Source organism: Oncorhynchus clarkii, chromosome 7 (genome assembly GCF_045791955.1).
Source record: "Oncorhynchus clarkii lewisi isolate Uvic-CL-2024 chromosome 7, UVic_Ocla_1.0, whole genome shotgun sequence".
NCBI lineage: Eukaryota > Metazoa > Chordata > Actinopteri > Salmoniformes > Salmonidae > Oncorhynchus > Oncorhynchus clarkii.
Window position 1 is genome coordinate 58,693,838 of NC_092153.1, and position 226,772 is coordinate 58,920,609.

Genomic DNA, 226,772 nt, shown 5'->3' on the forward strand with positions numbered 1-226,772 from the left:
CAAAGACTCAATCATGGATACTCTTACTGACAGTTGTGGCTGCTTTTCGTGATGTATTGTTGTCTCTACCTTCTTGCCCCTTGTGCTGTTGCCTGTGCTCAATAATGTTTGTTAATGTTGTGTTGCTGCCATGCTGTTGCTATTGTCGTTTTCGGTCTTTCTTTTTTAATTTATTGAATATTCGAAACATACAATATACTTGCAGTGAAGCCGCTCAACAACTACATCATACCAGTCATCCAACAGATTCCCATTCAGAGTGACAGACAGAGGCATCAAGGGTCAATGCCCTGCTCAAGTGCATGTTGACCGATCTACCACCTCCACGCTTTATGTAGTGTTGTCTCTCTTGTTGCGATGTGTATTTTGTCCTATATTTTTATTTAATTTATTTGTATTTTTAATCCCATCCCAAATGGAGGCCTTTTAGTAGGCCGTCATTGTAAATAAAAGTGTTCTTAACTGACCTGCCTAGTTAAATAAAGGTTCAATTAAAAAATATATATATATAAAAAAATAAAAGTGGCACTATAATTACCTGTCAATGTTGCATTGTCCATGTTATTTGCTCTGTCGATGCTTAACATGCATCTTTTTCTATCGCTTTTCTTGTCCGGCACAGTGCACATAATACTCATAAAACCTAGCAGTAAAACACAGAAATGGTTCCAATAGTTTACCATTTATTTTTTACAGTGAATTTTACAAACACTTTAGGTGTAGGTTTACCTTGGTGTGATGTTTTGATAACCATGTAAATCTCTGAGAAGTTGAGTATCAATATATTCACCTCACTTTATGGGAAATGCTAATTAGCAAGAGAAAACCTCAGCAAGACAAATTCCTACAAGTCATCTCTAGCCGACAGTCAGCTACCGTTCACCAGTGCAATCAGAGACCCGTGCCCAATCCATGATGAAGCCATGTGCTGTATTGAAATTAATTTAATAAAGTGTTGAACTTCTCTCCTCCTTCTCTAGCTTCACAACGTAGCCAGCTAACAGAGCAGTGGATCAAAAATAATTTTGTATTACTAATTGTTTGTACAGTGTCGGCTTGTCTTTTTCAGATCTTACGGAATGTGCACAAGACCATTAAAAAGGAGAACACCACTAAGCCTGGTCATGTGGAGAACTGCAGCTAAGGGACAAAGTTTATCCTGTGTCTGAGTGTAGCTATTAAGTTAAGTTTGAGCATCTTAACAATAAAATGTGTTCTATACAGCTGACATTCTACAAGGAAAGAGTCACTTAATCAATGACATTATCACTAACCAGATTACCCCAGATACCAGACTTCTACAAGGGACAACTCAGTTCTAGAATGTTGTCATTGATGCAAATGAATAAAAAAAAAAAAAATCAATTGACATTCAGAAATTACTTTGTTTAGATATCCAGTCTGTATTGTAATGGAATTACCAGAGACAAATCTTCAAAGGCACAATTGATTTATTCAGAGTGGTACACACATTCATAAAATCCCAAGTAATCAATTAAACGTTTATGGAAAACTGCACGTCCTCATGTGAAAATGTCAGTTTACTAAATATTCTACAGCTGTAATGTCAATCAAATTTTATATAGCACATTTCTTACAACAAATGCATTTCAAGGTGTTCAAAGTCATGCATTGAAAGGCATGTGGAACTTAACAGCCATCTTGGCACGTCTCTATAGGTGACCAGGGGATTCTCTTTACCACATGCGAATGCCCCCTGTGGAGCTCATAAGTGTAGCCATGCAGCTGCATTGGCTATTTTTGCAGTTCACAATATTGGCTGTATGGATGTGGAATGCAAGTGGAGGAAGCCAGCCGTGCCCAACCAGGTGCAGTCAGTGGAGTACCTATACCCAGCCGAAGACTACAACCCTTTGTCCCGAGAGCCCACAGAGGAGGATCTTCAGTGGCTAAGGAGCAGTCTCCAGGGCAGGTTCAGTGGAATGGCATGGCTCCTTGAACCTGACCCAGAAAAAAGGACAAGGGCACTGGGGAAATGCAGGCATCCTGGCTGGCATGGCACTATTGGTGGAGCAGCAGGCTATACGGCAGGCAACAGTTGGACAGTGCACCAACCCCAACTGGCACACCATGAGGCAAGGGAGGTTGACGGCCAGCAATTTTGGAGCAGTGGTTAGGGCCAAGCGCGTTACGTTGTCGCTTCTAAAAAGGGTCCTCAGATCATAGTCGTTGGATGCGGTGTTGTCTGTAAAGTGTAGCATAGATAACGAAGAGGAGGGCATCAAGGCATTCACAATAGCTACAAGGATGAATGTGCAGGAGTCAGTGCTTTGGGTCACGGGGTCTGGGATCCTCACCAGATGGTCTGTTGGGCACCACAGCAGTGGTGGAAGTCAAGTATTATTTTTTTAGAGGCAGTGAAGCCGAAGGACTGCTATATCCAGGAGGAAGGAGGGTCATACCACACCTGAAGACCATCCTTACTGGCACCAAGTCCAAGGTCAGCTCCACATCACTGGAAGGGACACTTGCTTCTTTGTTGGGTGGGCCACCAAAGCCTCCATCACCATTCGCATCCAGCGTGACAACCTCTGGCAGACTCATATTGCTGGAATACAGGAGGTTTTCAAGGACCACATGCTCCCAAAGTTGGCACTGCAACAGTGAACATCTGGAAATAGTTGCCTTGAGATTTTAATCCAATCTGTTGTTTTTTTTGGAGGGGGGGGTCACCGGATGGGCGTTCTCGTCGCACCTCCTGTTAGTACCCGTTCTCAGGGAAGCCAATGGTCCAAAAATATTCCACATGGAATGACGATGAGTGAGCCTGATGTTCCGCATGCCATGCCTCATGCCTAAAACATGGGGAAAAGGGGAAGTAAAGTCAAGTTCGATGCATCTACATATTCAATGTTTTACACAATATTGTATCCTATTTGAGGAGTTACTGACCTGTTCGTCCACAGGCTCGATGTGCTGTAGTCTCCACAACCGCGTCATACTGGCACAGGATGTCCACAGGATATCTTTACAGAAAACATTATATATCATAACACAAACCAACCTTGAACAATGAGACATGTGGTCCCTCAACACCCAATCTTAAGTCATAAGAACCATACTGCGCAGATATATCTTTAAATTCATTATTAAGATGGCGCCAAAAAGGATGGCTGACGTTTTGCATGCCCCTGACCAATTGTGCTATTTTGTTCGTTTTTTTTTTTTTTACTTCTTTTTGTACTTCTTTTGTACATAATGTACATAATGTTTCTGCTACCGTCTCTTATCACCAAAACTGGGAAAACATTTTTCCTTTAAACAGGTCAACATTCACAAAGCCGCAGGGCCAGATAGATTATCAGGACGTGTACTCAGAGCATGAGCGGACCAACTGGCAAGTGTCTTCACTGACATTTTCAACCTCTCCCTGACTGAGTCTGTAATACCTACATGTTTCAAGCAGACCACCATAGTCTCTGTGCCCAAGGAAGCAAAAGTAACCTGCCTAAATTATTACCACCCCGTAGCGCTCACGTCGGTAGCCATGCAAGTCTTTGAAAGGCTGGTCATGGCTCACATCAACAGCATCCTCCCAGATACCCTAGACCCACTCCAATTCGCATATCGCCCCAACAGATGACGCAATCTCAATCGCACTCCACACTGCCCTTTCCCACCTGGACAAAAGGAACACCTATGTGAGAATGCTGCTTATTGACTACAGTTCAGCATTCAACACCATAGCGCCCACGAAGCTAATGACTAAGCTAAGGACCCTGGGACTAAACACCTCCCTCTGCAACTGGATCCTAGACTTCCTGATCACCGACAACGATGAGACAGCCTTTAGGGACGTCAGAAAACTGGCCGTGTGGTGCCAGGACAACAACCTCTCCTTTAAAGTGAGCAAGACAAAGGAGCTGATCGTGGACAACAGGAAAAGGCGGGCCAAACATCAACTTAACATCAACTTGGCTGTAGTGGAGCGGGTCGAGAGTTTCAAATTCCTTCGTGTCCACATCACCAACAAACTATCATGGTCCAAACACACCAAGACAGTCGTGAAGAGGGCACGACAAAACCTATTCCCCCCAGGAGACTGAAAAGATTTGGTATGGGTCCCCAGATCCTCAAAAATGTCTACAGCTGCACTATCGAGAGCATCCTGACCAGTTGCATCACCGCCTGGTATGGAAACTGCTCGACATGTGACCATAAGGCACTACAGAGGGTAGTGCGTACTAGAGGTCGACCGATTAATCAGAATGGACGATTAATTAGGGCCGATTTCAAGTTTTCATAACAATCGGAAATCTGTATTTATTTTTTTTACACCTTTATTTAATCTTTATTTAACTAGGCAAGTCAGTTAAGAACACATTCTTATTTTCAATGACTGCCTAGGAACGGTGGGTTAACTGCCTTGTTCAGGGGCAGAACGACAGATTTTCACATTGTCAGCTCGGGGGATCCAATCTTGCAACCTTACAGTTAACTAGTCCAACGCAATAATGACCTGCCTCTCTCTCGTTGCACTCCACAAGGAGACTGCCCTTAACGCGAATGCAGTAAGCCAAGGTAAGTTGCTAGCTAGCATTAAACTTATCTTCTAAAAAACTATCAATCATAATCACTAGTTAACTACACATGGTTGATGATATTACTAGATATTATCTAGCGTGTCCTGCATTGCATATAATCTGACTGAGCATACAAGCATCTAAGTATCTGACTGAGTAGCGGTAGGCAGAAGCAGGCGCATAAGCATTCATTCAAACAGCACTTTCGGGCGTTATTTCTCTCATCACATTCCCAGTTGGTCAGAAGTTTACATACACTCAATTAGTATTTGGTAGCATTGCCTTTAAATAGTTTAACTTGGGTCAAATGTGTCAGGTAGCCTTCCACAAGCTTCCCACAATAAGTTGGGGGAATTCTGGCCCATTCCTCCTGACAGATCTGGTGGAACTGAGTCAGGTTTGTAAGCCTCCTTGCTCACACACACTTTTTCTGTTCTGCCCACAAATTTTCTATGGGATTGAGGTCAGGGCTTTGTGATGGCCACTCCAATACCTTGACTTTGTTGTCCTTACACCATTTTGCCACAACTTTGGAAGTATGCTTGGGGTCATTGTCCATTTGAAAGACCTATTTTCGACCAAGCTTTAACTTGACTCATGTCTTGAGATGTTACTTCAATATATCCACATAATCTTCCCCCTCATGATGCCATCTATTTTGTAACGTGCACCAGTCCCTCCTGCAGCAAAGCACACCCACAACATGATGCTACCACCCCCGTGCTTCATGGTTGGGAAGATGTTCTTCAGCTTGCATGCCGCCCCCTTTTTCCTCCAAACATAAAATGGTCATTATGGCCAAACAGTTCTATTTCTGTTTCATCAGACCAGAGGACATTTCTCCAAAAAGTACGATCTTTGTCCCCATGGGCAGTTGCAGGTCTACAATTTGTTTCTGAGGTCTTGGCTGATTTCTTTAGATTTCCCCACAATGTCAAGCAAAGAGGCACTGAGTTTGAAGGTAGGCATTGAAATACATCCACAGGTAAACCGCTAATTGACTCAAATGATGTCAATTAGCCTATCAGAAGTTTCTAAAGCCATGACGTCTTTTTCTGGAATTTCAAAGCGGTTTAAAGGCACAGTCAACTTAGTGTATGTAAACATCTGACCCACTGGAATTGTGATATAATTCACTGTAAGTAAAATAATCTGTCTGTAAACAGTTGTTGGAAAAATTGTGTCATGTACAAAGTAGATGTCCTAACCGACTTGCCAAAACTATAGTTTGTTAACAACAAATTTGTGGAGTGGTTGAAAAACGAGTTAATGACTCGTTAACTTCAACTGTATGTATCAAGAAGCCTTTGTCTGCCAAAATCATGTCTCCAGATGTGAATTGTTTTATACTATCAACCTAAAATAATTTCCTGCATTTCCATCATTTTCTGCATTTCCTGCACTCATTTGAGAGCATTTCCACACTGCCACGAAATGGGCAAAAATACTAGGCCTAATTTTTAACCAAATGTTGCAATTGCAATTTAAATCAAAATGGGTGGACTTTTGGAATCGTAGAATTATAATAAATATTCTATTTCCATAGTTAGAATGTAAATAATAGTGGGAACTTTGAATACAGTCTTTAACATGACAATGAATGAAAATGCCATGGACTAGTTTTTGTGATAAGGTAGGAACCAAAGTGATGTTCAGTGTTTCCTAGGGGACACTATAATCTTTGGCTACATTAAATCTTTATTCATATAGCCAACATATTCATACTTTGCCTATTCCTCTTTGATTTAGAAAATACAGTTGCACAAACATGCTGATTTAAGCCTCCACCAGTACTTGCTAGCTACATTTGCTCTGACTCAATACTCAGCTAGCTTGCCAGCTAACACAATTTAGCTTAGCTTGCTAAGAAAATACAAACTAGCTGTTTGCTGATGTAAGAAACAAACTAATATTGTAATTATAGAACGCTTGTGGATTGATATTAAGATCAAAGTGGAAACATCGTTGTCATCAACATTGTTGCATGTGTTGCATTGACCATGCAGACTGAACGAAAGTGTCTCATGGTCAATCAACAACAAATCAAATATTTATTTGTCTCGTGAAATGCTTACTTACAAGCTCTAACCAATGGTGCGGGGAAAAAAAGGTGTGTGTAGGTAAGTAAAGAAATAAAACAACAGTAAAAAGACATTTGAAAAAAAGAGTAAATAGGCTATATACAGACACCTGTTAGTCAGGCTTATTGAGGTAGTGTGTACATGTAGGTATCGCTAAAGTGACTATGCATATATGATGAAAAGAGAGTAGCAGAAGCGTAAAAAGAGGGGTTGGCGGGTGGTGGGACACAATGCAGGTAGCCCGGTTTGCCAATGTTCGGGAGCACTTATTGGTCAGGCAATTTAGGTAGTATGTACATTAATGTATAGTTAAAGTGACTATGCATATAAGAAACAGAGTAGCAGCAGCATAAAAGAGGGTGGGGGGGGCACACAATGCAAAGAATCCAGGTAACCATTTGGTTAGATGTTCAGGAGTCTTATGGCTTGGGGGTAAAAACTGTTGAGAAGCCTTTTTGTCCTAGACTTGGCACTCCGGTACCGCTTGCCATGCAGTAGTAGAGAGAACAGTCTATGACTGGGGTGGCTTGGGGTCTTTAACAATTTTTAGGGCCTTCCTCTGACACCGCCTGGTGTAGAGGTCCTGGATGGCAGGCAGCTTTGCCCCAGTGATGTACTGGGCTGTACGCACTACCCTCTGAAGTGCCTTGCAGTCGGAGGCCGAGCAATTGCCATACCAGGCAGTGATGCAACCTGTCAGGATGCTCTCGATGTTGCAGCTGTAGAACCTTTTGAGGATCTCAGGACCCATGCCAAATCTTTTCAGTCTCCTGAGGGGGAATAGGCTTTGTCGTGCCCTCTTCACAACTGTCTTAGTGTGTTTGGACCGTTCTAGTTTGTTGTTGATGTGGACACCAAGGAATTTGAAGCTCTCAACCTGCTCCACTTCAGCCCCGTCAATGAGAATGGGGACATGCTCGGTGCTCCTTTTCCTGTAGTCCACAATCATCTCCTTAGTCTTGGTTACGTTGAGGGATAGGTTGTTATTCTGGCACCATCCGGCCAGGTCTCTGACCTCCTCCCTATCACTCCTTGAGTGATAGGGTGTGGGACTAGGTCTGTATGGAAAGCGACATGGAGAGAGAGAGAGCGGAGAGGGATGACTCAAGTAGCAGAGTAAACTATAAAAATGACGTCACACACAGCACATTTAACACACCAAACATTAAAAATACCGTTATAAAAAGGTAAAGTAAAAACCCAAACCGGTCCTGCATCAATTCTGTTATATAGTAAAATACAGTATACCGCCCAGCCCTAGTTCCAAGTACTCAACAATGATGTTGAACATGTCTTTGTCTGGAAGTCATGTCTCCATCCTAAGTACTATCAGATAGCTGTGATGCTGAATACCTGTTGTGGATATACAGCAAATTCACCTTCAACTGCACTAATGTTTCAAGATGCACCTCAATGAGAACTTTCTTCAACTATGCATACAGCAGCCTCCTCCATTCTTCAGCTGCCGAGGGACTTGGATCTTCCTTTTCTGCTATGGTGGATGAGCAACCTTTTCTAGTAAATACAGGGGTATTTCTCTTTCCCACCGGAAAATGGAAGCTGCAGATCCAAGTGTTGTCACTGGGTTTCCGGTCCAACCGGGAAAAAAAGTCAAGATTTCTAGGGTAACTTGGTTGACTACTAAAATGGAAACATATATATTTAAATACCATAACCTATCAGCACATCTAATATTGTACTATGTATGAGGTTTCTGTGTTTTACATTATAGCCATTACCATATATATGATTGAATATTATCTGCTGTTGGCTTGTGTGGATGTATGTATGTATGTGTTATGCAACATAGCTGACTTGAAACATTGTTAAAAAAGTTAAGGCCATGGGCCTTTCTCATGATGGAAAAATACAGAAGACAGGACCTGTGCAATGAGTTGGGGGGACACATTCAGAGCGTGGGGTTGCAGAACATGCTGTCTTTTGTTAGATAACAGGAGCCAGGTGTGAGATAACGGTATCGAGCATGAGAGCATTGATGTTCTTCACAGCAACAGTTACATCTATCAACAGAAGCGCCATGAGCAAGTTTAAACCACGCCCAGACTCTACTCTGACAGGCCGGCTCGGAAGCCGGAACTACTACTGTCATCAGGGTATATTATAATATCTTTGTCAGGAACAAGTCAGTTCTCTGTTTTGCCCTGCGAGGTGGGACAGAGAGCCCGTATATACGAAAATGGCATTTACCACTTATTGCTTAGCTAATAAAAAATACATAGTATACAATCGGTGACTCATTGTCATATTTATCCTGATACCAGATTCGAATTGACGCAAATCTAACATATGTGGATGGGACATTTCTGTGGGATGGAGGAATCATCTGGAATGCTCAAACAAGATGATCAGGACAGTCTAGTGTACCTTTTGCCCGAAGAGGTTAAGTATTGCGATGAGCTATACAGCTGTACTTATTCTAATTCTCCAGAAAGTTAAAACCCTCTTCTGTGAGGTCCCTGAGGAGGACCAACAGTGGTAGGGGTAGCGTCTGAAAGGTACTGAGATGCAGGGATGGAACATAAGGATTTTGGGCACTGGCCAGAAGACCACAATTTTTCTTCTAGCCCAGGTAACATTCAGGTCATAAGTCTGTGGCATGCACTGTTTGCAAAGGCAACATTTCACTGCTGTGCCACGCTAGTTTGGCATAGTCTACTAGCCCATTCTGAAAAGTACTAGCCTTGGGCTAGCTTACTTTCAATCCCAGGTTGACATTTCTAATGGACTTCACAAATCAAATCAAATGAATTTGTCACATACACATGGTTAGCAGATGTTAATGCGAGTGTAGCGAAATGCTTGTGCTTCTAGTTCCGACAATGCAGTAATAACCAACGAGTAATCTAACCTAACAATTCCAAAACCCCTACCTTATACACACACAAGTGTGAAGGGATAAAGAATATGTACATAAAGATATATGAATGAGTGATGGTACAGAACGGCATAGGCAAGATGCAGAAGATGGTATCGAGTACAGTATATACATATGAGATGAGTAATGTAGGGTATGTAAACAAAGTGGCATAGTTTAAAGTGGCTAGTGATACATGTATTACATAAAGATGCAGTAGATGATATAGAGTACAGTATATACATATACATATGAGATGAATAATGTAGGGTATGTAAACATTATATTAAGTAGCACTGTCATTTGATTAGTCATATACAACAGATGCACTCGTGGAACAAAACCATTTCTGTATTTTGTATGGGGAAAATATTGAGCCCACAAGTCCTTTGTGAGCCAGCTAGCCACTTTTCCACGTGGTAACATGCTAGCTAATGTTAGACCACTAGGGTAGGGATAATTAGCTAACATTTAGCTAGCTAGTTACGTTTGCTCATCATTCGTGTAGTCAGTCTTTTCCCCAGAACCCACGGGTGGTGACACGCTAGCTGGTCCACAATGTTAGCACTAATCGCAAATTTTAGGCACATTCCCTAGTACGCCTGTCAGGAATGTCCAACTACACCACTGAGATACAGTGTAATGTTAGCTAGCTAATGTAGCCAACTAGTCAACCAAGGTGCCTAACTATCTAGCCCAACAAGCGATATTTAGCTAGGGGGCTAACGTTAGCTAGCATGTCACCATGTGAAAAAGTATGACTACACAAACGGTGAGCTAACGTTAACTAGCTGGCTAGCTCACAAAGGACTTGTCAATAATACGTTCACAACAGTCATTATGCTAGCCTATGCTGAATTTTTTTTTTTTTACTTTTAAGGAAGGTTACTTAACCTGAGTTAAGTACATGTACAGTTGAAGTCGGAAGTTTACATACACTTAGGTTGGAGCCATTAAAACTTGTTTTTCAACCACTCCACAAATTTCTTGTTAGCAAACTATAGTTTTGGTAAGTCAGTTAGGACATCTACTTTGTGCATGACACACGTCATTTTTCCAAGAATTGTTTAGACAGACTATTTCACAATTCCAGTGGGTCAGAAGTGTATATACACTAAGTTGACTGTGCCTTTAAACAACTTGGAAAATTCCAGAAAATTATGCAATGGCTTTAGAATAATAGGCTAATTGACATAATTTGAGTCAGTTGGAGGTGTACCTGTAGATGTATATCAAGGCCTACCTTCAAACTCAGTGCCTTTTTGCTTGACATCATGGGAAAATCAAAAGAAATCAGCCAAGACCTCAGAAAAAAAATTGTAAACATCCACAAGTCTGGTTCATCCTTGTGAGGAATTTCCAAATGCCTGAAGGTACCACGTTCATCTGTACAAACAATAGTACGCAAGTATAAACACCATAGGACCACGCAGCCGTCATACCGCTCAGGAAGGAGATGCGTTCTGTCTCCTAGAGATGAACATACTTTGGTGCGAAAAGTGCAAATCAATCCCAGAACAACAGCAAAGGACCTTGTGAAGATGCTGGAGAAAACAGGTAGAAATGTATCTATATCCACAGCAAAACGAGTCCTATATCGACATAACCTGAAAGGCCACTCAGCAAGGAAGAAGCCACTGCTCCAAAACCGCCATAAAAAAGCCAGACTACAGTTTGCAACTGCATATGGGGACAAAGATCATACTTTTTGGAGAAATGTCATCTGGTCTGATGAAACAAAAATAGAACTGTTTGGCCATAATGACCATCGTTATGTTTGGAGGGGGAAAAAAGGGGAGGCTTGCAAGCCGAAGAACACCATCCCAACCGTGAAGCACGAGGGGTGGCAGCATCATCTTGTGGGGCTGCTTTGCTGCAGGAGGGACTGGTGCACTTCACCAAATAGATGACATCATGAGGAAAGAAGAGTATGTGGATATATTGAAGCAATATCAAGACATGAGTCAGGAAGTTAAAGCTTGGTCGAAAATGGGTCTTCCAAATGGACAATGACCCCAAGCATACTTCCAAAGTTGTTACAAAAAGGCTTAAGGACAACAAAGTCAAGGTATTGGAGTGACCATCACAAAGCCCTGACCTCAATCCCATAGAAAACTTGTGGGCAGAACTGAAAAAGTGTGTGCGATCAAGGAGGCCTACAAACCTGACTCAGTTACACCAGCTCTGTCAGGGGGAATGGGCCAAAGTTCACCTAACTTATTGTGGGAAGCTTGTGGAAGTCTACCTGAAACGTTTGACCCAAGGTAAACAGTTTAAAGGCAATGCTACCAAATACTAATTGAGTGCATGTAAACTTCTGTCCCACTGGGAATGTTATGAAAGAAAGAAATAAAAGCTGAAATAAATCATTCTCTCTACTATTATTCTGACATTTCACATTCTTAAACTAAAGTGGTGATCCTAACTGACCCAAGACATGGAATTTTGACTAGAATTAAATGTCAGGAATTGTGAAAAATTGAGTTTAAAATGTATTTGACTAAGGTGTATGTAAACTCCTGACTTCAACTAAACCTACAGTCAGTGTTAATCTAGCTAATTTTCTAAAGTATCTACCAAAAACAACAGCTCTTTGACCTAAACAAAATAGCTTGTGAGCAGCTAGCAAACAGGGCTTACTTTATCGCGACAAAATGCATGTGTGCTTATTGGAGTAGTGGTTACAATCTGCTACATAGCACAGAACCACCCTTGCTACTAATCGACGGAGATACCCGAGGTTAGTTACAAGTCCATGGCAAAAAATGTTTTAATGCAAAGGTAGCTAGCTAGGTAATTTGAAAAATGCTAAACAAGAATACTCACAAGAAGTACACTATCAAATATTTACATGAGAAAAAACTAAAAAAAGGCTATAATATCTACTTGCTATGTTACTTACTACTTGCCGATGAGTTTACATGGAGTAATGTATGTTTTTCCTCACCCTGCACCTTAATAAATATTTGTTTCTTATGTTATATCATGGAGGTCACGTTTAAGGTGTATGCCTCCCCCTACTGTGCTGGAGTGTGCAATTAATACAAGTCTACCTAATTCTGCACTACGAAGATAATAGAATGTCAAAGTCAAATAAATCCCTACTATTACACCCGCAATAACAAGACTTAACCTCCACATTGCTCCCACATTCACCGAGTTCTGTATGAAAGTCACATTAGCGGTTAATTAGCGGTAAATTTTTTAGGGTTAATTACAGGGGAACATATTGATAAAAGTTACCTTGTCCCATAGAGATTTGCACGGTTAACAAAACGTCACGCCTGGGTAAGCCTACACGAAACACAGACCTTGCATGGGGTAGTTCTAAAATCCGCTAGGGAAAAATGAATGGTGGAAAACGATTGGAACCATTTTTCGGGTTTTGCCGCTAGGTTTTATGGGTATTATGACGCGTCCACTGTGCCGGACTATAGACAGTACCCTAATTAGCATAGCAACGTCCGAGATATGTAACCACGACACACGTCTTTGCCAAACGAAATAGCTACATTCGGTAAGATAAACATCAAACACGGCAGCGATTTGTTTCCTAACCGGTTGAATCGTGTATTATTAGCTAGCTGTAGCATCTTTCAACCTACTCATTCTCTCTCGGCTAGCTAACAGTCAGTAGTAGCTAGATAGTTGCTAGCCAGCCAGCTCTTTCCAGCAGCTCTTCTAGCTAGCTAAAGTACTGTTATTCTGTTTTTGGAAATTGGCAAGAATGCCAAGATGGTACATGTTAACAGTATAAGTTATATAGTTAGCTGACTAGTTGTGCATTCACAAGTAGCTTCCTATACGACCAAATTGACAGTAACGTACTGACAGGTATTTGATGTAGCTACTGTAACTAGCTAACGTTAGCTCGTAGTAGCTAGCTAACATGGTGGTGCCAGTGAATCAGTCAGTAAGCTAAAATATGCGATTCATTGTTCGCTAGCTAGCTAACGTTAGCAACTTTGGAAACAGGAGTAACGTTATATTGCTGCACTGTCCAGTTTGTTAGACGCCAAAATGCTTGTGCAATGCATTCACCAGGGCCCTGTTTCCCAAAGGTATCTTATTAAGTTAAGGATAAGTTCGTCGTTGGGAAACCGGGCCCAGTTCTCTCGAAACATAGTGCTGCTATTAACTTACTTCCATTTTCAAGATTTTGTCATATCAGAAGTTATTCCTATGAAACCTGCTCTTACACATGTTCTCTATCTTATCACCTTGCTAGATATGGCTGAGCCTGAGCTTCTGCTGGATTCCAATATCAGACTTTGGGTGGTCTTGCCCATTGTCTTCATCACTTTTCTTGTTGGGGTGATTCGACATTATGTCTCCATTTTGCTTCAAAGTGACAAGAAGCTGACATTAGAGCAGGTATCAGACAGGTAAGGGTATTGTAAGCATGTAGCCCTGCCTAGATGGTGTGTGCATTGACCGTTTATAAAAAGGCTTTCAGAACATGTAGGGTTAAAGTAGAAATGTCACCGTAAGTTTGTTTTTGACATATTCCTCTCCAATATTCAGCCAGGTTCTCATCAGGAGCAGAATCCTCAGAGAGAATGGGAAGTACATTCCAAAACAGGTGAGATCAATGTTGGATATACCATAAAACACTGATTTGCACTGTTTGACTCTTCAAGTTTTTTTGTTTTTTTTAAGTGTAGGCTAGTTGCGCTCAGACTTTGAGAATTCTCTCTTTTACTTCAGTCATTTTTGATGAGGAAGTTTTACTTCAATAATCAAGAAGATGGATTCTTCAAAAATACCAAAAGAAAGGTTGTTCCTCCCTCCCCAATGACAGGTGAGCATAAGAGAATCACATCATTCCTTCTCATATAATCCTATTCTCATACCATGATAGGCAGGTATTGGGCCGTGTATCACAATTAAACCCTGCCACATGATATGGAGCATATTATTTCTAATAGCGCACCATTTACAACTCAGTTTGTTTGCGATTGTACTCTGTAAAGCTACGCTAACTGTTTCTTTGTCCAGACCCCAGCATGCTGACAGACATGATGAAAGGCAATGTGACCAATGTTCTTCCCATGATCCTCATCGGAGGCTGGATTAACTGGACCTTCTCAGGGTTTGTCACAAGTAAGTGACATCCTCCTCACTCACTGCACTGAGACTGGGTTGTTTGGATGATGATTGTCACTAGAGAGCTTCGATATCAACTTTATTTTATGGTACAGAAATTACCAGGTATTTACTAAGAAATTGCATGGTTAAATTGTTATTAACCTATGAATAACAGTAGTATATAATTAAGTTAGTTTCTTTGCTATAAGCAGTTTGTTCTACATTTGAATTGCCAAACTTACAATGTTCTCTAACTATTTTCTTGTTCCTCACAGCCAAGGTTCCATTTCCTCTCACCCTGCGCTTCAAGCCCATGTTGCAACAAGGAATCGAGCTACTCTCACTTGATGCATCCTGGTTAGTTGAGGAAATACATACTTGTTAAATTATCTGAGTTCCGTGAAGTTAATATGGTATTATTGCCTCTGAGTCCTTTTGCTAGTGTAAGCATTGATGAATTACAACCTCACCCTCATTTATGTTTTAAGGGTGAGCTCAGCGTCGTGGTATTTCCTGAATGTGTTTGGGCTGCGAAGCATGTACTCCTTAATTCTAGGACAAGATAATGGTAATTTTCATCAAACTTCATAATTCAGTTGAGTTTTTCCTGCAAAGGTTACTGATGCATGTGTTTCTGTAAACTAGATGTGACAGAATTGAATCATAGTTTGTAACCAACTTACAGCAGTATTTGTTATCAAAAGCAATAGGTAATTGACAGAAGGTCATTGACTTGATTTGAGGCAACAACAAATAATTTGGAGAAATGAGACTTCTAGTAGGCAAGCTGTCTTGCCTTGATTTGATAATAGACATGTCTGCAACCATTCAGTGTCATGTCAGCAGCAAGGCTGGTTTGAATGGAACATGATTCCATAATGTCAACTATGTTGAAGTGGCAGGCCTCCAATTCTTAACAGTCCTGGTTTTGTCATTAAAGCGATATGAAATAACAAGAGTGTTGATGCTGGTGTAATGTGACACATGCAGGTGCAGACCAGTCCAGGATCATGCAGGAGCAGATGAGTGGTGCTGCCATGGCCATGCCTGCAGACACCAACAAAGCCTTCAAGGTAGAGTTGTCTACTCTTGATAACATTGACTTACTCTCCATGGTGAATTAAATTCCTACAGGTCCCAGCAGAATCATCTGACAGACAGATGTTTATTTCCCCCTTTTAGGCAGAATGGGAGGCACTTGAGCTAACTGACCACCAGTGGGCACTGGAGAATATTGAGGAGGAGCTGATGAGCAGGGAACTGGATCTGGATGGAATGTTCAGTAAGGAGTTACCAACGGGTATCTTCTGATTGCCAGTTCATTACTGCAGGGAACCTGCCGCTGGACAACATTTTAGTTTTACTTAAAGTGGCTGACTTTGAGTTTTTCTAGGAAATGACATAGAGAATGATGTCTACATTAATTTCAGTGCCATCATTGTCCATTTAATTTTAATTGGAGATTAATAGTAGATTAATTAACAGAAAACATTATAGTACCAATACTTTTAACTATTTGGAAGATTCAGTGTCAGCTATGTAAAACTCATTACAAAAAAGGATAATAGTAATGGAAAACTTAGAAATAATGTACTGTCAAAAACAAAACATTTAAAAGGTGAATGAAAATGTGTTGTATCACCACTTTGAATCATGTTTGACCTTGTAGTCTGATTCCACCTACCTGCCATTTGTTTGGTCATACTTGTTGGTTATTTGTGAGCTTGTCGTAAAAAAAAAAGGGTTTAAATATTATTAGTAACTAAACCCATTTGTAAGAGTTGGCTCTTAGCAACATAAGACAACTAGGTGTTGAAGTAAAAACAACAACAATTAAACATGGTCATTGCTGATGATTAAATTCCAGTTAACAATCTTTTATCATTCCTCTTTGAGTTTGTGTGCAGCATCCTGTCATGGCTGACATTAGGCAAATCTAGACATTGGGTGCTGGAAAACTACTGTTTGTGATAGTTTTATGCAATGTGTCATTTTTTATATTTATTTCTCCCAATTTATTTTTTAACATTTCCCTTGTGTTTTTGTATAAAGACTGTTTTGACTAAATTGCAGTTGAGTTTTATTTACCTCTTAATTGCAAAGAGACACAAGGAACCCAGTTGTCATGGCAATGGCTTGGGACCTTTCTGAAGACAGCAAACACTGAAGGCATCATTTAGCTATCTGACTGTCGTGAACTTTTAATCTAAGAAAATTGTAAGCAAAGTATTTGCCTACCAAGTTGATGATAGTAATTACAGATAGTTCCAATACATTAAGAAGTTGCTGCTACTTTAGTGGAGCCATATACCGTCGAGCTCCAGCAACTTTCTGCGGTTTCTACTAGATATCACAGCCACAAAGTAAAATTGGGTAGGGTTAGGTTTAAATATGAATTTTAGGAAATGTAATTTAAAAAATGGGGGTGTTAATGACTTTGTGGCTGTGGTAACTAGTGATGACCCCCCAGATCACGGAAACAGCAAATCTCACCAACATTGTGGTGCTCGTGCATCCGCGGTTCTTCTACTGCGCGTTCACGATTCCGGCTCACTCGCTGCATGATGGCCGAGGGAGGCGGACCCGAGTCGGGTAGCGCGGCAGACCCCGAGCCCGAGTCTGTAGCCGCTCAAATACCGACACCTTCAACCGAGAGTCAAAAACAGAGTATTGGAACACTTCTCAAAACAACTCTACGAAAGAGCGACGAGTGGTAAGGAAGTGTTTTGAATGTATCTTTAGCAGCTAGACAATAGCTACGGTAATGTTAGCTAGGCTAGCTACTTTTCAGTTCACGGGAACTAACGTTAGCCAGCTAGCTACCCAGTAGCATAGGCCTGTCAAGAGACGGGTAAACCGGTTCCTATTGCATTGAACGGGAAATCGTTTGATTTGTGGGGTTAGTTGGGCCAGAGTAGACATGTGACTAACATTAACAACTTCACGTTTCTTCTCGCCCGATAGTTACTGTAGCTAGTGCAAGCTAGTTGGCTAGCTAGTTGTACTTAGTTAATAACTAAGGTTAGCTAGCCGGCAAGCTATCCAAGCGAAGGCATTGCGCAAGTTAACTCTGTCTACTCACATTAGCTTGCTAGCCGGCTAACTAGTTACGACATGACGAGGTGTCGTCAAAAGGCCCCTGTTCAATGCGATAACGAGTGACTGCGAAGTAATGTTATCTAGCTAACGTTAGCTATTTTACAAGCTAACTAATGCTTTGTCATTGAAACTGGATAACACCCAGCGACTGGCCCTCTCAGATATTCAGTTGCCAAGGCCACAGGTTTCCAGTTAAGATCTTTGCAAGGTTTTAACTTTAACTAGCCATATCCATACTGAACAACAAGGGACGGGAAACAACCAATGTGGGCTCAGTAGAGCAAGGCTAACCAGACAGGCACTACCAGTACCTGCGACTATTAAACACTGAATCCCTGAACACGTTGTCTTGAGACAGCAAGCTGCCGGGTCATAACGTTGGGTTTGTTATGGTACATCTAAATAACCTTAACCTAAATAAACATGTTGTGAATTTAGCTAAGTAAGCAATCGTTTTAGTTGGGATCGATGGAAAGTATGAAATGTTTTTGGGGCAAGGCTTACAGACAACTTCGATTGTTTTGGCCTTCGAGTCTTTCTAAACAGGGCAATGTCAACTGGGTAGGTGTTTTTAGCAACGCAGGTGTACAGTGCCTTCAGAAATTATTCACACCCCTTTACTTTTCCCACATTTTGTTGCTACAGTCTGAGTTTAAAATAGATTAAATGTAGATGTCTCATTGATCTACACAACACCCAATAATGTCAGTGAAATTTTGTTTGTCGAATTAAAAAATAATAGTAATACAAAATGAGAAGCTGAAATGTCTTGAGTGACTAAAGTATTCTACCCCTTTGTTATGGTAAAATTGTTATTAACAAATTGCATCATATGTTGCATGGACTTATTCTGTGTTGATTAATAGTGGTTAACATGATTTTCGATTAACTAATCCATCTCTGTACTCCACACAAACAATTATCTGTAAGGTCCCTCAATCGAGTAGGGAATTAAAAGCACAGATTCAACCACAAAGACCAGGGAGTTTTTTTTCAATGCCTTGCAAAGAAGGGTTAAAAACCAAATTTAAAAAAGTAGATGCTGAATATCCCTTTGAGCATGGTGAAGTTATTCATTTCACTTTGGGTGGTGTATCAATACACACAGTCACTACAAAGATACCAGAGTCCTTCCTAACTCAGTTGCCAGAGAGGCAGGAAACTACTCAGGGATTTCACCTTGAGGCCAATGTTGACTTTATAACAGTTAGTTTAATGGCTATGATAAGAGAAAACACTGTATAGATCAACAACATTGTAATTACTACACAATGCTAAGCTAATTGACAGAGTGAAAATAAGGAAGCCTGTACAGAATAAAACATATTCCAAAACATGCATCCTGTTTGTAACAAGGCGCTTAAGTAACACTGCAAATAAATTACTGTTGTCCTGAATACAACGCGTTATGTTTGGGGCAAACAACACATCTCTGAATACCACTCTTCATAATTTCAAGCATGGTGGTGGCTGCATCATGTTATGGGTATGCTTGTCATCAGCAAGCACTAGGGTGTTTTTTGGGGGGAGATAAAAATGAAACGGCAAAATCATAGAGGAAAACCTGGTTCAGTCTGCTTAGTGCTTTCCAACACACTGGGAGACAAATTCACCTTTCAGCAGGACAATAACCTAAAACGCAAGGCCAAATATACACTGGATTTGCTTACCAAGACGACTTTGAATGTTCCTGAATGGCATAGTTACAGTTTTGACTTATCGGCTTAAATCTATGGCAAGACTTAAATACCTATCAATGAACAACAATCAACTTGACAGAGCTTGAAGAATTCAAAAAATAATTATGTGCAAATATTGAACAATCTAGGTGTCTGTTCACATTAGCTTGCTAGCCGGCTAACTAGTTACGACATAACGAGGTGTAGTCAAAAAGCCCCTGTTCAATGCGATAACGAGTGACTGCGAAATAAAGTTAACTAGTTAGCTATTTTACATGCTAGCTAATGCTTTGCATTTGAACTGGATACCCTAAAAGACTCTCAGCTGTAATCAGCACTAAAGTTGCTTCGACAAAGTATTGAATACTCTACACAGTGAATACTAATACAAATTAGATGAATGTATTTAATTTTCAATACATTTGCGAACATTTCTAAAAACATGTTTTTACTTTGATTATGGGGTATTGTGTATAGATGGGTGAGAACGGAAAAAAACGATTTAATCCGTTTTGAACTAACACAAAATGTGTATGAATCCTTTCTAAAGGCACTGTATTTACATACACTAGCATTGGTTTAAACTGTATTGGGTTGCACAAAAACAGTTAGTGGGAAGCGAAGTTAAATACAACTCCATTTCAACTTACTGTTCCGGAGGGCAGGATTGTTGGGTATTTGAGGCCAAATATTTTAAAGGATGGTATTAATAAACATACTTTCCAGACGTTGGTGTGTTGTAGACCCACTCCCTCTGCTTACCTCATGAGCTCCCAAGTGGCACAGTGGTCTTAGACACTGCATCTCAGTGCAAGAGGCGTCACTGCAGTACCTGGTTTGAATCCAGGCTGCATCACATCTGGCCGTGATTGGGAGTCCCATAGGTTGGCGCACAATTGGCCCAGTATCGTCCGGGGTAGGCCATCATTGTACATCAGAATTAGTTCTTAACTGACTTGCCTAGTTAAATATAAAAATATGTAAAAAATAAGTCCCCCACAAGTTTTTTTTTTTTGTCTTCATATGATGCACGTGCAGGACTTTTATTTTGACATGAGGTAACCAGAGTCAACAGACCCACTTTTGGAAAATCTGTTAATACGATCCTTTAGATATTTTGTCTGAAATTCCCCCATTATAATGACCAACTCTCCTGCCCACTGGCACAGTGAATTAAAATGGAATTCAATTTCATTTCTGGCTTCCCATGGAATGTCTTTGTGCAACCCAATACAATTGACAGCAACGCTAGTGTATGTAAATATACCGCGTTGCTAAACACACCTATCAGCTGGGCAGCTATGGGCTATCTGACAGACTATGGCTGAATTTACACAGGCAGCCCAATTTTTTTTTTGTTGCCACCAATTGATCTTTTGACCAAACAGATCTGATGTTTTGTCAATAATTGCGCAAAAGATCAAAATTGGCCTGGCTGTGTAAACCGAGCCTAGTATGCTGACTCCTGACCTCATTTTAAACACAGCTGAGCTGGGCATTGTAAAGGCTTTAGTTGCATTACCATGTGTCTCATTTAAAGTACACCTAGCTAATTTAGTCACAAAGTTCTCAATTCTAATAAGGGTTCTTTAGAAATAAAGTTTCCCTTGCCTGGGCTTTGGACCATGTGTAATCCTGCTTGAGATGAGATTAAAGACATCCTAGCTCACTGTTACTATATGTGAATGTGACCTAGAGCGCAAGACAGTTTGTTTTGGAGTTGCATAATATGTTGACAGATTAATACTAACACTAACCAGGTTTCCATTCTACCTTTTTATGCAAGTAAAGTACATTTTGGATAAATGTCATGACGGGCCTGATGGAAAAATTACTTTTTTTGTTAAACTTTCCCAATGCCGAAAATACTAAATACGCTAGACAACGTGTCATCCTTTTTGTGTCAGTAAAATCAACAGTGCAAGAAATGTTGGTGTAAAGGTTTTTTTAATGCACAAATATTGATATAACATTCATATCGATGTAAACTGAGTCACACGATGACGTGTGGTCCTCCCACTATGGCTCTTAAAGGAAGCATGCAGTTTATTAGGCTACAGATAAATTATATTAAAGATCCCAGAAATGTTCTAAACACATAAAAAAAGCTTCTCATGTTGTGCACAAATTTGTTAACATCCCTGTTAGTGAGCATCTCTCATTTGCCAAGATAATCCATCCACCTGACAAGTGTGGCATATCAAGAAGCTGATTAAACAGCATGATCTTTACACAGGTGCCCCTTGTGCTGGGGACAATAACACAATGCCACAGATGTGGCAAGTTTTGAGGGAGTGTGTAATTGGCATGTTGACAGCAAGCATGTCCACCAGAGCTGTTGTCGGGATTTAATTTCTCTACCATAAGCCTTCATGTGGGCGAGCGGTTTGCTGATGTCAACGTTGTGAACAGAGTGCCCCTTGGTGGCGGTGGAGTTATGGTATGGGCAGGCATACGCTACAGACAAAAACACAATTGCATTTTATCGATGGCAATTTGAATCAGAGGTCGACCGATTATTTTTTTATTTTTTATTTTACCTTTATTTAACCAGGTAGGCAAGTTGAGAACAAGTTCTCATTTACAATTGCGACCTGGCCAAGATAAAGCAAAGCAGTTCGACAGATACAACAACACAGAGTTACACATGGAGTAAAACAAACATACAGTCAATAATAAAGTATAAACAAGTCTATATACAATGTGAGCAAATGAGGTGAGAAGGGAGGTAAAGGCAAAAAAGGCCTTGGTGGCAAGGTAAATACAATATAGCAAGTAAAACACTGGAATGGTAGTTTTGCAATGGAAGAATGTGCAAAGTAGAAATAAAAATAATGGGGTGCAAAAGAGCAAAATAAATAAATAAATTAAATACAGTTGGGAAAGAGGTAGTTGATAGGGCTAAATTATAGGTGGGCTATGTACAGGTGCAGTAATCTGTGAGCTGCTCTGACAGTTGGTGCTTAAAGCTAGTGAGGGAGATAAGTGTTTCCAGTTTCAGAGATTTTTGTAGTTCGTTCCAGTCATTGGCAGCAGAGAACTGGAAAGAGAGGCGGCCAAAGAAAGAATTGGTTTTGGGGGTGACTAGAGAGATATACCTGCTGGAGCGTGTGCTACAGGTGGGAGATGCTATGGTGACCAGCGAGCTGAGATAAGGGGGGACTTTACCTAGCAGGGTCTTGTAGATGACATGGAGCCAGTGGGTTTGGCGACGAGTATGAAGCGAGGGCCAGCCAACGAGAGCGTACAGGTCGCAATGGTGGGTAGTATATGGGGCTTTGGTGACAAAACGGATTGCACTGTGATAGACTGCATCCAATTTGTTGAGTAGGGTATTGGAGGCTATTTTGTAAATGACATCGCCAAAGTCGAGGATTGGTAGGATGGTCAGTTTTACAAGGGTATGTTTGGCAGCATGAGTGAAGGATGCTTTGTTGCGAAATAGGAAGCCAATTCTAGATTTAACTTTGGATTGGAGATGTTTGATATGGGTCTGGAAGGAGAGTTTACAGTCTAACCAGACACCTAAGTATTTGTAGTTGTCCACGTATTCTAAGTCAGAGCCGTCCAGAGTAGTGATGTTGGACAGGCGGGTAGGTGCAGGTAGCGATCGGTTGAAGAGCATGCATTTAGTTTTACTTGTATTTAAGAGCAATTGGAGGCCACGGAAGGAGAGTTGTATGGCATTGAAGCTTGCCTGGAGGGTTGTTAACACAGTGTCCAAAGAAGGGCCGGAAGTATACAGAATGGTGTCGTCTGCGTAGAGGTGGATCAGAGACTCACCAGCAGCAAGAGCGACCTCATTGATGTATACAGAGAAGAGAGTCGGTCCAAGAATTGAACCCTGTGGCACCCCCATAGAGACTGCCAGAGGTCCGGACAACAGACCCTCCGATTTGACACACTGAACTCTATCAGAGAAGTAGTTGGTGAACCAGGCGAGGCAATTATGATTTTTCAACGCCGATACGGATTATTGGAGGGCCAAAAAAGCCGATACAGATTAATCGGCCATTTTTTTTATTTGTAATAATGACTATTACAACAATACTGAATTAACACTTATTTTAACTTAAATCAATTTAGCCTCAAATAAATAATGAAAGATGTTCAATTTGGTTTAAATAATGCAAAAACAAAGTGTTGGAGAAGAAAGTAATGTGTGCCATGTAAAATATGTGTGCCATGTAAAAATTTGTGCCATGTAAAAAGCTAACGTTTAAGTTAATATGAAAGTTGGTGGTTCCTTTTAACATGAGACTTCAATATTCCAAGGTAAGAGGTTTTAGGTTGTAGTTAATATAGTATTTATAGGACTATTTCTCTCTACCATTTGTATTTCATATACCTTTAACTATTGGATGTTCTTATAGGCACTATAGTATTGCCAGTGTAACAGTATAGCTTCCATCCCCCTCCTTGCCCCTGGGCTCGAACCAGGAACACATAGACAACAGCAACACTCGAAGCATCGTTACCCATCGCTCCACAAAAGCCGCGGCCCTTGCAGCGCAAGGGGAATAACTACTCCAAATCTAAAAGCGAGTGACGTTTGAAACATTATTAGCGCACACCCAGCTAACTAGCTAGCCATTTCACATTGGTTACACCAGCCATTAAGCTGATAGGCTTGAAGTCATAAACAGCGCTGTGCTTGCGAAGAGCTGCTGGCAAAATGCACGAAAGTGCTGTTTGAATGAATGATAACGGGCCTGCTGCTGCTCAGTTCGACTGCTCTATCAAATCAGACTTAATTATAACATAATAACACACAGAAATACGAGCCTTTGGTCATTAATATGATCGAATCCGGAAACTATCATTTCAAAAACAAAACGTTTATTATTTCAGTGAAATACGGAACCATTTGGTATTTTATCATCCCTAAGTCTAAATATTCTTGTTACATTGTACAACCTTCAATGTATGGCATAATTACGTAAAATTCTGTCAACTTAGTTCGCAAGAGCCAGGCAGCCCAAACTGTTGCATATACCCTGACTCTGCGTGCAATGAACGCAAGAGCAATGACACAATTTCACCTGGTTAATATTGCCTGTTAAACTGGATAAGTAGTTATAACTAGTGATAATGATTGATTGTTTTTTATAAGGTAAGTTTAATGCTAGCTAGCAATTTACCTTGGCTTCTACTACATTCGCGTAACAGGCAGGCTACTCGTGGAGTGCAATGGTTAGAGCGTTGGACTAGTTAACTGTGCGGTTGTAAGGGGCGAGTGTTGGGCTAATAACCGAAAGGCTGCAAGTTCAAACCCCAGAGCTGACAAGGTACAAATCTGTCGTTCTGCCCCTGAACAAGGCAGGGGCAGAATGTTCCTAGGCTGTCATTGAAAATAAGAGTTTGTTCTTAACTGACTTGCCTAGTTAAATAAAGGTCAATTAAATTAAATAAGATTGGAACCCCTGAGCTGACGAGGTGAAAATCTGTTGTTTTGCCCCTGAACAAGGCAGTTAACCCACAGTTCCTAGGCAGTCATTGAAAATAAGAATGTGTTCTTAACTGACTTGCGTAGTTAAATAAAAGGTATAACATTTAAAAAAATATAATAATAATAATCGGAAATCAGTGCCCAAAAATACCGATTTCCGATTGTTATGAAAACTTGAAATCGGCCCTAATTAATCAGCCATTCCGATTAATTGGTCGACCTCTAATTTGAATGCACAGAAATACCTTGATGGTATCTGACCAACCGATGCATACAGTGCATTCGGAAAGTACTCAGACCTTCACCTTTAACACATTTTGTTATGTGACGGCCTTATTCTAAAATAGATGAAATCGTGTTTTCTTTATCTACACACACTACTCCATAATGACAAAGCAAAACAGGTTTTTAGAAATGTTGGCGAATTTATTAAATAAACTGAAATCTCATTTACAAAAGTATTCAGACCCTTTACTCAGTACTTTTTTGAAGCACCTTTGGCAGCGATTGCAGCCTCAAGTCTTCTTGGGTAGGATGCTACAAGCTTGGCACACCTGTATTTGGGAAGTTTCTCCCATTCTTCTCTGCAGATCCTCTTAAGCTCTGTCAGGTTGGATGAGGAACTTTGCTGCACAGCTATTTTCAAATCAAGTTTTATTGGTCACATGCTTAGCAGATGTGTTTACGGGTGTAGCGAAATGCTAGTGTTTCTAGCTCTGACAGTGCTGTAATATCTAACAAGTAATATCTAACAATTTCACAACATATACCCAATACACACACATTTAACTAAAGGAATGGAATTAAGAATATATCAAATATGTGGATGAGCAATATCAGAGTGGCATAGACACAGTAGAATAGAATACATTAAATAAATACGAGATGAGTAATGCAAAATATGTTAACATTAACGTGACTAATGTTCCATTTATTAAAGTGGCCAGTGATATCAAGTCTATGTATATAGGCAGCAGCCTCTGTGCTAGTGATGGTTATTTTAACAGTCTAATGACCTTGAGTTAGAAGCTGTTTTTCAGTCTCGGTCCCAGCTTTGATGCACCTGTACTGACCTCACCTTCTGGATGATAATGGGATGAACAGGCAGTGGATCGGGTGGTTGTTATCCTTGATGATCTTTTTGGCCTTCCTGTGACATCGGGTGCTGTAGGTGTCCTGGAGGGCAGGTAGTTTGCCCCGGTGATGTGTTGGGCATACCACACCACCCTCTGTGAGTCTGTAAAAGTTGGTGAGGGTTTTAGGTGCCAAACCAATTTGTTTTCAGCCTCCTGAGGTTGAAGATGCTGTGTTGCGCCTTCACCACACTGTCTGTGTGGGTGGACCGTTTCAGTTTGTCAGTGATGTGTACGCCGAGGAACTTGAAGCTTTCCACCTCTCCACTGCAGTCCCGTTGATGTGGATAGAGGGGTGCTCCCTCTGCTGTTTCCTGGAGTTCCACGATCATCTTCTTTGATTTGTTGACATTGAGTGAGAGGTTATTTTCCTGGCACCACACTCTGAGCCCTCACCACCTTCCTGTAGGCTGTCATTGTTGATCATCAAGCCTACTATTATTGTGTAGTCTGCTAACTTGATGATTGCGTTGGTGGCGTGCTTGGCCATGCAGTCATTGGTGAACTGGAGTACAGGAGGGGGCTGAGTACGCACCCTTGTGGAGCCTCAGTGTTGAGGATCATCGTAGTAGAGGTCTTGTTTCCTACCTTTCAGGTCTCTCCAGAGATATTTGATCGTGTTCAAGTCCGGGCTCTGGCTGGGCCACTTAAGGAATAAAGAGACTTGTCCCGAAGCCACTCCTGCGTTGTCTTGGCTCTATGCTTAGGGTCAATGTCCTGTTGGAAGGTGAACCTTTGCCCCAGCCTGAGGTCTTGAGTGCTCTGCAGCGGATTTTCGTCAAGGATCTCTCTTGTACTTTGCTCCGTTCATCTTTCCCTCGATCCTGACTAGTCTCCCAGTCCCTACCTGCTGAAAAACATCCCCACAGCATGATACTGCCACCACCATGCTTCACCATAGGGATGGTATTGGCCAGGTGATAAGCGGTGCCTGGTTTCCTCCAGACGTGACACTTGGCATTCAGGCCAAAGAGTTCAATCTTGGTTTCATCAGACCCGAGAATTTTGTTTTTCATGGTCAGAGTCCTTTAGGTGCCTTTTGACTATCTCCAAGCAGGCTGTCTTATGCCTTTACTGAGGAGTGGCTTCCGTCTGGCCACTCTACCATAAAGGCCTGATTTGGTGCAGTGCTGCAGAGATGGTTGTCCTTCTGGAAAGTTCTATCTCCACAGAGGAACTCTGGAGCTTTGTCAGTGGCCATCAGGTTCTTTGTCACCTCCCTGACCAAGGCCCTTCTCCCACGATTGCTCAGTTTGGCCGGGTGGCCAACTCTAGGAAGAGTCTAGGTTCCTAACTTCTTCCTTTTAAGAATGATGGAGGCCACTGTGTTTTGGACACCTTCAATGCTGCAGACATTTTTTTTTGTACCCTTCCCCAGAACTGTGCCTCAACACAATCGTGTCTTGGAGCAACGCGGACAATTCCTTCGGCCTCGTGGCTTGTTTTTTTTCTCTGTCATAGACTGTCAACTGTGGGATCTTAAATAGACTGGTGTGAGCTTTTCCAAAACATGACCAATTAATTGAATTGACTGCAGGTGGACGCCAATCAAGTTGTAGAAACTTCTTCTCACGGATGATCAATGGAAACGGGACACACCGGACCTCAATTTTGAGTCTCCTAGCAAAGGGTCTGAATAATTATGGAAATACGGTGTTTCTGTTAAAAAATAAATAAATACATTTTTTTTTGCTTTGTCGTTATGGGGTATTATGTGTAGATTGAGGAAAAACAAATGATTGAATCCACTTTAGAATAAGGCTGTAGTGTAGCAATGTAGTAAAAGTGAAGGAGTCTGAATACTCTCCGAATGCAGTGTATCTATATTCCCAGTCATGCGAAATCCATAGTTTAGGGCCTAATACATTTATTTCAATTGACTGATTTCCTCATATGAACTGTAACTCAGTAAAATCTTTGAAATTGTGGGATGTTGCGTTAATTAAATGTATTATTTTTTTTTCTGTAATTTTTTTATTTGGTACATGGGAATATAACCTCAAAATGTATTTTTATATGCACTACGTCATCATTCACAGACTTATCTGCACAAAGTCAATTTGATGGAAACATCTCTGGTTTAAAAATGTGCATATTGCTTTTATGCAGATTTTGGAATATTCACTTGATAATCTGTCACCGATTGAAACCTAGCAATTGTTAGACATAGTTTAGAAACTAGTCGCACAAGTTGTCTGCATGCAAGGCAAGTTTATATAAAACATTTGTTTTATCGTTGTGTGATATACATTTTAACCTGCAAGTTATCATTCCACCCAATACAGTAGCACTTCTTTTTGCAGGTTTCTGATTGATAGTCGGTGGTTCAAGCAGTGGAAGAAATATGTGGGATTTGACAGTTGGGATATGTACAATGTTGGAGAGCACAGTCTCTATCCCGGCCCTGTTGACAACTCTGGCCTGTTCTCAGGTAATGCAGGCATCATATTCACTTCCACAAAATGTCACATTGTATTTTAATCTGTGTGTAGGCCTGTGTGTTTTCTTTTGTCTCTGCTGTGAGCATGATTCTAATAAGTGCAAAACTAGTTATAAATGAGCACTCTAAATACTTGTTGTCATAAACTTACCTTGACACACTCTCTTTCTCCTTAGACCATGAGACCCAGATCCTGAAGGAGCACCTTATAGATGAGTTGGACTATGTCCTAGTGCCCACTGAGGCATGGAACAAGTTTGTTAGCTGGTATGGTTGCCTTGAGGGCCAGCGTCCCATCGTCAGAAAGGTGATACCATTTAAAAATGTATATTTTCACTCTTTTGCTTTAGTCTCTCTCTTTAACCTTGTGCTTTCTATCTAGGTGGTTGAACACGGCATGTTTGTGAAGCACTGTAAAGTGGAGGTGTATCTGTTGGAGCTCAACTTGTGTGAGAATGACAACATGGACAATGTGGTCACACGTCATTTCAGCAAAGCTGACACTATAGGTGAGAGAGAACAGTGTACTGTACTGTGAGCCAGAGAGCAAACTGACGTGTGAACTAACTAGATATTTATCATCTTCAGCCACTTCTGACTTTTAATTAACTAAATATTGTGTGTTCCCTGTCCAGACACCATAGAGAAGGAGATGCGGTCACTATTTGAGATCCCAACGGGGAAGGAGACTCGACTGTGGAACAAGTACATGAGCAACACGTACGAGCAGCTGAACAAGCCAGACAGCACCGTACAGGATGCTGGTCTCTTCCAGGGCCAGGTAGAGTACTGGCTCAACCCCAACATCCAAATCCGCTCACTCACTACTAGGCCACACACAACTAGAACTAGACCCTTTGCACACTGGCACTTTCTTCTTTAGACACACCGCACACGTGAATATTTTTGAGGGGAAGCTGCAATGGTGTCATCACTTATAATCTCATGAGCAGGGTTCGCTTGAGGTGCTTAAAGTACTTGAATTTGGCACTTTGAAATTACAATACTGGAATACCTTGATACTTTAAAAGTACTTGAATTAAAATGAGAGGAGAACAGAAAATCATCTAATCTGAAAAATATTAGGAAAATGTATTGGTTTTACGAATACATTTCCAGGCAGACTGCCAAATTTGATTTCCTCAGGTGTTATTCACGATCTGCTTGCCAGGCTAATTCCACTGCCACTCAGTCAGGCAGGCTTATAACTGACTAACTATGTGCCCCCAAACATCACATCATAGCTAAAATGCCGGTCAAATGTACATTCATACATGAGTATGAGTATGTTATGACACATGTTATGTTATGACACAGTTGTTGAAATCAGCTGGGTTCAGCACGGCTCTCACTAGTGTGATGCCCACACAGGTGCTCGTGATTGAATGCAAGAACGAGGACGGCACGTGGCCCAGACAAGCCTCCCATCCAAAGTAAGTCTATCATTATATGGTTACCCATCCTCAATTCTAGGACTTTGACTAAGGTTGCAAAGCGGCACTATATTACTGGATCTTTCGAAGTTCATCAGTAAACTACTAGAATTTTGTTATCTTTCAAGGATATTATGTTATCTAGCACAAGATGTCTAGTGGCCATTTTGGGTACTTCAGATAATCACAGGCGTCTGTAATATTATCTTTAGCCTTATTACATGTCAAATTTAAGAAATAATTACGATTTTTAAATAAAAAAAGAATAGAATGACCAAGCTGTAAACGTTATCCTAAATATTAACCATCAACATAGTGAAACCCATTGGTGTTTTAATATGGGGGTTTCAGCATGAAATATCCTTTACATTTTTTTTTTTTACACACATTGTTTTTACAATGTCAATATGTATTTGTTTTCAATGTTTTGGCCTCAAACTGGTGACAGGTGTGAAAAGTAAATAGTTGGAATAGTTGCAGAGTTTATTGAAAATAATGCCATTGTTGATCATTTTTTAATTATTAGGCTATTTTCTCTTGAACCATACTAGATACCGTCTTGACCGTCTAGTGGAAAATATCAGGGAAATTAATGAATATTATATATGAATACATAAAAAATATAAAAAAATCCAAGTATAAATTACGATAGATTGTCATAGATTTTCTGTTTATTACAAAAATTACAGAAGATTCCCGTAACTTTAATAAATTACCTGTAGCTTTGCAACCCCACTTGTTGACTAAAATGGCTTAAATTGTCACATTTACTATTTTCTGTCTGATAGGCTTGGGCGGTATACTATATACCAGGGTATTTGGTAATAGCCACGAGATAGTTTCAACGGTATTGAAAAACCTTTGAAGTTTTAATATTTGTAGCTATTTTTGAAGTAAATACCTGTAGTCCACTTGAGCAATATGTTAGGAGATAAAGCAGATCACGTTCTTTATTTTACCTGTCACATGATTTTACATTTACATGAAGCCATGGTTGCCATAGTTCCCCAGAACAGTTGAGCCAGTCATGTTTGTTTGTAAATAGCACAATGGGAGAAAGTGGGAGCAGGTGAGTCCAGCTATGTATTGACAGGGGTTGCTATTTATATAGAAAGTGTTTTATTTACTTCAATAGTCTAATCAGGGATGTGCAACTATAGTTTTCCTTTGCAGAAAATACTTTAGGGCAAAACATTTGGCAGATAGTAGCTTCATTTTCATCAGATGACAACTGAAGTGCAACAGTATTTGGCTGGCAGCCACCCAAGTAAATGAGCTTACAATGAAAAAGCAAGGTCTTTTTTGCAAAAACTATGCATGGCCATCATATTTCCAATGTTTTATCATAGAAAGAATGTAGCGGACTACATTTCCTAATGTTTTTCTGACAGAGAAAAGTAGGCGGACTACACCAAACAACACATCAGTCAGAGGAGCGCTGTCTGCTAATACAATGCCCATTCGTGAATTTTTATCTGAGTGGAGAAGTGTAACGGAAGCACAACATTTGTCTGATACTGAGCAGAAATTACAATTAAAAGCATTTTAGATATGTTTTTACAAAATGCAGCAATATATTACTTATATAATTCCCTTAAACTTAACTTGCTAGTTATCAAAGTAAGTGACTTAATTAATAAGGTGACGGGGCATCAAATTGTGCCAGCTTTCTGCTGTGTTTCAGAAGTCAAAGCCCGTTTGGATGGGTTATCTGTACAGCTGGTGCTGCCATCTTGGTTTTCTGTGTGTGTTTTTTTTTCCTCCTCTCTGTTCTCGGCCTGACTGCTCCCCCCACACAATCTCTCTCGTTCACATTTGCTTGTAAATTTACAAAATTACATTCAAAGCTGGATTGCCTGTCTTTGCTATTTGTTTATTTTAGTTTGCTCTTGTAAGCATATTTAGCTAACAACCTCCATGGAAATGAGCTTTTGTGCTGACTTTGTTAGCATTCTGGTAATAGACATCCAATGGGCTTTTTACCATTTCAGGCGCCCCCTTGTGTACTAAGACGATAATACTGTAATTCCTGGGATGAGAGAGAAACGATATGAAAATCTGGATACCGCTCAACCCTAATGTTTGAATGCAGAAAATAGTATATATCAGATAATGTGTCTGAAACTTATCCAGTAAGTCTATGTTCATGTTATTCAGATCCAGTACGGCTACATCCAGGAATTTCACTACCTCTCCAAAGCTCTCGTCCAACTCGTCGACAACCATCTCCTCAACAGTAACAAATGGGGACAGCAGCAGCAACTCTGGCTATACACTGAACAACAGCACCTCCTCTGGCAATAGGCAAGCAAACTGTGTTTTTATCACTATGCCACAATATGCAGTCACTGGGATATCACTAGCCAGTCAGACCAAGTCAATGGAGTCCCATTTACACTACCGGTCAAAAGTTTTAGAACACCTACTCATTCAAGGGTTTTTCTTTATTTTTACTATTTTCTACATTGTATGAAATAACACATGGAGTAACCATATTTTATATTTGAGATTCTTCAAATAGCCTCCCTTTGCCTTGATGACAGCTTTGCACACTCTTGGCATTCTCTCAGCCAGCTTCACCTGGAATGATTTTCCAACAGTCTTGGAGTTCCCACATATATGCTGAGCACTTGTTGGTTGCTTTTCCTTCACTCTGCTGTCCGACTCATCCCAAACCATATCAATTGGGTTGAGGTTGGGTGATTGTGGAGGCCAGGTCATCTGATGCAGCACTCCATGATTCTCATTCTTGGTCAAATAGCCCTTACACAGCCTGGAGGTGTAAGTAGTCCCACTAAGCGCAAACCAGATTTGATGCTGTATCGCTGCAGAATGCTGTGGTAGCCGTGCTGGTTAAGTGTGCCTTGAATTCTAAATAAATCACCAACAGAGTCACCAGCAAAGCACCATCACACCTCCTCCATTCTTCACGTTGGGAACCACACATGCAGAGATCATCCATTCACCTACTCTGCATCTCACAAAGACATGGCGGTTCGAACCAAAAATCTCAAATTTGTACTCATCAGACCAAAGGACACATTTCCACCAGTCTGATTTCCATTGCTTGTGTTTCTTGGCACAAACAAGTCTCTTCTTCTTATTGGTGTCCTTTAGTAACTTTTTAAAATTGAAATGCAATCCAGGTGAAGCTGGTTGAGAGAATGCCAAGAGTGTGCAAAGCTTTCCTCAAGGCAAAGGTTGGCTATTTTGAAGATTCTCAAATATAAAATATATTTTGACTTGTTTAACACTTTTTTTTTGGTTACTACATGAATCCATGTGTTATTTCATAGTTGTGATGTCTCCACTATTATTCCACAATGTAGAAAATAGTACAAATAAAAAGCCTTGAATGAGTAGGTGTTCTAAAACTTTTGACCGATAGTGTATGTTTTGGAATATTTGTACAATCCATTGATGTTTGACCTGTTAAACAGTGGATTAAACCTTACTGTTTCTACAGATTGGGAGGTTACAATTCATACAGCTCCTCCTACAACTACAGAGAGTCACCATCCCAACCTGGCCTCTGTGGTCTCAGTAACCTAGGCAACACCTGTTTTATGAACTCCGCTCTTCAGGTACCACACACACACACACACACACACACACACACACACACACACACACACACACACAAGGTCTGTGTGCAAACTCACATTAGCATGTACTGCACAAAGAATTCATATGGACCCCACAGCAAATATTGGGTACTGTAAAACTAAATTAAAATCAGTCCATAGCCACCTGTGTCTTTTTTTAATAGCTGGGCAATGGCACGCATTTCAGCAAAGCAGAACCTCAAGACTTCCTTATTATTAGGATTGCACATCAGCTGTTGTTAACAAAGAGACCCATGCCCTTGAGTTTACGAAAAGCTGCCGTTCTGTCCTGTCGATGCATACAAAAAACAGCTAGATTTATGTTAACCGTGTCCTCGTTCAGCATAGGATATTACAGTTCTTCAGTTAACTATGCAAATGAGAAAAAGCTGTGTGCCTTAAGGAAATAGACGCCTGGCTCGAATAGAAGCCGGTCTCTAATAAGCTCCCGCTGGGATCAGTGATTTAAGCAAATGAACGCCTGACTATTAATTAAAATTTCAGGATATGTCTTGCTATAGAGCATATTTCCCTTGTCTAAGACATCCAATTATCCCTTGTCTAAGACCGAGCTGTACTTACCTCTCTAAATCAGTTGATGGTGTGGAAGAGCAGGCCACAGACTCCCAGGCTTAGACAGGCTCTCTGACTCACACACACACACACACACACACACACACCAAACAAAGTTTGAACTGTATATTTCCCCCTTATTCACCTCACTGTTTTGTTGCAGTGCCTGAGCAACGCGTGTCCTCTCACGGAGTACTTCCTAGATGACCAGTATGAGGCGGAGATCAACCGGGAGAATCCATTAGGAATGAGGGGGGAGATCGCAGAGGCCTATGCAGACCTGGTCAAGCAGATGTGGCTTAGCCGCAGCAGCTATGTGGCTCCCCGCACCTTTAAAGTGAGCATCACCACGGATACATGAGACTGAATTTCTATAGGTTACTGCAATGTAGTTTTGTTGGAGTGCACCTTCCTCATCCTCTTTTTGACCAGTAGATTTTCCAATTGTCAGTTACGAGTAGATTTATCCTATAGTCAGTTACTCATTTACGAACTCATTGCAGACAGCAATGAGCATGAAACACTCTGTCATAATTACTATAACACGTGTGACTAACAAGCTGCACAGTCTGCTAACCTCCACCCTGTGTTCCCCCTCTATCTCAGACCCAAGTGGGTCGCTTCGCCCCCCAGTTTTCAGGGTACCAGCAGCAGGACTCCCAGGAGTTGCTGGCCTTCCTGATGGACGGGCTCCACGAAGACCTGAACCGTGTTAAAAAGAAGCCTTACCTGGCCCTGCAAGATGCAGGGGGGCGGCCAGACGAGGTACACATACACACAATCTTGGTGATGCTAGAAAGGAGGATTTCCCATAGCATTGTCATTAAGTCCTATCTCGTTTGTGATCACCTCTGTAAAAATCTCTTAACAGTTTTTTTTCCTTCTTCTGAGTGACAGATTGTAGCTAAGGAAGCATGGACTAATCATCGCCTGCGCAATGACTCAATCATCGTGGACATATTCCATGGCCTGTTCAAATCCACTCTGGTGTGTCCAGAGTGTGCCAAGATCTCTGTGACTTTTGACCCATTCTGCTACCTCACACTCCCTCTGCCCATGAAGAAGGACCGCACTATGGAGGTGTTCTTGGTCCGCATTGACCCCCAGTCCAGACCCACACAGGTAACACACACACATACATACACACACACACACACACACACACACACACTGGATGTGTGCTGCGTTTCCCCCTCAATGTCGTTACACTGTCATTATTATAACAATCTTTTTTTATTTATTAAGGATTTCACAACAACGACGAAAAGGACAAGACAAACACAGAGTAATATAAAACCAAACAATGATATCAGACACACCAAAAACAAGAGAGAACTAATAGATAATAAATAATAGCACCACTGCTATACCCCATTATAAACTGACTTTAGATACAGTTTACCTTTTAAGGTCCATTTGACCAAGCAATGAAAGGGGCCCCAAGTATATTCAAAGTAGTAGCGAGTAAGAAACTCTCATAGCTAGCCAGCTGTGCTATGGTACTGGCCCGTTCATCAAAGGGAGGGGTGGGATCTTCTTTCTTCCAATGCCTTAAGAGTAAGTGCTTTTCAAAGGAAGTGAAAACATAGGCTCAACAGCTGAAGATGAGGACTAGCATATACAGTTTTACTGTGATCAGGAACTTTCTTAATAACCTCCAAAATCAACTTGTTGTATATTATTCCACCAATCTCTTAGCACTTGACATGACCAGAGTATATGTGTATTAGAGGCATCATCACCTTTACATATCCAACATTGGTCTTCTGGTATTAACTTTGTGGAGTCCAATTTAATAAATGTGTTTACCATTTCTTTATACATAGTATTCAAATTAGACAAGCATTATTTCCACTCTTCGTGGGATATATGTAGAGCCAAATATTTTGCCCATTTGTAATTGATCCTTATTTAAAGGATCAGACAATTGCTCCTGTAGCAGATTATAAATTATTTATTTTATCGGGCTGGCTATGGGACAGGTAAGGGTGTTTCCCAACCACTTTGACAAATAACTTCGTAGCTGGAGGTGTCTCCAATATTCATTATGTGGCAGCTTATATTTCTCTGTAATTTGGGTAAAGCTTAAGAGTTGCTTAGAATGCTCATCAAATAGATCTAACAGATAATGTATTCTGTACCTCAAAAATGTATTACATCCAATTAGGATACTCTTTTTGTGCCACGGAGGAGATTTATAAAGGTCCCTTTTTATCTTACCCCACAAGGTTCTAGTGTTTGTAACAGTGGGGTGATTGTTCAGTTGTGGTCTTACTCTGCCAAAAATTCCAAGCCAGGTCAAAATCTGGTACCAGCCGGGTTTTGCCCCTCCCTTCCAACATGACAACTAAATACTGATATGTTTGACATTGATAGCCCAGTAGTACTTCCTGAAGTTATGGAGACCAGATCCACCTTTTTTGGGGGAAGACTGACTTATATAAAAAAAAAAAAATGATATATATATGTTTTATACCTAAACTGCTGAGAGTTACCCCAAATAAAATCTAGAACATGCCTGTAAATATCAAATCAAAGTTATTTATATATCCCTTCGTACATCAGCTGATATCTCAAAGTGCTGTACAGAAACCCAGCCTAAAACCCCAAACAGCAAGCAATGCAGGTGTAGAAGCACGGTGGCTAGGAAAAACTCCCTAGAAAGGCCAAAACCTAGGAAGAAACCTAGAGAGGAACCAGGCTTTGTGGGGTGGCCAGTCCTCTTCTGGCTGTGCCAGGTGGAGATTATAACAGAACATGGCCAAGATGTTCAAATGTTCATAAATGACCAGCATGGTCCAATAATAATAATAATAATAAGGCAGAACAGTTGAAACTGGAGCAGCAGCACGGCCAGGTGGACTGGGGACAGCAAGGAGTCATCATGTCAGGTAGTCCTGGGGCATGGTCCTAGGGCTCAGGTCCTCCGAGAGAGAGAAAAAAAGAGAGAAGGAGAGAATTAGAGAACGCACACTTAGATTCACACAGGACACCGAATAGGACAGGAGAAGTACTCCAGATATAACAGACTGACCCTAGCACCCCGACACATAAACTACTGCAGCATAAATACTGGAGGCTGAGACAGGAGGGGTCAGGAGACACTGTGGCCCCATCCGAGGACACCCCCGGACAGGGCCAAACAGGAAGGATATAACCCCACCCACTTTGCCAAAGCACAGCCCCCACACCACTAGAGGGATATCTTCAACCACCAACTTACCATCCTGAGACAAAGCCGAGTATAGCCCACAAAGATCTCCGCCACGGCACAGCCCAAGGGGGGGGGGGGACGCCAACCCAGACAGGAAGATCACATCAGTGACTCAACCCACTCAGGTGACGCACCCCTCCCAGGGACAGTATGAAAGAGCCCCAGTAAGCCAGTGACTCAGCCCCTGTAATAGGGTTCGAGGCAGAGAATCCCAGTGGAAAGAGGGGAACCGGCCAGGCAGAGACAGCAAGGGCGGTTCGTTGCTCCAGAGCCTTTCCGTTCACCTTCCCACTCCTGGGCCAGACTACACTCAATCATATGACCCACTGAAGAGATGAGTCTTCAGTAAAGACTTAAAGGTTAAGACCGAGTTTGCGTCTCTTACATGGGTAGGCAGACCGTTCCATAAAAATGGAGCACTATAGTAGAAAGCCCTGCCTCCAGCTGTTTGCTTAGAAATTCTAGGGACAATTAGGAGGCCTGCGTCTTGTGACCGTAGCGTACGTGTAGGTATGTACGGCAGGACCAAATCAGAGAGATAGGTAGGAGCAAGCCCATGTAATGCTTTGTAGGTATCTTCAAAGTAATTATCTGGGATATATAGAGGGAGATGAGGTAGAGGATAATATATTACAGGTGCCAGCATCGTGTTAATAGAATACATTTTACCCCATAATGAAATGTATATATTTGCCCATCTAGCAAAGTCCTTCATTTTTAGAAGAAAGGGTTTCATATTCTCTCCAACAATATCCCTGTGGCTGGGTGTTATTAGAATGTCAAGGTTTCTGATACTCTTAGTGGACCATCTACACTACCGTTTCTAAGTGACCCCAAACTTTTGAACGGTAGTGTAATATTCTTTTTTTAATTTTTTTTAATTTGACCTTTTATTTAACTAGGCAAGTCAGTTAAGAACAAATTCTTATTTTCAATGACGGCCTAGGAACAGTGGGTTAACTGCCTGTTCAGGGGCAGAACGACAGATTTGTACCTTGTCAGCTCGGGGGTTTGAACTTGCAACCTTCCGGTTACTAGTCTTAAGCACAGCCTCAGACAAAACATTCATTAGTTTAAACCTGGGCTAGTTGAATTTTATTCAAATATAGTGTCTGTGTATGGTTAATGTTCAGAGGTGCCCCTATTGTGTTTCTGTTTTCGTGATGAGGTCTGCAAAGTAAATAAGATATTTGCCTATACTCATTGAGTCATTGAGGTGGTTCTCAAAACAAGACCAGTTTTTTTAATGGGGACCTAGAAACAGGGGTCTTTGTACATACTGCTGTGACGCCTTTGATTTCAGAGTGGATGGCAGTCATACCATCTGTGTCGAAGTCAATATTTGTCTCTCCATCCTTCTCTTTCTCTCCCTCTGCATCTCTTTTATTTTCTCATCTCCAGTACCGAGTGGTGGTCCCCAAGCTTGGCTCAGTGACAGACCTGTGCAGCGCCTTGTCCCGGCTTTCTGGAATCCTCGCTGAGAATGTGAGAGCTTTACCCTTTATGTGCTGCTAGTTGAATAAGGGCCATTGTACTTTTAGACTCTCTTTTTACAGTCCCTGCCTGGCATTTGCACACACGTCCTTTATGCTTATGTGCTCATGATGACATTTTTGTTGTGACTTGATAGGATTAAAAGTATCGGTCAGTAGGCTTGGCAATACTCTGGCATATATTTCGACATTTCAATACAGTAAAAAAATTAAAATAGGGGGGATTTGGGGCATCCACGCCTGGTGTCAAGATCAAGCTTCTTGGTTACAGCAGAGACATTCTAGCCTGAGTACCAGTCTCTTTAGCAAACAGAGACGGGCCTTTCTGCCATCTACAAATATCTTCTATTGTTAATAAGCTCGAGGAGATCAGAGGAGTTAATCCTGATTCGATAGCCCTCAGCTATTCTTCAATCACAATGATTATCCAAATATTTGGACTATATCACTGTTAACATTTCTTTTTTTTAACACTCCTCAGAACAGAGGTATCAGGTTTGCTAAGCAACCGTTTTGTGTTTGTCCACACAGCACGTCTAAATTCAGATACTACGGGTGCTTTCGTAAATTCTGGCTATCTACTCTGATTTCAGAGCACTCTCGTCTGAGTTGTGCCAGAGTGCAGAATAACTGATGAATTTACGAATGCTCAACACCTGTTGATAATGGCCTGTGTAAGTAAATGTTGGCAAAAAAAGCATAATTAAGTTGTTGGCAGCACCACAGCTACACTCCCCAATGCTATGGATAACATGAAAACAGCTTAACCAGCTCTGCTAGGGCAAGTAAAATTGGCAGAGTGAGTTGTTTGGAAGTAGCTAGCCAACATTAGCCAGTTAGCTTGGGTGCTTGATTCTCTTTGTGGGGTCAGAACTCTCGGATCAACCCTTCTCCTCGGCCAGAGCGTCCAGTGTGCGCTCTGAACACTCCAAGAGCGAAACATTGAATTTACGAATGGACAATCTGACAACACTCTTAAATTTACAAATGCCCAGAGCGTACTCTAGCACTCCAGATTGAATTTACGAACAATCTAAACACATTGCAATTCCAACCACAAAACCTATTTGCATTGATTTTAAGCCTCAAAATACAACGTCTTGCCTATCTAACCGCTAAATATTTGTTTTTGACATTGTTATAATTCTAATTCCTATTTTAAGGTTCAACATGTTGCCATGGAAAATATTAATGTTATTTCTAACAACCAATGAGCAACTCTGCCGTATATCCAGCTGCATATTGAATGTTGTGATTGCCGAAATGCCAGTCTCTTTGGCAATGGCAAGGAGTGGAACGTTAGCTAAAGACTGGTGCCCAGACTAGAGAAATTCACACACCAAAAAAAATAAAAGATAGCTTCCGGTAATACTGTATAGCCCAGTAAAGTACAAAAACGGTATGAAAATGTGGATACCACCCAACCCTATCGGCCAGTAAATGTGTAGATTAGGTTACAATTATTTAATGCTTTGTAGCCTTTTTTCAATTGTGAGGATAACATTTTGTGCCACTGACGGGTCTGATAAAGACATTCCAGTTGAGAGGAAACCATAAATGCTCCCTCCTGTCTTCCTAGATGGTGGTGGCTGATGTTTACAATCACCGGTTCCACAAGATCTACAGACGAGACGACGGACTCAACCAAATCATGGAGAAAGATGACATATTTGTGTAAGCCAGGTCTCTTTTCTTGCACTGGAAGATAACATATTGAACAGTGGTTGGGTATGAGCAGACGTCAAACAGTATCTTTATTGTCCCAGGGAAATTAATTTACAGAATAACCACGTACAGTGCCTTCAAAGTATTCACAACCCTTGATTTAAAAAAAAGTTTTGTTACAGCCTGATTTTAAAAATGATTAAATTGAGATGTTGTGTCGCTAAGGGCTACACAGATAATACCCAATAATGTCAATGTGGATTTTTTTTTAAAGAAATGTTTACAAATTAATTAAAAGCCGAAATGTCTTGAGTGAATAATTATTCAACCCCTTTGTTATGGCATGCCAAAATAAGTTCATGAGTAAAAATTTGCTTAACAAGTCACTTAAGTTGCATGGACTCATTGTGTGAGCAATAATAGTGTTTAACATGACTTTTGAATGACTGCCTCATCTCTGTACCCCACACATACAATTGTCTGTAAGGTCCCTCAGTCGAGCAGTGCATTTCAACCACAAAGACCAGGGAGGTTTTCCAATGCTTCACAAAGAAGGGCACCTATTGGTAGATGGGTAAAAAAACAAAAAAAAAGCAGACATTGAATATCCCTTTTCAGCATGGTGAAGTTATTAATTACACTTTGGCTGGTGTTTCAATACACTCAGTCACTACAAAGATACAGGTGGCCTTCCTAACTTCGTTGCCAGAGAGAAAGGAAACCCCTCAAGGATTTCACCATGAGGCCAATTAAAATAGTTAAATAGTTGAATGGCTATGATTAGAAGAAAACTGAGGATGGATCAACATTTTAGTTACTCTGCAATACTAACCTAAATTACAGTGTGAAAAGAAGGAAGTGCATCCGGTTTGCAATAATGCACTAAAGTAAAACTAAAAATGTGGCAAAGAAATTAACTTGATGGCCTGAATACACAAACACAACACATCAGCATATCACTCTTATATTTTCAAGCATGGTGGTGGCTGCATCATGTTATGGGTATGCTTGTCAGGAAGTTCTTTAGGATAAAAATAAACAGAATAGAGCTAAGCAGAGGCAAAATCCTAGAGGAAAACTGGAAGACAAATTCACCTTTCCGCACGACGGTAACCTAAAATACAAGGCCAAATATATGCTGGAGTTGTTTACCAAGACGACAGAATGTTCCTGAGTGGCCTAATTACAGTTTTAACTTAAATCTATGGCAAGACTTTAAAATGTCTGTCTAGCAGCAACTAACTTGACAGAGCTTGAAGAATTAAAATAATATATAATGTGCACATATATTACAATTCAGGTGTGGAAAGCTTTTAGAGACTTTACAGTTGGTTGTCTTTCTGGGTATCGCTGCCAAATGTGATTCTAACATGTAATAACTCAGAGGTGTGAATACTTAAGTAAATTAGATATTTCTGTATTTCATTTTCAATAAATTTGCCACATTTTTCCAAAACATTTGTGCTTTGTCATTATGGGGTATGGTGTGTAGATGACAAATGTGTTTTTATCCATTTTGAATTCAGGCTGTAACACAACAAAATGTGGAATACGTCTAGAGGTATGAATACTTTCTGGAGGCACTGTACAGTATCCACCACAGATACAAAATGTATTAAAAACGGAACACCCTAAGTGTGCTACTGTATCATTCTCCATGTTTGTGGTCCAGGTATGAGGTGGCGGAGGAGGACAGGGAGAGGATGAACCTGCCTGTGTACTTCAGAGAGCGCCACTCCAAACACACAGGCGGCTCCACGGGAACCATGCTGTTCGGCCAGCCCCTCCTCATCACTGTTCCCCGGCAGAACCTGGCTGCTGACATGCTCTACGAGAAGGTGCTGGAGAGGATTGGGTGGGTACGCTGTCTGTCTGTGGGCCTGCTTTTGTTTCCACTTCTGCTCATGTGTACAGTATGCAGCACATAGACTTGCGATATTGAACATGTACTTAGTGTGCTAAATGTGGGAATATCACGTGGCAAAAGGTTAACGATATTTACCCACTGTTTTCCCGTTCCAGGCGCTACGTGAATCGCGCTCAGAGCTCCACCGGTGAGGGGAGGGTGAATGCCTCTGCCTCCTCGGCCAGCAGCAGCCTGGCAGCTGAGTGCTCCGCATCATCCTCCAATCACAACACTGCAGGGAGTGGTAGCCCCCTGTCAGAAGGGGCGTCCTGCAGCTCCAGCAACGGCAGCAACCACTCCGGGACCTCCAACAGGTCCAACGGGAATGGTGTGTGTGAGGGTAAGCAACAACATGGATCAGAGTGCTCCAGCAGCAGTAAAGGCAGCACAGTTATTTACATCTCGTACACCTATTGGTTTCTTTATTATCCCATGATAAATTGTGTACTAAGCAGATTTTAGTTTTGCATTCATGTAGAAGTGCAATATTTCATTGCCACGGGCTGACATGGCTTGTGTGAATCCGATATTGGGATTTCAGACTTTTGTGTGTGTGTTGGTTCCAGGTGAGGAGGAGGCCATGGATCACCAGGTGAGCCCGGAGCCAGAGAACGGACAGTTGGGGGAGGAGGAGGAAGCCTCAGACCTGGAGAATGGCCCTAAAACCAAACAGTGCTCCAGCACCCCGCCCAAACTCTTCTCTTTCAGCATGGTCAACTCCTACGGAACGGCCAACATCAGTCCACTGCCTTGTGACGGAAACTTCCTCAAACTCAATAGTTAGTATTCAGTCTCGCCTCTGGCTTTTCAGTGTTTTGACCAGTTACAAGAGGAGAAAATGTCTTGAAATACATGTTTTAAACTTTTTTCGCAATGTTTATAGTTAAAGTCAGGTGGTTAAAATATGTTTGTTGAGTTGCCATTAGAAAACCGTCTTTCGATGTGTGTTGAGGGCTGACCAAACCTCCTAATCTCCTCCATAGCACATTCCACAGTGGCGATTGACTGGGACTCGGACACAAAGAAACTGTGTTACGATGATCAGGAAGCAGAGGTCAGTACAGTTTCAGTTGACTTGATTAGGATGACCTAAAGCCCTTTTATTAATGTCAAAAGTTGGATTCCAGTCTATGTCAATACAGTGTGTATCTGTCTGTGTGACTCAGTCCTCTATCCTCTGTGTACTGTAGGCCTATGAGAAGCACGAGAGCATGCTGCAGGCCCAGAAGAAGAAAGCCACAGTGGCTCTGAGGGAATGCATGGAGCTCTTCACCACCATGGAGACGCTAGGAGAGCATGACCCATGGTGAGACCAGGCGCAAGAGAAACAGGCCTTCATTACTCTACTCGCTAAATCATTGAAACCACTACTTTATAATGTTGTTTTCTGTGTTTCTGTCTGTTTCACTGATATCAACGATGCCTCACCTTGTCCTAACAGGTATTGCCCCACCTGTAAGAAGCACCAACAAGCCACAAAGAAGTTTGACTTGTGGTCGTTGCCTCGCATCCTGGTGGTCCACCTAAAGCGTTTCTCATACAACCGCTGCTGGAGGGACAAGTTGGACACTGTGGTGGACTTCCCTGTCAGGTACAGACAGCACTATGCCAAGAGGTTCTGACAGATACGTGTCCTCTTTTAGTTTAGTTTATTTGCACACATAGAAATAGTTTGTAACAGTAAAAGTCCAGCTACTGGGGATGTAGAACTGTGATGTACAGTAGGTACCTCTTTTCAAATTTTTTCAAACAATGACGGGATAGCTTGGCAAAATCAGTTGGGAGTGAGTGTCAGATCATAGAGCCTCTGTAGGTAATTCAGAATTGGTTGTTCTTGAATGTGGGTGACGTAGATGTTGTCTGTTTCTTGTTGAGTACTTATTGAATTTATATGTGGTGGTGAATTAGAAGAAAGAGGGTAAAACTGATTTTAAAGAGCCGTAAAAAAATGGAGCAACTTTTTAATAATTAATTTTCTAAATATTCAGGAGTTCTCTTTTTTTTTAAAGTTATGTGCAGTATGGTCTAGGGAGGGGCATAAGTAATCGAGTATTCAAACCTAGTCAAAACTCAATCTTTACCAGATATTAAAAAAAAATATTTTGTCAATGTTGTCTTGAAGACAACTTTTAATATACTTTGACTCTAGTGTTCCATTTGTACATGTGTTGTTTGCGGGACACATCAAAAAGTAAGCCACGCATCACAAAGTTCTGCTCCCTAAATTCCCTTTCCCCTCCATGTCCGACTCACTCAATTGTGTTCCGAATGCTGCCTACACATGCGTGCTGTGTGCGCTTACACAAAATAAATGCCTATAAAAATGTATCTAACTGATGGGATACACAAGCTACATTCCTTGCCAAATTATGACAGTTTTATCACAAATTCAAAATGGACTGGTTGACTGAAGTGGGGAAATATGTGTTCCAACATGGGGATGAATTATGATTGTATCAGTTTGGAATAATTGCACCCCCCCCTAAAAATGAAGGTTCCACAATAAAAATAATCAAAAACATTAGTTTGATAAAGACTAAGCATATTTTCATCAGAATCATTAAGCCTGGGCCTACTCACCAAGCAGATGTCCTGGCCATAATTCATTCCCATGCCATGTTCAATGTAGAATTGTTTAGAAATTCCAAGGAACAGGCATAATAAACTCAACTGAATGTCTGTATATCGAAAAGACGACCAATTTTCGTTTGTAAACCTGACAAATTTCTTTCATCTTGTCGTTTCAAATGATCACTCTTTGAGAAAATCTATTCCAGACCCAAGATCCGAATCACTTCGCTATTTTATTCCGTTATACATGTTTTAATTTTTTTCCAATTGTTCTCTAAAACCGGCAGGTGTTATTATTCTTACAGTGTTTCTGCAGGTGACAGATTGATAGTAGTTTGGTATGGTGTGCTGGCCCATATAATGTTAAGTAACTGATGAACGGGGAGATCATTATGTAATAGAGACAGAGAAGTGCTTCTGTTTGAGATATCTAATTTTGCTAAGTATCCTGGCATTTTTGCTGATCTTGGAGGTTGTCTTTGTGTTTCCATGACAATTCATCAATCAAAACACCAAGAATGCGTGTTGTAGTGGCTGGATCAACAGGTATATTATCAAAATGGACACCTATATAGTCTCTCTTGTATTTTCTGTTCTTTGGACCAGATAGTAAAACATTTGTTTGTTTTAGATTTAGTGATAATTTGTTGATTTTTAAACCACTCTTATTCATAAATTATTCACATTAAGAAGGGACATTGTCTGTGCTCTTTATTCTTTGTACTTTAAGAGGTGAAGTTATGAAAGCATCCTTTTGATTTTGTAGTCAACTTTTATGGACCCACGGTATTGACAGCTTTTACACTAGAGGGTGCTGGTTTGCTAGATATGTCAGAAAAAGGTCTGTCCATTTTGAGGAAATCATGGTCACATATTTGTGAAGTGTGTCTAAACTGTCAGGGAGATTGACGTCACACTCCAACAGACAAAGATAATTCTAACCATATATGCTATCCGGTAATAACTGCTCACAAGGAAATTTCACAATCACAAAAAAGGCCTTTCAACTAAACCATACATTTTTTTTAATGTATTTTCCATTTGCAGAATACCCAAGTTATTCCCCAGGTGGTGACATGAAGCCAGTGGAATACTGTGCCGTGGTATAATAGCAACCTGTGTCGAGGTTGTCTCGCTGAATGCCTGGGAGACTCCCTGTGTTCACTGACCCCTATTGAGTCACATTATCCAGCAAGAAGTAGAACTAAATGTTGCTGACATAGATAACCACTGCTGCGTCCAAGAACCTGAGTCATGCTTACTGAGGAGTTTTGAGACCGACAGAGCCATCTGTTGTACCTCACCCCTCTCACCATCATATCAGCTGTAGTTCTGGCTGACCATCATCCCCCCCACACTGGGTTCAGTGCTGATGACATGTCCAATATTAATCACATTTGATATAATAAAAAATGGCTTTCTGTACAGCCCTGTGTTTATGTTTCTAGCTGTCAGTTATTGTATATGGGTGTAAAAGGCAGGTTTTGCTGATGACGTCTTCTCTCTCCACACAGGGACCTGAACATGTCTGAGTTTGTGTGTGACCCCAAGGCCGGCCCCTATGTTTATGACCTCATAGCAGTCTCCAACCACTATGGAGGAATGGGAGGAGGCCACTGTGAGTAATGTTTGCCTCTGCTAGCAACACCCTGGTCAGGTCCATCCTTATTGCAGACCTAGATAATGAGATGCAAAGTACACACACCCTACCCCACCCACATTAATGACACAGTCCGCTCTCACTTTGTTACATTTCAAATGTCTGTTTACCTGGGAAATAGTGTGAAGCAATTGGTGCTTTTTGAGGTTGGTTCAGATTCGATTATTTAAAAAATCACATTTCGGTTTCATTTTTTGTTCAACATTAACCCACATAATGCTTAGTGCATTTAAGTTCTGTAGCACAGAATAAAACAATTAATAAAAGTCCCATGATGGTAGTGACTGCCCATTACTGTTTATCACTTATTAACCATCATTAAGTCACATTCTATTTCAGTTGTGTATTTTACATTTGTTTTGTTTGATTACTTTATTTAGTTCCAAGTCACCTCATCTCTATAGAGCTGCTGCCTGACAAAAATCACAATTTTATTAGTTCGTCAAAGTAAATAAGGCATACTTTTATGAATACCATGTATTGATCACTTAGATAATGTAGATGCCTCGCAAAGCAACTGCTTTCTACCCCTCTCGATCGCATGTGTTCTGTCTCTTCTCTCCCTCTTTGTCTGTCCATAGACGAACAAGTAGGCGCGCAATGGATGATAGTCATTGTAGTTAATTACCATGTTTTCTGCGCTAAACTATGTAGAATATTGGCCTGTTGGAAACTACAACTCCATACTACATCGCACAGTTTGGGCTTGATCTGATTCATCTCTGGAGAAATTGTGAATTGAACTCATAGAAAGAAAAAAATGAATTAAATGTTTTTAGTGGTTTAAAACAAAAATAACCGAAATTGGAGTTAATCGCTCTGCACTGCTGGGAAAAGAGAGAACAGTTTGCTGAAAGGCAGGTTTAACTGCAGTTGATCGGAGGCCATTGTTATTTTTATATTCACTCTGTTCCTGTTATCTGAATACTACTATCAGCTAACATAGGTACAGTGCCTTGCGAAAGTATTCAGCCCCCTTGAACTTTGCGACCTTTTGCCACATTTCAGGCTTCAAACATAAAGATATAAAACTGTATTTTTTTGTGAAGAATCAACAACAAGTGGGACACAATCATGAAGTGGAACGACATTTATTGGATATTTCAAACTTTTTTAACAAATCAAAAACTGAAAAATTGGGCGTGCAAAATTATTCAGCCCCTTTACTTTCAGTGCAGCAAACTCTCTCCAGAAGTTCAGTGAGGATCTCTGAATGATCCAATGTTGACCTAAATGACTAATGATGATAAATACAATCCACCTGTGTGTAATCAAGTCTCTGTATAAATGCACCTGCACTGTGATAGTCTCAGAGGTCCGTTAAAAGCGCAGAGAGCATCATGAAGAACAAGGAACACACCAGGCAGGTCCGAGATACTGTTGTGAAGAAGTTTAAAGCCGGATTTGGATACAAAAAGATTTCCCAAGCTTTAAACATCCCAAGGAGCACTGTGCAAGCGATAATATTGAAATGGAAGGAGTATCAGACCACTGCAAATCTACCAAGACCTGGCCGTCCCTCTAAACTTTCAGCTCATACAAGGAGAAGACTGATCAGAGATGCAGCCAAGAGGCCCATGATCACTCTGGATGAACTGCAGAGATCTACAGCTGAGGTGGGAGACTCTGTCCATAGGACAACAATCAGTCGTATATTGCACAAATCTGGCCTTTATGGAAGAGTGGCAAGAAGAAAGCCATTTCTTAAAGATATCCATAAAAAGTGTTGTTTAAAGTTTGCCACAAGCCACCTGGGAGACACACCAAACATGTGGAAGAAGGTGCTCTGGTCAGATGAAACCAAAATTGAACTTTTTGGCAACAATGCAAAACGTTATGTTTGGCGTAAAAGCAACACAGCTGAACACACCATCCCCACTGTCAAACATGGTGGTGGCAGCATCATGGTTTGTGCCTGCTTTTCTTCAGCAGGGACAGGGAAGATGGTTAAATTGATGGGAAGATGGATGGAGCCAAATACAGGACCATTCTGGAAGAAAACCTGATGGAGTCTGCAAAAGACCTGAGACTGGGACGGAGATTTGTTTTTTGTTAAAAAAGTTTGAAATATCCAATAAATGTCGTTCCACTTCATGATTGTGTCCCACTTGTTGTTGATTCTTCACAAAAAAATACAGTTTTATATCTTTATGTTTGAAGCCTGAAAGGTGGCAAAAGGTCGCAAAGTTCAATGGGGCCGAATACTTTCGCAAGGCACTGTATTTGTTTTAGTACCTGGTAACCTGAAGCAGGCCAACTATGCAGAATGTATGATAACAGATAAGGTGTCTGGCTTATGCCTTTTCTCTAAGGAAACTTGAGCTTATAATCAGCAGTATTTAATTAGACTGTTGGTTCCCACTTACTCACTGTCAACTTTGATGTCAATTTCGATTTGCTCAAACCTTTTTGTGTGTTTTAGCCAAGCTCTTGTTTTGTGACTAACCAGGCCTGCTAGTGGAAACCAGTTCATCAGATAGTCATCCTAGCTCAACTTTAGTCCACCATGACCATAGTTTTATAATGTTCCTCCAATATCTTTTACCTGCAGACACAGCCTACGGCAAGAACAAAGCTGATGGGAAGTGGCATTACTTTGATGACAGCAGTGTCTCAGCTGCCTCAGAGGATCAGATTGTGGTGAGTGAGCCACCTCAACTCTTACTTTCATGTGTAACTCTATGTTCTTTTAGAAAATGTGATTATGTATATACATTTCTATGACGTGGGACTCGTTATTACCCGTTTGAAAGCTATACACGGAGTATACAAAACATTAAGAACACCTTATCTTTCCATGACAGACATACCAGGTAAATCCAGGTGAAGGCTATGATCCCTTATTGATGCCACTTGTTAAATCCACTTTAATCAGTGTAGATGAAGGGGAGGAGAGAGGTTAAAGAAAGTTTTTTTTAAGCATTGAGGCATGGGTTGTGTAAGTGTGCAATTGAGGGCGAATGGGCAAGACAAAATATAAAGTGCCTTTGAATCAAATCAAATTAATCAAAGTTTATTTGCCATGTGCGCTGAATACAACAGGTGTAGTAGACCTTACAGTGAAATGCTTACTTACAGGCTCCAACCAACAGTGCAATTATTTATTTATTTATTTTTAAGAAGGTATTAGGTGAACAATAGGTATGTAAAGAAATAAAGACAGTGAAAAATAACAGTAGCGAGGCTATATACAGGCACCGGTTAGTCGGGTTAATTGAGTTAGTATGTACATGTAGATATGGTTAAAGTGACTGCATATATGATAACCAGAGAGTAGCATAAAAGAGGGGTTTGGCAGGTGGTGGGTGGCGGGACACAATGCAGATAGCCCGGTTAGCCAATGTGCGGGGTCACTGGTTGGTTGGGATAATTGAATGTAAAGTTAAAGTGACTATGCATATATGATAAACAGAGTAGCAGCAGCATCATAAAAGAGGGGTTGTTGGGGTGCAGACAATGCAAATAGTCCGGGTAGCCATTTGATTACCTGTTCAGGAGTCTTATGGCTTGGTGGTCAAATCTGTTGAGAAGCCTTTTTGTCCTAGACTTTGCACTCCTGTACCACTTGCCATGCGGTAGTAGAGAGAACAGTCTGACTGGGGTGGCGGGGTCTTTGACCATTTTTAGGGCCTTCCTCTTGACACCGCCTGGTGTAGAGGTCCTGGATGGCAGGCAGCTTAGCCCCAGTGATGTACTCGGCCGTACGCACTACCCTCTGTAGTGCCTTGCTGTCGGAGGCCGAGCAGTTGCCGTACCAGGCAGTGATGCAACCAGTCAGGATGCTCTTTATTTTGCAGCTGTAGAATCTTTTGAGGATCTGAGGACCCATGTCAAATCTTTTTAGTTTCCTGAGGGGAATAGGCTTTGTTGTGACCTCTTCATGACCGTCTTGGTGTGTTTGGACCATTCTAGTTTGTTGGTGATGTAGACACCAAGGAACTTGAAGCTCTCAACCTGCTCCACTACAGCCCCGTCGATGAGAATGGGGGCGTGCTTGGTCCTCCATTTCCTGTAGTCCACAATCATCTCCTTTGTCTTGATTACGTTGAGGGATAGGTTGTTATTCTGCCAGCAACCGGCCTGGTCTCTGACCTCCTCCCTATAGGCGGTCTCGTCGTTGTCTGTGATCAGGCCTACCACTGTTGTGTCGTCTGCAAACCTAATGATGCTATTGGAGTCGTGCCTGGCCATGCAGTCGTGGGTGAACAGGGAGTACAGGAGCGGACTGAGCACGCACCCCTGAGGGGCTCCAGTGTTGATGATCAGTGTGGCAGATGTGTTGCTACCTACCCTCACCACCTGGGGGGCGGCCCGTCAGGAAGTCCAAGATCCAGTTGCAGTGGGAGGTGTTTAGTCCCAGGATCCTTGGCTTAGTGATGCGCTTTGAGGGCGCTATGGTGTTGAATGCTGAGCTGTTGTCAATGAATAGCATTCTCACGTAGGTGTTCCTTTTGTCCAGGTGGGAAAGGGCAGTGTGGAGTGCAATAGAGATTGCATCATCTGTGGATCTGTTTGGGCGGTATGCAAATTGGAGTGGGTCTAGAGTTTCTGGGATAATAGTGTTGATGTGAGCCATGACCAGCCTTTCAAAGCACTTCATGGATGTGAGTGCTACAGGTCTATAGTGATTTAGGCAGGTTGCCTTTGTGTTCTTGGGCACAGGGACTATGGTGGTCTGCTTGAAACATGTTGGTATTACAGACTCAATCAGGGAGATGTTGAAAATGTCAGTGAAGACACCTGCCAGTTGGTCAGCACATGCCCGGAGCACATGTCCTGGTAATCCGTCTGGCCCCGCAGCCTTGTGAATGTTGACCTGTTTAAAGGTCTTACTCACGTCGGCTACGGAGAGCGTGATCACACAGTCGACCGGAACAGCTAATGCTCTCATGCATGTTTCAGTGCTACTTGCCTCGAAGCGAGCATAGAAGTTATTTAGCTTCTCTGGTAGGCTCGTGTCACTGGGCAGCTCACGACTGTGCTTCGCTTTGTAGTCTAATAGTTTGCAAGCACTGCCACATAAGACGAGCGTCGGAGCCGGTGTAGTACGATTCAATCTTAGCCCTGTATTGATGCTTTGCCTGTTTGATGGTTCGTCGGAGGGCATTGCAGGATTTCTTATATGCTTCTGGGTTAGAGTCCTGCAAAGCAGCAGCTCTACCCTTTAGCTCAGTGAGAATGTTGCCTGTAATCCATGGCTTCTGGTTGGGGTATGTACATACAGTCTCTGTGGGGACGACGTCCTGGATGCACTTATTGATAAAGCCAATGACTGATGTGGTGTACTCCTCAATGCCATCGGAAGAAGAACAGGGTGTGGTAGTAGGTGCCAGGCTCACTGTTTTGTCAAGAACTGTAACTCTGCTGTGTTTTTCATGCTCAACAGTTTCCCCTGTGTATCAAGAATGGTCCACCATACAATGGACATCCAGCCAACTTGACACATCCCAATATTAGGAAGGTGTTGCTAATGTTTGTTATGCTCAGTCTGTTCCATGTGTCCCGTGTCTATTAATTAATTATGTCAGCAGTGATGAAAGCTCCCATTGACTTCCTGTCCTTTGGTGTTGTCAGTGTTGCTACAGTGTAACACTATCTCCACCTCTCCCCTCCACAGACAAAAGCAGCCTACGTGCTATTTTACCAACGCAGAGACGCGGGCGACGTCCCTGCCAAGCCTCCGCCCTCTGCCTCTCTGGGGGGTGCCACCGCTGAAGCAGCTGATCACATGGATACCAACTGAGCAGCGCTGATGCTCAGGGACATGCACTGAAGCAAAAAAATAATGACAAAAGAGATACTTTGATGCACACACCAAGCTACTTCAGTGACATAAGACTTCTCAGTCGATATTATTAACTCCCCCAGCCCTGTGTTTTATTTTATTTTGCTCATACATCGTCACAAAGAGCCAAAAGCCTTGTTGGATGCGTGACCCTCGAGACTTCCTCCCAGAGCTGGTGGCCTGCTGATGTATGAAACCTAGTTTACTCGTTTGGAAAAAATAAGGGGAATAGAAGGCAAATAATCCTCTCACTGGACAAACAGAATGTTAGTTGTACCCTAAAATGCATAGGTATTATTAACACAAACTTTTCTGTTACCCACTAGAAAAGTACAAAATAAAAAAAGCCAAATGAGAATCTTGTTTTTACCAAAGTGTTCCAAATTGTACATCGTAAAGAACTGTACCAACTTCACTGACGGATTGGGGGAAAGAGAAACCTGTCCTTGAGTTGTCTCTGAGTGGTATCTGTGATGATAACCCTCCAGTGCAGGGGTGAATTTATGCAAAGTTGTATTTAACATTGAGATATGCACACAATTCAACACATGACACTGATGGATCCTGTGACCTTCTACCTCCTGTAAATGGATCCAGAAAGTCACACTGGATGTGTTCCTTCTACACACTCACAGAAACAAACACACTCAGGCCCTCTCATTTTAGTCTTCCTCTGGGTTGGCTTGCAGGGCCTGTGTTTAATTGATCAAGGTCCTGTTTACTGGGCCTTGATGTAAGCTGTGGCAGAGGCTATTTATTTTCATAGACACGAGTTCAGTCAGACCTTAGCGCCTGCTCTTTATGAAGCCCAGCATGCTAACTCTCTCATTCATACACTGCCCTCTGTATTTATTTGGACAGTGAAGCTAAAATATGTACATTTGCTCTATTTTCCAGCATTTTGGATTTGAGATCAAATGTTTTATGAGGCGACAGTACAGAATGACACAGTGATATTTCGTACATCTGTTTTATCATTTAGAAATGAAAGCACGGAGTCTATTTATTTTTTTCCACAAGTGCACAAATTCACTTATAGGGTGTTAAAGTAGTCAAAAGTGTAGTATTTACTGGAACAGAGAGCCAAATGTACAAATGTTTGCTTCACTGTACAAATAAATATTGTGGGAAGGGTACCCCTTTTTCTCTGAGAAGTCTCATCCTGATAAAGGTGTGCTGTGCCCCCTCGTCACACAAAAGCAACAGCGGCCTTTTAATCCTGCAACCTGTTTAAAAAGGAGGCACTTTTAGTTTTACTTTAGTCACATCTGAAATTTTAAATATGTATGACGTGGCGAGGCCCTGACCATTCGTACATTTCTGGATAATATTGCTGTAGTTTAGAAGAAAATTTGATTGCTGACTGAATGGACCCCCTCGACTGCCCCGCTATGACTTATCCTTAGACTACCGGTCCTGTATGGTATTACGGTCCTGCATTGAAATTGCTTTTGTTTTTTCTTAAAAGCACACTGCGTGATGCAAAATGTGATGTGTATGAAAGGTGCTACATTTATGAAACTTGAAATTGTTGCTGTTCACAAGGCTCCTATCCGTTAAATAGAATTTGGACAGCAATAACTTAAAGGCGTCCTCAGTGTGTTTAGGACTGCAGGCATCTGTGTTCTCCCAACAATGAACTTTCAGACAACCAATCAGCTGTTAAATAAAATATGTTGGTGACATGACAGTTTGCTCATCAATGGATGGAACAAGGACTCCTACAAATCGGTCTGCTTGTATGTTGGACTGTTGCTACGTAGCTCTATATTCTTAACTGACACTTAAATGTGTCCCATTGAGTAGTAGTAGTCTTCAGTAGTAGCTGTTCAGCTTGTGAGGGCTAGTGGTGGCAACACAATACATGATGGCAGGAACCAGTGTCTGATACCAGTTACCCAGATTCAACACCCTGACCTTACCGTAATATTTCTTTATGTCGCCAAGTGTCTTGTAAAGGTTCATACAAGACACCAGTAACCGGAGCTGTACAGTATATGGCTCTGCCAGTAACTACTTCATGGATCAATTTCCCGTAAGATCATTTCTAGCTCAGTGGCATTTGTCTTGTTTTTTCATGTGGCACAACAGCATGTAAATGTCTTTGGGATTGCAGATGTCATACTTGCTGGTCAGTCCATTTCTGATTATGCCCTCCTAAGATGATTACATGATTAATATAACCATTTTTATGCCAATGAATAGAAACTCTTTATATATCTGTAATTATTATTATATAGCAAATGAAAAAGACATCCAGCTGTCCAAAACAGATTTGATTTTAAAGTTGATTTTCTTTACAATCCTCATTAGAAACTTAGCCTTTTGAGCTTCAATTTGATGTAAAATATCTTGAATAGATCTAAATATCAAATCAAAGTTTGTTCCCATACACAAATTTGCAGATGTTACCGAAGGTGCATCAAAATGATTGTTTCTAGCTTCAACAGTGCAGTAATGCCAAGCAAAACAATACACATAATCCAAAAAAGTAAAATTAAGAAATATAACGAGCAATGTCAGAGTCCGGAATATAAATATATATATCATATGGTGTATAGACAGTATATGAATGGAAACGGAGTGTACAGCAGTAGTTATATAGAATGGGCCATGACTATAATACAGTATGTAAATATTATTAAAGTGACCCGTGTTAAATTACTATGTACTTAGGGCAGCAGTCTCTTAAGGTGCAGGGAAGAGTACCGGGTTGGAGCCAGCTAGTAACATGTTACTAAGGTTCAGGGCAGGGTACTGGCTAGTGGCCACTGTAATAATCACACTATTTAAAAAATAGGAACATAACTGTTCTAATATTAATCATATTGCCAATATCTGCAATATACATTTTTAATGGAGAATTATTTGGAATGAAAATACAATAAAGACTGGAAGCCTAAAAGGGTGTCTTGTTTGGACAAGTTGCTTTTCAGAACAGTAAGAATTGGAAGAAAACTATTTCATCACATTAGACATTCTTGCTTAAAGTGTATTGTGTGAGTACACACGGTTGGTTATTCACCATATCCTTAGGCAATAATGTGATGCAACCTGAAATTGCATCCATTTCCTTTGTGTTTTTTACAGAATAACTTCCTGGAGTCGTCAAATGAATTAAACAAATGGCATTCAAAGCATCTAAGCAAATAAACATCTTTCAGGAAATTTTTCCTTACAGTGATATGTGGTTGTCTCACCTAGCTAACGAAGATGCACTGGTTAAGAGCATCTGCTAAATGACAAATGTTAATATCAGGCTATTTCCTCCCTCAGATCATTTAAATCCCCTCCCCACTCAAATGGTGCTATAAATTCTCAAAAATAAAGTTCACAATCTACTGCCTGTTCACACAACCACACTGGTAACCTTTTTTGGTTGTGTTCCAGATGGGAACTGGCGAGGTAATCCTGCTATGATTCATTGACCTACTTATAGGTCGGCCTCAATGATTCAGAATGGCATTCACCTGAGAACCTGAATAACCAAATGTTGCCTGTCAGAATGGCTTGCACTTCCTTGCCTGGCTATTCTGAGAGAAAAAAATCCGTTCTCTTTCAGCCTTTTTGGCTCAGGTGCACATCTAGTATCAGCAGCTTCCCCTCCCCCAATCCTTACCTTAACCCTAAGTGGGGAAAATATTAACTGACCAAAGATCCTCATCTAAGGGCAACAGCACATTTTTGCTCATGCCACACTTTCACATTTGACCTGAGCATTAATCACATGAAACTCCTGTAAAAGACGAAGACAGACAACACAAAGGGGAAAATAATTTATTTGGCCAACTTCTTACACTTCTTGAAACACAGTCGTGCTTTACATGGGCCAAAGGCAACTGTTATGTTAAGTCTTTTACATTTCATCAGACATCCCTCTCACAAAAGGCTTGGTTTCAATGGATGCCTTCATTTAATAAAAGTTCAGAACACAGCAGCTTTTTGCATATGAGAGCACGGCACATGATTTGAAAAGATAATGGGTGTGCTGCTGTCACACAGAAGCTAATCTTGTATGGAGGAAGTATTTGTTGAATGGGGAGCTGTTGAAAGTTGTTTATTTTTTAAGTTATGGCCAAGCACGTCCCAAAGTGTGACAATACTTAATAATTTGAAAAGCCATTACAAGTCATTGACATGATTTCCACTCCCCACCATTGCTTCTGTGTGACCAACATGGACGGTTTAGTTAGCCGTATTGAGAAGCTCCTTGATGTCACCCTCAATGTTGCTGGTAAGGAATCTCCTGCCATAACGCTTGAATGGCTCTCCAGCTGGCCCAATGAGGAACTTCTCAAAGTTCCAGGCGATGTCAGTCCTGCAGACTGGACTCCAGATGATGCACTTGGGGTCATTCATTAAGGCCATGGGCTCGTCGCTTGGGAATGGCAGCTTATCCTTGAGGTACACAAACAGTGGGTGGGCGTCCTTCCCATTCACATCCACTTTCTCAAGGAGCTGGAACTTCGGCTCAAAGCCATTTCCCGGACGGACATACTTTAAGGACATCAGGATCTCTTCGTTCTTGCAGTTCTCCTGCAGGAGTAGATGGGAAGAATATGTAACATGTACAGAAAAAAATGTGTTAGATGTTTGATCTCAAAAGTGGCCTAATATCAAGGTGAGTCCATTGTCAAAAGCCATAGCTAGAATCCTCAAATTGGATGGACACCATCTAATTTCATAATTGATAGTGCCCTTTCCCCTTCATTAGGAATTGAGACTAGGCCTATAGCTATATACAGTATAAGGACACTGAAGCCCAACCTTGGTATTTTTTCCCAGCCGATGGCAAAATTAGTAGAATTGCGTGAAATTACTTATAAAATTGCCTTTGCTACAGCAACCAAAGTGATAATGGCTGGGTCATTTTTAACTTGTTTTTGCTGTTCTCAAAATAGAATGAGTTTTAAAATTGTATAGAAATAGTCCTAAATTAGCTTACATTTTCTAAAACTGGATGGGGGGAGGCTATGATGAGAAAGAATACAGTGACATTAGCCCATATTTAGAATTATAAGAAAATGCATCCCCTCTTACCTGATGTCCGAACTGATTGCAGGGCACCCCCAGAATCACTAGCCCCTTGTCGGCGTACCGTTCATGGAGCTCATTCATCTGGGTGTAATCCCTGGTGGTCGTGCCTCAGAGAGACGCCACATTCTCGATCAGCACCACTTTACCCTGAAGAGACGAGAAATTAAACAATTCTCCTGTAAGGAGCTTTGCTGTCAGGTCGTAGAACATCTTACATACAGCCATTTGCCTGGTAAATGTCACTCCCCGCTTCTGTGCGAAAATGCTCTGTTGGACTTTTTATACAAGGTATCAACACGGAAATGGGAGGTACTTCATGAACATTTTAGGGACGGTCTAGAAACATTGGGATATTTTGAACTAAAATCGCACGAGTATGCGTTATCCAGGACAAACAACTATGTACACTTGAAGAATACAATACGATACAAATTATAATGACACCCCTTGGACGTCAAAAGTAGAGACAAAGATTGTTATAACTAAACCAAGATAGACCACTGCTTGTCGTTTCCAATGTGAACAAATGAGTCATAGTGGGCAGAACAAGCAAGGATGGTCGGGCAGTGCCAAGCACGCGCAAGCGATAGCCTATTGGCGCGTTCTAATATACATCTGCATATTTCCGTTAGGGAACGCCTACTATGTGAAGTGCGCATGTGCAATAACTCGCCTTTGCACTCCTAAACAGCGCGATTTTAAAAAATATTCAAAAACCTTTGCAAAGGGTGAAGTCTAGTTTTGGGAACAGAAAACTGTATTGAGATAAAATGTTTAATTGATGAGAAGATTTGCAGAATGTCGTCAAAATCCACCTGTTCCATCTTCTCCCACGGCCCACAGTGGGCTTCCTCTCACTACCATATTTGGATTAGTGTCCCCTCTACCATATTTGGTAGTGAGTGGAAACGCCAACTGGATGCTTCGCATTTACACACCCAGTCAAATATCTGTATCATTGTTCTTTCTGTGTTAGAAACCTAGTAGACAGCTAGAGTTTCACTGGTTTCACAATATTGCTACTGTCTTGACTTTATACAAGGTCCCTCACTGCATTGCAAAACACGGGTGGGAATTCTTACAGTACAATTCTTACAGTACGTCTTACAGTACGTTTCATTCTCTATAATCCTTCCTATGTAAGTAAAATTAACAAATTATTGCAGGCCACGCTTCTGTGAAACATCTGTCTAATTTACAATCTATCAGTTTAGAGAGTTAGCTAACGTTAGCCAATGAATAATTGAGTAACACTAGACTAGTTTTATACTTACGGCTACTCAACCTCTACGGGATTAGTGCACGCCTCCAACTCAATCATCAAGTTTGCGGACGACACTATAGTGGTAGGCTTGATTACCAACAACGACGAGACGGCGTACAGGGAGGAGGTGAGGGCCCTCGGAGTGTGGTGTCAGGAAAATAACCTCACACTCAACATCAACAAAACAAAGGAGATGATTGTGGACTTCAGGAAACAGCAGAGGGAGCACCCCCCTATCCACATCGACGGGACAGAAGTGGAGAGGGTAGTAAGTTTTAGGTTGCTCGGCGTACACATTACGGACAAACTGAATTGGTCCACCCACACAGACAGCGTTGTGAAGAAGGCGCAGCGGCGCCTCTTCAACCTCAGGAGGCTTAAGAAATTCGGCTTGTCACCAAAAGCACTCACAAACTTCTACAGATGCACAATCGAGAGCATCCTGTTTGGCTATATCACCGCCTGGTACGGCAACTGCTCCGCCATCAACCATAAGGCTCTCCAGAGGGTAGTAAGGTCTGCACAACGCATCCCCGGGGGCAAACTACCTGCCCTCCAGGACACCTACACCACCCGATGTCACAGGAAGGCTATAAAGATCATCAAGGACAACAACCACCCGAGCCACTGCCTGTTCACCCCGCTATCATCCAGAAGGCGAGGTCAGTACAGGTGCATCAAAGCAGGGACCGAGAGACTGAAAAACGGCTTCTATCTCAAGGCCATCAGACTGTTAAACAACCACCACTAACATTGAGTGGCTGCTGCAAACATACTGACTCAACTCCAGCCACTTTAATAATGGAAATTGATATACAAATGTTTCACTAGCCACTTTAAACAATGCCACTTAATATAATGTTTACATACCCTACATTACTCATCTCATATGTATATGTATATACTGTACAATATATATTATCTACTGCATCTTGCCATCTTTATGTAATACATGTATCACTAGCTACTTTAAACTATGCCACTTTATGTTTATATACCCTACATTACTCATCTCATATGTATATGTATATACTGTACTGTATATCATCTACTGCATCTTGCCATCTTTATGTAATACATGTATCACTAGCTACTTTAAACTATGCCACTTTTATGTTTACATACCCTACATTACTCATCTCATATGTACATACTGTACTCTATACCATCTACTGCATCTTGCCTATGCCTTTCTGTACCATCACTCATTCATATATCTTTATGTACATATTCTTTATCCCTTTACACTTGTGTGTATAAGGTAGTAGTTGTGGAATTGTTAGGTTAGATTACTCATTGGTTATTACTGCATTGTTGGAACTAGAAGCACAAGCATTTCGCTACACTCGCATTAACATCTGCTAACCATGTGTATGTGACAAATAAAATTGGATTTGATTTGAGGTTGTAAGTAATCTTTTTTACATCCCAGGACATAGACATATCTGATGTCGGCATAAAGCTTAAATTCTTGTTAATCTAACTGCACTGTCCAATTTACAGTAGCTATTACAGTCTACCATCATCAAAGATGATGCACATGTTTTTTCTTTGTATTATCTTTTACCAGATCTAATGTGTTATATTCTCCTACATTAATTTCCACAAACTTTAAAGTGTTTCCTTTCAAATGGTATCAAGAATATGCTAATCCTTGCTTCAGGTCCTGAGCTACAGGCAGTTCGATTTGGGTATGTCATTTTAGGCGATTAAAAAAAAATAAGGAGTTGGATCCTTAAGAGGTTTTAACTAATTTAGCCACTAGACAATTTCTCAACCCAACAATAGCAGTGTGGCTAGCTAGCTAGTTCCATCTATGTACTTAAGAGAACAAATTGGGTCAATAACATTGGGGACTATAAAATGGCTAACCATGAACTTTATCATCATGTCATCATCCAATCATTTCTCTTTTTTGTAAAAGGTAAGGTGCCAGAAACAAAAAGTGAGCGCAAGAGGTATAGGATCAATATCATGCCAAATGTATTGTGAACACACAGCATGCATTTTGTATTCGTGTATCCTGATCTGTACAAATATGTACCAATCCACAAATGTAAATCACCAATCCACAAATGTAAATCACTTTCCACAAATGTAAATAACTTTCCACAAATGTAAATCACTATCCACAAACGCAATTCATTATCCACAAACAAACACCTTTTATTTGTATTTGTAAATCAATATATTGCATTAGATTTTTTAAAGAACTGCAGATATGCAGGTAATTTTCAAAGGCCTTAAAAGTAAAATGACTGCCATAAAGATTTGCACATAGGAGAGATATGCGCAAACATGGCAGATATGGCAAAGCTGCAACTCCATATTTGGAAGCGCTTAGGTCACTTGACTTTTGGCAGCGATTTGACGACAAGAAAATACAAAAACTTATCATGCGTAGAAAGCGATTTGTAGTCGTAGAAAAAAAGTTTGTATCCGTAGAAAGCGATTTCTATACGTCGCTGGTAGCCTCTCGTTCGGCCATGTTGATGTCTGCCTTTCAAGGCTGCAGAAATTATATGATAACCATAATATGTTAATCATAGTACAGTCCCTTGCCGAAAGTATTTACCAGTCTTGGCATTTTTCCTATTTTGTTGCCTTACAACCTGGAATGAATTTTTATTTTTTTTTAACCATTATTTACACAACATGCCTACCACTTTGAAGATCCAAAATATGTTTAATCGTGGAACAAACCAGAAATAAGACAAAAAAAAACTGAAAACTTGAGCGTGCATAACTATTCACCCCCATAAAGTCAATTCTTTGTAGAGCCACCTTTTGTATCAATTACAGCTGCAAGTCTCTTGGGATATGGCTCTATAAACTTGGCATATCTAGCCACTGGGATTTTTGCCCATTCTTCAAAGCAAAACTGTCCACCTCCTTCAAGTTGGATGGGTTCCTACTAAATAATTAGCTGTAAAGTGGAAGCTAGGTGCTGGCAATTTCTTAGCTAAGCTATCTATACTGAACAAAAATATAAACGCAACATGTAAAGTGTCTGCCATCTGCCCTGTACAGTTTATATCAGGATTCATCTGAGCATACTTCTCCAGCCTGCCAGTGGCCAACAAAGGTGAGCATTTGCCTACTGAAGTCGGTAATGACCCTGAACTGCAGTCAGATCAAGAGCCTGGTGAGGACAACAAGCACGCAGATGAGCCCCAACGCAGCTTTGCGGACTGCTCCATTGACAATTAATGACTTCTGTCAGAACGCAAAGAGTTTGATGCATCTGGTGGAAATGAGACTTAAAGCTTCGTTTACATTTCCCATAAGCACCATTATGTTGCGCCAGATGTCATGCATTTCAATGGGGACGTCGGTAACAGAGTGGAATCGCAACACCCCCTTGCGGTAGAAGGCTCTGTTGCGAGACGGACACTGCATATTTTGACATTTTCCAAACTTTGCATCGTCTTCAGTCCAGCCAGAGTCTATCGAAGAACAGGAAGTTTTCTTGCGTGTCATCAAACACATCTATTTTCCCGATGTAAACCATTACACATTCCTATAAGTGAGTAGTATTTTAATAGTAATGTTAAGTAATACAATGTGTTAAGCCAAATATATGAGTGCTGCCTCCAGTTTAATTTTATTGTGATGGTAATGATGTTTGTTTTTGATGATAGTTGCTCGCTACTGGTTTCTTCAACCTAGGCTAGCTTTTAGCTAGCTAGCTGCTCTGCAGTGCAAACTAGCTTGACTTGATATGAGGTTAGAGAAACATGTTGAGGAATAAGTAACTTAAACAAAACATGTTTTATTATCACCTAAAACAATATATTGATCCTGCCTTGAATGAACAGGTCATGTTTTGGAATCTCCCAAAATAAATGTGATCTCTGACTAGACAGGTTCTCTTCAATCTTGCATTACAAACACTACAGTTGTGGCCAAACGTTTTGAGAATGCCACAAATATTAATTTTCACAAAGTCTGCTGCCTCAGTTTGTATGATGGCAATTTGCATATACTTCAGAATGTTATGAAGAGTGCTCAGATGAATTGCAATTAATTGCAAAGTCCACTACATATCAGCCCTGCCACAAAAGGACCAGCTGACATCATGTCAGTGATTCTCTCGTTAACACAGGTGTCAGTGTTGACGAGGACACGGCTGGAGATCACTCCACGTGCCGTCATCATTGCTTTGCACAAAAAGGGCTTCACAGGCAAGGATATTGCTGCCAGTAAGATTGCACCTAAAGCAACCATTTATCGGATCATCAAGAACTTCAAGGAGAGTGGTTAAATTGTTGTGAAGAAGGCTTCAGGGCGCCCAAGAAAGTCCAGCAAGCGCCAGGACCGTCTCCTAAAATTGATTCAGCTGCGGGATCGGGGCACCACAGAGCTTGCTCAGGAATGGCAGCAGGCAGGTGTGAGTGCATCTGCATGCACAGTGAGGCAAAGACTTTTGGAGGATGGCCTGGTGTCAAGAAGGGCAGCAAAGAAGCCACTTCTCTCCGGGAAAAACATCAGGGACAGACTGATATTCTGCAAAAGGTACAGGGATTGGACTGCTGAGGACTGGGGTAAAGTCATTTTCTCTGATGAATCCCCTTTCCGATTGTTTGGGACATCCGGAAAAAAGCTTGTCCGGAGAAGACAAGGTGAGTGCTACCATCAGTCCTGTGTCATGCCAACAGTAAAGCATCCTGAGGCCATTCATGTGTGGGGTTGCTTCTCAGCCAGGGGAGTGGGCTCACTCACAATTTTGCCTAAGAACACAGCCATGAATAAAGAATGGTACTAACACATCCTCCGAGAGCAACTTCTCCCAACCATCCAGGAACAGTTTGGTGACGAACAATAACTTTTCCAGCATGATGGAGCACCTTGCCATGAGGCAAAAGTGATAACTAAGTGGCTCAGGAACAAAACATTTATATTTTTGGTCCATGGCCAGGAAACTCCCCAGACCTTAATCCCATTCAAAACTTGTGGTCAATCCTCAAGAGGCGGGAGGAAAAACAAAACCCCACAAATTCTGACAAACTCCAAGCATTGATTATGCAAGAATGGGCTGCCATCAGTCAGGATGTGGCCCAGAAGTTTATTGACAGCATACCAGGGTGGATTGCTGAGGTCTTGAAAAAGAAGGATCAACACTGCAAATATTGACTCTTTGCATCAACTTCATGTAATTATCAATAAAAGCCTTTGACACTTATGAAATGCTTGTAATTATACTTCAGTATTCCATAATGCGTACCTGTACCCATGTTTGTCCTGTACAAATGCGGTCCTTCCGCAGGGAGCTGAAATTCATATTTGAATAAAAACTTTTATCTAATACAACCACCAACTTTTTCACCATTTGTGTTGCTCAACTTAGCACGAATGTGCATGTTCCAATTGAATCTCAGCTTACACAGTAAGTAGTTCTAGCAACACAAATGAGGAAAATGTCAGTGGTTGTATTCACTGAAAGTTTGATTAAAAGTATGAATTTCAGCATCATGCGAAGGACCGCTGTCGCACAGGAAAAACATAGGTAGCTACAGGTAAGCGTTTTCAGAATTGACATTTTTACAAGAATCGACTGAAGGTGACTCCATGTTGTTGCTTGCAAATCCCATGACCAGCTATCAAAACTCCGTTCCGCCTCGATATAAGAGAATGGAGTTGAGCGTTTTTCAGCTAACCAAACTATTGCCCTGTGTGCAGACCCAGCACTAGGATAAAGTTACTAAGGGGGCAGTTGAAATTGGCAAGGTGGCAAACATTTTTTGGGTTCTTGCAGTGGAATTATATTGAATATAATCAGCTATACCACAAACATAAAGTTCAAATGCAGAGACTCTGAGATCATTGAGTGCTTTTGAAATATGTAGCCTCTGCTGCGCTGTATCAGCACAATGGACAGCGCCATACAGCTAGGCCGTTTTGGTAATGAATATAGGCTACGAGTTATGGCAATTCACATTACAAACAACCTATGTGAATGCAGCAGTACACACAGCTGTCTTACCAAAATAATGCAAACTAAATGCTGAAAGTAGTAGCCTAGTTATTCATGCATGCAAACAGTTCAGCAACACGTTGTGATTATGGTACATTTTGGTGAATCAAATTCGACCCACGTAATCAATTAAGCAATGCCAGCCTACCATAAACATGTTTCCAAAACGTACAGTTCCATTTAAAGCAACGAAAACCAATAGGCCACCAAGAAGACCATAATAGAAAGCAGCCTATCTATTTATATAAACTGTCTGTAGCTATACCCATGGCCGTCATTTGGGTTTTTACATTGGAATTATATTAAATTCTGCTTATACCACAATAAAAAACAAACTTTAAAAAATGCTTTTGACCAAGAAGTGTGTCACGGCCGTTGAAGGAAGAGGACCAAGGCGCAGCGTGGTGAGCTTACATATTCCTTTATTAAGAATGACGCCGACAAAAACAATAAACACTACCAAACAAACCGTGAAGCTTAATGCTATGTGCCATAAACAAAGTCAACTTCCCACAAAGACAGGTGGGAAAATGGCTACCTAAGTATGGTTCTCAATCAGAGACAACGATAGACAGCTGTCCCTGATTGAGAACCCGGCCAAAACATAGGAATACAAATAATAGAACATAGAATACCCACCCCAAATCAATCAGGGGTGACAAAGTGACAGGGTCAATGGAACAAAATCTCACTGCACTCTATCAGGACCATGGAGAGTGGCCTACACACAAAAGCAAGATTTTTATAAAAACCAACCAGCTAGATTGTTTCAATCATAACTTTTCAGAAGAGTTGCAGCTTTCTAAATTCTCTGTGGAACGTCCTGAGTAATTGATTATTCCATTCTCCCCTAAATTAACTTGTAAGATCCCCCTCAAACACCAGTTGGGTTAGTTGAGCTTTCTTCGGGTGTATTACGCCTCTTCTCTGCTGACTGAAAATGTTTGTCGAAGTGGATCATTTGTTCTCGCATTTAGCTGTTGACTCCCAAAAAGTCAGTCCATGTTTCAGTGCAGTAAGTATGATCGGGATAGCAAAGAGAGGACCAGAAAATCATTGCAGGATATCAAGTGGGGTCCATTTGTTCTCATTGGATCCAGAGCGGGTGACTTTGGTCTGCAAGAACTGGCGAGCAACACTAAACTCAGCTTCCACCAAAACACACCAAGACAGTCATGAAGAGGGCACAACAAAACATATTCCCCCTCAGAAGACTGAAAAGATTTGGCATGGGTCCTCAGATCCTCAAAAAGTTCTACAGCCGTACCATCCTGCATCCTGACTGGTTGCATCACTGCCTGATATGGCAACTGCTCTGCCTCGTACCTCAAGGCACTACAGAGGGTAGAGCGTATGGCCCAGTACATTGCTGGGGCCAAGCTTCCTGCCACCCAAGACCTCTATACCAGGCGGTGTCAGAGGAAGGCCCTGTAAATTGTCAAAGACTCTAGCCACCCTAGTCATAAACTGTTCTCTCTACTACCGCATGGCAAGCGGTACCGGAACGCCAAGTCTAGGTCCAAAAGGCTTCTTAACAGCTTCTACCCCCAAGCAATAAGTCTCCTGAACAGCTAATCAAATGGCTACCCAGAGTAATTGCATTGTGTGTGTGTGTGTGTGTGTGTGTGTGTGTGTGTGTGTGTGCGTCTGTGTGTGTGTGTGTGTCCCTGTTATGCTGCTGTTACTCTCTGTTTATTATCTATGCATAGTCACTTTAACTCTACCTACATGTAAATACTACCTTAATTACCTCTACTAAGCTGTGCCCCCGCAAATTGACGATGTACCGGTACCCCCTGTTTTATAGCCTTGCTACTGTTATTTTACTGCTGCTTTAATTTTTTACAAAACACTTATTTTTCTTAAAACGGCATTGTTGGTTAAGGGCTTGTAAGTAAGCATTTCACTGTAAGGTTGTATTCGGCACATGTGACATAAAATTTGCTTTGATTTGATTTAAACTGTTTTGCTTAGATCCAGAAGTGGTTTCACCTTTTTCATATCTAGAAAGTAATGGCTCTCTGGGTCAAGGGCACACAGGGCCTCCACCAGTTGGCTGTTGCATTCGCTGAATCGTTCAGACATTTCACCAATGACAGCATCCAACATGCTGAAGAACAGTCTTATAGACTCAGTCTCTTCTCCTCTGTCCTGCTGGCCTACTGTACTGTCCACCACGTATTGCAACGTACATAACGTTGTCGTTTGCTTGGAGCTGGTGGTGTGTCATTGCCACTGACACTGCATTGTGCACAAATGGCTTCAAACTCACTGTTGCACCTCAAAATCTCAACAAACTCCAGCGCACTGCAGACCACTTTGACTCCAGTGTAAAGATCTGTTGCTTTTGTCTGGAGTATTTGGTTTGGAGGATCGTGAAGACTAAGGATTCTGTGGAGCATGGTGGCTGTAAACTTAAAGCTGGGTACCGTCACTGCCTTCAGAAGCCCAATTGCCTCCACTCTTACTTCTGTGTTGTACAAACGCATGCATTTTCCCCCACTTTTTATGGAAACCCAAAGGAGTCATACCTAACCGCCCAGTGGCTTTCTATAGAACCCCTACACACCGCGGCGCACCCTGTTCATTGTGCTGACACGGTGCAGCGGAGATACAGATTTTGCACCAACCTGTCACTCAATCATTGAAACTTTCTTGCTATTTTTAAATAGAGACATACCACTAAAACTGTGGGGGATAAAGTTTGAACTGAAGGACTAAGCCCCCTTTAGCAACCGGGCCTGCCTGTGGATGACCTCTTCATTTGTCTCATTGCATTTTCCAGACAATGATGCGCAAGAAGAGACCCTCTGTGGAATAAAAGCGAAAGTGCTGCTCCACCAGATGTGTCAAGTAAGTAATTTAAGTCCTTCAGGCTCTCAAACAAACAAGGAAACCAGACTGTGTCTATTGACTTTGTATGTCCCATGAGAAATACACAAACTAGCTAGTGTCAGTCAGTTCATTAGGGATCCATCCCCATCTCATTCAGAAGACAAGAAGAGTAAGACCACTGGGCATCATCCAAGGCCACTACTCAGGAGGACACCAATAATGACTCTGTCTTTGGTCAATTTCTGTGCGCGGGCTGGTGTCATCTTGAGAAAAGGAAGTATATCCAATGAAATTGGTAAGACACACACCCTCAATAGTCATTCATCAACATATTGACTAATTATTGTTCTTAACTGGCAATTGGTGGATAATGCATCACTATATTGCTTTGTAAGCTGTAGAACAAATGGTTTTCCAAAAGAGACTCCAGCAACGACTGAAAAAGAGTCCCAGATACCCCGGGGTGAGTATAATGTTTCCAAACTGTTTTTGGTATTGCACATTCTATAAAGCATGATGCCTGATCTTCTGACCTTGATGTCTAAGATTGTCCAGGAGTTAATCAAAGGACTGGAGTCTCACATTGAGGATCCTGAGAGGTTCAGGAACTGTCTCCTCCCTGTGTACCACGCCTGGCCGATGGGACCTGCAGGTAACGCCACAGATCACACAGCCCCAAGGGGAGCAGGGCATCTGGCTCTCTCAAATTCTCTGAAATGGTTGCTCAGTGGCAGTAGAGAATTGTTACATGGAAACATAACTTTGTGTCCTGTCTGTGGTCCAGCTCTGTCAGTTCATTTTAGGAGAGTCTGCTGTGCATGCTGCTGGGGATCAAGATGCTGCAGGTTTGACAGCCTCTCTCTATGCAAAAACACCTTGGTCTAAGTAGTGTTGGGGTATTTATCCATCATCCTCCACTGGATGTGAAATTCAAATATGACCACAATTTTGTAAAGCCTTTCCTTTTTTCTTTTTGTTGTAGACTTTGGTCATTAACACTATGACAGCAGATCTAACCTATACTCTACACTAATTCCATCTGTATATTCCCACTAAGTAGCAAGGCTAGACTGACTTTCCTCAAACCTCACTGTAACCTGTCACTATCAAGGCATAAGGCGAGACCCAAATGCAGACACAGGAGGAAGATGGTTGGAGTCTTACAATGTTTATTAATCCAAAGGGGTAGGCAAGAGAATGGTCGTGGACAGGCAAAAAGGTCAAAACCAGATCAGAGTCCAGGAGGTACAGAGTGGCAGACAGGCTCGTGGTCAAGGCAGGCAGAATGGTCAGGCAGGCGGGTACAGGAACAAAGTACAGAAACAGGCAAGGGTCAAAACCGGGAAGACTAAAAAAAAAGGATTATGCAAAAAGCAGGCGAACGGGAGAACCGCTGGTTGTCTTGGAAACATACAAGACGAACTGGCACAGAGAGACAGGAAACACAGGAATAAATACACTGGGGAAAATAAGTGACACCTGGAGGGGGTGGAGACAATCATAAGGACAGGTGAAACAGATCAGGGTGTGACAAGGAGTTAGCAGGTAAGCTGATGCAGCTGGTTTCCATGGCGCCAGTGGAGATTCAGCGTGACATCAACAGTCTGCCAGAGATCTTGGAGGACTCCCAGCACAGTGACATCGCCAGCGAGCTCAAGTGGGTGGAGCCCTGTTAGTCTAGTGTTTTTTCTGGGGATATGTGATGCCATGACGTAATTTTTCCAACAATTGTTTTCAGACAGATTATTTCACTTCTAATTCACTGTATCACAATTCCAGTGGGTCAGAAGTTTACATACACTAAGCTGACTGTGCCTTTTAAACAGCTTGGAAAATTCCAGAAAATTAGGTCATGGCTTTAGAAGCTTCTGATAGGCTAATTGACATAATTTCAGTCAATTGGGGGTGTACCTGTGGATGTATTGCAAGGCCTACCTTCAAACTCAGTGCCTCTTTGCTTGACTTCATGGGAAAATCAAAAGAAATCAGCCAAGACCTCAGAAAAACAATTGTAGAACTCCACAAGTCTGGTTCATCCTTGGGAGCAAATTTCAAAAGTCTGAAGGTACCACGTTTATCTGTACAAACAATAGTACACAAGTATAAACACCATGGGACCACGCAGCCGTCATACCGCTCAGGAAGGAGACGCATTCTGTCTCCTAGAGATGAACGTACTTTGATGCGATAAGTGCAAATCAATACCAGAACAACAGCAAAGGAGATTGTGAAGATGCTGAAGGAAACAGGTACAAAAGTATCAATATCCACAGTAAAACGAGTCCTATATCGACATAACCTGAAAGGTCGCTCAGCAAGGAAGAAGACACTGCTCCAAAACCGCCATAAAAAAAGCCAGACTACGGTTTGCAACTGCACATGGGGACAAATATCATACTTTTTTGGAGAAATGTCTTCTGGTCAGATGAAACAAAAATAGAACTGTTTGGCCATAATGACCATCACTATGTTTAAGGGTAAAGGGGGAGGCTTGCAAGACGATGAACACCATCCCAACCGTGGAGCTTGGGGGTGACAGCATCATGATGTGGGGGTGCTTTGCTGCAGGAGGGTCTGGTGCACTTCACAAAATAGATGGCTTCATGAGGGAGGAAAATTATGTGGATATATATACAGTGCCTTGCGAAAGTATTCGGCCCCCTTGAACTTTGCGACCTTTTGCCACATTTCAGGCTTCAAACATAAAGATATAAAACTGTATTTTTGTGTGAAGAATCAACAACAAGTGGGACACAATCATGAAGTGGAACGACATTTATTGGATATTTCAAACTTTTTTAACAAATCAAAAACTGAAAAATTGGGCGTGCAAAATTATTCAGCCCCTTTACTTTCAGTGCAGCAAACTCTCTCCAGAAGTTCAGTGAGGATCTCTGAATGATCCAATGTTGACCTAAATGACTAATGATGATAAATACAATCCACCTGTGTGTAATCAAGTCTCTGTATAAATGCACCTGCACTGTGATAGTCTCAGAGGTCCGTTAAAAGCGCAGAGAGCATCATGAAGAACAAGGAACACACCAGGCAGGTCCGAGATACTGTTGTGAAGAAGTTTAAAGCCGGATTTGGATACAAAAATATTTCCCAAGCTTTAAACATCCCAAGGAGCACTGTGCAAGCGATAATATTGAAATGGAAGGAGTATCAGACCACTGCAAATCTACCAAGACCTGGCCGTCCCTCTAAACCTTCAGCTCATACAAGGAGAAGACTGATCAGAGATGCAGCCAAGAGGCCCATGATCACTCTGGATGAACTGCAGAGATCTACAGCTGAGGTGGGAGACTCTGTCCATAGGACAACAATCAGTCGTATATTGCACAAATCTGGCCTTTATGGAAGAGTGGCAAGAAGAAAGCCATTTCTTAAAGATATCCATAAAAAGTGTTTAAAGTTTGCCACAAGCCACCTGGGAGACACACCAAACATGTGGAAGAAGGTGCTCTGGTCAGATGAAACCAAAATTGAACTTTTTGGCAACAATGCAAAACGTTATGTTTGGCGTAAAAGCAACACAGCTGAACACACCATCCCCACTGTCAAACATGGTGGTGGCAGCATCATGGTTTGTGCCTGCTTTTCTTCAGCAGGGACAGGGAAGATGGTTAAAATTGATGGGAAGATGGATGGAGACAAATACAGGACCATTCTGGAAGAAAACCTGATGGAGTCTGCAAAAGATCTGAGACTGGGACGGAGATTTGTCTTCCAACAAGACAATGATCCAAAACATAAAGCAAAATCTACAATGGAATGGTTCAAAAATAAACATATCCAGGTGTTAGAATGGCCAAGTCAAAGTCCAGACCTGAATCCAATCGAGAATCTGTGGAAAGAACTGAAAACTGCTGTTCACAAATGCTCTCCATCCAACCTCACTGAGCTCGAGCTGTTTTGCAAGGAGGAATGGGAAAAAAATTCAGTCTCTCGATGTGCAAAACTGATAGAGACATACCCCAAGCGACTTACAGCTGTAATCGCAGCAAAAGGTGGCGCTACAAAGTATTAACTTAAGGGGGCTGAATAATTTTGCACGCCCAATTTTTCAGTTTTTGATTTGTTAAAAAAGTTTGAAATATCCAATAAATGTCGTTCCACTTCATGATTGTGTCCCACTTGTTGTTGATTCTTCACAAAAAAATACAGTTTTATATCTTTATGTTTGAAGCCTGAAATGTGGCTAAAGGTCGCAAAGTTCAAGGGGGCCGAATACTTTCACAAGGCACTGTATATTGAATCTCAGGACAATGGGTCTTCCAAATGGACAATGACCCCAAGCATACTTCCAAAGTTGTGGCAAAATGGCTTAAGGACAATAAAGTCAAGGTATTGGAGTGGCCATCACAAAGCCCTGACCTCAATCCTATTGAAAATGTGTGGGCAGAACTGAAAAAGTGTGTGCGAGCAAGGTGGCCTACAGACCTGAATCAGTTACACCAGCTCTGTCAGGGGGAATGGGCCAAAATTCACCCACTTGTTGTGGGAAGCTTGTGGAAGGCTAACTGAAACGTTTGACCCAAGTTAAACAATTTAAAAGCAATGATACCAAATACTAATTGAGTGTATGTAAACTTCTGACCCACTGGAATGTGATGAAAGAAATAAAAGCTGAAATAAATCATTCTCTCTACTATTATTCTGACATTTTACATTCTTAAAATAAAGTGGTGATCCTAACTGACCTAAGACAGGGAATTTTTACAATGATTAAATGTCAGGAATTGTGAAAAACTGAGTTTAAATGTATTTGACTAAGGTATATGTAAACTTCCGACTGCAACTGTATACTGAGATCATGTGACACTTAGATTGCACACAGGTGAACTTTATTTGATTAATTATGTTCCTTCTGAAGGTAATTGTTTGCATCAGATATTATTTAGGGGCTTCATAGCAAAGGGAGTGAATACATATGCACTCAACATTTTAACGTTTTTTTTTTAACGTTTTTTTTTTTTAAGTTATTTTTTTCATTTCACTTCACCAATTTGGACTATTTTGTGTATGTCCATTACATGAAATCCAAATAAAAATCTATTTAAATTACAGGTTGTAATGCAACAAAATAGGAAAAACACAAAGGGGTGAATACTTTTGCAAGGCTCTGTAACATGATGCTGCCACCACCATGCTTGAAAATATGAAGTGTGGTACTCAGTAGTGATGTGTTATATTGGATTTGCCCAAAACATAACACTTTTTATTCAGGACAAAAACTTAATTGCTTTGCGATATTTTTTGCAGTATTACTTTAGTGCCTAGTTGCAAACATGATGCATGTTTGGGAATATTTGTATTCTGTACAAGCTTTGTTATTTTCATTCTATCAATCAGGTTAGTACTGTGGAGTAACTACAATGTTGTTGATCCATCCTCAGTTTTCTCCTATCACAGCCTTTGAACTCTGTAACTGTTTTAAAGTCACCATTAGCCTCATGGTGAAATCCCTGCGCTGTTTCCTTCATCTCCAGCAACTGAGTTAGGAAGGACACCTGTATCTTTGTAGTGACTGGGTGTATTGATACACCACCCAACGTGTAATTCATAACTTCACTATGCTCAAAGGGATATTCAATGTCTGCTTTTTTAGTTTTTACCCATCTACCAATAGCTGCCCTTCATTGTTAGGCATTGGAAAACCTCCCTGGTCTTTGTATATGTGGGGTACAGAGATGAGGTAATCATTCAAAAGTAATGTTAAACACTATTATTGCACACAGAATGTGTCCATGGAACGTATGTGAGTTGTTAAGCACATTTTTACCCCTGAACTTATTTTAGCTTGCCATAACAAAGGGGTTGAAAGGGGGTGAATCCTTATTGACTCAAGATATTTCAACATTTTTTATTTGTCAAATATTTGAAACCATAATTCCACTTTAACATGAAGAGGTATTGTGTGTAGGTCAGTGACAAAAAAAATCTCAATGTGATCCATTTTAAATTCAGGCTGTAACAAGGGGTGTGAATACTTTTCTGAAGGCACTGTAAATGTTGGTACGGTCAGTGTCGATCATTTTTGTTTTATCGGCCCAGTTATACGCATAAGTACAAGTACTTTTTGAAAATGACAACCTGCATGTTTCGACTCAGCCTGCTGTGCTGGGAATGGAGTAGACATGCTATGGTTCTTGCCTTTCTAATGGTGTGTGTGTGTGTGTGTGTGTGTGTGTGTGTGTGTGTGTGTGTGTGTGTGTGTGTGTGTGTGTTTGCAGGCTGCCCTCTGATCTTGACTGACATGGATGTGGTGGAGAAGTCAGAGAGCCTGTCCAAGCCAGGTAGAGAGTTCCTCTCTGGCCTGCTCTTCCACATCATCAACTGGTTTAGAGAGGTCAGTACAGCTCTTTCTTAGACAATGGGGTAATGGGATGTCTTAGACAAGGGTTTTATGGTCTATAGCAAGGTGTGGACTCCATTCATATGACATATTTGTGGATCTGTCTTATCTTGCATGTCACACCTATAAGTCACTCTTCATGTTTCCCATGTTCATGTTACACACCTCTCCCACCCGTATCTGTGTTGAATGTATGAAATGACAGAATAGTAGTAGAGAGAATGATTTATTTCAGCTTTTATTTATTTCATCACATTCCAAGTGGGTCAGAAGTTTACATACACTCAATTAGTATTTGGTAACGTTACCTTCAAATTGTTGAACTTGGGTCAAACGTTTACGGGTAGCCTTCCACAAGCTTCCCACAATAAGTTGGGTGAATTTTGGCCCATTCCTCCTGACAGAGCTGGTGTAACTGAGTCAGGTTTGTAGGCCTCCTTGCTCGCACACACTTTTTCAGTTCTGCCCACAAATTTTATATGGGATTGAGGTCAGGGCTTTGTGATGACCACTCCAATACCATTACTTTATTGTCCTTAAGCCATTTTGCAACATCTTCAGAAGTATGCTTGGGGTCATTGTTCATTTGGAAGAACCATTTGCGACCAAGCTTTAACTTCCTGACTGATGTCTTGAGATGTTGCTTCAATATATCCACATAATTCTCCATCCTCATGAAGCCATCTATTTTGTGAAGTGCACCAGTCCCTCAAGGTAGGCCTTGAAATACATCCACAGGTACACCTCCAATTGACTCAAATGATGTCAATTAGCCTATCAGAAGCTTCTAAAGCCATGACATCATTTTCTGGAATTTTCCAAGCTGTTTAAAGGTACAGTCAACTTAGTGTATGTAAATTTCTGACCCACTGGAATTGTGATACAGTGAATTATAAGTGAAATTATCTGTCTGTAAACAATTGTTGGAAAAATGACTTGTGTCATGCACAAAGTAGATGTCCTAACCGACTTGCCAAAACTATAGTTTGTTCACAAGACATTTGTGGAGTGGTTGAAAAACGAGTTTTAATGACTCCAACCTAAGTGTATGTAAACTTCAGACTTCAACTGTATCTATCAACACTTGACTCACTAATCAAATTAGCTCAGTCTGATCTCATCTGTTTTACCAATGTGTTTATGTTTGTCTGTGTTTACTCAACTCACCTGCTTGTGTGTGTGTGTGTGTATGTGTGTGTATGTGTGTGTGTGTGTGTATGTGTGTATGTGTGTGTGTGTATGTGTGTGTGTGTGTGTATGTGTGTATGTGTGTATGTGTGTATGTGTGTATGTGTGTATGTGTGTGTGTGTGTGTATGTGTGTGTGTGTGTGTGTGTGTGTGTGTGTGTGTGTGTGTGTGTGTGTGTGTGTGTGTGTGTGTATGTGTGTGTGTGTGTGTATGTGTGTGTGTGTGTGTGTGTGTGTGTATGTGTGTGTGTGTGTATGTGTGTGTGTGTGTGTATGTGTGTATGTGTGTGTGTGTGTGTGTGTGTGTGTGTATGTGTGTGTATATACAGGTTGTGAATGCATTCTGCAGTCAGAAAGACCCTGAGATGAAAATAAAGGTGGTGACTCGTCTTCAGAACATCACCTACCTCCAGACTCTATTGGACAGGACTTTGGCAGGTACAATACTGCACTGAAACAATACTATAACAACGGACAGGAAATTAAAATGTAATTTTATCAACATTTTTCTGATCAAAATGTTTAAATATTACATGCTTTGAAAATGTGAGAATTCCATGGACTGTTAATTTGACCATTCCAGCTTTTGTGTTTCAGAAATCCCTGGCTATGCTCCTCCTCTAGCCAACTTTGATGGGGAGAGTACAGAGGGAGCTCCCATGTCTAGCTCCACTGCTATTCCAAAGAAGGGAAAGAAAATATATATTTTTTAAAACTTTTTCCTGAGATGAGATTCAACACTTATTGTGGTGCCACAATCTGCCACAATCACTTCCAGGTACACAAGACACAACACAGCTTCATATTTTTGTGTGTCTCGGCACACATTTAGCTCATTGTTGTAGTCCCCCTTTGTGACTGTCTTTCCTGCTGTCTTTCCTGCTGTGTGCAGACTCTGCTGTCTAAAAACCAGTACAGTGCCCAGCCTCAGCATAGCTCTGTGACTCTCCCAGCTCCTCACCACTGTGGCTGAGAGAGGAGGGCACCAGGCTACAAACAGGGAGCAGACTGGTAAGACATGCATTAAATCAATGTCTATAAGATTGATGCAACAGTAAAATGGACTGTATCAGGATCAATTCCATTTCAATCCAGTCAATTCCAAAGATGTAATGATATTCTGAAAAGTTACATTGATTTTCAATGAGGATCTGTTCAGTATATAAGTCTCTGCCTCTAGCAACCCTAGCCCGGCAGTTCCTGTGCCAGGAGTTGGTGACTACGAGCGGAGACCGATAGAACCAAAGAGGACCCAAAGACAACAAGACTCTCCAAACTCTCCTCAGGTGTGTGTCCCACATGGATTCATGGATGATGTAGAGCAGTTAATGAATTAAGGTGGCCATTAGGTGTCAGTATACCACAGACACTGGAAAGGGGAATTTACTTTATTGGATAGACCCAACCCTCTTGTAACCTCCATTTATTGTAGCTCTTCTCCTGCTATTGTGGTTGCCATGCTCCCACTGGCTGTATAAGGTGAATAATACTATTCAGAGTGTTCATGGTGTTTGTGTTCCCTTCTCCTCCTCTCTGTAATATTTACCTGGAGCACACTGATGATGTTCTGAAGGCAGTGGAGGAGATAGCTGGAGAGGGCATCCCTGAGATCCTCAACGCAGTAGCCAAAGACGCCAGCTCTAGAACTTGGCCCACTCTCAACAGGTAGGTCCTGGTACATATGCGTACAACTACCACTATCTCTCCTGTCCTCTATAAGCGCACCCCCCCCTCCCCAGGCTGACGTTCCTGGTGTTCTATAAGGGAATGATGGGAGAGCTTGAGAAGGCTGTGAGGAAGATTCCTCCTGTCAGGCACAGTGACAGCACTGAGGTACACCAGTTACACAACTGGACACATACACAGGCAGGCACAGAGGAACTGCCAGTGGAGCAGAGCAGATGCAAGCTAGCTGGCTAGTGGGCGATAGTAGACAGTGACTATGATACGCTTGTGTGTGACTGCATACATTCAGCAAGCATTAGTGCGTACTCTGTGTGATTTATAATGGGACATTTACCCATTTCTGTGTCCAGGTGAAGAGTGAGAAGCTGCTGACATGGAACCTGGTTGTCAGAGACTTCCACATCCTGGTCAACCTGGTCAAAGTACTGAGTCTGTTTGTACTAGGAGCTTGTCATGAATGGGTTAACCCTTATTCAAACACATGATGTGTCTTGTATGTGTAATGATTGTTCAGTTCACTATGGAACATGTATTGCTGGAAATAGCATTTAAATTACTGTGTCCACGCCAAATGAGAAGCGTGTAAACATGTATTCCCCCAGGTGTTCTGCCTCTCCAACACACACTCTGGATGGAGGGAGATCAAGCCATCTGTCATGCTCTACTGGCTCCAGTGCAGGGGTGTATGTGTGTGTGCATGTGGATGGGCTCTCCTGGCTGGGTTTGGGTGTTGAGAAGCTCGAGGTAGTGTGTGTATTCTAATGTGTCGCCTCCATCTTCTCCTTGCCAGGTGTTTGACAACAGACCCGTGCTCAATGTGTGCCTGAAGGGGAGTCTCAGTACATTGACACTGGCTCACGCTGCCACAGTGTCAGACAGATTCCATAACTATTATATTACCTGTCTTTTTATGTTGGTGTTGTTGCTAGTATGGCCGTCTTTTCCTGGAGTCTTTCCTGAAGCTGGGGATGCAATTGTTGGATTTCAGTTTTAAAAAGCACAAGATACAATACAAAATACTGAGGGGAAAAATACTAGAGAATGGTTTATTTAAAATTCAATAAGGCAACATTACATGGTGTTAATAGCAGCTAATGCTGAATTATTTGACATAATTTACAATAGTCATCAATACATAATACACAAGAAATCCATCAACACAATAAAATCTACACTACCGTTCAAAAGTTTGGGGTCACTTAGAAATGTCCTTGTTTTTGAAAGAAAAGCACATTTTTTGTCCATTAAAATAACATCAAATTAATCAGAAATAGAGCGTAGACATAATGTTGTAAATTACTATTGTAGCTGGAAACGGCAGATTAAAAAAAAATGGAATATCTACATAGGCGTACAGAGGCCCATTCTCAGCAACCATCACTCCTGTGTTCCAATGGCACGTTGTGTTAGCTAATCCAAGTGAATCATTTTAAAATGCTAATTGATCATTAGAAAACCCTTTTGCAATTATGTTAGCTCAGCTGAAAACTGTTGTTCTGATTAAAGAAGCAATAAAACACTTTTTTTCCCCCGTTACTACATGATTCCGTATGGGTTATTTCATAGTTTTGATGTCTTCCCTATTATTCTACATTGTAGAAAATAGTTAAAATAAAGAAAAACCCTTGAATGAGTAGGTGTGTCCAAACTTTTGACAGGTACTGTTTGTGTAACTGATAGACGCACACACACTACATGTTAATGTTTTTAAATGTATGTCAATTGCAAAGTCTTTTGTCTATAATGTATTTTTCTTTGTGTGTCGGACCCCAGTAAGACTAGATGTTGCCATTGGTGTTGGCCAATGGGGATCCTAATAAATCAAATCAAATAGATGCCTTTGTGTTGCAGGGTGAGGAGATCCTCTCTCAACGCTCAAAGGGGAGTTATGAAGAGGAAGACTCCCTGCTGCCTCAGGAGCAGTCAGAAGATGAGGTACTGGCCATAATGAACTTATGAAGCTACTGAGTTAAATGTAATTTCTAAAATAATTTCTCTCTTTGTTACATATTTGATTGAAACACTATTCTAAATTCCCATAAGGAAAACAGACAAAAGCTTTTATGTGGCGTTTTTATCATCTTTAATTTTCTGCAAGCTTTCTGTCTATTGTAATCAAATCAAATTGTATTTGTCACATGCGCCGAATATAACAGGTAGACCTTACAGTGAAATGCTTACTTACAAGCCCTTAACCAACAATGCTGTTTTTAGAAAATACCTAAAAAAAGAAAAAATATGGGAAAAGAATAACAAATAATTAAAGAGCAGCAGTAAATAACAATAGTGGGGCTATATACACGGGGTACCGGTACAGAGTCAATGTGTCAATGTGCGGGGGCACCGGTGTCGAGGTAATTAATTTCGATTTGCGGAGGATCCTTATCTAGTGAATATTGAGGTTTACAGACAGCTAGCTGTAAGGGAAATGGGAAGCTGTGTGTGGAACACTGGGCTGATAAGATACGTTGTACTGTTTTTGTTCCTAGCTAATCATTACTGGCTAGATCCAGAAAACAACAGTGAGGCATGTTCAGGCGCACTGAGCCATGTTGTTAGACAGTAGCCTTCTATTCTACACTAAGGGGGTGATTTGCTGTACAATCCTTCTTAAACACTTCTCAGTTTGTTTATAACACATAGCTACTTCCTCTGCTTGCAAAGTGAGATGTTTTCCTGTCTAATGCCCTGCTGTGGCAAAATTAGAGAGCTCAAACAAATGTTTTACTGTTTCTTTCAGGCCCAGGAGAGTGACTCTGAGGAGAGGAAGAATGGCAACAGGAAGGAAGAGGGGGACAACGATGAAATTGCAGATGACTCGGATAATTAGGACAATGTGTAGGAATACTGTCAACTCTGTGAACTCTTGACCTTTGTGTCAACAAACTCTAACCTTGCTTAACCCATATCCCTTTGCACCCTCAGATAGGAATAGGTCAGGGAGAACCAAGAGAGGATTCCTTGTGCGTTGCTGCCATTGAGAAAATGGACAATTAGGGGATTACTGTGGAAAGAGGGGTCACTATGTTAGTGGATGTTCAAAACGCTGCAAACGGCAATAGAGTGCTGCATTTTTTCAAACACTAATGTCTGAGGCTGAGAAAGGGTCTTATGAAATTGTGACGTTTTGGAAAGCTGCTGAGTGCAGAAAAGTTAGATTTACTTTGAAGATACAGTATGTTGCAATGAAATACTTCAACTGTAAAATATTATTATTCATGTATAAGACTCTCTTTAAATATTTTACAGATTTTCTCTATAAATATGTTAATCAAGTTTAGCATGTTTTAAAGTAACTGCCCAGTTAAAATCTCACTTTTAAAAGTTAACATTCTGTTAACTCATATCCAAATAATGTTGTTGACTCGTCCTATACTCGTATTTGTGGCCAAAGCACAAATTGGAGAAGAAACACTTAAAAACCCCCACCTCAAACTTTTTCTCAAAAAACAAAAAACAAATAGTTATCATATATAATGTGACGTCCTGTATCATTCAAATATATACAAGTTAGTCTTGTTTCCAGTCTCACAAGCTTGATTGATTGGTAAAATAAAAATAAAAAATTGATTGCCTGAAACTGTAGTAGATAATGCAATGGGCTCATTTGAGTGGTAAGGCGAAAACAACCAACAGTAGAAGAAGGTTGAGGAGTGAAGTTGGGGGAGGTGCATCTGTAACAGCTGAAAGTATGACACTAACCACATTTCCTTCCACAGTTTTGCGAGTAAAGTCATACCGTATATAAAAAAAATCACGACAGCTGTGATGCAAAAAAGAAAGGTCGGTGGAAACTCCTTTATGCGCAAATGTGAATATAATCACCATCATATTGAAGTAAACTTAGTCACACGATATGGTGTGTGTGGTCCTCCCACTTACGACTCAGGAAACCAAGTAGTTTATAAGGCTACAGATGAAATTATCTATGATGAACTTCACAGGGTGGTGAATGTGCACAGTGATCTTGATGCTCCATTACAATACATATCGAGGGTCTTATTCTGGTTACATGATGATCGATGCTTAAATATTCTGGCTCTTATTATCCATAATAATCTCATCATGTAGACTAGCCTACCCGCACTGTATCTGCGAGCTGTTGGCTACAGCGCATGTGCCAAAACCATAGTAGGCACATTTGTTATTTAACTCATCAGTTTTGTGACTAAACTATCGGTAGGGTTGAAAATGCGATAGAAACATTTAACTTTCGATTTTGAAAACTTCAGACAATTTCGTGTGCACTGTCATCATGCACATATTTTTATCCGCAACAAGTCCATCGGCATTCTAGAATATTCGCATGAAAATCTGTCGCCAATTGGATGGAAACCTGGCTACTGATGTGGTTTTCCAACAACAAGGCTAAGTACAACATGGCAGTGTTGCCATTGTTTATGAAAGTTGTTCTTCATGTCGAAATAAATGTCTCTAATCCCCATAAAACACTTAACTTGCAGTTGACTGTGGTGAAAACTTCTTGACCTTTGATCAAAATAATTTTTGTAAAGTTCATGCAGTCGACATGTAATTGCAAGTCTGGCAATTTTTATCCCCATAATGCAACACTTTGAAAGGCGGTGACTAACAATGACAAAAGTGATCAGCTCAACACGCCCCATGTACGCATCTCTTTGGTCAAGGAACCTACGAAGTTTACACAACCATAGGGTGTAACAGGATGCGGATGTAGTCTCGTGGTAATATATTTTAGCTACTTTAAAATAAATGGCACCTGGACTAGCCAACCAGCCGATTGATAATGTAATAATAATTCCCACAATAATGCACAAATGTTATGTTATTTTTTATGATTATAGCTTCGTCGAAAAGGGACACCCCTTCATACGAGGCTATATGGTTTATCCGGGAAGCATGTTCCTGTGTTTAGGGAAATAAACGGTGTTAGTCTATATAACGCCACCGTCCTACCACAGATGAGCAATGAGCCAGATATCTCACAGGATGTATACATGTGAAGCATCCTGTTGGCGTTTCAACTCACTACCAAATATGATGAGGAGGAAGCCCAGCGGCCGGCAGTGGGAGAAGATTCTGCAAATGTTCTCATTGATGAAACATTTGATCTGCAATTAGTTTTCTGTTTCCAAAACTAAAATTGGTAACAAACAGTGTGGTATGCGTTTCGTATAATGTACCCTTTGCCAAAGTTTCTAAAAATTGGGATGTTTAAAAGGAGTGCAAGAGCGGGCTTTTATTATTGCCCATGCGCACTTCAGAGTAGGCGTTCCCTAACGAATAGATGCAAATAAATTCTAAAACGCGCCAATAGGATCTCACTAGCTTGTGCTTGGCTCTGCCCACCTCCGTGCTTGTGCTGCAGACTATGATTAATTTGCTCCATTGGAAACGACAGGCTCTGGTCTATCTTGGGTTAGTTATAAAAATCTTTCGTCCTACCTTCAGTTATCACGGAAAATCGTATGAATGCAAACAACAGTTTAACGGATTATTCTCGTTTTTACATCACAAACAATTCATATGCATCTTCTTTTCAAATCTCGGGGATATCTTATTCATGACGTTTGCGCTTTGTAGTTTGTAGACTGTCCGCAAATTTGTACATTCCGAGGAGGCTCTTCTTGACACTTCATATAAAGCTTGACATAATCAAAATAGAACGTTTCACTTGGAAGAGGTTGAGTTGCATCAGTGGCACCAGTGTTAGTGTAGAAAATGTCTGACTCTATTATTTTAGCACTGATAGTGTTTCTCATCTTGTGTTTGATTGTAACGGTGGTTGCAGCTGTTGTGTACTCTGGGCTGTTCACTAAGGTCAATATCAAGACAGGGTCGCCTTATATCAAAAACGTTACTATTGCCTACAAATTCCATAAAGGACCGTATAAAGACTGTGGTGCAGCTTTCACAGAGACTGTCAGTATTGGGCCAAAGCTCAATACCATCCGTGTGTCCTACGATGACTCCACAGAGGTAAGGTACCTGAAGTGTGTGTGTGTGAGAGAGAGAGAGAGAGAGAGAGAGAGAGAATAACTGATATAAATAAACTGTCCTCACTTTCAGATGTTTTCTCACTGGCCACTCTTTTCAAAGGGACATGCCTTGAATCCAGAGAGCTGAATGTGAATTCTGATTTGGGAGCATTAATAGTCAGCTGTACAATGCCACGTTGCACAGCTGATGATTTCCCCCCTATTGTGGTTCCAGTTTACTTTGGCATTAGCATACAACTGACTCATAAATGTCAAAGAGATGGGCAAATCCTCCCTCCCATGGGTCAGATGAGAACTGAACTTATGACACTAAATATAGTCTAGTAAGTACACCCTGACTAGTATTTATGCAGTTCTGTTCATTTTCATTTATAGTGCTTGCGGGGAATTTCTTCTGACACAGTGGCTGTAAGAACAAACTGTCTTGAGGGTTGTTCCTAGGCCTCCTTCTCGAGGCCCCACTGTTTAGTAATTTTACACTGCAACAGTTCGTGGAGTATTATGGTTACATCCTTGTTAATATTTTACTATACCTGTACTGTAATGCACCACTAAATATACAGCTGGGAACTGTATTTTGATTCAGTCCTTACATGAGCCTGGGTGTTTAGTCAACAAGCTGTGGCAGCCACACAACAGCTGCCTGTTAGATAGGATCTCGGTACACATCTAGGCTAACTGATGATAAGGGCTGAACACAGGCTGGGTGGCGAGTGGGACGGGCTGGCTATGCTCATGTGACCCAATGGTAATAGGAGCAGACAGGCTACAAGAGAAACAGGTTGAAGATTACATTTGTGATGTGAAATTCCTGCAAGACCAGGAGTGAAAGTAAGCCAGGACGGTAAGGCATACCGGCAAAATAAATAGTTGGGGTACACCGTACCGGTAAAGGATGAGCCTATCACAATAATTAAAACACACTGAGTGTACAAAACATTATGAATATGTCATGAAAATAGCATGAACTGACCAGGTTAATCAAGGTAAAAGCTATGATCCCTTATTGATGTCTCTTGTCAAATCCACTTCAATAAGTGTAGATAAAGGGGTGGAGATGGATTTTGAGAAGCCTTGAGACAATTGAGACATGGATTGTGTATGTGTGCCAATCAGAGGGTGAATGGGCAAGAGAAAATATTTAAGTGCCTTTGAACAGGGTATGGTAGTAGGTGCCAGGCACACGGTTTGAGTGTGTCAAGAACTGCAACACTGCTAGGTCTTTCACATTCAACAGTTTCTTGTGTGTATCAAGACTGGTCCCCCACCCAAAGGACATCCAGCCAACTTGACACAACTGTGGGAAGCATTGGAGTCAACATGGGCCAGCATCCCTGTGGAATGCTTTTGACACCTTGTAGAGTCCATGCCCCATTGAATTGAGGTTGTTCTGAGGGCAAAAGGGAGGGGTGGAACTCTATTACACTATTTATCATTACTGTATGTCAGTCGGGTGAAAAATGAGTGAATAGACTTAAACTTGTGGAATATGTTCCAAAATGCGGCATGGTTCAATGATAACACTGAAATTTTGTCAAGGCAAAGATGAGTGGCCGAGACAGTCGCCCGCGGACAGACGTGTACGCATCAATTCATGTTACAAAACTTGTGTAGGCCTAATGAATAACAATCACCAAATTTCATTCAAAACACTTTTTGGTGTTTTGAAAGGGATGTCTCTTTGGCACAATTATTTGAGAGTGTTGTAGCCTAGTAGTTGGAATAGTAGACTAACTGAGGTCTGGACACTGACTGTAGGCCTCACATTAGGGCTGGGCGGTATACTGTATTTTATGATATTTGGTATTGATGCAGGGACCGGTTTGGGTTTTTACTCTACCTTCTATACCAGTATTTGAATATTTAATTTGTTAAATGTAATATGCCATGTGTAATGTCAATTTTTATAGTTTACTTCGCTACTTGAGTCATCTCTTTCTCTCTGTGCTACTTTCCACACAGACCTAGCCACGCCCCCTGTCACTCAAGGAGCGCATTTGATGTTCCTCAACCACGACACTTGCTTTCAGTCTGCATGGTTAATGCAGCACATGCAACAATGTTGATGACAACAATGCTGTTTTCACTTTGCTTCATAATATAAATCCACTAGCGTTCTATAATGACACTTAGTTTGTGTTTCTTACATCAGCAAACAGCTAGTTTGTCTTTTCTTAGCAAGTTGCCCTAAATCTTGTGAGATGCTAATTGCTAGCTAATAAATGTACTGAGTAAGAGCAAACATAGCTAGCTAATACAGCCTGATAATACCAGTGATGGTGTAGATCTAAATCAGCATGTTGTTTATGCAACAGTATCTTCTAAATCAAAGAGGAATATGCAAAGCAAGAATATGTTAGTTACATGAAGTAGCTATGAGAACATGCAATGTAGCCAAAGCCTATAGGATCCTCTAGGGAACACTTATCAACACTTTAGTTCCTACCCTGTCACAATAACTCCTCCCTGGAATTTTAATTAGTTGTCATCTCAAACAAGACTGTTTTCAAAGTGCCCACTATTATATTCTAACTATAGAATTATAATAGTCATTCTATTTCCATGATTCCAACAGTTTTGCTGTAATTCACAAGTGAAATCGCAATTGCAACATATGGTTAAAAATAAGTCCTGGATTATTTGCCCATATCGTGCAGCCCTACGTAGCAGTGTGGAATTTCTCAATTGAGCAGTGGTGTAAAAACTTTAAGTAAAAATACTTTCAAGTACTACTTAAGTAGTAGTAGTATTTTTTTTTGTTGGTATCTGTACTTTACTTTACTATTTTTATTGTTGACAACTACACTACATTCCTAAAGAAAATACTGTACTTTTTACTCCATTCATTTTCCCTGACACCCAAAAGTACTCGTTACATTTGAAATGCTTAGCAGGACAGGAAAATGGTCAAATTCACGCATTTGTCAAGAGAACATCCCTGGTCATCTACTGCCTCTGATCTGGAGGACTCACTAAACACAAATGCTTTGTCTGTAAATTATGTTGGAGTGTGCTCCTGGCTATCTGTAAATACAAAAGAAACAAGAAAATGGTGCCATCTGGTTTGCTTAATATAAGGAAATTGAAATTATTTGATACTTAAGTACATTTTATCAATTACATTTACTTTTGATACTTAAGTATATTTTAAACCAAATACTTTTAGACTTTTACTCAAGTAGTATTATACTGTGTGACTTTCACTTTTAATTGAGTAATTTTCTATTAACATATCTTTACTTTTACTCAAGTATGACAATTGGGTACTTTTTCCACCACTGCAATTGAGTGCAGGAAATGCAGAAATAATAAAAGTACTGAAATTTGTTTTAGTTGAATTGAACAGTATTAAACCATCAGAATGGAGAAATACTCTTAGAATGTACAGCTGAAGTCGGAAGTTTACATACACCTTAGCCAAATACATTTAAACTCAGTTTTTCACAATTCCTGACATTTAATCCTAGTAAAAATTCCCTGTCTTAGGTCAGTTAGGATCACCACCTTATTGTTAACGATGTGAAATGTCAGAATCATAGTAGAGAGAATGATTTATTTCAGCTTTTATTTCTTTCATCACATTTCCAGTGGGTCAGAAGTTTACATACACTCAATTAGTATTTGTTTGCATTGCCTTTAAATTGTTTAACTTGGGTCAAACATTTCAGGTAGCCTTCCTCAAGCTTCCCACAATAAGTTGGGTGAATTTTGGCACATTCCTCCTGACAGAGCTGGTGTAACTGAGTCAGGTTTGTAGGCCTCCTTGCTCGTACATGTTTTTTTTCAGCTCTGCCCACACATTTTCAATATGATTGAGGTCAGGGCTTTGTGATGGCCACTCCAATACCTTGACTTTGCTGTCCTTAAGCCATTTTTCCACAACTTTGTAAGTATGCTTGGGGTCATTGTCTATTTGGAAGACCCATTTGCGTCCAAGCTTTAACTTCCTGACTGATGTTGCTTCAATATATCCGCCAACTTATCCAGCCTCATGATGCCATCTATTTTGTGAAGTGCACCAGTCAGTCCCTCCTGCAGCAAAGCACCCCCACAACATGATGCTGCCACCCCTGTGCTTCATGGTAGGGATGGTGTTCTTCGGCTTGCAAGCCTCCCACTTTTTCCTTCAAATATAACAATGGTCATTATGGCCAAACAGTTCTATTCTATTCTGTTTCATCAGACCAGATGACATTTCTCCAAAAAGTACGATCTTTGTCCCCATGTGCAGTTGCAAAGCATAGTCTGGCTTTTTTATGGCGGTTTTGGAGCAGTGGCTTCTTCCTTGCTGAATGGCCTTTCAGGTTGTCGAAATAGGACTCGTTTTACTGTGGATATAGATACTTTTGCACCCGTTTCCTCCAGCATCTTCACAAGGTCCTTTGCTGTTGTTCTGGGATTGATTTGCACTTTTCGTACCAAATTACATGAATCTCTAGGAGACAGAATGCGTCTCCTTCCTGAGCAGTATGACAGCTGCTTGGTCCCATGGTGTTTATTCAAATCAAATCAAATCAAATTTTATTTGTCACATACACATGGTTAGCAGATGTTAATGCGAGTGTAGCGAAATGCTTGTGCTTCTAGTTCCGACAATGCAGTAATAACCAACAAGTAATCTAGCTAACAATTCCAAAACTACTACCTTATAGACACAAGTGTAAGGGGATAAAGAATATGTACATAAAGATATATGAATGAGTGATGGTAGGGAGCGGCATAGGCAAGATACAGTAGATGGTATTGAATGCAGTATATACATATGAGATGAGTATGTAAACAAAGTGGCATAAAGTGGCTAGTGATACATGTATTACATAAAGATGCAGTAGATGATATAGAGTACAGTATATACATATGAGATGAATAATGTAGGGTATGTAAACATTATATTAGGTAGCATTGTTTAAAGTGGCTAGTGATATATTTTACATTTCCCATCAATTCCCATTATTAAAGAGGCTGGAGTTGAATCAGTGTGTTGGCAGCAGCCACTCAATGTTAGTGGTGGCTGTTTAACAGTCTGATGGCCTTGAGATAGAAGCTGTTTTTCAGTCTCTCGGTCCCAGCTTTGATGCACCTGTACTGACCTCGCCTTCTGGATGATAGCGGGGTGAACAGGCAGTGGCTCGTGTGGTTGTTGTCCTTGATGATCTTTATAGCCTTCCTGTGACATCGGGTGGTGTAGGTGTCCTGGAGGGCAGGTAGTTTGCTCCCGGTGATGCGTTGTGCAGACCTCACTACCCTCTGGAGAGCCTTACAGTTGTGGGCGGAGCAGTTGCCGTACCAGGCGGTGATACAGCCCGACAGGATGCTCTCGATTGTGCATCTATAGAAGTTTGTGAGTGCTTTTGGTGACAAGACAAATTTCTTCAGCCTCCTGAGGTTGAAGAGGCGCTGCTGCGCCTTCTTCACGATGCTGTCTGTGTGGGTGGACCAATTCAGTTTGTCTGTGATGTGTACGCCGAGGAACTTAACTTACTACCCTCTCCACTACTGTTCCATCGATGTGGATAGGGGGGTGTTCCCTCTGCTGTTTCCTGAAGTCCACAATCATCTCCTTAGTTTTGTTGACGTTGAGTGTGAGGTTATTTTCCTGACACCACACTCCGAGGGCCCTCACCTCCTCCCTGTAGGCCGTCTCGTCGTTGTTGGTAATCAAGCCTACCACTGTTGTGTCGTCCGCAAACTTGATGATTGAGTTGGAGGCGTGCGTGGCCACGCAGTCGTGGGTGAACAGGGAGTACAGGAGAGGGCTCAGAACGCACCCTTGTGGGGCCCCAGTGTTGAGGATCAGCGGGGTGGAAATGTTGTTGCCTACCCTCACCACCTGGGGGCGGCCCGTCAGGAAGTCCAGTACCCAGTTGCACAGGGCGGAGTCGAGACTCAGGGTCTCGAGCTTGATGACGAGCTTGGAGGGCACTATGGTGTTAAATGCCGAGCTGTAGTCGATGAACAGCATTCTCACATAGGTATTCCTCTTGTCCAGATGGGTTAGGGCAGTGTGCAGTGTGGTTGAGATTGCATCGTCTGTGGACCTATTTGGGCGGTAAGCAAATTGGAGTGGGTCTAGGGTGTCAGGTAGGGTGGAGGTGATATGGTCCTTGACTAGTCTCTCAAAGCACTTCATGATGACGGAAGTGAGTGCTACGGGGCGTTTAGCTCAGTTACCTTAGCTTTCTTGGGAACAGGAACAATGGTGGCCCTCTTGGAGCATGTGGGAACAACAGACTGGGATAGGGATTGATTGAATATGTCCGTAAACACACCAGCCAGCTGGTCTGCGCATGCTCTAGGGCGCGGCTGGGGATGCCGTCTGGGCCTGCAGCCTTTGCTAGGGTTGACACGTTTAAATGTTTTCCTCACGTCGGCTGCAGTGAAGGAGAGTCCGCAAGTTTTAGTTGCGGACCGTGTCAGTGGCACTGTATTGTCCTCAAAGCGGGCAAAAAAGTTATTTAGTCTGCCTGGGAGCAATGGTTGCCATGGCGCCGACAGAGATGGCCGCCTCGCTTCATGTTCCTAGGAAACTATGCAGTTTTTTGTTTTTTTACGTGTTATTTCTTACATTAGTACCCCAGGTCATCTTAGGTTTCATTACATACAGTCGAGAAGAACTACTGAATATAAGATCAGCGTCAACTCACCATCAGTACAACCAAGAATATGATTTTCGCGAAGCGGATCCTGTGTTCTGCCTTTCAACCAGGACAACGGAATGGATCCCAGCCGGCGACCCAAAAAAACGACTTCAAATAGGAAAGGGAGCTACTTGTTAAGAAAATAATTTGTCAAATTCAGATGTAATTCCATCAACACCTGGTGATTTATTGTTCTTTAGATGTTTGATAGACTCTATAATCTCTTCAACTTTGATGGGTTCATCACACTGTTTAGATTCTATATCACTGATAGAGTGAACATTATTCAGTGAGTTAAAAAAACATATCTGTGGATTCCTGACAGTATGTAGAGCTATACAATTTTCTGTAAAAATTGCTACAGTATTTAGCGATTTATATTCTGGTCATCTGTAATAACACCATTAATCTTTTAATTTATGGATAGTGTTATTTTTAGTGTGACATTTCTCAAGTCCAAAGAAATAGGATGAATTCTGTTCTCCCTCAATCCATTTTTTTCCTAGATCTAATAAAGGCTCCTTCTGCTTTTAATTTATATATATTATCCAGTTTATTTTGTAACTCAATTACTTCCATCTTCTCCTCCCCCGAGAGGTCGGCTGGGGACCTCTGAGAAAGGGAATTTATCTTAATGATCACCTTTTCCTCCTCAGCTCTTCTTAGCAAGATTACTACCATATTTTATAAGGTATTTGGACACCTCAAATTTAGGTTACATAGGCTACATTTGTCAGAGCGCTAACTGAGGAAAGATTGACGTAACACAAGTGGTCATAATTTTATAACTCTCGGCTGACAGAAACTACAATTTGAATTAGTTAATAGCAGTTACTATTTATAATTAATCCCATAACAGGTGAGCTCACCATTGATCGAAATAATTGATAGAAAAAAATGCTTTCTAGAAATCTAAAGTCATTCGACAATGGGTAGTTTGCGCGCTGCCATGTTTTTCTTTCTTTTTTCGCATCAACCAAAGATGATAATAAGAGGAGACGATGAGTTTGGTCTGATTATAGTATGCATGTTGAAGGGGGTGTGTCGTCTACGATCATTCACTTCCCTTTATTCACTTCCGGAAGTTTACCCGAAAGATGAATGAACCATTCTTTCACCTCCTTTTCTTGTAACATCTTTGGTTTGAGAGACGTTTAAACATGGCACCACATATAGCTGGTAAAGAGCTTAGCATTAGCTCATTATAATCAGTACAACTTTTAAAAAGGTATTGGGTGTCCATTACATTCTATGCAATAATCAGAATGCATTATTTGTCAACAGTACTTGAAAATGTGAATTAAACTGTAAATACAGTAATGAAACAGCAGGGAGCAGGTCTCAAACCCTATGTGCCTACAGTAGAAACGACAACACGTTTACAGAAAATAAGGAACTTACTTTGATAGGAACGTACACATGTCCAAAGTTATTATTTGTAAGGAAAACAAGCACCAGCCAGAAAATATATGTGAATTAATGAGGAGGCAGGAACCCACCTCAATTCCAACTGTTGATCGAAAATACAACTTATTCAATAATATCAAAGGCTGCAATGAAATCTGAAAGTACAGCTCCCACAATCTTTGTATTATCAATTTCTTTCCACCAATTATAGAATGGACCTATCCCAAAAATAAATAAATGTTCATTCTGAACAGAACCATTATTTTTTCATTCTGTTACACAGGTCCAACCTGAAGTTTAGTTCTGAACCGTTTCGAACTCCCAAAAAGTTACATTTTATATCGTTCCATTTTAAACCTAAGATTTGTATTTACATTTCGCTTAACTTTAAATTACTTCACCAATCAGTGCGGATAGAGTATCTTGCTATGGAGCAGGCAAACTATTGGACAGATGAGTGTAGGGCGCAAGAAGCAACAGAAATTTTGTTGGGCGAGAGACGATGGAGAAGGAGGTTTTGCTTGAAGCACTGGCAATCTTGTTGTTATGACATGCATTATCTGAATTAGGCCCACTGAATTATACCAATTGAGGAGCGGCTTCTATGAAGGTTGGCTAGCTAGCTAACAAGCTTCTGTGTGCAGAGTGGCATCAGAATTAAAATAAAAACACCTTACCTTTTCGTACTTTATAAATCCAATTTGAAACGTGAACTATAGTACCTTTTTAAGTAGCATTGAAAAGGTTAATCCGGTCTTCTCTAATAAAAAAAGATCTCTGATTTCTAAATCACGCATGTAATGTCAGTAGGCTACAGTAGACTGTGTTTCAGAGGGAGGGGCAGGTAGCCTACACACCGAAGCACTGGCAAATATGTTCAGCTGGCAGGCAGGCAGACACCGGAATAAGTTTGAGTGACAGAGTGAGGTCTTTTATGGGACTAGAAAAAAATGGGTTCCCATGCTTTTAAAATAACGGTTCTGTTCCAGAACGGTTCCTCAACATTTTTTGTTCATCTCTGGTATTCGGTTCTGTTCCCTGAACCGGGTTCAACCCCTGCTTCAGACCACTGCAATTTAGCTGGCACACATTTACATTTTTATTGGATTGAAATTTTAACTTCTAATTACTACCACAAAGATGGCCTTCGGTCCACCTACCATCAAATATCAACTTAAATGATCATGTCTATTCTATGATCTATATTTCAATAGGTTTCCAATGGAGGATTAAAACAGCAGATATTCCCATTCAAGTCAACCTTCTCTGATGTGTGACATCAAACTGTCTTTGTGGTAAAGAATGTAAGAGGGGCGCTGCACCATCTTGTGGACTGGCTGCGCCACTATGTAATCATTGTCCAGGCACCACACCATAATAGAGTATTTTTTGCAGGAAATGGCAGTTTCAACAACAGGAGTCCAAAGGGGGGCACTTGGGCACGTCCCTGACCAAGGCCCTTCTCCCCCGATTGCTCAGTTTGGCCGGGTGTCCAGCTCTATTAAGAGACTTGGTACTTCCAAACTTCTTCCATTGAAGAATGATGGAGGACACTGTGTTCTTGGGGACCTTCAATGCTGCATAATTTTGTTGGTACCCTTCCCCAGATCTGTGCCTCGACACAATTCCTTTGACCTCATGGCTTGGTTTTCTGCTCTGACATGCACTGTCAACTGTGGGACCTTGTATAGACAGGTGTGAGCCTTTCCAAATCATGTCCAATCAATTTAATTTATCACAGGTGGACTCCAATGAAGTTGTAGAAACATCTCAAGGATGATCAATGGAGATGCACCTGGGCTCAACTTCGAGTCTCATAGCAAAGGGTATGAACACTTATGTAAATAAGGTAGTTCTGTTTTTTTTTTTTTTATGATCAAATATTTCTAAAAAACAGTTTTTGCTTTGTCATTATGGAGGATTATGTGTAGATTGATGAGGGGGAAATGTAATTTAATACATTTTAGAATAAGGCTGTAATGTAACAAAACGTGGAAAAAGTGAAGGGGTCTGAATTAGGGATGCATGATATTTCAGTGAACATATCGGAATCGGCCGATATTAATTAAAAATGGCAACATCGGTATCGTCCGATGTCTAGTTTAATGCCGATGTGCAAATCCGATGTCAAAGCTGACGTGCATACCTATATAACGTAGGTACATGGCGTAATGACGCCACGTAAAATGTTGCACTACACGTGGAACACAGCATTCATAACCTAGCCCACAATGTCTGCTGTGTGGATCGAGCAGACAACAAGTCATTTGAAAGAGTAAGAACATTTCAGCGAGACAACTCAAAGGCGAAATGGAATTCACTGTCCTTGACAATAAACTGTTTTCTGTCGTGGGTGATGTTGGCTTTCGCTGACTGGACGAGCACCGGTACACACTACCAAGTGCGCTATTTTTCAGATGTTGCTCTACTGGAGTTACACTGTAATATCGTCACTGCTATTAGCTTCAAGACTTACATACTATGGAATGCCGTTTGGTTCTTTGTGTGTCAAAAAAGATACAGTAGCACTGTCATTGATGTACAAAAAAGTCTGCAAACAAGCAAACACCGGCCACGAACGATGTGTTTACAATATCGCGTTGGTAATAAAGAATCATTTGTTCAACCGCAACTTCTGGGGTAGCTAGCTTTAGCTTGGTACCTAGCTAGCACCAATACAACCAGCCTGAGAACAATGACCAGTAGAAACCGCAGTCATTTTCATTATTCTTAGCAATGATTTAGGAATCCTTGTGAGTAACGTAAACTCACTCACTTTTGTACATCGCCTTGGTCCGTTCAATTGACCTTATTTTAGCGCCCAAAAAACGTAATACTTCCAGGTCAACTGCACAATTTTTCCCCTTTCCAACAGAATTAATGCCGAGACCTCCACGCTGCCCGTTTCTGCATAATTCAACAAGGCATTGAGCTCCTGTCGGGTCTTTTAAAAAATGGTGGGTGGGGAAGCAAAACTAATGCGTGGTAGTGAGATGGAGAGATGTATAGGAAAACGTCTTTAAAAAAAAAAACACTATAAAGAGTTTATATAATGTATCATTACATACTTATTTGAAGGTTTGTTTCGAATTTAAATCGGGTTTTTTGGGCGGTGCTAAAGTGATCTTCAGAAGTAAACAGCGGCTTTGAGAATCATGATCGCTTGCAGTGATGACGCAAAAAATGACTAGGTATCCCCCTTACACCGTCACTGTCCATTTCTTGTTTTTAAATGATGAGAGAAGTGCTACACCTGGTGGAGAGAGATTGTAAGACAGAAATAGTTGCTTTATTCATGCTGTACGTTACGGCATGACACGTCTCGATGTAACGGTGGGTCAGTTTTTTTTCACCTTTTCTCCAATACTGTAGAGCCATTACCATGTCGATCAACACTTGAATAGAAACGTAGTTCACACCCCAGATTTTGAAGTCAACACAGTCGCTGCTATTATTTTTCTTTGTAACCTCTTATGTAAACTCACCCTTACTTTAGCGCCCCAAAAATGTAATACTTCCAGATCAACTGTAATGTCAATACCATTGTAAAGCACAATTTCTCCTCTTTCCAACAGAATCAATTACACGGCCTAAACGCAGCCCGTTTCTGCATAATTCAAGCAGGCAATGAGCCCTGACGGGTATTTTTAAAAATGGCGGGTGGGGAAGCGAAACTAATGCGTGATAGTGAGAAGGAGAGATGTTGTGTGGGAAAATTGCTTTTCTTCACTCGGTCTGTCCAACTTATCACCTTATCGCCTCTAAAATGTAAGTAAAACACTATAAAGAGTTTATATAATGTGTCGTTACATACCTATTTGAAGGTTTGTGTCGAATTTGAATCAGGTTTTTAGGGCGCATGCAATGATGATGCAAAAAATTATTAGGTATCCCCCCCTTTACCCCTGTCACTGTCCATTTCTTGTTTTTAAAGGATGAGAGAAGTGCTACACCTGGTGGAGAGAGATTGTAAGACAGAGATAGTTGCTTTATGTGTGCTGTACGTTACGACATGACACGTCACAATGTAACGGAGGGTCAGTTTTTTTCAACTTTTCTCCAATACTATAGAGCCATTACCATGTCAATCAACACTTGAATAGAAACCTTGTTCACACCCCCGATGTTGAAGTCAACACAGTCACTACAGTCCCATTAGTTTTCTTTGTAGCCTCGTTTAATGTTGCTATATGTTATTATGTTATTTGAAAAAAAAACACAGCATAGCAAGTCTGAGCCCGGTTGGCACAATAAAGTCAATTAAGGTCGGACTCATTTGTGTGTCTTAATTATTTCATCAAACAGTGCGTTTTTAAAGCATCAGACAAGCTCACTGGATATAGTTGATAGGATGTATCTATATATGAAAAAATATAAGTTTGAAAATGTCGACCTACCGATTGGTCGAAAGAACAGGCAACTCGGTTGACAGAGATGTATTTTTGTCGGGGACAGGCCTAGTGCCCTGACAAGCTACTACAATGCTTTCAGAAAGTATTCGCACCCCTTGACTTTTTCCACATTTTGTTGTGTTAGTCTGAATTTTAAAATGTATTACATTTAGATGTAGTCACTAGCCTACACACAATTCGCCATAATGTCAAAGTGGAATTATTTTTGGGGGACAGGTTTACCAATTAATTTAAAAAATGAAAAGCTAAAATGTATTCAGTCAATAAGTATTCAACCCCTTTTGTTATGGCAAGCCTAAATAAGTTCAGGAGTAAAAATGTACTTAAGTCACATAATAAGCTACATGGACTCTGTGTGCCATAATGGTGTTTAGCATTATTTTGGAATGACTACATCATCTCTGTACCACACACATACAATTATCTGTAAGGTCCCTCAGTTGAGCAGTGAATTTCAAACACAGATTCAACCACAAAGATGAGTAAAAATAAAAAATCAGACATTGAATATCCCCTTGAGCATGGTGAAGTTACTAATTACATGGTGTATCAATACACCCAGTCACTAAAAAGATACAGGCGTCCTACCTAACTCAGTTGCCAGAGAGGAAGGAAACCGCTCAGGGATTTCCCCATGAGGCCAATGGTGATTTTAAAACAGTTACAGAGTTTAATGGCTGTGATGGAAGAAAAGTGAGGATGGATAAACAACATTGTAGTTACTCCACAATACTAACCTAAATGACAGAGTGGAAAGAAGGAAGCCTGTACAGAATAACACATATTCCAAAACATGCATCCTGTTTGGAATAAGACACTAAAGTAAAACTGCTAAAAATGTGTCTACGAATATGTTTATTTCCTGAATACAAACAATGTTTGGGGCAAAACGAACACAACAAACACATCACTGAGTACCACTTCATATTTTCAAGGTGGCTGCATCATGTTATATGTATGCTTGTCATCGGCAAGGACTAGGGAGGTTTTTTAGGATAAAATTTAATAGATCTAAGCACATGCAATATCCTAGAGGAAAACCTGGTTCAGTCTGCTTTCCCACAGACACTGGGTGACATTAACCTTTCAGCAGGACAATAGCCTGAAACATAAGGCCAAATATACACTGGAGGTGCTTTCCAAGACAACATGGAATGTTCCTGAGTGTTCTAGTTACAGTTTTGACTTTAATCGGCCTCTATGGCAAGACTTGAAAATGACTGTCTAGGAATGATCAACAACCAACTTGATAGAGCTTGAAGAATAAAAATAATAATAATAATGTGCTATATTGTAGTCTTGGCCAAAAGTTTTGAGAATGACATAAATATACATTTTCACAAAGTCTGCTGCCTCAGTTTGTATGATAGCAATTTGCATATACTCCAGAATGTTATGAAGCATGATCAGGTGATTGCAATGAATTGCAAAGTCCCTCTTTGCCATGCAAATGAACTGAATCCCCCAAAAACATTTCCACTGCATTTCAGCCCTGCCACAAAAGGACCAGTGACATCATGTCAGTGATTCTCTTGTTAACACAGGTGTGTAGTTGTATAGTTGTTCTTTACATTCATTTCCATCTAATGACTGTAGGCTAATTCAAACACTGATGTAATGGTGGCCTTTTGTCATGATAAATCGTCTGCTCCTATGAACTTTTAATATTTTTAATGAATTTATCTCATTAACACTTTGTTCTAGCTAGCTATTTGTATAGGTAGCTATCAAGTAAACGCAATGGCTATCATTGCGTTTACTTGATAGCTACCTATACAAATAGCTAGCTAGAACAAAGTGTTAATAAGATAAATTCATTACAAAGATTAAACGTTGGTGCTCATGGTTCCTTCTCCATGGAAATGCCCAGTACTACTTCTGAGTTATACTGTTTACTTTCTATACTTGAGCTGCCAATGCCACTTCACCATATTCCTTCATCCAAATAAGGAACAATCCAAATTGTGCGTGAGGAGTTCCTGAAGGGGAAAAGCAATATTTGAAAAGGGGGGAAGAGTGAAATGCTGCTCGCTGTCTGTTTCCCTTGTGCATTAATATTTTAGTGAGTGTGTTTTGACAGGCTTTCCAACAGAGCTGTTTTAGTATGCATGTGGGGTGTGCAATTAATGTCTCCTCACAAGCGGAACAGATGAGAAGAGCGAGCGAGAGAAAAAAGTAGGTTTCAACCCCACCAGCAGGGGAATGGAGTCTCAGTCCTCTCTGTCTGTCTTCCCTGGGGGAAAGGATGCCTGATGGATGCAGACGGAGCTGGAATTATCTTCTAACGAGCCTCAAACTCTCTCTTTTGCTTATGTTAAAGTTTCAACACCATGTCTTACAGGTCTGCCAACGAACTGCCACTTAACTGAGGATGTTTGTCAATGGCTCTTTTGGTTAGAGACATTCATTTACTGCTCCAATGTAATGCAGCAGCTGTCAGTCATAATATAGGCTAGCTTAAGCTCTGTTAGTTGACCCCTCGTCAACCAGTGCATAAGCCTACTGTTTAGAAGTATTTCAGGCCTTATGTATTGGAAGATTTTTAGAGCAATGTTTGAATGGTTATAAATGTGTTATTATGGCTGTTCATGTAAGGGCCTATAATTTACCACTAGATGGCAGTGATGACATGCCTGTAGCAGAGGGATCTTTTCTGGAGGGCACAAACACACACGCTATTAGCATAACTAGCAGGATTCCGGTAGCATATATGCATTGCATGTTATTTTGATATTAGGTTAAGCATCTTAATTTGACCTAGGTCTATAGCCAGTGTGTCCAATATTAATCTGCTGTGGTCACTCTGCGGTGACTGGCATCCAGACCTCTCTACGTCGGGGCATCACAGTCACAGACAGCACCCAGACAACCAATTATCTTTAGGCCTGGCTGGCTCTTTGTCCTGGCTGCCCAGTGTTGGGCGGGCGGACAGGCGGCTGGTGTGTGTGTGTGTGCGTGTGTTTGCTTTAATTGGCTTAATGCTCTGATCTCATTACCACAAAGGCATGGGTGTCCTAACAGGGTTGCTGACAGTCACGGGTCAGGTCTCCGGTCAGTCTACCTCATAGCAGAGTGGACAGGTAGATATGTAGACCACAGTGACGTCATCGTTTCCTCCGCTTATTAGACTGTTTGAGTGGAGACACAGCAGGTCTATGGTGCTCTCTAGTGTGGTAATAGGGAGAGGTTCAGTGGAAAGCAGCCAGAGTCTACCTGTCTGATTCGATTGGCCAGAAGCATTAAGCCTACATGGGAAATGGCCTGGAATTAAAAGCTTGTTTCAAAGTTTATTCGCTACGTGCACAGGATACAACCGGTGTAAAACTGTACAGTAAAATTCTTACCTTTAGAGCTTTTTCCAAACAATGCATTGATAGTAATAATAATAATATACACTGAACAAAAATATAAACACAACATGGAAAGTGTTGGTCCCATGTTTGATGAGTTTAAATAAAAGATTCCAGAAATGTTCCATATTCACAAAAACTTTATTTCTCTCAAATGTTCTCACAAATTTGTTAACATCCCTGTTAGTGAGCATTTCTCTTTTACCAAGATAAATCCACCTGACAGGTGTGGCATATCAAGAAGCTGATTAAACAGCATGACCATTACACAGGTGCACCTTGTGCTGGGGACCATAGAAGGCCACTCTAAAATGTGTAGTTTTGTCAAACAACACAATGCCACAGATGTCTCAAGGTTTGAGGTAGCATGAAATTGGCGGAATATCCACCAGAGCTGTTGCCAGAGAATTTAATGTTAATTTCTCTACCATAAGCCAATGTCGTTTTAGAGAATTTGGCAGTACGTCCAACTGGCCTCACAACCGCAGACCACATGTAATCCAGGACCTCCACCTGCAGGATTGTCTGAGACCAGCCACAAGGACAGCTGATGAAACTGGGTTTGCACAAATGAAGAATTTCTACACAAACTGTCTCAGGGAAACCCATCTGCGTGCTCGTCGTCATCACCAGGGTCTTGACATGACTGCAGTTCGATGTCGTAACCAACTTCAGTGGGATAATGCTTACCTTCGATGTCACTGGGATGGTGGAGAAATGTGCTCTTCATGGATGAATCCCGGTTTCAACTGTACTGGGCAGATAGCAGACAATGTGTATGGCGTTGTGTGGGTGAGCAGTTTGCGGAGGTCAATGTTGTGAACAGAGTGCCCCATGGTGGTGGTGTGGTTATGGTATGGGCAGGCATAAGCTACTGACAACGAACACAATTGTATTTTATCGATGTGCATTCAAATTGCCAGAGATACCGTGACGAGGTCCCGAGGCCCATTGTCGTGCCATTCATCCGCCGCCATCATCTCATGTTTCAGCATGATAATGCACAACCCCATGTACTCAATTCCTGGAAGTTGAACATGTCCTAGTTCTTACATGGCCTGCATACTCACCAGACATGTCACCCATTGAGCGCATCTACTCGCAACCCCTCATGCTGTAAACACAGTCCAATTCAAAGTGAATGGCACAGATCCATACAGTGCCTAAGGAAAGTGTTAAGACCCCTTGACTTTTTCCACATTTTGTAACATTACAGCCTTATTTTAAAATAGATTTAAAAAAAAATCCTTAGCAATCTACACACAATACCCCCATAATGACAAAGAAAAAATCTAAAATACCTTATTAACACAATTATTGAGGCCCTTTTCTATGAGACTAGAAATTGAGCTCCGGCGCATCCTGTTTCTATTGATCATCCTTGAGATGTTTAATGACTTGATTGGAGTACACCTGTGGTAAATTTAAATAGATTAGATATGATTCGGAAACACACACCTGTCTATATAAGGTCCCACAGTTGACAGTGTATGTCAGAGCAAAAACCAAGCCATGTGGTCGAAGGAATTGTCCGTAGAGTTGCGATACAAGATTGTGTCAAGGTACAGATCTGGGGAAGGGTACCAAAACATTTGTGCAGCATTGAAGGTCCCCAAGAACACAGTGGCCTCCATCATTCTTACATGGAAGAAGTTCGGAACCACCAAGACTCTTCCTAGAGCTGGCCACCCAGGCCAAACTGAGCAATCTGGGGGGAAGGGCCTTGGTCAGGGAGGTGACCAAGAACCAGAGTTCCTCTGTGGAGATGGGAGAACCTTCCAGAAGGACATCCATCTCTGCAGCACTCCATCAATCAGGCCTTTATGGTAGAGTGGCCAGACAGAAGCCACTCCTCAGTGAAAGGCACATGACAGCCCGAGTTTGCCAGAAGGCACCTAAAGGACTCTCAGACCATGACAAACAAGATTCTCTGGTCTGATGAAACCAAGATTGAACTCTTTGGCCTGAATACCAAGCGTCACGTCTGGAGGAAAACTTGCACCATCCCTACGGTGAAGCATGGTGGCGGCAGCATCATGCTGTGGGGATGTTTTTCAGTGGTAGGGACTGGGAGACTAGTCAAGATTGAGGGAAAGATGAGCGGAGGAAATTACAGAGATCCTTGATGAAAACATGCTCCAGAGCGCTCAGGACCTCAGACTGGGGGTGAAGGTTCACCTTCCAACAGGACAACGACCCTAAGCACACAGCCAAGACAACGCAGGAGTTACTTCGGGACATGTCTCTGAATGTCCTTGAGTGGCCCAGCCAAAGCCCGGACTTGAACCCGATCGAACATCTCTGGAAAGACCTGAAAATATCTGTGCAACGACGCTCCCCATCCAGAATGGGAGAAACTCCCCAAACACAAGTGTGCCAAGCTTGTAGCTTCATATGAATAAGACTCTAGGGCTAGGCTGTTATCTCTGCTGAAGGTGCTTCAACAAAGTATTGAGTAAAGGGTCTGAATACATATGTAAATGTAATATTTCTGTTTTAAATTGTTATACATTTGCAAAAATTCTAAAAACCTGTTTTTGCTTTGTCATTATGGGGTATTGTGTGTAGATGAGATCCCCCAGATTTAATCAATTTTAGAATAAGGCTGTAACATAACAAAATGTGGAAAAAGTCAAGGGGTCTGAATACCTTCCGAATGCACTTTAATAAATTGACCGTCTCGGCCTCAATTTTTAGCCAGTTGTTTTCCAAACTACTTTTTGCTGTCCCTTTTAATTGGGCCTGAAACAGCCCAACGTCATAAGATATCTGCAGTCTTTCCACTGTGAACCCCTACTAGTTTCAATCTCAGGCAGCCTGGGAATCTCTTGTCTTTGTCGTGGGCCTATTGGGGCGGGGGAGTTGGCTTAATTGCTTCCAATCAAGCTACCTTAACAACAATTGCAATCGACAGGCCGTCTCATCTCACACAAAATGGTGGGGAAAAAGACTTGATGTCTGGGTCTCTTTGACTGACTTTGTCATTCCTGTTCTCTCAATCTCCTCTCCTCACTGTCAGTGTCATTTGACTTTGATTTGCTCTCTGTGGATGGATATCAAGTCTACTCCATAGCCCAATTCTTATTAGGCGAACACATGGAGAGAGTCGGACTTCACATAGGCTATACTACATGCCATGATTGTAAGGGTCTATCAACTGTAGTGCAGTGCAGCTTTGGTTCACAATCACACAGCCTCTAAGCTCCGTCCATCCCATCACAACAGTCAGTCAACACACATACTGCACTGTACTGGAGCCTGATCACACAAGATTTAAGGTGGCAGCAAATTTCAAAATATATGAGCGAACAAGCAATGTTTTATTCTCTACTCTGAAGATGATGTCCCACGTCATTCTGTTTCTGTGGAACTTTTATCTATGTTGGACTACACAAACTAACCAAGAAAGATGGAATTGAGAGGGCATTACTGTAGTTTGAAACCAGCAGTGCTAAATTAACCTAGAATGAGGACACTAACCGTGTCCCCACTACTGTGACAGGATGGGTGGAACCCAGAACCCGGAGAGGAGAGAAACCCACCCTACGGTGTGTTAGGCTGAGAGAAACTCAACTGTGTATACCTACCCTGTGTACTACTTTGGCATCAGTCAAGAGGTGCCGGTTTCCCATAGCCAGATTATGCCTAGTCCTGGATTATCAATATTTCTAAATGAAGAATCTTCATTGTGATTTTTTTTTGTCCAGGACTAGGCTTAATCTGGGAAACTGGCCCAAACTGGTGTTGAGTGGACATCATGTAGGCTGCCCATAGACAGTGAGCTGATGATCCATTCTGGTGTTGAGTGGACATCATGTAGGCTGCCCATAGACAGTGAGCTGATGATCCATTCTGGTGTTGAGTGGACATCATGTAGGCTGCCCATAGACAGTGAGCTGATGATCCATTCTGGTGTTGAGTGGACATCATGTAGGCTGCCCATAGACAGTGAGCTGATGATCCATTCTGGTGTTGAGTGGACATCATGTAGGCTGCCCATAGACAGTGAGCTGATGATCCATTCTGGTGTTGAGTGGACATCATGTAGGCTGCCCATAGACAGTGAGCTGATGATCCATTCTGGTGTTGAGTGGACATCATGTAGGCTGCCCATAGACAGTGAGCTGATGATCCATTCTTTAACTGGCCTATTAACCAAGGATTCATCAGGAGACTAAATGACCCCACGCCACATTGCCAATCCAGACTAATATTTAGATTTGTAGTCCTGCCTGGCTGTTAAATTGTCATGTGTGATACTTGGCTAGGCAGAGTGCATGGGGCTCCATCATTATGTACATCTTTTCTCTTCTTGGACTGTAATACAAAGGTTAGGCTTCTCTCCTCCTAGCTGAAAAACAAGTATGTGTCTGTGCCCCCGCACTGTCCTCCCTAAAGCGCTAATGCTTTAGCGATGAGCCATTGGAAAATAGGCTGATTTTGAGAATAATTAATTCCTAGAAGTGATACCCGGGAGGGAAGAGCAGCAGAGAGACCGGGAGTGGGGAAGATGAGTGTAAATCCTCATTACACGTCTGCTAATAATGAATTACCTCTGCCAGCCATATCTTTTTATTGTTGGAGAGTCCTCATCTGTCAGAAAAGGCCCTCGTACCTCCAAGCAAAGAATTGCTTTTGAAATGACTTTTCTTCCCAACAGCTCTCAGGAGACCTGGTTTATAGAGGAACTGGGGTGCAGAGAGAAGGAGAATCGCACCATTTGTGAGAGGATGCATCTGCATTAGGAAATAATGAGCATTCTGAAGCATGGGCAGGAGCATAAACAACGATTGTTAAAGTTGACTGGAGGGAAAATTGAGGGACCTCTGGCAGTTTGTGTAAACTCTAGCTATGTTTTTGGTGGTGTTGATGTGATGGAGCTTACACCGTGTGATGTGCTGAATTCGTTTTCTGAGGCTTGGCGATGCAACTTGACAACTACACCGTCCAATTACGGCCCGGACAGCTCCACTGTCTTCCCATTAACCAACGAGCCAGTTGTTTGCCTGGGCCAATATCAGGGCACTGTCAACTCTCCTCAGCCTCTCCTTTGGATTGAAGCCAGCTCTGTGTTTCAGACCAACTGTTTTTTAAGGAGCTGTGGTTGGCTTTGAGAACACAGCTCTCTGCATTGGACAAACTGTCTGGCAGAATTCTCGTAGTGCGTTACATTTCTGACATAAACCTAACTTTTATTTATTTATATATTTTATATATATATACACACACACACACACACACACACACACACACACACACACACACACACACAGCTAGAAGAAGAGGAGAGAGCAAGAAGGATACTCAAATCTCCTAATTGCCTGTAGTCTCTCTGGGGTGTGTTATCTGTAGTGGAGGAGAGATGAAATCAAGTGTTGCTGATTGTGTTTGTGTCTGCCACTGTGTCTGCGTGTGTGTTGTCTGTGCATGCGCGCACAAGTGTGTTTGTGTGTGTCAGTTGCGGTCTGTGTCGTTTTAAGATGAGGGAGGCCGTATTTATTTTTAATAAGCATGGCCTTATTTCTATTAAAGCTTATTGGATGACTCGTTCATATTCCATTCACCCAGCTCTATGGAACATTGATAGATTTAGGCTACTACATGATACTAGAATTGTCCCTATACCCATCATGAGGTTGCAACAACCAAGCCTACGAATGAAAGTTTTCAACGTAGGTGCAACATTTGAGTAATCAAGGTGACAGTGATACATTCTATACCGCCTTGCACACTTTTGCCGGCATCTAGCTGATCTAGGATGTAATCATTACTCCAACAGTTGCAAATTAACTCATTTCTATTGGACAAATGCAGTTATGTTTATCCCTATTTGGTTCCGTTTGCTTCCATTTAAGAAATGTTTTTCAATTGAATCGCTGTCATGAATAGACCCCTGATCACCCGCAAACACAGTTAATTTTCATAGCAGCCACATACAAACAGTATGATCACTTTGCTCGTTGTATAATTCCTTCTCGCATCTACGCGCTCTCCTCCTCACCTTATCCCTTCACCTGTGGACTTCATTGCACAACAAAACAGCTGTCTTTGACCAGGTGAAAAAACCTTTCCAAGCCAAACCTTCGTACCATAACTGCTACACTCAGCCTACATCATTGTCACTGTGAAAGTAAAGAAAATACAAAAAAAATCTCTCTTGCTTTTTCATCTTTGTAGATATGTATTTGTTCAAACTATTGTCTTTCTCCCTCTGAGTCAACTACTCACCACATTTTCTTCACTGCAGTGCTAGCTAGCTGTAGCTTATTTCAGTACTAGATTAATTCTCTCTTCATTTGATTGGGCAGACATGTCAATTTATGCTGCAAGAGCTCTGATAGGTTGGAGGATGTCATAATTACTCTAAGTCTATGGAAGGGGGTGAGAACCATGAGACTCCTAGGTTTTGTATAAGTCAATGTACCCAGAGGTGGACGGAAACTGTCTTCTGGCTAAACCATGGTGCTATCCCGGAGAGTGCTGTTGAGGCTACTGTAGACCTTCTCTGCTACTGTAGACCTTCTTCAAAAGTGTGTTTTAATTATTTGGTCACGTGAATATATTTAGTATAGTTTTATCTAAAAAGGATAACTTTAAAAAAATGTTTCACTATTAATAAAATAATAATAATTCACTGAGGATGCTGCTTCTCTGAGGAGCCTCCACTGGTGGGCGTGTGGGCTGCGAGTGATAGCAGGAGCTCTAATTGATATCATTAGCAAGCGAGCTCTACATTTTGGTAACAAGCCTCTCGTCTATGAGCTTAGGGAGGGAAGGTAGGTAGTATCAAAAACCTAGGCAACAGTGACTAGGGTCTGGTTTCTGTGGCAAACTATTTTGGTATAGAAGAACTACATCACTGCCAACGCCACTACCTTATCCGCTTAAATAAAGCAGTAGCTAGCAACATGGAGAACACCGAGGTTATTCTTAATGAATGCACCTTCACTAAAACCACTGCAAACGTTGTTTTCCAATCGCCATGTTCTTCTGCCTTGTGATTTGTTTGGAGAGTTGTCTATCTGAAGAGTGCCCCTTATCAAAGTTGCCAAAAGAGAACGTCATTGAAACCAGACCCTAGTCACTGTTGCCCAGGGTTGGGTTTTCGAGACTAAGCGAAAAAGGGAGAGATGGTTAAATAGTGGGACGAAGCCGTGGGAGGGCAGCGGCCATCTCTCCTTTTATTTAAATGGATGTAGCTGTTTCTTATCACAGCCTGGCAGTATTGACCAGTCATTATACACAAGCCCTGTTGACAACCAACACCTTTTATCATGCTCATGTAGGAAGGTGGGTGATACACGCAGCCAAGACAATATAACTTGTACATCGACAGCCTGGACAAAAGCAGCATCCACATGGGCCGTTTTTAGTGTTGATTGTGTACTAAGTCGCTAGGAACACAGCCATTGTGATTATTTCTAATGCTTGCATGGCCCAGCCACTGGTCAGGAAGGCAATTAAAGGGATGTTTTGTTGGTTGGGGAGTAAACTATAGCCCATACCTAGAGACACTTGTGACTTTCTTCACCATTTTTTGATCTTACATTCTCCTGTACCAAGGCCTGGCTTCTTTAGGGTATCAAAATGTTGATTCAAAATGTAGTGGGGAGAGAGAAAGGAACAAGAGAGAGGAATTGTGGCTGGTTAAATTATAAGATGTGTGTGGGGCTGTCAGGGATGTTGATGAAGAGCGCTAGATACCATCTGTGCCCCCGCGCCATGCCAGCATTCACAGGCGGGACCAGTCACACCAAGGAAGACCGTCACAGGCCTACAGGAACAGCGCCCAGCCCAGAAGCCATGTCTCCTGAGATCTGACCTCATGCCATTCTTATGTCACTGTATCACCAGCTACCAGACAGACTGCAGCAAGACTGGAGCCCAGTGTGATTGACAGCTTGCTGTCTGATGTCCACACGTACTTATGTTGAAAGATTCTCCTATTCCTGCTGCCTTCTGTTGTTCTCTTGTACTAGCTGGTCTGATTGGAGGACTGGGAGGATGGATAGGGATTTCCACTGTGTACAAAACATTAGGAACACCTGCTCTTTCCATGACAGACTGGCCAGGTGAATCCAGGTGAAAGCTATGATCCCTTACTGATGTCACTTGTTAATAAATCCACTTCAATCATTGTAGATAAAGGGGAGAAGACAGGTTAAAGAAGGATTTTTAAGCCTTGAGAAAATTAAGACATGGATTGTGTTTGTGTACCATTTAGAGTGAATGGGCAAGACAAAGACATTTTTTTAATGTAGGATCTTATTTTGAGCCAGTTTGCTTCAGCAGGAAAATAATCCTGCAGCAACAGGAAATGTGAATTATTATGTTGATTATAATTAATGGACATTTATGTAGGGGTTGATAAATTTTTCGTTAGGGCAAATCATGTTTGACATTTCAAGTGGAAATTACAAACTTTTTAAACTTTTTAAAACCTAAAATACACTGTCATTGTAGGAAAATATTAAGCAATACAAAAGTGATTCAGTTAAGATCTTACATCTGTAGTAGGTGCCAGGTGCACCAGTTTGAGTGTGTCAAGAACTGCAACACTGCTGGGTTTTTCATGCTCAACAATTTCCTGTGTGCACCAATAATGGTCCACCAACCAAAAGACATCCAGCCAACTCGACACAACTGTGGGAAGCATTGAGTCAACATAGGCCAGCAAAATGTTTTGTTCACACAGTGTATATGTTCTGAACTTAAAATTTGACATGTGTTTTGGTCTCATTTTGGTTTCTGTCTGTGCCCCCCCCCCCCCCTTCCCCCCCTGTTCATCTCAATGTCTCTCTCACACACACACAGGTGTCCGATGACCAGTGTCGCTACATCATTGGCAGTATCCTGAGCGAGGGAGATGAAAAGCCTGACGAAGAGCTCCAGAAGCTGTATGAGAAGTTTGGCTTCAATGTGCTGTCCTTCCCCGAGGTGTCCCTGGCTGTGACCACCACCTTTCCCTCCACCACCCCCCTGTCCCACTGGCTGGCACCCTACAGAGTATACCCCGAACTCCGCAACTACATCATGGTATGTACCATACATCATTGGAGGTTACCTAGTCCTCTTTATTCCTATGTGGTACCAGAGAGGATGAAGTGAAGTGAGAGGGGTAACTGGGCCCAAAATTAGTTTTCTCCTGTTTTTGTTGTAGTTGTTTGTACAGAGGTCAATGAGAGCTTGTCGAATGTGTTTATTTGCTACATGTGGCTTATTTGATCGGATAGAAGTTCCATAATGCTTAGGTTGTTACGAGTATACTAATATTTAGAAGTAGGACACGTGACATCCTGGCAACTTAACAGTTGTGCCTGTTATCACAGTCGTATATGCCCTCTCATTGGCTAGAAGGGTGCCACCTGACCTTGCCGCCTCATGACTGCTTTCCATTTTTGAAGACATTTATTTTAATTGTTTGAGCGGGTGGTGGAGTATCTGGTCAATATAATGCATAATCTGTGGTGGTACATAAGGCTTACATCCGATTAGGCTGTTGTCACAAACTGTCGTCCTCTATTCTGTCTTTGTCAAAAGTCCTCCATGTTTGTGCTGTATATGTTCAAAATCAAATCAAATTTTATTGGTCACATACATATGGTTAGCAGATGTTAATGCGAGTGTAGCGAAATGCTTGTTCTTCTAGTTCCGACCATGCAGTAATATCTAACAAGTAATCTAACAATTTCCCAACAGCTACCTTATATACACACAAGTGTAAAGGAATTAATAAGAATATGTACATATAAATATATGGATGAGCGATAGCCGAACGGCATAGGCAAGATGCAGTAGATGGTATAGAGTACAATATATACATATGAGATGAGTAATGTAGGGTATATTAACATTATATAAAGTGTCATTGTTTAAAGTGACTAGTGAAACATTTATTACATCCAATTTTTTATTATTAAAGAGGCTGGAGTTGAGTCAGTGTGTTGGCAGCAGCCACTCAATGTTAATGATGGCTGTTTAACAGTCTGATGGCCTTGAGATAGAAGCTGTTTTTCAGTCTCTCGGTCCCAGCTTTGATGCACCTGTACTGACCTCGCCTTTTGGATGATAGCGGAGTGAACAGGCAGTGGCTCGGGTGGTTGTTGTCCTTGATGATCTTTATGGCCTTCCTGTGACATCGGGTGGTGTAGGTGTCCTGGAGGGCAGGTAGTTTGCTCCCGGTGATGCGTTGTGCAGACCTCACTACCCTCTGGAGAGCCTTGCGGTTGTGGGCAGAGCTGTTCCCGTACCAGGCGGTGATGCAGCCCGACAGGATGCTCTCGATTGTGTATCTGTAAAAGTTTGTGTGTGTTTTTGGTGACAAGCCAAATTTCTTCAGCCTCCTGAGGTTGAAGAGGAGCTGTTGCGCCTTCTTCACCACGCTGTCTGTGTGGGTGGACCATTTCAGTTTGTCCGTGATGTGTACGCTGAGGAACATAACTTTCCACCTTCTCCACTACTGTGCCGTCGATGTGGCTAGAGGGCTGCTCCCTCCCTGTTTCCTGAACTCCACGATCAGGAGATGGCTGAGAACGCACCCTTGTGGGGCCCCAGTGTTGAGGATCAGCGGGGTGGAGATGTTGTTTCCTACCCTCACCATCTGGGGGTGGCCCGTCAGAAAGTCCAAGACCCAGTTGCACAGGGCGGGGTCGAGACCCAGGGTCTCCAGCTTAATGACGAGTTTGGAGGATACTATGGTGTTAAATGCTGAGCTGTAGTCTATGAACAGCATTCTTACATAGGTGTTCCTCATGTCCAGATGGGTTAGGGCATTGTGATTGCGATTGAGTCGTCTGTGGACCTATTGGGGCGGTAAGCAAATTGGAGTGGGTATAGGGTGTCAGGTAGGGTGGAGGTGATATGATCCTTGACTAGTCTCTCAAAGCACTTCATGATGACGGAAGTGAGTGCTACTACTCGGAAGTGAGTGATAGTTGTTTAGCTCAGTTACCTTAGCTTTCTTGGGAACAGGAACCATGGTGGCCCTCTTGAAGCATGTGGGGACAGCAGACTGGGATAGGGATTGATTGAATATGTCCTTAAACACACCAGCCAGCTGGTCTGCGCATGCTCTGAGTATTTCGGCTAGGGATGCCGTCTGGGCCGGCAGCCCTGCGTGGGTTTTCCTCACGTTGGCTGCGGTGAAGGAGAGTTTTGGTAGCGGACCGTGTCGGTGGCACTGTAGTGTCCTCAAAGCAAGCAAAGAAGTTGTTTAGTTTGTCTGGGAGCAAGACATCGGGGTCCGCGACGGGGCTGGTTTTATTTTTGTAGTCCGTGATTGACTGTAGACCCTGCCACATACCTCTCGTGTCTGAGCCGTTGAATTGCGACTCTACTTTGTCTCTATACTGACACTTAGCTAGTTTGATTGCCTTGCGGAGGGAATAGCTAAACTATTTGTATGCGGCCATGTTTCCGGTCACCTTGCCCTGATTAAAAGCAGTGGTTCCCGCTTTCAGTTTTGCGCGAATGCTGCCATCAATCCACGGTTTCTGGTTGGGGAAGGTTTTAATTGTTGCCGTGGGTACAACCTCACCAATGCACTTGCTAATAAATTCGCCCACCAAATCAGCGTATACATCAATTTTGTTGTTCGAATCTATCCGGAACATATCCCAGTTCACGTGATCAAAGCAATCTTGAAGTGTGGAATCAGATTGGTCGGACCAGCGTTGAACAGACCTGAGCACAGGTGTTTTAGTTTCTGTCTATTGGCTGTGAGCCTATATGATTATGATTATTATTATGATTATAATCGAAGGGAATTTTCTTGGTAGATAATGCGCTCGGCATTTGATTGTAAGGAGTTCTAGGTCAGGTGAACAAAAGGACTTGAGTTCCTGTATGTTGTTATGATCACACCACGACTCGTTAATCATAAGGCATACACCCCCGCCCTTCTTCTTACCAGAGAGATGATTATTTCTGTCGGCGCGATGCGTGAAGAAACCAGCTGGCTGTACCGACTCGTGTCTCGAGTGAGCCATGTTTTCGTGAAACAGAGAATGTTACAGTCTCTGACGTCTCTCTGGAAGGCAACTCTTGCTCGGATTTCATCTACCTTGTTGTCAAGAGACTGGACATTGGCGAGTAGTATACTCGGGAGCGGTGCGCGATGTGCCCGTCTACCGAGCCTGACCAGAAGACCACTCCGTCTGCCCCTTCTGCGGCGCCGTTGTTTTGGGTCGCCTGCTGGGATCCGATTCATTGTCCTGGGTGGTGAACCAAACAGAGGATCCGCTTCTGGAAAGTCGTATTCCTGGTCCTAATGTTGGTAAGTTGCTTTTATGTCCAATAGTTACTGTATGTAATAAGACTTAATATTTCCTGGGGTAACAGTGTAAGAAATGATACATACATTATTTTTTTTATCACATAAGAGCGCAAAGCGAGGCACCCATCTCTGTCGGCGCTGGATGTTATGTTATTTAATTCATCACGCTAGACAGAGAAGCTCTTTATAGTTGATTAAGAATTAATTTAAGGCAGGTGTTAGTCCCTGGGCCCATATACTGAGCCTCCATGTCCTCAGGCCTGGCTCCAGAAAAGCTATTGACATTTACTGATGACATTTACACACATGGATTCATTCAGGGGCATCCCTCTGCATGCATAATGCCCTGGATGTGATATGATTGTCTGTCTGTCTGTCCCACTGTGATGTGCTGTCTGTCTGTCTGACCCACTGTGATGTGCTGTCTGTCTGACCCACTGTGATGTGCTGTCTGTCTGTCTGTCTGACCCACTGTGATGTGCTGTCTGTCTGTCTGTCTGTCTGTCTGTCTGTCTGTCTGTCTGTCTGTCTGACCCACTGTGATGTGCTGTCTGTCTGTCTGTCTGACCCACTGTGATGTGCTGTCTGTCTGTTTGTCTGACCCACTGTGATGTGCTGTCTGTCTGTTTGTCTGACCCACTGTGATGTGCCGTCTGTCTGTTTGTCTGACCCACTGTGATGTGCCGTCTGTCTGTCTGTCTGACCCACTGTGATGTGCCGTCTGTCTGTCTGTCTGACCCACTGTGATGTGCTGTCTGTCTGTCTGTCTGTCTGTTAGACGTGCCGTCTGTCTGTTAGACCCACTGTGATGTGCCGTCTGTCTGTTAGACACACTGTCTGTCTGTCTGTGGGTTAGACACACTGTCTGTCTGTCTGTGGGTTAGACACACTGTGATATGCTGTGCTGTCTGTCTGTCTGTGGTCAAATATGTAAAAAAAAATAAAAAATTAGTTGCAGGGTCTTTTGATTTAGGATTATATGAAGGTAGAGTGGCCCATCTGTATGTGTGTCACCAGCGCCTTGCTCCCATACAAGCTAAACACCTTCACCCACTTCAAGGAAACTATAGTGCCGCCGTCCCTGGCCACCTCCGCAAACGAGGACTGTGAGCTCTCGTTCTCAGTGGTCAACGTGAGTAAGATATTTAAGCGTGTTAACCCTCGCAAGGCTGCCGGCCCAGACGGCATCCCAAGCAGCGTCCTCAGAGTATGTGCAGACCAGCTGGCTGGAGTGTTTACGGACAATTGTTATCTCTCCATATCACAGTCTGTTGTTCCCACTTGCTTCAATATGTCCACCATTGTTCCTGTACCTAAGAAAGTGAAGGTAACTGGACTAAATGACTATCGCCCCGTAGCACTCACTTCTGTCATCATGAAGTGCTTTGAGAGGCTAGTTAAGGATCATATTACCTGGACCTTACCTGACACCCTAGACACACTACAATTTGCATACAGTCTCAACAGATCCACGGATGATGATCCCCTATCCCGTCTGGATACGAGAAATACCTCATGTAAGAATGCTGTTCATTTACTACAGCTCAGCCCTTCAACACCATAGTACCCTCCAAGTTTATTACTATGCTCAGGGCCCTGGGTTTGAACCCCGTGTTTGAACCCCAACCTGTGCAACTTGGTCCTGGACTTCCTGACAGGCCAAACCCAAGTGGTGAAGGTAGACAACAACACATCCGCTACGCTGAACCTCAACACGGGGGCTCTACAGGGGTGTGTGCTCAGCCCCCTCATGTTGTCCCTGTTCAGTCATGAGTGGTGACGCACGTCTCCAACTCAATCATCAAGTTTGCAGATGATGCAACAGTGGTAGGCCTGATTACCAACAATGACGAGACAGCCTACAGGGAGGAGGTGAGGGCCCTGACAGAGTGGTGCCAAGAAAATAACCTGTTCCTCAACGTCAACCAAACAAAGGAGCTGATTGTGGACTTCAGGAGATAGCAGAGCGAGCATAACCCCATCCACATCGATGGGGCCGCAGCGGAGAGGGTGAAAATATTAATGTTTATCATCGTGCACATCACTGACAACCTGAAATGGTCCTTCTGCAACAGTGCCTCTTCAACCTCAGGAGGCTGAAGAAATGTGGCTTGTCCCCGAAGACCCTCACGGACTTCTACAGATGCACCGACGCTGTATCACCGCCTGGTATGGCAATTGCACCGTCCACAACAGCAAGGCTCTCCAGAGGGTCAGCCCAACCCTGCCTGCCCTCCAGGACATCTAGAGCACCCGGTGTCACAGGAAGGCCAAGAAGATCATCAAGGACCTCAGCCACCCGAACCATGGCCTGTTTACCCCACTACAATCTAGAAGATCATCAAGGACCTCAGCCACCCGAGCCATGGCCTGTTTACCCCGCTACGATCTAGAAGATCATCAAGGACCTCAGCCACCCGAGCCATGGCCTGTTTACCCCGCTACCATCTAGAAGGCGGAGACAGTACAGGGACCGAGAGAGTGAAAACAGCTTCTATCTCCATGCCATCAGAATGTTAAATAGTCACCACTAGCCGGCCTCCGCCCAGTACCCTGCCCTGAATTTAGTCACTGTTACGAGCCGGCTACAACCTGGTACTCTACCCTGCACATCAGAGACTGCTGCCCTATGTACATAGTAATTGAACACTGGTCACTAATAATCTTTACACACTTTTTTAACCACTTCATATGTATATACTCTATTCTAGTCAAGACTCATCCTATATAACTACAGCTGTACACACCTTTTCTATTCACATACTGCCCATACTATACACACCATCCTAGACATATATATTTATATTCCACATTGTTCATTCTGATATTTCTTAATTTCTTATTTTTGGGATTTGTGTGTATTGTTTGAGTTTAGTTTGAGTTTATTTTTATTTTTACAGGGACAGTGCACATTAATCAACGTTTCAGTAAAAGTGCCGGTTTTAGCCAGCCGGCTAATTTTCAACCGCAGTCCCTGGGTCCCAGTCCCTATTGTAATACAAATTATCATATGCATTTTGCTGCACTTGTGGTAATATATGCAAAATACTGTATGTGTATGCGACCAATAGAAACATTTTATTTGATAGAATCACGAATGCAATAGTCAGAGGAGTTGGCTCAAACACATACAGATCTGGTACCAGGCTATACAATTTACATCTGGTTGTGTGGGTTTCTCTATAAACTGTTTATTAGTTGAGAAGTATTTTTAGGCTGACACTGGCCATGTTTGTGCTGACAGTTGCTAAGGTACTGCCAACAGTGCCAGTGTGGCATGGGAGTGGCACTTTGGTCTGTTGAGCCCTCCATCTGTTGTAGAGGTGTGTTGGCGGGCACAGAGAAGGAGGCAAGAGAGCAACACACAACTGAGTCTCTGCCCACTGCTCACTGCCCAGATACAGCCCTGCCAGCACATGCAGACAATTACTCAAAAGCTTGAGTGGGTTTTACTGTTGACATGGCATTATGGATGGCATTCAGCACCATGCAAGACCACAATAAAACCTTAACTCAGAATTACATTGTTATGAGAATTTTGTTATCAATGTTCATGAACTTTAATTAATCTACTCAATCTGCAACCCAGAGTTTGTAAGATTCTGGTTGAATGAAACAGACGAGTCCCAGCTTACAAAAGTCCGTGTTTATTCACGAGAACGTTCTAACATCACAAATGCAAACCCAGTCTTTATAACAAACACGTTCAAATCTTAAGCTACGCCTTTCTTAGACAGTCTGTGTTTTTCCACTACACAGATACATTGTTTAATCTGCAACATGTTTCATCATTTTCTGCAAGCCTAGCAGTTTCTCCCCTCCACGGGTGGGGACAGAATGTCCTGTAAAGAACACAGTAGTCCAGCTTGTCTGTCGATAGCTCTTCTTATCATTTGTTTCACACTTGCACCCTGCTTACGTACTAAAAAGGAACAAAAGGTCCTTGTTCTAATTCTGACTAAAACTACACATCATCAGATTATAGTTTTATGATTCTAATACATTTCATACAATTATATGGTTTCAGACTGGAAAGATTTAATCATTATCTTTAGACATATAAATTATTTTATCACATTATGACATCTGTTGAAGGCTAACGGTAGCCTTTCGCCTTGGTGTTCCATGACTAAGGGACCTACTACACCAAGTGGAAGCAGATCAGCAATAATAATCTAGCCATCAAACCAAGTAATAATCTCACACCACATTACTCCTGTCTTCTGTTACATAACCATGGACAGGCTATGTGTCTGCTAGCCTGCCTATAGCTGATGTCAGGGTGGTGGAAACAGCATCATGTCCTACTCAGGGCAGAGAAAGGCCCATAACGTGGTGTGTCCGAGTCCACCAGCTGACAATGACTTGACCTGGGTGCTGTGACCGATCATTAAACCCCCTGCTCCCGTCTCTGTCTGTCCATGAACGCACTACTGTTAACATCCTTAGTCTGAGGAGTCAATGTGAGTGAGGTCCGGGCTGTGTGTTAGTGGGGTTAGTGCTGTCAGTGGTATGCATGGGGGCCACAGCTAGGCTAATGAATAATGGAGGGTAATGTTGAGAGGGCTGGTGTGAGGCTGGAGTTTAGATTAGGAGTAGGGCTGTGGTTGGGCATATGAATAATTGAGCATGGTGGAGAGGGGGGAGCCTCCAGTGACAGTTCTTACTTTAGTACTACACTCTGTCCAACTCTGCTACAGTCTTTACTACCAGGAGGCAGGCTGGTGGTGGGAGCCTAGCTTCTTTACGGCCCCGTCATATCTCTTAAAGGCAGGTGAAATCAGTGGAGTTTTAGCACAAGAGCCAGTGAGAGGCTTCCTGGCATTAGCAAGCCTGACTATGAAACAGGGTTAAGTGGGTGGTCTGGCAAAGTGGGTTTCATGCATTCTGCCACACTCAAGTACATGTGTTTTCTCCCACTGGCCATATGCTCAGCCTGCTTGTCTCCTAGGGCCCTGGCCCCACTCTAGGCTCTATCGGCTCCAGGCTCCCAGAGACCAGGCTACAGGCTGTCAGAAAAGCCGGTTAATTACAGCGCTGCTCCCGTCTCTCCCTGGAGCTCTCTCACTCCACAGTTCAATAGCCCCCCTGTTCTCTAGTTTAACTCTCCTAATCTCTCACCCACCTACTCTGGCAGGAAGCAAGCTGCCTCACAGACACTCTGAAATACACAACAGCACGTCAGACAACACAGTCAAACTCCTTACATTTCACATTTTCGATTTATTCAATGATTTTACAAAGACAAATGGATTATTTTCTGTGGGGGCATGTGTATGTGTTTCTGTCACTGTTTTGGTGTGTGTGCCTGTGCCTTTGCAGCATTCAATGTAAAAACAGCGGAAGCGTGCGTATGTGGGTATGTATGTGGACTGTGTGAGCAGAGCTTGATGGTGAAAGGAAATAAATTAGGGGAAAAAGCAGGAACAGACATACTAAATTAAGGGGATTGCAGTGGGCTCTGCCTGATCTTTGATCTCTGTTTTGCCTTGGCTTAGATGACATGACACATTTTGTCAATGTGTGTTCTTATCTTGTGGATTCAAGTGGTTGCTATATGCCAGGTCGCAATTGTAAATGAGAACTTGTTCTCAACTTGCCTACCTGGTTAAAATATTGGCCTTGACCTTTTTAAGGAAACGGATACACGTTTTCTAAGATGTTACTGGAACTGCCAGAGCAGAGTAGAAACAACCGTGCGATCAATCAAAGTGGGCTGCTGCTTTTATTGCTTTGTTTTACCTTCTACATAGAACTGTAGGATATTAATTGTATCACCTTGTTGTTGCAGGACATTTCCTGCACAGCACGACATGGAAACTTGTAGTATATTCACGGTTATAAAGGCTTCTAAAGTTTTTAATTTTCTCTTTAAAATGTCAGACTTAATTTGCCATAAAATATGTAGTATCCCATACAAAATGTCCCATGAGTTATAATCAACACAATAATTCACATTTCCTGTTGTGAGAAACGGGTCAAATTAAGATCCTGCATCTCTACACTATATTAGTAAAGGAGCAACAGAATGGGAAACATGGGAAATTACAGCCAAGAATGTATGTAATATTGAAGCTCAAGTATGCAATACTTTCCTGGATGACAGACTGTTCCTGCATCATTGGCTCGCCAAGACAGCAACAAGTTGGCACCCAAGGCTAATTCACTATACGACTGTACCCCATGGCCATGATGTCGCAGTGTAGTTTAGTCAAGAACATAGGTAGGGTCCAGAGTTTCTCCTGATCAGGACACAACTCCTGGCCCTAGCGTTTAGTTTGGTGGATCGTTGCATTAATAGATGATATAGAGGTGACCCTTCTTCTCTCTGTTCTCTCCTGAATGGTGGCACCTTCCCAGTTTGCTCCAGCACCCTGAGAGCTCCAGTCCTGTCATGGTTTATTCACCTGCTGCTCTTCTTAATATTCTCTTGATGTTATTATTTGTTAAATTAAACATAGAAAATTGCTTCTGCTTGTCCACAGCATCCATATTTAATGTCCTGGCCTGATGAGTGTAGCTGGAGCTGGAACCGAGAGGATTTCACGTGTATTCACCTAGAAAACCACAACATCCAAATCAGCCACCACTCACTGTGAAGTTCGCTTCCAGCCAGCTATCCAGCGCTGTGAGGAAGCGTGTTTTGAACGTGTTCATGTGTGATGCCTATCCTTTTACTGAAGTGAGTCTGTTCGCTGATGCCGTAATGATCAGCCAAATGGATTTCAAAGTATGTTTCGGCAAGTGTTTGTATTCCTGGTCGTATTCCTCGGGGTGTTGACACATCCCTCTGTAGTGATTGTCAGGGTGTGGGGTCTGATATTGTCACAGTTGTTCTTACATTGTTACTGTATTCCCCTTCCTACTATTACACATGTCTGTCTGTCTCACCACTGTGCCAGCTAAGAGCCTGTTTGGGGGGACTCTAGTGTTTTGCATTTACAGATACCCCTTTACCATCATAGTTATTACACGCATGATAGGTTTAGAGCAAGGATAGCGTCAGCAATTCTCTGCACCCGTCATATGTACACACTAACACACATTCTCAAACTCTGACACACACACACGCATGCACACGTGTCCACACTATATGAAATACTTCCATAGAAAGCCATAGAACCTGCGCCAGTGAATGACATCTCCCAGTCCATATGCTCTTACAGAGGAAGAGTTCCCTCTCTGTATCCTACTTTCTACTGAATTAGTGGACGACAACATGGGTCCTGAATACCTCGCCTCATATTAGAAGACTCATATTTGTTGATAACCAGACTGTTATTGACTGAGTAATAAGAATGATCTCTCAAAGACAGGGCTCCAGCTGGAAAGACATAGGCCTACCTATTTATGTTTTAGTTGTCCTCCTCCCTTAGTCACAGAAATGACTGTTTATATTAGTAACAGTCTGTGGTCATACATATCTCCTGTAAGGCTCTCAGGATGTTTAGGCCCCAAAGGAGGGATGTACACTCAGTGTGCAACCGGCTGACCCATTGTACTCAATGACAATACAATAGGTCTAACATTACTAGTGTGCATGTGTATGCGAGTGTGTTGGCATGCAGTTTGGCCAGAGCTACAGTTGAAGTCGGAAGTTTACATACACTTAGGTAGGAGTGATTTATAACTTGTTTTTCAACCACTCCACATTTCTTGTTAACAAACTATAGTTTTGGCAAGTCGGTTAGGACATCCACTTTGTGCCAAGTAATTTTTCCAACAATTGTTTACAGATAGATTATATCACTGTATCACATTTCCAGTGGGTCAGACATTTACATACACTAAGTTGACTGTGCCTTTAAACAGCTTGTAAAAATCCAGAAAATTTTGTCATGGAGCTTCTGATAGGCTAATTGATGTCATTTGAGTCAATTGGAGGTGTACCTGTAGATGTATTGCAAGGCCTACCTTCAAACTCAGTGCCTCTTTGCTTGACATCGTGGGAAAATCAAAAGAAATCAGCCAAGACCTAAGAAAAAAATTGTAGACCTCCACAAGTCTCGTTAATCCTTGGGAGCAATTTCCAAACGCCTGAAGGTACCACCTTCATCTGTACAAACAATAGTACAGAAGTATAAACACCATGGGACCACGCAGACGTCATTCCGCTCAGGAAGGAGACGATATTCTGTCTCCTAGAGATGATTGTACTTTTATGCGAAAAGTGCAAATCAATCCCAGGACAACAGTAAAGGACCTTGTGAAGATGCTGGAGGAAACAGGTACAAATGTATCTATATCCACATTAAAACAAGACCTATATCGACATAACCTGAAAGGCCGCTCAGCAAGGAAGAAGCCACTGCTCCAAAACCTCCATAAAAAAGCCAGACTATGGTTTGCAACTGCACATGGGGAAGATCGTACTTTTTGAGAAATGTCCTCTGGTCTGATGAAACAAAAATAGTAACTGTTTGGCCATAATGACCATTGTTATGTTTAAGGACAGCAAAGTCAAGGTATTGGAGTGGCCATCACAAAGCCCTGACCTCAATCCCATAGAAAACTTGTGTGCAGAACTGAAAAAGTGTGTGCGAGCAAGGAGGCCTACAAACCTGACCAGTTACACCAGCTCTGGCAAGAGGAATGGGCCAAAATTCACTCAACTTATTGTGGGAAGCTTGTGGAAGTCTAACCTAAATGTTTGACCCAAATTAAACAATTGAAAGGCAATGTTACCAAATACTAATTGGGTGTATGTAAACTTCTGACCCACTGGGAATGTGATGAAATAAATAAAAGCTAAAATAAATCATTCTCTCTACTATTATTTTGACATTTCACATTCTTAAAATAAAGTGGTGATCCTGACTGACCTAAGAAATGGTAATTTACTAGGATTAAATGTCAGGAATTGTGAAAATCTGAGTTTAAATGTATTTGGCTAAGGTGTATGTTAACTTCTGACCTCAACTGTAGATGGGCTTCCTTCATTATTAATGCTGTCATTATTTATTTTACACTTAGATTGGTTAACACAAGGCCTGCGTCCCTAGGGTGACTCAGAGCTTATGGCCTTTCTTAGACTCCACCCTGTCTAGAACCGGCACCAGACCTTATAGTTTCTATATATAGTATAGAATATGCAGTATGCACTGCGGTGTCCTGTGTCTGGTGTTTTATGGTGCATCTTCCTATTTAGGGAAAGGTTGGTTATGGATAGGGTTGCAAAATTTCAGTAACTTTCCCAAAATTCACAGGTTTTACAGAAATCGGGAAGGAATAAAAGCTGGAAATCCAGAAACGGCCAACCAGGATTTCTGGAAAACATGGGATTTTTGGCAATTGTTTTGCAGCCCAAAGTTATGGATGAGCATCACGGCTATATTAAGACTGATATGATGCTGATGCAGGCCCGGTCCTGGCCATTCTGCCTTTCTAGGCGAGACAAAAATACATTTCCGGCCTCCTATCCCTGCAAGTCTAGAATAGTCTACAGTGTCAAATTGTATAAATGGCCATCCATATGGTATTACTTGTTAAACAGACAGTTTTATTAGTCCTGATTCCTGACATAGTGTTCAGGTCCTCCCCTATCTGAATGTGTTCTCTCACCCAGCACTGACTGAACCAGTACCAATACTGCAGCATTGGTATTAGAGGAGCAAGGTACAGTTTGACGAGTTTCATCTCTGTGTACAGTTTGATTGGTGTGGGACTAACATTTAAACTAGTCTTCTTTTTAACTCTTATACAAAGTATACCTAAACTGAAGTTGAGGTCATATTCTTATGCTGGTTAATGTGGTATTCTGGTAGGCCTTGAAGCTGTTATTTCCAGAGACAGTCTATGGGGGCCAGTGGAGGTTGATGCAGGTCGTTTTGTTTGTGATGTGCTCATTGATTCCTTGTTTCCTCAGTCTCTCAGCTACTCTTCCAGTCTGATGCCCCTGCTGGGGATCACACACCCTGCTGACAATTAGACTCCCTTCCTGTGAGCATAGCCTTATAGGTTGTGTGTGTGTGTGTGTGTGTGTGGGGACAGCTCTGGGCTGCTGTTCCCAAATCAAATTTTATTTACAAGTAATCTAACAATTCCACAACTACCTAATATACACAAATCTAAGACTATATACATAGAAATATATGGATGAGTGATGACCGAGCAGCGTAGGCAAGATACAATAGATGGTATAAAATATAGTATATACATATGAGATGAGTAATGTAGTCGGGGTGATATTATATTATCCTTAAAGCGGGCAAAGGTGTTTAGTTTGTCTGGAAGCAAGACGTCGGTGACCATCATGGGTGAACAGGGAGTACAGGAGGGGGCTGAGCACGCACCCTTGTGGGGCCCCAGTGGTGAGGATCAGCGAAGTGAAAATGTTGTTTCCTACCTTCACCACCTGGGGGCGGCCCGTCAGGAAGTCTGGGACCCAATTACACATGGCAGGGTTGAGACCCTGGGCCTCAGGCTTAATGATGAGCTTGGAGGGTACTATAGTGTTTAATGTTGAGCTGTAGTCAATGAACAGCATTCTTACATAGGTATTCCTCTTGTCCAGATGGGATAGGGCAGTGTGATTTTGGGGCATCTGTGGACCTTTTGGTGGCGTTATGCAAATTGAAGTGGGTCTAGGGTGGCAGGTAGGGTGCAGGTGATATGATCCTTGTCTAGTCTCTCAAAGTACTTCATGATGACAAGTGAGGGCTATGGGATGATAGTCATTTAGTTCAGTTACCTTTGACTTCTTGGGTACAGGAACATGGGTGGCCATCTTGAAGCATGTGGGGACAGCAGACTGGGATAGGGAGAGATTGAATATGTCCGTAAACACACCAGCCAGTTGGTTTGCGCATGCTCTGAGGACGTGGCTAGGGAGGCCGTCTGGGCCGGCAGCCTTGCGATGGTTAGCACGTTTTAAATGTCTTACTCATGCCGGCCACGGAGAAGGAGGACCTGCAGTCCTTGGTAGCGGGCCATGTTGGTGGCCCTGTATTATCCTCAAAGCAGGCAAAGAAGGTGTTAAGTTTGTCTGGAAGCAAGACGTTGGTGTCCGTGACGTTGGCTGGTTTTCTTTTGAAGTCCGTGATTGCCTGTAGACCCTGCCACATAAGTTTTCTAACAATGTAAGAAATAGTACATCAAAAAAACATATACTGCATAGTTTCCTAAGGACTTGAAGCGAGGTGACTTTCTCTGTCAGCGCCATCTTCCCTGCAATGCTTTTCATTTTTTGCATTTGAGCTGCAGGTCAAATCTGCCTCTCACATTCACTTTGACACAGTCACCATCTCCTTAATGTGTGATACGTGAGTAAGGGTTGCCATGGAAATATTGCTTTTGATATAGTCACGCTAAGGCATGAAGCATTATTCTGTGAGACCGATGCAGTGTCCTCACCTATCCTCTGGCACATAGATGTTATGGCTGTTTGACTTCATTTTAAGGCCATTCGTCAGTAGAAACTTTTGGATGCTCACCAAATGATGTTAACCTTTTGGATGGGAGTCCTCAACACTCACACACGGATTCTCTGTTATGTTGATCAGTCTGACTATTGTTTAGTGCCAGTCTCCTCTCAATACCTCTCTTCCCTCCCAGATGACAAGACTCCAACGTTTCTCTTCTCTTCCTGTCTGTCTTCTATCTCTGCAGAGAAAACAACAATCCAATCTCACCAACAAGAAAATGAGAGAGGCGGGGAAGTAAAACAAAATTATAATGCCACCGTGGCATTTGACTTTATCCTGGTCTCATAAATCCAATAATAGAGAATGATAATTAAGATGGACAAGATAATACTCTATTACCTGTTATCATACTTGAAATGAATGTTATTGCTTTGCCCGCCTATACCCACTCACCCCCCCACTAGCCCTCCTGCTGCTGAGAAACCCCTGTGTGGGAGGTAGAGGGTCTGTGTGGGGGCTACAGGCTGTAGGAGGGTGGAACTGACCCAGAAGGAGTGCTGAGTGGCAGGCAGGGCTACAGACTCCAGGGTATAGCCCTGCCCTACACTGACACTGACACATACATGCATGCACGCACGCACGCGTAAACACACACGCACGCATAAACACATGCACGCATACACACACACACACACACACACACGTACTTAAAGCCCCGTTGGGCTGAACTCTCCCACACAGACTTTGAGCATCATGGTGTGTGTGTGGATCCAGCTATCATCCGACACCTCTGTGAGATCCATCGACTTGGTGTGTCTGCTTATTCCATCCGGCCAAATGAGCAGATTCATCTTGGCCTTTAAACTGAAGGTCATGGCATTTAAAGGAGAAGTTCAGAATAACCTTGGGCACAGATTTGTTTCTGCTTGAAATGGAGGCAATAGGGTTGCATGAAACGAGAACACCTCCAATGATGGATGAAACGACAACATGTTGTGTGTGTGAGAGCTGCACAGCAACAACTACAGCAACAGCATAGAACCTGCCCCAGTGACCCTACAGAAGAACAAGGATAGAAAACATCAAACAACATGACCAAAGTCATCCACGGCATTCCCCAAAAATCTAATCAAATCAGAAGGCTACATAAAACAGATGGCTTCCCGCTCTAAAGCTTTCTCTTGGTCTCTCTCCATCGCTCGCTCCCTCTCTTCTCTCTATATCATTAGCGGCTGCTGGAGTTAGTGTTTGATCCTGTGATCTACAAAGACAGAGTGGGCCTGTGTTTGTCTCTGTGTGCCGGTATCTTTCTGAGAACACAAGCTATTTACCCACTCCATCCATCTCCGAGAGGATAAGTCCAATCTTCCGCGTGTGTGTACTGAAGGCACGATATATGTGTATTTACACATTTTGGAACAAGAAAAAACAAAATGCAGCTTAACTGAGGTAGATTCTGCATTATCAGGCAATGTTATAGTCCCAGGGTCTTTAGCTAGAGACATAGATTGAGTGAATGTCCTAAACCTCAGGGTATCCATTCGTTGGTCCAGGTGTGAGCACACACCTCTCACACAGCCCTACCCAGACTCCTGGTGTGCAGCCCTCATAGCATCTCTGATGAGGCTCTACGGTTGGCTTGTTCTCTCCCCTCTCTTTCTACTCATTCCCTCCACAGCCTCAGCCTACACCTTGATAAACAATTCAAGGCTGTCTTACTAAGAATTGTTTTAGTCATTCTAGCGCTCTGGTGTTTAACCAGTGGAATGTTGGCTTATCCTGTGTGCTTTTTAAGATCCCTGATTCTACTGTCTGCACCCCATAATACAGGCTGTCTTCGCTGTCCTGTCTGTGCTGTGGTTAGTTGTTTTTTTACTGTCCCCTAACCGCCTCATAAAGTAGTTCCTGTTCTATTGGAGGTTTGTGCTGGATATCCTATGAATGGCCAAACCCTGATTCCCAAATCCGAGTAAGTAAACGTTTCCTTTAACCACTGATATAGGATCAGATGTTTCCAATCCCCCTAATGGTTAAGGTTGGGTTAGGATTGGGGTTGGGTAATAATCTGATCCTAGATCTGTGGTTAAGACCAACATGTACCTGGATCTCACATGTCAGAGTCAGGCAGCCAGCCCTCTCCTCTGGACCAGATGGTTCTGGTCTCCAGCCTCACATTGTAAAGACCGGTCTGCCTGGCAGAGGAACGGTGGGTGAGTGAATATTAGTGAGGAGGACCCTTCTGGGTGAAGCAGGCAGAAGGCTGATAATCCAGTACCCTGTGTCTGTACTGGAGATACACAGACATAACCAGGATCAGAGGTGTTGAGACTGATCTGCTGTTGACATTTCTTCTCAGACGCTAGGCTTTGCTTTCACATTCTCCAGGTTTTTCCGATAGGAGGGGAGGGGAAGGGAAATGGGAGGCAGTGGGGTTCTGATAACCACTTTGCCTGGGAAAGTGTGTGTTGGAGTGTGTGACATTACAAAGTGTCATGTTTGACAGTTGCAGACAAGTCAGTTGAGAGCGAGTTGTCAGGTTTGCTAATAAGGCCGAGGCAGGGAGCCATAGTGGTTCTGTGCTGTGTGTTGGTTGGGAACACGGGGACCGACCCCACACAGACCACACACCGCATCTTGCACCTCAGGGGCCATCACCCACTGACTGGGTGAAAGACCAGCGTTATTGTATAAATGTACATTATTGGGGAATAGAAGTGCATTGCGGGTGAAGTAGAAGATAAAACACCTCTAGCACTGTGTTTTGTTAGAGGCATCCTCTCCTCATGTCTCTGTTGGAACTGTGTCGTGTCTTTGGCTATGCCGGATTAAGTGATATGACATGCTATTCTATAAAATAATTTATCCGTAATTAATATTACCTGATTGAGCTAATCATGGGGCACCACGAAATAATATTTATAGAGCTGTTATCTTCCGAATAAACTCTTAAAGACCTAGTAATATTTTACATCAATAGCAGTCAATATTAATCGTCATCTTAATTCAGTCTCATCTGAAAGTTGTAAATTATTGGTTATCTGCACCAACCCTGGCTAACAAGTTGCATCAGCAATACAACATTTGGTTTAATTATTTATTTACTAAATACCTAACTAATCACACAGAATTACACATACACATAATTAAATCATAACTTGATTACAAATGATGTCATAATGTAAAATGTCCCTAGTGGGAGGAACAGATATGACAGCTTGTTACACAAAAGAAAAGGGGCTGGGTTGAGTGAAAGAGCCGGGAAGACTGATGAACAAAGGGCGAAGCTGTGCCATCATAAATACAGTATGTTATGCATTCTAAATTACCGCCCGTTTGGAAAAGGAAAATGCGATAAATATTTACTCTGAGCTGCGCGTAGGTAGGTTGGTGGTAGATGGAAGGCCGTGTTGCCCAACCGAGTCCTTTGTCCTTTGAAGAATGTCTCTGCTGGTAAATTGGATACGTTGTAGTAACATCGTTGTGTGGTAGACGGGATACTCTCTGTTCCTTCCTAACCTGCGTTTGCAGCTGCTGTTGCTAACTCAACGGCTAGGAGGTATCACGTCTGTAGTGAATAAGAGTTCAAAGTTCATACCATTCGCAACCAAAGCTCACGCTGATGTTGGCTTCGTTCTGTAGTTATTATCTGAACCATTCTGACATCGGACCGTCGTCCTCACATCCTCGGAACAGGAGGCTATATTGTTGTCAAGGCTTTACATAGGAAGGGAGAGGAGGGCGTGTTTGAAAAGTTTTATAGCCGATGTCCCGTCACAGGGGCGGGCCACTGATTGAGCTGTGTGGTTTTGGTTCCTCCTACCTAAGGCCTTTTAGATTGCTATGGTGCACCCCCCCCAATGTAGTGGTATTTCCAGCAGCAATTGTGCTCAGTGGGGCGCACTCTTAGTTGAGGCTTCATGATGACCACTGATGTGGGGAGTGAAGTACAGAGGGAACAGGCAGGTAATCAGTTGGCCCAACACCCTTCAATTAACCAGACCTTTATTTAGCTCAGTGCCCAGTGTGTGTTTGTTTCCCAGTGCAAGTTGGCTCTGAGCATTGTCAGTGGATATAAGCATGGAGCATGAGAATCAAACCGGACTAAAGGAAAGGAAACTCCCCCTTCCAACTTTAATGTCAGATTCACTTAAACTTTTTTATGGACTTCTGTAATTGGGTCCCCTGCTCTGTTTTTTTTCCAAGCCTAATGCTGTGTTCGTAACCAAGTGGGATAGAGGACACTAGGTGGATAAAACCCACATTGCCATTGAGGGTGTTGAGGAAAATGAAAGCTTAATGACAATTGTGTTAGACAACTATATGGTGTTCTTTAAAGCTACCGTAATTTCTGGACTATTAAGCGCACCTGAATATAAACCGCACCCACTGAATTAAAAAAAATATGTATTTTGTACATAAATAAGCCGCACATGTCTATAAGCCGCAGGTGCCTACTGGTACATTGAAACAAATGAACTTTACACAGCCTTTAAACGAAACACGGCTTGTAACAAAAATAAATAGGCTTTTAAACTAAACACGGCTTGTAACAATTTTTTTTTTTAAATAGCAGTTAACAGTAGCCTACCAAGAAAGTCATGGTCACTATCTTCCTCCTCCTGTGCACTGAAACTACTGAAGTCATCTCCTTCGGTGTCGGAGTTGAATAGCCTCAGAATTGCTTCATCCGATGTTGGATCGCTGCCCTCTTCAACACGCAGCAGTCCAGCCTTTCGAAACCCGTTGATGATAGTGGATTTTTTGACAATGCTCCACGCTGTTAGCAGCTCTATTTCTTTTTCCAACAGCCAGATCGATCGCCTTCAACTTGAAAGCTGCATCATATGCATTTCTCTGTGTCTTTGCCATGATGAGGGTGACAAAATGACTACCGTAATCAGAATGATGGGAAGTTTGAGCGCGCTCAATTTACGTCACATTATGTGACGGTGCTCAGTTTTTTGGCGGCATGAATCTTGTGAAAGCGGGAAAAGTAGCGGCTTATAGTCCGGAAATTACGGTATTATCCAAGTTGAACTAGAACCGGACAAATCTGGATTTGAGGAAGGGGAGTATGAATTGAGGCAATCCCACATGTTGTACAGTTGTGGCCAAAAGTTTTGAGAATGACACAAATATTAATTTCTACAAAGTTTGCTGCTTCAGTGTCTTTAGATATTTTTGTCAGATGTTATTATGGAATACTGAAGAATAATTACAAGCATTTCATAAGTGTCAAAGGCTTTTATTGATAATTACATGAAGTTGATGCAAAGAGTCAATATTTGCAGTGTTGACTCTTCTTTTTCAAGACCTCTGCAATCCGCCCTGGCATGCTGTCAATTAACTTCAGAATTTGTGGGTTTTTGTTTGTCCACCCGCCTCTTGAGGAGTGACCACAAGTTCTCAATGGGATTAAGGTCTGGGGAGTTTCCTGGCCATGGACCCAAAATATCTATGTTTTGTTCCCCGAGCCACTTAGTTATCACTTTTGCCTTACGGCAACCTGCTCCATCATGCTGGAAAAGGCATTGTTCGTCACCAAACTGTTCCTGAATGATTGGGAGAAGTTGCTCTCGGAGGATGTACCATTCTTTATTCATGGATGAGTTCTTAGGCAAAATTGTGAGTGAGCCCACTTCCTTGGCTGAGAAGCAACCCCACACATGAATGGTCTCAGGATGCTTTACTGTTGGCATGACACAGGACTGATGGTAGTGCTCACCTTGCCTCCCCCGGACAAGCTTTTTTCTGGATGTCCCAAACAATCGGAAAGGGGATTCATCAGAGAAAATGACTTTACCCCAGTCCTCAGCAGTCCAATCCCTGTACCTTTTGCAGAATATCAGTCTGTCCCTGATGCTTTTCCTGGAGAGAAGTGGCTTCTTTGCTGCCCTTCTTGACACCAGGCCATCCTCCAAAAGTCTTTGCCTCACTGTGCGTGCAGATGCACTCACACCTGCCTGCTGCCATTCCTGAGCAAGCTCTGTACTGGTGGTGCCCCGATCCCGCAGCTGAATCAATTTTAGGAGACGGTCCAATATTAGCACATCACTTGTGAATGATGCCCAGCATAAGAAACAATGCCTTTTTTTTGCGACTTTGTCGTACACTTCATCCAGCCTAGCCTATACCTTGATAAGGTTTGTATCACAACCAAAGAGGCTAAATAACTTGTTAAAATGAAGTAGAAGGGGTGTAGAGCCTAACTGACATACATAAGCAGCGTGCGAGTTTCAAGTTTAGGGAAGATCATTTTCACCGTTAAAAATGCACCTTTATAGTTAAAGCATTACATGCATAATTGCATTTGCGGTCACTTTTGATAATGGTGTTTTTCCACTAATGGAACATTCGTGCTTATAGACTACTACCATGTGTGCATTGCTGTGCTTATAATGTGAAGAAATAGGCTAATAGTTTATCAACATTTGTAAGCTAAACATTCTGATCTGTTGCATCAGACACATTGCCTATAAAGTTTTTTTTGATGCGGGTGGTTGTATTAATTTGGGCTCTATCGCATCCCACAACTGTCCCAGATTATGTTTAGAATATTTATTTCTCGCACAGAATAGAATGGATCTGTACTATGGGGGATAATAGACTGACATAGGCTAGTGCTTTTGCTGTTCGTTAGGCCTACTCATCTTGTTGGCTGAAGAAAAGTAAATGTGGACCATTCTTCCAATATCTTCAATATGCACCTCGGAATTGGATAAGGACATGCTCAGTTGCGTCCCTGATTGTGTCTGTCTTCACTTGTAGCCTGTGAGAAAGACCCAATCACGAGATGGAGAGTCATGTGAGTGAGAGGTGATTCGGAGCGCTCGGAGAAGGGCACAACAACCACTGGCCGCAAAAGGCATGGATATTTTTAGGGTGCACTACGGCCACACAAAGGGGTTGCCGCCATGAAATTCTAGTCATTAACAAGTGCTTGTCAGGGCCTCCCGACTGGCACAGTGGTCTAAGGCACTGCATCACAGTGCTAGCTGTGTCACTAGAGATCCTGGTTTGAGTTCAGGCTCTGTCACAGCTGGCCGTGACCGGGTGCACAATTGACCCAGCGTCCTCCAGATTAGGGGAGGGTTGGCTGGAAGGGGTGTTCTTGTCCCTTCGCGCACTAGCGACTCCTGTGGCGGGCCGGGCGCAATTCACGCTGACACGGTCACCAGGTATACAGTGTTTCTTCCAACACATTGGTGTATAAAGAAAATCAAGTGAAAACTGAATTATTGTAGGCCTATGTCACAGGTTTTTTTAATGAATGGTGTTAAATGCTGTGGACGTGTCTGTACTTGGAGTTGGGCAGTGATGGTTAGAACACATTGACCTGTAGCTCCCCCAATCTCCTGTTTAAATCCAGAAATAACACCACCACCTCGTTTTAATTATTAATTTGCAGAAGCTGTCTGTGAAAGTAAACAGAGCTGTGAGTAAGTGGCTTTATCATTAAGTTCTTCCTGAGAAACGAAAGACATTTGGTCCAAATGAAAACAGCAATATTTTTGAAAGTATTCGTAGTTGAACAACTTTACTGAACAACTTTCTTTCTTTAGTTTTTTTTATTTTACCTTTATTTAACTAGGCAAGTCAGTTAAGAACAAATTCTTATTTTCAATGACGGCCTAGGAACAGTGGGTTAACTACCTGTTCAGGGGCAGAATGACAGATTTGTACCTTGTCAGCTCGGGGATTTGAACTTGCAACCTTTCGGTTACTAGTCCACCACTCTAACCACTAGCCCCAGGTGTCCTTGTAAGCCGTTTTTGTGAACATTTTAAACATGTTAAACATGTAAAATTTTTGTATTTTTTTTTTAAGATAGAGCCTACTTGCCCAAATTCTGCTCCATCTCTCATCAATGCCTTCACTTGATCCCGTGTGCCCTTTCCCCCTGCACCATGTGGAGTGTAAACTTGTCACATGCTAACAAGCAGCAGCTCTGCATTTGGAAAGTAATTCAGACCCCTTCACTTTTCCACAGTGTTAAAGTTACAGCCTCATTCTAAAATGGATGAAAAAATATATATATTGTCCTCAATCTACACTATTGAAGGTCCACAAGAACACAGTGGCTTCCATCATTCTTAAATGGAAGAAGTTTGGAACCAGCAAGACTCTTCCTAGAGCTGGCCGCCCAGGCCAAACAGAGAAATCGGGGGAGGAGGGCCTTGGTCAGGGAGGTGACCAAGAACCCGATGGGCACTCTGAAAGATCTCCAGCATTTCTCTGTTGAGATGAGAGAACCTTCCAGAAGGACAATCATCTCTGCAGCACTCCACCAATCAGGCATTTATGGTAGAGTGGCCAGACGGAAGCCACTCCTCTGTAAAAGGCACATGACAGCTCACTTGGAGTTTGCCAAAAGGCACCTAAAGGACTCTGACCATGAGAAACAACATTCTCTTCTCTGATGAAGCCAAGATTTAACAATTTGGCCTGAATGTGAAGTGCCACGTCTGGAGGAAACCTGACACCGCTCGTCACCTGGCCAATGCCATCCCTACGGTGAAGCATGGTGGTGGCAGCATCATGCTGTGGGGATGTTTTTCAGCCACAGGGACTAGAAGGTTTGTCAGGATCGGGGGAAAGATGAACAGAGCAAAGTACAGAGTGATCCTTGAGGAAAACCTGCTCCAGAGTGCAACAGGACAACAATCCTAAGTACACAGCCAGGAACATGCAGAAGTGGCTTCGGGACAAGTCTCTGAATGTCCTTGAGTGGCCCAGCCAAAGCCCGGACTTGAACCCGATCGAACATCTCTGGAGAGACCTGAAAATAGCTGTGCCATAACACTCCCCATCCAACCTGACGGAGAAGAATGGGAGAAACTTCCCAAATACAGGTTTGCCAAGCTTGTCGCGTCTTACCCAAGAAGACTCGAGACTGTAATTGCTGCCAAAGGTGCTTCAACTAAGTACTGAGTAAAGGGTCTGAATATTAAAAACCCTAAAAACCTGTTGTTTTTGCTTTGTCATTATTGTGTGTAGATTGATGAGTGAAAAAACTAAAAATGTAATCAATTTTAGAATAAGGCTGTGACGTAACAAAATGTTGAAAAAGTGAAGGAGTCTAAATACTTTCGAATGCACTGTATATTAGAAGCACGCAGCTAGCTTTGCCACATTAAGAGAGATGATAAATTGGTGTTCCTCTATGGAGAGCCTGCCTGGAGAGACACTTTATGGGTGCGAAATATTGATTCAGTTCAGTCAATTCCCCTGGGATGGGAGACATTGTAGATCTAGTTATATATTTCCTCTGATTATTAACGATCAAATACTTCACTCCCAGGCTCTGATTTAACTAGCTAACGTGTATATACAGAGTTGCTTTCATTTTAGCAGTCACTGTCTGACTTATGTTGCTTGAAGTGGTGTGGCAGTTGGGTAAAAGCCTGGCCGTGCTCTTCAAATATCACAGTGATTTGAGTGTGCAGATTTTTCATTCAAATCTAACAGTGTCTGAACAGACAGACTTGGGTATGACTCATTCTCTATCAGTCTCAGTCTAGGTATTCTCTCTCAGGAAGAGGACTCCTCGTGTGTGTGTGTGTGGTGTGTGTGTGTGAGAGGCTGCTGCAGGCTAGGCATGCTGGGGAGATGAATGGTGTTGAAGACTAGAGACGGTGGCAACATCAACTCTCTGCTGCTGATCTGTACCTGAACTCACTGATAACAAGAACCACTGACAGCCTGAGAAAAGGCAAGCTTGTTATTCGATTTACGGATGGTGTTTGTGTGTGCTTGCATGGGTTTGTGTATGCATTTGAATGAATGTATCTCTCTCTCTCTCTGTGTGTGTGTGTGTCACAGATAGCTCATGTTTTCCATGTTGCGTGTGCCTGGAATGAAAACAGGGCATGGAGCTGTGTGTGAGCCACTCGATTAAATTAAGGAAGCAAATTGATTGAGCATAGCGCTGTCTACATCGGAAACTGGCACTGATTTGTGGGGGCGGGTGAGCATGTTGGCGCCTAATTTGATCACTCAGCTGCTAATGCAATCTGTGTTACGGCAGTCAGTGCAATTGCGATTAATGTGCCAATGGGCCGAGCTGGAAGGGAGAAGCAGCTAGTTAGGGGAGAGGGGGATGGCTAGAGCTGCTCCACAGCCCTGTGATTGTTATGGGGAGATAGGAGCAGGAACCATAGCCCCCAGGTGTTCCATTCAGCTTTAGTGTTCATACACATAATCAAGACGTTGATACAGTACTTGGAATCTGGACAGTTTAAATCTCATGAGGACTACCCTACAAAGCTTGAAATGCACATGTATCAGTTCGTAGTCAATCATTATTTCAACCATGTATCACCAATAGCGCAAATTCCCCTAGGCAGTTTTTCTATTACAGCCATTTCCACACTAAAAGTATGTTTGCGGTAGCTCCTCTTTAATCCTGCTCCACTCAATGATATCAAACCTAATTGAATCAGAGTATGATGGACATGTGTGGATTGATTTGATCCTTTTCTGTGGTAGTATGCAGGTTGATATAGCCTAATATTAGTGGGTCATAGAGAGGGTGTTATTTATTATTACAGGGTTATCACATAGAGATGAGCCCTGCCTCCTGTTCACTTCTATTATCTCCTGTCACAGTCCCTTATAGCCCCAAATGTCACATTAACATGTCCCTGTCCCACTGTGGTCTCATACAGCCACCAGCCCTCCCTCCTCACACCAGACCAGAGACACTTCTATTCAGACCAGCAGGATTTCTTTATCATATCATGGTTTATGCATTCCCTGGTTCTTTGTGGGGATTTGAAATGGCTGTGATGTGAATAGGCATGTGTTAGATTGGGATTGTGGTAGAAAAGGGCTCTCTGTTTGAAGACAGATATTTGAGATGTGACGGTGAGGGTGTTTGATGGCAGGTAGAGAGGAGAGAGGGAAGATAAGCCCTCTGCTTGCGACCGTCGCTGCTCAGAATGATATGCGTCTTCTCTTTCTGGTGCTGGGGGAATTCATGGATATTTACAGGGGATAAATGTTACATTTCAATGTGATTTATCAGATATGAGGTATAATAGAGTTGACCTTTACGGAAGCACCCCTTAGAGAAAGAAATAGGGAGAAAAGGAGAAAGAAAAAGAGTGAGAGAGACCGGTCAGAGTGAGGCAGGCTTTTGATGCGGAGTGCTATTGTAGTGGGGCACAATATGCACCGGCCTGCAAAGACTCCCTTTGTTTCCGTGTGGACAAAGCTGGCCCTGGTTCATCCTCCATCTTTCACTGGTGCCGTGGTGCTATCAAAGGCCTGGCCTGTCGCAGTCAACAGTATCACTCGGCTGGGGATGGGAGCCCGTCTCTATGGACCTGACACACTGGCTTGTATCCCAAATGGCACCCTATTCCCTACACTGTGCACTACTCATTATGGGTCCTGGTCAAATGTAGTGCACTACAAAAGGAATAAGGTTCCGTTTGGAATGCGACCTCTGTCATGGATAAATATGGTAATGTGACTTTTCCAGCTCTAAGCCTTACACAACAATGGTTTAAAGTCAACGCTGTACATTCAGACCATTTTTTTTAAGGCAAGTCATTGTGCTGAGATCATTTGCCTGCCAGATATACATTTCTCCACCAGTTATTTAAAAAATGTTTTTTATTGAATATCCAAAACATACAATATACTTGCAGTAACGCCGCTCAACAACTACATCATACCAGTCATCATACCAGTCATCATACCAGTCATCATATCAGTCAGATTCCCATTCAGAGCGACACACAGAAGCATCCAGGGTCAATGCCCTGCTCAAGGGCACATTGACAGATCTACCACCAGGCTAAAAAACATGAATCCAAACCCTCCAAGATCCCCCCCACAGTTCCCCAATAGCTGCCCCTCAACCATTCGAGACCCCTCCCACAGCCCCCCCAAGAAGAAAAATAAAAAATACAATTAATTCCATTCCTCACCCCCAAGAACCCCCAATGCACCAACAACCAAGAGAAGGAACTAAAGAAAAAAGGAGAAGACAGAAGAAAACAGCAAACAACAATGCACATTTTTTAAATTAAACGAAATCAATTTAAAACAAAGGACATCAAATCATAACAGCAATGCCAACTGTCTATGCTTGTGTGCATGTCTGGAACTATTACATGTATGTGTGTGTGTTCTTGTATGTGTTTACTTGAATGAGAGTGTGTGTATATGCATATGTACAAACACCTGCATGGCATCAGACTCAGGCAAACCGACATTAGTTTTAAAAACACTGCCCCTCAGTGTCATTCAAACCTGCTTTTTTATTATGTTTTATTTTGCCTTTAAAGAAAAAAAAAATGTACTTTTATCTTTGACCATCATTCTATCTCCCGCACAGCAACTCCACTCGCACTTGTCTCCAATTCCACATCCCAACCCTCAGCTTCCCTCAGCCCAACCCATCTATCTCTGCTGGCCACCCACTTCGGGTTTCTACGCAACACATATCTTTCATCTATGCTGTGATGTTTAACGTGCAATTTCAATCTATCTAATCGAATAGAATCCACAGAATGCGTGTTGAAGATAAATACTTTTACTAAGAGTAAAAGATCTCCTAACAGTACTATTTCTAGGGTTCATTTTAGATCATTGCTATGCTTTTTCAGCCCTTCCTGAATCTGAGACCAGAAACAGGCTACCTGAGGGCCATACCAAAATAAATGGTCTATTGATTCTGTATCCTCACAACAAAATCTGCAGAGCTTCGATGATTTTATGCCCCAAATATTCAACATTTTGTTGGTGGAAATTATACTATATAATAATTTTAGCTGAAAAGCACAAAGTCTTGAATCTTGAGTTGTTTTATATATCAACTCGTACAAAAATCTCTTCCCAACTATTTTGCAATCTGTATGCCACAGTTGTCAACATCCTGGTCCTCAAATTAAACTGGTATACTTTCCTATTTATGCTATTTTTATTCCTCTGCCAGTTTTGATCCTTATATTGGGCAGACAGACCAGTTCCCTACCTCCTACCTCCTCCCACTGCCACCTGCCTCCTCCCTCCTCCATTTTTGGGGTGATGCTGCAATCAATTGGTTGTACTCTTGGATTGAGCAGACCTTCCCGTACAATTCTGATAACTTCATGAAGGACATAACTGTACCATTCCAATTTACAATATAATTTAAGAACAAAATACCCTTTTCAAACATCTTTCCCATAAATACAGGTATTCTATCAACCAGCAAATTTGAGTTCAGCCATAATATTTGTTGTATCTTTTCAGGGGGATGAAATTGAAATTGTAGCCAGCTCTGCAATGCTTGTTTGAAAAAGAGATGATACTTTTTTCGAAGTATCATTTTCAATTCATCATAAATTAAACATGGCAATCTGCACAAAGGCAAAAAGGCCATTTTTAAACAATGGATGAGCTTTTCTTATTAATCTACTTGAGAACCATTTAGGGTTCAAATAAAACTTTTGAATGAGTGAAGCTTTTAGAGAGAGGTTTAGTGCTTTTATATTTAATAATCTCAATCCACCCAATTCATATTCATTATATAGATAGGCTCGTTTTATTTTGTTTGGTTTAGCGTCCCAGATAAAGCAATGTATTTTTGCTCATATGATTTGAAAAACAAATCATCAGGAGTAGGCATCGCCACAAGTAAGTGAGTAAACAGATATAACTAAGGAGTTAATCAGGCTAATTTTTCCATAAATAGACAAATAGACCTCTCCATTGATGCAGGATCTTGTCTATTTTTACAAGTTTTCTATTGAAATTCATTGTGGATAGATTATTTATATATTTTGTGATATGAATACCGAGTATGTCTACATCACCATCAGCCCATTTTATAGGTAAACTGCACTCTAATGTAAAAGTTGTATTTTTTAAAGATCCAATACCTAATATTGTACACTTATTATAATTAGGTTTTAGTCCAGAAAGTACAGAAAAGTTAGAGACATTGCAGGGATCTAGCTTGTGGACTTAACATACAACTTGAGTCATCGGCATACATGGACACCTTTGTTTTTAAGCCTTGGAATTCTAATCCTCTAATGTTGTAATTGGATCTGATTTTAATAGCTAGTATTTCGATGGCCATAACGAATAGATATGGTGACAGCAGTGACCCTTGTTTAACTCCTCTTGACAATTCAAAACTTTCTGAGAAGTAGCCGTTATTTACCATTTCACACCTGGGGTTGCTATACATTATTTTTTTACCCATTTTATAAGAGAATTACCAAAATTGATCAAATCCGGGCATTTATAAATAAAATAGTCTTTATCAAATGTCTTTTCAAAATACGCTATATATACCATTCCTGGCTTCTTAGATGTTTCATGATGTTCTATTATTTCTAGTAGTTGTCTTATATTATCTCCAATGTATCGTCCATGTAAAAAACCTGTCTGATCAGGATGAACAATACCTGGTAAAACCCTTTTAATTCTGAGTGCTATGCATTTCGCTAGTATCTTTGCATCACAACATTGAAGTGTAAGGGGCCTCCAGTGTCTTTAGATAGACTGCGTCTTTATATTTGCCATCTGGTTCTTGTTTTAATAACAGAGAAATCCGACCTTCCTGCTGAGTACCCGACAGACTACCATTTCTATAGGAGTAGTTAAAACAATCTAACAATGGAGCTTTTAGTATATTAAAAAAAATTGATATACCTCTACCGATATGCCATCAAGCCCTGGGGTTTTTCCAGACTGAAAGGATTTAATAGCCTCAAAGTTCTTCCTCTGTAATTTGGCCTTCGCACTGGTCTTTCTGTACATTTGTTAATTTTCCTTTTCTTATATTATTTGGAAAGAATTCCTCACTCAAATCTTCATTCAGTGGGAGAGGATGAGACGGAAAAGAGAACATCTGCCTAAAATAATTATCTTCCTGTTTTAAAATATAATTCGGAGAATCATAGATGACTCCGTCTTCAGTAACGAATTTCTGCAAATTATTTTTGTTAGCGTTCCTGTATTGGAGATTCAGGAAGACTTTTGTGCATTTTTCTCCATATTCCATCCAGTTTGCTTTATTTTTGTAATGGATTACATTAGATCGTTCTTCAATAAGTTCCTCAACTTCTTTTAATTTTTCCTCTAACTTATTTTGTATCTCTGTAGTATTGTTTTTATTGCCATCTACCTGTACTATTAGTTCATGAATTTCCCTTGTTAGTCATGTCTCTTTAGCCAGAAACTGCTTTTTTATTATTGATGAATATTGAATTGAATGACCCCTGAAGGTACATTTTAAAGGTATCCCAAACAATAAGGGGATTTGCTGAACTATATTATACTGGAAAAATTCAGTTATAAATTATTTTGTCTTAGTTAAAAATATCCCCATCCATGTGGAAAATCTATAAGAGTTATGTGAATGCCAATTAGATGATGATCCGATTGCATTCTGTCTCCTATTAAAACTTTTTTTTAACCTTTGATGAAAGAGATGAGAAAGTTGTCAAGATGACTAGCTTGATTGTCTCCTCCATGTATATCTCACTAGGTCAGGGTTTTTTAGTCTCCAAATATCCACTATTTCTAATGTGTCCATAATATTTGTGATTTCCTTAAGGGCACGGTGATGAAAGTTTGTAGAGTGATTACCTTTACGGTCCATTGAGGTACTTAACCTCTAGGGTAGGTGAGACGCTAAAGTCCCACCAGGCCAACATCCGGTGAAAGTGCAGAGAGCTAACAATCTAAATACACCATTTGTTATAGTAAACATTCTTGTAAATACATGTATCTTACATCATTTAAAAGATGAACGTCTTATTAATCCAGCCGCTGTGTCAGATTTTAAAAAGCCGTTACTGTGAAAGCAAACATGCTATTTTCTGAGGACGGTGCCACACACACAAGTATTACTAGCATTTTCCAACCAAGCATTAGCGTCATGAAAGTCAGAAATAACAATAAAATAAATTGCTTACCATTGAAGATCTTCCTCTGGTGGCAATGCCAAGTGTCCTAACTACACAGTGAATGTTCGATTTGTTTGATAAAATCCATTTGTATAGCCTAACACAAAACATTTGTAAACCGCTTGCGTCATGATTTCCGTCTCATTCAACTTTGTAAGATGCGTTCTTGGTAATTACACACACTAAACACTACGTTTATCCAGTCATGGTTGGTTTCATTGCAATCATCTGGTTGTTACTAACACAACCATACTTGAATGTTATTTTCCCGGGACATATTGACCGAAACAAACCGATTTGAAGACCCCAATCAATGACATCATTGCGCACCAATGGTAGGACCGGTCTATTGTTGATTGACTGTATTTTGGCCCAATGACCACTGATCATCTTGAAATCTAGCTTGGAAGATGATGAGCTGAGGTAAACGGCAATATGTAATGGTTATACGCTTGAAGACTAAACTCTGGCGTAAAAGAGGTTCATTCGCCATTGCAAATCCTACTTGACGAAGCCACGGGTGTTACGCATAGCAGTACATATTCAATAGCATTTTCAACAAGTTTATATATTTAAAATATGGCGAATAAATCAGGAAAAGCTAAAACAAAGTTTTGTTATTGACCAAATGCTTATTTTCCACCATAATTTGCAAATGCATTCATAAAAAATCCTACAATGTGATTTTCTGGATTTTTTTTCTCATTTTGTCTGTCATAGTTGAATTGTACCTATGATTAAAATTACAGGCATCTCATCTTTTTAAGTGGGAGAACTTGCACAATTGGTGGCTGACTAAATACTTTTTTGCCCCACTGTATGTTTATTTCCTTGTATTTTCTTCTACCATATCTATTGTGTTATTCTCCTACATTCAATTCACATTTCCACAAAATTTAGAGTGTTTCCTTTCAAATGATACCAAGAATATGCATATCCTTGCCTCTGGGCCTGAGCTACAGGCAGTTAGATTATGTCTTTAGGCGGAAATTGAGAAGATGGGGGGGGTACCCCAAAGAAGTTAACACCTGTGTTATAGTCTCTTACCATAATGATTAGATCATTTGTTACCTGTAAATTCAATAAATTGGTATAAATGTTTTCGAAGAAGTATGGATCATCCTGATTTGGACCACATAGATTAATGAGACAAATCTATTTTTGTCCACTTTCATATTCAAAAGGATCCACCTTCCTTGCAAATCATTCCTGACTATTTGCACATTCAGATCGACATTTTTGTTAATTAATATCATCACACCATATGAGTTCCTTTTGTCCATGACAGAAAATTATTTCACCACCCCATTCCTTTTTCAACTTCATCTAAGGATGTAGAGTGAGTTTACTGTAAACATTATATGTTATATTCCTTTTCTTTTAGCCAAGTAAAGACGGATCTTCTTTTTATAATCTGCTAAACCGTTACAATTATAATTGTCTATACTTATTTCAGCCCTTACCATAACTAGATACTATTTTCAGTCTAAATTGACCATAATTAGTGCTTGTAAAGTTACTACCATCAAAGAGGTATTATGACGGTCAAAACTAGAGCTTTCACACGTCTGATATTTAGAATTCAAGAAATAGGTTCTAGCGATATTTGTTTTATTTCCTTGCCTCTTTGCCTGTGAGCCAATGCCACAGATGTTAGAAAATTGAGAGAAGATATGTGTGTAGTAAATCTGAGTAGGTTGAGTGTATGATATTGGATGTGATTTAGTGAGAGTGTGTACGATGCCTGTATAAGAGTAAGACTATAATGTTTGATGTCCAAATAAATAATAACTCTGCCAATTTGCATGGTTGAGTGTCTATGTGTGTAACATGTAGTGCGTATAGCCTTAATATTAATATTCATGATGATAATTGGAATCCATATATCACCATCATAGTTACCTTTAACATAATTGAAAAACACATCCCAGCATTTCCATAGCAATTGATGTGTCACATGATCGTGAAAGAGACCTTGCATTACTCTAGAGACGGCTTCACTACAGTACAAATGTATTCTGTAGAATATTATTATTCCCCAATGCCCCTATTCTGATATCTTCCCCTTGCTTGTTGTTAACATATATAAACTTGTAGACAAATACATAAAAAGATAGACAAACAATACACATTCATTTATAAAACAACAATAGAGAGAAAGGAAGAGAAGATAGCGAGATCATGTGTGTATGTCCGTATGTGTAAGCAGGCATGTAATTGAGTACGTGTGTGTTCATATCCACTTCATGTTTTTACAGTATTTTTACAGTTCCATAATTTCTTTTTTTTTGTAACCTGAAGTCCCTGTAGAATGTAGTACAGCCATGGTGTTATGGAGTTGTCTCGGGAATAGCTGTCCATCTATAAAGAGTTTGTCCATAATGATGAAGCCACTCTTACCCTTCTCCCTTTGTTGTCTTTGTACCGGATACAGTCTCTTACGACATTCGTTTATCTCCCTTGGAAATTGGTAATTGAGACCGAATTTGGTCCCTTTAAGCTTCCTTCCCCTGCTTTTGATCAGCTCCTTTTGTCTGTAGTTTTCAAATTTTGCAATGATTTGTCGGGGACCCTTGGTCTTGTCGCTCCAAGTCTGTGTACACAGTGGAAAGCCACCTTGTTTACAGTCTCTACAGGAAGTTTCATGGCAGATTGCGTGAGTTCTCTGACCGCGCATTCTGGATTATTGGATGCATCCTCAGGAATCCCAGGAAAAAAATAGATATTTTCGCATGCTACAACTTTGTATGTCTAGTAGCGACTCCTTCGTCACCCGGTTTTCCCTGAGTAGACAATCCATGTTGGAATCGTGGATTTTTACCTTGGCTGAGAGTGTCTTGTTTTCTCTTTGGAGAGTGAGAATTTCACTCTGGCTGAACTCCAAACACCTCCTCAGCCCTGCTATCTCGTCACACAACTTTTCCAGAGTTACATGGATTCCAGCCAGAGCACTAGCTTCTACTTCATGACGACGACACGTGTCTGTAGTACACCCAGCTAGCACTTGCGAAATCCACGCAAAAAAAGGAACACAAACTTGCAGTCCCAGCTGTAAAGGCTAACCGCATCGTGGAATCCTTAGCGACAAAACTTTAGTTCTGATTTGAAATCGATTTCATGAAAATGTTTTAATATAAACAACATACAGAGTACAATGTTCTGCTGCGCGCTCTGATGACGTATCTCTCTGTTCCTAGCCTCAAATCAAGCAGTTTTCAACCGTGTGAAAATTCTGTTTATTTGGTCCTTAGGGCCTCTGCTACCCACAGCAAGTATCTGCAGGTAACTGCCAAAATAAAGGAAACACTTGAGTAAATGAGGAATACAAAGTATATTGAAAGCAGGTACTTCCACACAGGTGTGATTCCTGAGTTTTTTAAAAGGAATTAACATCCCATTATGCTTAGGGTCATGTATATAATTGCCCAGTTTCCCATTATTTTGGCTACCTTGGCTAGAAGAAGAGATTTCAGTGACATTTTGGAAGAGGGGTCTCAAAGGAGCATAAGGAGTTTAAAGTGTGTGTCAGGGTTTGTAAGCTGTTAATAGCTGGGTTTTGGCCCCCCAATAATGTATGAAAAGCCAATAAATAAAACTTGTCCCGGAGTAAAACATATTAATTGATTTGAAATATCAATCAATGTAGCATGAGAGCTGCTGTTAAATCTCAAACAGCTGTTATTGCTGCTGGAGTGAAATGTGCTTTAACCTCCTAGAGTCGATTTGACGCACCAGTGTGTCAATCTAATTTATATAATAAAAAGATCCCCATCAAATTCAGTCTTTTTAAGCTAGAGATATGTTTTTTGCATTGGATGTGTCTCAATCCACTGCTTCAGCCGCACTTCCCCATCTGCAGTGAAAGGTGGCAGACCTAGAGCAGAGTTTGTCAGACCATGAGACATTCCAAAAATCGGTCTTCCCACAAAAATGTCTGTTGCGTCCGAACATACAAACTCTCCTCTATGGAAAGGAGAGACTCTCACACACACTATGGTAGTCTCTGTTTTCATCTACGACCCCAACAAGTGTCAGGACTCGTCTGAAGTCTGTACGGCCGATGTGCCAACTTCTGTTTGGTAGCGTCCGAACCATTTGTGCTACTAATGGGACCCCACTGTAGAAAGGGGAGATTGTCACGAAAACGATGGTGTTCTCCGTTTTGCATTACAAACCCCACAAGTGTCACGGGACATGTCTGAAGGTAACCGGTACTGGTAAAAATAAAATGAAGGAAGTATGAAGATACACAAAAAAAAGTCATTATATATTTCCTGAGTTGTTTCCTTGTTTCTTATGATTTATTTTTTGACTGTCCTCTCCTTTTGCCATTTATGAATGTCTTATTCAATGTGTTTCTATGGGCTTTAGTAGTGAAGGCCACATTGTTTTAACCTAAAGGGTTCCTCAAATTCAAATACTGTAGCTAAATGGTCAATAGTCTTAACAATTCCATATGTCAGCTTAGCACCCACTCCTCAATGTTTTAGACTCTAAATCATTCATAAGCCCAATCATTGCGTAACAATTCTAAAGGCAATTGCGTTTAACTTTTTTTTTTAAATGGCCACGATTTAAAGAGCTAATATTTTTATTTCTCAAATGGTAATTTAAGCACACTTCCCATTCGCCATTCAAGTGCATAGGCAGCTAGGCAGGCTTCATCGTGTCACACACCACTTTGCAATGAGCTGGAGTTATTATGCATTTTGGAAACATAGACTTATTTGAAACATATACTTGTTTGAAACTTTAAAATATTACTACATATTATGAGGCATGTCTTACCTTGCTTCAAAGTAGTATAGCCAAAATCCAACCAAACATGCAGGCAATTATTTTATAAAGACTTCCTTATGTCATTGAAACCAGTAGCCTTTTCTCTCATGTTCTATTGGTTTTCAAATCAACTTTTTTTCATTGTCCATTAGCCAAAGGCACAATCCTAGTCCTATTAGCATCCCATGCTAGTTGATGCATATTTAGATCTCCCCTCTTTCTAAATTTCAAAGGTGTTTTTGTACTAATTGCATTATGGAACGGACATTCGTGAGTAGCCTACTTCCCTGTGAGCATTGCTTCCTTTATAAAGTAAAGAAATAATAGTTTATCACATTTTATGCTAAACATAAAAAAAGTGGATGTAGCCTAGGCCTACTGGTTGTATGAATTTGGGCTCTATCGTCCCAGAGTCTTTTTGGAATAGGCGCTGATGATAAAGACAGTATGCACACACACCAGGGATATGGCTGATGTTCAATGGTGCTAATAAGCCACTTTTCACTCAATTAAGTAGAACATCTTGATAACTAAAAGACTGGTTGGAGTCTTTTCATTGTCTTCTCTTTACAGCCATAGCCATTTGTTTTCCAAACTGTTTTATCGCGACTTGTATTTTTTTATATTGTGATATGCCTGTCTGCGTCTCTGAACTCAACAATAATCTATTTGGTATTTGGTGCTCTCTCTGCCCAGATTTTGGACCCTTCCAATTCATTAAGTTAATGATCCTCTGTGGCCAAATTATGCTTTCTGGTGTAGTAGCCTACAATGAGTGTACAAAGCATTAGGAACACCTGCTCTTTCCATGACATAGACTGACCAGGAGAATCCAGGTGAAAGTTATGATCCCTTATTAATGTCACCTGTTAAATCCACTTTAATCAGTGTAGACGAAGGGGAGGAGAAAGGCTAAAGAAGGATTTTTAAGCCTTGAGAAAATTGGTAGTAGGTGCCAGACACACCGGTTTGAGTGTGTCAAGAACTGAAACGCTGCTGGGTTTTTCACATTCAACAGTTTCCCTTGTGTATCAATGGAGTCAACATGGGTCAGCATCCCTGTGGAAAGCTTTTGACACCTTGTGTATTCCTTGCCCCAATGAATTGAGGCTGTTCTGAGAGCAAAAGTGGGTGCAACTCAATATTAGGGAGGTGTTCCTAATGCTTTGTAGACTGTGTATTTTGAATGATTGTATTTATTTATGTGTTGGAGTAAGCTAATTAGGCTATATAATGTTGGCAATTCAATAAAATGTACTTTAGGCTTTCTCTAGCCTTATGAATGTGCCACCTATGTATTCTAATATCTTCAAAATGCTCACCAGAATTTGGTGAGGGATGCACGCCGTTGCATCTGAGTTGCATGTTATGTTGAGATGAATTACCATAAACAAAATGTGATTTCTGTCGTTCTGAGAACTGTGGATGGACGCCCTAATCACGTTACGCAACCATTACATTTCTTTAATGTCCGGTCATTTTAAAATGCTGCTGGAAACGTGTGTGTGGTTGTCTCAGTCACCAGATCTCATCCCAATTGAACGCTTATGGGAGATATTGGAGCTGTGCCTGACGGTGTTTTCCACCACCATCAACAAAACAACAAATTATGGAATTTCTTGTGGTAGAATGGTGTCGCATCCAGGCGCATTAAAGCTGTACTGGCGGCTCGTGGTGGCCTAAAGCCCAATTTAAGACACTTTATGTTGGTGTTTCCTTTATTTTAGCAGTTACCAGTAGACCAGGCTACTTGGTCGGAGTAGTGTGGACAGTGTTGTCTGTTTCTTAGCAGGATCCTCTGTAATCATTTAATCATTATGATCTAAGCACTGATTGGAAATGGTCACATTGCATTGGTGACTCTGAACCAAATGTATCAGCTATGACTGATTGAGTTGCCAACTCTGCTTTTGTTTCCTTAGTATAGGACTTTGAGGCCATGACTAGCTGTGTGTAAATGTGGAGACAGGCAAGTCTCTGACTGTGTAGAAGCGTTAGAGGGTCTTGGGTCAGAAGTACATTAGTGGCTGTTCAGCCAGTGGTGTGAGCCTGCCAGCCTGCTTTCCTCCTCTCCTCCTCCAGCTCTCTCAGCCTCCCCGAGCAAGAGAAGACAACAAATAACACACAGGTTAGAGAGAGTGGCAAGACCTTTTCCCATTGAAATGTTGCACTCCCTCCCAGTGAGTCCTAAAAGCCTGAGGCTGAGGAGAATAGGAGCCCTACATTAATCAGCACTTGCCTGTGGACTCCCTGTTTCGTCAGGAGGCTGTGGTAGGCAGGGAAGACAGGAGGTAGGTTGGAGGTGGGGGGTTGGCGGTGGGTTGATCTAGCAGATCGGAAGGTGTCTATTTGGTATTTTAACTCGCAGCATGGTTAAGGATCGGCAGTCAGAGACCCATCTGAGTGCTCCCCCTCCGCCTCCCTCCACACCTCTCCCCCAATTCAGAACAGAGCAGACCTGAGTGAGAGCCTTTACCCCTGACCCTCATTGACGCAGCAGTCCCCCTCCTCTGCGCACACCTAATGAGCTGCTCCACTGGTGGTGAGACGTTACAGCCAGGAGGTAAAGGTTCATGTTTGAGAGAGGGGACAAAAAAGAGACATGTATGTGTCTGAGCCCATCCAGCAGCCCTGAGTCAGCTAGCCAGCACCTACTGTACTGTCTTGGGGGGGGGCCTGCAGTGAAATGACTGTTATTAGGCTTATCTGGGGTTGTGTTTGTGGTCATATTAATTGGTCCAGGTCAGGATAAAGAACGTCATTGGGAGTTGTAGGTGAATCATGGGTGGTAGTGAACAGTGGGGATGCTCTGATTGAGAAGGAGAGGGTTGATGAGAGGGAGAGAGCATGAGAATGAAGAAGAGCGTAATGGGGTGAGTGTGTCGGAGGCTGTTTAAAAAATATATATATATATATTTCACCTTTATTTAACTAGGTAGGCTAGTTGAGAACAAGTTCTCATTTACAACTGTGACCTGGCCAAGATAAAGCATAGCAGTGTGAACAGACAACAACATAGAGTTACACATGGAGTAAACAATAAACAAGTCAATAACACAGTAGAAAAAAAGAAAAAAACAGAGTCTATATACATTGTGTGCAAAAGGCATGATGAGGTAGGCAAATAATTACAATTTAGCAGATTAACACTGGAGTGATAAATGATCAGATGGTCATGTGCAGGTAGAGATACTGGTGTGCAAAAGAGCAGAAAAGTATATAAATTAAAACAGTATGGGGATGAGGTAGGTAAATTGGGTGGGCTATTTACCGATGGACTATGTACAGCTGCAGCGATCGGTTAGCTGCTCAGATAGCAGATGTTTTAAAGTTGGTGAGGGAGATAAGTCTCCAACTTCAGCAATTTTTGCAATTCGTTCCAGTCACAGGCAGTGAGAGACACCTGCTGGAGCGCGTGCTACGGGTGGGTGTTGTCATCGTGACCAGTGAACTGAGATAAGGCGGAGCTTTACCTAGCATGGACTTGTAGATGACCTGGAGCCAGTGGGTCTGGCCACGAATATGTAGCGAGGACCAGCCGACTAGAGCATACAGGTCGCAGTGGTGGGTGGTATAAGGTGCTTTAGTAACAAAACGGATGGCACTGTGATAAACTGCATCCAGTTTGCTGAGTAGAGTATTGGAAGCTATTTTGTAGATTACATCGCCGAAGTCGAGGATCGGTAGGATAGTCAGTTTTACTAGGTTAAGTTTGGCGGCGTGAGTGAAGGAGGCTTTGTTGCGGAATAGAAAGCCGACTCTAGATTTGATTTTAGATTGGAGATGTTTGATATGAGTCTGGAAGGAGAGTTTACAGTCTAGCCAGACACCTAGGTACTTATAGATGTCCACATATTCTAGGTCGGAACCATCCAGGGTGGTGATGCTAGTCGGGCGTGCGGGTGCAGGCAGCGAACGGTTGAAAAGCATGCATTTGGTTTTACTAGCGTTTAAGAGCAGTTGGAGGCCACGGAAGGAGTGTTGTATGGCGTTGAAGCTCGTTTGGAGGTTAGATAGCACAGTGTCCAAGGAAGGGCCGGAAGTATACAGAATGGTGTTGTCTGCGTAGAGGTGGATCAGGGAATCGCCCGCAGCAAGAGCACCATCATTGATATATATACAGAGAAAAGAGTCGGCCCGAGAATTGAACCCTGTGGCACCCCCATAGAGACTGAGACAGGGAATGTTTGCTAGGATTAAATGTCAGGAATTGTGAAAAACTGAATTTAAATGCATTTGGCTAAGGTGTTTGTAAACAAATAAAATGTTATTTGTCACATACACGTGGTTAGCAGATGTTAATGCGAGTGTAGCAAAATGCTTGTGCTTCTAGTTCCGACCATGCAGTAATATCTAACAAGTAATCTAACCTAACAATTTCACAACAACTACCTTATACACAAGTGTAAAGGAATGAATAGGAATATGTACATAAAAATATATGAATGAGCGATGGCCGAACGGCATATGCAAGATGCAGTAGATGGTATAGAATACAGTATATACATATGAGATGAGTAATGTAGGGTATGTAAACATTATATAAAGTGGCATTGTTTAAAGTGGCTAGTGATACATTTATTACTTATATTTTTCCATTATTAAAGTGGCTAGAGATGAGTGAGTAAGTTGGCAGCAGCCACTCAATGTTAGTGATGGCTGTTTAACAGTCTGATGGCCTTGAGATAGAAGCTGTTTTTCAGTCTCTCGGTCCCAGCTTTGATGCACCTGTACTGACCTTGCCTTCTGGATGATAGCGGGGTGAACAGGCAGTGGCTCGGCTGTCCTTGATGATCTTTTTAGCCTTCCTGTCACATCGGGTGGTGTAGATGTCCTGGAGGGCAGGTAGTTTGCCCCCGGTGATGCGTTGTGCAGACCTCACTACCCTCTGGAGAGCCTTACGGTTTTGGGCAGAGCAGTTGCTGTACCAGGCGGTGATACAGCCCGACAGGATGCTCTTGATTGTGCATCTGTAAAAGTTTGTGTGTTTTTGGTGACAAGCCAAATTTCTTAAGCCTCCTGAGGTTGAAGAGGTGCTGCTGCATCTCTGCTGCTGTGGGTGGACCGTTTGTTTGTTTGATTCTCCATTACTGTCCCGTCGATGTGGGTAGGGGGCTGCTCCCTCAGCTGTTTCTTGAAGTCCATGATCATCTCCTTTGTTTTGTTGACATTGAGTGCGAGGTTATTTATTTGACACCACACTCCGAGGGCCCTCACCACCTCCCTGTAGGCCGTCTCGTCATTGTTGGTAATCAAGCCTACCACTGTAATTTCGTCTGCAAACTTGATGATTGAGTTGGAGGCGTGCATGGTCACACAGTCATGGGTGAACAGGGAGTACAGGAGAGGGCTGAGAACGCACCCTTGCGGGGCCCCAGTGTTGAAGATCAGCGGGGTGGAGATGTTGTTACCTACCCTCACCACGTGGGGGCGGCCCGTCAGGAAGTCCAGGACCCAGTTTCACAGGGAGGGGTCGAGACCCAGGGTCTCGAGCATAATGACGAGTTTGGAGGGTACTATAGTGTTAAATGCTGAGCTGTAGTCTATGAACAGCATTCTTACATAGGTATTCCTCTTTTCCAGATGGGTTAGGGCAGTGTGCAGTGTGATTGCGATTGAGTCGTCTGTGGACCTATTGGGGCGGTAAACAAATTGGAGTGGGTCTAGGGTGTCAGGTAGGGTGGAGGTAATATGTTCCTTGACTAGTCTCTCAAAGCATTTCATGATGATGGAAGTGAGTGCTACAGGGCGATAGTCATTTAGCTCAGTTACCTTTGCTTTCTTGGGAATAGGAACAATTGAAGCATGTGGGAACAGCAGACTGGGGTAAGGTTTGATTGAATATGTCCGTAAAAACACCAGCCAGCTGGTCTGCGCATGCTCTGAGGACGCAGCTTGGGATGCCGTCTGGGCCAGCAGCCTTGCGAGGGTTAACACGTTTAAATGTTTTACTCACATTGGCTGCAGTGAAGGAGAGCCCGCGGGTTTTGGTAGTGGGCCGTGTCAGTGGCATTGTATTGTCCTCAAAGCGAGCAAAGAAGTTGTTTTAGTTTGTCTGGGAGCAAGACATCGTGGTCCGTGACGGGGCTGGTTTTCCTTTTCTAGTCCGTGATTGACTGTAGACCCTGCCACATACCTCTCGTGTCTGAGCCTTTGAATTGCGACTTTACTTTGTCTCTATGCTGACACTTAGCTTGTTTGATTGCCTTGCAGAGGGAAACTACACTGTTTGTATGCGGCCATGTTTCCAGTCACCTTGCCTCTGATTAAAAGCAGTGGATCGCGCTTTCAGTTTTGCGCGAATGCTGCCACCAATTCACTGTTTCTGGTTGGGGAATGTTTTAATAGACACTGTGAGTACAACATCACCGATGCACTTGCTAATAAACTCGCTCACCGAATCAGCGTATTCATCAATGTTGTTGTCCGACGCAATGCGGAACATATCACAGTCCACGTGATCGAAGCAATCTTGAAGCGTGGAATCCGATTGGTCGGACCAGCGTTGAACAGACCAGAGCACGGGTGCTTTCTGTTTTAGTTTCTGTCTATAGGCTGGGAGCAACAAAATGGAGTTGTGGTCAGATTTTCCGAACGGACAGCTTTATATGCGTCGCGGAAGTTAGAGTAACAATGATCCAGGGTTTTGCCAGCCTGCGTAGCCGACATCAACTGTGTATATGTGCGTGTGTGTGTGTATATATGTGTGTGTGTGTGTGTGTGTGTGTGTGTGTGTGTGTGTGTGTGTGTGTATGTATGTATATAGCGGGGCAACAAAGTATTTAGTCAGCCACCAATTGTGCAAGTTCTTCCACTTAAAAAGATGAGAGGCCTGTAATTTTCATCATAGGTACACTTCAGCTGTGGCAGACAAAATGAGGAAATAAAAATCCAGAAAATCACATTGTAGGATTTTTTATGAATTTATTTGCAAATTATGGTGGAAAATAAGTATTTGGTTACCTACAAACAAGCAAGATTTCTGGCTCTCACAGACCTGTAACTTCTTCTTTAAGAGGCTCCTCTGTCCTCCACTCGTTACCTGTATTAATGGCACCTGTTTGAACTTGTTATCAGTATAAAAGACACCTGTCCACAACCTCAAACAGTCACACTCCAAACTCCACTATGGCCAAGACCAAAGAGCTGTCAAAGGACACCAGAAACAAAATTTGGAGCATTTGGATGATCCAGAAGAAGATTGGGAGAATGTCATATGGTCAGATGAAACCAAAATATAACTTTTTGGTAAAAACTCAACTCTTTGTGTTTGGAGGACAACGAATGCTGAGTTGCATCCAAAGAACACAATACCTATTGTGAAGCATGGGGGTGGAAACATCATGCTTTGGGGCTGTTTTTCTGCAAAGGGACCAGGACGACTGATCTGTGTAAAGGAAAGAATGAATGGGGTATGTATCGTGAGAATTTGAGTGAAAACTTCCTTCCATCAACAAGGGCATTGAAGATGAAACGTGGCTGGGTCTTTCAGCATGACAATGATCCCAAACACAACGCCCGGGCAACGAAGGAGTGACTTCGTAAGAAGCATTTCAAGGTCCTGGAGTGGCCTAGCCAGTCTCCAGATCTCAATCCCATAGAAAATCTTTGGAGGGAGTTGAAAGTCCGTGTTGCCCAGCAACAGCCCCAAAACATCACTGCTCTAGAGGAGATCTGCATGGAGGAATGGGCCAAAATACCAGCGACAGTGTGTGAAAACCTTGTGAAGACTTACAGAAAACGTTTGACCTCTGTCATTGCCAACAAAGGGTATATAACAAGGTATTGAGATAAACTTTTGTTATTGACCAAATACTTATTTTCCACCATAATTTGCAAATAAATTCATTAAAAATCCTACAATGTGATTTTCTGGATTTTGTCTGTCATAATTGAAGTGTACATATGATGAAAATTACAGGCCTCTCATCTTTTTAAGTGGGAGAACTTGCACAATTGGTGGCTAACTAAATACTTTTTTGCCCCACTGTACTTACTTACATGCATACATACATACATACATACATACATGTATGTGTGTATATGCATGTGTGTGTGTATATATATTCATGCATATATATATACAGTATATCACAAAAGTGAGTACACCCCTCACATTTTTGTAAATATTTGAGTATATATTTTCACTGAAGAAATGACACTTTGCTACAATGTAAAGTAGTGAGTGTACAGCTTGTATAACAGTGTAAATTTGCTGTCCCCTCAAAATAACTCAACACACAGCCATTAATGTCTAAACCGCTGGCAACAAAAGTGAGTCCACCCCTAAGTGAAAATGTCCAAATTGGGCCTATATTAGCCATTTTCCCTCCCCGGTGTTACAAGGTCTCAGGTGTGTTAAATTTGGTGTCATCGCTCTCACACTCCCTCATACTGACTGGTCACTGGAAGTTCAACATGGGACCTCCACTGCTCTTGATAATGATCATATGTAATGAAGCTTCCTGATGAGCTCCAAGTGAGCGATGAGCAACTCCCTTCCTACATTTAAAACAATTGTGGCACAGAGTAGGAGAGGATGACAGCGGTGTACCCAAGTGCAATGAACAGAAACACACAGGCTGGGTGTGGTGTATGGAGGGCTGGGAAGGGAGGATGGTTGGGCTGCCGGACACACACAACAAATACTTGTTAGTGTCCACTCCAGCTCTCCATGCATGGCATGTACACGGCTCCTCAGCCTTCACTGTGATTGACTGACTGAATGGGCTCAATCCTAAAAGAGCAGACAACCAGCATATCGCATGAATGAGTTCTACACAGAAAGAGAGATTGGCAGACACTCTGGAGAGAGATGGGGAGGGAGGGAGTTGTGGTGACAGACGGTGAGAGACAGCTAGCAGACTGACATGAGACTGTCCCTATTCTCTCTAGTTAGGTTCGTCCCAGCCTGGAACAAATTACACCCAGAGATAAGGACACTGGTTAGCAGGACAGAGACTGCGAGGGGAGGTGTGCATTAGCAGGACCCATGGATTCCTTTAAAATAGACATTATTTAAATTATTAAACTAGCAGTTTTAATTAGCCCCCCACCAAGATGTACTAGTGACTAACTCCCTCAAGTTTACTAATTGCCCTGTTATGTGGAAATAATAAGGAATAAGCTAATTGATTCACACGTTAGCTCTCCTGTATTGATGGTAATGTATCTTATCACGTTGATGGATTATGTCATGTGTCTATTTCCTCGCATTCCCATTATGGTAAATGAGCCACTACTTGTTCATGGTGACAGTGAATCAGATGGACAGTATGGAGTGTGTTTTTTTGTCCTTGTGTGCATCTCTCATCACTCTCCCCTTCTCTCTCGGTCTTTGTCTCTCTTCCCTCCTGTTTTTTACCTCTCACCCTCCCACTCTCCCAACTCTCTCAACTCTCACCTGTTTCTCTCAATTCAATTCAAGGGGCTTTATTGGCATGGGAAATATATGTTTACATTGCCAAAGCAAGTGAAATTGATCAAATAAATAGTAAAAAGTGAACAGTAAATATTACACTCACACAAGTTCTAAAATAATAGAGACATTTCAAATGTCATTATGTCTATATACAGTGCTGTAACGATGTACAAATAGTTAAAGTACAAAAAATAAACATAAATATGGGTTGTGTTTATAATGGTGTTAGTTCTTCACTGGTTGTCCTTTTCTTCTGGCAATAGGTCACAAATCTTGCTGCTGGGATTGCACACTGTGGTATTTCATCCAATATAAATGGGAGTTTTTTATTTTTTATTTTTTGTAGTTCTGTGTAATCTGAGGGAAATATGCGTCTCTAATATTGTCATACATTTGGCAGGAGCTTAGGAAGTGAGTTCCACCTCGTTTTTTTGGGCAGTGTGCACATAGCCTGTCTTCTCTTGAGAGCCAGGTCTGCCCATGGTGACGTTTCTCAATAGCAAGGCTGTACATAGTCTGTACATAGTCAAAGCTTTCCTTAATTTTGGGTCAGTCACAGTGGTCAGGTAATCTGCCACTGGGGTCTGTTTGTGAACAGAGCACCAGGACCAGCTTGCTTAGGGTACTCTTCTCCAGGTGAATCTCTCAATAGGTGATGGCTTTGTTATGGAAGGTTTTGTAATCGCTTCCTTTCAAGTGGTTGTAGAATTTAATGGCTCTTTTCTCGATTTTGATCATTAGTGGGTATTGGCCATAATTCTGCTCTGCATGTATTATTTGGTGTTTTACATTGTACACCGGATATTTTTTCAATTTGGTGTTTGTCCCATTTTGTGAATTCTTGGTTGGTGAGCGGACCCCAGACCTCACAACCATGAAGGGCAATGGGTTCAATTTGTTTTAGCCAGATCCTAATAGGTATGTCACATTACATGTTCCTTTTGATGGCATAGAAAGCCCTTCTTGCCTTATCTCTCTGATTGTTCACAGCTTTGTGGAAGTTACACGTGGTGCTGATGTTTAGGCCGAGGTATGTATACATTTTGTGTGCTCTAGGGTGCTTTAACAGCGTCTAGATGGAATTTGTATTTGTGGTCCTGCCAACTGGACCTTTTTTTGGAACACCATTATTTTCCGCCTTACTGAGATTTACTGTCAGGGCCCAGGTCTGACAGAATCTGTGCAGAAGATCTAGGTACTGCTGTAGATTGGGGACAGAAGTACCAGATCATCAGTAAACAGACATTTGACTTCAGATTCTAGTAGGGTGAGGCTGGGTACTGCAGACTGTTCTAGTGCCCTTGCTAATTCGTTGATATATATTTTGAAATGGATGGGGCTTAAGCTGCATCCCTGTCTCACCCCACAGCCCTGAGGGGGAAAAATGGTGTGTGTTTTGCTTATTTTAACCGCACACTTGTTGTTTGTGTACATGGATTTTATAATGTCGTATGTTTTCCCTCAACACCACTTTCCTTCAATTTGTATAGCAGACCCTCGTGCCAAATTGAGTCAAAAGCTTTTTTGAAGTCAACAAAGCATGAGAAGACTTTGCCTTTGTTTTGGTTTGTTTGTTTTGGTTTGTTTGTTTGTCAATTAGGGTGTGTAGGGTGAATACATGGTTTGTCTTTTACGGTAATTTGGTAAAAAGCCCATTTGACATTTGCTCAGTATATTGTTTTCACTGAGGAAATGTACAAGTGTGCATTTTCCCAAGGTTGCTGTTGACGCATATCCCATGGTAGTTATTGGGGTCAAATTTGTCTCCACTTTTGTGGATTGGGGTTATCAGTCCTTGGTTCCAAATATTGTGGAAGATGCCAGAGCTGAGGATGATGTTAAAGAGTTTAAGTATAGTCAATTGGAATTTGTGGTCCGTATATTATATCATGTAGAATACCATCAACACCACAGGCCTTTGAGTGTTTGTATTTTGTCCTATAGTTCATTCAATGTAATTGAAGAATCCAGTGGGTTGATCACGTATATGTTTTTGCTGTTTGTTCTTTCTTATAGAGACAAAAATATTAGAGAAGTGTTGTTTATTTAGTGTGTTTAAATTTTCACAGAAGTGGTTAGATTTTATGGATTCTTCAATTACATTCAGCTGATGTCTGACGTACTGTTCCTTCTTTTTCTATAGTGTATTTCTGTATTGTTTTAGTGATTCACCATAGTGACGGCGTAGACTTCTCTGTTTTTGGTTGGATAGGTTTCTCAATTTCTTTCTGTTTTTTCATTCTTCATCAAACTATTTGTCATTGTTGTTAATTTTCTTAGGTTGTCTGCTTAAAATTTGTAGATTTCATAGGGAAGCTGAAATGTAAAATATACTGTTTAGGCTTTCTACTGCCAAGTTTACACCTTCACTATTACAGTGAAATGTTGTGTCCAGGAAGTTGTGTAAAAGGGATTGAATTTGTTGTTGCCTAATTGTTATTTGGTAGGTTTCAACACTACTTCCCTTCCATCTATAGCATTTCTTAATATTGTGCAGTTCCTTTGGCTTTGAAGCCTCATGATTTGAGTATTGCTCTGTTCAGGTAGACAGTGATTTTGCTGTGATCTGATAGGGGTGTTAGTGGGCTGACTGTAAACACTCTGAGAGACTCTGGGTTGAGGTCAGTGATTAAAGTAAACTACAGTACTACTGCCAAGAGATGAGCTGTAGGTGTACCTACCATAGGAATCTCCTCGAAGCCTACCTTTGACTATGTACAGACCCAGCGTGAGACAGGAGTTGTGAACCTTTTTTGTTGGTTGTTTTGTCATAGTTGTGTCTCGGGGGGCATATTTGGGAGGGAATACTGTCACCTCCAGGTAGGTGTTTGTTCTCACTCACTCACACAGACAGATTTAACAAGGCGTTGGTTGGCAGTCCAGGCTGCTCATTGTCTTTTGTACATTAATAATGTGCGATAATGCTGTCAATCTGCAGCCAGCGAAAGCAGAACACTCCACTGTTGGGCTATTAATCTCCCTCTCCTGTCACTGGCACAGCCTGAGATAGGAGGAATACGTTCATATGGATACTCCCTCCCTAGAGACCTGTTGGCATGTTATTGTACTCCAGATTTTCATGCCTGGATCACTTTTTTATATTCTGTTCAAAATGAATATAAATTGTTTATTTGTCTTGCTTTGAGAGTAGGGAAGGAATTTACATCTTCTCCTTTATGTTCAGATTTTCAATATTTTGTACCTGTGAGCAACTGAATAGAATGGTTGGCTTTTTCTTGAGTTTAATGTGTGTGACATTGTGTTGATAAGAATGGACAACTAATTTTGCATTGCTCTCTAGCATTGTGATTCAGTGAAGTACAATATATGTAGAGATGTTTGTGGACATCCCATCAAATTAGTGGATTCCTCTATTTCAGTCACACCCGTTGCTGACAGGTGTATAAAATTGTACACAGCCATGCAATCTCCATAGACAAACATTGGCAGTAGAATGACCTTACTGAATAGCTCAGTGACTTTCAACGTGCCACCTTCATAGGAGGCCACCTTTCCAGTAAGTCAGTTTGTCAAATTTCTGCCCTGCTAGGGCTGCCCCGGTCAACTGTAAATGCTGTTATTGTGAAGTGGAAACGTCTAGGAGCAACAACGGCTCAGCCGCAAAGTGGTAGGCCACACAAGCTCACAGAATGGGACTACTGAGTTCCAAACTGCCTTTGGAAGCAACGTCAGAATAAGAACTGTTTGCCAGGAGATTCGTGAAAAAAGATTTGCGTGTAAGTGCGTGAGTGTGCATGCTGTGTGTATGTGTGACTGTATGCACATCATGAGTCTCCTGGTTTAGCCCAGTGCTTCAGATCCCCAGCCAGGCTCTCCTCTTCTCACTCCCACCTTCCCTCCTCACTCCAACCACCCTTCCTCTCTTTCAATCCCTGAGATTATCAAAGTATCCCGTCTCCATGGAAAAGAGGAGTGGGGGATCTTTGGCAGAGACAGTTTCCCTGACAACAAGCTCATTTAAGCCAGCCGCCTGGAGAGAAGTAAAACACAACTGACAATTCAGAGGACCAGGAGTTAGTATGCACTTTAGTGTGATACACACTACAGACTGGAACGACTCTCCGTTGTCTCCTGGTTTGAGAAGTCTCAATACTAACTGTAGTGTTAGAGCAGCCCATAATATGAGATCTCTTGTAATGTCTGCTGAGACGGAGAGTTCCACTGGTGCTGAAACTTTATGGCTGCTTAGTTGCAAACGGCTGTCTGCCTCTTACAACACCTCAGTCAGGGATAGGGTTGCAAAGCTATATGTAATTTACCCAATTTACCAGAATCTTCTGAAATGTAGGTAATTAACAGGTAATCTGGTCATTTTTGGTCATTTCTACTTGAATAGAAAAACAATTATATATATTACTCAAAAAAATAATAAAGGGAACACTAAAATAACATCCTAGATCTGAATGAATGAAATATTCTTATTAAATACTTTTTTCTTTACATAGTTGAATGTGCTGACAACAAAATCACACAAAAATTATCAATGGAAATCAAATTTAGCAACCCATGGAGGTCTGGATTTTGAGTCACATTCCAAATTAAAGTGGAAAACCACACTACAGGCTAATCCAACTTTGATGTAATGTCCTTAAAACAAGTCAAAATGAGGCTCAGTAGTGTGTGTGGCCTCCACGTGCCTGTATGACCTCCCTACAACGCCTGGGCATGCTCCTGATGAGGTGGCGGATGGTCTCCTGAGGGATCTCCTCCCAGACCTGGACTAAAGCATCTGCCAACTCCTGGACAGTCTGTGGTGCAACATGGCGTTGGTGGATGGAGCGAGACATGATGTCCCAGATGTGCTCAATTGGATTCAGGTCTGGGGAACGGGTGGGCCAGTCCATAGGATAAATGCCTTCCTCTTGCAGGAACTGCTGACACACTCCAGCCACATGAGGTCTAGCATTGTCTTGCATTAGAGGAACCCAGGGCCAACCGCACCAGCATATGGTCTCACAAGGCGTTTGAGGATCTCATCTCGGTACCTAATGGCAGTCAGGCTACTTCTGGCGAGCACATGGAGGGCTGTGCGGCCCCCAAAAGAAATGCCATCCCACACCGTGACTGACCCACCGCCAAACAGGTCATGCTGGAGGATGTTGCAGGCAGCAGAACGTTCTCCACGGTGTCTCCAGACTCTGTCACGTCTGTCACGTGCTCAGTGTGAACCTGCTTTCATCTGTGAAGAGCACAGGGCGCCAGTAGCGAATTTGCCAATCTTGGTGTTCTCTGGCAAATGCCAAACGTCCTGCACGGTGTTGGGCTGTAAGCACAACACCCACCTGTGGACGTCGGGCCCTCCTACCACCCTCATGGAGTCTGTTTCTGACCATTTGAGCAGACACATGCACATTTGTGGCCTGCTGGAGGTCATTTTGCAGGGCTCTGGCAGTGCTGCTCCTCTTTGCACAAAGGCGGAGGTAGCGGTCCTGCTGCTGGGTTGTTTCCCTCCTACGGCCTCCTACACATCTCCTGATGTACTGGCCTGTCTCCTGGTAGTGCCTCCATGCTCTGGACACTACGCTGACAGACACAGCAAACCTTCTTGCCACAGCTCGCATTGATGTGCCATCCTGGGTGAGCTGCACTACCTGAGCCACTTGTGTGGGTTGTAGACTCCGTCTCATGCTACCACTAGAGTGAAAGCACCGCCAGCATTCAAAAGTGACCAAAACATCAGCCAGGAAGCATAGGAACTGAGAAGCGGTCTGTGGTCACCACCTGCAGAACCACTCCTTTATTGGGGAGTCAATCAGTGTTTCTTCCTAAGTGGACAGTTTGATTTCACAGAAGTGTGATTGACTTGGAGTTACATTGTGTTGTTTAAGTGTTCCCTTTATTTTTTTTGAGCAGTGTATATACACACACAGTCGTATGACAAAGTCTGGGCACCCCTCTGAGGCTGCATAATAATTTACTCTGTCGTCACAGAAAATGATCACAGTGGCATGCCATTCATTTTCTAATAAAAGCTGAGTACTGGGGTATTGTCCAGACAAAGATTTTTAGTGTAGCAATTAAGTTGTATGAAATTAAATCAGATGCGAAAAATAGGCTATGCAAAAATGTGGGCACCCTTGTCATTCTGTTGATTTGAATACCTGTAACTACTTAGCACTGATTAATTGGAACACACAATTGGTTTGGTGAGCTCATTAAGCCTTAAACTAGACAAGTGCATCCAATCATGAGAAAAGGTATTTAAGGTGTCCAATTGCAAGTTGTTGTTCTCTTTGACTCTCCTCTGAAGAGTGGCAACATGGGGGCCTCAAAACAACTCTCAAATGACCTGAAAACAAAGATTTTTCAACATTATGGTTTAGAGGAAGGCTACAAAAAGCTATCGCAGAGATTTAAGCTGTCAGTGTCCACTGTGAGGAACATAGTGAGGAAATGGAAGACCACAGGCACAGTTCTTGTTAAGGCCAGAAATGGCAGGCCAAGTAAAATATCGGAGAGGCAAAGGCGAAGGTTGGTGAGAACGGTCAAAAACAGCCCACAGACCACCTCCAAAGACCTACAACATCATCTTGCTGCAGATGGTGTCACTGTGCATCGTTCAACAATTCAGCGCACTTTGCACAAGGAGAAGCTGTATGGGAGAGTGATGAGGAAGAAGCCTTTTCTGCACACACGCCACAAACATAGTCGCTTGAGGTATGCAAACGCACATTTGGACAAGCCAGCTTCATTTTGGAATAAGGTGCTGTGGACTGATGAAACAAAGATTGAGTTATTTGGTCATAACAAGGGACGTTATGCATGGCGGCAAAAGAACACAGAGTTCCAAGAAAAACACTTGCTACCCACAGTAAAATTTGGTGGGGGTTCCATCATGCTGTGTGGCCAGTGCCGGTACTGGGAATCTTGTTAAAGTTGAGGGTCGCATGGATTCCACTCAATATAAGCAGATTCTTGGGAATAATGTTGAAGAATCAGTCACAAAGTTGAAGTTACGCCGGGGCTGGATATTTCAACAAGACAACGACCCAAAACACTGCTCAAAATCTACCCGGGCATTTATGCAGAGGAACAAGTACAATGTTCTGGAATGGCCATCCCAGTCCCCAGACCTGAATATCATTGAGAATCTGTGGGATGATTTGAAGCTGGCTGTCCATGCTCGGCAACCATCAAACCTAACTGAACTGGAGATGTTTTGTAAGGAGGAATGGTCCAAAATACCTTCATCCAGAATACAGACACTCATTAGAGGCTATGGGAAAAGTTATTTTAGCAAAAGGAGGCTCTACTAAATATTGATGTGATTTTTCTATTGGGGTGCCCAAATGTATGCACTTGTCTAATTTTGTATTAGATATTATTGCACATTTTCTGTTAATACAATAAACCTAATTTCACTACTGAAATATTACTGTGTCCATCAGTTATTTGATAGATCAAAATTAAATTGCTGATCCAAACACCCAATTATTTATAAATGGAAATTGTCAGAGGTGCCCAAACTTTTTCATACGACTGTATATATAGTGTATACATTTTTTATATCTGTGTCCATGTGTTTCTAGTGGATAAAATAACCTAATTAATTTAAAAAGCATCTAATTAATAATGGCGTTATTTTCAATTAACTCTGCAACTCTTACAACTATAGATTTTTTTCACAACTGCCACCAGTCTGGTCCCTAAACATTTGCAACAAACACATATTGACATAGTAAAATACATTTAAGTATGTAAACAAAATATAAAGCATATTTCATGCTGAAATCCTCATATTAAAAACCATGGTGTTCACTAAGTTGATGGTTTATATTTAAGGTAATGTTTTACAGCTTTGTCATCCTATATAAAAAATGTAAAATAAATCCATATACACTATATGTGACAGACCAGCACGATTTGGTCTTATGTAGCAAAATTTGAAATTGTGTTTTTTACATTGGATGAAAGTAGAGATTCAGAGCTAGAAAATGGTATATCATACACTACAGTTGGGGAACAATAGGAAAGTAATTGTGCTTTTAAAGTTGATAACCTCACTTTTGTAGAAAATGCCCCTTGAATGTTTTTGTACCTACTTGAGAGCTCTTCATTGTCTACATCCATTCAGCATCGTTCACACCCTTTTAAGCTTTAGACCCACCCATCTCTTTAAGGATTCACATGTGATACTATGTACTAAACAGCCAAAGAGTTTCAAGACTAAAGGATGGCTTATACTACGGGTGTGTTTGTGAATTTAATCTGGAGTGCCAGAGTGTGCTCTGGGCATTGGTAAACTCAGAGCGTTGTCAGATTGGCCGTTCGTAAATTCAGAGTGGTTTGCTCTGGACGCTCTGGCCGAAAAGGAGGGTTGATCCGAGCATTCTGACCCAACAGCAGTAGTCAAGCATCCAAGCTAACTGGCTAACGTTGGCTAGCTTGCTAGCTACTTCCAGACACATGAGAGAACAGCTCACTTGACCATTTTACTCGCCAAAGCAGAACTGGTTAGGCTGTTTTTATGTTATCCAGAGCGTTGGTGACTGCAACTGATGCAGCTGACAACAATGTAATTACACTTTTTTGACGTTTCTTGACACTGGCCATATTCGACTGATGAACATTCGTAAATTCGTCAGTTATTCTGAGCTTTGGCACACTCATATGAGAGTGCTCTTATATCAGAGTAGATAGCCAGAGCGAATTTACCAGCTATGTCTATCGACAGTCGTCGCAGTGTCATCATAAACATTCTATTGAGATAGTTACTTGCATAATGGAGTCTTTTGTTTAGACATTTAGCTAGCCAGCTAAACAATGAACCATAATCCCAACTCATAACAGTACTACCCTGCATGAATCTGCAGGTAGCTAACCAACCAGGTTCAATGTTAGCTAGCTAACATTACGCTATAACTAACAATGCAAATGGCACTGAGATATGCATAATATTACTACACAGATCATGCACGTAACGTTAGCTAGCTAGCCAGCCAGCTAATGTTAGCTAGCTAGCGAACAGTACACTTTAATTTGAAATAAAAACAACTTTCTGACAAAATTAAAAATGTGTAATATTTGAAAATGTAGGTAGCTAGATTCTCTTACCCATATAGATGGATGGATGCTTCTCCCTCTCTGTCACGGATGCCATGGTTGCCCTTAGTTTGAAGATGTAATCTGGAGACAGGTGTTTTATAAAACTGACTTCTGTGTGTTCTCTTTTCAACTCCCCCTGCATATTTACAATCAAACGCCAGAATTTTCTCCGTCTCCTTAGCTATAATACTTGAATTCCACCTGGCATTCCACTGATTTCAAAACTTGGTCCTCCAGAAAGTGGAGAGCAACACTAATTCAGTTCTTCTACGTGATATATTAAAATAAAAACAAAAAAAGCTACGTTAGAAAGGATTACCTACACATACTGACCAGCTCATATTATAGACAGAAGCATGCTACATGGCAGACCAATCCAAACTCATCTCTCTGTTTGTCCAGCCCACTCATTATCTCAGCCTATCATGGCTAGTGGGAAGGTTGCTGACTTTTTCGATGGCTAAACCAACTAGGCTTGTAATTATTATTATTATTTTCTTCGTATTTACAGATGGCATACAAGTTTGTCACATGAAAGTGTGAAAGTAAGGCACATGAAAGTTCACATGTTCTAGAAGGGATTCCTGGCAAAGAAATGCATTAAATAATAAAAGTTTACATTCGAATGGCGCTCCTGTGAAGTAGTGACGTGCGACATAAGCCTAGTTTCCTGAAACGAGTCACACATGTATAAAGTATGTGGACACCCCTTCAAATTAGTGGATTTGGCTATTTCAGCCACACCCGTTGCTGACCGGTGTATAATAGACAAAAAAATGGCAGTAGAATGGCCTTACTGAAGAGCTCAGTGACTTTCAACGTGGCACCGTCATAGGATGCCACCTTTCCAACAAGTCTGTTCATCAAATGTCTGCCCTGCTAGCCTTTTGTGACTAGGGGGCAATATTTTCATTTTTGGAAAAATAACGTTCCTGTAGTAAACAGGATATTTTGTCAGGACAAGATGCTAGAATAAGCATATAATTGACAGCTTAGGATAGTAAACACTCTAAAGTTTCCAAAACGGTAAAAATATTGTCTGAGTATAACAGAACTGATATTGCAGGCGAAAGCCTGAGAAAAATCCAATCCGGAAGTGACTCATCTTTTGAAAGCTCTGCGTTCCAATGCGTCCCTATTGAGCAGTGAATGGGCTATCAACCAGATTACTTTTTCTCCGTATTCCCCAAGGTGTCTACAGCATTGTGACGTAGTTTTACGCATTTATGTTGAAGATGTAGCCGTAAGCGGCTACATTGCGCAACTGGTCACCTGTTGGCTCCCAGAGTGATTCTCGCGTAAAATACAGAGGTAGCCATTATTCCAATCGGTCCTACTGAAAAACTAATTGTCCCGGTGGATATATTATCGAATAGATATTTGAAAAACACCTTGAGGATTGATTATAAACAACGTTTGCCATGTTTCTGTCGATATTATGGAGCTAATTTGGAATATTTTTCGGCGTTTTCGTGACTGCAATTTCCGGGCGATTTCTCAGCCAAACGTGAAGAACAAACGGAGCTATTTCGCCTACAAAAATAATATTTTTGGAGAAAAAGAACATTGGCTATCTAACTGGGAGTCTCGTGAATGAAAACATCCGAAGCTCATCAAAGGTAAACTATTTAATTTGATTGCTTTTCTGATTTCTGTGACCAAGTTACCTGCTGCTAGCTGGACAAAATGCTATGCTAGGCTATCGATACACTTACAAATGCTTGTCTAGCTTTGGCTGTAAAGCATATTTTGAAAATCTGAGATGACAGGGTGATTTAACAAAAGGCTAAGCTGTGTCTCAATATATTTCACTTGTGATTTTCATGAATATGAATATTTTCTAGGAATATTTATCTCTGTTGCGTTATGCTAATTAGTGTCAGTCGATGATTACGCTCCCTCATGCGGGATGGGGAGTCACTAGAAGCTAGAGCTGCCCCGGTCAACTCTAAGTGCTGTTATTGTGAAGTGGAAAGCAACAACAGCTCAGCCACACAATCTCACCGAGTGCTGATGTGCATTGAGCGTAAAAATCTGTCTGTCCTCGATTGCAACACTCACTACCGAGTTCCAAACAGCTCAAGAACTGTTCATCGGGAGCTTCATGAAATGGGTTTCCATGGCCGAGCAGCCGCACACAAGCCGAAGATCACCATGCTCAATGCCAAGCTTTGGGTGGAGTGGTGTAAAGCTCACCGCCATTGGACTCTGGAGCAGTGGAAACGCGTTCTCTGGAGTGATGAATCACGCTTCACCATCTGGGAGTCCGAGAGACGAGTCAGAATTTGGCGGATGCCCCAATGCTTTGTGCCAGCTGTAATGTTTGCTGGAGGAGGAATAATGGTCTGGGGATGTTTTTCATGGTTAGGGCTAGGCCCCTTAGTTCCAGTGAAGGGAAATCTTAACGCTACAGCATACAATGACATTCTAGACGATTCTGTACTTCCAACATTGTGCAACAGTTTGGGGAAGGCCCTTTTTGTTTTTAAGCATGACAATACCCCCGTGCACAAAGCAAGGTCTTTACAGAAATGTTTTGTCGATATCGGTGTGGAAGAACTTGACTGGCCTGCACAGAGCCCTGACCTCAACGCAATCGAATACCTTTGGGATGAAACGCAGACTGCGAGCTAGGCCTAATCGCCCAACATCAGTGCCTGACCTCACTAATGCTCTTGTGGCTGAATGGAACCAAGTCCTGCAACAATGTTCCAACATCTAGTGGAAAGCATTCCCAGAAGAGTGGAGGCTGTAATAGAAGCAAAGGGGGATCAACTCCATATTAACGGCCATGATTTTGGAATGAGATGTTTGATGAGCAGATGTCCACATACTTTTGGTCATGTAGTGTATTATTCCTTGAAAGTGACAAATTCTGGTAGTTTTACTAGTAAACATAGAAAGTTTCCAGTACTATACCCACCCTTTGCAAACCTAGTCGGGGACGAAGTTAGAAAGTCTGTATCCCTCTCCTCAAAGTTCCTCTGATACTGTTCTGCTCTGTGACCAGCGCATAGCTGTGGTATCAGACGTGTTGGGTTTCATTTCATCTTTTTTTTTTATGCTGGGAATGTTCAACATAACAATTCTAACTAATGGCGTATATTCTCATTTTTGTTGTCTACTGACATGCGTTTCTCTTGTGTCAGTCAACATATTTTGTGGCAAGCTGTTTGGATTGCTGTAGCTGCAGAATGCTTCAGTCTGCTCTTCAGTTTGGCAGACAGGCAGGCTTGTTTTGGATTTCAGCTGAGCTGTCTGGTTGAGCTGTGCTGTGGGCTTCATTGAGGAGAGGCGGGTAGAGTCTACATCTCTACTGGCTGTGTGATCCTGCCTGGTTGTCCTGATGAAAAACTGGTGCTGGAGTTCACTGTGGCTGGCTGGAGCTATAGCTTAGTCACATCTCCCCTGTGTTTGGGCTCAGGCCAAAGGGGCATTCTATAACAACCCACTCTCCTCTCTATGTGCCAAGGTAGTGTACTGCCTCCCTGTCATAAACATTTGGAAATGTTTAATGACAAATGCGATAGGCCATCCGGTCGTTGCAATCATGACCACATAAACCTCTTTTTACTGGTCTGATTGACACAATTTAAAGATTAGCAGTTATTAAACAGAGAAGCCGTCGTCTTATTTAATTTTACTGTTATTTTACCAGGGAAGACATTAAGACGTAGGTCTCTTTTTCAAATGTGCCCTTCACAATACAACACAAATATACAGATTATACACAAAATATGTATATACAGTATACACATTAAAATTCAAAAATACAGTCATGAGAAGCACAAGTAAAATATCACAAATCACCCAGAAAAACAGTTACATTCCTCCACAAATTATTCCCCAATCAATACTCTAAACTGCCCGAACGGCACCAGAACATTAAGATTGAAATGTTTTTTGTATTAAAACTAAAAGCAGATTTACCTAGCTCAGTGGAGACTTGATACCTCAACCAGAGTGGGCAAGCCAGACATTTACCTGACACACTGTATAGTCCACCTCCCCTTAGAGAGAGACAACTCTTATTGATTCCCCTCTGTTTGGAGCTGGACCTCCAGTCTTGCTGGCTCAGAATCTAAAGTATGTGTACTTTAGTGTTGTTCTGTGACAGCATCTTCACTTGTGACCCCAGGGCATGCAGTGTTTGCCCTAATACAGTGAGGGAAATAAGTATTTGATCCACTGCTGATTTTGTACATTTGCCCACAGACAAGAAATGATCCGTCTATAATTTTAATAGTAGGTTTATTTGAACAGTGAGAGACAGAATAACAACAACAAAAATCCAGAATAACAACAACAAAAATCCAGAAAAATGTATGTCAAAAATATTCTAAATTGATTAGCATTTTATTGAGGGAAATAAGTATTTGACCCCTCTGTAAAACATGACTTAGTACTTTGTGGCAAAACCTTTGTTGGTAATCACAGAGGTCAGACGTTTTAGTTGGCCACCAGGTTTGCACACATCTCAGGAGGGATTTTGTCCCACTCCTCTTTGCAGATCTTCTCCAAGTCATTAAGGTTTCGAGGCTGACGTTTAGCAACTCGAACCTTCAGCTCCCACCACAGATTTTCTGTAGGATTAAGGTCTGGAGACTGGCCTTGCCACTCCAGGACCTTAATGTGCTTCTTCTTGAGCCACTCCTTTGTTGCATTGGCTGTGTGTTTTGGGTCATTGTCATGCTGGAATACCCATCCACAACCCATTTTCAATGCCCTGGCTGAGGGAAGGAGGTTCTCACCCAAGATTTGACGGTACATGGCCCCGTCCATCGTCCCCTTGATGCAGTGAAGTTGTCCTGTCTCGTTAGCAGAAAAACACCCCCAAAGCATAATGTTTCCACCTCCAGGTTTGACGGTGGGGATGGTGTTCTTGGGGTCATAGGCAGCATTCCTCCTCTTCCAAACACAGCGAGTTGAGTTGATGCCAAAGAGCTCCATTTTGGTCTCATCTTACCACAACACTTTCACCCAGTTGTCCTCTGGATCATTCAGATGTTCATTAGTAAACTTCAGACGGGCATGTATATGTGCTTTCTTGAGCAGGGGGACCTTGCGGGCGCTGCAGGATTTCAGTCCTTCACGGCGTAGTGTGTTACCAATTGTTTTCTTGGTGACTATGGTCCCAGCTGCCTTGAGATTATTGACAAGATCCTCCCGTCTAGTTCTGGGCTGATTCCTCACTGTTCTCATGATCATTGCAACTCCACGAGGTGAGATCTTGCATGGAGCCCCAGGCCGAGTGAGATTGACAGTTCTTTTCTGTTTCTTCCATTTGCGAATAATCGCACCAACTGTTGTCACCTTCTCACCAAGCTGCTTGGCAATGGTCTTGTAGCCCATTCCAGCCTTGTGTAGGTCTACAATCTTGTCCCTGACATCCTTGGAAGAGCTCTTCGGTCTTGGCCATGGTGCAGAGTTTGGAATCTGATTGATTGCTTCTGTGGACAGTTGTCTTTTATACAGGTAACAAATTGAGATTAGGAGCACTCCCTTTAAGAGTGTGCTCCTAATCTCAGTTTGTTACCTGTATAAAAGACACCTGGGAGTCAGAAATCTTTCTGATTGAGAGGGGGTCAAATACTTATTTCCCTCATTAAAATGCAAATCAATTTATAACATTTTTGACATGCGTTTTTTTCTGGATTTTTTGTGTCTCTCACTGTTCAAATAAACCTACAATTAAAATTATAGACTGATCATTTCTTTGTCAGTGGGCAAACGTACAAAATCAGCAGGGGATCAAATATTTTTTTCCCTCACTGTAAGTCAGGCTCTCTCACATGGAGAGAGAGGGAGAGAGATCTACATTTTGTTACGAACAGAGGCTGGTGTGTTTTTTTCCTAAACAGTCTTCTTTGCTGACACAGTGCTCCACACTTTGCTCAGGGAGCCTGCGACCCAATTAGTAATTTGTTGGCAAACTGTCCAAAACTTGCAACATGAAACGGGGACAAGTGGAGGAAAAAAAAGAACAAAAAAATCTCTGCCTGAGCACAACAATACAGCACTTTAGATAATAACAACCACTAGAGAAACAAAGTAATGCAAACTCCCCTTGTGTCGCTGTGGCTGGCATGTGTGTTAATTCCCCCTCGGGGGCTTCGCTTACAAAAAGTGCCCGGGTGTCAAGAGGTGCCCGTTGTTACCAAGGACAATTATCATTGTGTACTGCAGCATAATTACCATATGAATAAGACATTCTGTTTTGAAACCTCTCCATATCCTTTCAGAAAGTCACAGTTGAATTTGAAGGAGAGCCGTACCATTGTACTCTTAATACAAAGCACCGGTTGGTTTTCGTTATGTGGGGAGGTTTTGGAAAAAACCCACTAGGTAGTTAAAAGAAGATGGATGCTGAGTTCTAAAGAGCCTGGGAGACTGAGGAGGGCTGTTAGAGGGTTATCCCCAAGGACAGACCATAATGATTTCCTCTATCAGAGATCTCACTCTTTGTGTCAGGAGTTAGACTGACTGACGGACAGTTTGGCCTGATGTCCATAAATAGGCTACTCATCTTCTAGGTAGGGATGGAAGGACTTTCTTTAACAGACCATCACAGGCTTTATCTGATGAGGATTTCTATGCTATTCAGAGTCATTTGGAGCCAGTGAGGTATGGCCAGACTGGAATGGGGCTTTATAAAGGCAGAAGGTCAGATTTAAGTACCCTCTGGGACCAGGTGATATGTACTTTAGAGAGACGACTGTATAGCTAACTGTTGGACAGTATCTAGATGTATTTCAGAGGGAAACTCTCACCTGACTTTGACCAAGGTATCTGACTGACAGTGCAGTGAAGTTGAACATGTTTATCATCACTCTTAAGGCAACTCATTTCCTTTTTCGCAGCCATGCCCAGCATTTCATTGGTGACAACCTCCTAAAATGAGTGTGGTAAGGCTGAGGCAGGGATGTTGTTAGGAGTGTTAGCTACATTAGCTGTAGAGGCTCAGAACTTTTCTTAGGAGAATAATAAGAGAAGGCCAAGGTTGAACCTACTCATGTACAGGGGCCATGGGACCCACGCCCACACTTGGATAGAATCCATCTTTCACCTTCCAATTATCATCACATAATGTACTGTACTGAAGACTCTAGTGGACCCTAGAGTGTGTTATAGAAACTCTCTCTTTCACTGTCTCATCTCCTCATCTCTTCATATTATCTCTCTCCTTCTATTTCTCTCAACCTCTCTCGATCTTCCTTTTTCTATCCCTCTTCTCTCTTTATTACTCTCTGTATTTCTTGCCTTATCTCAGAGTTTCTCTTTCTCCCTCATTGCCTCTCTTTCCCACAATCACAGTCATTATAGGCTGAACAGGAACAGGGAAGTGGGGGTGAGGAGCAGTGAAGGGACAAGGAGATTAGGCACTCTGTCAGCAGAAGGGACTGTTAATTCTAACCATTAGCTCTGTTCTTTAGTAGTGGGTGGCTCATCTGGGCCTCAACCATGGCCCTATAGCCCTGTGGTTGGGAGGTGTCTCTTTCCCCAGCACCAGGAGTCTCTGTGAGGGCTGGACACAGCAACATCCTCCCTAACTCCGTCACAGAGGTTGGATGGCGGGGGCGAGGACCTGAAGGTGTTGCTGGGGAAAATGTGTGTATTTGGTACCTTCTAAATATGTGTGATTCCTTTGTGAGTCAGTCGATGTTTCCTGTTGTTGTCGCTTTAGCTTTCTTCTCTCTGAGATGGTTGATCTCTGCTGTCTGTAGCACCCAGAGGGTCAACGTCACGTTCCATCACTCCTCCATTCTCGATTGGGAACATTGGCTTCTAGAGCCACAATGTAAATCCATGTATTTACCATGCTGCTCCTTCTGGATATATGGAGCAGAGTTTCATTCATAGCCTCTTCAAGGTTTCTAGGAGACCCACTGCTCCTTATCCCAAGGCTCAGTCCCAGACAGTCTGGAGAAGAGATGACAAGAGGAAGAAGAAGAAATGGGATGCAGGACACCAAAGCTGTCCCCAATACAATCACAAGCAGAGCCACGCCCGCCATGGGGCGGCCAATTGTGCGCCGCCCCATGGGTCTCCTGGTTACGGCCAGCTGAGACAGAGCCGGGACTCAAACCACTCTTTTTTTTTTGTTTTTTTTTTAAATTTTACCCTGTTTTCTCCCCAATTTCGTGGTATCCAATTGTTTAGTAGCTACTATCTTGTCTCATCGCTACAACTCCCGTACGGGCTCCGGAGAGACGAAGGTTGAAAGTCATGCCCAACCAGGCCGCACTGCTTCTTAACACAGCGCGCATCCAACCCGGAAGCCAGCCACACCAATGTGTCGGCAACCTTGGTTAGCGCGCACTGCGCCCGGCCCGCCACAGGAGTCGCTGGTGCGCGATGAGACAAGGTTATCCCTACCGGCCAACCCCTCCCTAACCCGGATGACGCTAGGCCAGTTGTGCGTCGCCCCCATGGACCTCCCGGTCGAGGCTGGTTACGACAGAGCCTGGGCGCGAACCCAGAGTCTGTGGTGGCACAGCTGGCGCTGCAGTACAGCGCCCTTAACCGCTGCGCCACCCGAGAGGTCTCAAACCAGGATCTTTAGTGGCACAGCTAGCAACTGCGATGCAGTGCCTTACTGTGCCACTCTGGAAACCCTGGAAAAAGCCATTCTACCCAAATATACACTACCATTCAAAAGGTTTAGAACACACACACAACTGCCAAAATAAAGGAAACACCAACGTATTGTCTTAATAGGTAGTTGGGCCACCATGAGCCAGAACAGCTTCAATGCACCGTGGCATAGATTCTACAAGTGTCTGGAACTCTATTGGAGGGATGTGACATCATTATTTCATGTGAAAATCCATAATTTAGTTTATTATTGATGGTGATGGAAAACGCTGACTCAGGCGCCGCTCCAGAATCTTCCATACATTTTCAATTTGGTTGGCATCTGGTGACTGAGATTACCATGGCATACAGTGGATTCCACATTTTGTTCTGTTACAGCCTTATTCTCAAATGGAAGAACAACGTTGTTTACTCATCAATCTACACACAGTACCCCATAATGACAAAGCAAAGCAGGTTTTTAGAAAATAAAAACTGAAAATATTCAGACCCTTTACTCATTACTTTGTTGAAGCACCTTTGGAAGCGATTACAGCCTTGAATCTTCTTTGTTAGGACGCTACAAGCTTGGCACACCTGTATTTTGGGAGTCTCCCCCATTCTTCTCTGCAGATCCTCTCAAGCTCTGTCAGGTTGGATGGGGAGTATGCTGCACAGCTATTTTCAGGTCTCTCCAGAGATGTTCGATCGGATTCAAGTCCGGGCTCTGGCTGGGCCACTCAAGGACATTCAGAGACTTGTCCTGAAGCCATTACAACGCAGGAGTGGCTTTGTGCTTAGGGTCGCTGTCCTGTTGGAAGGTGAACCTTCACCCCAGTCTGAGGTCCTGAGCGCTCTGGAGCAGGTTTTCATCAAGGATCTCTGTACTTTGCTCCGTTCATCTTTCCCTCGATCCCGACTAGTCTGCAAGTCCCTGTCGTTGAAAAACACCCCCACAGCATGATGCTGCCACCACCATGCTGCACTGTAGGGATGGTGCCAGGTTTCATCATCCAGATGTGACAATCTTGGTTTCATCAGACCAGAGAATCTTGTTTCTCATGGTCTGAGAGTCCTTTAGGTGCCTTTTGGCAAACTCCAAGCGGGAGTTTGGAGTGGCTTCCATCTGGTCACTCTACAATAAAGGCCTGATTGGTGGAGTGCTGCAGAGATGTTTATCCTTCTGGAAGGTTCTCCCATCTCCACAGAGGAACAATTCCTTCGACCTCATGGCTTGGTTTTTGCTCTGACATGCACTGTCATCTGTGGGGCCTTATATAGACAGGTGTGTGCCTTTCCAAATCCTGTCCAATTAATTACATTTACCACGGGTGATCAATGAAAACAGGATGCACCCAGGCTCAATTTCGAGTCTCATAGAAAAGGGTCTGAATTATTTAGTAGATTAGGTTGTTTTTTTTCTTTCTAAAAACCTGTTTTCGCTTTGTCATTATGGAGTATTGTGTTTAGATTGTTGAGGGGAAAAATAATTTAATCCATTTTAGACAGACATTCCACACAAATTAGGAATTTGTGCAAATGTATTGAAAATGAAATACAGAAATGTCTCTTTTACAGAACTATTCACACCCCTGAGTCAATACATGTTAGAATCACCTTTGGCAGTGATTGCAGCTGTGAGTCTTTCTGGGTAAGTCTCTAAGAGCTTTGCACACCTGGATTGTACAATATTTGCACATTATTCTTCTTTATATTCTTCATGCTCTGTCAAGTTGGTTGTTGATCATTGCTAGACAGCCATTTTCAGGTCTTGCCATATATTTTCAAGTAGATTTAAGTAAAAAATGTAACTAGAACATTCAGTGTTGTCTTGTTAAGCAACTCCAGTGTAGATTTGGCCTTGTGTTTTAGGCTATTGTCCTGCTGAAAGGTGAATGTGTCTCCCAGTGTCTGTTGGATAACAGACTGAACAAGGTTTTCCTCTAGGTTTTTGCCTGTGCTTAGTTCAATTCAGTTTATCCTAAAAAAAACTCTAGTCCTTGCTAATGACAAGCATACCCATAACATGATGCAGACACCTTCATGCTTGAAAATATGAAGAGTGGTACTCAGTGATGTGTTGTGTTGGATTTGTCCCAAACATAACGCTTTGTATTCAGGACAGGGTAGCCTAGTGGTTAGAGTGTTGGACTAGTAACCGGAAGGTTGCAAGTTCAAACCCCCGAGCTGACAAGGTACAAATCTGTCATTCTGCTCCTGAACAGGCAGTTAACCCACTGTTTCTAGGCTGTCATTGAAAATGAGAATTTGTTCTTAACTGACTTGCCTAGTTAAAGGTAAATAAATACAATTTTCTTTGCCACATTTATTTGCAGTTTTCCTTTAGTGCCTTATTGCAAACAGGATACATGTTTTAGAATATGTTTTTCTCTACAATCTACATTCTTTTCACTCTCATTTAGGCTATAATTGTAGAGTAACTACTATGTTGTTGATCCATCCTCAGTTTTCTCCTATCGCAGCCATTAAACTCAGTTACTGTTATCAAGTCACCATTGGCCTCATGGTGAAATCCCTTAACAGTTTCCTTCCTTTCTGGCAACTGAGTTAGGAAGGACACCTGTATCTTTGTATTGCCTGAGTGTATTGATACACCATCCAAAGTGTAATTAATAATTTCACCATGCTCAAACGGATATACATTTTCAATCTTTTTATTTTTACCCATCTACCAATCGGTGCCCTTTGCGAGGCACTGGAAAACACGCCTTGTCTTTGTGGTTGAATCTGTTTGAAATGCACTGCTCGACTGAAGGACCTTCCAGACAATTGTATATGTGGTGTACAGGGATGAGGAAGTTGTTCAAAAATCATGTTAAACACTATTATTGCACACAGAGGTGAGTCCCTGCAATTTGTTATGTGACTTGTTAAGCACATTTCTACTCCTGAACTTATTTAGACTTGCCATAACAAAGGGTTTGAATACTTATTGACTCAAGACATTTCAGCTTTACATTTTAATTTATTTGTAAACATTTCTAAAAACATAATTCCACTTTGACATTATAGGTTATTGTGTGTAGGCCCGTGACAATTTCATCCATTTTAAATTCAGGCTGTAACGCAACAAAATGTGGAAAAAGTTGAGTGGTGTGAATACTTTCTGAAGGCACATGCATACATACATGGAATCTGTCTCTCAGAGAACAGAGATTTATAGGGAGTGGAAATGCGTGTTCGTTTTTGTCTCTCCACAAAAAAAACCTGGGAGAGATGCGCTAACTTATCCGTCCATACCGTACCACTATGTCGATTCTCCTCAAGCTCACTTTTATGAGGATGCCTCCTTCATACATCTGAGCTGGTAGAATATCCTGCCTACCGAGGCTACATTTCAACTCTTCCTAGATCAGGCCAGAGTCCCTTCACCAATGACTGCTTTCTACCTTTACCTAACCTCTACTGCTGCTGCTAGCTTTAACCAACTGATGAAGAGGACATGTATGGATTAGACCTATAAAGGCTAGGACATACTCTATATTGAACCTGTTCATTAAACCTTTTCTGCTCCAGTCTCCCTGCCCCATTTCACCATCATTGTCCGCTCTAATTGTATTTCAGTACAAAATGTGAATACGTCTGATATTACTCACAGATTAACATCAATTCAATCAAACTGGGAATTGGGTTGGCGATTTGAGAATTATTCCCCATTTATATTAATGTATTTCTGGAGGATCTCTGGTTTTTCATTCAATGCTTGCATGATTAAGGGAGCTTTAATGGCCAAGACTAAATGAACCCAAATCACTCTAATGGCGTTCTAAATGGCCTGTGTTTTTGCTAAATTTGTGCACTGTGCTGATTTCTTACAGCCAAGGGTGAGGCTAGTATTTATTTTTATTGTTTGTTTTAAATGAGATATGGACCCCATTTTAAACATATACATGTGTATGGTCTCCTTACACACACACACACACCTGCTCTTATAGAGAATCAAAATGTCTAATTTGCCCCACTATGTGTTTTGTTCTGAACCTACAATTTGTCATTGGTTTGTCAGTCAGTAGAGTCATTGGAGTGAGACCAGGTTTGGGCTCAGCACAGAAAAACTCCTGTTGTTATTGTCTCTCTGTTAAGTGCCTTGTTATTAGCTGGATCTGAATTGTGTTTGGAGTAAAGAAGTGTCGAGCTGATCCCTAGACAAGAGAGTAAAAGAAGAGATGAGAGGCAGAGGAATAATCCATGGTCAGTGCAACAGGCCTGATTGCCTCTCCTCTCCCCCAGCCCGCCTCATCGATTCTGGGGGAGCTGGGAGGACCACAGCGGATGCTGACAGTCACTACAGCTCATCAAGTCTTCCTGCTCATCGATCGCTGGGTGCAACTAGAGGTTGAACCCAACAGCCAGCCTCCATCCTCCTCTAGCCAAACCATAGCCTGATGCCCAGCTCCATGCCTCTCTGCCTGGCTGCTGTTGGCCACACGGGGGTGGAGGACACAGATAGCAGATGTCCTCCCTGTGACTGTCTGGGCTTGTCTGGAAGAATGTGGAAAATAGAGGCAACACAAGGAGGACAGAAATACTCTGTGCTGAGGAAGTATGTGACCGGCAGGAACAGTCACAATTGAACACCTCTATAGAGGTGTGAAAGAGTTTTTGTCCGTCCCCACTGAGAGAGAAGAAAGAGAGCGGGAAAAGGAGGGAGTGGATGGGTTATAAGGAGGAAGGACTCTGGCTTTCTAATGGTACGGAGGGCGTAAATAGGCCAGGGGAGAGAGGGGACTCAAGGGACTCTCAGCAATTGTCACCCTGCCTTGCATTTGTATTAATTTTCCTCTGTCTGCCCAGGGACCAGCTATAAATAGACTGATCTGCTCTGTGTGTGTGTTCCTGTGTGGACTGTAATGAGCAGCCCCTTGTCCACAGTTTGGGGCCTAACTAGGCTGCACTCGGTCACTGTGAATGTGGGACGGTGATGGCCCTGCTCTCTCATATCTCCCTCCTGTTATTCACAAACTGCTTCTTAGCCAGCTCTCATTTGCTGGGGAGTGTCTGTACACCACCTTCTGCAACTGGATCCTGGACTTCCTGATGTTGGCTGTGAGGATTGGCAACAACACAACAACACCTCCACCCCGGGTCTTCTCCAAATGCTACCACTGCACCATTGAGAGTGTCCTGACCGTTTGCATCACAGCCTGAAACGGGAATTGCGCCATCCACGACCGCAAGGCCCTCCAGCTGGTGGTGAAGACAGCCCAGTGCATCACTGGGACTATGCTCACACCCATCCAGAACATCTACTCTAAACGCTGCCTGAGTATGACCTGCAGCATCATCAAGGACCCCACACACCCCAACCACAAGCTGTTCCACTCCCTTACCGTCGTGCAGATGGTCTGATACCAACCGGCTGAGACAGTTTCTACCTACAAGCCATCAGACTGTTGAACACTTGAACTGGACTGACCACCTGCTCGGATTCTCTCCACGTTAGCACAGATGCACACATACACATCACATCTGCTGCTACCAGACTCTTATTAGGATTGCTAAATGCAGCACAATTTAAACACTTGCCCCCCCCCCCAAAACGCATGTAAATTTTGGACTACAAGTTGTGCCTTCCTGTATTATACTTATGCTAAAATGTTTATTATATTCTACTGAGTCATTTACTTTATGTTTGTATTCTTATCTTTTGTTATTTCTTATTGTTGCATTGTCGAGAATTAACCTGCAAGTAAGCATTTCATTGGACGGTGTATCAAATCAAATTTTATTTGTCACAACACATGTTTAGCAGATGTTAATGCAAGTGTAGCGAAATGCTTGTGCTTCTAGTTCCAACAATGCAGTAATAACCAACAAGTAATCTAGCTAACAATTCCAAAACTACTACCTTATAGACACAAGTGTAAGGGGATAAAGAATATGTACATCAAGATATATGAATCAGTGATGGTACAGAGCGGCATAGGCAAGATACAGTAGATGGTATTGAGTACAGTATATACATATGAGATGAGTATGTAAACAAAGTGGCATAGTTTAAAGTGGCTAGTGATACATGTATTACATAAAGATGCAGTAGATGATATAGAGTACAGTATATACATATACATATGAGATGAATAATGTAGGGTATGTAAACATTATATTAGGTAGCATTGTTTAAAGTGGCTAGTGATATATTTTACATCATTTCCCATCCATTCCCATTATTAAAGTGGCTGGAGTTGAATCAGTGTGTTGGCAGCAGCCACTCAATGTTAGTGGTGGCTGTTTAACAGTCTGATGGCCTTGAGATAGAAGCTGTTTTTCAGTCTCTCGGTCCCAGCTTTGATGCACCTGTACTGACCTCGCCTTCTGGATGATAGCGGGGTGAACAGGCAGTGGCTCGGGTGGTTGTTGTCCTTGATGATCTTTATGGCCTTCCTGTGACATCGGGTGGTGTAGGTGTCCTGGAGGGCAGGTAGTTTGCCCCCGGTGATGCGTTGTGCAGACCTCACTACCCTCTGGAGAGCCTTACGGTTGTGGGCGGAGCAGTTGCCGTACCAGGCGGTGATACAGCCCGACAGGATGCTCTCGATTGTGCATCTGTAGAAGTTAGTGAGTGCTTTTGGTGACGAGACAAATTTCTTCAGCCTCCTGAAGTTGAAGAGGCGCTGCTGCGCCTTCTTCACGATGCTGTCTGTGTGGGTGGACCAATTTAGTTTGTCTGTGATGTGTACGCCGAGGAACTTAACTTACTACCCTCTCCACTACTGTTCCATCGATGTGGATAGGGGGGTGTTCCCTCTGCTGTTTCCTGAAGTCCACAATCATCTCTTTAGTTTTGTTGACGTTGAGTGTGAGGTTATTTTCCTGACACCACACTCCGAGGGCCCTCACCTCCTCCCTGTAGGCCATCTCGTCGCTGTTGGTAATCAAGCCTACCACTGTTGTGTCGTCCGCAAACTTGATGATTGAGTTGGAGGCGTGCGTGGCCACACAGTCGTGGGTGAACAGGGAGTACAGGAGAGGGCTCAGAACGCACCCTTGTGGGGCCCCAGTGTTGAGGATCAGCAGGGTGGAGATGTTGTTGCCTCCCCTCACCACCTGGGGGCGGCCCGTCAGGAAGTCCAGTACCCAGTTGCACAGGGCGTGGTCGAGACCCAGGGTCTCGAGCTTGATGACGAGCTATGGTGTTAAATGCCGAGCTGTTGTCGATGAACAGCATTCTCACATAGGTATTCCTCTTGTCCAGATGGGTTAGGGCAGTGTACAGTGTGGTTGAGATTGCATCATCTGTGGACCTATTTGGGCGGTAAGCAAATTGGAGTGGGTCTAGGGTGTCAGGTAGGTTGGAGGTGATATGGTCCTTGACTAGTCTCTCAAAGCACTTCATGATGACGGAAGTGAGTGCTACGGGGCGGTAGTCGTTTAGCTCAGTTACCTTAGCTTTCTTGGGAACAGGAACAATGGTGGCCCTCTTGAAGCATGTGGGGACAACAGACTGGGATAGGGATTGATTGAATATGTCCGTAAACACACCAGCCAGCTGGTCTGCGCATGCTCTGATGGCGCGGCTGGGGATGCCGTCTGGGCCTGCAGCCTTGCGAGGGTTAACACGTTTAAATGTTTTCCTCAGGTCGGCTGCAGTGAAGGAGAGTCTGCATGTTTTGGTTGCAGGCCGTGTCAGTGGCACTGTATATACCATGTGTATCCTGTACATATGACTAATAAAACTTGAACTTGTAACTACTGCCCCTGCTCCATAGTGGTATCCTGTCTTATTCCACTAGCACGGCATCAGGGTCTTCCGAAGCATGTGTAGTTCTTTAGTGAAAGCCATGTCTGGTCTAGTGGTCTTTGATTGTCTCTGACTACTGTAATTTGTTGTGTTTTGTCTCCTTGATATCTACCTCACACACACACACACTGTTCTGGCAGCGCCACTAGAACTGGAACAGCCCATCTCCACCACATATCTAACAGCAAGTGTCTTGGGAACCCAAACCTCCCCAGCTCAGTGAATGAGAAGACGATACACTGAGAATCCACTTCTTTTAATGCTAATAATCATTCTATATAATTACCCAGTTGGAATCATGAAGAGATTATTTTGAAAAACTTTAGATAGAGAAAGTGGGACAGAGATGGAGTAGAGAGGGATTTACACATCGTGTGACAACTTTAAGTTTTTCACCTGTTACAAATTCTGCTTTCTATCTGAACGGGCATTTATAGAATGCAGTCCATTCAACCCAATTTCTCTTGTTTTGATTTGTGCATTTATCTTTGTCATGTCTTCTATCTGGCTAACATTTGGAATGATAAACTCTTCTCTTCTCTTCTCTTAGCTGAGAGGATGACAGATTTGGTATTTGTTTGTAGTCGTATTGCAGCAGCTCCTCTTCACAATCCATATATGACCCATAACCTTTTTTTGGACAGAGGGAAAAGTGGGCTTTGGCGACATCTCATTAGCCAATGAGGAGATTAGGTGTGAGGGGGGGACTGAAGAGCTTTAGGAGGATATGATGGGTTCTCTACAGATGGATCAGGGAGAATGAGAAGGTGATCCTTCACTAAAGGCTGAGCAAATATAAACTCTATGGGATTCATTTCATAGTCTTTTTACTCTGATAACAGTATTGTGCTTGAGTTTCCACTATGCTGCTTGTGTACTGAAGACCCTGCACAGTTTTCTTTATCTGAAAAACTAGAGCACTTTACTTTCAAAGAACTATATGTTCCTGACGTGCACAGCCATTCAGTTCAAAGACCTCTACATGCTACAGTAGGTTTATTTATTGAGTGTTACTGTTGTACATTCCTGCTGTATTGCTCCAGTGTTTGAATGTCCAGCTAAACTTTATAGCAGATCTCCAGTCAGAGCTGTGAACATTTTTGATGTGTTCTGGCCCTATAGACCCCCCTGAGAGACGTGACCTGCTGCTCCGCTTTCCCTCCTCTCGCCTCTCTCCTTTCCTCCCTCTGTTGCTGTCACTGGGCTAGTCACAGAGAGGATAGAGAGATGGCAGATGGAAATGAGCAGAATAAATGATGAGCCTATCACAGAGACCTTTTGAAACGCTCTCCCCCGTGTGAAGGACAAACAAGGCTACCATCACACATCTGGAAATGAAAAGGCTGCTTCTGTATTGGCGTCTAGCCTAAGTGATTGAAAGAGGGAGAAAGGCGTCTTAAAGACTCAGAAGTGTTGCTTTTCAGTTTATTACCAGTGGTTTGTGTAAGGCCTATGTACTGTACTGCACAGTGCTCTACAGTTATTGATACATGTTGAATGGGCAACCTCTACTGCTTCTAGGGCTAACAGTTTCTGTGGCTTGAATGCTCCAAGGGTGGTGTTACAGTACCTGTGTTTCCTTCACTCCTATAGTGTCTATGAAGAGGGAGGCTGTCTACTCTCAGAGCAGCTGCCAGAGAGAAAGTCAGGACAAACCCTGACGAGATCCTCCCTTCTCTCTCTCTCTTTCTCTCTCTCTCTGTCACTCTTTCTCCTAATTTTCCCTGTCTTACCTCCAGTCACACCAACACTTAATGAACTTCCCAATTAAACTAATTATCCTTAACGACGCTAACTCTTTCCTTAAAAATGTTTGCTTTCGAGGGCAGAAAATCTAATTAGGCAGTTTGTATTGAGGGAGTTGAACATTGTCCTTGTATACCAATTGACTACGGTTGCTCAATCAATTTGTCCCCGCTGCTTCGCTCTTCTATCTCTGGGTTTCTTTGTCTTGTCTTGGTCTGTTTGAATGAATTAGTCAGGGATTTCACCATCGATCCAGGAGGAGGCTGAGGCTCTCTCATGATAATCTGCCTTCATTGTAAGCAATTGCTTGCTAATTAATTTTGCAGGACAGTTTTCAAGTGTGGTGCTCTGTGTCCAAATGCTCCATCCTCAAAACCTTCACTCTCTCTCCAGTAGTAGGGATAGTTTTTATCATCTGTTGCAATAGCAGCTAATGGATGCTCTGATAAAAGTATTTTCACTGAAACGTTGGTGTTGGTGTGAGGTCCATTACATTGTTAGTGGAGCATCCAAGATCACCAGTGTGTTGGATGTGTGTGTGTTTTCCCCTAGCTTTCCTAGCTAATGGATGTGTGTCATGTCGTTGACGTGTTTCAGGGATGTTCCTGCTCTGTTTTGATGCAGATAACTAGGGAGAAAATAAGTATAGTTAAAGCACAGTCTTTTTATCTCTGATAACTTCCTTGTCCATTCTCGCATGTCGGTCTGTCTCTGTCTAGAAGGCTTCCAGCACAGTTATCGATTTTATTACACCATACAGCACACTCAGTGAGAAGTAATGATATCAAATCTGAGAAAGTTTACAGGTTGGAAGCAAGTGTTCCTCACTCTCTGTGTGTGCTGCTGGGTTTGCATGTGGTTAGTAGTAGGAATGCACGATGTATCGGTGAGCATTTTGGAATCGGACGATATTAGCTAAGAATGCCAACATCGGTTATGGCCTGACGTCTAGTTTAACTCCAACGTTAAAAACCGATGTCACAGCTACCGTGTAGCGGTATTTATTCAAGATGGGTAAAGAAAGATTTTGTTTGGGCGCCAGGCAGGTATTAACCATGCCGAAAGGAAAAGAGTAGAATAGAGAGAGTACCACTACCAGACCCACACACATCAACAGAAGAGACTGCCTAGAGTGTAGCCTGTTTACCAGAAAGCCAGTGGAGAGAAAAGAGAATACACACCATATAAAACCCACATCACAGCACAGGGGTAACCCCAACAAGAATACCTGATACAATAATAATACTAATAATGGCAGAGCAATTTAAAAGCAACTTCATACAAGAAAGAACCCAGTCATCAACAGAGGATTTGCAATAATCTGTATTATCTTCTAGTGGATGAGTGCAGAGGGTACGAATGTGGGGGGTGTTCATAGACACAACAAAGGCCTTAAAAATGTCCACAATCTTCTCGGCCACATGTCATTAGTACACCTCACCTCAATACAGTTCACATAACAATACACAACTTGCAAGCAACCTCCCTTTTAACTGAAATGTCCACCCAAATACTTCTGGCAGGGCAATAATAGTCCAGCTCTAATGAACTTCAATGGGAAGTGCATTTGAAAAATAGACAGTCTGTTGCAGGGTAAAGCACTGGGATGATAGAGGGAAGAGAAAGAGAGAATGAGAACAAGAGAGATCTTAGCTGTGGTCTTCGTGTGTGCTGGTGTACTGTCCGACTGTCCGATGGTTTGTTGGTTTGTATGTTAAAGCTTCGCAACAATGTTGCTACTAATCCATGCGATCCATAACGGGCGCGGTCCCAAACGAAAACCACCACGACCTAGAGCGATTACACCGATGATTGAGTTAAATACTCTATAAACTACACACGCTGAAAACAAACAAAACTTCTGCAGCACAGCACACACAATCAAACTGTCGCGCCACCCAAGAGCTCCTCCCAAAAGAGCTGAAAGAGCTGTCTTTATTTCCTCCTTCCTTACTGCTCATGCGCTCTTAAAGTGGCAGCGCACGGTGAAGGCTCCATGCAGATTTCGCCACAACCGTGCATACCTATATAACGTAAGTTTGCACTACACGTGCAGTACAGCATTCCTAACCTAGCCCACAATGTCTGTTGTGTGGATCGAGCAATCAACAAGTCGAGCAGTCATTTTAAAGAGTAAGTCAATTTCAGGGAGACAACTCAAAGGCAAAATCCATTAAAGCCACGATAATGAAATTCATTGCCCTTGACAATCAACCGTTTTCTGTCGTGGGTGATGTTGGCTTTCGCCGACTGGTCGAGCACTGGTACACACTACCAAGTGCGCTATTTTTCAGATGTTGCCCTTCCGGAGTTACACAGTAATAGCGTCATTGCTATTAGCTTCACGATATACATACTATGGAACGCCGTTTTGGTCTTTGAGTGTCAAAAAAGATACAGTAGCACTGTCAAAGCTGTACAAAAAAGTCTGCAAACACCGGCCACAAACGATGTGTTTACAATACCACGTTGGTAATAAAGCATCACTTGTTCAACCGCAACTTCTGGGGTAGCTAGCTTTAGCTTGGTACCTAGCTAGCACCAATACAACCAGACTGAGAACAATGACGAGTAGAAACTGCAGTCATTTTCATTATTTTTAGCAATTATTTAGGAATCCTTATGAGTAAGTATTTGCTAGGTTGCCACTTGGCTAGTGCGACTCGACTGGACCGGGTTATGTGTTGTAAAGCTAGCAACAATAAGGATTAGGCACAATAGTGGAATTTGTGGTTTGCCTTCAAAATAAAAGATGTCATTGACAGTGATCCAAATCAATATTAAAATGATGACATACTTTTATTTTTAAAACTAACCACAAAGTCCACTTTTGTGGCTAATCCTTATTGTGGCTAGCTTCACATAGATGGCTCCGACCACCATTCATCATATAAGAACTCTTCTAAATTAGGGTTATTTTAGATGATGACACCTAGCTATATAGTTAGCTAGCTAACAGTCATATAGCTACTGAAACAGATGTCCTTTTGCTGTGTTTTTGGAGAAGAACATTGTTTGCATCCATGAACTAGCTAGCTTTTTTTATGAACAGCACCATAGGTGCGCGAGACACATTTACAGGCATCATAGCATACGTGTCAATGAATCATTGTGACATATAAAATATGAGTCATAGTGTAATAACTACGTAAATGATGTATGAACGTGTTAAATTATTATGTGACATGCGGTCATATTCAGATCCTGATTGGCCACCAGGCTTATTTGACACGTCAAATAGTGTTATTTGACGTGTATCTTTTTTGACAAGCAAGGACCCAACCAACATTCCGTAGAAATCCTTGTTGAGAATGAAACGGCTGAACAATGAACAACGAAATAGCACAGCAAGTAAGTGAAAGAAATAGGTTTTGATTATGTTTTACTGGTAATGGGGACATACGTAAATGGCAACAAAATAACTCTTGTGTGTAACCTTTATTTAACTAGGCAAGTCCGTTAAGAACACATTTTTATTTACAATGACGGCCCGGACAACACTGGGCCAATTGTATGCTGCCCTATGGGACTCCCAATCATGGCCAGATATGATACAGCCTGGATTCGAACCAGGGACTGTAGTAATGCCTCTTGCACTGAGATGCAGTGCTTCAGACCGCTGCGTCCATGTGTGTTTTAACTATTTAACTGTATTAGACTGGTTAAAAGGCCGGTAAAATTTTAAATATCTGTATCGTTATACAGGAAAATATCTGTATCGGCCAAAAATGTCATATCGGTGCATCAGTAGTTAGTAGTTATCACTGATACACTGCACCTCGAGATCAGGCTCATTGTCCAGGCTAGGGAGTTTTCACACTAAGCATACCAGTCTTTGGTTTGTACAGTAGCCTGCGTATTCTGTCAGGGAGGTAGTTCTGGCCTCCGGTTCAGTTGAATGGCTGTTGTTGTGGATGTCAGTCCTATATATCAACCATAGCATGTTGGTTAAATAATCTATAAAGCATTCCTTCATTATAATACATAGGACGAGATAAGAATGGAAAGGCGCATGGGTGAATTGTAGTGGGAATGGCTGAGTAGATAAGCACAGTGTGGGAAGAGTAGATATTTTCTTATCAGACTTCACAGCTCGATATGAAGAGAGCTTTCCTCCTGTTAAGATTTGTGTATCTAGAAGCTAAAGCCTAGTTTGATCTTCAAATAGCCTGTGTTCCTATACACAACTCTGTGTCTTTAGTGCTATAGCCTGAGATCAGCTCTGCCTTTAGCTCTATAGCCTGAGATCAGCTCTGTGTCTTTAGCTCTATAGCCTGAGATCAGCTCTGTGTCTTTAGCTCTATAGCCTGAGATCAGCTCTGTGTCTTTAGCTCTATAGCCTGAGATCAGCTCTGTCTTTAGCTCTATAGCCTGAGATTAGCTCTGTGTCTTTAGCTCTATAGCCTGAGATCAGCTCTGTCTTTAGCTCTATAGCCTGAGATCAGCTCTGTGTCTTTAGCTCTATAGCCTGAGATCAGCTCTGTGTCTTTAGCTCTATAGCCTGAGATCAGCTCTGTGTCTTTAGCTCTATAGCCTGAGATCAGCTCTGTGTCTTTAGCTCTATAGCCTGAGATCAGCTCTGTGTCTTTAGCTCTATAGCCTGAGATCAGCTCTGTGTCTTTAGCTCTATAACCTGAGATCAGCTCTGTGTCTTTAGCTCTATAGCCTGAGATCAGCTCTGTGTCTTTAGCTCTATAGCCTGAGATTAGCTCTGTGTCTTTAGCTCTATAGCCTGAGATTAGCTCTGTGTCTTTAGCTCTATAGCCTGAGATCAGCTCTGTGTCTTTAGCTCTATAGCCTGAGATTAGCTCTGTGTCTTTAGCTCTATAGCCTGAGATCAGCTCTGTGTCTTTAGCTCTATAGCCTGAGATTAGCTCTGTGTCTTTAGCTCTATAGCCTGAGATTAGCTCTGTGTCTTTAGCTCTATAGCCTGAGATTAGCTCTGTGGCTTTAGCTCTATAGCCTGAGATCAGCTCTGTGTCTTTAGCTCTAAAGCCTGAGATCAGCTCTGTGTCTTTAGCTCTATAGCCTGAGATTAGCTCTGTGTCTTTAGCTCTATAGCTTGAGATCAGCTCTGTGTCTTTAGCTCTATAGCCTGAGTTCAGCTCTGTGTCTTTAGCCCTATAGCCTGAGATCAGCTCTGTGTCTTTAGCTCTATAGCCTGAGATCAGCTCTGTGTCTTTAGCTCTGCAAAAAGCCACACTTTAGACTAACCCCAGACGCATATGCTTTTTACATGAGGAAACAAGATGAAATAATTTGATGAAGTAATAAGACCAATTATTGTGCAGCACAGGAGCCGCTTAAATGCCTCTTTAACCCAGAAAAACACTACATTTTCATCAATGCCTTATAAAGCTCCTGAATTATTGAGGAGCGGGTCATGTAACGGGGAGAAAAGTAACACAACCACATGCACTATTTTGGAAGGATTATAAAGGCTTTGTTACTACTGCCATATACAGTAACCAACATCAGCATACTGCTCATCATAATATGCTGTTCACTGGCTGCCTATTTACAGAGAAATATACATAGCAACCCAATAAACATGTATTGTATAATTGTGATAACCAACATGTATCCTTGTCTAATGGTTTTTAGTCTCTTCTTTGCATGTGGTTAGGGCTATTCTTAGCCAATGCTCCACAGAGGAGTTAACAGTTAGGCAGATGTGCTGTGCTGTTTATGCTAAGCTCTCTGCTGTGCTGTTCTATGCTAAGCTATACTGTGCTGTATAGATTCAAAGAGGTCCACTCTGTTCTCCATATGAGAGCAGAGCCCATCTCTGTCCCAGAAGCCCCTGATTAAACCTCCAGCCCCAGACTGAGCAGGTTAACTGGAAGCATGTTTACTCCTGTGCCGCCGACCATGGAAATGGATCTCCTCCAACCAGGAACACAGCGATGCAGGATTGCGATGCGGGGAAAAGGGCAGGGGGAGGAGGAAGGAAATCCCACATCCTCCCATTGTAATTAAAAACGTTCACGCCAGGAGCGCCATTTTGATTATGACAGGCCAGTTAATCTATCTCTTTTTTATTTCCTCTGCGGTGGGAGGGAGATATCTGATTGCATCCGAGGAGAAAATGAGTTACCAGGAGACAAAGAATGTACTAATCTATTTATCATTAATTAATAATGCATGTGGGTGGTAACTTTATTTATGTTTGGCTGTCAAATCAGGGAGTAATTATGGTGTGGCAGAGGGCAGGATCAGTGTGGGTGACAAATGGAACAGGCGGGGCGCCGATGGGCCGTAAATCTAACGGCCACTGTTGGCCATCCATTATTCACAACCTCTTTCTTAATGATTAAGTGGTTAGGGGGTGAACGTTATTTATAATAACGGTTACATGGAGAAAATCTGAACTCTCTGAAATGAAAATGGATGGCCCTTACTTCAGCAAAATCTATTTTTACCTAAACCCTCCCTGAACTCTTGAAGAAGAAAAAAAACAAGTGACCCTCCCCCATACCCTTAATAATCATTAAAACAAAGTGGATAGCTGAGAACATGTAAACTCAGTGTAACATTGATGTGGCAACTCTCTTATGCTCTGCTATTGCACAATTCTAATTTGTCCCTGTAGGTCACGTAAAGTTATCCCCAGTAAAATGAGCCCACCACCTCCACTGCTCGCACCTCATCCAGTCCCCACCTGTGACTGAAAACAGGGGGAGAAATGCCAATTGAAAAGCTCTCTCTTAAAAATGTAGAATTCTGTGTAAAATAGCTAAAAGGCTATAAAGTAGCATTTACTGTTAGTTAAGTTTCTAGGTAGCAAGTTAGCATACACTAGAGCTAACTGGGCTAGTCATTGTCTAAATGACAGGAAGAAACACATTCATAACCATATTGTGGCCTTTTAGGCACACTTGATGTTGTACGCCCTACAGAGAATCAGAGATGAGGGGCAGCATAGGGCACACATGGATATACACTGAGTATACCAAACATTAGGAACACCTTCCTAATATTAACCTGTCTCCTCCCCTTCATCTACACTGATTTGAAGTGGATTTAACAGGTGACATCTATAAGGGATCATAGCTTTCACCTAGATGCACCTAGTCAGCCTGTCATGGAAAGAGCAGATTTGAGTCTATAGAATGGAGCAGCATAAACAAAGGTCATGGTTTTGTATACTCAGTGCATAGCCTAATAAGCAACTCATTATAAAACACTGAGAAATATAGAAATGTCATCAATAACAAGTTATGTGACCCTCCACTATTTATTTAACCTTTATTTAACTAGCCAAATCAGTTAAGAACAAATTCTTATTTACAATGACAGCCTACCGGGTAATAGTGGGTTAACTGCCTTGTTCAAGGGCGGAACGACAGATCCCACTATGTCGAACGAACATATTATCTGTCAACGTTTATAAAATTGTACCGAAACTTCCTGTTTCCATCACAGCTATCATGATAAAAAAATGTATACGGTATGACTTTACTAGCATAAACCACGTTTCCATCCACAGTCTCTCTCTCTCTCTCTCTAATGGATGCATTCCATTGGAGCTGTTCATCCATTAAGGCGTGTGTGTGGTAGTGTGATCGTCTGTTGTGTCCTGAAGCTGTGGAGGTCTAGGAGGTTAATTACTTTCTCAATAGAAGATATCTCTCAGCTTTCATGCCATCTTTATCAGTCACAACAACACCGGCACACAGACACTACAGCAAGTCCTGATATGTCCAGAAAATATGCCCTATAATTTGAACACTATTGGTGCCTTTAGAGAGGATTTGTAGTGACATTTGCGAAATGCCTTTACAAATCACCTCTGCTCTGTGTTGGTCCCTGCCATTGGTAAACCAATGTAATTCATCCTTATTTGTATTCACCTTGATTTTTGAATGACTTCTATTTTTGTGAGATGGACTGTAATTCATATCAGGCTTTAAATAGCCGCTTGACAATAACCGGGCTCGGGATAATGCTAGCGGCAGAGCGGTTTGTAACAGAGTCTCAGCAAACCATTACCTCCTGCAATAGTGGCAAATTCTTCTCTACCGGTTATATTCACAGGAAAAATATCACTTGTTGAGTCAAATTATTATGCCATCAGATTGTAATCAACATAAGTCACATAATAATTTAACGCATTCATTAATTTTTTATGTAGTTATTACACATTGATTACACTATCACTTGTATTTTATGTTACAATGATTCATTGATGCTGGTAAAGTTGTCTCGCTCACCTACATGTGCTGGACATTTAAAAAAAAGCTAGTTAGCTCATCGATGCAAACAATGTTCTTCCCCCAAAAAATAGCAAAAAGACATCTGTTTCAGTAGCTATACTATATAGCTAGGTGTCATCATCTAAAATAACCCTAATTTATAAGACAGTTTTTATTTGATTAATGGTGGTCGGACCCATCTATGTGAAGCTAGCCACAATAAGGATTAGCCACAATAGTGGACTTTAATAAAAGTATGCCAGTCGAGCCTTACTAGCCAGATTAAGCTAGCTGGCTGGTTATAATGTTATCTTTGGGCAACAGAGTTAAGTAGCTGGCTAGCTAGTTATTTTCAGGAACTGAAGTTCAATTTCAATAGGCGAACAACAAGTGGCAACCTAGATAATATACTTACTCACAATGATTCCTAAATCATTGCTAGGAATAATGAAAATGACTGCAGTTTCTACTGGTCATTGTTTTCAGGCTGGTTGTATTGGTGCTAGTTGGGTACCAAGCTAACACTAGCTACCCCAGAAGTTGTGGTTGAACAAATGAGGCTTTATTACCAACACGGTATTGTAAACACATCGTTCGTGGCTGGTGTTTGCTTGTATGCAGACTTTTTTGTACATCTTTGACAGTGCTACTGTATCTTTTTTGACACGCAAAGACCCAAACAGCATTCCATAGTATGTATATCTTGAAGCTAATAGCAGTGATGCTACTACTGTGTAACTCCGGTAGGTCAACATCTGAAAAATAGCGCACTTGCTAGTGTGTACCGGTGCTTGACCAGTCGGCGAAAGCCAACATCACCCACGACAGAGAACAGTTGATTGTCAAGGGCAATGAATTCCATTATCTTGGCTTTAACGGATTTCATCTTTGAGTTGTCTCGCTGAAATGTTCTTTCAAATGAAATTCGATTTGTTGACTGCTGGATCCACACAGCAGACATTGTGGGCTAGGTTATGAATGCTGTGTTGCACGTGTAGGGCAACATTTTACGTGGCGTCATTACAGCATGTACCTACGTTATATAGGTATGCACGTCAGCTTTGACATCTGTTTTACACATCGGCGTTAAAATAGACATCGGTCGATACCGATGTTGGCATTTTTAGCTAATATCGGCCGATTCCAATATGTTCACCGAAATATCATGCATCCCTAATTTAAACCAATCAATCCCCTTGTTCACACTGCCACTCTCGCCCAATAAACAAAATGTATCACCAGCCCTCTCCTTCACCCCTCTCTCTCCCTCTTGTCTCCTAAAGTGAAGGGACAGCACACCTCCACAACCCACTGCCTCCATCTCTTGAATATATATTTGTTAAAATATTGTTATAAAAAATAAATGTATCATTTGTACAGTTCTTTATTACAAATTGTATTATTTGTCACATTTGACTGTGTAAAACCTTGCAGTGCTACTTTTTTCTTTAACATCTAGTGACTCCCCATCCCGCACGAGGGAGCGTAATCATCGACTGACACTAATTAGCATAACGCAACGGACATAAATATTCCTAGAAAATATTCCTATTCATGAAAATCACAAGTGAAATATATTGAGACACAGCTTAGCCTTTTGTTAATCACCCTGTCATCTCAGATTTTCAAAATATGCTTTACAGCCAAAGCTAGACAAGCATTTGTGTAAGTTTATCGATAGCCTAGCATAGCATTTTGTCCAGCTCGCAGCAGGTAACTTGGTCACGGAAATCAGAAAAGCAATCAAATTAAATCGTTTACCTTTGATGAGCTTCGGATGTTTTCACTCACGAGACTCCCAGTTAGATAGCAAATGTTCCTTTTTTCCAAAAATATTATTTTTGTAGGCGAAATAGCTCCGTTTGTTCTTCACGTTTGGCTGAGAAATCGCCCGGAAATTGCAGTCACGATAACGGCGAAAAATATTCCAAATTAGCTCCATACTATCGACAGAAACATGGCAAACGTTGTTTATAATCAATCCTCAAGGTGTTTTTCAAATATCTATTCGATAATATATCCATCGGGACAATTCGTTTTTCAGTAGGACCGATTTGGCGTAATGGCTACCTCTGTATTTTACGCAAGAATCTCTCTGGGAGCATCAATGTAGCCGCCTACGGGTATTCTTCAACATAAATGCGTAAAACTAGGTCACAATGCTGTAGACACCTTGGGGAATATGGAGAAAAAGTAATCTGGTTGATAGCCCATTCACTGCTCAATAGGGACCCATTGGAACGCAGCACTTTCAAAAGATAAGTCACTTCCGGATTGGATTTTTCTCAGGCTTTCGCCTGCAACATCAGTTCTGTTATACTCACAGACAATATTTTTACAGTTTTGGAAACTTTAGTGTTTTCCATCCTAAGCTGTCAATTATATGCATATTCTAGCATCTTGTCCTGAAAAGATATCCCATTTACTACGGAAACGTTTTTTTTCCAAAAATAAAAACACTGCCCCGTAGTCACAAAAGGAGTGAGGTGGATATAAATTGAAATGTGATTGTTTATCTCTGAAATGAAACCATCTAGTGGTAGGTTTCAAACAAATACATGTCTGTCGATAAACAACCCCATGCCATAATTAGATACTTAAAAAACACACCAATCTATTTTAGAAGTTCTTTAAACAAAAAAAAAGCGAATTTATTCATATGTATGAAAATTGATATATAGCGTTTTGGAATTAAATGTATAAACTCCCCTCTTTCATCACACATCTGCCTCCCTCCACCCTAGGAAAGTGACTATGTAGACATATGACTCTATATAAATGGAATGTTAATGCCCCGCATGTGGAGGAACATATCGCACATGCCATGAATTCCTATTCACGCACCATACATACTGTATACAGTATAATAGTGTTATGTCAGCACACTGGGAGGGTTTCATCATGTCGCTCCTCTCTGATCTTCTCTTCTTGTCTGATGCCTTCTGCCCATCTGCATAACACGCATAGCTTCTCATTGGAATGGACTCTTTCACATAACAGTATAGTTGAGCCCCGATGTAGCAGTAGTGGGAATGTGAGAAGCTAACGGCTCTCATTTTAAACCTGCAGAAACATGGTGATCATTGGGTTTTTGGAATTCAAGGACAACAACAGGTTGGCTTGAGAAACCTAATATGCTGCTTTCTTTGGAAGGGTAAAGTTCTTCTACATGTGTCTAGAGGTTGTCCCTCTAAGGCAGCAATTTGCCCCTGCTCTAAGGATGATTCCATTTGCTGAGACTTATCCCCCATCAAAGGTCAATATGTGCTGCTATACAGTATGGATCATAGTGCTTGTGGAATATCGGTATATATCAATTCTCATGTTGACTACCTCACCACAGTGAATGAGGTTATACAGCATATTGATGCTGTGAAACTTGTTTTTTTGTTTTATTAGTCCTTTAATTAAAATAAAATGCCTGATGTCTTTGTTCCAGACAAAAGAGATTGGCTCATTAAATGTAGTGTTTGTGTCTGTGCGTGCATGTGCGCTCATCTCTCACACAGCCTTGTTCCAATCAGGGTGTGCTGGATAAGCAAACTGCCTAGCTTTAAACATTAATGAGCAGAGAGTGAAGTAAAGGTTTAAAGCAGGGGGCAATCTTATACCTCTGGAAAGAGTCTCTTTCAGGACTGTTTTGTGTTGCACTCTAGAGTGGCAGAGGAGAGAAATTAGTTTAAAATCAGTTTAATGGTTCACAGCTCTGTTTATTGTTATGGGAGAAACGCAGGGCTTAGTGATGTGGTACATGGTCAAGCTGACAAGTCTTTCTGGTCAACAGCAGCTGTCTTTAGAGAAGGACGTAGTCTTTCTTTAGAATAACTCACCCTACATTGTTGAGATAAGTGCTTTTTGGATACAGAACGGCTGAGCCTTAGAAAAGCTCAGGATTGGAGGGCAGATCTGACAAAATAGACTGCCTCTTGCCAATGGGAATCAAACATGCAGTTTGAGCTCTCTTTCTCTGTCTCGCTCTCTCTCACCCACAGGAGAGGCAACTCCATGCCTGGCCATTCATTGAGATCAATACAGGGGACCTAACGCACTACATTGCTCCGCTGTCCTCCCAGAGCGGCTTCCACCACACTGGCTTTGTTGTGCCCGAGCTCGTCACACAGACAGCGGCCAAGACACCGGTGACAGAGGAGTCCTTGGACCAGGACAGAGGGACGGATATTTCAGGTACTCTAAGCCCCTCTTCCTTCCATACAACCACTGACATTGACCAACCAGGTGTGTTCTCCCCCGTTTGGAATGTAATGGGCAAGTTTAACTAACACCAAATATCTTTTAAGTTCTCATTCAACCTACCCAACCACAGATGCGTTTTAGCTAGTTTCATTCATAGCAAGAAAATAAGAGTGGATGGCCAGTAATGGAAAGTGAGACAAAAGCATTGAACAGCTTGTTCCACTAAGAGGTTTGTTTGAATTACTTCAGCTAGATGGAGTTTGTAGAGATTTAGCTCTACAGCTCTAGTCTATCCAAAGGTAAGGCTGTGTGTGAGATATAAAGAACCAACAGACAGCCAGGATGAGCCTGCAGGTATTTTGTGCCCTTCCGTGTTGATCCCACCCAACAGCCCCTGGAATTGTTCTGTCACTGTGAGTATGTTTCTTCAAGTGAGATGTTTTTTTAGAGCCACCATTACTCTTTTAAACTTGACAGGTCCTATAGGTTAGCACAGCGGTGATATTGACTTTGTCTTTGCACAAATACTTTTAAGAGAAGCAGTGGGGTGTGTGTGTGTGGATAAGGCTGTGTGGGCTGGAGGTGTAGGTATAGACTGAGATGGCTCGTCTGAGAGGAGGAGACACAGAGGGTATGAGGAAACAAGGGCTCGCAGAGGCTGTGTCTCTAACCGCTCTTCTTCATAAAGCCCTTTCGTTTATCAGATGCCCTGTATTATGGGGGTTATTGTCTTTCCTTTGTTCTGTCCATTCATGTAATGATGTCTGGGTGGGTTCAGAACTGATTACCATGTTTAGTCTCTTCCATCGGTCACTGAGGAGTCAGTGACAGTCTGTTGATGATGACATAGACAGTACCCCCCCCCCCCCCCCAGAATTGAGACAAAATGGTGTTCATTGGTAGAATTGAATATGTGGATGACAAAATATTTTGGATTTGTTCAATCAACAGACTTCAGAAAACCCAACTGAGTTCAGTTCACTGATAGTTTACTCTGAGTTTACTCTCCCTCTCTCCTTCCTCCTTTACCTCTCTCTCTCCCTGCCCCCTCATCTCTCTTCACCTCTCTCTCGCTCTTTCTCTCTTTCTTTCTCTCTTTGCTTGGCCCAGTCAAATTGTGTGGACTTCTGGTGGTGTGGGAGTTTGTCTGGTGTACTGTGTTGCGACGACATGACATGAGGATTTTTCACTTAAACGCTAAATCTAAATTGGTTCAATAATCAATCTGTCAGTCCCCCAGCAGATCTTGTTGAAGCATGCACTTTCTATATCAATCAGCTTACACAGTGGGTCAGCACAGTTCTGTAATACAGTTCTGTGTGTGTGTGTGTGTGTGTGTGTGTGTGTGTGTGTGTGTGTGTGTGTGTGTGTGTGTGTGTGTGTGTGTGTGTGTGTGTGTGTGTGTGTGTGTGTGTGTGTGTGTGTGTGTGTTTTTTGGGGGGTGGTTTACAGATGCTGCACATTATGCTCCTATATTTGTGGTCCTGGTCCCTTTGCAGAAAAACAGCCCCAAAGCATGATGTTTCCACACCCATGCTTCACAGTAGGTATGGTGTTCTTTGGATACAACTCAGCATTCTTTGTCCTCCAAACACGACGAGTTGAGTTTTTACCAAAAAGTTATATTTTGGTTTCATCTGACCATATGACATTCTCCCAATCTTCTTCTGGATCATCCAAATGCTCTCTAGCAAACTTCAGACGGGCTGGGACATGTACTGGCTTAAGCAGGGGGACACGTCTGGCACTGCAGGATTTGAGTCCCTGGCGGCGTAGTGTGTTGCTGATGGTAGGATTTGTTACTTTGGTCCCAGCTCTCTGCAGGTCATTCACTAGATCCCCCCCCTTGTGGTTATGGGATTTTTGCTCACCGTTCTTGTGATCATTTTGACCCCACGGAATGAGATCTTGCGTGGAGCCCCAGATCGAGGGAGATTATCAGTGGTCTTGTATGTCTTCCATTTCCTAATAATTGATCCCACAGTTGATTTCTTCAAACCAAGCTGCTTACCTATTGCAGATTCAGTCTTCCCAGCCTGGTGCAGGCCTACAATTTTGTTTCTGGTGTCCTTTGACAGCTCTTTGGTCTTGGCAATAGTGGAGTTTGGAGTGTGACCGTTTGAGGTTGTGGACAGGTGTCTTTTATACTGATAACAAGTTCAAACAGGTGTCATTAATACAGGTAATGAGTGGAGGACAGAGGAGCCTCTTAAAGAAGAAGTTACAGATCTGTGAGAGCCAGAAATCTTGCTTGTTTGTAGGTGACCAAATACTTATTTTCCACCATCATTTGCAAATAAATTAATTAAAAATCCTACAATGTGATTTTCTGGATTTTTTTTCTCATTTTGTCTGTCATAGTTGAAGTGTACCTATGATGAAAATTACAGGCCTCTCTCGTCTTTTTAAGTGGGAGAACTTGCACAATTGGTGGCTGACTAAATACTTTTTTGCCCCACTGTAAATAAGGATACAAGTAGAAACAATAGGTGTTTAAAAAAAAAAAAAAAGTTGTTTTATTTAACCTTTATTTAACTAGGCAAGTCAATTAATAACACATTATTATTTACAATGACAGCCTAGGAACAGTGGGTTAATTGCCTTGTTCAGGGGCAGAACGACAGATATTTATTTACCTTGTCAGCTCTGGGATTCGATCTAGCCACCTTTTTGTTACTGGCCCAACGCTCTAACCACTAGGCTACCTGCCACCCCAATGAGATGATTAGTATTCTCTGCAGGTCTTACTACTGTACCTCAGGGGACCTGTTTCACCAAGTGTGCCCGTGTGAGGAGGATGTGCTTTTGCATGTCCTCCATTCGTTTCATTGCGCCAGTAAGGCATTTATTTTAACACCATGAACATTGCAGACTGTGCATGCTTATTCACAGATGCTGGATTGTGAGAAATTGATAGCCCGACTGGGTGTTTCATTTTGGAGCACAAACTCAGGAGATAATATTTACCATGTCGAGGGTAGTTATGGAACATTACGTTTTCCTCCTATTCCTAGCTCCAACTTCGAAACTATGGGATCATGCAGTGAAGAGCACCAAATAAGCTTCATCTGTCCTTGATGAACAATAGTCTGTTCTCATAGAGCTTGTTGTGCTGAACTGAGGTCTGGTTCTATATGACATCATCATTACCCTCCATAAGTATTACAGAAATGGCTTCAGTATAATTTAGTCCTACTGAATGTAATTTATTTATAATTGCTGTGTAATTACACAACAATTGCTACATTTTCTATGTGATTGTTATACAATTAGGCCTACATATGATTGTGTTGTTATAACCCCTCCTCTCCAAACTCCCAGCTTGCCTCAGTCTTGTCTCTCTAATTATCTCCTGCTCTCCTTCTTTATAGTGTAACTCTCAACCTCTTATTTAGCCTTTGTCCAACCCCTTCAAATGTTGAAGTTGTGGGTGGGGGGAATTGCTCATAACTATTCATTTTGGGGGTGGATAAATGTAGTTGTTCCTGATCCCAACACTTTCTCACTAAAGTATAGTTACCAGACGTCCACTGGCATGCTCTGATAATAAAACGACGTGCATCAGGAGTAAATAAGACTGACATCTATTGCCACTTGCGCTGTAAATTTGAATCCCCTATGCGGCACAAGAAAAAATCTTTTGAAATGTGAATTCCCTTTTATTGCAGTATTGTGTTGGGAATCCGCATTGCAGTATTTACACAGTAGCTCTTTTTCCAATGGTTAAAATGAACTCCCAGATTGGTCTTGGGTACTATATGAAACTTACAACCACTACCAGGGCAACCCCACTCACACTTATGCTATCACTTTTCAGAATTAGAAGTGTGTGGGCATGGATATGGTGTTAGAATTCACAACCGTTGAACTGTCTTAGCAGACTGCGCCACCAATCAGGCATAGTGGTTGGGAAAAAATACAATGAATTGACATGACTACCATTATCATCTATTTCTTGTTATGATAGAGGTAGCTATGAATCTAAAAGTATGATCCTCATAGCCTACATGGTTTGTTTTCTTTGTAAAAGCACATAGATGTGTATGAAACGGTAAGCAAAAACGTTGAATTTGGTCATATGCGTTAATGTGCGTTATTGCCTTTAGAATTTTGTGTAATGTCAGTAGTCAAGTCAAGGAAGCATCATGCAAAATACATGTGACTCGTTTCAAGAAACTAGTCATTTGTCGTGGATCACTACTTCGCAGGAGAGCCATTTGAAAACTCTTTTTTTATCACAAAGTATTTTTTGACAGAAATTCCTTCTGGAACATGCACACTTTCATGTGCCTTAATAACAAACTTGTATGCCATCTGTAAATAAGAATACAATTGTTAAATTACGAGCCTAGTTGGTCAGCAACTTTCCCACTAGCCATGATTGGCTGAGACAATGAGTGGGCTGGACATGCCGAGAGAGGAGTTCAGATTGGTCTTCCATATAAAGGGCTTCTGTCTATTTGAGCTGGTAAGTCTGTGTTGGTAATCCTGTCGAACGTGACTTATAAAAAAAACATGTATCGTGTAGTGGAGCTGCATACATGTTGATCTCCACTTTCTGGAGGATCAAGTTTTGAAATCAGTGGAATTATAGTATGATAGCTAAAGAGATGGCGAAAACACCTGTCTACGGATTACATCTTCAAACTAAGGGCAACCATGGCATGGCATCCGTGACAGGGAGACATGTCCATCGTGCATGATGATGTAAGATAGTCTAGCTAGCTACGTTTTCAGATATTACATATTTCTAATTTTGACAAAGGGGTTTAATTTCAAGCTAAAGCGTACTGTTAGCTAGCTAGCTGACGTTAGCTGACTGGCTCGCTATCTAGCATTACGTGTGTGATGTTATTATTCGTATCTCTGAGCCGTTTGCTTGACTAGTTAGAGCCTAATGTTAGCTAGCTAACATTAGACCTGGTTGGTTAGCTACCACTACCAGCAGATGCATGCGAGGCGTAGTAACGTCTTGAGTTGGCACAATGTTCATTGTTGTTTAACTAGTTAACGTTACGTGACTTGTATGATCTTACACGTTGTTTACCGAGCTAGGTTCATTGTTTACCTAGCTAGCTAGCTACATGTCTTAAGCTAAAGTGTACTGTTAGCTAGCTAACTTTAACTGGCTGGCTCCCTAGCTAATGTTACATGTATGATGTTATTATTCGTATCCCAGAGCCGTTTGCTTGGCTAGTTAGAGCCTAATGTTAGCTAGCTAACATTAGACCTGGTTGGTTAGCTCCCAGCAGATTCATGCAGGTTAGTAACGACACGATTTGGCACTATGTTCATTGTTGTTTAACTAGCTAACATTAGCTGGCTGGCTCGCTAGCTAACATTACGTGACGTGTGTGATCTTACACATTGTTTACCTAGCTAGCAAGATACATGTCTTAACAAAAGACTCCACTATGCAAGTAACCATTTTGGGTGCGTTCGTAAATTCAGTCTGAGTATGCCAGAGCGAAGAATAACTGATGAATTTACAAACACACAACACTCATTGAATTTGGCTGGTGTCAGTAAATGTTGGCAAAATAGCGTAATGAAATTGTTGTCAGCAGAGCTGGTTAGGCTGTTTTCATGTTATCCAGAGGTTCACAAATCATCGGCCAGAGCGTCAAGTGTGCGCTCTGAACGCTCCAAGAGCGAAACGAGATGGGTGGAGGATGTGAACAATGCTGAATGGGTGTAGGCAAAGAAGAACTCTTCACTAGGCATCAAAACATTCAAAGGCCATTTTCTCAAAGGTGAGTTTACAAGTTTATCAACTTTCAAAACAGAATTACTTTCCCATTTTGCTACATAAGACCAATTTGAGCTGGTTGGTCACATATTGACAAACTCCACTTACCAAGACCATTGCCAAATAAGGCATGCTGTCACCTGCTATTATAGTAAGCTTGGAGGTGGTACTAACCAGCACATCTAGAAGGGAGTGTATTTCATGCCGAACCCCTCCCTTGAGAGGACATAGAGGCACCTTCTCAAAGTGCCTCTACATCACGATTTCAATGGTAGAGTTGAACCGCTAGGGGCAAAAAGAGCTAGAAAACTGTCAAAATGGCGACCAGAATCATGAAAGTTACTCTTTAAAACCCTCCTCTTGTTTCCTCTCCTCTCTTTTCCTCTCTTTTCCTCTCTTCGATCTTAAACCATTTTAAGAACAAGACCTTGATTCCATATCTAATCACAGTTGGCCCAATTTAGCAACTAATATTGGCAAATGTTATCTAAAACACTTTCCAAAGCATGATCTGCTTCAATTTGAGAGCTTTGTCATGACTTATTTCCAGGTGTTTGTGGGTGAAAGAAGTCAAGTTTTGTTGTAAGGGTCTTCCTGGGGGGTATACTAAATAGACCAATTATTTCTTAGTTCAGCAACTGGTAGAACATAACCACTCTACCTGCCATTCACCAATACTACAGCCTGAGAATGGTCAAATACAACACATATATAATACCTCCATGGACCCACTGATAATCATCTTCTCTCATTGAGAAGGCTTAGGTTTACCCCTTTCATAGAAAAACTCAGGCATAATGAATATCACTGCCCAATATGCCCTTTTTAGAAATGATGGGTTTGCTGTGTATGGACTTGCTGGCTGGTAAATGGGATGTTTGTCAGTTTATTAATATGCCGTAAATAACCCCAGAGTCAGAACACCTCTCATATAGACATGGTCTCTTTGCATATTACAGACAGACTCAGATACACTGGGCCTGATAATGAGCTTGGTGAGAGATGGACAGATCTGAAGGATGTGGGACTTGTGTGAGGGGCTCAGAGACCATGTGTGTTTATTGCACTGTGGTCCCCTGTGACAAGATGGTCCATAACGCAGTGTGATGTGTAGATGGCATTTGTTTGGGGTGTGAACCCAGCAGGGGAGAGGAGAGACTGGACCAGGGTGTCCTGTTACCCTCCAGGGACACTGACAGGAGATTAATCCTCCATTGTTCCTTAATGAATTAACCTCTCCAAGGCTGTTGGAAGATGATTCCATACAAAGAGAGAACCTTTTGCTGGTTCATCAATGTAGGTGACTCTACCAAAACGTTTTTCTGCCAACTTTACCATACCGCTAACTTTTTCCCGCCTTTTCCTTATATCTGAAAGGTAGCGCCGATATCAAAGCTGACATTTTTATGTCCGCCTAATGACCTAGTAATCATTTAGGTTAAGTTCTGCCTATGGCTTAGTATGAAAGGCAGCCATAATGCTGAGGCGGCATTGGCACACACTATGCTCTAAACTCCATGGCAACACAGACCCATAACATAGACCTAATTAAACAAAAAATATATGCTATTCTTTTGAAAATACAATTTATTAGGCTTGTGTTTCTTAGGATCTGCATAAACAAATAAGTCATTGATTTCGTTTTGATGGTGTATATATTCTCAATGGATTTATTAAAATAGAGCCCACCCACATCTGCACACCACTACTACCACTCGTCTCCGGCATGCAAACAGGAGGTATAAAGGTGTATGCTGGCAAGAATGTGGTAAAAATGGGCCCGTTGTAAGAGGATCATATAAACATTGCCCACTTTTTTACAGGCTAAATATGTAAATCCAATGTGAAAGCAGTAGCCTATACATGACCTGGGATGATCTCCTACATCACACACCTGTCACAATAGGACGATGCACATGCTTTGGATTCATGGGTTTACATAATGAGATCACATGATAGAGGTGGCTGACTGGTGTCCTGTAGAATGCTTTCTTTGTCTCTTTCTTACAGTAATCAATGCTGAAAAGGTCTCATTTGTGTGCCTATTTTCAGCCTGTCCATTTCTGCACAATGACCACAGAGCTGGGGCCTAATTGAGATGACAGTGCTAATTGCAGTCACAATAGGCAGGAATTAATTTCTCCGGCCCCAAATCGATACAGACAGGGAGATGGCAGAGGTCATGCTAGCTTCTCTCCATGAAAGAGATTAAGATTATTAATTCATCTTCATTCCAGGGCTGTTATAACTACACACACAGGCACACACGCAAATGCACACAAACCACTCCAATCCAATATGTCTTGGATCATGACAAACTGAGGAGGATATTATGATAAGACACTGGTGGATATTCCTCCATCAGAAAGGACTAGCAATCATAGGCTAATCAGGCTCAGCGTTTGGCACATCTTAATTACTCTGAAAGCATCATGGGCCAGTTCATCATGTTATATGGAGGAAATCTCTGAAGCATTACGATAATAGTCCATCCTGGTGATGAGTGCACATATTGTTTATTTCCTGGACCAGACAGCAGAAACCACAACCATTTCCCCTCTGGTAAAGGAGTGAGTTGGAGAAATACTAAATGAGCAACCAAGCAGGATGCTATCGTTATATATCATGTGACTGACTTATGTTGCTATGTAGGAATGGGCCTTTATCTTTATGACCAATAATATCAGTCTCATCATTGCTTAATAGGATTCGGGAGAGGAGTTGAATTTTCTGTAATGACCCATACTGATCCAACACACATGCGCGCACACACACACACACACGTATTCACGCATGCACACACACACACACACACACACACAGTATCCATGTACAGAACAGGGGTAGAGTACAGAAGCACGGCAGCATATCAAATATTCCACCACCCACTAAGATCCTCTAGCCTTCTTAGGATCTGTAATGCGGTCTTGCATACACTCATTCGTTTAAAAAACTATTCAACTGGAAGGATGTGAATGAGAACAATGTTATTGTCGCTTGTTGCTGCCCACGTTCAAACTGGCTCAATTTTCTCAGCCTCTCTTAAAAATGACAACAATTGCAGATCTGGCATTGACACCAATGAAGTCTCTGTGTGTAATGGAGCTAGTCAACTCCTATATGAGCTGTTGAGTGATATATGTAGTCAGCTTGTCTCAATTTACAGGGTAAAGTTTGTACTTGTACTGTAGCTTGCTTACCCAAATTCTATCTTTTGTCTGTTTCCCTTTTTGTAAAGTTGTTGAAGTAATTCACGAGTTTAAAGCTGGAAAGATCCCAACCAGGATGCCAACTCTCTCTCTCTCTCTCTCTCTCTCTGTCTCTCTGTCCCTCTCTCTCACTCTGTCTCTCTGTCTCTCTGTCCCTCTTGTGTACTTGTCTTCAATTACAATAAATAGGAAGACACAAAACACAACAGTTAATGAGTGTGGACTTAGGGCTCGATTCAATCCGTATCACAGAAGTTTAGCGGAGACTGTGTTCACTGTATGGGTTAATTGGAAATGACCTTTACATTTCTTTCACGCTTCAGCCATCCAGATTGAATACAGCCCTTACACCTTTGTTCATGACGTCTCCACAATTACAATTCTTGTAAGTTCTGGCTCAGTAGATGGTCCGTTTTGAACTGACATCTATTCGCTGTTTCACCTGACACCTCTCTTCCTGTGGTTGCAGGTGCAGAGTCCCACAGTGATGTCAGCAGCAAGCTGAGCAGCCAGGCACAGTCAAAGAGCACAGAGACGTCTCTGGCCCACAGGGACCAGGGGGACGGGGTCGAACAGGGCCAGGGTGGAGAGCACAGGGAGCCAAGTGAAAAGGGGCATGGGGACAGGGGCTCCAGCGAGTCAGTGGGCAGCGGCTCTTCCTTTGAGGAACTGGACTTGGTGGAAGAGATGGTGGAGGAGCTGGAGAGAGAGTTGGGGAGGGAGGAGGAAGGCCCCACAGTGAAGGAAGGAGCAAGGGAAGCCCCAGTAGAGGCTGTAGCTGAGGAGAGGGAGCCCGTAGGGGATGGAGAGGAGTAGAAGAGGATGGATGGAGCAAACTCCTCGGGTTTGATCCTTTTAAGGTGGGAGTGAGATTTCTTCAGCTAATCTTGTCTTTTATGTCAACTTGTTGGTGGATCTGTAGCCATACTATTTATCATGACAGACATGACATCTATTTCTGGACCTTTTGAACTTTCCTGTATGTTAAACTGTAATGTCTGTGAGTGATAATGACAAAACAAAGATGGGTTGATCAACATTAAACAGAACTGTTGTAGGAGATGATACATTCATCAGTAGAAAGTGATACATTCTTTGAGGGGACAAAAATATTGTTACAATATACTTGTGGGACTGATGAAATATTTCTTTTGATTGAAGTATTTAAATGTTAGTAACATTGTGTCCAATATGTTTAATCATTTTATGTAAGATAATTTGTTTATATATAAATATAAATAATTGAATATACTGTATTTAATCGAATACAGTATAGTTTTAGACAGTGGTCACCAATCGCTCGATCGATGCATTCCTAGTTGATCACCTAACTGAAAAGCCAACGATAAAGGCTATGACAAAGGCTGCCACTCCTTTTTGTGTGTGTGTTGTGCTGTTGGTGGTACAGTAGGTACACTTGATTCAGAAGCGCTGTGCGCCGGGGAGGAGAAGTGTTCCCATTTTTAACCATTTAATTTGTCTGAAAAGACTAACTGCTTACTGACTGACCAATCGGATAGCTCAAATCATGTACCTACAGCTTCCAGGACCCCGGCCACAGTAGTTTTATACTAGCCTACATGAGATTTCATATAATTTAAAACAATGACCATAGAGAGACTGTCAAATAGTTATGCACACTCATGTTTTCTGGTTTCTTATCTTATTTCTTGTTTGTTTCACAATAAAAAATATTTTGCATCTTCAAAGTGGTAGGCATGTTGTGTAAATCAAATGATACAAACCCCCACAAAAATCTATTTTAATTCCAGGTTGTAAGGCAACAAAATAGGAAAAATGCCAAGGGGGGTGAATACTTTCACAAGCCACTGTATGGTCTGAGAAGAACAATATTGGCAGTTCACTGTATTAGGCCTACTGCACAAACCGCATTCCTACATAACTGTTTTTATTAGGTTAACGTTACATTTTTTAAGTCATGTTTAAAAAGAAATCTGAGCGGTAGTTTGCTGCTTTCTTTTTGACTGCGAAAGTGATCTTGACTCAGAAAAGATTGGTGACCACTGGATTAAGATGAACAACCATTAAATGAAGGAATTGTATGCATTTAGTTGTGAAGGATTTGTAATTTTATCTACCTACATATCATGATCATGATCAGATCTGTTCTATTACTTTGGCCTAGGTTTTTCCGGTGTAGAAACTTGTTCAACTACTCTGGTCTGTCATGTGTACCAATATAATCTTTACTTTTTGACTTGAATCAGGGATATACTGAGTTCTTCCCTTATTTTAGGTATAACAATATCCTTTATAGCATGATAATCCTATGATCTAGACATTGGGCTCACTCCATTTGCTGTTGTCACATGTTATTCTGTTTGGTCTCTCGTCTTGGGCTTTGAGTGATGGAGATAATGTACAATGCCATGGGTGTTTTTCTGTCTGCAATAAAATATCAAATGCAATTTTCTTTTTTCTGTATCTATACAGACAAGCAATACTGTATGCATGTTATGTGGTAAACTCCTGTAGTATTCAGACAGTGAAATTATATTCTTCTATCCCTATTGCTCACGCCACAGCGCTGAAAACTCATCCTCTGTGTCATGGTTCCACCTGTCACCAGAGGGCTGCAGAGAGACCACCCTAGAGACAATTATGACACTCAGGTGTGTTCCATTACTCATTATGATTTTCACTTTAAAAGAGGTGTTTTTTCTATTTCTCTTTGCAGAAGCTTGAATTGGTTACCTTGTGTGTTCGTTTCCTGAGTGAGTTTGACACTTAGTGGTTGTTGTTTTTTCAAGTGTACTGTGATCCTGCGCCTACCGTTTCTTAGTAAAGTATTATGTTTATCCTTAACCACTGATTGCTTGTCTGGTCTTTTATCTGCACCTGGGTCCAACCTCACCATGTCAGACTTTGTGGCTTTTTCATTGATGAAAGTCTCTATCATTGTCTATTTTCTGAAGAAGACAGATGGACCCAAAGCACCTATTAACTTAACACTTTATTTTATACAACCAGCTTTCATGACCATTCACACTTTTCTGTAATTTCTTGGAGGCCTGTATTGACTACCATTTCCTCTTTTTTTAAAGGAGGCTCAGAGACAGGCTTGGTGAATAGATTTCAAAAGACTGAATAAAAGAGGGAGTATGAATAAATGGCATCTCTAATGGTATAATATATTTGCGATATAACTTGCACCGCCATGCAACCCCTTTGTGAAGGAGAAATTTGTCTTAGCAATCTCTTGAAGGAATAGATGTTTAGGACAGAGGAGAAAATCCATATGCACAATCTGTGTGTGAAGAGAAGTACTCATATATACAGTGGGGCAAAAAAAGTATTTAGTCAGCCACCAATTGTGCAAGTTCTCCGACTTAAAAAGATGAGAGAGGCCTGTAATCCAGAAAATCACATTGTAGGATTTTTAATGAATTTATTTGCAAATTATGGTGGAAAATAAGTATTTGGTCAATAACAAACAAGCAAGATTTCTGGTTCTCACAGAACTGTAACTTCTTCTTTAAGAGGCTCCTCTGTCCTCCACTCGTTACCTGTATTAATGGCATCTGTTTGAACTTGTTATCAGTATAAAAGACACCTGTCCACAACCTCAAACAGTCACACTCCAAACTCCACTATGGCCAAGACCAAAGAGCTGACAAAGGACACCAGAAACAAAATTGTAGACCTGCACCAGGCTGGGAAGACTGAATCTGCAATAGGTAAGCAGCTTGATTTGAAGAAATCAACTGTGGGAGCAATTATTAGGAAATGGAAGACATACAAGACCACTGATAATCTCCCTCGATCTGGGGCTCCACGCAAGATCTCACCCCGTGGGGTCAAAATGATCACAAGAACGGTGAGCAAAAATCTCAGAACAACACGGGGGGACCTAGTGAATGACCTGCAGAGAGCTGGGACCAAAGTAACAAAGCCTACCATCAGTAACACATTACGCCGCCAGGGACTCAAATCCTGCAGTGCCAGACATGTCCCCCTGCTTAAGCCAGTACATGTCCAGGCCCATCTGAAGTTTGTTAGAGAGCATTTGGATGATCTAGAAGAAGATTGGGAGAATGTCATATGGTCAGATGAAACCAAAATATAACTTTTTGGTAAAAACTCAACTCGTTGTGTTTGGAGGACAAAGAATGCTGAGTTGCATCCAAAGAACACCATACCTACTGTGAAACATGGGGGTGGAAACATCATGCTTTGAGGCTGTTTTTCTGCAAAGGGACCAGGACGACTGATCCGTGTAAAGGAAAGAATGAACGGGGCCATGTATCGTGAGATTTTGAGTGAAAACCTCCTTCCATCAGCAAGGGCATTGAAGATGAAACGTGTCTGGGTCTTTCAGCATGACAATGATCCCAAACAAACACCGCCCGGGCAACGAAGGAGTGGCTTCGTAAGAAGCATTTCAAGGTCCTGGAGTGGCCTAGCCAGTCTCCAGATCTCAATCCCATAGAAAATCTTTGGAGGGAGTTGAAAGTCCGTGTTGCCCAGCAACAGCCCCAAAACATCACTGCTCTAGAGGAGATCTGCATGGAGGAATGGGCCAAAATACCAGCAACAGTGTGTGAAAACCTTGTGAAGACTTACAGAAAATGTTTTACCTCTGTCATTGCCAACAAAGGGTATATAACAAAGTATTGAGATAAACTTTTGTTATTGACCAAATACTTATTTTCCACCATAATTTGCAAATAAATTCATTAAAAATCCTACAATGTGATTTTTCTGAAAATTACAGGCCTCTCCCATATTTTTAAGTGGGAGAACTTGCACAATTGGTGGCTGACTAAATACTTTTTTGCCCCACTGTACGTAAAAACATGGTCTGAAGGTGTTCATTGTTTTAGCTATTAACCCAGTGCCTCTGTTCATAGCCATATTTGGACGTCTAAATTCACAGCTCCACGTGGTCAGTGCTTCTCAGGTCATTCTCTGTCTGAGGAAAGAGGCAGCAAAGTGCTACACGTCAGCACATCGGGAATTGGCCAGACCTAAGGTGACTGGGGAAATTCTTGTCCCTTTAGCCTTTTATGATATGTAGAGTAAACCTTCTGTTTTGAGTGGGTTTTCAACTTAACACTTAAATTGCTGAAGTTAATTAGCTGTTAAGGCTAAACTTAAAACCCCTTTCCACTCTGATTATATGAAATTGGAACATTCACTTTAACTTGAACTAATCTATAGGACCCTCTGAGTCTGTGGTGAGGGACTAATGTCATGGATGTTTACTGCTAGTTATATCGGCTTTGTGTGGAAAGCCTGACTAACTTTCTCAGAGCATTTAATAGAGCTTTTACACAGCCATAAATAAATACTGTTGTTAATTTCTTTAAAACACTTAATTTGATGCAGACATTCTTGGCCAATCACCACTATAGATTGTCTCATTAACAGAGAATCAGTTGTCACATTCCAGCCAAGTGTTCAAGATTGAAGTAGAAATTGGATGTCTATCCATGTCCTGAGAACATCGGGAAATGTCTTCAAAACCAGCCACTAGGTCTAACAGTGAGCACGACCATCAAGTAGGCTTTAGTAATCCCATGACTCTGGATCAGAAGTTTGTGTTAAATCTCAGTTGTGGACACTTTTTTTGGGGGGCGGGGGTTAAACCTATCCCAAACCTTAACCCTTGACTCTAGAGAAGGTTGTGTGTTTGATCCCAGTTGTGGACACTGGACACCCAAACCTTATCCCTTACCTGTCACGCCCTGACCTGAGTATACTTTGTTTTCTTTATATATTTTGGTTAGGTCAGGGTGTGACATGGGTGATGTATGTGTTTTTGTCCTGTCTAGAGGTTTTGTAGGTTTATGGGGTTGCTTACCATCTAGGTGTTTATGTATGTCTATGGTTGCCTAGATTGGTTCTCAATTAGAGGCAGCTGTTTATCGTTGACTCTGATTGGGAACCATATTTAGGCAGCCATCTTCTTTGGGTATTTTGTGGGTTATTGTCTGTCTAGTTGCCTGTGTCTGCACTTTTGTTTGATAGCTTCACGTTCGTTTTGTTATTTTGTATAGTTTGTTTAGTGTCCGTCTTTATTAAAAGTATAATGTATTCACATCACGCAGCGCTTTGGTCTCCTCACTTTGACGAACGTGACATTACCTTAACCATTCAGAATGAGTGCCTATACTTAACCTTTAATACTTAACCTTTAATTTCTAAATGTGGCTTTTGGAAAAATTGAAAGATACAGAGCAGCAACAAAAACACTTCAAAATTCGACTTTTTGCGCAACTTCAATATTTGACGTTTGGAGAATGTGGATGAACTTCTAATTCTGCGTGAGCGCTTGTTGCACATTCAACTACTATTGTATCATTAGGCTAACCTATGCATTCAATCAGGGTGTGTCCAACAGTGTATCCATCACGGGCGAATGCCAGATGGGCTAGACCATTTTAAGGTCTAGCCCATCTGGCCGGCAGCCCATGGTCCTGTTAAGATATTTTTGTAAATATTTTGGGGCAATTACTGCCAGCCCCCTACCAAGATGGACCAGTTTTCTGATAGGCTGAGCTGAGATCACACATTCACAGTGAAAAGCTGCATCAGCAAAAAACAGAAAGGGTGCCTATAAACATTGTTACCTTAACTTTTTTTAGGAGGCTAAAACCATGATTTGGTCAAACAGTAAAGTGCAATCTCTTCAGGATTCCTGCATGAAAGTGTATGCCCTGTGCTTGCTGCTGTGATGAGCGAGCCACTCTTCCCCCATGCGCTCAACAGAAAAATGTGTTCTGAACATACATGTCAATATGAAATTGCGGGAAAGACACAGCTTTGGAAACTTCGTCCCCTTGTCCCCGTGGAACAGAGGAGGGTCTCCGCTCTCTGTAGGTATAATTTGTATTTCTCAACTCTCATTATTGATCTCAATAGCAACTATTTTACAAAGATATTGGATGGCTTGATGGCTTTGAAATATGGAGCAGTGCACCGGCCATTGCAAGGACATAGGTCTCATGGGTAGTAGTAGTAGTATCAGGGCACAAGGCGAGACCCAAATGCAGACACAGGAGGCAGATGGTTGGAGTCTTACAATGTTTATTAATCCAAAGGGGTAGGCAAGAGAATGGTCATGGACAGGCAGAAAGGTCAAAACCAGATCAGAGTACAGGAGGTACAGAGTTCATGTGTTTTGAGTTTCCACTTCCTCAGGTGTTGAACCCCAAATGAATGTGCCTATTATATTAGTTAGTGCACATAAAGATATATGACATGTATCTCTATTGAACAAAAAATAAAATCTGGAAATTCTGGAGTCTATAGTCTTATTGTCAAACCAAAATTCATAATCACTGGACTAGGTGGCTGACTGCACATTAAAATATATTTTATCATGCATTCTTGCTTGGACGTGTTAGATGAAACAACTTATTTCTTGAATAGCTGAGTAGTCTATTTATTATAATTCATAATAAAGCACTATGAATGACTTTATGATGATTTTGGTCCGACCAAGTCATGGGCTGGTCCCACCAACTGTAAAGGTTAGTGGCACCATTGACACCAGGGGAAAATGTTACACAGAGAACAAGAAGCACAGATTACAGCGAAGAAGATGCTCAGACAGACAGACAGACAGACAGCACAACCGGGAGTCAAACTAAATGGCTAGAGCAAAGCCACAGTTATAGTGGTGAGATGTATCTCCAGTGGTGTTTTTACATATTGTATATGTTTTAAACATGAGCTGGTTATTAAAAATGAGGAGGACCATGTCTCGCCAGTAACTGTTACAGAAATGGTTGAGAGACGCTGTTCTGTACTGCCAATGTTGTCAATGTTGTATGTGTGGGGATGGGGTATGTGTATGGCTGGTGGTCTGCCGGGGAGGGCTCCACACTGTCAAATCCCTTCATCCAGGACATGCACAGCATTTCTTAAAGTGCGGTGTGCAATTCTGAAATCAATAATTGAATTCCATCCCAAGAGAATGTAATCATTAAGAAACCGTGCCGTGAATTCTCTATCACACTCATCACTTTTATATTACTGGGCTTTGTTTCAATCACTTCGCTTTCCATCCTTTATGGGCCACATCCAGAATCCAGTCCCGCTCCAATCACTTGGTGCATCAATGTGGATTTGCTTCTACATGGATTGGTGCTTTAAGCATGCATGTAATCACCAAACATCTGAGACTCATTTATAATATTTTGTTCAATTTCAGAGGTTAAATATGCCAGATAGGCAGGCTAAAAGCCCCGACTGAGGGTTTACTAATATGTTGTTTTCGTGATGTTGGAGTGTGGGTATTTACATTTTAAACTCAAGTAGGTAGTCATCCCCTGGTCTCTGGGCATCCACTTTGTGGTCTATAGAGATATGTGTGATGTTGTTTACCAAGCAGTGGCGGTGACCGCTTTTTTATGTTTGTATCACAGATTGACCCTTTTGTCTTAGTCATTATCTGTCTGATGAATCTAATTCAAATGTAGCCTATACCACATACAGATCTGTATTTTCAATTCGAAGAGTAATTGATCGACACTGTCATGGCTGACAGATATACAGAATGTCTGCTATATGTAATCACAATTGTTTAATCTGGCACTCCACCAGTTATCCACAGTCAAATTAGAAGAGTAGCTGCATAAGGCCTACAATGCATTGACAACTGATTTAATTAATTGTGAAACCCACATGGGTTAGCCTACATTTGAGAGCTTTGAGGTCATGGAGATATGGCCTTTCCTATGATGTCAATGATAATTCATATTATTCCAGTGGATGTATGAAGATGGGTGAAGTCGCATACAAAACCAGTCGATAGCCCCTCCCTGACTGTGTGAATGTGGTTTTGGAAGAAGAAGGTTAGAGGTCACAACACACCATTTGGTGATCTCGAGAGTCCATATCCCGTGAGCGCAGGGTTACCACCTGGGAGCCACCTCGTGCTCTCCCTCGTCTCCACTCCCATGTCAGAACTTGTGCGTGGACTGTAAATATAAATCTATCGATGCAGCTAAGCGGTCTCCGAACAGCTGCTGTTATGAGTTTTGCTTGTTCGGTTAAACAAAATCAAGACGATTCCCTGAGCTTCTCCACATTTACATGCTCAGCGCATCCTAATCAACAGCTCTCGAAAACAGAATGCAAAAAGCTACTAGGATAACATAATCTGTATTCTAATTATTCTTATTGTATTAATACTAGCCTAATATCACAATGAATTTGTAATATGCTATTATTAGGCTATACATGATAACAGTTAGACCTAATCTAAACTTTTGAGAGACTACGAACCGTTTCTTATTGCGCCGATTTAAATTAATCAATAGCATCTGTATTGATTGTCAGGGTGGTCGTTCACAACGTGCAGGCTTGATAGCCCACAGACACACCTATTCAGAAATCGCTATCATCCACAGGCGTTCGTGTCTGTTGAATTCTGTTGTGGCTGTCAATATGACAGTTCAGTTCACATGATAGCCTATGGACTCGTGTGACCGTTTTAAAAATGTAAAACTATGCATGGTGAAGAAATCATGAGTTGACTCCTTAAAATATCATGCACCCGTGATCAGATATGTTTCATTCCTCGACTCATCCTTTCTACCAGGCTCATTGATAACACTTGACTCATTTGTTATCAAATACGATTTGTTGCACAGCTGAGTTATAAGGTGTGGACGCGCAGTTAGTAATCTGAAGGGACTCAAGTGAGTATAATGTTAAATTAGTACCAGAGGTGTGTAAAAAGGTGGGTAGACTTTTTAACCAGGGGATAGAATCTCAAGGAATCCGCGCGCTCCTCCGAGTGTTTTTCAGCACCGAGGACAGTTACTCATGCGCGCCGCAGCTCCGAGGCGCGAAAACTTCATTCACTCTCATCCCTTGTCCTTCCTTCCTCCACCATCAGTATCCACGAATGGTTTATTCGGCACAATAACACGATATTTATTGAAAGTATCACCAAGGATATGAAGTGCCTGACCTAATCTGTGTAACCTGTCGGATTTGGATTCGTTCAGAAGAGAGATTCATTGGGCAGGTAAGAGCTTTTGCTTTTTGTATAGCCTACATTTGGTCCCAGCAACAGCAGCATGCACGTTGTATGCACGATTACGACCATGCTTTCTTTGTAAGTCTATAGCAATGGAACAAAGCTTTGTTATAGATATTAAAGAGAGACTCCCATTCTATTCCTACTTTCTTTTGACACATCTCTCATAATTTGTCAAATTGTTGTTACAGATTTTGATTGACAGGTGGGGGGAAAAAATGTGTGTGAATGCGATGACTATAGAATAGGGTTACTTGCTTGCCATAGTAAACAAATTAGATCATGCCACCATTCTAATCATCCTTTACATTTGTGTATCTTCCAGCAAATTTAGTAGACACAAATCAATAAGTGTTTTTCAGAAGGGTCTCCTCATCATCATATGTTTTACTGTATTTTCCATTATTCAACCTGTATGTTATGGTCATATATTGAGACTTTCAAAATCAAGTTGCAGTTTTCAATAGATCATAGAGTTGGTCAAATGATGTTTCCTTTATTGAGTCACCTACAACATCCACACACCTTCCTTTAGTTTGCACATCTACATGGATTCTGACTCCAGCGGTGAGTTGTGCATGTTCAGAGAGTCCAGGTTACACCTTGCATTAACATGTGGTTAATCGTGTGGTAAATGTGGTGTGCAGCTGTCTGAAAATGTTGGCACTATCAGAATGTGGACACAATCCGGACACAGGATGCGTGTTAGCACCAGGTATGAACAGTGATTTAGTGCATAACATAATATGTCCAAGAGGTGGACAAACCCTTGGCTCACAAGTGAACCTATACACACCACATCATAGATTCCCAGGTCATATACTGATTTTTCAGGGCCGTGGGAACAAGTAAAAGGGTGAGAAGCCTTATCACAGTGGCATTGCATGTTGGTGTTTTTCTAGGAGCAAATGGTCTTGTAAAGCAATGAATGGTGTGCCCATGGCAGTGGTGGGGATGCTTGTGTTCTCAGACCCAGCCAGCAGAGAGGCTTAAGAGGAACAGGCTCTTCTCTTTTCATCTGGAACTCTGTGCACAATCAGGAACGAGGTGGAGGAGGAGAATGAGGCAAGACACTCGGTGCACCTATCTCTTTAGTCTTAATGGAATCCACCTCACCTGTATCAGCGCGGTGCAGAGTGGGTAGTGACCCCCGGGGAGCGCTTCACAGCGTTGCACGACGTCATGGGGATGAAACCCTGCCAATCCCCCTGGGTGTGTCGGGAGCTGGGAGTCGATGTAGCACTGCGTATCAGAGTGTCTCAGAGCGTGGAGGAGCAGTGTTATTGCTGAGAACCAAGCGTGTTAAAATCCTTGTTATCTGCCAAGAACACAAGCGTCCCCACCACTGGGCCGCCAGGCCATGGAGGCACCTAGATTGCTACTCATTAGTGTGTGGAGAAGGAGCTCACCTGTAGACCAGGATTAACCTGCAGGTCCATGGACCACTGGCTCCCAGGTGCCCAAACAAGCCTGTTCCCCTCTGACTCCTCCACCTCAACACATACTCACAAAGCCCTGACAGATTTTATTTTTTAAGAATGTATAAAATATATGTGCTTTCTGGAGCATGTCCATAAGATTTGCCTATCATTTTCAAAGATGATTTTAGACTAAAGCCCCATAGACCGCAGGTCAGATGTCATTGACTGTATTGAAATACTGTAAGTATTTCTCTCACAAAGGACATATTATAATGATAAGGACACTTTTTCTGTGGCCACAGCACCTTGAAGTAGGCCTACAGTATGTCACCACCATTCACCAGATACATTGAGCATAGTCTAATGCAGGCCTGGGCAATTATTTTCCATGGAGGGCCACATTAGAATATAATTTTGCCATCGCGGGCCAGCATCATATTATAGGATGATACATCATGTGTATGACTGCGTTGACAGATATCTACTATAAATCCCATCCAGATATGCTGCTTACTTTTCTTGTTTAACATGCACAGAAACAAACCACATCCATGTTCTCCTTTTGGTAGGTATTTTCATTATTAAACATTCAATGAACTACACGGAGGGAAAAGTACACTGTGCATTCAGCACCACGGACAGAACTCTTGTTAAAGGGTATGCACAAAAACACAAGAAAGAGGGAGAGCTCAACATTACATTTAAACTACTCAATCAGTGTGAGGAGTGAAGTCTCTGATGGGTATTGACTAGAGCAGTGAAGTCAGGTATAGTTTCTGACGTCGCTATGCTCAGGATTGCTGAGAGGTGAGAGTCAGTAAGAGATGATCTGTGCCTTGACTTGTTATATTTCATCACTGAAAATGTCTGTTCACATACGTAGGTTGACCTAAACAGTGCAATCATCTTCTGAGCATGACTCCTAATCTTTGGAAAGTTTTGTTCATCTCGATATGCATAGAACCTTGTCAGTGACATTGTTTTGAATAGTTCTCTAATCACTGCATCAGACCGAAGATCGATAAGCTCAAGTTGCAGTTCAGTGAGAGCGTTTTCCACATTGAAGGTGAAAGGAGAGGAAACCAACAGCATGTAATTTTCCAACACTTTGAAATCCTCAAAACAACGAGAACTGTTGAAAGCACGCAGCAGCGATGTATATCTGATAGGGAACACAGTAGAAGTGTCGGAAGGTGGGTGAGATTGTTGGTTTGGGTTCAGCTCAGCTACTTGATCTTGTATCCTTTTCAAAAGGCCAATGTTTTTTCCTGTCATGTTTGGGCACCCATCTGTGGTCACAATGGAGAACTTTTCAAAACTCAGTCCCAGCTTTGCCACACACTTATTAACCTCTTCCAATAAATATTGTGATTGTGCTCTTCATTGACTGCACTGAAGCAAGCTCCTCTGTAATTTCAAAGTCTGGGGTTATGCCTCGTAAGAATATCAACAACTGCTCTGTGTCACGTGCATCACTGCTCTCATCCAGGCCAAGGAGAAATAGGTGAAATCCTTTACCTTGTCTTTGAACTGTTGTTCCATATTCTCTGCGATGTCCTCAACACAACGTGCCACTGTTTGTCTTGACAGGGAAACATTTTCAAACAGCTCTTTCTTGTCAGGGCAAAGTATTGCTGCAGAGTCAAATAAACATTCTTTAATGAATTCGCCCTCAGTGAATGGCTTGCTATGTTTAGCAATTTTGTTGGACAGTACATATCAAATTTTATTGGTCACATACACGTGATTAGCAGATGTTATTGCGGGTGTAGCGAAATGCTTGCTCCGAAAGTGCAGTAATATCTAACAAATTGCGCAACATATACCCAAAATACATAAATCTAAGTAGGAATGAATTAAGACTATATACATACAGTGGGGCAAAAAATATTTAGTCAGCCGCCAATTGTGCAAGTTCTCCTACTTAAAAAGATGAGAGAGGCCTGTAATTTTCATCATAGGTGCAATTAAACTATGACAGACAAAATTAGAGAAAAACATCCAGAAAATCACATTGTAGAATTTTTTATGAATTTATTTGCAAATTATGGTGGAAAATAAGTATTTGGTCAATAACAAAAGTTTATCTCAATACTTTGTTATATACCCGTTGTTGGCAAGGTCAAACGTTTTCTGTAAGTCTTCACAAGGTTTTCACACACTGTTGCTGGTATTTTGGCCCATTCCTCCATGCAGATCTCCCCTAGAGCAGTGATGTTTTGGGGCCTAATTGAGTGTATGTAAACTTCTGACCCACTGGGAATGTGATGAAAGAAACAAAAGCTGAAATAAATAATTCTCTCTACTTTTATTCTGACATTTCACATTCTTAAAATAAAGTGGTGATTTTACCTGACATAACAGGTCATTTATACTAGGATTAAATGTCAGGAAAAAAACTGAGTTTAAATGTATTTGGCTAAGGTGTATGTAAACTTCCGACTTCAACTGTACATGCCCTTAACGGTTTTAAGGGCCAAGCCAAATTTCTTCAGCCTCCTGAGGTTGAAGAGGCACTGTTGCGCCTTTACCACACTGTCTGTGTGGGTGGACGATTTCAGTTTGTCAGTGATGTGTATGCCAAAGAACTTGAAGCTTTCCACCTTCTCCACTGCGGTCCCGTTGAAGTGGATAGGGGGGTGCTCCCTCTGCTGTTTCCTAAAGTCCACGATCATCTTCTTTCTTTTGTTGATGTTGAGTGAGTTGTTTTCCAGGTACCACACTCCCAGAGCCCTCACCTCCTCCCTGTAGGCTGTCTCGTCATCGTTGGTAATCAAGCCTACTACTGTTGTGTCATCTGCAAACTTGACGATTGAGTTGGAGGCGTGCTTGGCCACTCAGTCATGGGTGAACAGGGAATACAGGAGGGAGCTGAGCACACACCCTTGTGGGGCCCCAGTGTTGAGGATCAGCTAAGTGGAGGTGATGTTTCCTACCTTCACCACCTGGGGGCGGCCCGTCAGGAAGTCCATTACCCAGTTGCACAGGGCAGGGTTCAGACCCAGGGCCTCGAGCTTAATGATGAGCTTGGAGGGTACTATGGTGTTAGTCAATAAACAGCATTCTTACATGGGTATTCTTCTTGTCCAGATGGGATAGGGCAGTGTGCAGAGTGATGGCAATTGCATCGTCTGTGAATCTATTGGGGGCGGTAAGCAAATTGAAGTGGGTCTAGGGTGGCAGGTAAGGGTATGATCCTTGACTAGTCTCTCAAAGCACTTCATGATGACAGAGTGAGTGCTACGGTGCAATAGTCATTAAGTTCCGTTACCTTTGCCTTCTTGGGTACAGGAACAATGGTGGCCATCTTGAAGCATGTGGGGACAGCAGACTGGGATAGGGAGAGATTGAATATGCCCGTCAACACACCAGCCAGCTGGTCTGCGCATGCTCTGAGGATGTGGCTTGGGATGCTGTCTGGGCCGGCAGCCTTGCGAGGGTTAACACATTTAAATGTTTTACTCACGTCAGCCACGGAGAAGGAGAGCAACAGTCCTTGGTAGCGGGCCGCGTCAGTGGCACTGTGTTATCCTCAAAGCGTGCGAAGAATGTGTTTAGCCTGTCCGGACGCAAGACGTCGGTCTTGGCGACGTGGCTGGTTTTCCTTTTATAGTCCATGATTGTCTAGTCCCTGACAGCAATGCTCTCTTTGCACACTAAGGACACAGCTTTCCCCGATACCTCAATAAAGATATATTTGGATGTCCGCTCTTGTTGGAACACCCTGCATTCATCGTCTACTTTCCATTTCTTTGAAATCTTCGAAAAACTAATTGTTGCGCAATTTTAGCTAGCTACTATTTGTAACTGTGAAGTGTGTGTCAGCTTGTCAGTCACTGTCTGTCCTCGTGCAGTTATTATTTATACATGCCTTCAAAATGAATGTTCTACAATCATTACACAAAAGCGAGTATTCATTGGGCTTTTAATTTGAATAACAAATACATTTTTCAAAACTTTACTATCGCAAATTATTTATGTGATCTGAGCATCATTCCTTGGGCTGTATTGAATCAGGTTGCGGGCCACGGACCTTTGCCCTGGCCTGGTCTAATGTATGGCTGTACTATATGGAAAATAATCACCTTCAATATGAATGCACAAGGGTTCCTTTGCAGGTCTATCTGCCCTGTTTCATCCTATGAGCTGCTATAGAGAAGGAAACCAAAGTAACTAATTAAACCCAAATGTCTGATAAGGTATCTCGGTGCCACCCAGATCTCTTATCAGTTTTATTAGTTGGCCGTCGTCTGTGATTAAGCTGCAGGATGATGAATGGCTGCAGTCCTATCAAACAGGACAGCTTAATTACTTACACCTCCTTATGGCCTCTTTCTGATCTCTTTTTAATTCACACACATATGCACACACACAGACACACAGACACACACACACACAATCTATACTTGAATCCATGTTTGATGTATGAGCTTTCATATTGTTTGACAAATTAGTTTTGAATTCTCTGAACTCCTACTAAACTAAATCTTTAGTTGATAAAAAATCACTTGCTGATTAAATAAGTGCCTGAACATCTCCTGCGACATGGTTTCCAGTGTGAGTTATGCTTCCAGGCACTTTTGATCTTCCATAATAATGTGGCTAGGGTAGCATACAGCAGATGGTGTGTGTGTCCCTGGACAAGATTAATAGAGAGGCCCGGGGGACAGTCAAGACCGACGAGGTAGCTATGTAGGACCAGGGACAATGTTTGTTTGTCTGTTCAGCCATACATCTGTCTCACTGAAAGTAATATTGGTTTATATTGTGAGAATATGTTAATGTTCTCTGCTGCGCAGACATAATTTGTGTTGGGGATGTGTGTGTCTGTGTTTTTACAGGTGTGTGTGTATTTGGGCACATGTGAGAGATGTGTGTTTGAGAGTGTTATATGTTGAGACAGAATGAAAGCATGTCTCAGTTCAGGATCAGGACCACACTCTTGTTTCTCTCTTGTCACTAATGGTGTGTGTGATGAATAATGGAAAGACCCAAATAAAACCTCATGCAGCCCCTGAAACACAAACACCATGCATCCATCACCCTGCCTGGGACAATCACAGCTCTGCCTATAATGAGCTCACGAACACACAAAGAACATAGACAGTCAAGGAATCTTAAATTAGGAAGTACACAGTGAGGTGGAATCAGGCCCATGGGAAGGGGTGGAGCTATGGAACTGTCCTAGGGGATTCCCTCCCTCACACAGGTGCAGAGAGCGTGTCAGGGATGGAGTTACTGTAAGGGGCGAGCTGAGCGGAGACACACCTGACCAAATCCAAACCCATTCTCTGTTAAATAGATGAACTGACTGGACCTCTCAGCCTACTTTCAGATCAATGATGAGGAAATTAACTGTGGTGGTGAGAGGGTGAGTGAGGATTTGATTGACATCTCCCTAATTGCTGTATGTCCCCACTAGTTGCCATTCAGCGCCAGCCTCAGTTTGCCTGGGTTGCTATCGTTTAAACTTCAATTAAAGTCTTTCCCCTAATTGGTTTGGTATCAGTGACCATTTTGGAAAGGTCAGCGCTCTTCATTTCCCAACATGGGTTTGTCTTTTTGCCTCAGTGATCTCAGCGGTTATCATTGATACGGTCAATCTCCCAGGCCTGGATTCATGGAACTAGTTTTTCCCCTGAAGTGAAGTGTTACTTAATGACAAAAATAAACTAATAACTCTCCTGAGAAACATTTGTTTGTTATACAACTTTTCAGTACTGACCTTTTCAGGACAAGTTGAACATCTACAAGTCCACAGTCTGCCAAAGAGAGAGGAAGTGGCCTTCAATCTAGAACATATATAAAACCTGTAGTGAGTTCTGAATAGGTGATATCTATCTCCTTTAGACTGTTACTAACTGAGGAAAAAGAGAGAGAGATAGTAGGGATTTGTTTGGGCTTCAACTGAGAGAGATATTTGTCAGGCTGCCACTGCTGTCCCTGCACTACCATGGCCAGATTAGGGGGATGGAAGTTGTGATTTCTCCACTCATTGTGCTCAGATTAATTACTATCAGACTAGGCTTAGCACAGCATGGCGCACATTTGTAACGGTGTGGAGTGGACCTGCTAGTGTCTTGTGAGCGTGTGTAATGAGAATTTAGAGACATAAAGCATGTTTCTTCATTTATAACAGGGGGATATTTTTCTACATCTAGGTTAAATCCATCAGTCAAATCGAGTTATGTTTGAGAATGGGAAAATAATATTGCTCAGCTTTTAAAAAATCTTTTGCGAAAAAATGAACCCTCACAGATGCTGATGGCATTTTGTCATAAAGGGGTTTGCCACAAGTTGTGCTCTGATTGCAGGTTGTGACTCAGCTCCCCAGCCTATCTGCCTTCCTACCCTCCACCTTGTGAGGCTCGCCGTCTCATTTCCACTTCTATGCCCTCCTTCCTTCTCCTCCTCCTCCTCCTCCTCTTCCATCCTCCGTCCCCCAAACTTTCTATTCCTTACCCCTCCTGGTTTGAAAAGTGTAAAGGCTGGTATTCTCCACACACTTGAATTAAAAGGGCCATCTGGTGAAGCGGAAAGCAGAAGAGATATGGAAGAGAGTGGAGATTTCGGCATGATAGATTAGAGGATGAAATGAGGCTGGGTGCTCTTTGAAGTTAACAGTTAACCCAATTAAAACACTTTTTGTTATTTTTTTATTTACCTTTATTTAACTAGGCAAGTCAGTTAAGAACAAATTCTTATTTTCAATGACGGTCTAAAAACAGTGGGTTAACTGCCTTGTTCAGCGGCAGAACGACAGATTTTTAACTTGTCAGCTCAGGGATTACGATCTTGCAACCTATTGGTTACAAGCCCAATGCTCTAACAACTATGCTCTAACAACTAGGCTACCTGCTGAGGAAATCATTGTAAGCCTGTTTACCCTGTGCTACAGGGTATTGTATTCATAGCTTGTTGTGGCTCCTATAAGTGCTGTACATTAGACCACATTATGTAAAGTGAGTTTGTTGTTCTTGTTCTGGCTAGTTTGGCTGTTAAAATGCATGTCTGCACATTAGGTAAACCACAGCTGAAATAATCAAATAGTCTTGAGGCCACTTACATACCTCCACCTTGTAAAAAACAATAATAGCCGACAACAGCTGCCCACTGTACTGAGGCTGCCCACTTTACTGAAACACTGTCACCACCGATAAATCCACGACAATCGAGAATTTAAATAAAAAAATGTTTACTGCTGGCCATGCTCTGCACCTCACACAGCAACTTGCCCAAGCCCCCCCCCCCGCTTCCCCTTCACCCAAAACCAGATAGCTGATGCCCTGAAAGAGCTTCAAAATCTGGACCCCTACAAATCAGTTGGTTCACCAACTACTTCTCAGATAGAGTTCAGTGTTGTCTGGACCTCTGGCAGTCTCTATGGGGGTGCCACAGGGATCAATTCTCGGACCGACTCTTTTCTCTGTATATATCAATGATGTCGCTCTTGCTGCTGGTGTTTCTCTGCTCCACCTCTACGCAAATGACACAATTCTGTATACTTCTGGCCAGTCTTTGGACACTGTGTTAACAAACCTCCAGACGAGCTTCAATGTCATACAACACTCCTTCCGTGGCCTCCAACTGTTCTTAAATGCTAGTAAAACTAAATTCATGCTTTTCAACCGATCGCTGCCCTCACCCGCACGCCCGACAAGCATCACTACTCTGGACGGCTCTGACTTAGAATACGTGGACAACTACAAATACCTAGGTGTCTGGTTAGACTGTAAACTCTCCTTCCAGACATTAAGCATCTCCAATCCAAAATTAAAACTAGAATCGGATTCCCATTTCGCAACAAAGCCTCCTTCACTCATGCTGCCAAACATACCCTCGTAAAACGGACTATCCTACCGATCCTTGACTTCGGCGATGTCAATTACAAAATAGCTTCCAACACTACTCAGCAAATTGTATGTAGTCTATTACAGTGCCATCCATTTTGTCACCAAAGCCCCATATACTACCCACCACTGCGACCTGTATGCTCTTGTTGGCTGGCTCTTGCTTCATATTCGTCGCCAAACCCACTGGCTCCAGGTCATCTATAAGTCTTTGCTAGGTAAAGCCCCACCTTATCTTAGCTCACTGGTCACCATAGCAACACCCACCCGTAGCACTCGCTCCAGCAGGTATATTTCACTGGTCATCCCGAAAGCCAACCCCTCCTTTTGCCGCCTTTCCTTCCAGTTCGCTGCTGCCAATGACTGGAACGAATTGCAAAAATCACTGAAGCTGGAGTCTTATATCTCCCTCACTAACTTTTAGCATCAGCTGTCAGAGCAGCTTACCGATCACTGCACCTGTACATAGCCCATCTGTAAATAGCCCACCCAACTACCTCATCCCCATATATATATTTTTTTGTGCTGCTCAGCGTTCCTGGCCTCCGGTGCGTCTCTTCGACCCAGGTTATCCTGCGCCAGCTCTACACACAGTGTCCCCGGTTCGTCAGCAAAGCCCAGTGCGGCCTGTTCCAGCTCCCCGCACTTGCCGGGCTAAGTGGGGTATCCAGCCAGGACGAGTTATGTCAGCTCTGTGATCCAGACCTCCGGTGCGCCTTCACAGTCCAGTGTGTCCTGCGCTGGCTCTACGCACAATGCCTCCAGTGTGCCGTCATAGCCCAGTGCGTCCTGTGCCAGCTCTCCACACTCACCGAGCTAGAGTGGGTATCCAGCCAGGACGTGTTGTGGCAGCTCTACTCACTAGGCTGCCAGTACGTCTCCTCAGACCGGTGAGACCTGTTCCGGCTCCACGTTCGAAGCCTCCAGTGATGATCCATGGCCCGAAGCCTCCAGTGACGATCCATGGCCTGAAGCGTCCAGTGATGATCCATGGCCCAAAGCCTCCAGTGATGATCCATGGCACGAAGCCTCCAGTGATGATCCATGGCACGAAGCCTCCAGTGATGATCCATGGCACGAAGCCTCCTGTGATGATCCATGGCACGAGCCTCCTGTGATGATCCATGGCACGAGCCTCCAGTGATGATCCATGGCACGAGCCTCCAGTGATGATCCATGGCACGAGCCTCCAGTGATGATCCATGGCACGAGCCTCCAGTGATGATCCATGGCACGGAGCTTCCAGTGATGATCCATGGCACGGAACTTCCAGTGATGATCCATGGCACGGAGCTTCCAGTGATGATCCATGGCACGGAGCCTCCAGTGATGATCCATGTCACGGAGCCTGCAGTGAGGATCCAGGGCACGAAGCCTCCAGCGATCCGCAGTCCAGAGCCTCCAGCGACGGTCCCCAGTTCCGAGCCTCCAGCGACGGTCCCCAGTCCCGAGCCTCCAGCGACGGTCCCCAGTCCCGAGCCTCCAGCGACGGTCCCCAGTCCGGCGCCTCCAGCGACGGTCCCTAGTCCGGCGCCTCCAGCGACGGTCCCCAGTCCGGCGCCTCCAGCGACGGTCCCCAGTCCGGAGCCTGCAGCGACGGTCCCCAGTCCGGAGCCTGCAGGGACGGTCCTCAGTCCGGAGCCTCCAGCGATGATTTGCGTCCCGGTTCCTCCAGTGAAGGTCCATGCACCAGGGCCGCCACCAAATCGAAGGGATCTGCGGGCGGAGGGGGGTCCACGTCACGCACCGGACCCACCGCCGTGAAGAGATGCCCACCCGGACCCTCCCATTTAGGGTCAGGTTTGGCGGCCGGAGTCAGGTTTTTAGAGTCTGTCACGCCCTGGCCACAGAGAGGCTTTTATGCTCTATTTTAGTTAGGCCAGGGTGCGACTAGGGTGGGCATTCTAGTTTCTTTATTTCTATGTTTTCTATTTCTTTGTTTTTTGCAGAGTGTAGTTCCCAATCAGAGGCAGCTGTCTATCGTTGTCTATTTATTTAACAATATTTTTCAAATGCTCTCCTCAGATATGCACTGTATCAGGATGTTCTGTATGGATTTTTGAAGAGAGGGAACTTTGGGAAGAAAAGGGAATTACAGTGCCTTGCGAAAGTATTCGGCCCCCTTGAACTTTGCGACCTTTTGCCACATTTCAGGCTTCAAACATAAAGATATAAAACTGTATTTTTTTGTGAAGAATCATCAACAAGTGGGACACAATCATGAAGTGGAACGACATTTATTGGATATTTCAAACTTTTTTAACAAATCAAAAACTGAAAAATTGGGCGTGCAAAATTATTCAGCCCCTTTACTTTCAGTGCAGCAAACTCTCTCCAGAAGTTCAGTGAGGATCTCTGAATGATCCAATGTTGACCTAAATGACTAATGATGATAAATACAATCCACCTGTGTGTAATCAAGTCTCTGTATAAATGCACCTGCTCTGTGATAGTCTCAGAGGTCCGTTAAAAGCGCAGAGAGCATCATGAAGAACAAGGAACACACCAGGCAGGTCCGAGATACTGTTGTGAAGAAGTTTAAAGCCAGATTTGGATACAAAAAGATTTCCCAAGCTTTAAACATCCCAAGGAGCACTGTGCAAGCGATAATATTGAAATGGAAGGAGTGTCAGACCACTGCAAATCTACCAAGACCTGGCCGTCCCTCTAAACTTTCAGCTCATACAAGGAGAAGACTGATCAAAGATGCAGCCAAGAGGCCCATGATCACTCTGGATGAACTGCAGAGATCTACAGCTGAGGTGGGAGACTCTGTCCATAGGACAACAATCAGTCGTATATTGCACAAATCTGGCCTTTATGGAAGAGTGGCAAGAAGAAAGCCATTTCTTAAAGATATCCATAAAAAGTGTTGTTTAAAGTTTGCCACAAGCCACCTGGGAGACACACCAAACATGTGGAAGAAGGTGAGATGAAACCAAAATTGAACTTTTTGGCAACAATGCAAAATGTTATGTTTGGCGTAAAAGCAACACAGCTGAACACACCATCCCCACTGTCAAACATGGTGGTGGCAGCATCATGGTTTGGGCCTGCTTTTCTTCAGCAGGGACAGGGAAGATGGTTAAAATTGATGGGAAGATGGATGGAGCCAAATACAGGACCATTCTGGAAGAAAACCTGATGGAGTCTGCAAAAGACCTGAGACTGGGACGGAGATTTGTCTTCCAACAAGACAATGATCCAAAACATAAAGCAAAATATACAATGGAATGGTTAAAAAATAAACATATCCAGGTGTTAGAATGGCCAAGTCAAAGTCCAGACCTGAATCCAATCGAGAATCTGTGGAAAGAACTGAAAACTGCTGTTCACAAATGCTCTCCATCCAACCTCACTGAGCTTGAGCTGTTTTGCAAGGAGGAATGGGAAAAAAATTCAGTCTCTCGATGTGCAAAACTGATAGAGACATACCCCAAGCGACTTACAGCTGTAATCGCAGCAAAAGGTGGCGCTACAAAGTATTAACTTAAGGGGGCTGAATAATTTTGCACGCCCAATTTTTCAGTTTTTGATTTGTTAAAAAAGTTTGAAATATCCAATAAATGTCGTTCCACTTCATGATTGTGTCCCACTTGTTGTTGATTCTTCACAAAAAAATACAGTTTTATATCTTTATGTTTGAAGCCTGAAATGTGGCAAAAGGTCGCAAAGTTCAAGGGGGCCGAATACTTTCGCAAGGCACTGTATATATCAGTTTAAGTGGGAAATATCAGGACTGTACAGTATCAAATTAGGTGTGCTTTAGAATTCCTCTTCTAAGCAGGGGATATGTGAAAGAACAGCAGTGGCAGAAAGAGAAAGAAGGATGAGAAGAAGCTAGCTGACTTTTATTTTTTCTTTTATTTAACCTTTATTCAACAAGGCAAGTTAGTTGAGAACAAATTCTCTTTTACAATGACGGCATACCCCGGCCAAACCCTTATGCGCCGCCCTATGGGACTCCCAATCACGTCCGGTTGTGATACAGCCTGGAATCAAACAAGGGTCTGTAGCGATGCCTCCAGCACTGAGATGCAGTGCCTTAGACTGCTGCGACACTCTGGAGAGAGAGAGTGAATGTGTTCCACTGTGTCCTGCTTGGGAGATAGTGGCCTCTCCTGGGAGTTTAATTGGATGAGAAGAGAGACAGTTAGGAACACTTTTGTCCCCCTCCTCTCTTACGGGTGTGTACTTTAGGGGTTTAACATGCTGGCTAAGTGTTATTCCCATATCTCACACCAGAAGTTGACATTTTTTATGAGAATTTGTGTACACTCGTTTCAACATATTTTTCATGTTCATCTTTTCATTTAGGGCTACAATTGGTAATTTTCCATTCTCTGTCTCACTGTACTTAACACCCTGATTATGTTTGAGGAATTGTCTCCTGTTGCTACTGTATATTCGGTCAGGCAGTGGTTGTGCAGAGAGGTACGGTACATTTTTGTTTAGCTGACTCTCCGGGGCTAAGGCAAAGGCGTGACATCCCCACTCTCATTTGGCGTTGGAGAAAAAAGACCTGTCAGCCCACAACACACTGCAGCAGAGGGGTGCAGTAAGATTCAATGCAATGTTTCCCTTCTAGCTTCATACATCCACAAAAACACACAGGCATTTGCCTCTAAACTATCTGCAGTGCAGAAAGAACGTTGAGGGTTAGGGTGTTTTTGTGAATTGAATATATAATGGTGATTTATCTGTGAATTATATATAGAGTAGAATACCTGGCAAATGGCAATACCTTGTGAAATAGAGCCATACAGATGTAGGATCTTAATTTGATACAGTTTGTTAGACGAGGAAAATAATCCTGCAAAAACAGGAAATCTGAATTATTATGTGGATTATAATGAATGGACATTTTTGTAGTGCAGAAGTACACACACACACACACACACACACACACACACACACACACACACACACACACACACACAGACACACACACACACACACACACACACACAGACACACAAATGCATGCTTTCACAGATACACACACACACAGGCGAGCAGGGAAGATCTACAGCAATGATTGAAACACTGCACTTTTAGACTTTTTCATTTCAGAGAATGGTACTTCATTTGGGTAGTAAATATCTTGTGCCTTACAGAGCCATATACATCATGAGATGGCCGATGACCATAGTGAGGGATAACATGAAAGAGTGCTTCAATCCAATATCTATCTCCCAGACCCTCAAAACAAAGAACGGGAAGCACTTGTTTGTTGAAGATTCCACATACTCTTCAAGAGAAAATGGAGAAATCCACAACAAATCATGACAAAGCCTAACTGACTTTTATATGACAAATTTTCATAACCTCTTGTCGATATGATTAATTATGGCTGGAGCTCTCTCAGTGAGCTGGTTTGACTGGCAGACATAGCTTGCGGCAGTGGCTAAGGCAGATGATACTGGCATAATATACTGCTCCGATAAACTGCTCCCTCCCTCCCCTTCCTCTGTAGTGTGGCTAATTAAGCCCTGGAGAGAACAGAGGAGAAGATGATACTAGGAACCACAGACCTGCTGCTGCTGCACCTCCTCTGGACCCATCCATTTCTTATTGAACCTTTATTTTGACAGGGAGTCATGCTGAGACCAAGGTCTATTTTACAGATGAGCCCTGTGTACACATCAATATACACTATACATCAATATTCACATCAATGCATGAAATGCAAAACACAATCAAATAAAAGGTCTGAATTGCCTTAGAGGCACCAACTCTTCCCATTTTAGAGAGCTTTGGAGATTATTCCACAAGTAAGGTTAAAAAAAACTAAAAGCAGATTTACTTAACTCAGCGGAGATCAAAGGGATTTCCAGAGTTAGCCATCCCTTAGACCTGGGTCTGGTAGCTCATAGGTTAACATTGAAGTAAGGCATGGCAGAAGTTTATGCAAGAGGGCTTTATGAACAAAAATAGTGCAATGCATCATTCTACGAGACTTCAAAGAGGGCATGTCTACTGTCTGATACAGAAAGCAATGATGTGTACTGAACCTGTCCATCCATCTCTACTGGGTCCACTCTGGGTCCTGGTCCTCACTCTGCTCCACACCCAGGACCCTGATGCTCTACAGGAGTTACCTCCCAAATGCCACCCTATTACCTAGTGGACTACTTTTGACCAGGGTTCATAGGGATCCTATGCCATTTGGGATGCAATCTATCTCTGGTTCCTTACTGACCAGAAGGGAGGGTCAGTGGATATTAGGATATGGTTCAACATGATAAATCAGTTCACCTTTGAGTGGAATTGGGGAAACGTGTTAATAATAATTTAGTAGTGATATACTGTATATTGATATGACAAATTATATTCCGTTCCAGTTTACATGAGGGCTTCACTTTGTTGTTTTATGCTGTGAATGTGTGCAATGCTTGGGTACGTTTTTTTGTATGCAGTCCTGGTTTTCATTGATTTCAGTTGGACAAAAATGTAATAAATGGAAATAAAGCTGTGAATAAATAAACACAATGTCATTGTGGTGTTGTAAATCCACCACTACAGTAGTTTCCCAATGTCAATGTAGATCATGATATTTATGCAAAATTGTCTACAGAAAATATGAATAAGCTTATGGGGTAGAATGAAACAGTGTTTAGATTCAATCCATCAGGGGAGAATAAGTCTGTAGATACTGCTACAGGAAGATTTCAACAGCTCTTTGTGAGTGTGTGTATGGCACTGTATTTGTTTGTGTTTTTGCTAAATCGTTTGTTACAGTGTTCTCCAATGGAGACCTTTTTATACAGGTTGTGTTTGTGTGTGCATGTGCCTGCGTGCATGTAGACTTATCTCC

The 226,772-nt window shown here is 42.0% G+C and overlaps 3 protein-coding genes, 1 long non-coding RNA gene and 2 pseudogenes across 5 annotated transcripts; 4 read left to right on the top strand and 2 right to left on the bottom strand.

The window, feature by feature from the left end:
* Window positions 1–1,437: 1,437 nt before the first annotated feature.
* LOC139413558 (uncharacterized) lies at window positions 1,438–12,879 on the bottom strand. 2 transcript variants are annotated; one of them, XR_011634811.1, is made up of 3 exons: window positions 12,744–12,879; window positions 2,914–2,987; window positions 1,438–2,816 (listed from the first exon to the last, which is right to left on the bottom strand). It is a non-coding gene; the product is annotated as an uncharacterized lncRNA (long non-coding RNA). The 2 variants fall into 2 exon arrangements; XR_011634812.1 differs by lacking the exon at window positions 12,744–12,879 and adding an exon at window positions 12,141–12,536.
* Window positions 12,880–12,895: 16 nt separating this feature from the next.
* Window positions 12,896–16,655, top strand: LOC139413556 (ER membrane protein complex subunit 3). Its single transcript, XM_071161064.1, has 9 exons — window positions 12,896–13,017; window positions 13,729–13,885; window positions 14,025–14,082; window positions 14,208–14,301; window positions 14,499–14,603; window positions 14,864–14,945; window positions 15,077–15,156; window positions 15,579–15,661; window positions 15,771–16,655. Exons 2-9 carry the CDS (start codon window positions 13,731–13,733, stop codon window positions 15,897–15,899), a joined length of 786 nt encoding a protein of 261 aa, XP_071017165.1. The 5' UTR covers window positions 12,896–13,017; window positions 13,729–13,730; the 3' UTR covers window positions 15,900–16,655.
* Window positions 16,656–17,104: 449 nt separating this feature from the next.
* Window positions 17,105–52,651, top strand: LOC139413559 (ubiquitin carboxyl-terminal hydrolase 4-like). The gene is made up of 22 exons (XM_071161065.1): window positions 17,105–17,301; window positions 28,252–28,379; window positions 28,565–28,695; window positions 28,771–28,897; window positions 29,024–29,169; window positions 29,760–29,821; window positions 31,979–32,125; window positions 33,288–33,405; window positions 34,163–34,336; window positions 34,606–34,764; window positions 34,897–35,121; window positions 38,615–38,698; window positions 40,286–40,380; window positions 42,044–42,226; window positions 42,394–42,617; window positions 42,844–43,056; window positions 43,261–43,331; window positions 43,468–43,583; window positions 43,719–43,868; window positions 46,363–46,466; window positions 49,060–49,148; window positions 52,126–52,651. Exons 1-22 carry the CDS (start codon window positions 17,150–17,152, stop codon window positions 52,249–52,251), a joined length of 3,024 nt encoding a protein of 1,007 aa, XP_071017166.1. The 5' UTR covers window positions 17,105–17,149; the 3' UTR covers window positions 52,252–52,651.
* A 3,403-nt stretch (window positions 52,652–56,054) lies between these two features.
* On the bottom strand, window positions 56,055–57,609 carry LOC139413560 (glutathione peroxidase 2-like; annotated as a pseudogene).
* Window positions 57,610–68,971: 11,362 nt separating this feature from the next.
* LOC139412636 (Fanconi anemia group D2 protein-like) lies at window positions 68,972–77,702 on the top strand (annotated as a pseudogene).
* A 4,288-nt stretch (window positions 77,703–81,990) lies between these two features.
* On the top strand, window positions 81,991–203,502 carry LOC139413561 (testis-expressed protein 264 homolog). The gene is made up of 4 exons (XM_071161067.1): window positions 81,991–82,596; window positions 107,238–107,459; window positions 191,510–191,702; window positions 201,139–203,502. The coding sequence occupies exons 1-4, from the start codon at window positions 82,339–82,341 to the stop codon at window positions 201,483–201,485; spliced, it is 1,020 nt and encodes a 339-aa protein (XP_071017168.1). The 5' UTR covers window positions 81,991–82,338; the 3' UTR covers window positions 201,486–203,502.
* Window positions 203,503–226,772: the final 23,270 nt, after the last annotated feature.

What these genes read in the sequence shown, in the direction of transcription:
- LOC139413561 (XM_071161067.1), top strand. Translation starts at nt 82,339, where the DNA reads ATGTCTGACTCTATTATTTTAGCACTGATAGTGTTTCTCATCTTGTGT. An exon ending in CCTACGATGACTCCACAGAG is followed by an intron (nt 82,597 to 107,237) that starts GTAAGGTACCTG and finishes ACACACACACAG; the next exon opens with GTGTCCGATGACCAGTGTCG. An exon ending in AACTCCGCAACTACATCATG is followed by an intron (nt 107,460 to 191,509) that starts GTATGTACCATA and finishes TCTCACCCACAG; the next exon opens with GAGAGGCAACTCCATGCCTG.
- LOC139413556 (XM_071161064.1), top strand. Translation starts at nt 13,731, where the DNA reads ATGGCTGAGCCTGAGCTTCTGCTGGATTCCAATATCAGACTTTGGGTG. An exon ending in CTTCTCAGGGTTTGTCACAA is followed by an intron (nt 14,604 to 14,863) that starts GTAAGTGACATC and finishes TGTTCCTCACAG; the next exon opens with CCAAGGTTCCATTTCCTCTC. An exon ending in ACACCAACAAAGCCTTCAAG is followed by an intron (nt 15,662 to 15,770) that starts GTAGAGTTGTCT and finishes TCCCCCTTTTAG; the next exon opens with GCAGAATGGGAGGCACTTGA.
- LOC139413559 (XM_071161065.1), top strand. Translation starts at nt 17,150, where the DNA reads ATGATGGCCGAGGGAGGCGGACCCGAGTCGGGTAGCGCGGCAGACCCC. An exon ending in CAGCAAAGCTGACACTATAG is followed by an intron (nt 28,898 to 29,023) that starts GTGAGAGAGAAC and finishes TTCCCTGTCCAG; the next exon opens with ACACCATAGAGAAGGAGATG. An exon ending in TGGCTCCCCGCACCTTTAAA is followed by an intron (nt 34,337 to 34,605) that starts GTGAGCATCACC and finishes CCTCTATCTCAG; the next exon opens with ACCCAAGTGGGTCGCTTCGC.